The sequence below is a fragment of the Monodon monoceros genome, unplaced genomic scaffold (assembly GCF_005190385.1).
Source record: "Monodon monoceros isolate NGI ecotype Baffin Bay Population unplaced genomic scaffold, NGI_Narwhal_1 Super_Scaffold_2, whole genome shotgun sequence".
NCBI lineage: Eukaryota > Metazoa > Chordata > Mammalia > Artiodactyla > Monodontidae > Monodon > Monodon monoceros.
In genome coordinates this window covers 34986015-35274372 of record NW_021703776.1, presented here as the reverse complement: position 1 = coordinate 35274372, position 288358 = coordinate 34986015, and the positions used below count along the sequence as shown (strand labels likewise).

Sequence of the window (288358 nt, the reverse complement as noted above, 5' to 3'; positions counted from 1 at the left end):
ACAGTAGCTTAAGCAAAAGATAATAAATTATCTCATATAAGCCAAGACTGGAGAGAGGCAATACCTGGCATTCTTTGAACAGCCTTCACTGTGTTAGGACTGGTGCCTAAGATTCTCCTGGCCTCTTCTTTGGGGCCCCCAATATTAAATCTGGCCTTAGATTCTCTTTTGATCACTCAAAAAATATTGGTTGAACACTACTACATTCCAGGATGATGCTAGGCCTTTCTGGGGGAAATACACACAAAGGCCCTGCCAGTAAGGCCTTATAGGACAGCAGAGATGAGCAAACATGCACAACCAGAACTTCAGTGAAAGATTGCATTGAGAACCAGAAAGAAGATATAGATAATATGTTGTGGAAGTATAGGAGCTGAAATAATCACTTTATTCAGGAGGACCAGAAAAAGGTTTCAAGGAAAGAGGTAATAGTTGAGATGAGCCCAGAAGTCTGAGTAGGATTGGGACATGGGTTGAGGGTGAGGATAGGGCACAGGCCACTCCAGAGAGAATAAATGCCATGAGCCAATGAGCATCACGGGAAAAGCATTAGGGACATTGGGAGGAAAAGCTGCTCGGCATTGCGGGTGTGTGAGTTGCCTGAAGACACAGACATCCTCAAGACGGGAAGAAAAGGGTGATAAAATCTCCCGCAAAAGTTTCCATCACCCTCCTACTTGTCTCATAGCCAAACACTGTGTCCCCAGGCCACCCCTGGCCATCAGTGAGGCTGGGAAAGTGACTCTTTAGCATTTCCAGTCTTTACAAAGGAGACAGAGGTGAGAGAAAGAAGTGGGCGAGTGTTGGAGATTAGAAGTCAGCGATGTCGATCACAAGAAGATACCTCATCTTTCCGGACCTCTGCTTCCTTGTCTGAAGCGGGGAATAATGGTGCCTTTGTGGGCCTATTATGAGGATTAAATGAAATGCAAAGCACCTGGGTGTCCCAGCACCTGGCGTATAACAGGGACTCCATGTGTTCCTCTTCTCTCCTAGTTTATGTCCCTCCATCATATATAGTTTCTGCTCCGGGTGAATATGGAGCAATGTGACATTTATGATTATGACAGGTTAACTGACAGGCTAACTTATTTTGTTCTCACTACAGAGTGAGTCTTCTCTTTCTTATTCTAAGAGGGTAGTCAAGGTTTTTCTTTCCTTATCTCAGAGGTTTTGTGTTACATGGATGCATGCAGCATTGTCTGGTATCCCGAAATCCATGTCCCACCACCACACTACCTCACTCCTACTGGCCTTGGATATTTCTTGATGGAAAACTCAACCCACTCAGAAGAATTATACCAGATAGTCTGAGGGGTAGAGGGTATGAAAGAATGGACTTGGACTAGAATACGTGGGCATGTCTGAAGGAGGTGTAAGATTTTGATGGTTTTATCTCAAGGTTGGGAAGGGGGTGAGGGCTTTGCTGGTCTCTACAGTATACCTTAGTAAGGCTCCTTGTCTTAGCTCAGCAAAGCCCATGATAAGGCTTGACCAAAAGGCAGACAAGCTAAGCAACTTAAATGTCCATCAACAGAGGAATAGATAAAGAAAATGTGGTACAAATGCACAATGGAATATTACTCAGCCATCAAGAAGAACAAAAGAATGCCATTTGCAGCAACATGGATGGACTTACAGATTGTCATACTGAGTGAAGTCAGACACAGAAAGACAAATATCATATGATATTGTTTATATGTGGAATCTAAAAAAAAGGTACAACTGAGCTTATTTACAAAACAGAAGTAGAGTCACAGATATAGAAAACAAACTTATGGTTACCAGGGGATAAGTAGGGGAGGGATAAATTGGGAGATTGGGATTGACATATACATATATATTGTACATATCCCATATGTATAATATGTACATATCCCATACATATTGGGATTGACATATACACACTACTGTAATAAAATGGATAACTAATAAGAACCTACTGTATAGCACAGGGAAATCTACTCAATACTATGTAATGGCCTACATGGGAAAAGAATCTAAAAAGAGTGGATATATGTATATGTAGAAGAGTGGATATATGTTAAATTTACTGCACACCTGAAACTAATACAACATTGTAAATCAGCTATACTCTAATATAATTTTTTTTAAAAAAGCTACTTACCTTCATGGAACCAAATAGGTCAAGATAATTTAAATACCAATATTGAATACTATAAACTCAGGAGACCACAGGGCCTTATTTAAATGCTCTGGACAATAAAATGTACCTGGGATCACTCATATGACCCTGGGGTCAAGGTAAAGAAGACTCCAAATGACAGAGAAGTCCCTACCTACCTTGCTGAACAAGAAAATAAGTTAAATTGGATTTAAACAAATAAGAGAAGCATGACTTTTCTTCTACCTTGTGTTATGAGTGACATTAATACCCCCTCCATTTTACGCATAGTCCCACTTTTTTATTTTTGTTTTTGTTGCCTTTGCTTTTGGTGTCAAATCCAAAAAATCATCAACAAGATTGCCTAAGTTTTTTTTCAGGAGTTTTATGGTTTTAGGTCTTACATTCAAGTGTTTAATCCATTTTGAGTTTATTTTTGTGTATGGTATAAGAGAGTGGTCCAGTTTCATTCTTTTGCATATGGCTGTCCAGTTTTTCCAACACCATTTATTGAAGACACTGTATTTCCCCATTGTATATTCTTGGCCCCTTTGTCATAAGTTAATTAATCATACATGCATGGGTTATTTCTGGGCTCTCTGTTCTGTTCTGTTGATCGATGTGTCTGTTTTTCATGCCAATCCCATACTGTTTTGATTACTATAGCTTTATAATATAGTTTGAAATTGGGAACCATGATGCCTCCAACTTTGTTCTTCTTTCTCAAGATTGCTTTGGCTATCCAGGGTCTTTTGTGATTTCATACGAATTTTAGGATTGTTTATTCTATTTCAGAGAAAAATGCCATCAGAGTTTTGATAGGGATTGTATTAAATCTATAGATTGCTTGGGTAATATGAACATTTTAATTGTTTCAGTCTATGAGAATGGTGTTTCTTTCCATTTGTTTGTGTCTCCTTCAGTTTATTTCATCAATGTCGTATAGTTTTCAGTGTACAGGTGTTTCAGTGTACAGGTTAAATTTATTCCTGGTTATTTTTTGATGCAATTATAAATGGAATTTTTTTCATAATTTGTTTCTGGTAGTTTATTATTAGTGTATAGAAGTGCATCAATTTCTGTATATTGATTTTGTATCCTGCAACATTACCAAATTTATTCATTAGTTCTAACAGGTTTTTTATGGACTCTTTAGGGTTTTCTATATATAGAATTATGTCATCTGTAAGTAGTGACAGTTTTACTTCTTCCTTTGTAATTTGAGTGCCTTGTATTTCTTTTTCTTGCCTAATTGCTCTGACTAGAACTTCCAGTACTATGCTGAATAAAAGTGGTGAGAGTGGGCACTCTTTTCTTCTTCCTGATCTTAGAGGAAAAGCATTCAGTTTTTCATCGAGTATAATGTTAGCTGTAGGCTTGTCATATATGGCCTTTATTATGTTGGGGTAGGTTCCCACTTTGTTGAGTTTTTAGCATAAATGGATGTTAAATTGTGTCAAATGCTTTTTCTGCCTCTATTGAGATGATTGTGACTTTTCTCCTTTGTTTTGCTAATGTGGTGTATCACATTGATTGATTGTGGATGTTGAAACATACATCCCTGGAATAAACCCCACTTCATCATGATGTATGATCCTTTTACTATATTGTTGAATCTGGTTTGCTAATATTTTATTGAGGATTTTTGCATCTGTGTTCATCAGGGATATTGGCCTGTAATATTTTTCTTGCAGTGTCCTTGTCTGGTTTTGATGTGAAGGTAATGCTGGGCTTGTAAAATGAGTTTGGAAATGTTCCCTCCTCTGCCATTTTTTGAAAGAGCTTGTGAAGGATTGGTATTATTTCTCCTTTGAATGTTTGGTAGAATATACCACTAAAGCAGTCTGGTCCTAAACTTTTGTTTGTTGGGAGGTTTTTGATTACTGATTCAATCTCTTTAATAGCAATATTTTTACTACTCAGATTTTCTATTTCTATATTATTCAGTCTTGGAAAGTTGTATGTTTCTAGGAATCTATCCATTATAGGTTGTCCAATTTGTTGGCATAAAATTGTTCATAGTTGTCTCTTATGATCCTTTGCATTTTTGTGGTATGAGTTGTAATGCCTCCTCTTTCATTTCTGATTTTATTTATTTGAGTTCTCTCTTTTTTTCTTGGTGAGTCTAGTTAAAGGATTGTCAGTTTTATTTATCTTTTCAAAAAGCTGTCTCTTGATTTTATTAATCTTTTCTATTGTCTTTTTAGTAAATATTTCATTTATTTCTGCTCTGATCTTCATTGTTTCATTCATTCTGATAACTTTGGGCTTCATTTATTCTTCTTTTCCTACTTCCTTGAGGTGTTAAATTAGGTTGTTTATTTGAGATTTTTCTTATTTCTTGAGGTTACCATTTATTGCTGTGAACTTCTCTCTTAGAACTGTTTTTGCTGCATCCCATATGTTTTGGTATGTTATATTTCCATTTTTATGTGTCTTAAGGTATTTTTATTTCTCTTCTGATTTCTTCATTGATTCATTAGTTGTTCAGGAGTCTGTTGGTTAATCTCTGCGTATTTTCCAATAAATTTTCCTGTTTTCTTCTTGTAATTGATTTCCAGTTTCATACCATTGTGGTTGGAAAAGATGTTTGATATGATTTCAATCTTCAAGAAGGTAAGTCTTTATTCAGTTGCTAGGATTATCATTGTCAGTTTTATCTTTATGAAATAATGATTACAGATTTATCTCCTGGCTAATTTGGAACAGTAGCCACACATAAAAAGAATTCTCTCCTTTGAAGAATGTGTAAGTTAGAATAAATCCTTTATGCAATAAGATGTATTGGTGTGTTTTAAGGTGATGTCTGTCAGTATATGATTCCAAGACTTTCACCTGGAATACTTCCTTTTGGAAAACTTTCATCTGGCTTCTCTGAAACTCATTTTCCCCAGCTCCCAACCCCATCTGTCCTGAGACTACTCTAAGTTTCTATAGTTGATGAAAGCACAGTGGGCTAGAAAGAATAGCATAGGGAATGTGGTTTAGAAAGTCATTTCTAGAATTATTCTTGGCATGAAGCACCACTGGTATGGTAGGTATTCAGGACTGAATCTACCGGGTTTTCCTCATGCTGTGCACTCAGACAAGTCTGAGATGGGTGATCTAAAGCCACTGACGCTGCACTGTGATAACATTACTTCTCATTAAAGCTGCCATCCTGCTCAAGTAGTCCTCAAAAAACAGAACCATTTTTAGGTAGAAAAACATGTTCCTTGTTGTGGTCTAAAACCACCTCTCTCCTCTGGGTTCAGTTACAATGCACAGGGGGAAGTGCATGTCTCTCCCATGCCCCACCCCCTACTCTGGCCCATCCCCCTTTATTACCTGACCTCTAGTCACACCCCCAGGTATTTTTATCCCAGACCAATTTAATGTCTTAAGGGAAGAAGAAATATTTTGGCAGTCACCTTCTGTCCAAAACAACAATGATAAAGCATACATACACAGGGCGTACAAAGTACTCCCACACATACAATTACATTTGATCCTCACAATAACCCTATAACTTTCTTACCTGTAAGATTGTCTGTCATAAAATTCTTATATGTATATGTCCTTGCAGGCATATATCTGCCATGTGACAATCCTCCCCCTTGAGAGGGAAAACGATGCACTTGACATCACCAGAATGCATAATACTCCAAGGCTTGGGCCATTCCGTTTACAAGAGATAATTTATATATATAAAAAAAAAGGGAGGAGTGGAAGGTACACAATTACTGCAGTCTTTGCTTTGCTTTGTGTCATAAAAGTTTTTCCAGGCTCATGTCTCAGAGACCCACATGAGAAAGGAAAGCATTTCTAAGAAGATACCATCATGGTACATCAACTTAAGCACAAAGGAAGGAGGCAGTCACCTTACCCTGGGAAGAAGAAGTGAACAGGCCACATACCTGGAGCTGCACCGTGGATGACACTCTCCATGTCTGTCTCCCAAGACTGGTGGGTGGAGGGAAGATATTCGTTATTCCAACATGTGAACCAAAGTGGAGAAAACTTCACCAACAGAAGGCTGAGGAAACAGTATGGGCAATGTCTGATGTTAACTAATGTTTTTGAGTATTAAAGACTTTGTTTAAAATAAAAACCCTTCTACCTGATGTCTATCTTTTAGAATTCTGAACCTTTTATTCATGTCTTATATAAAGAACTTGCTAGTTAATTTAAGGCTTGACAAGAAGAGAGTCATGCTTGAGCTTTAGCCTAAACTAGTTACGAGCTATTACATTTATTTTGCAAATGAGAAAACTGAGGCTTAGAAAGTCTAGAACTTCCTCTTTCCTCACATCCTTCTCCACATCAGGGGACACACAGAAATTGATCACTTTGGTACAGTTCTTCCTTTCTCTCATTGACACAGCAATATCAAATTCTCCAAAATAATGCAAGTTGACTTTCAAGACAAAACAAGTTTTTTACATCAAGTATTTCCCGATAAAGATAAAGCTCTAATCTGCAGAGGTGCAGGCATTGTTAGAAGAGTCAGTGAGCATGAATCCTATTAAAATGACCCATCAGCCAAAATGGGACAGAAGTATCATAGATATGGAGAGAGTAATTAGAAACAGGCAGGTGGACCACTGCCCTCAGAACGCCCGTTCTAGCCCCACATCCTCCTGACCACCCACACCTTGGGCTGAGCTCTGTACATATTTGGGCATCTGGAACATGAACCACCCCTCTGCCACAGACCATGGGCCACTTGTCCATGATGGGCGTGGTCCTGCCTGTCCCCGGCTGCTGAAGAAGTCCTATTGGCGGTACACAGAGTGTGACAAAGGAGCCATGAATGATGACATAGCTGACAATGCTCACCTCCTGAGATACCGTGCACCTGGAACACTGTAGACTCTGTTAGGTCTGCCCTCGAGGTGGCAGCAGGTGACAGTCAAAGCTGCCCTCGAGGTGTCAGCCTGCTGACAGTCAAAGCTGCTCTTCCTCGGGGCTTCAACCACCAGGGCCCTGAGTGACCCCAAGGGTGGGAGAGATCATTAATTTGAAAAACTACTTGTAACTCATTCAACACTGTGGTTGGGAGGCTCCAAGCTCTGTCTCACAGATAATAAGGGGTCGCTTTACGATCAATGTTTCTGATTTCTGATCGCATCTCTTTCCACTGCACCATTATGCTACAAAGGTACTGAGAGTGAAGGCCAAGGTCAAAGGAGTGATGGTCTTGGAAGAACTACAACAGTTGGCAAGAAGAAGAAAAGCCGAGTCTCCTTAGCAGACAGTGTGGCTCATAGCACCCAGTACATTGACTTCAGAAGCAACCCTGCATCAAGAGATGCAGTCAATCAGCAAATGTCAACTAGACAGTCACAACCGAGGGAGAGGTGTCATCCCTCTAAAGCCTCGGGGTAGGAGAGGCTATCAAGCAGGTTATATTAAGTCCCTCTCACAGCCGACACTTTCCTTTCCACACTACTTCTATCTTCTCTGGGGGTCTACAGTCCCACGCATTTCATTTAGTTCATCTCGTTTGTTTGTAGTTCAGAGGTGGTCACTTTCAAGTGTCCTGATCTTTCAAAGGAGGTAAATGGTTGTTGGACGAACTGAGCAAAGTCTTGAAGAATAAATAGGGATGGTCCCTTTCGGAAGAGACAGGTGAGATTTGCAGGCAGGTGTTGCTGAGCAGCCCCAGGTGCTCTCTCATAAGAACAAACCCTCCGCTGTAGTCCACTTGGATTCTACAACGCTCCCTCATGCAGAGCTGAGCTGTCACTCAAAGCAGATCCCCTTCTCCACAGATTGGGCAAGGGTCCCCCCCAGCACAGGAGGCCATCGAGCCCCCTCACCTAACCTCTCATCTTTCTATTTTCATGCTTGTTGTTTTTGCTGTTTGGTTTTGCTCTTTTTATTATTGCTGCTATTATTATTATTATTATTGAAATATAATTCATATGCCATAAAAGTCTACCCTTTTAAAGTGTACAATTCAGTGACTTTTGCAGTATACGCACAAGGTTGTACAACCATCTCCACTGTCTAATTCTTGAATCTTTTCACCACCCCAAAAGAAATCCCTTACCCATTAGCAGTCACTTCTGCCATTCCCTGTCAACCAAGAATTTACTTTCTGTCTCTATTGATTTACCTGTTCTGGACATTTCATATAAGTAAAATCATACAATATGTGGTCTTTTAGGTCTGCCTTCTTTCACTCAGCATAATATTTTCAAGGTTCACCCATGCTGTAACATGTATAAGTACTTCATTTTCTTTTATGGCTAAATAACATTCCACTGTATGGATATACCACATTTGTTTATCCATTCATCCATTACTATACATGTAGGTTGTTTCTACCTTTTCCCTAGGAAAAATAATGCTGCTATGAATGTTTGCATACAAGTTTTTGTGTAAATACTAAAAAACTTTCTGATTTGCTTTTTATTTGTTTGCAAAATCTTTTTAAAATACACTCAAATAGAAAGCTTTAGCTTTTACATTATATTGTCTCTTAAGTTTCTTTTGGTCCTATTATCATGTCACAGCTGAGCAATCTTCCTTTCTTATTCTTAAGCATCTCTAGAAACGTTGTTTTCCCAAGGCAAGTGATTGAATTGAGGAAGATTTCCTATGGAGGCATTCACAAGAGAAAGGATATTAATATACTTCAAAATAGCATTAGACAATACATCAATGATGTTCTTTCAAAATGACACTTGTGTCTATTAAGCTAACCAGCAATTCTTAAATTGCAGAAAACTAACTAACTAGACACCAACTCCCATTCCTTAAATGCGCTTTTTAAGAAAAACCAAAGCAAGGTGTATTTTTGATCTGCTCTACAACATTCATTATAAAGCCCAGCAGTGTGCCAAAATAAGTTTGGAATAAATAATTGTCAAATAAAAACATTAAAAATGAGTAAATGAATGTACATTTGATAGGTAGGAGACTCGTCATGGGGGAAATTAAGAACGATTTAGGCACAATTTCTTTAGAAAAATGCCAATCAAACACTAGAGATTTTTAAAATGTAAAATTTTATACGTTAAGGTAGTATTTCTAGAAATACAAAGTATTAAGGATTAGAGAATGTTGTTGTCTTTCAGATCAGTTTTGCTGATACTATTTTATTGTTCATAAGAATAACGATGAGCTGTACAAGCTTGTTAATACAAGCGGTAGGTCCTTCACCTCCTGGACCAACAGAGGCTTCCTGATGGAAGAGCCATCACTCTGGCTGGGCCCAGCTCATTGGCAAGAGTTAAGAATCAATGAAACATAACATGGAAGACAAGAGGGAAGGGAACAGAAGAAGATACTGAGAGAAATAGAAGGCAGCTCGTCGTGATGTCATGAGATGTTCATGTGTCACAGATACATTGTCTCTGCTCATTCTATTCGTTTTTAATTAACTTTTATTGGAGTATAGTTGATTTACAGTGTTGTGTTAGTTTCAGGTGTACAGCAAAGTGACTCAGTTATACATATACATATATCCACTCTTTTTTAGTTTCTTTTCCCATATAGGTCATTACAGAGTATTGAGTAGAGTTCCCTGTGCTACACAGCAGGTCCTCATTAGTTATCTGTTTTATATAGAGTCGTGTGTATGTGTCAATGCTCATTCTATTCTTGACATGACCTGCAAGCTACTTGGTGGCACTGAACACATCACTTCAAGTTCTGTTGCCTCAGTTTCTTGGTGTATAAATTCAGGCTAACATCACTCCCACTTAACAAGTTCCAATAGCATGCGAGGAAGAAAGCTGGAAAGGCTCAACCTGTCCCTGTAAAGATTTACAGCTCCCTGGAGCAAGGCAGTTTGGAGCTAAAAGTATCATTATTTTTGTAGTTAGAAAGTCAGAATCCACCCTCCATCATGCTTTAAGCCTTTGAAAGAGCTCTTTGTTTTTCTGCCTAAGCTTTGGCCCACCGGGAAAAATATGCTGTCTTTCAAAAGGTTTCTTTCATAAACAGGTCATTCTTTTTAAGTGGATTTCACTGACTGTGTTTATTAACATGTAGTAACACTTAAGGAAGGTTTCATTTGGTCCTGGGAATAAAGCGATGTGGGCAGCCTGCCACCCCTTAGCCTAAAAAGAAATATTGTCTAGAACAAGGCCTGAAGCGTTTGGGGAGGCCAGCACTGTTGCAGGTTGCCGCCTGGGTCTTGCATCACTCAAAGCAAAGCAGTGCAAACAATGATGCGTGTCCCGGGGGGGCCCTCATCCTGGATAAGGCCAGTGGAGGAAGGCTTTCTTAGTCACTGAAATGATCTCACCAGAGAGAAATCTCTATCAGTTAAAGGGAAGATGAAGATATTCGAGTTCACAAACAGCAGAAAATTTAGCTTAACAAGCTGTCGGTCCACGTTTTCTTTCTGTCCGCATTGTTAAATTCTTCCTCTGTTCTCTAAGTTAAACATTCCCATCTTCGATTTATGTCATGATTGAGTCTGTTAACTCTCCCTGTTATTTTTTTCTGATCTCACCTCTCACTACTTGTCTTAATTCAGGCCTTTTTTTCCCCCAACATACAGAAATCTTTTTGATGAAGGCCATCCTTAGAGATTCCTGGGACTTAATAAATCTTACCGTAGGGTTACCCATTAAATTCTTTACAAAGGTAAAGTCAGGTTAGAATGTGTCTCTAGAGCTCTCTGGAATGAAGACTGTAAGTGAGGAAGGGCAGCCTGTTGCCCAAGGGGTGTGTGGGAAGAGTGTGGGTGCAGCAGAGGAGCTGAAAAGAGATGACCAGCTGGGAAGGCCCTTTGCTTCCTTTCCACTGGGTCTTTGTCTCCAAACCTAGTGTTTGAAGCAAATGTTCTGCATCAATATAAGGATATGCACTGCCTGTCCTTTCAAGCTCCCACCCCTTCCAGTTTCATTCCAGAATCATGAAATTCTGCCCTGCCATATGAGCTCAGAAACTGACAGAGGATTTACTGGAAGCCAGAAAGTTAAACTCTGACCAAGATTTTTATCCAACACCCTCCCAGGGCTGGATGAAGATCTTCAGAAGTCCTGAGCCTGAGACCTGATGCTCACCACCACCTACCATATGTAACAGCATATTTTTTTAAAGATCTAAACCCCGAAGTAAGTAAAAGGAGTTTCAACAAAGTTCAGAATGTTAACAAGATAATGCAATCCCTTCTCTAAAACATCCATTTCCCCCCAGTTTTTGTCTCTTTGTTTGTATGTCCCTACCTACTGGCGATCTAAGCCTAAGCTTGGCCTTTCTACCGGGGATTCTCCATCCGCCAACACATACCCACCAAGTGTCTTTCGTTTGACTGGTTATTTGTACCACAAGATTTTCCACTGGAACGACCATCCTTGGCATGACCATCTCTTTCTAGAAGGAACTCCAAAGAAGTAGGAGGAGATTTTTTTCTGACATTTTAAACATAGATTCAGTGTATTTATTTAATACATATTTCTTGAGCTCCCATGATGTTCCAAGGAGGACCCAGAAAGTCAGCTACATTACAAGGATCACGAATGCTAGGCACAATGTCACATGTGGACAAGATCTTGAAAGATGAGAAGTGAGTTAAGTGAAAAAGGCGTATGACTCTCCCCAGTGCAGGGAAAAGCATCTGAAAGGAACTGTTTTAGTCTGCTTGAGCTGCTATAACAAATATATCACCCACAGTCCGGGTAACTTAAACAATAAACATTTTTTTCTCACAGTTCTGGAGGATAGTAAGTCCAAGATGAAGGTACAGGTCCATCATATGGGTTCAACCCTCATGACCTTACCTAAATCTAATTACCTCCCAAAGGTCCCACCTCCTAATACCATCACATTGAGGGTGGATAGGGCTTCAAAATATGAATTTGGGGCAGGGGGGAAACAAACATCAGTCTATAACAGAGGCAAAGATAACATGGAGCATTGAGGGACTGAGAAGAGATCCATAGAACTCAACAGCAGGGTATAAAAATGGAGCTCTGAAGACAATGGAGATGGCACCATATTAGGAATTATCTTACAGGCTTTCAAAGAAATTTTTTCTGAAAACAATGGGATGCAAAAGGATTTTAGGCAGGGCACACCATAGCAAGTTTTGAGTTTTATAAGAATCATCCTGACCAGCTGCGTGTGAAGATGGATTGGTAGGATGTAATTGAACTAACCTAGTGGAAAGTTGGCCACGACTCTCCAAGAAACTTTTGTACCAATCAGAAAAAGTCACCAAGGCACCCTCTGTGGGCAGAGGAATTAGAGGAAAAGATCTTCTTTGAGCAACACAACACTGAAAAAGAGCCCCTTTGTGAAAAGAAAGATTGCCCTTCCTCCCACCCGAGACGGACTTGTGCCAGGTGCAGGGCTGGGTCGTGGCTTTCAGACATATTCACCCCGTCGCCCAGGTGACCTTGCACAGTACACACACTGTACACGTCTATGCACAGTGGTGAGGCTCACAGACAGAGGCAACAGGATGGAGTAGCTGAAGGATGGGGGGAGAACAGAGATGCCTGGGATGACTCACAAGTCCACAGCTTGGATTTCTGGGTGAGCCTGATGAGTCTAGACTTGTGTCACACTGCAGGTGACTGAGACATCCAAATGGGCCATCAGATATGATCTGCTCCCACTAGACTGTAAGCTCTGTGAGAGCAACGATAGTGTTTTATACGGGGTTGCTGAGTAAGGCTGTACAGTGGGCAACCCACATGACCCTGAGAAGCAGCCCTAGAAATGATTCTTAATACACGGCACTGAGTGAATAAATAAGTAAAAGGAAGCTCAGGAGAGAACTGGGCATTAACACCTTAACTCCTCATAGTACATCATTGAACCAACCTCCAGTTTCCGATTCGGCCATACACACTTTTCAACCAGGGCTTGTGAAGTCTGGCCTTTTGACCAGACCTAAGCATTGGGAGATAGAGTGGGGAAATGGGGTAAAACAAACAAATATGGTCAATCTGGGGGAAAGATGATATAATTAGGTCAATTGGTAATTTTTAAAGCACACTTCAGTCAGCAACTTAAAAACAGACAGGGGAGGGCCTCCCCTGGTGGTCTAGTGGTTAAAACTTCATCTTCCAATGCAGGGGGTACGGAGTCAACCCCTGGTCGGGAGCTAAGATCCCACATGTCCCGGGGCTACAAAAACAAAACATAAAACAGAAGCAATAGTGTCACAAATTCAGTAAAGATTTTTAAAATTGTCCACATCAAAAAACAATCTTAAAAAAAAAAAAACCCAAAACAGACAGGGTAGGGTGTAGGGGATGGCAAGAGACAGAACAGGAAAGCAAGAGGGAGAAGCACTCCTCTCCATTCCATAGTTTCAATACCCCCTTTCCTCTTGAGTAAGGCTCAAACCACTGCAGAATACCCTCTCACTATTTCCTTGCTTAACTTTCTTGCCTTCTTACATCTTCATTCTTTTAAAAATCAACGTTTTCAGGGGGAAGAAGGATAAGGCTCAGGGAATAGAGATTAAAAATGAGAGTCGGGCTTCCCTGGTGTTGCAGTGGTTGAGAGTCCGCCTGCCGATGCAGGGGACACGGGTTCGTGCCCAGGTCCGGGAAGATCCCACATGACGCAGAGCGGCTGGGCCCGTGAGCCATGGCCGCTGAGCCTGCGCGTCCGGAGCCTGTGCTCCGCAACGGGAGAGGCCACAACAGTGAGAGGCCCGCGTACCGCAAATAAATAAATAAAAATGAGAGTCAACTTTGATGGTTGAGAAACTCTCCATGTTCAAATGTTCATCACAATCCCAGTCTATCAGTTTGATGGAAATGCTACATAAGTGGCTGCTGCCTTTAAGGAGTTACATCCTGTCTTGTCCTATAGCAATAACAGGGCTGAACCAAGACACAGAGAAAAGGACTCCAAATCGTGTGCGTTAATAATTCCCGAGTTTCTCTGGTCCTCTGGTTTCTCGCCCACAGAAAGGAGTGGGAGCGACTCTGACAATAAACTGAAATCTACATCGATTTTCCTGCTTTCATGCATCTAGTCCATTTCCTGCTGTCATGAAGCATTCCTTACTGAGTAACACCACACCTGGTATTGTTTAACTACACTCAATTGGCGAAACACCTTGAGGTTTTAGAAATCTAAGAAACATTAAATTACTGGGGGGATGGGGAGGCAGGTCGTGATTATGAGAACACCGAAAATGTTCTTGTTCTTTTAAGATAAAAACTTAATATCGGGGGCTTTGTGAACCTGTGACGGCAATCTGTGGTAAAAACAGGTGGGTCACAAAATTTAGGTACCTGTTAGACTATACAGTTTTGTTATAAACAGACAGCAGCAGTGGCCCAGAGGGTACTTTTTCAAGCCGGTCATTTTTTGAGTTTGCCCACAAGAGGGCAGTGCTGCGTAACAGTTGTAGCCTTTGTGTGGGACGTTGAGGGCAGGCTGGGCAACTGTGCCCACCTAGGTAAAACTGAAGACTTTGGTTTTGTCCGTGGCCATGTCTTAGGGAAAAATCTTAGCAAAAGTTACCTTTTGTCGTCTCAGAAATTGACAGAGTGATCCTGGCTTAATAAATAGCTACACATTCTCTTGCTTCAACGCTGGAAATGAAGAGAATTGAAAGAGTATCATTTGGTTAATGACAGGATAAGTTGCGTTACTGAAACCCTTTTTGGTGATCTAATGCACTTTATGGGCACTTTTGGAGACTGTAAAAATTCATGAGATACACATAAGTATCCCTGAGACATGAACCTATCCTCAGAGGAGAGGTAAAAAACATTTTACACAAGTACATTTTACAGGACAATTTAAACCTTATAACATTCTGACTATGTGAACAAAAGGAAAGTTACTAATCAAACTTCTGAGTTACAGTGACTGAAGTCTAAAGAATAAGACAGTTTCCAAATGCTTTTAGAAATGAAAGCTTTTGTGTGTCTCTCTTAATGTGCACTAGCCACGATTATGTCACTGACAACTTACTACAAGGATGAATACATATGCTAGACCTCCTCTAAAAAGAGTAAATTCAATTTCAGAAGTATGAGTTCAAATTTTGAACAGTTACCAAAAATTACCTACGTGGCTTTAAGGTTCCCTCTAAATTCTTCATGTCACAACAATCACGTTTTCTGTTAAGCCACATTTGAGAGTGAATTTCTGAGGGCTATTTCTATCATATGTAAAGGTCATATCTGGTCAAAATAGAATGTGTTCTCCAGCAATGAACAATCCAAACCTTAAATTAAGGAAACTACTCCATTTATAATAGAATCAAAAACAATAAAATTTAACAATTTAGGAATAAATTCAACAAAAGAATTGCTAGGCTTGTTCACTGAAAACTAGAAAATATTACTGGAAATTGAAGACCTTACTAAATAGAAAATTATCCCAAGTTCATGGACTGGAAGACATTGTTAAGATCTTCCAAACTTCTTAAGATGGTAACACTTCACAAATTGGTCTACAAATTCAACACAATTCCTATAAAAATTTTAGCTGCATTTTTTGCAGGAATTGACAAGCTATTCCTAAAATCCATAGAGACATGCAAGGGATCGAGAAGAGCCAAAGCAATCTTGAAAAAGAAGAACAAAGTTGGAGGTCTCACTTCTTGATTTTAAAATGTACTACAGAACTACAGGAATCAAAACTGTTATTGACATAAGGATAAACATCGAGTAATGGAAGAGAATTGAGAATTTGAAAATAAACTTATACACTTACGGTCAACTGATTTTGACAAGGGTGCCAAGATAATTCAATGAGGGAAGACAAGTGTTTTCAACAAATGGTGCTGAGACAACTGTTATCCACATACAAAACAATTAATTTGGGGACTTCCCTGGTGGCGCAGTGGTTAAGAACCCACCGGCCAATGCAGGGAACACAGGTTTGATCCCTGGTCCAGGAAGATCCCACATGCTGCGGAGCAACTAAGCCCATGCACCACAACTACTGAGCCTGTGCTCTAGAGTCCGCGAGCCTCAACTACTGAGCCCACATACCACAACTGCTGAAGCCTGCACACCCTAGAGCCCGTGTGCTTCAACTACTGAACCCACATGCCACAACTACTGAAGCCCACGCACCTAGAGCCCATGCTCCACAACAAGAGAAGCCACCACAATGAGAAGCCCGTGCACCACAATGAAGAGTAGCCCCCGCTCACCTCAACTGGAGAAAGCCCGTGCACAGCAACGAAGACCCAAACACAACCAAAAATAAATTTTTTTTAAAAAAAGAATGAAATTGGACCCTATTTCATACCATGTACAAAAATTAACTTAAAATGGATCAAAATGTAAGACCTAAATGTAAGAGCTAGAACTATAAAATTCTTAGAAGAAAACATAGGTACAAATCTTTGTGACCTTGAATTAGGCAATGATTTCAAGGATATGATATCAAAGCACAAAATGCATAAAGAAAAAAATACATACATTGACTTCATCAAAATTAAAAAGATTAGTGCTTCAAAAGGACACTATCAAGAAAGTGAGAAGACAACCCAGAGAATGTGAGAAAATAATCACAAATCATATATCTGATAAGGATCTAATGTCTGGCATAATTAAAGCACCCCTAGAACTCAACAATTAAAAGACAAACAGCCCAATTTTAAAATGGGCAAAGGTTTTGAACAGAGATACATCCAAGAAGATATACAAATGACCAATAAATACACAATAAGATACCCAACATCATTACTTGTCATGAGGGAAATTAAAAACAAAACCACAATGAAATACTACTTCACACCCACTAGAATGGCTATAATAATAGTTTTTAAGAAGACAGTAACAAGTGTTGACAAAGATGTGGAGAACTGGAAACCTTATGTTGCTGATGAGAATGTAAAATGGTACAAACACTTTAGAAAAAAGTTTGGCAGTTCCTCAAAATTTGAGCCCAGAAATTCCATTCCCTAGGTGTATACCCAAGATAGTTGAAAACATGCGTTCACACAAACACTTGTACACAAGTGTTCATAGCAGCATTATTTATAGTAGCCAAAAGGTGAAAACAACCCAAAAGTCCATCAACTGATGAATAGCTAACTATCGTATGATATATCCATACAATGGAATAGTACTCATCCATTAAAAAGTAATGAAGTGTTTCTATATGCTACGACATAGATGAAGAATTGAGCTAAATGAAAGAAAGAATTTATTTTAAAAGGCCATATATTGCACTCCATTTAAATGAAATTTCCAGATTAGCCAAATCTGTAGAAACAGAAAGTAAACAAGGGCTGGGGGTAGGGTGGAATAGAAGTGACTACCGATGGATGTGGGATTTCCTTCTGGGGTGATGAAATGTTACAGAATTAAATAGTGGTGATGGTTGTATAATTTTGTAAATATACTAAAAACCATTGAATTTTATGCTCTAAAGAGTGACTTTTATGGTTTGAGAATTGTATTTCAATTAAGAGAGAGACAGAGAGAGAGAATGAACTTTGGCATAATATTGCCAACCATGAAGGAGATGCAAGTGAAAATGAGGTCATTAAAATTTTTTAAATATGGCGCAGTGGATGAGAGTCCACCTGCCGATGCAGGGGACACGGGTTCGTGCCCAGGTCTGGGAAGATCCCACATGCCACAGAGTGGCTGGTCCCGTGAGCCATGGCCGCTGAGCCTGCACGTCCGGAGCCTGTGCTCCACAACGGGAGAGGCCACAACAGTGAGAGGCCCACACACCATAAAAAAAAAAAAAAAATTTAAATAAGGAACAGCACTGGAAATTTACTCTCAATCCAGGTCCCAAGAACATTGTTTGCTGAAGAAAAAAGCTTGACGTTTTTCAATGTATACTGATTAGAAAATGACAGCTATTGACCTAAACAAAAAGAAACCCAAAAATTGTATTATGGTTTCTCTTTTTTTCAGCAAATATTTCTCTTACTAGTTAATATAAACAAATACTCCTGAACAGGAAAATTGATTAATATAATGTATTAATGTAATGGAGTATTATACAGCAGTGAAAATGAATAAATCTGTATTTCATCAACATAAACATGACCAAAAGCAAATAACAGAAGAATATATATATACAGTATGAGATCATTTATATAAAAATTTTAAAATGAAAATCAATACTCTACACACAACACATATCACTTACAGAGTTATACATATATTATACAGTATTCACATATTTATATGCATACACTAACACATATATAGTATATATATTTACACTATATAACATATATAGTATTAAAGAATTAAGTAGTAAGGGTTATACATAGTAGATGGTATAATGTATATATACTGAAAGATTAAGTTTTAGATATATATGTAAAGTATTAAGAAGTTCATGCAGTGATAAGCATCTGATTGAAGAAATGGATACTCTTGGAGGATAGAGGAGGGTTATGAGAAAAAGGAGTAGCACCCACAGGACTATTTCAAGAACATTAATAATATTGTTTTCCTTAATCTGGGTCATAGGCACATGAGTTTATATTACTTTATTCTTTATGGTTTTGGTCTGTCAGAAACTTTCTAAAATAAACTCAAAAAAATTTTTTTAATTTAAATAATTATCATGACAGCTTTACTGTCCACCTTAAAATCACAGCCATCACACTACAGATGAAGCACTAAGAGCTTCTCCAAAATACTTGGCAATTGTCCAGGGGCAAGTATCAAAGCTTTAGAACATTTTAAAAAACGAAAGCAAGAAACCATGAGGTGGCCTGTCTAGGGTTCTCTTTCCATTGTCATCTGCTGAAAATATTTCTTAGTGCTTGAAAACCAATAAAGAGCTGGTACCCCAGAGCATCAAGTCAGTAGTCAGATCTCCTGGCCTGTGACTGGATTCGCTCCAGCCCTCTGGTGCTGTGTCCATCTCCTGCAACCCAATTCTCAATCCCACACCCATTTGCAGCATTTTAGAGGACTGAGCCAGAATGTATCCAAACTTTCGATCAAGTGATGAAAAGACTGTTGTTAATCTAAGTGTTTGCAAATATATGAAAGACATGTGTGTACAAACTGTCTACATGAAACCAGTTCACAAAATTAAAACTTTTTTTAAAAATTCAGTGATCTACCATTTTAGCTTCTATGACAAATTATCTAACTGCTTGCATGATGTTTTTCTCCAAACTGACCAAATTTAATAATACTGGGGGATGTTTTAAAAAGTATTAATGTGTGTCTCTGTGTGTCTCTTATGAATGTTAATGGGTTTTTTTTTTTATATTTTTATATGACTACTCTGTAACGTATACTTTTTAAATCAATTCATTCAAGCTATTACTATGTAAGTAACCCCTAGAAGTAGCCATGAAAAAGTTAAACAGCAAAAATCCCAGGGCAGCAGCAAGTAGATAGCCTTGGCTGTCAGGGCTCTTGTCAGGGGCATATTTGTTAGCAATAGACTAGAAAACAACCGCAGCTGAAAGGACTTCTGGGTGATGCCCAGCCCAGAGGTATCTTTTTTCTTGTCGAAAGCTAGAGAGATTTATAAAATTTCCATCTTCCCAGCATTCTGAACCAGCAATTTTTCCCAAGACCTCAGTTGAGCGCAGTGGCACTGGGAAAGAGCCCCTCTTCCTGTAGGGATCTTGTTGACAGCTTTGCAAAGTAACAGTGATCAATGCAAACAGCCAGTACAGATGAAATCCAGCTGTTGATGTCTTCCTAATAAAACCCAAAAGGTATTTCTGTATTTCAACATCTCCAGCAATTACAGACCAGACCTCAAGTCCTTCCTGATTGAAGAGGTTGCCGACCTGATTGAGAGGGAAGGATGGAAGCAAATTAGAAGACAACACAGGGTCAAGTAAGAGTGGAAGAGAAATGAGACTAAAGCAAGATATTGATAGAATCCCTCCCTCAGTCTCTGTCCCAACTGAATTTTTCAACTATAGTTTTCATTAAAGTCTAACATGCATATAGAAAAGTACATAAATGATACAAATAGCGCTTGATGAATTTTCTCAAATCAAACATACCCCATGACCACACGTAATCTAGCTGCCCGGAAGCCTCTTTCGTGCCTCATTCCAGTCACTTGTTCTTCTCCAAAGGCAACCACAATTCTGGTTTCCACCATCATCAGTCAGTTTCACCTTCCTTTGAAATTTAGTGCACTCTTTTGTATTGGGCTTCTTTGCTTGACATTATGTGAGTGAGATTCATCCATGACCTTCTGTGTGGCAAGTTTGGTCATTGTATGAACAAACCGCAGTGAATATCTTCATAGTCCTGTGGATGAGCATTTGCTCATCTCCGAAGAACCAAAGGTGCTGACGCCCTAGATTTTCTAAGATCGGAGGATTTCTTCTGCAGTGCCAGAGCAGCCTTGATTTAGCAGGTTTGGGCCTCCAGGGTTGGAACAACAAAGAAGCATTTCCTTTCGTTTTTTAGTTTCAAAGGATTTCAAATGCATTGAGTCAAGTTGTTCTTAATATCCTCTCTCTCTTTAATGTCTGTGTAGTAATATCCTCTCTTCAGCCAATAGGTTGGTGAATTTTGCCTTCTCTAATTTATTCACGATCAATCTTACTAAGAGTTTGTCAATTTTGCTAGTTTTTTTTAAAAACAACTTTTGGCTTTATTGATTTTCTCTCTGATACATTGATTTTCATTGTCATTAATTAGTGCTCTTGTCTTTAAAATTGTTTTCTTCTCCTTTCTTTAATTTGGTGATTTTCCTAACGTTTGAGATGGAAACTCAAAAGTTAGGAATGATGGAGATCACTGATTTTTCAGCCTTTCTGGTTTCTAATATTAAGTTTTCTAAATTAAGGTGTTTTTTTTTTCCATCTTCAAACTGTACTCTATGACGCTGGAACTTTTACTATGCAAATGACATTTCCCCTCCCCCAACAGGTTACACTCTGCAAATAGGGGGAGTTGGAGGAAGACAGCAAGGCTGGAGAAGGAAGAAGGGCATCACTCCTTCCTGTCCCCTTGCTCTCCTGTCAGCATCTCCCCAGCAACAATGGCCTCTCATCCCAGCAGCACCCAAAAGCACCTGATTCTTTTCAGTTCTCCTGGTCCAGCCTCATGATCATTTCTCAGCCATCTATCTCGACTACATATAGCATCTCTTCCTTGGTCTAAAGTCTCCAATGTCTTCCCTTTGTTCCCTCAACCCTAGGATGGAAGCTGTTCCCTGCCATTGCTAGCCCTGTGTCACCTAAGTGTCCCTTATTAGCTTTTTCTTAAGTAATCCCTTTATTAATTTCTTTCCACTAAGATAAATTGGTTTGGTTTCTGTTTTCTAACTGGACCCTCACTGCACTTGCCCCAAATCCACATGAAGCAAAGTGAAGCATATTCAAAAGTGGACTCACAATCTCATTTTCCTCTCCCCCAAAATTGCTTTTCCTCCTCTGTTATGTATCTTTGTTGGGAAGCAGCCAACCAGAAATCTGGGAGTTTTTTCTCATGTTTTTCTTCTCCCTTCGTCTGTATACCCAATGTCATCAAATTCCATTGACGTTGCCTCTTGTATATTTCCCTGGAATCTCTTCCCTCTTTTTATTTCCATTGCTACCACTTTAATTCAGGCTCAGGTCATTTCTCACCAGGCCCAGTTAATTAGTCTCTTGGCCTTAGGACTCACTATATACCAATCCCTATTTTGATACCAAAATCATGTCCTATAAAGGCAAAGCTGTTCTCTTTAAAACACTCCAGAGGCTCCCCATGGCTACAGGGCAAAACTCAAATGCCACAGTAACACATTCATCTTCCAGCCTCTCGTGGGCTGATCTTCACCCACTCCCTCAGCTTCATCTGTCACTAATCCCCACCTCCCACCAGCGCAGCCTGCCCATCCCACCACACACACCCAGGACTCCTGTCTCACCGGGCTGTGGCTTTCTTGAGATAAGGAGCATCACACACACACAGCTTGGCAGTCACGGCATCAAGAAGCTTCCATGATGAGAAAATGATATTTTCCCTGTTTCTATATCGTCTTCATATTCATAATTTTGAATAACTATGATAGTTCACTAAACTGATGCCCACAAATTGATAAAACATTTCTCAGTTTTTAGGTATGTAACTATACTAGTTGTGATGATTAATGTTAAGTATCAACTTGTAGCCACAGTACCCAGATATTTGGTCAAGTATTAGTCTAGGTGTTTCTGTGAAGATATTTTTTATTTTATTTTATTTTTTTGAATTTTATTCTATTTATTTTTTATACAGCAGGTTCTTATTAGTCATCAATTTTATACACATCAGTGTATACATGTCAATCCCAATCGCCCAATTCATCAGGTATTTTTTAGATAAGATTAACATTTAAATCAGTAGACTTTGAGCAAAGCAAATTACTTTCCATATGTGGGTGGGCCTCGTCTAATCAGTTGAAGGTCTTAATAGAAAAAAACCTAACTTCCCCACAAAAGGAGGGCATTCTGCCAGCAGACTATCTTTGGACTCAAATTGTGAGTCTTCCCTCGGTCTCTTGACTGATGGACTACCCTGCAGATTTTGTCCTTGCCAAGCTTCCAAAGTCACAAGAGCCAATTTCCTAAAATCAATCAATATCTCTCCCCCATATATATGTATATGTACATGTATATGTACACACACACACACACTCACATACACGCAACTTGATTCTGTTTCTCTGCAGAACCCTGATTAATACACTGGTCTTTATATTTTAGGTTGTTTAGTGTGTTTGCTATCATAAACACAGTTTTATACTGGTGACGTTTATCTCAAATAATCATTTAGGATTACTATCTAGTACTAGGTTTCAATTTTAAAAGGATGAATGTTACAATGATTTTAAATAAATATTCCTTGATTTCCCTCCAAAAATGATTGCACCAACATATGATGCCTCAGTGTTGTGTGATGTATGTTGGTCCCCACAGTCTTGTCAGCACATTTCACATTTTAATTTATAATTCTTTAACTATTCTCTAGGTAGAATATGGCTCTGTGCATTTACTTATCGGGTATGTTTCCTATTATATAAACTACTTTTTTACATATCATTTGGTCATTCGTCCCTGGAGTTTTAGAGGCGTTATATGATTTCTTCACGGGAACATTTGTTATGAGAGAATAATCCTTATAAGCAATAGGTCTACATGTGTCATGGTTCAAGTACATGAGGAATCTGTTCTCTGCTTATGCAGGACACCTTCTATACAATGCCTGGGACCCCAGGCCATAGAGGCTATGCCATCTTCAGCTCTAGGCTCCCAAGTTGCTTTGCAGTATATCTCCATTCCAGTCAGCCAGAAAAGGGAAAAGAAAAAGATGAGTATTCATAGGATAATTTTTTTTAGGTCAGGCCTGCATATGGAACACTTCTTTCCACCATCAATCCATTCAATACACTCAGTCATACGGCCGACTCGGCACAGAGGTTCTGGGAAATGCAGTCCAGCTGTGTTCTTAGGAAAGAGAAGATAACATGGATCAAGTGAGCAGCTGATGGTCTGTACATGGTGTGGAACCTCTGTGCTTGGTGGTAAGAACGTAGACTCTACAGTCAGACACACCCATCTGACTATCATATCAAGCAAGCAAGGTACTTCAACTTTCTGGTCCTGAAGTTTTAATTTTTCCAATCTGGCCATAAAAATAGGGGCCTTGTGGGGCTTCCCTGGTGGCGCAGTGGTTGAGAGGCCGCCTGCCGCTGCAGGGGACACAGGTTCGTGCCCCTGTCCGGGAAGATCCCACATGCCGTGGAGCGGCTGGGCCCATGAGCCATAGCCACTGAGCCTGCGCGTCCGGAGCCTGTGCTCCACAACGGGAGAAGCCACGACAGTGAGAGGCCCGCGTAACACACACACACACACACACACACACACACACACACACACACACAAAATAGGGGCCTTGTAGGGCAATTGTAAGGACTCAGATAAATATGTGCAAATTCCTGGCCTATAATATATATACATATATACTTATGTATGTCATATATATATACATATATGCATATATAATACATAAAATACGTATTAGACTCCTTTCATAATTTTTCAGTTATATTTTTGGTAAATGTGTGTTTATATTTTGAACTTTTTGTCATTTGCATTCATGTTCTTCTGTTTGGGGATGTTAAATTGTCATGTTTCTATGAAGTTTTTAGTCATCTTTCACTTCGTGATTTCTTATGTTATTTCTAAGAGTTCCAAGCTATCATTCCTCCACTGTGGAGTAGGATGTCTGCTCCATTCCTTCCAGTTTTTCTATGGTTTGAATTTTTATTTTCTTCTTTGATTCCCATGAACTGCATGTTCTGAAACACCATCAGGATCCTTCCAAATGTCAAATTCCAAGGGTCAACTATGAAATAAGTTGAGTATCTCTCCTACCAGACTATACCAGGTAAGTTTTTCCCTCCCTTGAGTGTTGTCCCATCTTCCCCCCGCCCCCTCCTGAGCGCCCTCTAGATCTCTTCCCCACCGAACATTTGCCCAGTTACAGCAGCCCAGTTATGACAAAATGACTACTAATGGATTGAAGTAGTAACAGTGACCTTGTTGGGAAAAAAAATCACCTGGGAGCTTGTTAAAACGTAGAATCCCAAACTTCTGATTCAGAGGGTTTTGGTACCAAATCTTTATTTTAACAAGTATCCTAGGTAACTTTAAAACAGCTAGTCCCACACTTAGAAAAAGTAGCTTACCTCCTTCCAGAGACATGTGTACATAAGATCTTAAACTATATAAAAGAAAAAGTAATACCATTATTTCAGGCACTTGACAATGAATAAGAACTCTTTTCTGAGGAGAGTGTAAGTCTCCTTTATGCCTCCAAAACTGCAGATTCTCTTCTTTATGCTTACCCCACCTCTTTTTCTTATAGCTAAGAATAAACACTCACTGTCTGTGGCCTTATCCAAGATCAAACCACGTGTTTTCCAGTCAACCTCTTCATGGGCTATGATTTACTGTCTAAGAAAACTAAAACCACTAGACCTCTCAGTTGCTTTGTGATGTGCTATTCTTATAGCCAGGAGGGAAATCAAGCAGGAATAGCAAGTTACATGTCCAAATGTGTATTTCTCTGAATGCTCCAGCCACTTCAATCTTATTATTGAGTCCTCTAGCAATTTTTCTCATTCTAAAGAAAAGATGTTCCTCTCATTTTCTTTTTTCTAAAAGAAAATACAGGTTTTAAAATAACACATGCTTGTTTTCTTTCTCACCACATGAGACTTACATTTCCCAACCCCCCTTACGGGGTTGAGTAGATAAAACAAAGCCTTTCTTAATATAGCACAGTGAGTGTGACCATAGAAGAATCGCAGGGCTTGACAGAGTCAAGTTACATGAGTGGCTTCGTATAGTACCAGAGGCGTTTCACCCCAAGTGACTGCCATTTCAAGCATCACCCAACAGAGGCCTGATCTTAAAAGCACTAAAGGAAAAGAACAATAATTTAAATAGTACCCCGATGTGGAAGAAAGTGCATACACGGTGCGCTAAGACCTGTGCTGCTGACAGAGTGAAAGAGGACTGAAGGCCGAGAGCCTGCGGGATATAAATATTCTTCTAAGGACCGTCTAAGACATCTCTAACAGAATTATTAGTGGCTCCGTTTGATCATCAAATGAAAGGCTGTCATAAATCAAGAAGATAAAGGACAGTTTTTATCCAGAGGACTGAGAAGTCTTCAAACATCTGGTCTGGAAAAGTTCAGTGCAGTGAGTGTAATTCGGATATCCTATTGGAAAGTAGATTGAAGGATTGCAGTTGGCACTTGTCTTTATTCAAGGTACAGGGATTAATGACCAGATAGGAGAGCTAATGACCCAGCCGGAGTGGATTATTATTCAGCCTGGCTGGCAGAAGTCCCTTTGAGGCTATCCTTTGTCCCACATTGTTCCATTTATTAAATTATCTCTTTTTTTCCTTAAAAGGAAAATTCACCTGTATCCCCCGCCCCAATTATTTTTAATTTTATTGTGGTAAAATACACATAACATAAAATTTACCATCTTAACCGTTGTTAAGTGTGCAACTCACAGGCATTGAGTACAGTCACATTACTGTACCTCACCCTCCCCAATTTATTTTTAAATTATTAAGCAAACTACTGCACTGGTCAAGGACAAAAGAGAGGGTCCCAATAACAGTGGAAAATGGTGTCCCTGTCTCTCTCTCCACCTGTGATCCTAGGACAAATAGACAATTTTAAGTGCTTCCTCCCATATACCCTCCCCCCCCACACACACAGACACACACACATACACCCCACTACATAATGATGGAGTCCCAGGGGAGTCTCAGGTGACACGGATGCCACTTGTTCTGTGCTCTGTCACTGCCAGAACTGCTGGCACCAGAGTTGCCAATCCACCAAAGCAAGGCTACAAGATTTCTTCTTCTATTTACACAGTTCCCAAAACATAGGCATCTCAAGTCCCTAATGGCTTGGTGAGACTTTCTGTGAACCCCTCTCTTTCTGCTCTGCTCAAAGCCTCTTCCCGTGAAATCGATTTTGTGGGCTGGGCTGGAAGAGACCCCAAATGACAGTTGCCATGTTATTGTCAGTTCTACCCTCCACTCCCAAACCAGAACCTTCTTATTAGAACAAACCTGTGTCTTCTGAATCTCTTACTACTCAGGATGAATACCTTTCTTCTCCTGCAACCACTCACTTCAGGATCCCCTGCCATAACCTTGGGTATTGCTAGGCATTCCAGAGCAAGGGGAGCCCGCCTAGGCACAAGGCTGATCTCCAGTCTGCTCACCTACCATGGGCTAGTGGTTGTGGATCTGAAGATGTGTGCTTCTAGCAGTCTTTTTACCCAGAATTGAAAGTAATTGTCAACATGAATTGATATTAATAATGACTTATTTGCTACCGGAAAAATAAAACTGAATCCTTGGACACTTTCCGGTTTTTAAATAAACAATGACTTGAAACAGTCACCATATACCATCATCTCAAAGGTCAAATCTCACATTCGCTCCGCAAGTGCTACTCCCCCGGCCACCAAAGTAAAAACTGTACGATGGAGTAGATACAGAAAACATACAATAACATCGTACTGCTCTGTAGCTACAGCAGTGACAGAGTGCCTTACATTTATTTCTTTAGGTCTTTGGAGTATCCCTGTTGCTTGTCTATAGATAGGCACAGTATAATTTAGCACCTTCATCAAGGTGAGAGGGGAAATATGAGTACCTCCATTTTACAGATGTTGTTGTGGAACAGAATCTGAGATAAAATAGCTGATAAGCAACCAAGCTAGGAGAATGGCAATCTCTTCAATCTCTGTAAAAATACGGTAATGCCTTAATGTGAAACTTGAAGACAGGAAAATTGACCCCCAGATTATTCCACTCGTCTCTCCATCCCATTTCCCACGCATCCTCACCAGTTCACTCCCAACATTTTCAGTTTGGACCAACTGTTATTTATAGAGGTGAGACCTAAGGTAAGTGTATGAGTGTCGCAGAAAAAGATTTGCAACAAAGGTTTGACTTTGGGTTTTCCTCAAGAAACCACTGGGATCTGACCAGAAGTCCTCATTGCCTAAGAACAGCATTGTTTACACTTAAACCAACTGCAGTAGGTAAAAGGCCACTTGTAGCTGGCATATACACAAGAAAACAACATAGTCAATGGGATTTGGTTTTGACATATTTAGGCTTGAGCAACAGAGCTACCACGTCATAAAATTCTTCTGACAGTTTTCTCTTTCTGATAATTTACTGGAAAACACCATAAACCTTGTAAACTTTCCACAGATGAGAACTGATCCTGTAAAATAATTCAATAAAAACAGAGTAAGAAAAATCGAAAAGGGTTTTAAGCGTGCTATATAAAAATTTTGACCAAGTAATTACATTGAATTAAAGAAATTTGTGAAAAGTCTTCAATGTCGGTACAATTCCATTAAAATGTAATCATTGATCATTTCTTAAAACATTTTCATTGTGAAACTGGGGGTGTTCCAAACATGAATGTGTGAGCTTGATTACAATGGCTGGTGGGAAAAAATATTATAAATTTGCCCTGGGGAGGTGGCAAATGATATCTTTTAAAAACCGGTGCCTCAAGAACTGGAATTGCTAGGTGAGGTAGGTAGGGCTCGTTAAGTAAGAAGTCAACCTGAGAGAAGGCAGAGGGGACCTGGAGGATGTGTCGCACCAGAAGGAACTGGAGAAAAGACCTGAGTCATAGACTCTCACTCAATTCCCCAGGAAGAGGAAGTCGGCACGGTCAGCACCCTCCATTCTCCCACACACACAGTTTCAGGGGTCCTGCCTTTGAAGCAGGTGCCAGTACTTTTACAGCACTATTGTCATCAAATCCTGTGAGGGAGTAATTATTACCCTCACTTTATAGATGAGGAACTTGAGGCTCCTAAAGCTTAAGAAACCTGTCCCAGGCTAACAAAACAAAGCAAGACTCCATCCCATTAATCCCCTGGATTGCAACATCCTTTAAAATGTAGTGTTGAGAGAGCACCAAATCCTAACCACTGGACCACCAGGGACTTAGAAATTGTCATACTGAGTGAAGTCAGACACAAAAAGAAAAATATGATATGATATCGCTTATATGTGGAATCTAAAAAAAAAAAGGGGTACAAATGAACTTATTTACAAAACAGAAGTAGAGTCATGGATGTGGAAAACAAACTTATGGTTACCAGGAGATACAGGGGATTGAGGGATAAATTGGGAGATTGGGATTGACATATACACATTACTGTATATAAAATATATAACTAATAAGAACCTGCTGTATAGCACAGGGAACTCTACTCAATACTCTGTAACGGCCTATATAGGAAAAGAATCTAAAAAAAAAAAAAGAGTGGCTATATGTATATGTATAACTGATTCACTTTCCTGTACACCTGAAACTAACACAACATTGTAAATCAACTATACTCCAATAAAAATTTTTAAATATATATAGTGTTGAAAACTCCAAGATAAAAAGATCTTTAGCATTATTCTAGGCTCTGGATTCTGTAATGATATTGATTAAATTAAGGAGATGCATCTTTTTTAAGAAGTTGATCTTACTTTCCAGTTGTCACCAAGAAGCGGAGAAATCAAGATTTTGTTTGTTTTGCTTTTAAATAATTGCTAATGAATAATACATAGATCAAATAATTGTTGTTGACCATTGTGTTAAAGAGATACACTCAGAATAATAGGTACACTGCTGGCCATTTGATAAATGATCAAAATAACTTGAAAATTATGGGTGAGTCCACATGAACTTTACAACTGTGTTCTTATAACATAAAACTTAAAGGAAAAGTGCCAAGATACATCTGTGCTGGATTATAATGTGGCAGTTGTTTGTTACATGCAGAAAGAGGCCCAATTTAATAATGGCACTGAATAATGTTTGCTTAATGGTGTCGTTCTTATTGGTTATAAAATCATTAAAGACCATGGGAAGTCAAGATGTAAAGAGATCACATCAGCGCCTCTGGTTTGAACTAGGAGCCCAGTCTGGTGTGTGTGTGTGTGTGTGTGTGTGTGTGTGTGTGTGTGTATTTAAGGGGACAAGCAGGGGTTGGGGGAGGGTCTGGAGGGGGGATGGGGGCGCCCTGTGAAATGAAGCTCATCACTTCAAAGGGGTGGCTCTCAGAGAGCAGGTGGGCAGCTCTCTAGGGAATGTGCAGGGACAGTTGCTGTGCAGCAGTGCACATGTGGCCGGGCAGCAAATGAGGGGGGCTGGAAGATCAAAAGGAAACCTGAAAATCACAGGTCACCCCCAATCTGTACCTCTCAACTAGGATTACAATGTCAGACATTTGAAAGGGAGTGCCCGATCTTTACAAGGTCAAGAGCCACAGACTCCGGTGGGTCTGTAATGGATCTGATTCAGCAAGTTTCATTACTGCCGAGTGCAGAATACATCCTGGCCTGAGAAATCAGGTAGTTCCCAAAGCCCTTTAAAGTTTGTGGAGGAAACCTGCATTCCACAGGCTTCCTCAGGCTCTTTTGAAGTATCTCCAGGAGCTAAACAGCCTTTCCAGAAGGCTAAGCTCACAAAGAGTGATGAAAGCTCTCTCACGTGGCCCCATTTTGTTCCTCCAGTGCTGCCGTCCAGGTAGAAAGAGGACAATCTCCTGCCAGTTTGCCCTAAAACAAGGTCACCAGTCATGCTGTGATACCATTTCCAAATATTTCCTGTATAAGTGACATCCGATGTCAATATACTACTCTTTGAGCCCTGGTCTTTTTCGTTGGTTAGGGAAAAAAAAGACTATGTTTCTAGGTTTATGTAGATAGAATTTCTTATATGCAATTTTAGCAGAATCAAATCCATGAACAGCCCATCTTATGCCACTCTGTGGTTACAGCAAAGGGTCTGATGGGGATTGTTTCCTTATACATTATGAAAAACAAAATAGTCTAGTCATTGATTCTGTTAATTAACTTTATGAATACAAGCAATTCTCTATGGCCCTCTGTGTTCTGGTTTCTTCCTTTTGAAAGCCCCTTACCCAGTCTCAATGGAGGTATTTATGAAACATTTTGCCTAGTTCAACATAACATCTTAAATGCTGTGTTAAGGATTAAAAAGTCAGTTCAACGTTTTGTTCATGTAAGTCTTATAGATTCCATTTCCAAAATTACATTTTTTGATTGACTTCTACTGTTTTTCTTTAACTAAATACATTGAAAACATCTGCAAAATGTAGTCACAGTTTTGAGGTTCCTTGGAGAAAAACCCCTCTGGCTGAAAAGAATCCATTTTTTTCTAGCTGTAATCACACTTGTACGGGTAATATAAGCCAGCATTACTCAGGCCTTTTCCTCCTCAGGTGGTGCTAAAAAGTCTGGAAAGCTTAGATAAAAGTATATTTTGCTCTGTGGCTAATACGTGAGGTTTATTACATTTCATATCTCATCTTGCATGGTTCAGTGTGTCCACCAGCACAATTTCACAAAATAACAAATCCAGTCTAATAAATATTTAAGTCATGTTCTCTCTGCTTGGGTACCTAGAAATGTTAGCTTATTTGATTTAATTACAAAAGAGCAAATCAATAAACACTATCACCAGAAAATTTTAAGCTATGCACACTCAATAAATGTATTCATTTAGTTGCCAACAAACATGCCAAATACTCTGGCAGAAAATTCAAATTATCTGATTATATTTGATTAAAACTGAAGTAAAACCAATGGGGAAAAAACATCAGTCGTTTGTAGTGAAACCCCAACAGGGAAACAGCTTACATAATAATTAAGTTTCCTATTGGATAATGTTTAAGATTCATTGTTTGAAAAACCAGGTCTTTATAAACAACAGGGACTGAAAAAAATCAATTCAATTAAAAAGGTCTCTACTTCTGAAATGCAAGTATTATTGACTTTTTATGATTTTCAGCAAAGAGTAATGACCAGACATCATTACCCAATGGATGCGTGAGGCGGTTCGACATGGGGAGGGACGTGGCAGGAACAGTGGGGTCAGTTGTCTGGGGACAGGTACAAGGTGGCAAAGTTACTAGCAGTGATATCCTAGGTAGACCATCCTGTGTCAGAATTCTGGCTGTGATTTACCTGTCATGGTTTTTGCCAAAGTTGTTTTTCCAGCTTCCCCATAGACTCTGTCAGCCTAGATAGAGTTTTAATAAATTCAAGTTTTACTTAAGTTAGCCACAATTTTACCATTGTTTGCAACAAAGCATCTTTTTTTTCTTAACATTTTTATTGGAGTATAATTGCTTTACAATGGGATGTTAGTTTCTGCTTTATAACAAAGTGAATCAGTTATACATATACATATGTTCCCATATCTCTTCTCTCTTGCGTCTCCCTCCCTACCACCCTCCCTATCCCACCCTTCTAGCTAGTCACAAAACACCAAGCTGATATCTCTGTGCTATGCAACAGCTTCCCACTAGCTATCTATTTTACATTTGGTAGTGTATATATGTCCATATATACACTACCACTCTCTCACTTCGTCCCAGCTTACCCTTCCCCCTCCCCATGTCCTCAAGTCCGTTTTCTAGTAGGTCTGCATCTTTATTATTCCCATCTTGCCCCTAGGTTCTTCATGATCTTTTTTTTTAGATTCCATATATATGCATTAGCATATGGTATTTGTTTTTCTTTCTGACTTACTTCACTCTGTATGACAGACTCTAAGTCCATCCACCTCACTACAAATAACTCAATTTTGTTTCTTTTTATGGCTGAGTAATATTCCATTCTATATATGTGCCACATCTTCTTTATCCATTCATCTGTTAATGGACACTTAGGTTGCTTCCATGTCCTGGCTATTGTAAATAGAGCTGCAATGAACATTGTGGTACATGACTCTTTTTGAATTATGGTTTTCTCAGGGTATATGACCAGTAGTGGGATTACTGGGTCGTATGGTAGCTCTGTTTTTAGTTTTTCAAGGAACCTCCATACTGTTCTCCATAGTGGCTGTATCAATTTACATTCCCACCAACAGTGTTTGAGGGTTCCCTTTTCTCCACACCCTCTCCAGCATTTATTGTTTGTAGATTTTTTGATGAAGGCCATTCTGACCAGTGTGAGATGATATCGCATTGTAGTTTTGATTTGCATTTCTCTAATGATTAATGATGTTGAGCACTCTTTCATGTGTTTGTTGGCAATCTGTATATCTTCTTTGGAGAAATGTCTATTTAGGTCTTCTGCCCATTTTTGGATTGGGTTGTTTGTTTTTTTTAATATTGAGCTGCATGAGCTGGTTGTAAATTTTGGAGATTAATCCTTTGTCAGTTGCTTCATCTGCAAATATTTTCTCCCATTCTGAGGGTTGTCTTTTGGTCTTGTTTATGGTTTCCTTTGTTGTGCAAAAGCTTTTAAGTTTCATTAGGTCCCATTTGTTCATTTTTGTTTTTATTTCCATTTCTCTAGGAGGTGGGTCAAAAAGGATCTTGCTGTGATTTATGTCATGGGGTGTTCTGCCTATGTTTTCCTCTAAGAGTTTGATAGTGTCTGGCCTTACATTTAGGTGTTTAATCCATTTTGAGTTTATTTTTGTGTATGGTGTTAAGGAGTGTTCTAATTTCATTCTTTTACATGTAGCTGTCCAGTTTTCCCAGCACCACTTATTGATGAGGTTGTCTTTTCTCCATTGTATATTCTTGCCTCTGTTATCAAAGATAAGGTGACCATATGTGCGTGGGTTTATCTCTGGGCTTTCTGTTCTGTCCTATTGATCTATATTTCTGTTTTTGTGCCAGTACCATACTGTCTTGATTACTGTAGCTTTGTAGTATAGTCTGAAATCAGGGAGCCTGATTCCTCCAGCTCCGTTTTTCTTTCCCATGATTGCTTTGGCTATTTGGGGTCTTTTGTGTTTCCATACAAATTGTGAAATTTTTGTTCTAGTTCTGTGAAAAATGCCAGTGGTAGTTTGATAGAGATTGCATTAAGTCTGTAGATTGCTTTGGATAGTATAGTCATTTTCACAATGTGCAACAAAGCATCTTAAATGTGCAAAATATGATACAGGAAGAGGAGGTAAGGCAAATAAAGGAAGGTAAAATGTGAATTTATTTGAGCGGAAAATGTAAGGAAGAAATAAATGAGAACCCAACTAATTTTTTAATCTGAGAAATTGGCAACTTATGAAATTGTGAAACAGCTGACAAAACAGTTGATTTTTTAATCTTAGGGTGACAAGGCTGATGTATAAAGAGAAATAGGAAAATTTTAGCATGTTGGAATATATGACATATGACTATTTCTCAAAAAAAAAAAAAGAGGAAGGAAGGAAGGAAGAAATCTGGGCAGATGGTAGCCTATTTGGAAGCAGAACGCTTAAACATGTTTCAACTGCTGAATCCACCAACTTCTGGACTTTCTCTTACCTGAGTTAATACACTTCTGTAATGTTACACCAAATTGTTTTCAGTTACTTTTCATTATCTATCTGAAGTGCCTCAGGCCCATAGCCCATGCCTCTTCCCTCCTCCCCCAACTTCGCCATTGCTGCTAAAGCAGGAGAAGCCAAGGACCTTCTTAAAGATCAAGCAAGTACACCCTGGAAATATGGAGTTAATATCCTGTGAAGAGTTAATATCCTGTGAGGTAAATCTTTGACCAATGGGAAATGGGGCTTATCAGATAAATTCTTTCCTAAAATGAAATGTGGCCAGCTCTGCAATGCACTTCCTGGCACTCCCTCCCCTCTCTTCCTCTGCCTCATTTTCTATTTTCCTCTCTCCTTCTTCTCTGGGATTGCACTCCCAAATAAAGTACAGTCTTCTCACATTGCTGGGGATGCGGGACCCGGGGAGGGGGCGTTGGTGGGGAGGATGCGCCAGGCCAAGTGCGCTATGCTATTTTATAGAAGGGACTTGAGCATCTGCAGAGTCGGGTATCTACTGGGGTCCTAGAACCAGTCCCCCCACGAATACCGACGGACAACTTGTATTCAAAGATGAAAGCTTCTGCTGCCTCTGTTTTCTACCAAGTTTGGGCTAAAATACCCCCAGATATTTAAAAATAGATCACATACTTCCAATCATCTTATAAAATTTCAACCTTGGCATCTAATTTGCCCCCTAAATTAAAAAATGTACAAGCAAGTTGGATCTGTCAGCTTTATATTGAAGGTTTACGTATATCTAATAATTTAGGGGACAGTCTGGGAACCAAAGCAGTATTTGTTTGGGACCAGATCCCAGAAGAGGCCACAGGAAGGTGCCAACACTACCCATTTACAGCCTTGGGTTGCTTGTCCCTGTGGTCAGGCTGTGCCACACACTCCACACAAAGCTTTTGTATATGTGTTCCCAATTCTTGGAATGCTCTTTAACTACTCAAGACACTTCTTCTCCAGTCTTGCACACACATGTATTTCAACTAATTATTCCCAGGGTTCCTGACGGCTCACCACCCTACCCACCCCAGAGATAGGCTCTGACCTTTGAAATTATATTAGCCTTTGGAACCCACACCCTGACCATCTTGTCTTTATTCATTAAATATTAGTCTGAACTGGGCTGATAGTGAGAGATTTCATCACCAGAAGACACTATGGTGTCAGAGCTTCTTAATCTTTTCCAATAGTTCAGAAGACAAATTTGTGAGTACGTGTATCAACTGCACTTTCTCTCCTCATTAACTTCTATTTTCCTGAGAACATTGATAAGAAGTAATAAAGTGACTAACGTTTGTTGTTTGTTTGTTTGTTTTTAATATAAACACCTCTTGTCATAGGAGAGGTAAGGTTAGAGATAAGTTAAAAACAGCTTAAGATTTCTATACTTGAAACATCTCATTTAATACGGGCCTGGTTATCCTTACCAAAACTTCTTTTACTGAGGCACTAACAGTACTTCTTTAGTTATTAAAGCCATTACACAATTAGAATACATTTGCCTGAAGTCTAAATAACATGCTCTTTTTGCCACATATTACATATTTTTGAGTCTAAATATCACCATCAATAACATATCAACAGATCTGAATCTCGGGGAAGAATCAACATTTCATTTCCAAGTGATAGAGATTAACAAAGACATTGTTTTCACCAACAAATATTTGGACTAAATGGCTTCTTTCTCTCCAACATGTTGATGCTCCAAGTTTCTGCTAGAAACCATTTATCTCCAGATAGCAATTTCTATTTTCAGAAATAATCAGATACTGAAAGAGCTAATTACTCCTACATAAAAACAAAACTCTGGTAATCAGTCCAAGAATTCAAGGAGTGGCATGACAAACTGCTAAAAAATAATACATGGTTGGCTCAATTTCGGAAATTGAGAGGAAGAGACTTATATAAAGTAGAAACTGCGCATAAAATCTTTGAAAAATCAAGGTCCTAAGTTATAGTGGGGCAGAAAATCACCATAGATGATGGCTGTTCTCTCAGCCATTCACACTGTATACACCCTGGGAAGAATCAACCAGCCCCAAACTCCCATCCTCAGAGAGCCTCCCTGCTTGGAAGCCAGCCATCAGGCTGAGAGCACACAGCAGGCCGATTTCCTGAGAAAATACCTTTCCTCTAAAGTGGACAGCAATACCTACTCTTGATTAGGCTGTCGTTAGGATCAAATAAAATTCAAAAATGTAAAATAATAATCACAGAGCCTGGCACAAAGTAATTCTTCAATAAATTATACCTCTTTTATTATTGTTATGATTATGGAAAAATCACATATGCTCACAAAGTTTCTTATTTCAAATAATGTCCTTATTGCTAAGTCCTCTTGCCTGTCCCCTACCCTGCAGTTATGGTCTCATTTGGCTCACATTCTCTGTTTATATGGAAATAAAACAGATTATTCTTTTCTGGCTTTTCAAAGGGAACAACTAAAGCTACATGTTTTGACTCAAGTCTTCTTGATGGGCCAAAGCAGGGGATATACTAGTATTTATAATATAAATTAATCCAATATTTCTCAACAGGGACAGTGCCCTTCATGGAAAACTTTGGAAACTTGTAGACACGTTTTTTGTTTGTTTGTTTGTTTTGTTTTTTTGCGGTACGCGGGCCTCTCACTGTTGTGGCCTCTCCCGTTGCGGAGCACAGGTTCTGGATGCGCAGGCTCAGCGGCCATGGCTCACGGGCCCAGCCACTCTGCGGCATGTGGGATCTTCCCGGACCAGGGCATGAACCCATGTCCTCTGCATCGGCAGGCAGACTCTCAACCACTGTGACACGTTTTTTGATTGTCCCAATGTCTGAGAAAGACTGTTGCTATTTAGTGTGGGACCAGGGATGCTAGACAGTCCAGCACTACAAAAAAGTTGTCCCACATTCCTCCAAATATTCAAATATTTCTCCAGACAGTCATGTGGATAAGAAAAAAATACATTATACCTGCTCACAAACATCTGAGCCCAGATTCTATTTCTGTTCCATATGTAAACACAAAGTATATCTGAACACACTGCTTTAAAAACTCTGAGACTCGGAACAGAGGTTATTTACCAACTGGAATGGGGATATTTCATTATTTAACAACTGCTATGTCCATATTGGAATAAACCAGCTCTCAGCTCTGCAAAAATAGCTGTGCTTTTTTCTGTATTTTTTGTTTAATCTGAAGAAATGAACCTGACAAGATGAACTGAACATTTTATAAGAAACACATTAATAAAGTTGGCAAAAAAGTTATCAATCTTTGTAAGAATATAAAGAGAAGTTTGAAAACTGTAAATATTGCCACTGAAAGTTTTAAAAAATCTTCTAATCAGAAGGATCATCAAATAGCACAAATGATCACGGATGGAATAAGGCACCCAATGTTGCAGAAAAGGTGATCCTACTGGGTGTATGATAGCCTTCTTAATGTGAAGGAGGAAAACAAATCTAAGTGAAATAATGTATTGTCTTCCATTAATGAATAGTACTGTTTTAAGAATAACCAATAACATGGTGAAAAATGGCAAAAGTCAGCTGTGCAATTAATAGCAGTCAAATGAGCAAGACTTCTGTGTAATAATGAGGACTTATACAACAGTTTTAAGGAGAAAAAGTAATATAAGAAATGACTTTTTGATTACTAATAATATAGAAAAGCTGTCAATGTACAAAACCTTTACAATTAATTAACAGGGAAAGTATTACCTTCCCCAATGTTACTTATACAAAAAGTAAAGTTGCACCTCATTGTTTAGCCACATAGGTTTACAGCAGCTTTTAAAAAGTAGAACCAAGTGTTTTACCAACTCTTAATATTATGCCTTGACCATTAATTGCTAAGAATTGTAGTGAGAAACTCAACAAATCAGTAGATGATATTAGTTTTATTCATAAAATTAAGAGTAACCCCTTAAATGATAGAGTATTTTGTAAAATACTCAAAGATATGAAGAAGAGTTTGTATATCTTATCCTACCAAAGGAAATAAGTTGATCCTCCAAAGAAAATTATTTGAGCTTGTTGGTTTCATGTTTGATACTACTGTTGAATACTATTGTTGATTTTTTATTCTATCAAATGAAAAATTAAGGAAAAGAATGAAAATGTTGTGAAATTACATGAATTCCTCTAAAATATATTTTAAAACTTAAATGAAATCTTTCTTAAGCTGGAAGGAAGTGAGATTATTAAAGTAAAAGAAAGTTTAATGGGAGTTAATAGAGAGTTTTACACAATTTTAAAGTTAGCTTGGCCACAGAATTCCCGGATCTTCTGTTTTTGCAATTAGAAAATGATTAGTTTAAACTATTGATTTGAAAATGCACTCCCAATTAAAAGCTCTTTAAAACATTTGATGATGACATTTAAACATCTATATGTCCTTTATAATACCATTTTCTGTGATTTATCCATTTTTTTTAAAAAATGGAACATATTAGCTAATATTTTCAAGAAGAATTAATTAAGTGAAAAATTGACTTTAGGAGTAAAGCATAATTTTACTAGGGTAACTGAAAAAGAATTGGATCCATTAAGACTTTTATACTTATTTCTTTAGAAAGAATCTAAACTATTTATTTGTAGCATTTTCCATTTACATATGTGGTTGAAAAAAAGTTTCACTGAAAAAGTGAAATTATTGCAAAATGCCAAAGCAATAGTGCATTGTAACAGAAGAGATAGGAGACTCCTTCTTTTACAGATTTACAACAAAATATTATTAAATTAGCAGATACACACAAAATGCTGGGATATCATTGAGTTTTACTGCTAAGATTGCTTTTTAAATATTTCACATCATTGTCATACTTTAAAAATTTTTTGAAACATATAGAGAGGGTGTGGAGAAAAGGGAACCCTCCTGCACTGTTGGTAGAAATGTAAATTGGTACAGCCATTATGGAAAACAGTATGGAGGCTCCTTAAAAAACTAAAAATAGAGTTGCCAGATGATCCAGCAATCCCACTCCTGGGCAGGCATCTGGACAAAACTATAATTTAAAAAGATACAGGCACCCTATGTTCATAGCAGCACTATTTACAATAGCCAAGACATGGAAACAGCCTCAATGTCCATCAACAGATGAATGGATAAAGAAGATGCAGTACATGTATATAATGGAATATTATTCAGCCATAAAAAAGAATGACATAATGCCATTTGCAGCAACATGGATGGACCTAGAGATGATCATCCTAAGCGAAGTAAATCAGAAAGAGAAAGACAAATACCACAGGATACCATACATGTGGAATCTAAAATATGACACAAATGAACTTATCTATGAAACAGAAACAGACTTGTGGTTGCCAGGGGGAAGGGGATGTGGGGAGGGATGGGTTGGGAGTTTGGGACTAGCAGATGCAAACTTGTACATATAGGATGGATAAACCAACCAGGTCCTACTGTATAGCACAGGGAACTATATTCAATAGCCTGTGATCAACCATAACAGAAAAGAATATGAAAAAGAATGTATATACATATGTATAACTGAGTCACTTTGCTGTACAGCAGTAATTAACACAACACTGTAAATCAACAATGCTTCAATTTTAAAAAGTTAAAAACATTTTTTTGAAACATAATAAGCAACCTAAGTTGTGAAAATTCTATTTTGAGATTATTTCTTTGTATTACCCATTGTTTTTCAGTGTTGCTCCACTAACACTGGCGGGGACAGACATTCAGACCAGACAACTTTTCTATTTGAGCTTCCATTTCCTTCTCCAATCCACACTCTGTTCCCCATTACTTTTCAAAGGTTATGGTCCTCAAGGCCTTTTTCTTTTTTCATTTTTAAATACTTCTCTAACTGATAAATACATTTTAGAAATACAATCAATGCTCCATTACCACATCTAAAACTATGACCATAAGTTGTTTGGTCAAATTTGATCATTTTGTTTTTCAAATATCCTGCGACATTATGGGTTTATTTTGTACACTTGTTCTGTTAGTTACTGAGCGAGATGTATTACAGTCCCCTACGATATCTGTGGATTTGTCTACTTTTGTCATTTGTCCTGTCAAGTTGGTTATATATACTTTTAAGCTGAGGCTATATTATTAGATGCATACAAATAAAAAGTATACAACTTCCTGGTGTATTGATCCTTTTATCATTAGGAGGTGTCCCTCTCTATCTCAAGAAACACCTTTACTAAAAGAAAAGTAAAAGAAGCTTCAGGAGATAAGCTTATCTGATATAAGTATAGCTACAACAGCTTTTTTTTTCTTGGTTACGATTTGCATGCACATCCTTTCATCCATTTATTTTCATTCTTTCTTTTTCTCCATACATAAGGTGTATTTCTTGAATGTAGTGTTTTATTTTGAAATCTAGCCTGATAATCCTTGACTTTTTATTGAATTGCATTTATATTTAATACAATATGTGTATTCAGGTTTGAGTCTAACATCTCACCTTTTTTATTCTATTTGGTCCATTTGTTTTATGTTACTTTTTCCTTCCCTTGTTTGCCTTCTTTCGTATTAGTCAACTATTTTTATCCGTTCATTTTCCCCCTCTGTTAGCTTGTTAGTTATATATTATTTTAATCTGCCCTTATTTGTTATTAGAGACTATAGCATGCATCACTGACTTATTACCTTTATCAGTTCCCAGACATTTCAGGAATCTTACAACACCGCGACTCCATTATTCACTTTCCTGTCTTCTGTGCTGTAATTATCAGATATTTGCATTCTTCCAGTTTTAAGCCCCTAAAACATTATTCCTAAATGCTGTAAATAGTTATTTAAATTTACCCATCTATTTACCCTTTCCGTTATTCTACAATCCTTTTTGCACTTCCATCTTTTCACCTAGGATCATTTTCCCTCTTTCTGAAAACTCACTTTAAATTTTTCTTTTAGTGTAAGTCTAGTGGTACTGGCAAATCCTCTTTATTTGTGAATACATCCACTTTGCCTTCATTTTTGAAAGATCTATTCATTGAATATATTAGTCTAGGTGGGCATCTACTTCTTTTAGGACTTTAAAGGTGTTACTACCTTGTCTTCTGTTTTTTACCATTTCTGTGGAGAAGCCAGCTTATCATTTCTTCTGTGAAGGTAATATATTTTTTCTTTTGGCTTCTCTTAATATTTTCTCTTATTCTTTGGTATTTAACAGTTTTACTAGGATGTGCTGAGGTGTGATGTCTTTATATTTATCCTACTTGAGGTTAATAGAGCTTTTTTAATGTGTAGCTTGATATCTTTTATCTGTTTCACAGAATTCTCAGTCAGTGTCTTTCCAAATATTGCTTTTGTCCCATTTTGTTCTCTATTTTGGAGACTACTATTAAGTGTACGTATCTTAGACTTTTTCAGTGTGTCATGTACCTTCTATCTTTGTCCTCTTCATCTGTATGTTTTCTCCTACTTTATGTTTCTGTTCATTAATCCTGAGATGCCTTGTTAAACTCAGCTATAAAATTATTTTTCAATACTTGAATTTCCATTTTATTTTGTATAAACCTTTTATAAAAATAAAAGTTTTTGATGAAATACCCTCTCTTCTCTATTTTAGTGAAATAATACTTACAGTTATTTTAAAATCTGTGTTGGAAACCTCCAATTGAATCACCTATTGATTTCTAATATATTTTTCCTTTCTGTTTTTAGTCATTTATACTTTCTTGCACAATAAAATGAATGAATGGAATGATAAATTCTAGAGATAATTTGAGCCTCTGGTTGACGTTTTATTCCTCCAGAGAGGATTTATTTTATTTTTTGGAAGGGAGGACATGGAGATAGACATAGTATTGGTAGATCATCTTGGTCCAATCTGGGCTTTAACTGTTTCAAAGCTGGGTTTCACTCTTTATAAAGGCTGGTATTTTTCTAAATACCCTTACTCCTGGGTATAGTTCCTTTTGATATCCTTACTGGAAGTGTGGGTGTTTCCAGTGTTCCTACTTTTTGGTGGATGCTGAAATCTTCATTTTCATCTCTGCACCCTTGTGGGATAGCTCAAAGCTCTACTCCGTTTTCTAGCCTCTTAGCAGCAGCTGTCTGACTTCTAAGCTTCTTGGTTTAGTGTCACAAATGCACTATGTTTTGAGGGGCAAGGTACACACCTCAGGGAGCTTCTCTTCTCCCTGGGCTCTTGATGCCTCAATTTCTGATTGCCTCTGTAGTGATCTAATGTCTTAAAACCAACGTTTGTTTCTTTTGTCCAGCATTCCTAGATGTGCTCAGTGAGAGAGTTTGTCTTCAATTAACTACTCTGTTATTGCCAGGAGCCAAAGATCAGTCCTGCTGTTTTAGTCCCTACTGTTTTCACTTAGAAAGCTTCAGGATGGAGTCATGCTTTGTCTTAACCATATCCAACAATAATGTGCACCAGGATCCTACAGACAGGCTTTATCACAAAGCAGTTCCTCAGCTCTGCCCGTTTATATCAGTTTATAAAGCATCTTTTTGACTCTCATCCTTCGGAATGGGGTTCAGTAAATCAAGTTTTAATGCTCGTGGTTTAAAGGTTCTTCCATTCAGGGTCCAATTCAAGATCCCATCTTGCCATTTCATATGAAGATTTAATAATAAATTATACTGTGGAATAACACTGAAGGCTATCAAAGATTCTACTCTCTCAGGTTCACAGAGCAGTCACAGCTTTAACGATAATAATGTATTTGTAGTTTGAAATTGCATTCTCATCTATTTTTATATTAATTTCTTATAGGGGAAATGAGACACAAAGAGCTTAAATTTTCTGATCACAAGGCTAGCCAGTGAGAGCTAAGACTGCAGTCTATTTAATAGATAGGCTATGTTTTCCATATTCAGCTACACTCTATTTTTTGAACGGACAGTGTAGTTTGTTAGGTGGCCTCTGCTTCCATTTCAATAAATCTGCATAAGAGGGCTGTGACGTCTGTTATCTAATGGTAGGCACTGCAGGAGGTATCATGTGCACAGAGGCCTAGTACTTCTCAGACTCCAGCATCTCTTCCCTTTGTAATTCCTACCAGGGCTCCCAGTTAGGCTTCTGCAGCTCCGATGTTCTTGCCATTGCGGCACATACCAGTGCAAAGTGGGGAATCCCACGCACACAGCTTCAGTCTCCCATGCTGTCGCCAAACATTTTCTGGTTCTCTCAGTAGTGTCCCACACTTCCTTAAGTGATTTCACTGCCTTTGGCCATGATCTAAAAATGGAAGTGAAATCCCAGTGGGGCAATATGAACCAGGATTTGTGCTCCCTACTCCTTTTGAATGCAACTCAGTGGCCCATGCAGAAGCCTTTGCCTTGCTTCCAGTACCATATAAACCTAGCCTGGCATTTTCTTGAAAGATAAGAATCTCTCTCTAAGCAAGTGGCATTCATAAACTACCCCTATTTGGGCTTCCAGTTCAGTTGTGCCAACATTCACATCTGTACGAACAGCAACCAAGCTGCGAGTTCTCAGCCCAAGGTTTGGTGTTGGGCGGCACAGAGGTGCGACATTCAAAGGAAAACCTCAAGAATCTTTTCTGTGTAGGCAGGACTTTCTGCCCAATTGGGGTGTCCACATGTGTGTGCCATTATGAAAAGGGCCTCAAGTTCGTTCGATTTTTTTTTAAGGATTTAAAAATAATTTTTATTTTATATTGGAGTATAGTTGATTAACAATGTTAATTTCAGGTGCACAGCAGAGTGATTCAGTTATACATTTACATGTATCTATTCTTTTTCAAATTCTTTGCCCATTTGGGTTATTACTGAATATTAAGCAGAGTTCCCTGTGCCATACAGTAGGTGCTTATTGGTTATCAGTTTTAAATATAGCAGTGTATACATGTTAAGTTCATTCAAACACTGTTTTTTGGAAGGAAAGTAGAACATGCCCAGTACTGTTAATGCCAATGGATACTTTTCTTTTTAATAGTTTCTCTTTGGTTTCGTGGCTCTGTCACTACCACCATGTGATAACTGGTTAGTCAGTAACTAAAATTGCTAAAAGCAAATGATCAAACACAGAGTCAAACTCTAACATTAACCTGTCAAAAACCAGGAACTGTTTTTATTTCTCCCCAGGCATTGCCATCAGGTTCAGACAGAAAAAAAAAGTGGATCCTGTATGCTCTGGGTTAGCAGACTCTGTGAGACCACATGGTCCCTTGGGACACATAAAAAGGAAAAGGTTTAATAAGTGATTGGTATTTTTATGCTTTATTGAGAAAGTTTAATTTTCACTTTTGTCAAGCTGTCCAGTTATAAGGATGGAGGTGGTAACAAGCAGAAAAGTTATATGTGTGCAAAAATCCCTTGAAATTAAAAAAATTAATTTTCTTTTGCTTATTTATGGATATCCCAAGAGAATTTTAATACTTTCTAGAAGGAGGAATATACCTCTAAAAAAAGATAATGGATTCATACCAACAGTGGGAAAAGGCAGTCATGTGTGGAGAAAAAAGTGTCAAATACATATTTTTATATTTAAATTTGCTATGGTTTACCATAAGAGATTTCAGTCAGTTTGTTCCAGAGGTTTCCTTAAACCTTACTAATAGTTCATTTATCTGTGAATAAAAAGGATTTGCTCTTTCTCATTATTTCTGCAGATCAAGTTGAGCATTTCTCTTGAGAAACAACTCATGTTTTTAGGACCAGCTCTCATGTCATGGGAAATAAAAAACACCATGTTGCAAAACAAAATTCCTTCCACCAAATTTCTTTTCTAGATTAATTTACCCCTTGTTCTTGATTAGAGTCAAGAATTCCAGTCTCATGTGCATCCCCCAGTGTAAAAGCAGAAAGTATTCTGTTGAATTCCCTGAAGATAAGGAAAATGATTATTGGGACATAAAGTTTGGCTTCAAAAAATTCTAGAATTTCTGTCAGTGAACGTTTATGGGGACATTTTTAGTGTGTGTTTATTACAAAGTACGAGGTTTATAGGATAGCTTGTAAGTTAATTCTTGCACCAGTAGAAATTTAGAATTGCAGGGTAACTCAGAATGACAAAAAAACCCCCTGATATTCTGTCCTATGTATAAAAAATTAACTTAAAATTTATACTCTCAAATACCATGATCTTCATTTCTAAGGACTTTTACACATTCATGCATCTAGAAAGCACTCGTAAAATTTTTGACAACCATGCTATTCTCTGCACTGCTAAAAAATTATGGTAAATATTAACTGTTTATCTTTTTTTTTTTTCCCGACCGGGGCACGAACCCGTGTCCCCTGCATCGGCAGGCAGACTCTCAACCACTGCACCACCAGGGAAGCCCTTAACTGTTTATCTTAATCTATTTTTTATTAGCTTTGCAACAAAGAAGGGAAGAAAGGGTAGTGACATAAATATCAATGAAAATTTGGGGATCTGTTTATTTGGGATATGTACTTTAAGATTCGAATTGCTTTTATGCTTCCTATATAGTGATGACTGTTATGAAACTGTGGAAAATCAAACCTTCGTTGTTGGTTTTTTTCATTAAAAATGATGTATTTTCTCCCTAAAACATGGGGATCTTGAAGATATTGATATCAAGTTTACACGGTATCCTGTATGGATTGCATTACCAATTTATGTAAACTTGTATAGGAATCTCTCCACATGTACATAGGCTCAGAGTCATATCATATCTGGGATTGTGTTCATCAAAGTATGAAATAATGTTTTCCTCTGGTGGAAAGACTTGAGATGAATTCTAATTAAAATTTCATATTTCTCTTGATTATTTGACTAGCTTTCAAAGGAAGACACATTATTTTTGTCAGTATAGTCAAACCATGTATTGGATGCCCCCAAATGAAAGTTTCGTTCCTTGGGCCACTGCTGTGGTTTCCAACTTGAGGCAAGGCCTCCTGGTCTCCTCCTGAGACAACAGGTAGGGGTCAGCTTCTTGAACACAGTAGCTCTCTGAGCACCTCCGGGGCCAGAAATGTAATAATTTCCCGGGAGCTTCTTAGTTAGCAACGCCTATTTGCAGGAACCTGTCAATTATCATCGGATTCTCTGCCCTTATCCCACCCAGCTGACAGCACCAGGCAACGATGTTCAGTTTTTGACTCTGTGTCTGGGGTGAGGTCTGGATATCTGTATTTTCAACAAGATTATCAGATGATACTGAAACACATGAAAATTCCAGAGCATTTGGACTCAGCTTTTCCCAGTGAATGTTCTCTGCCATGGAACAGAACTTTATATGTCCCACACATCAGTCCATCTCGCCAAAGTCTTAGCAACCAATGAATAACTCCAGCATCCTGAGATGACTCCTCAATGAAGTGGTGAACCAGAGTCATGTCAGAATAATCTTAGAAGCCAGGCCTGACCATTGAGAAATAGCTCCCTCCCTAGCAGGTCTAAGACCACAAGTGCCTTGTAAAAGCTACCTCAGGTTCTCTCTCTAGCTCAGGAAAGCCTTATAGCATTAGAACATTCTGGTCAAGAATCCAGGCTTTGGATTTGACAGACTGCTTTTGAATTCTGGCTCCATCACTAGTTCATTTGGCCTTTGGGAAGGAGCAGTTACTTTATCTATTCAATAGAAATAATACCTAGAGCATAAGATTTTTTGAATTTTCATTTATTATCAGCTTTACTAATATATAATTTGCACATATAATCACACGTTTAAAGTGTACAATTCAGTGATTTTAGTATATTCACAGAGTTGTGCAACCATCACCACTAATTCCAGAACATTTTCATCACCCTGAAAAGGAACTCCATACCCATTAGCAGTCATCCTACAACTCCCTTTCTTCCCCCAGTCCCTGGTCATCACTCGTCTACTTTCTGTCTCTATAGATTTCCCTATTTGGGGCATTTCATAACAATGGAATCATGCATTATGTGGCCTTCTGTGACTACTTTCTTTCATTTTGTATGTTTTCAAGGTTTATCCATGTTGTAGCACATACTAATATTTATTCCTTGTTATTGCTGGATAATATTCCATTGTACGAATATGCCACATTTTGTTTATCTGTTCGTCAGCTGATGGACATTTACGTTGCTTCCTACTTTGGGCTATTACGAATAATGCTGCTATGAACATTCATGTACAAGATTTTGTGTGGACATTCATTTTCATTTCTCTTGAGACTATACCTAGGAGTGGAATTACTGGGTCGTATGGTAACTCTATGTTTAACATTTTGAGCAACTGCCAAACTGTCTTCCAAAGTGGCTGCATATTTTACATTCTCACGAGCACTGTATGAGAGTTCTAGTGTCTCCATATTTTGTTGTCTGTATTTTTGATTAAAGCTATTTTACAACTGAATATGAAGTGGTATCACCTTGTGGGTTTTTGTGTGTGTGTGTGTGTGTGTGTGTGTGTGTGTGTGTGTGTGGTACGCGGGCCTCTCACTGTTGTGGCCTCTCCCGCTGCGGAGCACAGGCTCTGGATGTGCAGGCTCAGCGGCCATGGCTCACGGGCCCAGCCGCTCCGCAGCATGTGGGATCCTCCTGGACCGGGGCACGAACCCGTGTCCCCTGCATCGGCAGGTGGACTCTCAACCGCTGCGCCACCAGGGAAGCCCCTCTCCTTGTGGTTTTGATTTGCATTTCCCTAACGACTAATGATGTTGAGCATCTTTTCACATGCTATTGGCTATTTGTGTACCTTCTTCAGAACGATGTCTATTCAGATCCTCTGCCCATTTTTTATTTGGGTAATTGTCTTTTTTTCAGTGAGTTGTAACAGTTCTTTACATTCTGTATACAACTCTCTTATCAGATATATGATTTGCAAATATTTTCTCCTCGTGGGTTGTCTTTTCACTTTCTTGACAGTGCAAAACACTTAATTTGGATGAAGCTCAATTTATCTATTTTTGCCTTTGGTTTCTTATGTTTTTGGTACTGTTGCCTAATCCAAAGTCCTGAAGATTTAGTTGTCCCTCTGTCCTATAGAATTTTGGTGAAGATTAACTGAGATTATGTATGTAAATTCTAGACATGTAAATATGTGCAGAAAGTAGTTATCATATTTAATATTACTATTCAGAAAACTCTGGGCTCTGCCTTCCACCCTTATCTGGTTTCTCTTGTTCCCACCCCAGTGCCTTTCTCCTGCATGGTCTTCTTAGTTGGACTGGCTATCTGGCTTTGATTTCAGACTCTTTCTGAAACACTGCCTCTTGGAAACCACATGACTTTTAACTTGAAGCAAGTGAGCTGACCCTTGCTTAATCTAAGTTCTGGACTGTCCAGGAGGGGGCATCAGACAACCAGAATAGAATCACCTGGAAAAATCAGCTTTAATCAAATAATACCTACTATTCACTGAGCACCTGCTGTGTGGCATACTCTTTACAAATATTATCTCATTGGAATAACTGTAGGCATTAAGTATTATCATCCCGATGTTATAAATGAGCCAACTGATTTTCAGGAAGGTTTAGTAACTTTCCCAACATTTCTCACCTTAGTAATTGATGAGCTGAGATTTGACTGAATATGAAGCCTGTGGTCTTTCTTGCATGCCACCAAGTCTTGCTCTTACAGGGTGGCAAGAAATCTTGAAGCAGCATTAGAACTTCCTTCTTTCTTTAGCAGCTCTAAACAGTATGAAAATATTAATAAGAATGACCGAAGAGAATATGTCCTGGACTTGGAGGACATTGAAGAAACTGGAAATCAAATTCATGGACCTCAAGGACTTGCAATATAAATTAGAATACAAAACACTAACAAGCAGCCTATCTGAAGGCAGTTACAAAAGGATACTGCCTCAATGAACTCAGCATTTTCTCTTCTGGACTGGTTTAGTATGTTTTATAGTTAAACACTGGCTTAACTTTTAAGAAACTTGAACCTGACCAATTTCTCTAAGTCACTATGCTTACAATTCAAATACACAGCCAGGGGACGGTTAGCAGTACTTTCTCAAATTCTTGTCTGACGCTTATTCAAGTGCAGATTCCAGAGCTGCTCTCCACATTTACTGACATCCAGGCCTCCTGCCTGTCATGCTGCCTTTCTAAGCAGCTCTTCACTAAAAAGCAAGAAGCAGCAAGTAAGAGAGTTATTTCCTCATCGCTGGATCCCACTTTTTGCCCTTAGAAAACAGCATCTCCCCGTTAAGTTCTCTTTTACTGAGAGTCTTAAACATTATGAAATCAGACGTTGATTATTTAAAGCCAGTAAAATGTATATTGTTTGGCACATAGTGACAATAACTAAGACTCCCATAGCAATTGTCATGGGCCAGGTACAATTCTAAGTCCTTTACCTAGATATTATCACATTGAATCCTCACAAAAGTCTCATCTTGTTGATACTATTATCATCAAACCCATTACATAGATGAGGAAACAGAGAGGTCCAAGGTCAAGGTCAAGCAGCTTGAAATTGATAATAGCCAAAATCGGAACCCACAGGCAATCTGGCTTCCCAGTCTAAGCTCTTGAACATTACAATTCTTTTTCTTAAAAAATGATTTAAAGCAAAAGAGTAGAAAACAAACCCATATGTCCATTAATAGGGGACTGGGTAAAGAATTACATATTCCCCAAACAATGAAATACAGACGGGAAAAGTACGAAGCAGCTACCACTTAAGTAAAAGTCAGATGCAGAACGTGTATAGTGTGCTGCCTTTATGCGTAGAATAAATCTTTTTCAAATTCATTTTTGAAAGATCTTATGTACTGGGAATTTAGCCTTTGGTTGTTACAATTTTCTTTCCAGTTTATCATTTGATTTTTGATATGGTTATAGCATAATTTGCCATGAAAAGTTATTTTTACTTTATGTACTTGAGTTAATCTTTCCTTTTACAGCTTTTGGATTTTGAGTCATCACAAGAAAGACCTTCCTCACTTCAAGGATACAAAGAAATTCTCCCAATATTTTCTTGGTGCTTTTAAGGTTTGCTTTTTGGTTTTTTTTTTTTTTGCAGTACGAGGGCCTCTCACTGTCGTGGCCTCTCCCGTTGCGGAGCACAGGCTCCGGACGCCCAGGCCCAGCGGCCATGGCTCACGGGCCCAGCCGCTCCGCGGCATGTGGGATCTTCCCCGACCGGGGCACGAACCCGTGTCCCCTGCATCGGCAGGCGGACTCTCAACCACTGCGCCACCAGGGAAGCCCTAAGCTTTCTTTTTAAATATGGGACTTTTAATGTATTTTAAGTTTATCATGATACACAGGTGAGCTATGAACAAGCTATTTTCACAACACCCATTTTTTTTTTAATTAATTTATTTATTTATTTGTGGCTGCGTAGGATCTTCACTGCTGCAAGCGGGCTTTCTCTAGTTCTGGCGAACAGGGGCTACTCTTCGTTGTGGTGTGCGGGCTTCACATTGCGGTGGCTTCTCTTGTTGCGGAGCACGGGCTCCAGGCACGTGGGCTTCAGTAGTTGTGGCTCGTGGGCTCTAGAGCGCAGGCTCAGTAGTTGTGGCGCACGGGCTTAATTGCTCCTCGGCATGTGGGATCTTCCCGGACCAGGGCTCGAACCCATGTCCCCTGCATTGGCAGGCAGATTCTTAACCACTGCACCACCAGGGAAATCCCACAACACCCATTATTAAATTGCCTTCTTTGCCCCACTGGTGTGAGATGCCCTGTTTATCATAAGTTGAATTCTCTTATGTATTTTGTATTATTTGTGGATTTATTCTGTTCTTTTGGGGACAATGTTTTTGATTTACAGGGCAGCCAGAAGCCATTGCCTTTGTACTCAAAAATTATTATTTCAGTCCTGGAGATAAATTTATGGCCTATTTAATGTACCATGTTACTGCCAGCATCCCTCATGGTCCTGGGGAAGTTACAGAACTAACAAACAGTGGGTTTATAGTGATGGCTTCAGAAGCAAACAGATCTAGGGAAACACTGGCCCTGTTGATAAAGATATTGTGCCATTCCCCCGATGAGATTTTCTAATTCATATCATTCTGTCCACTCAACTCTACAGGTACCTTTGGACAATAGCAGCCACGAGGATTGGGATTAGATTCACATTGTCTGTGGCCCAGAAGAAAAAGAACCACCTCCATCCATTCGCATGTCCTTGGCATTGTGTGAAAGTGCAGGATCAAACTCAAACATTTCAAATTTCCAGACTCTTAATTTGGTGTGTGTGTCTGCTGTTGGCTTCCAGGATCTGCCCATATTCCCCCAAAACCACAACAAAATGGCAGCTTGACTCAAGAATATGGTGAGAATGCCACAGGGCCTACTTTACCTAAAATCACTTTTCATATCACAAAGCTCCTGCATGGGCCACTCTGTGACCCAAAGTCCCTTTAATCCCCTAGAAAGCCTGTTTGAATGGCATAGACTTTCTGACAGTTTTTGAACTTTACAGACTCCATATCATACCCCAAGTCTAAAGTTACCCACGAATAGTGGGACAAGGCAGTGGGAGAGCTGGGTCACAAGACCTGCATGTGATGGAGCCAATGTTCTTGGTTCAACCCCTGCCCTGTGTTAAGCTCCAATAACCCTGAATGAATGTGTGTGCCCTCTTTAGGCCTGAACAGCTGGGAGGAAGGGGGTCAGTCACAAATTTAGGAGGTGTAAAATGCTGTGGGAAGAAAAACAAACCAAGATGGCAAAAACAGGTGCCAAAGGGCATTTGTTCACAATTCCATCACAATTTCATTTCTTTGTATATGATAAGCAGCTAAGCTGCATTAAGGAAAATTTCATGCTTCTTTGACCCTTTGATGTCCTGAAGAGAGAAAGAAATAACACCTGTTGCTGAAAGATTTTACAAGAGAGTAGTAGGCTTTGTTCACCAGCAATCTCAAGTGCTTGACTATTCAGCACTGTGTATGAATTTAAAGATGTGTCTTTTTTTTTTATTATTTTTTTTAACATCTTTATTGGGGTATAATTGCTTTACAATGGTGTGTTAGTTTCTGCTTTATAACAAAGTGAATCAGCTATACATATACATGTTCCCATATCTCTTCCCTCTTGTGTCTCCCTCCCTCCCACCCTCCCTATCCCACCCCTCCAGGCGGTCACAAAGCACCGAGCTGATATCCCTGTGCTATGCGGCTGCTTCCCACTCGCTATCTACCTTACGTTTGTTAGTGTGTATATGTCCATGACTCTCTCTCGCCCTCTCACAGCTCACCCTTCCCCCTCCCCATATCCTCAAGTCCGTTCTCCAGTAGGTCTGCATCTTTATTCCTGTCTTACCCCTAGGTTCTTCATGATATATTTTTTTTCTTAGATTCCATATATATGTGTTAGCATACGGTATTTGTCTTTCTCTTTCTGACTTACTTCACTCTGTATGACAGACTCTAGGTCCATCCACCTCATTACAAATAGCTCAATTTCGTTTCTTTTTATGGCTGAGTAATATTCCATTGTATATATGTGCCACTAAAGATGTGTCTTTTAGATGTGTCTCTTGAAGCACTAGCTGAACAGTATAACTGTCCCTTTGTTATAATATTCCAATAGTCTGAGGATTATTTATTCTTAAGCCTGAACTTTTTATTAGAGAGACTTTAGAAAGTTTCAAGCTTACATCACAAGAGCACTGATTGGTCTGTCGTGGTCCAAAGCATCTCTCACAGGCCCCTGATGATTCATGAATTGTAAGTAGGAGACCCAAAGCGCAACACTTCTAGAGAACAGCCACACAGCTCTATTCCCAAAGAGCTTTGCCAGCACAGCCTGCAAGTAAACACTGCGTTGCAATATAGCCACTAGTGATTGGCTCTCTGGCTCCACTCACCCTTGCTGGGGGAGCTGCACATGCTTCAATTTTTCCTCAAATTGTTCTAGGAGGCATCTCATGTGTCCCTTGGCCTGGTCTTCCTGGCTACCCTCCAGCACTCAGCCTTTTCTTCCTTGCCCACTCAGCTGCTAATTAATGTCTGTAGAAGGTACCACCATGGCTGCAGAGGCCCTCATGGTCACATCTGTGTCCAGATTGCAAACCAATGAGCTCCACACTGAGAGGTTGCCTCTTGGTGCTGACACCCAAGTTCCTGACATTTCATGCCCTCAGGATCATGGGTTGATTAATTTTTGACCTGGTCTTTCATTATAGCCTTTACGTTCAGACTCAAAGTGGAAATAGGACTTGAGGGCCATCTAAATGAGTGATAGACATCCTACTTTTCCCTTGAACCCTTTACCCTTAGAAGAGGTTCTAAGAACTTTCTTCCGTCTCAGAAGGCTTCTCAGTCCTTCATGCCAAGGGAGCCCTGGCCAGCCTGTTCCCAGTCCTTTACGTAAGTCTGAGTCCCAGGACAAACTTATGTAGGCCTTCTGCTTTGAGATTAAAAGCAACACCGACATGAAACAACTTTGGAAATGTTATTTCTTCTTGAAACTGGCATTCTGAATATATAATCCTATGGGTGTAGAACAACAGTTTTATTTCCTTTCAAATCATTGGAGGGGAGCAAGAATCGGTAATTCAAAGGAAATGGTCTGCAACCATGACTGTCACTTCACAGAAATAGGCCCACTAATTGATATGCAGCATTAATGATGTGTTACATTTCCCATGCGCAGCCCAGGTTTCTAGAATATATTCTCTTTAAATATCAGACATTCACTTGGCCTCCCAGATCCATGAACCAGTCAACCTCATAGGCTCAGACCTCATGGGCCATGGGTTTTCTTGTCCTGGCCATTTGTCCCCACTGTGATTCATGATCCAGTCCTGTTTTCAAGCTTAACTTTCCACCCAGTGGCTTTCACCTCACTACTCAGAAGCAAGATGGAATAGTGATTAAGAGCAACTTGGAATTCTTGGCTTAACCAAGTCTTAAATATATGACCTTGCACAGAGTACATGCCTTGTCCCTGTAACTGAGTCTCTGCAGCTATACAGAATGGGGATAATAATAATAACAATAATAATACTTACCTCATGGAGATTTTTCAAGGATTACACAAGGCAAAATATGTAAAGCACTTCAAATGTCAAGCACTCACTAAATGTTAGTTAGGATTATTCTTCAGGAAAACGTAAGCCATAGCTATCGATAAAGAGCAGTCTTGTGAAACAACTCTGAAGGGCCACTCTGAAGTACACAGTAAGAGGATGTAATGTAAAAATAGCCAGTTATTTTTTTAATAGTTTGTGAACTGCTTCATGGTAAACTTATTTCCATGACAACTCAACAGAAATAAATGACTCCATAAGTTAAAGGATGTATCATTGTACCCTTCACGCACCAGCATGACAGGGTGGCTCTAAGTACCAGCTGCAGATGAAATGGAGAACAGAATCACTCATTTCTTTACTATTTATTATTTGATGCTGTTCTATCCACATAAGAAATCCCCCCCAAGTAATCTGTAAGCTCAGCAATAATTCAAGAAATAGAAATGGCTCTGCAAAAGAATGTGTGGACATCATCTAGAAAACCTAGTTCCTAACAGGTGAAAAGTCTCGAAAGGAAAACAAATGATTTAGGCTAATAGGAAAATAACTCCTAAAGGAATGCACACAGGAAGAGCCAGGGCCCAGAGCTCTGCTGGGCCTTGCGTCCATCAGGGCTGTGCTTGCCAGTGGTTCACAGGTGCCCGAGAAGTGCTCTGATCTTTAGAGCCCCCAGCGCAACAAAGTGGTCCTGCTGAAGTTAGGGGAATTCATCTCAGCGCCATTTCTGAGCTATGCTCTCAGTTACATGAGTCCCAGATAATTGTCTGTGACTCCAAGGTTTTGCAGAGATTTGGAAAGTTCCGTCTTTGAGATGCCCTTTCTGATCAATGGGTAATGGGCAATGTTATTTGACCATGCTTCTAATCCAGCCTCCCTCTTCACTTGGGACACATTCTCTTCCAGTAGGTTCTTAAGGACTGTCCTTAAGTCAATTACACATGCCTGAAAGCATCTGATTCGAGAATGAGCACAGCTGGGGCTCAAGCTGGCCCCAGCCCCAGAACGATTTTGTCAGTGACCAGGGTTACAGAGTCAGTGGGTTATAGAACTATTACTGAGAATCTTATCCCAACGTCCTTTCTCTCTGTTTTCCCTCACTGCATACTGCCTCACTCTGTGAAATATCACAAGGCAAGTACAAGTAGGAACAGTAGGCAGGAAGGAACAAGGTCTCACTACAGCTAATAAAGGAGTATCTTTCCCCTCAATTACCCTTCAGCAGAGGGGATTAATTAGTGAATTCCTTAAAAGCTGTTTTCTATGTACTGACTTCAGACAAGCGTAGCTTTGGTGGGATGTATGATGCTATTGTAATAGGAACCCAGACCTGGTGTCTAGTCTTCTACTAACTACATGATTGTATGTATCACTTAAACCATCCTCTGGCTCCTCAGAGGTAACTCTATCCTAATTCTACCTCATATAAATTCTAGGTAAAATGTAAGTAACTGTCTCCTATGAAGATATGGACACCCAGAGGATGGATGAGCTTCTCTACAATATTTCTGGGATTTAGGACAGGAGTACGAAAATTATCTTATTTCCCTCTCCCAAAAAATGATTTTGCTTTTCCTACTTTGCCCTCCCTGGTAACCTGTATTGGACAGGAGTTTGCCATGCTTGGGATGCTGGCTGGCCATGCCTATGACATCTATCAGAAATCTCCTTGCCTCTGATGCCTGCTGAGACAATCAGCTATAGGCATTCATGCTCTATACTACAAAGCCCTGCCATAGATGACTGGACAAAGAATGGCTCCTGACCCAAGGCTAACTTCTGAGGTGGGCTGTCCTGAAATCTCCACCCAATAGGAATGCCCTAAACTGGATGCTGATTGGATGAATCAATCAAATCCTCTCTCCTGGACTGAACACAAAGAGACCAAGGAATGGAAACAAATCCCAGAAATGTGTTATGCACATAGACACATGCATGTCCACATACAAATCTAGACACATCATAGTCAAACTGCTGTAAAGCAAAGATAAAGAAAATAATCCTGAAGACAGCATTTTTTTAAAAGGATGCAATTGTATATAAAGAAACAACAAAAATAGAATGACATCAGACTTCTCATCCCAAAACATGCAAGACTGACAACAGTGACATTTTAAAAAATTATTAATAGACTTTATTTTTGTTAGTAGTTTTAGATTTACAGAAGTGAGAGACAGTACGTAGAGTTCCATATACCCAGCCCCTCCTCAGCCTTACCCTCCAACTCTGCACACAGTTTTCCCTATTATTAACATCTTACACTAGTGTTGTACATTTGTTACAATTGCTTATTGTAATATAATAATTAATGTAGTTAAATGTTATGTAATGTACATTATTAATGTACAATCATAACAATGTAAACGATGGACTACATTAACTATAGTTCATGGTTTATACTAAGGTTTACTCTTAATTGTTGTTCTGTGGGTTCTGACACATGCCTAATGACATGTATCACCATTTGATTTATAAAAAATAATTTCCCTACCCTAAAATCCCCTCTACTTCACCTATTTATCTCTCCTTTCCCTCCTCCCAAACTCCTGGCAACCACTGATCTTTCAACAGTCACATAGTAGCATATTTAAAATTCTGGGTGAAAAAAAGCATAGTCAACCCAGAATTCTATGCACAGTGAAAATATTGTTCAAAAATTAAGGTGAAATAAAGACTTTTGTAGACAACTCAATGGCAGTAGATGTGTACCACAGCAATGTTAATTAAAAATTTTCAGGCAGGAGTATTATGACCAAATGGAAACTTGGATTTGCACAAAGAAATGAAAAGTACCGTAAATGGTAAAAATGAACATAAATATACTTTTTCTTTTTAATTACTTTAAGAGATATTTGACTAACATAAAATAATTAACAGTTTACTGTAGGGCTTATAATATAGCTAAAAACAAAATGTACAACAACAGTGAAGGCAGGAGGAATTCAAAATATACTGTTGTATAATTTTTACACCACACATAAAGCAGTTTAATATTATTTTAAGGCAGCTACAGCTATGATAAGTTACAGTTATCCATTTTAAACCTTAGAGAAACCATTAATATTTTTAAGAGATAAAGCTAAAAGCCACAATAGAATATAAAATGGATTCATAAAAAAGAATGCAAAAGAAGAGGAAAGAGGGAATAAAGAACAAACGTGAAAAAATAAAAACCAGCAAGATGATAAATTCAACCATTTAATAATTAAAGCAAATAAAAATGGTTTAAATACTCAAATTAAAAGGCAAAGATAAAAATACATAAAAAACCAACAATAACAACAAAAACAGTCAACTATGTCTTATCAACAAGAAACTTTCTAACACAGGGGTCAACAAGGATTAAGGATTTAGCTCATAGGCTAAATCTAGCCTGAAGTATTTTTTAAAGGCCTTTATTAATATTAGACAAAGTAGACATCAGAATAAAAGATATGAGCAGGGATAAAGAGGAACATTAAGCAATGATAAATGGGTCAATTCATTATATAGACATAAAAATCTTACATATGTATGAACAAAGCCTCAAAAACATGAAGCAAAACCTGAGAGAACCAAAAGGAAACATAGAATCACAACTGCAATTGGAGACTTCAATACCAACACTCCTCTTTCAGTAACTGAAAGATAAAGCAGGAAAAAAAAGGTAAAGATATAGGCCTGAACACTACAACCAAACAACTTGACCTAACCAACAATCACTGAACACTCCACCCAATTACAACAGAATATACATTCTTTTCAAGTGCACACGAAAGATTCACCAAGATAGATCATATTCTGGGCCACAAAACAAACCTCAACAAAGTTAAAAGAATGGCAAGTATATAAAGTATGTTCTCTAACCAAAACACAAATAAACTAGAAATCAATAGCAGACATATGGAAAAATCCCAAAATGTTTACAAATTAAACACACTTCTAAATAACCCATGGGTCAAAGAAGGAGTCAAATAGAAATGAAATATCTTTTTAATTGCATGAAAAAGAATAAAAAACAAACCCAAATTTATGGGATGCAACTAAATCATACTTAGAGGGAAATTTATAGTATTAAATGAACATATTATGAAACGAAGTTTTCAAATTAATAATCTAAGCTTCCACCTTAAAGAACTAGAAAAAGAACAGCAAATTCAACCTAAATCAAGCAGAAGAACAGAAATAGTAAAGGGCAGAAATAAAACTAAAAGCAGAAAGTCAATGAAACCAAAAGTAGTTCTTTGCAAAGATTAATAAAATTAATTAAACTCTCTAGCCAATCTGATGAAAGAAAGAGAGAGGAGGTAGAGCAGAAAGAGGATGGAGAGAAGGAAAAGATACAAATTACCAATGTTATAAATAAAAAAGAGATCCCACAGATCTTACAATACATTAAAAGATCAGAGGGGAATACTATGAGAAACTTTATGCCAATGAACTTGTTATCATAAGTCTGTGGTTCCCAACCAAGAGCAGACACTTGGCAAAAATATGTGAAGACACAAGTGGGGGACTTGCTCCTGGCATCTAGTGAGTAGAGGCCTGGGATGCTGCTAAACATCCCATCATGCACAGGACACCCTCCCACAACAAAGAATCATCCTGCCCAAACATCACTTTGAGAAACCCTGACTTAAATGAAATGGACAAATTCCTTGAAAGACATCAACCACCAAAGTTTTCTCTAAAGGAAACAAATAACCTGAATAATTCTTCTATGAAAGACACTGAATTCTTAGTTTAATATTTTCCACCAAAAAAAAAAAAAAATTCCCACAAAACTCTAGGCCCTTCTGGCCTCACAGGTGAACTCTAACAATTAGGAAGAAATAATACCAATTTTATATACATTCTTTCAGAATATAGAAAAAGAGAGAATACCTCCCAACTCATTTTATGAAACAATTACCCAGTTACCAAAACCAGACATTACAAGAAAACTAATGACTAATACGCTTCATGATCACAGGCATAAAAACAAATGTAATAATAGTGGTTCAAATCCAACAATTTATAAAAAGGAGAATAAATTATGAGCAATTGGGATTAATCTCAGGAAGACAAGGAGTATTCAACATTGGAAAATCATCAATGCAATTCGCCATGTCAACAGACTAAAAAAGAATAACCATGTGATCACTGAAAATGAGGCAGACCAAGCATTTGAAACCCTTCAACATCCATTTGTGATCAAAACTGTTAGCAAATAGGAATAAAAGGAATCTCCTGAGTCTGGTTAAGGGTATTTACAAAAAGCCTACAGCTCACCACCAAACTTAATGGTGAGAGAACAAGGAAGGGATATCCACTCTCATCATTCCTATTCAGTGTTATACTGGAATTCTTAGTCAGTGAAGTAAAGCAGAAGTGAGGGGGTGAGGGAGGGAGACGGGGAAAGGGGGCATACACATTGGAAATGAAGATTTAAAATGGCCTTTATTTTCTCCCTTTCCCCAAAATCTCAAAGAATCTTTAAGCAAGTTTAGCAAGGTCACAGAATATAAGGTCGATATAAAACACTGTATTTCTCTATACTAGTAATGAACAATGGGAAGTTAAATTATAGTACCATTTTCAATAACATAAAAAATGAAACACTGTTAAATCTAAAAAATGTAAAAAACTTGTTCAATGAAACTAGAAAACACTTATAAGTCATACCAATTCATGGACTGAAAGATTCAATATTAAGATGTCAATTCCTACCAAATTGAGCTAGTGATTAAATACAATCCCTATCAAAACCCTAAGAGGGTTTTTTGGTTTTGTTCGTTTTGTTTTACAGACAAGCTGATTCTAAAATTTGTACAGAGAAGCAAAGCAGTCCAAACAACTAAAACTATTTTGAAAACTAAAACCAAGTTTAAGGACTCATACAACTTAATTTCAAGACTTACTATAAAGCTATTCAGTATTGACATAAAACAGATATATATAGCTCCTTGGAACAGAAATCTAGAAATAGAACCACACATGTATGGTCAATTTATATTCAACAAAGGTGCCAAGGTAATTCAATGAGGGACAGGATGTTCTCTGCAACAATGATGAAGGAATAATTGGTCACTGATATGCTAAAAAACTTCAATTCATACCTCACACCATATATAAAACTTAATTTGAGATGTACCAAGGACCTAAATGTAAAACCTAAAACTATAAAACTTCTGAAAGAAAACACAAGAGAACATCTTTGTGGTATTGAATTAAGTAAGGAAAGCTTTCTTAGACAAGACAGAAGAAACAAAAAGGAAAATTTGATAAACTGCACTGCATCAAAATTTTAAAATCATGTTAGCTGAAAGACACTGTTAAGGAAATTAAAAGATAAGGCACAGACTGGGAGAAAACCTTTGCAAAACACACATCTGTTAAAGAACACGTTTCCAGAATATAAAAGAATTCTTAGGACTTATTAATAAGAAACCAAACAACCCTATTAAAAAGAAATGAGCAGAAGATTTGAACACACAATTCACCAAAGAGACAGGATGGCAAATAAGCATATGAAAAGATGCACCAAATATTAGTCATCGGGAAAATACATATTTAAATCACAAAAAGAGACAACCATACACATATTAAAATGACCACACTTAAAAAATAAAAGCCTTATAATACCAAATGCTGACAAAAATACAGAGAAACTGAAACTCTTATAAATTGCTAATGGAAGCGCAAAATGCTACAACTACTTTAGAAAATAGTTTGGCAGTTTCTAATAAAATTAAATATATACTTATCATATAGCCTAGCAATCCCTCTCCTGGGAATGTACCCAAGAGAACGAAAGCATATGTCTACACGTAGACTTGTACTGCGTGCTTATTCTGACACCAGCTGGTGTACTGCAGTACAATTTTGGTGCTAGCCACTAACAGTTAACATCACATTCCACAGGTTTAAAGGCACAGTCTCCAACCCGACTGCCCTTACTCCTGATGCCAGCCACACTTGGGGGTGCCCAGGCCACTGGTACTTTTGATTAATTGGCTACAAATCCAGGGGTTACCACAATTTCCTCAGGTTTGATAATTCACTAGAACAGATCACAGAGTTCAGAAAAGCAACAAATTATGATTACGGCTTTACTATAAAGGATAAAAATTAGGACCAGTCAAGTGAGAAGACACAAAGAGTGAGGTCTGGGAGGTCCCACATTATGGAGCTTCCATGCTCTCTTCCCTTCCCATGGAATCAGGGTGGGTGGTCACACTTACTGGCACAGCAATGTGCTCTCCAACCAGGATGCTCTACTGAACTTTGATGTCCAGAGTTCTTATTGAGGTCATCACAGACAGATATGATTGAAATCACTGGCCATTGACTGAATTCAATCTCCAGTCCTCCTCCTCTCCCCAGAGGTCAGCTGGCTCAAAGCCCCAAACCTCTAATCACATGGTTGATCTTTCTGGTGACAAACCCCATCCTAAGTCAACTCATCTCCTTAGCATAAACTCAAATGATTGAAGGAGCTCATGAATAGCAAAGACAATCCTAATGCTCACAAAATTCCATGGATTTAGAGTATACCTCCCAGGAACCAAATTCTTTATTATACAACAATATTTATAGCAGCTTTATTCATAATTACCAAAAATCTTAAAATAACCAAATGTCCTTTAACTGGTGAGTGGATAAAATAATTGTAGTATGTCCATATTATGGAATAGTATTAACAAGAAAAAGGATGAATTATGGATACATGTTAACAACATACGTGAATTTCAAAAGCAATATGACAGTTTTTTTTTACATAGGCATTGTAAATGCAATAACTATCTACATAGCATTGTCTTATGATCTGTAGCATCAGAGGAACATATCCTTTTTCTATAATAATTACATTTAGTTCAGGGTTTTGCAACTTCAGTGCTATTGACAATTTGGACCAGATAATTCTTTGTTGTGGGGTGCCATATATAGGATATTTAGCAGCATCCCTAGCCCTACTCATTAAGATGCTAACAGTAATTTCTCCAGCCCTGACAGTCAAAAATGTCCAGATATTCCCAAATGGTCCATGAGGGGTAACTCACCCCCAGTTTAAAACTGCTAATTCAGTCAAACACAGTTTTCATAATCTTAAATATTTTGTGGAGACAAACATAACTTACATCAATGTAGGAAGTTGATAGCATTCAAATTATGCTTTCCATTGGAAAACTCATCCAAATTTTGTATAAGTTAGAAACTTTAGAATAATGTTACTTTTCACACCAGAGCAAAAACAGTCATTTTAAACCAAAATTACTAAAACTGTCTAATTTGTCCAAGTATTCCCTTTGTTTAGTAATATTATCTCATATTTTTCTACATTTACATACCTAATTATTAAAACAAGGACTAGCACTTTTCTTATTTCTTCTTGTTATACACATACAACATATGTATACTTTTGTTTCTTATGTTGTATCCTAGGCAATCAAGGCCATTAATTTAAAGAATGGCTAACTTTTTTCACTCACCTCCTTCAACAAGTATTTGAGTTTCATTAAAGTGCTAGCAAACTTGCCCATTGGACTTCTTTGCTTTCTCTCTGAAAATTATTTTGTTCTTTCATTTTCAATTTATTTAAGTCTGGATTAGTTTATTTACGCAATCAAAGCAAGAGCTCCATTAACTTTAAGAGACTTTATAATTAACTTATTATCTATGGAGATAGGCAAAGGCATGTAAGTCTATCAACAAATACATTTAGAAAATACTTCATACTCATGTGATAAAAGAATTTCATCCAACTTTGAGCAAGCTGAGGGGGCTCTAGAGAAGGTGACTGATGGATTTCTTGTTACTTCAGTATATATGCGTGTGTATTTTGTTTTGTTTGTTTTTAACACAAAGCTCTTTTTCATATTTTTACCTGGCTCATCATGGAGTTTTGTTTTTAAAGAAATGAGAAAGAAAAATCAGGCTACTCAGCACTCTTCAGGTTGCAGAGAGTCATGAAGCTCGTAACAAACCAGAAGTAATCTTTTCCATTCAACCTGCAGTCCCATTCCACCATACATACAGACCCATTTATAAAACTGTTATAAAAACCAAGAAAAATGCTTAATTTCAACCACTCTTACTCTAAAACCACATAAAACTAATTTCAATTTTCCTTAAATTTTTGTATGAACTCTCTATTTGATGGTTAATCTGTATATCTGAATTAGATATCCTCAGTAGTGCATATAAATGATCAATTGTTGTGCTCACTCAATTCCCAGAACTTGAGACAATTAAGTGGATGAATGCCACCGGCGTATATAGTATTACAATTATATAGAGACCATCTGTAAAAGGCTAATTACTTCTCTTCTACAAAGACAGAAAAGGTTCCCCCCCACTTACACACACACACACACACACACACACACACACACGTAGCAGGCTTACTTTTACAACTTTATCCCTGAATCAAAAATAAAGAAAAAAACTCACCGATTTGTTGTAGCAGCTTTGGAAGGAGGGAGGTCAGAAACACAAAGGATTGCAAGGAGCCACCATCTTTCAAGCAGGCACAAAAACTTTTTTCTTTAATGTCTTTTTTAGCTTTTTGTGCTGTGCAAATAAGACAAACAACATGGAGGATTCTACCTGTGGCAGAAGAAACACCATTACTGGTGTAGCCTGCAACGTGAACTTCTTAATCCCAAGGCGAGACCTGCTATTGGCCAGACTAAACCTATGTCTGAAATGCCAGTACGTTTTCTTAAGAATCCTCAAGATGTGCAAACAAAAAAAGCAAATGGCTGCTTGAGAGAGAATCAGAAGGTCAGACCACAAAAAAATCAGCCTCCCAACATTGCTTCCACCAATAGAGAAATAAAAAGTCTGTGCACTAATCAAAATCAGAACCAGATTGACCTAGACTCAGAAAAAGAACCAGAGGGAAGAAAAGTAGGAAACAGTCAGCAAGGGTGAAAGCTCTAATTGTTGAATGAGGTTCACCCCTGGAGGCAAACTCAGTTCACCTGGGCATCCCAGGGGAACTTTCATTTGTCAAAGGAAAACATAGATACAAGAGCACTTTAGGAAAGGCTTTTACTTATAAAGAAGACTGCAAAAGAATTTTCAGGCTCTAGAAAGACTGACTCACAAAATAAAAAGGACAAGAGTTGAAAGTAAAATATCCCACAAGTATCAACGTTACTGAGTTAATAGCCTGGTCATGGGAGTAAAACAGCAATTTTCTCATGTAATCATCTCACATCTTTAAACATCAAGAAAAACCCTGCTTTTCTTGTTTATCTCAGTTGCAAAGTCCCTCTCTTCCCTTCCCCTTCTTCCCAACTATGGGATGCCTACTTAAATCAAGACAAGTTAAAATATTTGGTTTTGCTGCCTCTAGCTCTAGCCTTCTCCTCTTAAAGCAGGGCTAGGCATCCCATTTACATTCTCCCTGTGACCACCTAGAGGGCTGGGATAGGGAGGGTGGGAGGGAGGGAGATGCAAGAGGGAAGAGATATGGGAACATATGTATAACTGATTCACTTTGTTATAAAGCAGAAACTAACACACCATCGTAAAGAATTATACTTCAATAAAGATGTTAAAAAAAAACCACAAAGAATTCTGTAACAGAAAAAAAAAAAAAACTAGCCGCAGATTCGTCAGGTGTTAGCTTGTAGAGAAAAAACAATACCCAGAACTTAAGTCTTCAGTTCCTACTTTATTTTGTAAGTGAAAGCACAGATCAGTGGTTCTCAGTTGGTGGCAACTTTGCCCCCAGACATAATTTGGCAACGTCTGGAGACATTTCTGGTTGTCATAGCTGGGGGTGGGGGAAGTGCTACTGGCATTATGTAGTAGGTAGAGCCCAAGAATGCTACTGAACATCTTTAATGCACAGTACAGCTCCCACAACGAAGAATTATATGCAGCCCCAAATATCAATAACGCCAGTTGAGAAACCGTGGCACAGACTCGAGTAAGATCACCTGTGTTGACATTTCAGCCTAATCACTTACCAGCTCTAAAACTTTGGTATGCTTGAGTTTTCCCATCTATAAACTGAAGAAGGTAATAGTATCTACACCTCAAAAAGTTGATTAGTAAGTGCTGTATAACTGTTGCTACGGGAATCTTTATTGGAAATACACAAATATGTTCCTCCAGCTTCTTGGATTGCAACATACTTTCATAACATTATCACTATCTTTTCCCCTTTCATCTGCATCTGAATTGTCATGTTTCCACTTCCAGGTGTGGAGGCTTCTACACAAGGATAAATCTTAAAGATCTTCAGTGCAACTCATTGCTTTCTGTTAGCCATTTCTCTGAATCAAGGGGTTTAGTTGTGTAGAAAAGAGTGAACATAGCAGGTATGACTGCTGTCCTTTGAAAGGCCTGCTTATAAGGTTGGCCTTTGTTCTTAGCTATCTGAGAACTTAGATTTTGGGAGTACTCCTACCATTCCCAAAACTGACAGAAGTGGCTCAGTATGCATAAACCGTTTGTACACAATATATGGTTTATGTGGAACACACGCTTTCCTTCCAGGAGTCCAGAATTTTGGTGTCAAGCAGGGGGTGCCTACATGACCTGCCCCCAATAAAAACTGTAGGCAGGGCTTCCCTGGTGGTGCAGTGGTTGAGAGTCTGCCTGCCGATGCAGGGGACACGGGTTCATGCCCCGGTCCGGGAAGATCCCACATGACGCGGAGCGGCTGGGCCCGTGAGCCATGGCCGCTGAGCCTGCGTGTCCGGAGCCTGTGCTCCGCAATGGGAGTGGCCGCCAACAGTGAGAGGCCCGCGTACAGCAAAAAAAACCCAAAAAAACAAAAACTGTAGGCAGTCTTGAATTAGCTTCCTTGATTGGCCATGTTTCACACGTGCTGTCACAACTCATTGCTGGGGGGAATTAAGTGTATCCTGCAAGACTGCATTGGGAGAGGAACTTTGGAATCTCGTGCCTGGTTTCCCTCAAACTTCACCCCATACACCCTTTCCCTTTCATCTTGTTCTATATCCTTTTGCTGTAAGAAATCTTTGCTGTATGACTAAAGGCCGAATCCTGAGAGGCCTCCTGGTGAATCACCAGGGGGGTGGTCTTGCAGTTTTCCAACAATTAGACCTATTGTTTTATTCCACTCAATTATATGTAAAAGTTCATGTTTGCCAACTTAAAATGTCACATTTCATACAATTCTCATATACTGTGCATTGGGAAACAGACATTAAGTATAATTTCCATTCTATTAATTGTTTTTCTTGTGAAGTACTAGGTTCTTAGCTGCTGCCATTGTTCCTAGATCAAACATAGCATCTCCCTATTATATATGGATCAATGTCTGGCACATACTTTAAAATCTGACCTATATTACATTTCTCTCTCCTCTTTGCATTTCCTAGTTACTACTATTTTGATCACATCAGCAAGATAAGGATCTTTAAGAAGTAGCAAGTATTTTTCCTGCTTCTCAGGAGACATAACTCTATTATCCCTCACTGAGTTCATTATTCTGGTATCCAGGGCCAAATTCAACTCCAATATCTCCTGTTAATTTTTCTAACTGTCCTTTTTCTTTCAAACACTGAACTTCGTATATGAATGACAAGCTAAAAAAACAGGAAAAAAAAAAAAACCCAAAACACCATCTCCCAAATTCATGGGTTTTTCTATATAGAGTTTAACTAAAGATGCCTCACCTTTTTTTCTCCCCTACTAAGATTTTTATTTTTTTTTTAACCACGTTCCTTGGGAACACTATCCTCAAGCTATTAATAGGTATTTATGACAAAAGATTCTGTAGTTAACTAAGTTTGGGAAGTCAGGAAAACAAAGTTAAACAGAGTTATTCATTATAGAACTTTTCAGAACCTTTGATACAATCATTTGAATTGTGAAGGAACATTTTAGGGTTTTGAATAGCATGTAGATTTACATAAGTTACATAAAAGTATAAAATTATTCCTTCAGGAACATCTTAAAGGGACCACTATTTTACAGTATGCATTTTGAGAAACACTATGCCTGCCCCTGGTAGGGGAGGAGTAATCACACTGATGTCTGAGAAGTCTTTGGATATAGATCCAAGAAGCCTGCAAAGACTATCGCCAACTAGGCAGAGCTACATTTCTGAGTATTGAGTCTATTGCCTTTAGAAACGAAACCTCTAAAATAGCAGGCAGGCTATGAATTTAAAATGAGATCAAACAAAAATTGTTAATGGATTACTTATAGATCTTCCTCTCTATGAGAAAATTATAATTTTGCATGTAGGGAAGTATGAAGTTTCTTTAACAAGTGGTAGTAAATTAGCTGCCCCATAAAAGGAAAAATTAAATTCAGTTAGCTGTTAGTCAGTAATCATTCAATAGTTCATCTATCAACCTGGAACTTGAATTGCTTGATTTCTAAAATGAAAGGAAAATACACACAGATAATAAAGATAAGACAAGTGAGCAAGCATTTCTTCAAGTAATAAAAATACATCACTACTAAATAAAATTCAACAAAAAGGTTTGTTAATACTTTATTAGTATTTTCTAATGGACAAAACATAACGCAAACCAAATAAAATTTTTAATCTTCTTTTTAGTTCAATAAAAATAACTGACATTCTGATTGTTGTTCCTTCTTTGTTAAAGAAGTATTGATAGAATAGTTAGGCACACAGTTGACACTTACTGTACAATGAATGATATGCACAAGTTATTTTTTAACACTTATGATCCTAAAATGTGCTCTTTATATTTTTCCCTTGTAATACAGGAGCCATGCTCCTATAAGCAAAATTTACTAATAACAAAAGAATTTTACAAGGAGTGACAAAAAGACTTTTAAAACAAGTCCTTAAATAAAAGGATGCAGCAACAACGGAATGTAAGTTGCTGGGTTAAGAAGACAGCTTAAACTAGATCTCAAAACATTAAAAATTCATTTATTTTACAATTACTCAAATACACATGCATTAAATGAAAATATTGCACAAATTAAAATTTTAGATTGTGAAATTTTATATTGTTCTTAATTTTTTTAAAAATTGGTACACTTTCCTGGTAGCACTTAACTGTTTTTTTCCAAACACCAAAGCACAAACTTAAAATGAAGGAAGTGAAATATTCAAGGTTTTAAATTTAAAAAGAAAAATAATTAAGGCTAACCAAGTGCATCCATTAGTCAATGGCACAATTGTTTTCAGCAACTATCAGAAAACCCTAATCATAGGAAATGCCCATCTAACCCTTATATATAAATCATACAATCAATTTTTTAGGTGAATTAACTATAAGTTAGTAGTGATGGTTTCTAAAGTCTGTTACCTGAAAAGTCAGAAAACCCAAACAAAGAATGATTAATTTAGAAGGTTCTTGCCTAAAGGCACCACTGACTTAAAAACACATTCAAAAATCAAATATCAGAAGACATAAAGCCTCTTCATGTATATATTCATATATGCAGTAAATGCATTAAATGTAATGACTTTATTAAACATAGTACACTGTACTTGACTTATGGGTTAAATATTTTACACACAGCTCGACCAAGTCATTCAAAAAGTATCTCTAATTTTAGCATGACCACGGCTCTCTCTGATGTAAAACATAGATGTGCAAGGAGAAGATGCATAACCATTTACACAGACTACCATTTGACATTTCTGCTTTTGAAATATAAACTCTTTTAAACAAAAATTATTTTAAAAACCCATTTACTCAAATAGTTTTTGGTATGATTGCAGTTCTCTTGCAGGGCTCCATGAAAATTCACAATCCTGCATGACCTTTCTTTCCCTGGTTGATGGCCAGCGTTCCTCACATTATCTAGAAATGCTTTTTCACATGTACACACTAGGCTCTTACTCTTAGATTTATTTATGGCAAAAATATACTTGAAATGGGCAGGGGTATATCTGAAAATCATTGCACTTACGGCCATGCTGATGCTTCCTACAGACATGTTTCACATATCTTTTCTTCCAAAGCCTGGGGCATGAGGAGAGACCAGGGCAGGAAGACACATTGAGAAGAAATATTATATCTTCCACCAGAGTCAATAAGGATCTTTTCTCATTTGGAAGTTTAAATGAAAGGGATTTCATTTACGTAATTCTGAAGACATGCAACACAGGCTGAAAATATGCATACTCTAAGTATGCACAACAGCATTATTAATAAATATGATTATTATTATAAAGCTTTAAAGGAAGGCTTTATTCTATTCGGCTTCACTTTGTAAGTAGGATCTCAGTGACAAGACAATAACATCTTGTTCCAATCTTAAAGCTCCCAAACAACTGGGATACCAATACTCTGTCACTTTATCTTAAGCACCCGGACGTTCTTTTAATACCAGCATCTTGGCTCAGTGGTCTGATAAATAGCTTCACTATTTTAAGGTTTTAGTGTTAAATATTTTTAAAACAAAAAACGCTGAGACACCCAAACCCTTAGTCAGTGGAAGTATTTAAAACTATGCAGAAATCCTGCATACAAAACATATGAAGACTTCCAAGATTGACAAATGGAGAATGAGAAAACTATAGGAAATGCAGAGGCTCCAAAACTGGAAAAGGTATTTCGTTGTTGTTGGTATAAAATTATTTTAGGGACTTAAATGTATACACCGAGGGGTTTTGCCAACTTGCTTTATTTAGCAGAATTTTACATTATGCAAAATATAAATAAAGCCTATTTTTAAAAATATTATAGTTCTGTTTATTTTCATATATGTACACTATAATAGAGTTAAGAATTTGTATGTTTACATACGACTAATAAACTCATTTAATCCTTTGATTTGCTATTTTTGCAATCACCTAACGTATGTCTAGATCACACAGTTTAAAATCATCATATAGTAACTTTCAATAGAGTACTGTTTTTTAAATTTCCACATTTTTAGAAGTATTTGGCAGTTCTTTCAACAAATTATAGCCCCTATTATATAATCAGTAATCTCTTAAAGATAAAGAAAACTGTAATAATTTTGTAACTTAGCTAAGAGCCATCATATGCTTCTTTTTACACACAGAATGCCAAAATAAAGCTTATGACTGAGTACCGTTAAGAGCAAAATAGAGCCCTTAAGACACATAAGAATCAATTAAAATCTGTTTTCTACCAATGAATAATAAATCCAATGAAATTTTTGTTTTGACTGGTTTTATTTTATACTAGGTTTTTACTTTATGTCACAAAACTGTAATTTGGATATAATGTTACTTCATACTTTAAGGGCATTCTGTCACTTTCCCTAGACCTGAAACAGATGTTCCAAAGATCACTCACCTGGCTATCTACACAATATCAAAATTCTGAAAAAGACCTATAAAATCATTATGCAAAACAAATCCCTCCAAACAGTACATTGCACAGTTTCCCACTGTTAAACAAATCAGCCAATTTATCTGTGAACTCTTGTTCTGTGCTTTCCTTAGCTCTCATATCTACACTCTGGCATTTTGTCATTGCTGGAGAATGCTGATTAGTTTGAAACAGAAGAGACCAACGTCATTCTTGCTTGAGATGGGGGCAGTATCCTCTCAGTGTTGCAAAAATATGCACCAAATCATTTAAGACACAGAAATCTCTCTTGGTAGTGGCTGGATTATAGACAAGGATGAGAAGAACCACAGTCTTATGGATGTATTAATAATCTATTTTGAGACACTAAAAGACTGGTGCAGACACAACAGTATATGAGTTAAGCCCCAGAAGATCCGTCCATACCATCAGTCCTGGCCAAAACGAACACCAGCTTCATAGATTGGAGTGTCACCTTTTCTGTAAAGAAGGCGCTTGAGTAGTATGAAGTTTCTGTTTATATTTCTGCATCTGCTTTGACCGTGAATGCAGTCTGTTGAAAAGTTCACGGAATTTATACTGTGGAAATAAGCTTTCCAAAAAGCCTTCCAAAAAGACATAAACCATCCTCCTATTTAACTGGTTGTGCTGAAACATTTCAAATACACGAAGAATACCTTTCCGTGTTGTCTCAGCCCCAATAATGTGCTTCAGTTCATCTAAATGAAGCGGGGGAGAGGGGAAATAAACACAATTCATTATTCAAAGGAAATCCAAGGCCTAAACTATGCTAAGTATGTAAAGTACAAAGCAAAGTAACTGATAAGTAGCAAGTATTCAGTTAATGACCTTAATATAAGTTTAATAACTGACTTAAAACTTATATACGTTTGCAAGCATGCATGCACTTACACAATAGATACTGTGAGACAAATATAGCACAGGAGAAAGCAGGAAACCCCAAATTAGAGTTGTAATCTTGTCCCTTAATACCTATATGATAACTTACCCACCCTGAGTTTGCATCCTCATCTGTAAAATGGGAATTTATAATAACCAATATTATTATAACTGTAAGAATTTATAAAGCCTTGATGAGATAATGTGAAAAGTGATCTGTAAACTCTAAAACACTATACACATACTTTTACTACATTTAATGCAGTCAGAAATACTATAAGAAAATGTGTGAAAGTTGATCTATGATTTCAAAAAACTTGCAACACAGGAACAGTGCCATTAAAATACTAAAAGCATAAAGACGCTTACAAGGAGGGAATGCAACATGAGATAATAAGGAAAGGTTCCCTTCAAGGAAGTAACAACTGAAGTAGATTTTGCTACCTGGGCAGCATTTTCATAGGTGCAAACAGATGAAGGATTTAAGAACAGGAATGAGCAAATGAGCACTAAGTGGAAACAAAAACAAGACAGGCTCAAGAAATGGGGTAGTAAAGTTTGGTTGAATTTTAGGATTCCTGTAAGAGAAAGTGGTGGAAAAAATGGAAAACTGACAGTGCTGTGACTGTCAGGGTAAGCAAGTTTGGAGTTTACTCATAGGCAACATGAAGTTACTAGAGACACGTAAATATGGAAGCACCAAGTATTATTCTTTTTTTTTTTCTCTTTTATTCTTGAATTTTATTTTATTTTTCTATACAGCAGGTTCTTATTAGTTATACATTTTATACACATCAGTGTGTACATGTCAATCCCAATAGCCCAATTCATCACGCCACCACCACCACCCCCCGCTCCTTTCCCCCCTTGGTGTCCATACATTTGTTCTCTGCATCTGTGTCTCTATTTCTGCCCTGCAAACCAGTTCACCTGTACCATTTTTCTAGGTTCCACACGTATGCGTTAATATACGATATTTGCTTTTCTCTTTCTGACTTACTTCACTCTGTATGAGAGTCTCTAGATCCATCCATGTCTCTACAAATGACCCAATTTCGTTTCTTTTTATGGCTGAGTAATATTCCATTGTATATATGTACCACCTCTTCTTTACCCATTCGTTTGTCGCTGGGCATTTAGGTTGCTTCCATAACCTGGATATTGTAAAATAGTGCTGCAATGAACATTGGGGTGCATGTGTCTTTTTGAATTGTTTTTCTCAGGGTATATGCCCAGTAGTGGGATTGCTGGGTCATATGGTAATTCTATTTTTAGTTTTTTAAGGAACCTCCATACTGTTCTCCATAGTGACTGTATCAATTTACGTTCCTACCAAGAGTGCAAGAGCGTTCCCTTTTCTCCACACCCTCTCCAGCATTTGTTTCTTGTAGATTTTCTGATGATGCCCATTCTGATTGGTGTGAGGTGATACCTCATTGTACTTTTGATTTGCATTTCTCTAATAATTAGTGATGCTGAGCAGCTTTGCATGTGCTTCTTGGCCATCTGTATGTCTTCTTTGGAGAAATGTCTATTTAGGTCTTCTGCCCATTTTTGGATTGTGTGGTTTGTTATTTTAATATTGAGCTGCATGAGCTGTTCATATATTTTGGAGATTAATCCTTTGTCCATTGATTTCTTTGCAAATATTTTCTCCCATTCTGAGGGTTGCCTTTTTGTCTTGTTTATGTTTCCCTTTGCTGTGCAAAAGCTTTGAAGTTTCATTAGGTCCCATTTGTTTATTTTTGTTTTTATTTCCATTACTCTAGGAGGTGGATCAAAAAAGATCCTGCTGTGATTTATGTCAAAGAGTGTTCTTCCTATGTTTTCCTCTAAGAGTTTTATAGTGCATTTTATAGTGCATACAGTGGTCTTGCATTTAGGTCTCTAATCCATTTTGAGTTTATTTTTGTGTATGGTGTTAGGGAGTGTTCTAATTTCATTTTTTATGTGCAGCTGTCCAGTTCTCTCAGCACCACTTATGGAAGAGACTGTCGTTTCTCCATTGCATATCCTTGCCTCCTTTGTCATAGATTAGTTGACCATTGGTGAATGGGTTTATCTCTGGGATTTCTATCCTGTTCCATTGATCTATATTTCTGTCTTTGTGCCAGTACCATATTTCCTTGATTACTGTAGCTTTGTAGTATAGATTGAAGTCCAGGAGCCTGATTCCTCCAGCTCCGTTTTTTTCCCTCAAGACCGCTTTGGCTATTCGGGGTCTTTTGTGTCCCCATACAAATTTTAAGATTTTTTGTTCTAGTTCTGTAAAAACTGCCATTGGTAATTTGATAGGGATTGCACTGAATCTGTACATTGCTTTGGGTAGTATAGCCATTTTCACAGTATTGATTCTTCCAATCCAATGACATGGTATATCTCTCCATTTGTTTGTATCGTCTTTAATTTCTTTCATCAGTGTCTTATAGTTTTCTGCATACAGGTCTTTTGTCTCCTTAGCTAGGTTTATTCTGAGGTATTTTATTCTTTTTGCTGCAATGGTAAATGGGAGTGTTTCCTTAATTTCTCTTTCAGGTTCTTCATCATCAGTGTATAGGAATGCAAGAGATTTCTGTGCATTAATTTTGTATCCTGCAACTTTACCAAATTCATTGGTTAGTTCTAGTAGTTTTCTGGTAGCATCTTTAGGATTCTCTATGTGTAGTATCATGTCAACTGCAAACAGTGACAGCTTTACTTCTTCTTTTCTGATTTGGATTCCTTTTATTTCTTTTTCTTCTCTGATTGCCGTGGCTAGGACTTCCAAAACTATGTTGAATAATAGTGGTGAACAGTGCACATCCTTGTCTTGTTCCAATCTTAGAGGAAATGCTTTCAGTTTTTCACGATTGAGAATGATGTCTGCTGTGGGTTTGTTGTATATGGCCTTTATTATGTTGAGGTAGGTTCCCTCTGTGCCTACTTTCTGGGGAGTTTTTATCATAAATGGGTGTTGAATTTTGTCAAAAGTTTTTTCTGCATCTAGAGATGATCATATGGTTTTTCTTCTTCAATTTGTTAATATGGTGTATCATATTGATTGATTTGTGTATACTGAAGAATCCTTGCATCCCTGGGATAAATCCCACTTCATCATGGTGTATGATCCTTTTAATGTGTTGTTGGATTCTGCTTGCTAGTATTTTGTTGAGGATTTCTGCATCTCTACTCATCAGTGATATTGGTCTGTAATTTTCTTTTTTTGTATTATTTTTGTCTGGTTTTGGTATCAGGGTGATGGTGGCCTTGTAGAATGAGTTTGGGAGTGTTCCTTCCTCTGCAATTTTTTGGAAGAGTTTGAGAAGGATGGGTGTTAACTCCTCTAAATGTCTGATAGAATTCAACTGTGAAGCCATCTGGTCCTGGACTTTTGTTAGTTGGAAGATTTTTAATCACAGTTTAAATTTCATTACTTTGTGATTGGTCTGTTCATGTTTTCTATTTCTTCCTGGTTCAGTCTTGGAAGGTTATACCTTTCTAAGAATTTGTCCATTTCTTGCAGGTTGTCCATTTTATTGGCATAGAGTTGCTTGTAGTAGTCTCTTAAGATGCTTTGTATTTCTGTGGTGTCTGTGGTAACTTCTCCTTTTTCATTTCTAATTTTAATGATATGAGTCTTCTCCATCTTTTTCTTGATGAGTCTGGCTAATGGTTTATCAATTTTATCTTCTCAAAGAACCAGCTTTTAGTTTTACTGATCTTTGCTATTGTTTCCTTTGTTTCTATTTATTTCTGCTCTGATCTTTATGATTTCTTTCCTTCTACTAACTTTGTGTTTTGTTTGTTCTTCTTTCTCTAGTTCTTTTAGGTGTGAGGTTAGATTGTTTATTTGAGATGGTTGCTGTTTCTTGAGGTAGGATTATACTGCTATAGACTTCCCTCTTAGAACTGCTTTTGCTGCATCCCACAGGTTTTGGATCGTAATGTTTTCACTGTCATTTGTTTCTAGGTATTTTTTTATTTCCTCTGTGACCTCTTGCTTATTTAGTAACGTATTGTTTAGCCTCCATGTTTGTGTTTTTTATGTTTTTTTCCCCTTAATTGATATCTAATCTCATAGCGTTGTGATCAGAAAAGATGCTTGATATGATTTCAATTTCCTTAAATTTACTGAGGCTTGATTTGTGACCCAAGATGTGATCCTGGAGAATGTTCCGTGCACACTTGAGAAGAAAGTGTAATCTGCTGTTTTTGGATGAAATGTCCTATAAATATCAATTAAATCTATCTGGTCTATTGTGTAGTTTAAAGCTTGTGCTTCCTTATTAATTTTCTGTTTGGATGATCTTTCCAATGGTGTAAGTGAGGTGTTAAACTCCTGCACTATTATTGTGTTACTGTCAATTTCCTCTTTTATAGCTGTTAGCAGTTGCCTTATGTATTGAGGTCCTCTTATGTTGGGTACATATATATTTATAATTGTTATATCCTCTTCTTGGATTGATCCCCTGATCCTTATGTAGTGTCCTTCCTTGTCTCTTGTAACATTCTTTATTTTAAAGTCTATTTTATCTGATATGAGTATTGCTATGCCAACTTTCTTTTGATTTCCATTTGCATGAAAGACCTTTTCCTATCCCCTCACTTTCAGTCTAGATGTGTCCCTAGGTCTGAAGTGGGTCTCCTGTAGACAGCACATATATGGGTCTTATTTTTGTATCCATTCAGTGAGCCTGTGTCTTTTGGTTGGAGCATTTAATCCATTCACATTTAAGGTAGTTATCAATATGTATGTTCCTATTACCATTTTCTTAATTGTTTTGGGTCTGTTTTTATAGGTTCTTTTCTTCACTTGTGTTTCCCATTTAGAGAAGTTCCTTTAGCATTTGTCGTAGAGCTGGTTTGCTGGTGCTAAATTCTCTTAGCTTTTGCTTGTCTGTAAAGATTTTGATTTCTCCATCGAATCTGAATGAGTTCTTTGCCGGGTAGAGTAATGTTGGTTGTGTGTTCTTCCGTTTCATCACTTTAAATATGTCATGCCACTCCCTTCTGGCTTGTAGAGTTTCTGCTGAGAAATCAGCTGTTAACCTTATGGGAGTTCCCTTGTATGTCATTTGTCGTTTTTCCCTTGCTGCTTTCAGTAATTTTTCTTTGTCTTTAATTTTTGCTCTCTGAGCTTCCTGGACTTCGGTGGCTATTTCCTTTCCCATGTTAGGGAAGTTTTCGACTATAATCTCTTCAAATATTTTCTCGGGTCCTTTCTCTCTCTCTTCTCTTTCTGGGACCCCTGTAATGTGAATGTTGTTGCGTTTAATGTTGTCCCAGAGGTCTCTTAAGCTGTCTTCATTTCTTTTCATTCTTTTTTCTTTACTCTGTTCTGCAGCAGCAAATTCCACCATTCTGTCTTCCAGGTCACCTATCCGTTCTTCTGCCTCAGTTATTCTGCTATTAATTCCTTCCAGTGTATTTTTCATTTCAGTTATTGTATTGTTCATCCCTGTATGTTTGTTCTTTAATTCTTCTAGGTCTTTGTTAAACATTTCTTGCATCTTCTCGATCTTGGCCTCCATTCTTTTTCTGAGGTCCTGGATCATCTTCACTACCATTATTGTGAATTCTTGTTTAGGAAGGTTGCCTATCTCCACTTCATTTAATTATTTTTCTGGGGTTTTATCTTTTTCCTTCATCTGGTACACAGTCCTCTGCCTTTTCATCTTGTCTGTCTTTCTGTGAATGTGGTTTTTGTTCCACAGGCTGCAGGATTGTAGTTCTTCTTGCTTCTACTGTCTGCCCTCTGGTGGATGAGGCTATATAAGAGGCTTGTACAAGTTCCTGTTGGGAGGGACTTGCCCACCAGAGCAAAAGAGCTGGCTTTTCCTCTGGTGCGAAGAGCTCAGTAAAACTTTAATCTGCTTGTCTGCTGATGGGTGGGGCTGCGTTCCCTCCCTGTTGATTGTTTGGCCTAAGGCGACCCTACACTGGAGCCTACCTGGGCTCTTTGGTGGGGCTAATGGCGGACTCTGGAAGGGCTCACGCCAAGGAGTACTTCCCAAAACTTCTGCTTCCAGTGTCCTTGTCCTCACGGTGAGCCACAGCCACCCCCCACCTCTGCAGGAGACCCTCCAACACTAGCAGGTAGGTCTGGTTCAGTCTTCTACGGGGTCACTGCTCCTTCCCCTGGGTCCCAATGCGCACACTACTTTGTGTGTGGAGTCTCTGTTTCCCCCAGTCCTGTCGAGGTCCTGTAATCAAATCCCGTCAGTCTTCGAAGTCTGATTCTCTAGGAATTCCTCCTCCTGTCGCCAGACCCCCAGGTTGGGAAGCCTGACGCGGGGCTCAGAACCTTCACTCCAATGCGTGGACTTCTGTGGTATAAGTGTCCTCCAGTATGTGAGTCACCCACCCAGCAGTTATGGGATTTGATCTTATTGTGATTGCGCCCCTCCTACCATCCCATTATGGCTTCTCCTTTGTCTGTGGATGTGGGGTATCTTTTTTGGTGAGTTCCAGTGTCTTCCTGTTGATGACTGTTCAGCAGTTAGTTGGGACTCTGATGCTCTCACAAGAGGGAGTGAGAGCATGTCCTTCTACTCCGCCATCTTGAACCAATCTCCTATTCTTAATTATTCATAGTCAGGACCCTATAGCAGGGGCCTCAAAAGCAATACTTTATTGCTCTCGAAAGAAACATGCAACTTCCAAAATGTATATTTCTAACCAGGGTACAATATAATTTAAAGCAAATAGTTTTTAAATTTACTAAAAAACAGGTGAGGGATTATGTATATATAAAAATATATACTTTTACATCTATCCTCACTTCCTTTAAGTCTTCACATAAGTGTCATCATCTCAGGGAGGCCCCCTAATGGCTACCCTATCTGCAACTGCAATTCAACTGACACCTCCCTTTTCCTGCACTATCTGTCTCCTCAGCACTTACCACTATCCAACATACTGTGCTTTATCTATTTCTTTCATCTGTTTTCTGTGTCTCCCTAGTAGAATGTAAACTCCAAGAAGGCAACGATAAGTGTAAAGAATAGTGTCTGGCTCATGAAAGGCTCTCAATAAATATTTACTGTATAAATGCATTAAGATTTCTTCCAGCCACATAACTGAGTCAGTCTATAGCACCATCTGGTTTATTCTAACAGTATATTAATATCCTACATTATTGTTTCTTTTTATTTTTCTAAAATGTTATTTCTGTCACTTGCTTTTTATCTCCAAATGCAACAGTATAGTCTATAGGGCAGAATAAATAGCTATGTGGCAAATTTCCAACTTGTTAGAAGACAAAGTTGATTAAAATCTATGATGAAAATATAGTTTAAATTAAAAGTAAAATTATATGAAAAGAAATAGATATTGAGAACTTAAATATTTTTCTATTCTCTACATCCACAACTAAAATGTGGAGAAGGGATATCTAGGTATTTTCAAAGATATTTATAACCAAAGAAGAGATCAAACAACCACCCAACTACACAAAACTGCTCTTATTGAGAGAAGACAAAACGGACAAAGTGAATCTAAATTAGTGAGACAGCAGTGTTCTAAAGTAACTCAAATTAGACCAACAGAATGCCACTATGTACACTTTCTTTAGGATCACGTTTTAGTAAAGATTAAGAATGGGCCAATCAGCTGTTTCAAAGGGATTCTTTGAAAAAATGTGTTTGTTCTCTTAAGTAGAACAAATATTCTTCCTGAAAACCTCATACTTCATATACTTTTATCAGCCCTTTCATCTGTCACAGAATTTATCATCAACTTCATTCTCAAAATGTTTCAAGGCAGCAAAGTGAAGTGGTTAAAAGCAACACTTTTTCTTCAAGTGGTTGAAAGCAGTGGCTTTCGGGGAACTCAGAGCTGAGTCAGAGTCCCAACACTCACTTACTAGCTATAAACCTTGGGTAACTCACTTAACCCCTTTGAGCTTCTGTTTCCTCACATATAAAGCTGTGATGTTAACAATACCTAGGCTTCATAATGTTATGAGGGTTAGTTAAAGATATATGAGAAATGCCTAGCACAGTGCCTAGTATATGATAAGCCATCAAATGATAGTTATTATAGTCAAAAGGCAGCTATACTTAGCATGCTCAATGCCTTAAATTCAGAAGAAGTACAAATTAATAAGATTTATACTAAAAATGTTCACTTACCTGGCATAATTGAAAGTAATTTAGTTTTTCCTGCAACTCTTGTTCTCATTCGAATAGCTTTATCTCTGCATGGAACAGTCTCTGCTAAAATGCCATTTGGCCAAAAGGCATCTCTATTTAAGAAGATTAAATAAATTTTGTAAACATTTTCATTTTCTAATGATACAAGTTGGTAAAATTATTCCAATTTTCTAGGGAAAACACAAATGTAAACAGAAAAAGGAAACACTTCTGCAATTTTATATAGGTGTGATATTCAACAAACAGTAACTACATACAGGGTTCAATTTTAGGTGTAAAAGGATATATACAAGACAAAATAACAGAAGTATGCCCTGGAACAACTTAAAACTAAGCCAATATAAAACAAATTCTGCACCCACACCTTAGAGCTGTATTGATTACAATGTTTCTTTCACATATTTAATCCATTCTCCTTTACTTTCACAGTGTGCTTGATTCCTGTTCCCTAGTTCTCAGGCCAAAGGTAGGAATTGAGCACGGTAACTAAGCTTCCATCTGGGAATTTGGTCTGAGAGAAAGAGACTGCCCAGAGTAGTCCTTCTTAACTCTGACTGCATATTAGAAAACACCTGGGAGCTTTAAAAGAGCTTAAGGACCAGGGCCTCCACCAAATTAATTAAATCAGACTGTTTGCAGATGGGACCTAAGCATTAGTACTTTTTAAAGCTCTCCAAGTGACTCCAGTGTGCAGGCGAGGTTGAGAATCAGTGCTCCAGAAGAACAATATTTACCCACCCTGAAACAGAATGAAGGTGCCAGGGCAGGTGGTACAGCTTTTAGAAACAGTATGGTATTGTGAGGAGAAATTTAGCTTCAGATTAGAGAGTCCTGTTTCCCCACTGTCCAGCACATGAGGCTTTGGGCAAGCTGCTTAACTTCTCAAACCCTCAATTTCCTTGTAACAAAACGGAGACAAAAATCCCTATCTCATAAAATAGGATAAAATCAGAAAGTGTACATAAAGTAGTTAGACAGTGCCAAGTAACCAGTGTTCGTAGTTCCCTTCTTTCTGTTACTTCAAAGTACGTGATGCCATGAATGTTTATGCCTTGCTTATCTCTCGCTTTTAGAAAAGTTGTTTATTTGTCTGCCATGGCATGCTTTACTTGAAGGGACTGAACCTTACCTCTCAGTTCCTGGTAAGAGGGCTAGACACAGAGAAGGGGTTCAGAATATTTTCGTAGAATGAACATATGAATTGGAGTATCACTACTATTAATCTGAACCTTTTCAGAGGTTCAAATAGTTAATAAAAATTTAGACCATGGACATACATATTTCTAAAATTCTTCATTTAAAATCAAGGTTAGCAGGGACTTCCCTGGTGGTGCAGTGGTTAAGAATCCACCTGCCAATGCAGGGGATATGGGTTCGGTCCCTGGTCTGGGAAGATCCCACATGCCATGGAGCAACTAAGCCCATGTGCTGCAACTACTGAGCCCACGTGCCGCAACTACTGAAGCCTGCCCACCTAGAGCCCATGCTCCGTAACAAGAGAAGCCACTGCAATGAGAAGCCTACGCACCACAATGAAGAGTAGTCCCCGCTCGCGGCAACTAGAGAAAGCCAGCATGCAGCAATGAAGACCCCATGCAGCCAGCCAGCCAGCCAATCAATCAATCAATCAATCAATCAATCAATCAATCAATCAAATCAAGGTTAGCAAATACAACTGAGAAAAATTAATCCTGGAAACTAGGTAACCTGATTATATGACCATGCCATGTCTACATTAATATTTCAATTATTTTAAAGCCACATTACTATGATAAAATATAGCCTAACATCTTAAAGATTTTTCATTTACACTTTTTTCTATTCTGGTTTTAAAAAAACAAAGATGAATAGGTCCATGGGACAAATGTTTATAATTCTTGCAAGTCTTTTTGCTCATCAGTGATGACTAAAACCAACTTTAAGGCCAGGAAGAGAAGGAATGCAATGAAAGTTAGTGATAACAATGCTCAACTCTGTACTATCTAAAAGAAGTGACTGTGTCTTAAGACATACCTGAAACGTTTCACTAAGTCGGCTACTTGCTCAGGTGAGGTCATCCAGTCAACATGGTCAACTATTTTTCTGAAAGTAAAGAAATTCAAATGAGTACGGTCAAGATTTTAGAAGGTGAATAAAATAAAGAAACATTACTTTCATGAAGTAAGCAACTTAATTTGTATGAAGATTATCTCTGAGAGCAATAGTCTGCTTTAATGATCTTCAAAGACCCAGAGAAGGAAATTCACCTACAAAAGGTTGAGCAATCTACTTCCAGAAGTAAAACTTCAAAAGCTAAGTAAGATCAGCTCTAAGTAGTTTAAGAAAAAAAAGTGGTACCTATTAATAGTATCACCATATGTGGCTCTAATAAGCTGTTGAAGTAGGTTTTTGATATTCCTTCGCAACCACTGATTTCTCTCTTTTAAGTCGAATACTTCATCCATGAGAAGCAGCATTACCCTAAGTGGAATATTGTCATCCACCTGACAAAATATGGGAAGAAATAAGGATACGTTTATTTGAGTTACCTATCTACTATGAATGGCTAATTTTGCTGCTTTTACCAAATGACTGTTACTATTTACAGGTTGGAGAACAAGTTCTACTATAGTCTTTGTAACCAACATTTCATTCTAATTTAGAAAAAATATTTTTAACAGCCATTTTGACAGAATACAGAATTTTACAACTCTACAATGATGAGTAAATTCCAAGGCTGTAGTGAAAAAAACTTCTCAAACTGGATTCATGATGGTCTTAGGAAAATATGATTTGGGATCTTGCAGTAGAGTCTGTATTAGTTTATAAGGCAAAGGCTAGCCCCTTTGCCTATTCTCTGGGGCATCTTTTTCAAATGAACAAAATATTCTCAACATTTCTCTTTATTTAATAGAACAAAATACAATCTACACAGAGCAATCTGTTTTGCTCGGTTACTGCGTTGTATGTATATAGGTATTTTCATGAAAAAGAAGCTGAAATAAAATCCAGCTAACATTACAAAAGGCAACTAGATTAGTAGAATTTTCTTTTTATTTTTAAGAAGTAAAAATTTGTACACTTTCATCATGGGAATATTCAATTAATGATATAAAAAGTAAAGAAAGACAACTAGAATGCTTTGATGTCGAAATATATCAATATATAATAGGGTGCAGGTTTAGATATGCAACAAAACTGCCATAATTGCCAGTAATTTTGTAATTCTTTCATCACTAAGCTACTCCTTCCAATTATTTCCTCATCAATGTTGTAATTTAAATACTTAAATTTTTTCATGAGAAAACAGCATGAGTCATACATTTTTCACTGTGTTGTAAACATTTTCTTAGCATACCTTCTCTTTCACATATTTTTCAATAGCTTAACCACTCTGGAGGCAAAAATTACTACTGCTCTATTCTCTGATCAAGTATAGTCATGAGTCTGATGCCACATGACAATTCTAATAAACAGTTAAATTGTAAAAACCCTTAACAAAAAGTATAATGTTATGGATATTACAACAGTACAATGCATAATAAACATTCTAAAATATTCTTGAAAAAAGAAAAATATTATCTTTAAGACAGTTTATTATAAAGAAATTCAATGAGAAACTGAAGAGAGATAATTATAACTTTAAAATAACTCTGCCTAATAGAATAGAATATAAAGCCCAGACCCAAATATATAAAATAAAAAGATTTGTGACAAGGAAAAAACATACACTGGGAAAAGAGGGTCTTCTCAGTAAATGGTGCTTAGGTCAACTGGACCCCTACCTCATTCCATACACAACAATTGATCCTAGATGAATGGCAAATCTAAGTTTTGGCACGGTAAACAAAAACAACTTTTTTTTTTTGCGGTACACGGGCCTCTCACTGTTGTGGCCTCTCCCGTTGCGGAGGACAGGCTCCGGACGTGCAGGCTCAGCAGCCATGGCTCGTGGGCCTAGCCGCTCCGGGGCACGAACCCGTGTCCCCTGCACCGGCAGGCAGACTCTCAACCACTGTGCCACCAGGGAAGCCCAACAAAAACAATTTTTAAAGAAAATCATAGGAGAACATCTTTGTGACCTTGCAGTAGGCACAGATTGTACACAGAGCATAAAAGCACACAAAGTAGAAGATATTCACAATACACAAATACTTATATCTGACAAAGAAACAATATTCAGATTATACAACGCACTCTTACTAATCAAAGACAACCAAGCCAACAGAAAAAAAATGGGGGAAAGAGACAGACATGTAAGACAGGACACCCAAATGGCCAATAAACTTATGAAAAGAGGTTCAACATTTTAACAGTCATCAGAGAAATGGAAATCCGCATAAGATACAACAAAGAGAATGGCTAAAATTAAAAAGGCATAACATATTGAGTTTTGGCAGGCTGTGAGCCACTGATTCTCATGCATTGCTGATGGCAGCGGAAGCGGTACACACACTTCGGCAAATTATTTGACAGTATCTATTAAAATTGAATTTTTGCATAACCTCTGACCAAGCAATTCCATTCCTGGGTATAGAAAGAAATATGTACTTATTTATTTAATCAAAAGACAAGTACCAGAATGTTCAGAGGAGTACAGTTCGTAATATAGCAAACATATTGTACTATATTTACAAAATGTAATTGTACTATAATTACAAAATTGGACTGTAAGGCCACAAAAAAGAAGAAACCACAATCACACGAAACAAACATGGAAGATTATCACAATGTTGAGCAAAAAATGCCAGACTTAAAGGAGTACATACCTCACAGTTTCATTTATATAAAGTATAAATGCAGGGTAGAAGTCAGGATAATGTTTATCCTTGGCAGGGGAGAGGATAGTGACAGGAAGAGAGCATTAGGGGCTTTCTGGGGTACTGGTAATGTTCTGTTTCTTGTTTATAGTGCTGATTACATGGATATGTTCAGTTTGTAAGAATTCATCAAACAATGTTTACAATATATGTACATTAATGACAGATATACATATTATACTATATTAAAAAGTTAAAAAGATCTGCCAAGTATGATGTGAATTTCAACTGAATGCTACCAAAATAAAATTAACTCACAGTATCATCAAGTTGAGCTGAAACTCGACAATGTTCAGGATCTGAATCAGTCTTTGGAATTAAAGGAGGAACCTAATATTTAAAAAAACAAAAAACAAAGTAAACACACTAAAGCAGAAAATGAAAGAATACAATAAACCAAAATTAGTAGTATCAAATATAATGAACAGCATTTGATTTGATTTTGGGGACAATATATAAACAAAATCTATATAGCATTAACAAAGTATTGACAATCTACAGTTAGAAACCCAATATAAAAGGGTAATTATTTCATTACCAACAGATTTTCTTTCCTTTAAAAAAGGATTCATTTTGAGGTGGATGGAGATATTACTCAAACTCCCATACTTTTTAGAATTTAAAGCTAAGTAAGATTAAATGATTTAAAGACCAAAAGTTAGTAGCACAGTAGGGGAACAGAACTCCAATCTTTTTTCTTTACCATAAAGAGCCTGACAGTATGCTAAGAGGCTTAAAGGAACTAATTAACTGACTGTTATATAATGTAAGTTATGGGGGAAAAGGACAGAAAGACCAGTGCTAGTTGATAACCATTTCTCAGCACAGGAAGGACCATCAAGATCACCTGTTATAACCCCTTCACATTACTGGTGAGGAAAAAGAAGCCTGGAAAAGTTCAGTGACTCTTGCAGGAAGTCATATGGGTAGCTATCAGCAGAAGCAGCACAAGACAACCCTCACTTCAGTGTTAGTGTACTTCCCCATGATTAGAAATTAGGATGAAACATCAGAAAAGGTATGAGAATCAATAGAAAGTATGATTTACACACACTATATTTCAGGAGTTGCCTCTTACAATAAAGAAATTCTATCAGTGTTTATATATATTTCCTCTTCATTGAAACATTCTAATAGTTACATGATTTCTTTTATAGTCTTGATCATAACCTTAGACAACTAGGTCAAAATTATTTTTAAAATGTAAATTAGGAAGCAAAAAACTACTTGGTCAACCACCTACTCTGCTAGCGAAATGAATAAGCTTCCCAGGAAACTCTTCTATGCCTCTCACAGGTATATACACAGTAAGATAGGGCTGCAGAGAATGATGGTGTTGAAAGACTTTTCCTCTCTTTGATCTCGTGAATCTTGATCGTGTGACTCAGGAGAAATTAGACTTTATGTTTGCTGATGAATACTAGTAAAACTAATTCACACAACAGCACATACCTGTTTTGTTATAAATTTTAATGACACTATAGAATAAACATGGCTAAATGGAATAAAAGAGTACAAAGAATGTTAACTTTACTAATTTTAAATATGTGCTTTAAATGGATTTTAAAATTCTACTGTAGTAGAAACTGAGGAGTGACTGGATTTTACAGTATCCATTTTCGATAAGAATTAATTCTCTTTAGTTTTTTAATTCTTTATGAGACTATGTGTCTATAGGGCTTTGGACTTATAAAGTAAAATAAGGTAAATCTAAGCAAGAGCTCAGTAAATCTTAGTTGACCTAAAAATAGTTTCCTTTAGGCATTACTGAAAACATCTTACCTTGAAAAATGATTGCCTTATGTCTTGACCTAATCTCTCTGACATTTTGCCCATGTTGTCTGACATTTTAGTCATTCCCTCTGCGAAGCTATCAGGAAGGGATTTAACTGCATTTGAAACATTCCTCATAGAATTTCGAAGCGGATTTACAAAAGTGTCCATCTAAAGGGGAAAAGATATATCATGACTTCACTGTAAAAGATTTTTTATTCAACTGAGAAGCATGGGAAAATACAGAATGCAACACATGAAAGATGTAATAATTTTCCAGTCTATATTATCTCATTGCATTTTAAAAGGATAAAACTGTTGTCTTCAGTGTGTCTTTAAAATCTATTTTCAGACATAAATATATGAATAAAATTTTTGAGTGATATGGTTATTGGTAGAAATGAATATAAACCTTGGGTTGCCTTCTTATTAAGAAAAACTCTGAAAAAATGAAAATGTTTCCAAACTGGAAATTGATGCAAGTATAAACAGCTACAACATACTTCTGGCACAAATTCAAGGCAACAATGACATAGATATTTTGAGGTGATATTAAAAAGCAAACAAGCAGATAAACAGCTCAAATAACTAACAAGATTTATTTTTTAAAAAAATAATTTTTAGGATATGTTACATGCTCAATTACAATATATGGAAGGAATCTGGAATCCATTAGGAAGAAAAGAAGCTGCAAATCAGACACGTAAGCCATACTTTATTAAGGGAGAATAGAAAAACCATAAAGAAAATATGACAAGAGATATAAAAAGAAATGATCTCAGAGGGACAGGAAGCTTTAAAATTGACATTCTGAGAGGAACTTCAAGATGGCGGGAGAGTAAGACGTGGAGATCACCTTCCTCCCCACAAATACATCAGAAATACAACGAACTACATGTGGAACAACTCCTACAGAACACCTACTGAACACTGGCAGAAGACCTCAGACCTCCCAAAAGGCAAGAAACTCCCCACGTACCTGGGTAGGGCAACAGAAAAAACAAAAAAAGAATAGGGACTGGACCCGCACCAGCGGGAGGGAGCTGTGAAGGAGGAAAGGTTTCCACACACTAGGAAGCCCCTCCACGGGCAGAGACTGCGGGTGGCGGGTGACGGGGGAAGCTTCGGAGCCACGAAGGAGAGCGCAGCAACAGGGGTGTGGACGGCAAAGCGGAGAGATTCCCGCACAGAGAATCGGTGCTGACCAGCACTCACCAGCCCAAGAGACTTTTCTGCTCACCCGCCAGGACGGGCGGAGGCTGGGAGCTGAGGCTCGGGATTCGGAGGTCAGATCCCAGGGAGAGGACTGGGGTTGCTGCGTGAACACAGCCTAAAGGGGCTAGTGTGCCACAGCTAGCCGGGAGGGAGCCTGAGAAAAGGTCTGGAGCTGCCGAAGAGGCAAGAGACTTTTTCTTGCCTCTTTGTTTCCTGGTGAACGAGGAAAGGGGATTCAGAACACCGCTTAACAGAGCTCCAGAGACGGGCGCGAGCCGTGGCTATCAGCGCGGACCCCAGAGACAGGCATGAGATGCTAAAGCTGCTGCTACAGCCACCAAAAAGCCTGTGTGCAAGCACAGGTCACTATCCACACCTCCCTTCCCAGGAGCCTGTAGAGCCCGCCACTGCCAGGGTCCCAGGATCCAGGGACAACTTCCCCAGGAGAACACACGGCGCGCCACAGGCTGGTGCAACGTCATGATGGCCTCGCTGCCGCAGGCTTGCCCCGCACTAGGTACCCCCCCTCCCCCCAGCCTGAGTGAGCCAGAGCCCCCGAATCAGCTGCTCCTTTAACCCTGTCCTGTCTGAGCGAAGAAGAGACGCCCTCAGGCGACCTACATGCAGAGGTGGGTCCAAATCCAAAGATGAACCCCGGAAGCTAGGTGAACAAAGAAGAGAAAGGGAAATCTCTCCCAGCAGCCTGAGGAGCAGCGGATTAAATCTCCACAATCAACTTGATGTACCCTGCATCTGTGGAATACCTGAATAGACAACGAATCATCCCAAATTGAGGAGGTGGACTTTGGGAGCAAAGATATATATATATATATATATATTTTTTCCCTTTTTCTCTTTTTGTGAGTGTGTATGTGTATGCTTCTGAGTGTGATTTTGTCTGTATAGCTTCGCTTTTACCATCTGTCCTAGGGTTCTGTCTGACTGTTTTTGGTTTTTTTTTTTTCTTTTAAAAATTGCTTTCTTAATAATTATCTTTTCCTTTTTATTTTAATAAATTTATTTTATCTTTCTTTCTATTTTTTTCTCCCTTTTATTCTCAGCTGTGTGAATGAAAGGCTCTTGGTGCTCCAGCCAGGCATCAGGGCTGTGCCTCTGAGGTGGGAGAGCCAACTTCAGGACACTAATTCACAAGAGACCTCCCAGCTCCACGTAATAAGAAATGGCAAAAATCTCCCAGAGATCTCCATCTTAACGCCAAGACCCAGCTTCACTCAACGACCAGCAATCTACAGTGCTGGACACCCTATGCCAAACAACTAGCAAGACAGGAAAACAACCCCATCCATTAGCAGAGAGGCTGCCTAAAATCAGAATAAGGCCACAAACACCCCGAACACACCACCAGACGTGGACCTGCCCACCAGAAAAACAAGATCCAGCCTCATCCACCAGAACACAGGCACTAGTCCCCTCCACCAGGAAGCTTACAAAGCCCACTGAACCAACTTTAGCCACTAGGGACAGACACCAAAAACAACGGGAACTACGAACCTGCAGCCTGCGAAAAGGAGACCCCAAACACAGTAAGATAAGCAAAATGAGAAGACAGAGAAACACACAGCAGAAGAAGGAGCAAGGCAAAAACCCACCAGACTTAACAAATGAAGAGGAAATAGGCGGTCTACCTGAAAAAAAAATCAGAATAATGATAGTAAAGATGATACAAAATCTTGGAAAGAGAAGAGACGAAATAGAAGAAACGCTTTACAAGGACCTAGAAGAACTAAAGAGCAAACAAACAATGACAAACAACACAACAAATGAAATTTAAAATTCCCTAGAAGGGATCAATAGCAGAATAACTGAGGCAGAAGAATGGATAAGTGACCTGAAAGATAAAATAGTGGAAATAACTAGTGCAGAGCAGAATAAAGAAAAAAGAATGAAAAGAACTGAGGACAGTCTCAGAGACCTCTGGGACAATATTAAATGCACCAACATTCTAATTATAGGGGTCCCAGAAGAAGAAGAGAAAAAGAAAGGGACTGAGAAAATATTTGAAGAGATTATAGTTGAAAACTTCCCTAATATGGGAAAGGAAATAGTTAATCAAGTCCAGGAAGCACAGAGAGTCCCATACAGGATAAATCCAAGGAGAAACACACAAAGACACATATTAATCAAACTATCAAAAATTAAATACAAAGAAAAAATATTAAAAGTAGCAAGAGAAAAACAACAAATAACACACAAGGGAATCCCCGTAAGGTTAACAGCTGATCTTTCAGCAGAAACTCTGCAAGCCAGAAGGGACTGGCAGGACATATTTAAAGTGATGAAGGAGAAAAACCTACAACCAAGATTACTCTACCCAGCAAGGATCTCATTCAGATTTCATGGAGAAATTAAAAGCTTTATAGACAAGCAAAAGCTAAGAAAATTCAGCACCACCAAACCAGTTTTACAACAAATGCTAAAGGAACTTCTCTAGGCAGGAAACACAAGAGAAGGAAAAGACCTACAATAACAAACCCAAAACAATTAAGATAATGGTAATAGGAACATACATATCGAAAATTACCTTAAATGTAAATGGATTAAATGCTCCCACCAAAAAACATAGACTGGCTGAATGGATAAAAAAACAAGACCCATATATGTGCTGTCTACAAGAGCCCCACTTCAGACCTAGGGACACATACAGACTGAAAGTGAGGGGATGGAAAAAGATATTTCATGCAAATGGAAATCAAAAGAAAGCTGTAGGAGCAATTCTCATATCAGATAAAATAGACTTTAAAATAAAGACTATTATAAGAGACAAAGAAGGACACTACATAAAGCTCAAGGGATCAAATCAAGAAGAAGATATAACAACTGTAAATATTTATGCACCCAACATAGGAGCACCTCAATACATAAGGCAAATACTAACAGTCATAAAATGGGAAATCAACAGTAACACAATCATAGTAGGGGACTTTAACACCCCACTTTCACCAATGGACAGATCATCCAAAATAAAAATAAATAAGGAAACACAAGCTTTAAATGATACATTAAACAAGATGTACTTAATTGATATTTATAGGACATTCCATCCAAAAGCAACAGAATACACATTCTTCTCAAGTGCTCATGGAACATTCTCCAGGATAGATCATATCTTGGGTCACAAATCAAGCCTTGGTAAATGTAAGACAATTGAAATCATATCAAGCATCTTTTCCGACCACAATGCTATGAGACTAGATATCAATTACAGGAAAAAATCTGAAAAAAAAAATACAAACACATGGAGGCTAAACAATACCCTACTAAATAACCAAGAGATCACTGAAGAAATCAAAGAGGAAATCAAAAAATACCTAGAAACAAATGACAATGAAAACACGATGACCCAAAACCTTTGGGATGCAGCAAAAGCAGTTCTAAGAGAGAAGTTTATAGCAATACAATCCTACCTTAAGAAACAAGAAACATCTCTAATAAGCAACCTAACCTTACACCTAAAGCAATTAGAGAAAGAAGAACAAAATAACCCTAAAGTTAGCAGAAGGAAAGAAATCATAAAGATCAGATCAGAAATAAATGAAGAAGAAATGAAGGAAACAATAGCAAAGATCAATAAAACTAAAACCTGGTTCTTTGAGAAGGTAAAGAAAATTGATAAACCATTAGCCAGACTCATCATTAAGAAAAGGGAGAAGACTCAAATCAATAGAATTAGAAATGAAAAAAGGAGAAGTAACAACTGACACAGCAGAAATACAAAGGATCATGAGAGATTACTACAAGCAACTCTATGTCAATAAAATGGACAAACGGGAAGAAATGGACAAATTCTTAGAAATACGCAACACTCCGAGACTGAACCAGGAAGAAGTATAAAATATGAACAGATCAATCACAAGCACTGAAATTGAAACTGTGATTATAAATCTTCCAACAAACAAAACCCCATTACCAGATGGGTTCACAGGCGAATTCCATCAAACATTTAGAGAAGAGCTAACACCTATCCTTCTCAAACTCTTCCAAAATATAGCAGAGGGAGGAACACTCCCAAACTCATTCTACGAGGCCACCATGAGCCTGATACCAAAACATGACAAGGATGTCAGAAAGAAAGAAAACTACAGACCAATATCACTGGTGAACATAGATGCAAAACTCCTCAACAAAATACTAGCAAACAGAATCCAACAGTACATTAAAAGGATCATACACCATGATCAAGTGGGGTTTATCCCAGGAATACAAGGATTCTTCAGTATACGCAAATCTATCAATGTGATACACCATAACAACAAATTGAAGGAGAAAAACCATATGATCATCTCAATAGATGCAGAGAAAGCTTTCGAGAAAATTCAACACCCATTTATGATAAAAACCCTGCAGAAAGTAGGCACAGAGGGAATTTTTCTCAACATAATAAAGGCTATATATGACAAACGCACAGCCAACACCATCCTCAATCGTGAAAAATTGAAACCATTTCCACTAAGATCAGGAAAAATACAAGGTTGCCCACTCTCACCACTATTATTCAACATAGTTTTGGAAGTTTTAGCCACAGCAATCAGAGAAGAAAAAGAAATAAAAGGAATCCAAATCAGAAAAGAAGTAAAGCTGTCACTGTTTGCAGATGACATGATACCATACATAGAGAATCCTGAAGATGCTAACAGAAAACTACTCGAGCTAATCAATGAATCTGGTGAAGTAGCAGGACACAAAACTAATGCACAGAAATCTCTTGTATTCCTATACAATAATGATGAAAGATCTGAAAGTGAAATTAAGAAAACACTCCCATTTACCATTGCAACAAACAGAATAAAATACCTAGAGGTAAACTACCTAAGGAGAAAAAAGACTTGTATGCACAAAATTATACGACACTGATGAAAGTAATTAAAGATGACATAAATAGATGGAGAGATACACCATGTTCTTGGATTACAAGAATCAACACTGTGAATATGACTCTACTGCCCAAAGCAATCTACAGATTCAACACAATCCCTATCAAACTACCATTGGCATTTTCCTCAGAACTAGAACAAAAAATTTCACAATTTGTATGGAAACACAAAAGACCCCGAATAGCCAAAGCAATCTTGAGAACAAAAAATGGAGCTGGAGGAATCAGGCTCCCAGACTTGAGACAATACTACAAAGCTACAGTAATCAAGACAGTATGGTACTGGCACAAAAAAACCAGAAATATAGATCAATGGAATAGGATAGAAAGCCCAGAGATAAACCCACGCACATATGGTCACTTTATGTTTGATAAAGCAGGCAAGAATATACAGTGGAGAAAGGACAGCCTCTTCAATAAGTGGTGCTGGGAAAACTGAACAGGTACATGTAAAAGTATGAAATTAGAACACTCCCTAACACCATACACAAAAATAAGCTCAAAATGGATTAAAGACCTAAATGTAAGGCCAGAAACCATCAAACTCTTAGAGGAAAACACAGGCAGAACACTCTATGACATAAATCACAGCAAGATCCTTTCTGACCCACCTCTTAGAGAAATGGAAATAAAAACAAAAATAAACAAATGGGACCTCATGAAATTTAAAAGCTTTTGCACAGCAAAGGAAACCATAAACAAGACGAAAAGACAACCCACAGAATGGGAGAAAATATTTGCAAATGAAGCAACTGACAAAGGATTAATCTCCAAAATTTACAACCAGCTCATGCAGCTCAATATCAAAAAAACAAATAACCCAATCCAAAAATGGGCAGAGGACCTAAATAGACATTTCCCCAAAGAAGATATACAGATTGCCAACAAACACATGAAAGAATGCTCAACATCATTAATGATTAGAGAAATGCAAATCAAAACTACAATGAGATATCAACTCACACTGGTCAGAATGGCCATCATCAAAAAATCTAGAAACAATAAATGCTGGAGAGGGTGTGGAGAAAAGGGAACCCTCTTGCACTATTGGTGGGAATGTAAATTGATACAGCCACTATGGAGAACAGTATGGGGGTTCCTTCAAAGACTAACAATAGAACTACCGTACAACCCAGCAATTCCACTACTGGGCATATACCCTGAGAAAACCATAATTCAAAAAGAGTCATGTACCACAATGTTCATTGCAGCTCTATTTACAACAGCCAGGACATGGAGGCAACCTAATTGTCCATCGACAGATGAATGGATAAAGAAGATATGGCACATATATAGAATGGAATATTACTCAGCCATAAAAAGAAATGAAATTGAGTTATTTGTAGTGAGGTGGATAAACCTAGAGTCTGTCATACAGAGTGAAGTAAGTCAGAAAGAGAAAAACAAATACCGTATGCTAACACATATATATAGAATCTAAGAAAGAAAGAAAAAAATAGGTCATGAAGAACCTAGGGGCAAGACAGGAATAAAGACACAGACCTACTAGAGAATGGACTTGAGGATACGGGGAGGGGGAAGGGTAAGCTGTGACAAAGTGAGATCATGGCATGGACATATATACACTACCAAACGTAAAATAGATAGTTAGTGGGAAGCAGCCGCATAGCACAGGGAGATCAGCTTGGTGCTTTGTGACCACCTAGAGGGGTGGGATAGGGAGGGTGGGAGGGAGGGAGACGCAAGAGGGAAGAGATATTGGACAATATGTATATGTATAGCTGATTCACTTTGTTATAAAGCAGAAACTAACACACCATTGTAAAGCAGGTATACTCCAATAAAGATGCTAAAAAATAAATAAAATAAAATTGACCTTCTGACTATACAAGTGTCAGATAATTTCAATTAAGAGAGCCATCTAAAGAAACCAAAGTAGATGCATATGGATCTCTCTGAGATTTTTAACAGACTAAAACAAACAAAACAAATGAAAGAAAGAGAGAAAAAGGAAGGGAGGGAGGGAGGGGAGAAAAGAAAAAGGGGACACAATAACCAAAGTCAAACAAAACTGTAAGACTATTTTCCAGAAAGTACTGAATCTCATAAAAACTACCACAGAAATGAGTTATGTTGTATGCAAAAAGAAAAAAAATAAAATCAGTAAGAGCAAAAAAATGGAACCCCACTGCTTAAGGAACACAATGTTAACAGATGATATCAAGAAGATAAAATTCTTTAATATGCTTTCATGGTTTCCAACAAGAAAAATTAGAAAAGGTGAAATAGGTACTGTAATAAACAATAACAACAAAGAGTTTACTTCAAGATAACTGTAAAAGTTTTATTAATTCCTTGGGTTAAGGAGAGCCAACAGTCTTATAGATATGCTTGCTGGAATATACAACCTTTAGGAGGGACGCTATCACAGTACAACAAATTTAAAGAAGAACCAAAGGACAGAAAGGAAGAAGAAGGGCTTGAAAACCACTACCACTGGTGAAGAGAGATAGAGATTACAAAGGGTAAAAAAGATGAAGTTAACTCTCTTGTGTGTGCACACACTTATGTGTACAATTATATATATATATTTGGGTGTAAAATTATATATATGTGTGTGTGTAATTCTAATTCTATATACAGTAGTTCTGAGTTAACCAGAACAGTGTGTTCAAATCAATCAGGACATTATTTCCAACACTGACATTACTGCCAAGTGTTTTTTTTAACTGTAATAACTCTAAGTCATAAGAACACAAGTAGAATTTTTAAGAGAGGTAAACATGAGAATACCACACTTAAAATATACATTTTGTATGAGGTAGAATTTCAGAAGCATAAATGGCAAGAATTTCACTTTAATCTTAACCTACATTAAAAACTGAACATCGTCAAAAATATTTTAGAATTTTATGTATCTTACACTTCGCAGTAGAAACATGGGTTCAACTAACATAACCTTAAGTTGGTTAAATGAATACAACCTCAAATCCTATCTAGGCACAGGGCTAACTACCACTGACACTCTTTCAAAATAAGAGAACTTAAATCTATATCATGAATTAGATAACTGAAAAGAGTTGCCTGTGCACCAGTCCCAGACCTACAGAATCCATTTCTTTTTCTTTCCTTTTCTTTCTTCCATGTTTTTTTCCCTCCAATTCCTGAGGGCAAAGCTTAATCATCTGTGTTGGGGGTGGGGAGTGGGGGAACCAAGGAGCATGGAAAAACCTCCATACGTGATTATGACGCTCAACCCTGAAAGCAGCAGAATTTAGACGCATAAAAGCAGCCCATCACAATATGATAATGTTTCCAGAATCAGGATTCGTCTTAGATGTTTAAAGCAAAAAAAAAAAAAAGAAAATTGCAAAATTACCAGGCAGAAGAGTAAATTATGGATTGCCAGCAAAAGTGTACACTTAGCCTGACATACATAGATGTTGTCTATTCATTCAATTATCACCTCAGTTGAGTTATTTGTATTGGTAAAAACACGAACAAAGGAATTTTAACTTAAATTTAGGTCCCTATCTACAGCTTAAAACTGCCATCACACCATGATACAAAACTGGATAGAAAGATACTGTGTACATGGAGGAAGACTGCTTGTCAATTACTTCTTCTAGGAATTGGCCCATAAATTTTGCAAAGCTAGACAAATTGTGTGGCCAAGTTAATGTGTTATAAAGTATTATTTCTCAACCTGAGTAGCTACTAATAAAATGTTTACAGGTGATTTTCTCTAATAGCTATTTCATTTCCAATGAAATATAATTAAGGAAAATATTAAACTACAATTTAGCCAAAAAGGAAATGTAGCTGAAAACTCCTAATTCTTGATATGCATGAAAATTATTCTGACAATCTAAGAGGTCAAGATGAACTTGGTAATTACCAATATGATTTATGAAAAATGTATGTTACTGTGGATTTCCAGAAATGATTGAGAAGGATTTTTAGACTCTAATTTTTAGACTCTAATGTGTATATGTGTGTGTGTGTATGTATATATTGGGTTGGCCAAAAAGTTCCTTCAGTTTCTAAGTAAAAATAAAAGCCGTATTTTTCATTTTCACCAAGAACTTTATTGAACGTACTTATTACCCTTTTGTTCCACTACCTTTTGCCATTTTTCAGGCAACTTCATAATTCCATCCTCCCAAAACTTTTTATCTTTTTGAGCAAAGAACTGTTCCAGGTGACCTTTACAGTCTTCCAAGGAATTGAAATTTTTTCCATTAAGAGAATTTTGTAATGATCTAAATAAATGGAAAGCTGAAGGGGCAGATGAATCAGAATTTCCCAGCCAAACCGTAACAGTTTTTGCCTGGTCATCAAAGAAACATGCGGTCTTGCGTTATCCTCATGGAAGATTATGCATTTCCTGTTGACTAATTCTGGATGCTTTTTGCCAAATGTTGCTTTCAGGTGGTCTAACTGGGAGCAGTACTTGTTGGAATTAATCGTTTGGTTTTCTGGAAGGAGCTCCTAATAGAGGACTCCCTTCCAATCCCTCCATATACACAACATCACCTTCTTTGGATGAAAATCGGCCTTTAGTTGATTGGTGGTGGTTCATTTCGCTTGCCCCACGATCTGTTCTGTTCCACATTATTGTACAGTATCCACTTTTCATTGCCCATCACAATTTGTTTTAAAAACGGAACATTTTCGTTGCGTTCAAGCAGAGAATCACACATGGAAATATGGTCAAGAGGGTTTCTTTCTCTTAACTTATGTGGAACCCAAACATCAAAGCAGTTAACGTAACCAAGCTGGTGCAAATGATTTTCAGTGCTTGATTTAGATACTCTGAGTGTGTCAGCTATCTCCCACATGGTACAACGTCGAATGCTCTCAATTAATGTCTCAGTTTGATAGCTATCAACTTCAATTGCTCTAACCGACCCGACTGTGGAGCATCATCCAGCGACAAATCTCCAGAACGAAACTTTGCAAACCACTTTTGACCCATTTAGTCACAGCACTTTCTCCATACACTGCACAAATCTTTATTTGCGTTTCAGTTGTGTTTTTACCTTTCTTGAAATAATAAAGCATAATATGCAAAAAGTGCTGCTATTTTTCTTCCATATTTAATATTAAAATGGCTACACAAAAATTTACCAATTTTGACGTTTTTTTTTTTAATGCACGCTGATATGACAGTCGTCACAATACAATCTAACAAAGTTGTTTTGAATGAAGTTAAAGACAACTAAGCACTACTAGAGCCATCTTACGGAAAAAACAAATGAACTTTTTGGCCTACCCATTACATATATACATGCACAACTGCTGGTTGGTAAAAAAGACATTGTCTACATTTAATATAATGCTTCTTTTATCTCAAAAAGCTCTTATCAATTTATTAGTTTATCTTAAAATTGATACAACCTTGAGAGAAGATAAGGTAAACATAAAAAAGATGGAATGCTGAAATGCATCTCTATTGACAATAAAGCCATTTAGAGCTGGAATTTAAACTCAATCACTTCAATCACGAAACACAAAGATAATGCCACCATATTTTTGTCCTACCATTATAAGGTACATAACCTGGAATTTCTTATTAAAATAAAACATTCCACTTAGAAATGTTAACATTCACTTGGATGTTAAACCGTAGTTTCCTTGAGAAATCACATGAAGTTCTTATGCTTACAGTTAATCTTATTTTGTACCAATTCCTTAATCTTTTTTAAGCAAGTTAGCCTTTTTAGAAGAACGAGTGGTGGGGAAGTCTTTTACTTTTAATTTTCATTTTGAAATAATTTCAGACTTTTAAGAAGTTGCAAAAATAATCCACAGAATTCCCACTTCCAGCTTTCCCAACTGCTGCTACAGCTCCTGCTACTACTGTTACTACTTCTAAGAGCCAACAATTATTCAGACAGGCACTGTAATACATAGATTATCTCATTTGATCCATACATGCTCTACACTGAGGATTAACACCTTCAATCTTTAGAAAATTAGAAGCCCAGAAGGTTAAGTAACACTTTGCAGGACACAGCTAATAAGTGGCAGAACAGAAATTTGAACCAAAGGTTGCCTGATTCCAATGTTTGTGTTCTCACCCAGTGAGCTATCTTGCCCAATTTGAGCAGTAAATCATTTATTGCCTTAAGCTAGCATCTTAATAGGTCTTGTGTCCCCAGAATTTTAAACAATACATATTTCACTCAAAAGGCACAAATACTTTCAGGAACATATCCTATTTAACATTTTTCTTATCCTTACTCCAAATAAAAGACATTTCCTCCCAATAAGAAGTAGCTCCTACTCAAGCTAACGAAAGCTTGTGACCTGTCTTAGGCCAACTCTCCTTACTGTATCATTTCAAAAGCTTTTTTTTCTTGCAAGCTTTTGCTACATTTTAATCAATATGTAAAGACAGGAGTTTATATTTATTAGATACACTTCAATAGTAGGCTTAATAAAGCATAGAAGATAAACATGCCAAGCAGCATTTAATAAAGTTTTCTAGTTTTAAAACATACACACAAATACAAATTTATCTTCTTTTATTAAAAACAAAGTATGAAAACAGACCTATAAAGAAAACCAATGCAATGGTCTGCTTACCTTACGAGCAAAATCCCCTTTCCCTTTACTGTAGGCTTTGTTCTCAAGGAAATCATACACATAGTGAGCCAAAGCTGGGGATGCTTTCATCATTTCAGGAGTTAACAGTAACTAACAGGAAAAGAAAACAGGTATCTTATATTGATAGGGTACTGAAAATTAACTATTATTTATAATTTCATCTGCTAGAAAGTTAAGAATGTATAGTAAAAATGTTATTTTTTTTAAAAAGTTTTAACACATTTTTCTATCTACCTATCTACCTGCCTATCTATCTATCTATTTTGGCTGTGCCACGCGGCACGTGGGATCTTAGTTCCCTAACTAGGAATCGAACCCACACCCCCTGCAGTGGAATCACGGAGTCGTAACCACTAGACGGCCAGGGAATTCCCTCAAATGTTATTTACTATTCCATTTTCAGGTTTTATAGCTTATACTAAGAAGACCCACATCAGTAAACTGTTATGTTTTTCACATTCTAATTTTAAAGTTAACATTAATAGAAAGTACATAAAATAATTCAAACAAATTTTTTTAAGTATTAGAAGGCCCAAAACAAAGTATTGCTTTTACACTGTTAATGATACAGTCTAACATTCTACCTTAATCTCTTCAATTAAAGATGTTTTGACATATTGAGATCATTACCTAAGAAGTAGACAGTATAGCCACAATTAAAATACATATTTATGGCCCCAGATTTGGAAGAAACGTGCTTATGTTCTAAATTTTATAAATAACTGATACAGATTTTAATGCAACTCAAGTTAATACATTTAAAAAAATCAAAATGTTTGACAAGAGTCATATAAATGATTTCAGATATTTAGCCTTAAGCCAGAAGACAAAGGTGGATAATAGCAGATGTATATGTTTTTCCTACCCTTTCAGTAAATTATAATGCCATGGAATTACAATTATGGTTATAAACAAACCCAATTAAACCTATAAATGTTTAAGAGAGAGAAACCTTCCAAACAAAATATCAAGTACAGTACTAGCTAAGTTTCACTAAATATAATACTAAGACATGGTCGGCAAATTTTTCCTGTAAAGGTTCATATAATAATTATTTTAGGTTTTGTGATGCATGGAGTCTGCTGCAACTACTCAACTCTGCTGTAGTAGTGTAAAAGCAGTCATAGACAGCAGTAAACTAAATGGGTGGCTGTGTTCTAATAATAAAATAAACTCTTAATAAAACAGGTGGCAGGCTGGATATGGTCTGCTGGCTGGAATTTGCTGACCCCTGTTCTAAAGAAAGAAGTGGGGAGCTAACAGATGAAAAAAGTTTATAAATCATTCATTACTATAAAAAACCATAAAGTGATACTATTAAAATCTGGCATTTGGGTACCCAGGTCTAAAACAAAGTTATTTCTGATAGTCCCAACGGCTTATGCAGTACATAACCTATGAGACACATTTTATTATCCCATTATTCCAGAAGAGAAATCTACATGCTTAGCATGCTACACTTCTGAAAAGTCCCTTGGACCTATTCCTCTCTTGAATTATCCTGTAATTTTAGAAGCTTTAGAATCATTCCAGACCATGGCAGGCAGCTATTCACTTTATCTGAGAATAAAAATCTATACAGGGGACTATATTTAATACCATGTAATAAGCCATATGGAAAAGAAAAAAAAATCTACTAGCTTTGGATACATCATGAAGAGCAACTATTTACTGAACTGGGAACATTTAACTGTCTGCTGTAAAATACCTAGACTTCCTAGACTTTACAGTAGTGTAGAATGGATGTGTGCCTGCTGGTGTGTGTGTATATTCATCCAAACCTGAAGAAGCAAAATTCCTAGCACTGAGTGTCCAGAAAACTTCTAAGTTAATAAACAAACAGAGAAATAATATTTATAAATTACTGAGCAGATTGCATGTCACATCTCAGCACCTCAAAAGTGGCTGCTATCCCACTATTATAGTACAAACATTCTCTAATAAAGAAATCAGCTATATTTCTATGCTACAATGAAATGAAAATCTATGGGTAATAATAATGAACTTACCTGTAAATATGCATTTAGATCCTTTTTTCTCTTTTCTAAAAAATCTCTATCCATATTATTAAAAGTCTTTTTACCAGGAAGCTTTAATATGCTTGACAGATTTTCAAACTAGAAAACAAAATACATTCAGTAATCTTAATTTTTTTTTTTCAAAAACAGAAAAGTATTTTCCAACTGACAATTTCTCTACATATCAAAAGCATCTAGAACATATTCTGCAATATATTAAGCCAAAACCAGAAAATATAAAATACTGTCCAAATATGTCCAAACCACAGTTCGAATGTTATTTATTATAAAGAAGTTATTTTCTAAGAATGACAAACATGGACTGCTGATGAAGATGGGTGATATCCACATGGAGTTTCATTTTATACTCTCTCTGATTTTAAGATTGTTCAAAATTTTCATAACAAAAGGTTTTAAAAAATATTTTGCTATTCAATTGGCTAAAAAGAACTTATGATACAGTACTGAATACTCTATTATTATTTGTAAATTATGTGTCTTTAATATTATTAAAATTAATAATAAACATACAAAAATATCTTGTTTAACAACGCTTTAACTTGTAAATAAGGTATTAGCCAGTAAATTTTTAATAATCAAAGATATGAGTTCCTGGTTTGGTAAAAAAAACTCAAAGAAATATTTTATATAGATGACTTCAAATCAGTTAATCACTGTAATAGCTAATTATTAAAGGAAGAAAAAGCAAATTTCAAAATATAGATTACAGCTATATCATAACTCTCTATACACAAACAGTACAACACATACTTCTCCTACATGAAACTGCATGAAAAATAAACTCATAGATAACTAAGAAAAAAACAAATTAAAAGCTATCAAGTATGTATCTTATCTTTGTAAAGCCACAAACAAAAAAAACTAAGTGTACATACTTGAAATCTAGCATTTACAGACTCCACCTTCAAAAGTCCAGATATGTAGGAATCTACTGTGCCTTGATGAAGCACAGATTTTAACCATACTAGCTGCTAACAAAGTGGAAGAGCAAAGTCACTGAGCGAAGAATTGTGCTTGGCCAGCAATACCTAGTATCTAAAACTTGAATGAGCAGCCTCATTGCTTTTCCTTTGTGATACACATTCAGAAGTGCAACAAACTTTCTAAAACCATTCTTTGTTTAAAAACAACAACGCTTCTGTAAAGAAAACTCATTCCTGGTGCAGAGATTAAAGAAAAGAGGAAATGAAAAGGTATAGGATAATTTTCATCCCTAAACTGGAAGATTCTGATAAATTATTAAATGGAATGGCAATCAGATGGTCGCTTGGAGCTATAATGAGAACAAGTTCATTACATGTTAATGCATGAAACTTAAAAGCAGTTCTTTCGTCCTAGCCAAGGCAAAAAAAAAAGGGGGGCGAGTGGGAGGTCATTTACAGCAGCGGTCCCCAACCTTTTTGGCAGCAGGGACCAGTTTCACAGAAGACAACTTTTCCACAGACCAGGGCGGGGTGGATGGGGGTATAGTTCAGGCGGTAATGCAAGCGATGGGGAGTGGCAGATGAAACTTCACTCCCTTGCCCTCTGCTCACCTCCTGCTGTGCAGCCCGGTCGCAGACCGATAGTGATCTGCGGCCTGGGGGATGGGGACACCTGATTTACAGGGCAAATGTTATGCTGTAGTAATAGTCACAAGTTTGGTGGTTCACAAAATATTACAATGGGTCAACAATGAATGAATGTACAATATAGAGTACCTGGTTTTATGAATTAATTTTTTTTAAAATGACACCTTATAGAAGTACATTTACAGTTTTCAAGGTGTCCTAAAAGATATTTAGTTTCCTAGAATAGGACTTATCCATGGTATATTAAACTACTGACTCAATTTTATAGAATGCATAGTTTATTCAGGCATTACCAGTATGTTTTATTCCCTCAAAAATCGTATGTTGAAACCTCAACCCCCAATACTCCAGAATGTGGCTGTATTTGGAGACAGGACCTTTAGAGAGGTAGTTAAATCAAATCAAAGCCCTTATAAGAGGGAATTTGGACATACAAAGAGACACAAAGGATGCGAGCACACAAAGAAAAAGTCATGTGAGGCCACATCAAGAAGGGGGCCATCTGAAAGACAAGGAGACATGCCTCAAGAGAAACCAAACTTGCTAACACCTTGATCTTGGACTTCTAGCTCCCGGAACTACGGAAAAATTAATTTCTGCTTTTTAAGCTACTCAGTCTATGTTATTTTGTTATGGCAGCCCTAGCAAACTAATACACCAAGGCAATATAACAGTACTCAGCAAAACGACAATTTATTTCCAAAACTTTAAAACATTAAAACTTATTAATAAAAAATTAAATGTAACAGTTATTTTGTTAGAGTCTAAATTAATCAAATTCCTCTTAAAATTATCTGTCTGGAACAGAAAAAAATTACAAGTATTCACAGAAAGAAAATTTCGTATTATACCAAATTCCCACAAATTTGCAAGTAAATAAAAAAAGAGATATATGAGGTACGTGATGTTTTTTACACTGTATATCTTAATTTAATTTTACTTTTTTAACATCTTTATTGGACTATAATTGCTTTACAATGGTGTGTTAGTTTCTGCTTTATAACAAAGTGAATCAGCTATACATATACATATATCCCCATATCTCTTCCCTTTTGCATCTCCCTCCCATCCTCCCTATCCCACCCCTCTAGATGGTCACAAAGCACCAAGCTGACCGCCTTGTGCTATGCGGCTTCTTCCCACTAGCTATCAGTTTTACATTTGGTAGTGTATATATGTACATGCCACTCTCTCATTTTGCCCCAGCTTTCCCTTCCCCCTCCCCGTGTCCTTAAGTACATTCTCTAGTAGGTCTGTGTCTTTATTCCCGACCGGCCCCTAGGTTCTTCATGACCAATTTTTTTTTTTTTTTTAGATTCCATATGTATGTGTAAGCATATAGTATTTGCTTTTCTCTTTCTGAATTACTTGACTCTGTAAGACAGACTCTAGGTCTATCCACCTCACTACAAATAATTCAATTTCGTTTCTTTTTATGGCTGAGTAATATTCCATTGTATATATGTGTCACATCTTCTTTATCCATTCATCTGTTGATGGACACTGAGGTTGCTTCCATGTCCTGGCTATTGTAAATAATGCTGCAATGAACATTGTGGTACATGATTATTTTTGAATTACGGTTTTCTCAGGGGATATGCCCAGTAGTGGGATTGCTGGGTCATATGGTAGTTCTATTTGTAGTTTGTAAAGGAACCGCCATACTGTTCTCCATAGTGGCTGTACCAATTCACATTCCCACCAGCAGTGCAAGAGTGTTCCCTTTTCTCCACACCCTCTCCAGCATTTATTGTTTCTAGATTTTTTGATGATGGCCATTCTGACTGGTGTGAGATGATATCTCATTGTAGTTTTGATTTGCATTTCTCTAATCATTAATGATGTTGAGCATTCTTTCATGTGTTTGCTGGCAGTCTGTATATCTTCTTTGGAGAAATGTCTGTTTAGGTCTTCTCCCCATTTTTGGATTGGGTTATTTGTTTTCTTGATATTGAGCTGCATGAGCTGGTTGTAAATTTTGGAGATTAATCCTTTGTCAGTTGCTTCATTTGCAAATATTTTCTCCCATTCTGAGGGTTGTCTTTTGGTCTTGTTTATGGTTTCCTTTGCTGTGCAAAAGCTTTGAAGTTTCATTAGGTCCCACTTTTTTACTTTTGTTTTTATTTCCATTTCTCTAGGAGGTGGGTCAAAAAGGATCTTGCTGTGATTTATGTCATACAGTGTTCTGCCTATGTTTTCCTCTAAGTGTTTGATGGTTTCTGGCCTTACATTTAGGTCTTTAATCCATTTTGAGCTTATTTTTGTGTATGGTGTTAGGGAGTGTTCTAATCTCATACTTTTACATATACCTGTTCAGTTTTCCCAGCACCACTTATTGAAGAGGCTGTCCTTTCTCCACTGTACATTCCTGCCTCCTTTATCAAAGATAAGGTGACCATATGTGTGTGGGTTTATCTCTGGGCTTTCTAACCTGTTCCATTGATCTATCTTTCTGTTTATGTGCCAGTACCATACTGTCTTGATTACTGTAGCTTTGTAGTATAGTCTGAAGTCCAGGAGCCTGATTCCTCCAGCTCCGTTTTTCGTTCTCAAGATTGTTTTGGCTATTCGGGGTCTTTTGTGTTTCCATACAAATTGTGAAAGTTTTTGTTCTAGTTCTGTAAAAAATGCCAGTGGTAGTTTGATAGGGATTGCATTGAATTTGTAGATTGCTTTGGGTAGTAGAGTCATTTTCACAATGCTGATTCTTCCAATCCAAGAACATGGTATATCTCTCCATCTATCTGTATCATCTTTAATTTCTTTCATCAGTGTCTTATAATTTTCTGCATACAGGTCTTTTGTCTCCTTAGGTAGGTTTATTCCTACATATTTTATTCTTTTTGTTGCAATGGTAAACGGGAGTGTTTTCTTGATTTTACTTTCAGATTTTTCATCATTAGTGTATAGGAATGCCAGAGATTCCTGTGCATTAGTTTTGTATCCTGCAACTTTACAAAATTCATTGATTAGCTCTAGTAGTTTTCTGGTAGCATCTTTAGCATTCTCTATGTACAGTATCATGTCATCTGCAAACAGTGACAGCTTTACTTCTTCTTTTCCGATTTGGATTCCTTTTATTTCCTTTTCTTCTCTGACTGCTGTGGCTAAAACTTCCCAAACTATGGTGAATTAACAGTGGTGAGAATGGCCAACCTTGCCTTCTTCCTGATCTTAGTGTAAATGCTTTCAGTTTTTCACCATTGAGGATGATGAGGGCTATGGGTTTGTCATATATGGCCTTTATTATGTTGAGGAAAGTTCCCTCTATGCCTACTTTCTGCAGGGTTTTTATCATAAATGGGTGTTGAATTTTGTCAAAAGCTTTCTCTGCATCTACTGAGATGATCATATGGTTTTTCTCCTTCAATTTGTTAATATGGTTTATCACATTAATTGATTTGCATATATTGAAGAATCCTTGCATTCCTGGATAAACCCCACTTGGTCATGTTGTATGGTCCTTTTAATGTGCTGTTGGATTCTGTTTCCTAGTATTTTGTTGAGGATTTTTGCATCTATGTTCCCCAGTGATATTGGCCTGTAGTTTTCTTTCTTTGTGACATCCTTCCCTGGTTTTGGTATCAAGGTGATGGTGGCCTCGTAGAATGAATTTGGGAGTGTTCATCCCTCTGCTGTATTTTGGAAGAGTTTGAGAAGGATAGGTGTTAGCTCATCTCTAAATGTTTGATAGAATTCGCCTGTGAAGCCATCTGGTCCTGGGCTTTTGTTTGTGGAAAGATTTTTAATCACAGTTTCAATTTCAGGGCTTGTGATTGGTCTGTTCATGTTTTCTATTTCTTTCTGATTCAGTCTTGGCAGGTTGTGCATTTCTAAGAATTTGTCCGTTTCTTCCAGGTTGTCCATTTTATTGGCATAGAGTTGCTTGTAGTAATCTCTCATGATCTTTTGTATTTCTGCAGTGTCAGTTGTTACTTCTCCTTTTTCATTTCTAATTCTACTGATTTGAGTCTTCTTGCTTTTTTCTTGATGACTCTGGCTAACGGTTTATCAATTTTGTTTCTCTTCTCAAAGAACCAGCTTTTAGTTTTATTGATCTTTCCTACTGTTTCCTTCATTTCTTTCTCATTTATTTCTGATCTGAAGTTTATGATTTCTTTCTTGTCGGTCTCCCGTAGACAGCATATATACCAGGTCTTGTTTTGGTACCCATTCAGCCAGTCTATGTCTTTTGGTTGGAGCATTTAATCCATTTACATTTAAGGTAGTTATCAACATATATGTTCCTATTACCATTTTCTTAATTGCTTTGGGTTAGTTATTGTAGGTCTTTTCCTTGTCTGTGTTTTCTGCCTAGAGAAGTTCCTTTAGCATTTGTTGTAAAGCTGATTTGGTGGTGCTGAATTCTCTTAGCTTTTGCCTTTCTGTAAAGGTTTTAATTTCTCCATCAAATCTGAATGAATCCTTGCTGGGTAGAGTAAACGTTGTAGGTTTTTTCCTTTCATCACTTTAAATATGTCCTGCCTCTCCCTTCTGGCTTGCAGACTTTCTGCTGGAAGGTCAGCTGTTAACCTCATGGGGATTTCCTTGTATGTTATTTTTCCCCTGTTGCTCTTTTTTCTTTTGTGGTACACAGGCCTCTCACTGCTGCGGCCCCTCCCGCTGTGGAGCACAGGCTCTGGACGCGCAGGCCCAGCAGCCACGGCTCACGGGCCCAGCCGCTCTGCGGCATGTGGGATCCTCCCGGACTGGGGCACAAACCCATGTCCCCTGCACCGGCAGGCGGACTCCCAACAACTGCACCACCAGGGAAGCCCCCTTGCTGCTTTTAATATTTTTTCTTTGTATTTAATTTTTGATAGTTTGATTAATATGTGTCTTGGCGTGTTTCTCCTTGGGTTTATCCTGTATAGGCCTCTGCGCTTCCTGGACTTGATTGACTATTTCCTTTCCCATATTAGGGAAGTTTTCAACTATAATGTATTCAAATATTTTCTCAGTCCCTTTCATTTCTCTTCTTCTTCTGGGATCCCTATAATTCGAATGTTGGTGCCTTTAATGTTGTCCCAGAGGTCTCTGAGACTGTCCTCAGTTCTTTTCATTCTTTGTTCTGTATTCTGCTCTGTGGTAGTTTTTTCCACTATTTTATCTTCCAGGTCACTTATCCGTTCTTCTCCCTCAGTTATTCTCCTATTGATTCCTTCTAGAGAATTTTTAATTTCTTTTATTGTGTTGTTCGTCATTGTTTGTTTGACCTTTAGTTCTTCTAGGTCCTTGTTAAACGTTTCTTGTATTTTCTCCATTCTATTTCCAAGTTTTTGGATCATCTTTACTATCATTACTCTGAATTTTTTTTCAGGTAGACTGCCTATTTCCTCTTCATTTGTTTGGTGTGGTGGGTTTTTATTTGCTCCTTCATCTGCTGTGTGTTTCTCTGTCTGCTCATTTTGCTTAACTTACTGTGTTTGGGGTCTCCTTTTCGCACAATGCAGGTTCATAGTTCTCGTTGTTTTTGGTTTCTGCCCCCAGTGGGTAAGGCTGGTTTGGTGGGTTGTGTAGGCTTCCTGGTGAGGGTACTGGTGACTCTGTTCTGGTGCATGAGGCTGGATCTTGTCTTTCTGGTGGGCAGGACCGTGTCTGGTGGTGTGTTTTGGGGTCTCTGTGACCTTATTATGATTTTAGGCAGCCTCTCTACTAATGGGAGGGGTTGTGCTCCTGTCTTGTTAGTTGTTTGGCATAGGGTGTCCAGCACTGTAGCTTGCTGGTCGTTGAGTGGAGCAGGGTCTTAGCGTTGAGATGGAGATCTCTGGGAGAGCTTTCACCATTTGGTATTACATGGAGCCAGGAGTTCTTGGTGGACCAATGTCCTGAACTCGTCTCTCCCACCTCATAGGCACAGGCCTGACACCCAGCCAGAGAACGAAGACCTGTCAGCCACACGGTCTGTTCCAGGCTGTTTTTGGTGCAGGTGACAGAATGGAGTACAAGAGAGATGAGATCCTTGCCTCAGGGAGCTCATGGTTTCATGGGCAAGATGGGTAGGAAAATCTGGAATACAAGACAGTGGAGCAAGGGAAGTTCTCAGACTCAGGAGATGAGCCTCTTGGTTACTTAAATCGAGCTCTGAGAAGCAGTGGCAGGCTGGCATGTGATCTGGGAGGAATGTAGGACATCAGTAGCACTGGTGATGTTCTAAGCCAGGCCAGGGGTCAGAAGACGTTTTTAGATTGCTGGTTTGTCGTAAAAGGATATAACTCAAAAACAGCCAGATGGACAAGATGAATAAGGCAAGATATGGAAAAGGGCATGGAGCATCGATGCCCTGTCTGAGCATACCCCGTGTTTGCCAACCCAGAAGCTCCGAGCTATGTGATTTTAAAACAATATGAAACAGGTAATAATATAAAAAGTAAATAAAGCAATTATTTCTTCAACGTGGGGCAGAAAAATTCTTTCACCTCTACAAACAAATCAAGCTAAACATGAAGAAAAGATCTATTCAACAAGAACAATAGAACAGTTATGTCCAAAGTTATTAATTTCCTTATGAATATATAAAAACAGTCCTGTTAATATGGGCTCAAAAGTGTTTAGAGACCAGGCTTAACCTGGTCTCTAAACACTTTTGAACTATTAATGGTTTATCTCCCTCTATTCACAAAGTACTTTAATGAGATTATCATGGTGGCAACCATATATTTTCCACTACCCTAATTGAAAAATATACTTCCTGGGGCTTCCCTGGTGGCGCAGTGGTTGAGAGTTCGCCTGCCGATGCAGGGGACATGGGTTCGTGCCCCAGTCTGGGAAGATCCCACATGCCGCGGAGCGGCTGGGCCCATGAGCCATGGCCACTGAGCCTGCACATCCGGAGCCTGTGCTCTGCAACAGCAGAGGTCACAACAGTGAGAGGCCCACGTATAAAAACAACAACAACAACAACAAAATATACATATATATATATATATATATATATATATATACTTTCTGATTACTTAAGTAGTAAACTGTCATTTCAAAGCTTTAGTCCACCCAATCAAATGTCACCATTAATTATTATTATTTTATTGGCTTAATAATAATTGTTTATTTTAAAACCCTGAAAGAAAGATTCTCATGACTTAAAATAAATGTCACAGAACACCTATTCCAATTTATCCTGTGATAAGTTATTTTGTTCTAAGTTAAAAAGAAAAGAATATTTAATAAAAAATAAAACAGAGAGGGCTTCCCTGGTGGCGCAGTGGTTGAGAGTCCGCCTGCCAATGCAGGGGACACGGGTTCGTGCCCCGGTCCAGGAAGTTCCCACATGCCGCGGAGCGGCTAGGCCCGTGAGCCATGGCCGCTGAGCCTGCGCATCCAGAGCCTGTGCTCCGCAACGGGAGAGGCCACAACAGTGAGAGGCCCACGTACCGCAAAAAATAAAATAAAAATAAAATAAAACAGAGAAATAGTTTGTTTACATTCATTATGTTTAAGAGTCCTCATACTTCTATGAAACAAGAGGGTTATACTTGGTAAGAATTAAAAACATTATTTGGTTAATGTTAAACTTAATTTAGATTTTGGTTCTTCATAACTTAATGGATCAAGGATTTAACTGTTAACACTTGGAAAAGGACGCCATTTTAAATAACCATAGCTTTAAATTATACTGCCAAAAATAAAACCACCAAATGTCCAGTGATCCCCATCCCTACTTTAAACCAAACCCAAATACCTCTGCAAAGCACAGCACATACACACACTCTTAATATCAGAAATATACACTTACTCTAATTTTCCAAGGTATACCACTGATACTTCGTCACTAGTCCACAATGGTTAAGACTGGTTAAAATTTGATTTATTGGTTAAATGTGCAAAATCATTATAACATTCATGTTGCTTATAAAAAAATTCTTACCTTATTTACTTAGCTTTGGTCAATACCTTAGCATCCCTCAGAGCTATTTAGAATCAAACATGGAATCAAGAAACAATGTAAAGTACACAAACTTTAAAAACCTCATTACCTGTTCGGTGATCCTCATGTGGAAGTCGTGGAAGTCACTATAACGACGGTAGGTTTTCCACATCTCCTCACTGTTTAGACTGCGCCGGTGTACAGTGATGGCATATAATGCATATGTCTTGCCATGATCATTACAAACGCCTGCCACAGCATATGGGTCATAGTCAGCATATACTAGTCATTTAAAACAAAATGAAAAGGAACAAAAGACACAGAAAGGAGGAAGATGAAGAACAAAAACAAACAAAAAGGACAACATGAAATGAAGAAGAATTTGAAATGACAGACTGAGACAAAAGGATGTCACCAAAGGATAAAATAGATTCCCATCCTCTGTACTCACATCCATAATGCGTTATATATGATGGCTACATTACAAAATGACCTACAAGTTTATGATGATACTGCCAACCACACAGTGATGTCTACTTTGGACTCTCTTCCCAATGAGCTTTTATTTATTATCAGTTATGATAACACAGTACCACCTCATACTATAGTATTAGAGTCTCTTAAATTTAATAGAAGAAAAACAACAGAAACAAAATAATAACCTCTGTACTAGCCTTCACTATTCAGCTCTAACTCGATAGCTTTTTAACTGAACAGCAAGCAAAGGCTATAGGATAAGACCTATCTTCTCTTTTGGCAAATCTCTTTCTTGTTTAAAATATTCAACAATTTACAAGTGTAATTTATTCTGAAGACTGTTCTAAATAGTTATTTTCCTACTTAATTGACACAAACCATCCAAGTCAGGTAGTCTCAAAGATCAAAACCTATTCCTATTCTGTACTAATCTTAAGTAAAAAGACATATTTTGAATCATTTTGTCTTTCTCATGTTCCATTTTTTCCCTCTGTGTTGTATTCTATTCTAGATCATCTCTTCAGGTCTCTAAAAGTTTATCAGTCTCCACTCATTTGTACCTGTTCTATTTCTTAATTCAGCCACTCACCTTAATTTCAATAAGTAATTTTTTTTACTTCTATAATTTCATATGGTTCTTTTTTTATAGTGTGGTATTCTTGCCTCGTTTTATCTCTACAAATATTTTTAACATACTCTTGGGCTAGGAAACCCTGTGGTACACAACCACTTCAGGATGGCTGAATCTAGACACACCAATATCGCGATACAAGACAGGCTTTCAATTTCATATGGGTGATAGATACCATTCCCAACCACAAGCTTGACATTCTTTGTTCTTTCCTTTGACAGTAGGCTAAGTTCTGGTTCCTCTTTCACATCAAGCCACCTCTGTGACTCTGGGCTTTATGCAAATGACTGTGTTCCAGCTTCTCCTTGCCTTAGCCCATCCTGCCTCTTCTAAACTTGAGGGCATGAAAATGCTGTCAAAATCAAGACAGCAGTCTTCACGCTCCTATAAGCTCCTTGGCTTCAACTCCTCTTCATTTCCCTAAATTTGCTTTTCCTCATGGTCTATTACACCTGTAGATTTCCCCTTTTAGCTATTTTTATTCTGTTGTTTTCAGCCCTTAGATGTGTGGGAAGCAAGATTTCCCACAGCAGTTTAGACTACCATGTTGACCAGAAGTATAAACTGCTCTTCTAATAATAGATTATACTGATCCATAATTACAAAAAAAAAAAGTGGCCAAGCTTTGGAGCTGACTAAATATTTGTATTTTGTATATAATTAGGCAAAGAAGGGTCTGTGCAGCTTCTTAGTAAATTATTTTAATAATATAATAGCTACAAATCTATACTGGCAAACGTAGTTGGACAGGAACCTCTCCCAGCCTTTCATTAAAATTTTTCTAAGATTTGCACTTTCTATTCAAACTTGTCCTTCATTCCCTTACCATCTAATATCAGTGTTCCTGACTTGACAAAATAGAAGACTAGGGATAGACCTGGGTCATCTTGCTGTCAAAGGCTTTAACTCTAATATTCACTGTTCACCTCTTTCAAATATCCTTCATTCGGAGACCTATGTGGAACAAAGTGTACAGCAATTTTTCATCACCCAAGAGAACCACCATCACTCAACAGAGTTAGCAAGGCAACAAGGGAATGGATTCACCTGTTGTGTTCAAGATACGTTTGGGAAAGGATAATAGGAAGCAGGGGCCAATTAGGCAGCAAACCATAACCAATTAGGAGTTAATAAGAACAAGGAGAATATAGCAAGAAATAGAAAAGGAAAGAAGGAAGGAATGTAAGAAAGCATTCTAAAAAAGAATGATCAGATTTGTCACAAATTGATAGGCAAGGGAGATCATAACTAGGATGCATGCACAATAGGAAGAACAATGGGGCTATTATAAAAGAAGCACTAAGACAGAAAGGTAATTTGATTTTAAAAGATAATGAGGTTACATATATTTTGAGATGATGGTGAGATATTACAGTGGAAATAACAGGTTTTGTTTGCATTAGGACAATGTTACTACTCATAACAGGTGATGTGCAACCTCTTTGTTCCTAATCCATAACCAGACAAGGAACTAGGATCAGAATATAAATAAATCTCATCACTAAACACATTGCCTAACGTAGCCAATATTTTTTAAAACAAGATTTCTCAGTGAAGAAGCCAGTACACTGTAGTTTATGGATCACTCCTTAAATAGCACTGCATTGGACTCTTAAGTTCTACTTCCCGTCATACAGATGTTATGGACATGGGATCCAGACTCAAAGAGACTCTGAAGCCCAACTCATAAAAGAAATCTTTATTGAACAAACACTAATATATAATGCCCACCATGTAATTATGAATACAGTTAATTAGTCCCATAACAATCCTATGAGGCAAGTATTATTATTATCATTAATATCCCATTTTACAGATGGGGAAATTGAGATACAGAGATGTTAAGGAACTCATCCAAGTTCACCCAACTATTAGGTGGAAGAGCTGGAGTTTGAACCCAAGCAATTTGGACAAAAAGCTGTGCTCTTAACCACTATACTATGCTGCCCCTTTAGTGTTTATACATAAATTTGTCTGACAGAAATTACAATTTATTAAAAATGCTTAGCATTATGCTTCCGTATCTTTTAAGAAGCTAATAAATACTTGTTGAATGAATGGACAAAGCAGCTAGAAAACTAGAACCCTCAGAGAAGAGAAAGATCCACATAAGAAATATGGACATTAGTATCTTCTTCTACACACAAAAGTTTAAGGACTTGAAGAAAGAAAGAAAAGGACAAATTCTAAATGTTGCACTTTAACAAAGGCTTTCTTTCATATTTTGAAGACAACTCAACAAAGAAGATAGTTTTTTAAAAGAATTTTAAAATTTTAAGGAAGGAAAAAGTGAGACAAATGTATCAAAAGCTAGAAAGAAACGCAACTAGACCCTCTGGTTTTATTGACAACAACGTATGCACCAACTATTTGTAAAAGATAAAGGAAAAACTGAAAGAGCAATTATAGATAACTTATTACAGAAATCTGGCAGAAAACACAATGGAAAATTAGACTCCAGCTCCAGTGAAAAGAAAACAAGATCTTAAAAAAATAGACGCAAATGATCTTTTTAAAACTACACTTGTACTATTAAATCTCTTTCCAAATTATCTAAATTATAAGTACGAAATTGAACTCAGGTATTTATCTGTACGTTTATACTTCAGTATGTAATCTGACAAACACACTCCTATATTGTAGGAATACTGAGAAGCCAAATAAGAAAATCGGCATTGGCATTATCTAATAACCCAATAACAATGATGGAAATTGATTTTTTTCCTCAGTTCACTAGCCACTTTGCACATATGCTGATTCAGTCATGAATCTCACCTCATCTAAGCATTTGTTGAACTTCTATAAACTCCTATACCAAAAAGCTTCATTTATCCAGATATCTAATCTGACTTTGCATGTATGAAAACAAATATTAAACTAAAATCTGCCCCAAGACAATTTAATAAGAATTATGCAGACAATTATCAGCTAGACTCAAAGAAAAAGAAGATTGGTTTCAAAGTTTATTAGCCATGACAAAATGCTTAAAATTTAACCTTTTTCAAATGATAACAGTGACAACCTTAAAGAAAGGAAACACCCATGTAATAAACATCACAGAATTTAATGAAGAACATGTTACAGAAAAAAAGTAATTTGAAAACATGGCTACAGAACAGAAAAATGATTTATAAAAATAAATGTGGAAAATAATGTAGGAGTAATAATAGTCGATAGTTTTTAAGTAATAATTAAACCACGAAGTCTCTTACCAGTGTCTGAAATATAAGCATGAAGTTGTACTGAGTCATCAGAAGATACATTTGAAAGGTCATCTAAAGACTGGGTGATGGAGGAGGGGAATCAGAACACAAAATTGTTAAATTTTACAGGAAAAAAAAATGTTAAAGAATTCTGCATCATATACAACATTACTCATCTTTGCCCTACGTAAGCTTTACATTATTTGTATCTTTCCCCCCAAACAATAATCCTCTTTATTTATACTAATAGGAGAGAGAGAACCTAAGATTAAGAAACTATAAAACAAAGTAATTTAGTAATCAACTTAATACATGAGATTATTTCTTCCTTCATTACCTGTCCACATACTATAATTTGCTTCTTCTCAATTATATATATTCAATACATGGCAAAAAAAAATGTGGATAAAAATAAGCAGATATATTCTTAAATCAACGTTTCAATTTTAATGCTGAAATATACTAGAGCCAACTTTGTATTCTTTAACTTAACACTTTTGTTAACTTAGAAATAGTTTTAGTTAATTTAGATTCCTTATCTATAAAATGAGAACCATCGTACCTACATCAAAGAGTTATGTGAGGACTAAAGGAAAAGACATGTAAAACATTTAGAAAACTGCCTAACATAAAAAATGTTAGCCATTATTATGATTACTTACCAAATGAAGTGAATCCACAGTTTAAGATATTTTAAATAATTTTCAAAAATTATTCCATAAACAAAAAGTATTACTGATCGATTCAGAATAAATCTTTTGTAACTATGGACTTTAGCTCTAAACTTAAAACTTTTTTGCTACATATCCATACACCCACACATACAAAGAAGGGAACACAACGCATATAATGAAGGCAGACTGTATGGAAAAGAATTAACACAACAGACTTGAAGTTGCTCTCGTTAGAAAGGACTGCTTTCAAGGTTGGCCCTTGGACAATATCTGGGAAGTCAGATTTAGAAAAGGTTCCCTCCATTCCCTAACTGCTAAGAGTGGCTCACTCTACGTAACTATCTGCACAAACAATGTGGTTTATGCTGAATACCTGCTTTCCTTCTGGGAGTCATTTTAGTATATGCTAGGCAGAGGGTGTCTGTGTGATCCACCTCCAATAAAAACCCTGGGCACTTAGTATCAGATGAGCCTTCCTGGTGGCAACATTTCACACATGTTGTCATATTCACTGCTGGTGAAATTAAGTCTGTCCTATGTGACTTCCATGGAAGAGGATTCTTGGAAACTTGTGCCTGGTTTTCTCTGCACTTTGCCCCATGCACCTTTTCCCTTTCTTGATTTTGCTTTATATCCCTTTGCTGTAATAAATTCTAGCCATGAGTATGACTATGCCGGGACCTGTGAGTCCTCTTAGTAAATCAATAAACATAGGAGTGGTCTTGGGGACCTATAACACACAGACATTATATGATTCAGACATATTTTACACTTAGAAAACCATAGGATTGAATGAACTTTGGAGTATTAATGTGATATTACCAGTTATTACTAAGAGTCATCTAAATGACTTAAATGAAGCCATGCATATGACATAAAGCCATTCAAATTAAGCAATTACAGTCTAAGAAGAAAGCCAAAATTCTATCTACTAAAGACTGATCATCAGGAGAAGCAAAATTTGATAATTCCATACAGATTAACCACAAATCAAGTGGGAGAACCATTCAATTAAATTAGGTCTAGTCCAGGCTTCACCACTGATACCTTAAGAGACTTTAGCCATATCAACTAGTCTTTCCTGTTTCTCAGTTTTCCCAATGTTATAATGGTGTAATACCTGTTCTACAATTCTATCAGGATAAAAAGTGAATGAAAATACTTTGAAAAGAAATAGAATGCACTTATTTTTTTAAGTGCTCACCTGACCTACAATAAAACATTTTGACAGAAACAGCACAACTTTTGTTTTAGTATTATTTTTACATGAAAGATAGAAGCCCCAGAGGAAATGGAATATTCTACAAAATTTAAGATTGTTATCTACTGTAATCTTCTAATTACAAGCTAGCACCGAGAATATAAAACAATCACCTTTTTCAAAAAAAACCATCATTATTATTGGTAACCTTCCCTTGCGGGTAACATTTAAAAAGCTAAATGCCGCTTACTTATTACTTTAAACATGTTAGCATCTTATATACTATGCAACCCAGAAGTTGTTGAAAAACTCTGTATAATATATAAATGTCTTTTTAGCACATTTAAAATATGCAAGTAATATTATTTTCATTAAATATGATTAAAAAAATCCAATGAGATATCTCTTAACCATTAGTCACAGTTACAATGCATATGTAACTATCAACAAGACTACATAAAGTTACAACTGGTGAAATAATAACTACAGAACTACATTGTGATTTAGAACTATAAGTATTGATTAGTCATAGAAAACTGTGATTTCAAAACAAGTGCATTAATGCTGTCCTGAAATAAAATCAGTTTGTAAAGTAATTCTTGGGTTAAGATTCTTGAATTCCTTGCAAAAAAAAAAAAAAAAAAAAGTGGTGTTTTTTTTTAACACTATGCTAAGATAAAAACCAAAAATTCTAATTTACTATGATAATCAATTGAGCAAACACAACTACAATGGCACTTCTAAAAATGTTTATAATTTATGTGTCAGCTTCAATCACAAAATGAGTAACCACCACATTAAATATTTTCTTTGCTTAGTATACTGGAATAAACTATTATGATCTAGTTTATAATTTTAATACAATTAATAAATGTTATCTTCATCAAACATGAAAAATATCTGATGGTTTTTAAAACAATTCTTTATAATCTTAAACTATTTTTTAAAATGCAGCTGTTCATTAAAATCTATGTATTAAAAAAAAGAATTGAAAACAGTCTAGCTACTTAAAAGCTTAGATTTAACAGATGTGAAAACCAAAAAACTGTAAGTCACTGACCTCAAGTGTGACCTCTTTCAATCCACACTGTTCCGGTTTATATCACTATGTGATCAAAGGGATCTCTTTTACTTGAAAAAGCATTTATTCCCAATAGGGAATGAAGAAAAAAAATACTTTTTACTGGTGTTCAAACACTTGTACAAGCACTTCAAATGTGAATATTAAAAAATTTCAAACCAAGGAAAAGTTTCATCACATTTGGAAACTTTCTATATAATGGGCATTATATTGCTAACACTCTTCATTCTCTAGGACCTATTCCTTTTCATTATAACTCTGTGGAATATGAGAAGTAAATGGTAATGATACCAAATAATTTAGGAAAACATTTAAAATGTTACTAAATATATGATGTAACGCTATGGCTGATTTGCTTTAGTGTTTTGTTAAAGGTTATACTTTGCACAATAATAGAACATTTATACAATAAAGTAGTTTTAGAAATAAATGTAGTAGTGAGGAACATAAGACAATGGACCTCTAAACTTTTTAGCTATCCCAAAAAGTTTGAAAGAAAATGTGTTGTAGGTAGAAGGAAAAACAAAGCAAACAATCTCCGCCCATCCCCCACAAATTCTGGACTGAAACTTTCATAGAACACTAATATTTCTTTCCAGCAGCATTTTATGAAATAAGGTATTCAATGGCAAGGATGGATATATAAAAGAACTGAAATGTTCATTGTTTCACACTTCACCTTGAATATATGAAATGTCAATGACAGTTTATATGCTAAAAACATGTCATTCTTAAACCTGTAATCATAGAATACAGTTGCTTAATTCTTGTAAAACCCTCTAAGCTTAAAAAAAGGGTTTTTTTACAATAACTTGAATCTTTTATAGTGTAGACTTTAAAGAAATATCTTTTAAGTTTTCAGATATCCCAACTAATTTTATATTTCTTTTCTAAATACAAGAAGAAAAAACTAATTCCAGTGTAAACATTTATATGCCACAAATTTACTGCCCATCATAGCACTGATCAGAGTCATTTTCAAATATTAAATACTGGGGTTGAAAATAATAAAATCATTTTTTATCACCTGCAACTAAATCATTCAGGTGTGGCTTAAGCACATTTTTTAAAATGAAAAAAAATTTCATGTCATTTTTAAGTTCTAATTAACAGATCCCTTATTTGTGAATTTAATATTTCTTTAAAAGCATAACAACTTCTTGCAAAGGATGACTTGGGGACTTCTAATACATCACTTATTTACATATGTTAAGGCTCAGTCTTTCATACTGTTTTCAGGCCAACTTATTAATTAAAGTACTCATAACAGTACTTACCAAATTTATGCTTCCTGTAGGAGACCCATTAAAAGATTCTGTGAGAAGGGAAATTCAACTTAGTATACAGTAAAAAACTTTTGAAACAGTGCTGTATCTATCTAAGGTTCAAACACCAAGAACAAAAGTCACACAAGCCAAGATATAACAGAACAGTAAATTGTGGTACACTATTCCCAAACACCTATTCCCATTGTTTTCCAAGCCAGATATTTCAGTGAAAATAGTTATGTACCTAAGTTGCTCCCCCCCGCAAAAAAAAGGTATTTATGTACAGGAAAGCAATTATTATATATTTTATTCTCACAGTATCATATTAAGTTGTCTAATACAATGTAGATATGAGGTAAACACTGCAGAGTGAAGTCCACTAGGAAATGTCAGAGGTATTTTGCTATTTCTGTCCCACTGGATTAATATTACAAATAAAATTATTCTTTAATATGAAGGATAAATAGATTGACTTTTAATATATCTATAAAGTCTACTTATTCTTGGTTCATCTGGATCAAAAATATTCAAAATCTAGATTCTTAAATGAATATACAATTAATAGAACAAAAGATACATAAAATCCCATGTGTAATGTCATTTAATTAAAAAGCAACTAAAATTATTTTTAAAAATTAACGTTAGAGAGTAAGTGAATTATTAAAATTAACATCTTTCCCTCAGAATTTTAGTCTATATCTGAGCAAATTAGGTTACCAATTAAGATATCCCTCTGTTAAAAACACAAATGAACATATGGTAAAGCAATATTCATAAACAGTTTAAAGTTAATGTATGGCTTGTAGCCCTTAAGAGATTATTTATAATTTGGATCTCTAGATGGGTCTTCAAAGGAAATTTCTATTACTCTTGAAATAGGCAGTTGGTGTTGCTTTCCAACTTCAACAACTCTAAATGCCCAAGAACATTTCTCGGTTCCTCAAGACATTGGTCACAAAAATAGGAAATCCCACCTAGGATTACCCCTTGGTTAACAGCAAGGTGAAAATTAAAATGAGTAAACAAACAGTTCTCTAACCTCCTTATTCAATTATATGCCTCCTACCTCCTTCTGTGGTCTGCCCACCTCTTAAGTCTTCCCACCAAAGACATGTCAAATTAAAAGAGAAACTAGGAGCAAAACAAGGCATAGTTTACTTTCTTGATCAATAATAAGATCCAGAAATAGAGTCTAAAGCCAATCTAGGTCCACATTTAATCAAAACTTTAATAACTGGTTATTAATATTAGAAAACAAAAGAAACTATTGTTTGACATGATGAGAAAAACGTGACTGAAATTAAAATTTAAAACAGCACAATTTAAATATTTTTAAAAGGCTGTGAAAGTATGTAGGAAAAAATATCTACTCTTAAAATAATTTAAAGCTGAACTAACTAAAGAAGGCAATTACGAACAAAGAAAAAGAAAAGGAAGAAAGGGGAGGAGAGGAGGACAGAGAGCATGGGTTAGCACGCCATCCAGCAACCCACCTACCTACCTACAGAAGTCTAGTTAAATAGGAATGAAATTTCTTCCACAGCAAAGAAAAACCACCAGCAAATACTATTACACATGGTAAGATTTGGCCCACTAATTCTGTGCTCAGTTTAGGCTGCATTTTCTTAAAATCAGCTACACATTAAACACTAGATTAGGTAATTATTTCAAAATGTCTAAAAAGTAGCCAAAACTTCAGGACTTTAAAAAATACACAAAGTGCCAGGAAGCTTAACTTGAAAACTCAGACAATGAATTTATAACCAGAAGATTTAAGAAAGGCCTATTTTTAATTAAACAATCTTATAAAGACAAGAAAATTATAAGCATCACTATTTGAAAAAGTTGTCACAAGTGCCTAAAACCTAAACACTGACAAAGATAATATACCTAACTGCCATTTTTAATAATAATGTTTCATATTATACCCATCATTCCACGTACTTTTTTCAAATCATTTCAAAAAAGGGTTAGGCAATTTCTCAGTTATAAAATATATAAAAGCTCATCAATTAGGACACAGAATGTTAAAAAGCAATGTCCTAGAAAGACGAAAGAGATATATATATACACTAATTCCAAACTACAATCAATGATTCCGATGTGAGGGACTACTCAATGACTGATATATAATAGAAGTACATTTACTTCAGATCAAAACTAGTTGCAGAAAAAAAACTTTTAAGCTACTCTGTATTTTAAATAAGTATGAGGTTTTGAGAAGTTTGAGACAACATAAATAATTTGCTTCCATTAGTTGCATACAAGACAAATATAAATGGAAGCTAAAAGTCAATTTAGAAGATTTTGAAGTTCTTACACTATAGGATCAAAACTTACTCCCAGAGAATATATTGTTACTGTCATCATTATATAATATTTAGACACTCATATATTAGCTGATTATGATTCAATTTATCCTCTTTCATTCTGGGTCAGAAAGCAAATCTGCTTCACAATACTAAGGAAAGTTCTAAAGTAGACAAAATCAAAATAAACAATAAAAACATTTTAAATAGTCCTTTCTGGAAGTAGAGTTCCTACTGCAAATTTCATAGCAGCTATGCAAAAGATTTTTCAAGAGACAGTAAATAGATATACTATATAACATACTTGAGGTACACTGAATTTTACTATTCATCTCCCACAGAAGTGCTCTTAAAAAAAAAAAACACTTCCTCAATTATGCAATCAAATCCAGTTAATAAAATATTATCCCAATTTTACAAATAACCAAGATATTAGATCAACAATCAATATAAAAGTTATTACAACATGGAAACTTCTGTAACTAGATTTCTTAGATTATTTAAAAAGTAAAATCTTGCTGGAGAGGGTGTGGAGAAATGGGAACCCTCTTGCACTGTTCGTGGGAATGTAAATTGATACAGCCACTATGGAGAACAGTATGGAGGTTCCTTAAAAAACTAAAAATAGAACTACCATACGACCCAGTAATCCCAGTACTGGGCATATACCCTGAGAAAACCATAATTCAAAAAGAGTCATGTACCAAAATATTCACTGCAGCTCTATTTACAATAGCCAGGACATGGAGGCAACCTAATTGTCCATTGACAGATGAATGGATAAAGAAGATATGGCACATATATACAATGGAATATTACTCAGCCATAAAAAGAAACGAAATTGAGCTATTTGTAGTGAGGTGGATGGACTAGAGTCTGTCATACAGAGTGAAGTAAGTCAGAAAGAAAAAAACAAATACCGTATGCTAACACATATATATAGAATCTAAAAAAAAAAAAATTGTTCTGAAGAACCTAGGAGCAGGACAGGAATAAAGACGCAGACGTAGAGAATGGACTTGAGGACACAGGGTAGGGGAAAGGGAAGCTGGGACGAAGTGAGAGAGTGGCATGGACATATATACACTACCAAATGTAAAACAGATAGCCAGTGGGAAGCAGCCACATAGCGCAGGAAAATCAGCTCGGTGCTTTGTGTCCACCTAGAGGGGTGGGATAGGGAGGGTGGGAGGGAGATGCAAGAGGGAGGGCATACGGGGATATATGTATATGTATAGCTGATTCACTTTGTTATAAAGCAGAAATTAACACACCATTGTAAAGCAATTATACTCTAACAAAGATGTTAAAAATATATATAGAAAAAAAATTTTTAAATAAACAGTAAAATCTCACTAATATAGACTAGGGAGTGGGGAGGATAGGTAGAGAAGAGGGGAGGCTGGAAAGCTTCCATAATAGAGGTATTTTTCAAAGCAGTGCTCACTATCTAATACATCTATTATATCTCCAACTTCAAGTGGTCCTGTCCATAAAATCTATTCATAAGTAAATAAGCATAATTAAAGCACTCTCTTAAAATAATTCCTTAGTCCAATCTTTCCCATTTACTTTGTATTTACATTGCTTATTTGCTGGAAAGTTTATCAAATACTAGATATTTAATTAGAGTTTAATAAGTACTTCTGAATTGAATCACAAGTAAAATGGTCATCAGGTCTAAAATCTGCAAACTGTACTCTAAGTGCTGCCTCTCCCACTATTCTTAAATAACAAATTATTTACTACTAATAAAAACTGATATTTGCATTTTAGTTTATATTTCATTTTTATATACAGAATTCCATTAAAATATGACAACTCTGAGGTAAGATATTATTATGAGAAGAATATTATTCCAGATTTACAGCTGAGAAAGAGGCTTAAAGAAATTGTTTGGCCAACATCACACAGGCAATAAGAAAAGGATTAAAATCTAAGTATTATGACAAAGTCTGCTTTCTTTACTGTAACATGTAGATAGACAAAAACTGAACGATTGGAATAAATGACTCTTATAGCTTCTCCCAGCTTATACTGGGCAGGATTTGGAAAAGGGTACAATTAAAGAGGGAAAAAACTGTATTTTTATGTTTTATAGTTTATGGTACATTCTCAGATTCATCACTTGTTATTTCATTTAATCTTCTCAATAATCCTATTGCTAGTCATGACTATTATTACTTATAAAAAAAGGGAAACTACCATAAAAACACTGGGGTGACACAACTCAATAAAACATGCTTCTTTAAGAATTCTATTTTCAACAGTTACATTCAAATTTGTTATTAAATTTTAACATTTTAATTTAGTATAGTAAGTAAACTTTGCCATTTAATTACAGATTTTTAAATATACTACAATTTATATTTGGGTTTCAAGAACATTTTTTATCTTATTTGAAAGGACTTTTTTTTGGTAAGCAGAATATATACAGGAATATACATATACACATAAATGTACAATGTGTGCCACCTTACCTCCATCACCATCATCTGATCCTCTGAAACTAGGATCTTTTAACATATCCAGCTCAGCTAACATGCGCACATAAAGTGCATTCTGCCTGAAGGAAGGATAAAATCTTTCATCTCGTAGCATCAATTCATATACCTTATTGAAAAATCAAGATATTCAATCATTAATGCAGATAATGCAGTGATTTCCACTAATAAGATTTCAACAAAAGCTAGATAGAGGTCTTACTGTAATAAATTACAGGTTCCATATTAACAAGATGTCAGTAATAAGACTATGTCACAAGCAATAATTTTTTTCTGGTCCTTCCAGCACCCAAATTGTACTGAAACAGGTCCTACTGCAACACAAGTCACACGACAGCAGGTTACATAAAATGTTCCAGAAAGTAGTACTCTCTAAGAAACAAGTACACATAAAGGCTCAAAACACATATTCAAATAAATGAATCATGTTATTTATACATCATCAATTCATAAAATTTTAGAATCTGTATCTGGCCCTTCAGTCAGATTCAAATTAAACAACCCAGCTAAGGATTTTCCTCATTTGTCAATTAAATAAACAAAGAAAAACTGGCCTACCTTTTTTGTAATTGTGAAGTACTGATATTATTACCATAACTCATCTTTTTAGTTACCACTGTACTTTCTTAATGCTTCAATAACCTTTTATAAACAAATTACATGCATATAGAAATATACATTGTTTTCGAGAAAGATATAATGATAAATGTTGTACATAATACCTTCCTTTGAATGTCATCAAAGATTTCAGGTGTTGGATCTTCATGATTCAAAGTATCTGCTAATTTTGCTACCAAATAATCATCAACAGTAACTCTTGGAGATGCCTGACAAACAGAGAAAAATAACAGTAGTATTGATCTTTGGAATTTCTAAATACAAGTTAAGCCTTAATAGTAGGAGAATAATGGAATCATATTATTGAAAGTAAATGCCAGAAAATCCTTGGTTTGTAAATGACACCCTGATGATTAAAGGCTGAAATAAGAGCTAGAACCTTCTTGTCATCAGGTACTACACAGTCGACCGTTCGACAAACATGGATTTAAATCTTGACTTTTGCCGAGCAACTTACCTCTCACTAGGCTTCACTTAATCTGCAAAATGGTGGTAAATACCACATATGGTTATGAGAATGAAAAGAGATTTACGTAAGGCATATGTGTCTAGCACATAGGAAACTCTGTCATTAGGAGTTAGTGTTGAGCACTCAGTAGTCCTAGATGTGTATTTAATAGAATACCAAAAGAATAATCCATTTGTTATTTATCATTTAACGTTAGAAACAATCCTTTTGAATGGCATTTAAAAGAGGCTATGCTTATCTTAATTTGGTTTTATAATACTGCAGCAAAGTTCCCACATGATACAGGATGGAAAAAATCTGAAGTTAATTTGTTCCAACAATTTCCATCTCAAGGTGCATAATGTGACAGATACTACACAGAAATATAAAATATCATGTTCAATGTGAAAAATTACTGAAAGAAAATAACGCTGAGAAGCTAGAAATACGGTCATCTTTGGCATGTCAACTTTTGTATTTTTAGTTCTGAAGGCTCTAGAGAATAAATGAGCAACAAGGTTGGTAACTTTTAGAGAAAGTACCAAAAGAATGCATTGTTCAAGTGATTTCTCTATGCTAATAGACTATCTAAGGAACAGAAAAGAAGATATATCAAGAAAAGAAGAAAAAGTAAAAGTAAGTAAGTAACCTGGGTATATATACAGACAAAACTATAATTTTAAAAGATACATGCACCCCATGTTCAAAGCAGCACTATTCACAATAGCTAAGACATGGAAACAACCTCAATGTCCAACGACAGATGAATTGACAAAGATGTGATAAATATATACAATGGAATACAACTTGGCCACAAAAAAGAATGAAATATGCCATTTGCAGCAATGTGGATAAATCTAGAGACTATCGTACTAAGTGAAGTTAAGTCAGAAAGAGAAAGACAAACACCATATGATATCACTTATATGCAGAAGCTAAAATATGACACAAATGAACTTATCAACAAAACAGAAACAGACTCACAGACATAGTGAACAGACTTGTTATTGCCAAAGGGGAGGGGGGGTGGGGGAGGGATAGATTGGAAGTTTGGCATTAGCAGATGCAAGCTATTATATATAGAATGATAAACAACAAAGTCCTACTGTATACCACAGGGAACCATATTCAATATCCTGTGCTAAACCATAATGGAAAAGAATATGAAAAAGAACGTGTATATGTATAACTGAATCACTTTGCTGTATAGCAGAAATTAACACAACACTGTATATCAACTACACTCGAACAAAATTTTTTTTTTTAGTTTTCTTTCAAGTAAGTAAACAGGAGGCAAACGGCTACACAACTTCTAATGCTCCCTTGTTAATTCAACACTCCTGGTAGTAAACCCAAGTAGGTTTGTGTGGTGGTTGTTTTTTGGTTTGTGTGGGGTTTTTTTGGAGAAGGAAGAGAAGGATACTTACCTACTATTTGTTTGTGTACGAGTGTGGTGTTTTGTTTTTCTGTGTGTGTGGTACGCGGGCCCCTCACTGCTGTGGCCTCTCCCGTCGCGGAGCACAGGCTCCGGACGCGCAGGCTCAGCGGCCATGGCTCACGGGCCCAGCCGCTCCGCGGCATGTGGGATCTTCCCAGACCGGGGCACGAACCCGTGTCCGCTGCATCAGCAGGCGGACTCTCAACCACTGCGCCACCAGGGAAGCCCATGAGTGTGGTGTTTTTTTGTTTCCCCCGAACTAAGAACAGGAGAACTAAACAACTTCAACTATGTGACAAAGATCAGAGAGGAACAAGATTTAAGTTAGTTTTGTCCTTTCATTTGCCCTCTAAGCTCAGTAAAACTCAGTTTCTAGGAAATAAGAGAAAAATTTGAAAATAATAACATTATCTATTTATCTAGTTTAATTTTTTCTATAATCTCTGGAATACAGAATTGGATTAAGCCTCATCCTTGGAAGAGGGTGACCAAAACTTTCAGAGAGCCCACCTTTCAAAAAAAGTAATATGGAAGAAATACTTATACATATGTTACTTCTTTAACATAAAAATACAAAAATGGGTGTTTTTCCAAAATTATCTATTAATCTGTATTCTTTACTTTTCTGTTACACAAATGTAGTTATTTAAAGAAAACAAAAGGACTAGTTAACAGTGGCAATTAGTAATTAATTGGACTAATCAAAAAAATGTCTGAGAATATTAAACAATATACTTAATGTTTCTGTACTCTGATACAGCAACTTATTTTAACATATTTTAAACTTTTTACTTTTAAATTTAAATATTGTAGGCGCTATATTGTATCTTCTTAAAATATAAAAATGTAAGACTTTTTAAAAGATTATACCTATAATAGGACTAATTAAATAGATATATCTATATTTAATAAAAAGTAAACAATTACTTTTCTTTTTATTCCATGATCTTGTAGGGTATTTTTGTGTTGCCCTTTTAAACGATATTTCTCTGATCTGCCTGCAGCCTTCAGGATATTATTTTACGCAGTGGTATAACTAAGTACAATCAACTATAAAATAAAATTCACTATGACTTTCAGCTCTGCTCTTAAGGCTATATATCACACTTATTTCTCTAACCAGTGCAATGTCATGACATCAAGTTAAATATCCCTTCAATAAAACCATTTAGGCAAAGAATAATGGGATTTTACTCACTAAAAACAGCAGGTTTTTAGACATGTAGGGATTTGTATCTCCAGATTTGTTTCATAGACCAGCTGTTTGTCTATCAGGTCCTTTGCATCTATGAATTCATCATACAGGCTACCCATGTCTAAAATGCCCATTTTTAAGTACTTCGAAGCATAATGAATGTCATAAGTTAAACCTCTCCTTTTCAAGGAAAATGGTTTTAAAACACACATCATTTAAATGTGGTAAAGGTGCATTCCAAATAAATTATAGTTTTAGTAAAGAAAGTAAGAAAATCCTCTTTAAACTAGCTGTTCCCTTTTGGTGATATTTGAGTTCTCAATAGCCTTAGTTCCAAAAAGTGAGTCATTTTTTTCATTATATGAGTTTTTGTTACAGCCTACACATAAAAAACTCAGTTCAGTCCATCCATTTCAAGGTTTATTTTAGTCCCTCCAAAAATCATTCAATAGTTTTAGAGAAAGCATATAAATTTCTGTTTATGTTCATTTATTTACCATACTCATTCTTGATACGTTTTCAAATGAGAGGACATTATTCTTGTCCCATTCTTTGAAAATATGATTTACCACAGGCCATTGTTGGCATCTTTACTGTGACTGGCAACAATGATAGCCATCTGGAAGGCAAATGTCTAAAGTTTTCTCCTGACATTTTGGTAATGTCAAAATCTCAGAAAGCTGAAGCAATAATATTGTTCAGAACATACAGGTATAATAAAACTGTATGGGAAAGCAAGTGAATAATTACAGAAAATGGGCTTCATCAGGAAGCAAGGACAAGTAAAGAATATATAGAGATCTTTAAAACTATAATGAATGTTCTATTTCTAAAGCTGGATGGGGTATAAAGGTGTTTGCTCTACTATTATTCTTAAAACTGTGTACTCTTTTAAGTAGGGTATATTTCATAAGGCAAAAATGTAAGCAAATGCACAAATAAGCAGTTTCCAAGTAACATTCATACTTAAAATCCAAATACAATTTTTGTGTTAAGTATAAATTAAAAGGTTATTATAGCATAGCCATTAAAAGTACTGGAGTGTGAGTAACCTTGAATCTTGAGGATTTTTGTGTCTATATTCATGAGGGATATTAGTCTGTAGTTTTCTAAATGATGTCTTTGTCTGACTTTGATATGAGAATGACACAACTCATAAAATGAGTTGGGAAATGTTTATTTTTTCTCTATTTTCTGGAAGAGTTTGTGAAGTACTAATATTATTTCTTCTTGAAATGTATGACAGAATTCATACCTAGTGAAACCAGCTAGGCCTGGGCTTTTCTTTGAAAGATGATTTTTAATTATTAATTAAATTTATTTACGATATTTTCTGTTTCTTCTTAAGTCAGTTTGGCAATTAGTGTCTCCCCAGGAATTTGTCCATTTCATCTAAGTTGTCAAATTTGTTGTCATAAAGTTGTTTGTAATATTTCCTTATAGGCCCTTTAATTTCTATAGAGTTGGCAGTGATGCCTCCTCTTTCATTCATGATTTTGGTGATCTGTATCTTTTTTCTGGGCCAATCTAGCTAAAGGTCTGTCAATTTTGTTGCTCTTTTCCCAACTTTTGGTCGTACTGATTTTTCACTACTGTTTTTTCTGTTTTCTATTTCACTGATTTCCATTTTGATCTTTACTATTTTATTTCCTTCCTTCTGTTTGCTTGGGTTTGTCTTGCTTTTCTTTTTCTAGATTTTTAAGATGAAAACGTACATTGTTGATTTGAGATCTTTCTTCTTTCTAATTAGGCACTTAAGGCTACACATTTCCCTGTAAGCACTTCTTTAATTGCATCCCATAAATTTTGATGTACCGTGTTTTCTTTTTTTTCTCTTTTTGGCTGCATTGGGTCTTCGTTGCTGCATGCGGGCTTTCTCTAGTTGTGGCGAGTGGGGGCTACTCTTCTTTGTGGTACGCGGGCTTTTCATTGCGGTGGCTTCTGTTGTCGCGGAGCAGGGGCTCTAGGCGCGTGGGCTTCAGTAGTTGTGGCTCGCGGGCTCTAGAGCTCAGGCTCAGTAGTTGTTGCGCATGGGCTTAGTTGCTTTGAGGCGTGTGGGGTCGTCCTGGACCAGGGCTCGAACCCGTGTCCCCTGCATTGGCAGGAGGATTCTTAACCACTGCGCCACCAGGGAAGCCCCGGAAGTCACTTTAAAGTAAATGTACTTTAAGAATAAAGGAGTCTGGAGGCCTGGGTCACCCTATTATTCACTGCTTCTCGCTCTCCACTCCTCACCCTGCCTCACTGACTTTCGTTGGACTGTGGCATGAGAGAGAAATAAACCTTTGTTGAGTTAAGCCACTGAGAATGTGGAGAGTTCTAATGGGTTTATAGGGCTATTCAATTCTTGTATATCCTTGGTCATCTTCTGTATAATTGTTTTATCAGTTTTTGAGAGTGAGTATTGAAGTCTCCAACTATTATTGCTGAATTGTCTACTTCTCCCTCAATTCTGTCAGTTTGTGCTTCATTTATGTGGGGGCTTTGTTGTTTTATCATCCTCATCAACTGACCCTTTTAGAATTATAAAATGTTCCTCGTTTCTCTAGTAACAATTTTTTGTCTTAAAATCTATTACTAATATTGGTGTAGCCACTCCAGCTCTATTTTAGTTACTGTTTGCATGGTTTACCTTTTTCCATCCTTTTACTTTCTACCTATTATCTACAGTGTGTGTGACCTTGAATTTTAACTGTCACTTTGTATCTGCATGACCCTGGACAAGTTAATTCAATTTTCTAACTGAATCAGTTTCTTCACCTATAAAATGAGAATAATACACAATAATATATTACCAGGATTAAATAAGGCAATGTAAGGCAGTTGTGCATAGCAGCATGAATAATGGATATTTACAAGTACTACAAAAATCATTATCAATGATACTGACAGAGAAGATAAGAAAAAAGTAATCAAAATATATTCTCACCTTTTCTGATAAATACTGTTCATAAATTCCAACAGCAGCTGCTCTTAAAAGACCTTTGGTTTGGTTGGTTTGATGTCTTCCATCTTTCTGACGACTTGATAAAACTTCTAGCTGTTGTTGGGCTGTAACCCGGTATCCTTCCACTGTCATCCAAAAGAAGAGATGTGCCTGACCTCCAGTTTGCTGCATGTAATCTACCAAAATCCGTAACAACATAGATATTAAAGTCACACATTTTGGGGTGCATACAGCTGTATGACAAGTTAAGAAGGATTAAAGTTTCAAATACTTAAAACTCCACATTTTGAACATGTTTAGAAAATGCTTGAGGTTAAAAAAAAAATAGTTATATCATAAACTGGTTAGGCTGAGAAGACCAGTTATGCAGAAAAAACAAATGGAAGCACATATTTTTTTTTTTAAATGTGATTTTTCACTAAAATATCTCTAGGGGATAAAACTGCCAGAGAAGCCTTCATCAGAAATAAACTACTTCACCAACATTCAGCTTCCATTCTCAACAAAGATTATTAAACACAATATTACTATTATCATAAATATTAAAAATAACGTTTGGGCTCTTCAATAAGCCATGCATTTGTTTTTGATCGTGAAATGAAGAATCAGGGAGTTTTGCTGGAAATGTCCCCCAGATAAAAGCAATTTTGATGTAATATTAATAAAATAAATATTTATATATTAAAATGGCATAAAAACAAAGCCCTCTCCCATTCATGCACCAAAATGATATACACAGGTTATACACACCAAGTATTCCTGATAAAGTATTCTTTCTCAAATAACTTAAATTTAAATTCATAGTAGAATCTCCTGGGGTTTATTTAAAAGCAGATTAGCAAATGCACATTGGAGTTAAAATAAGCATTTATTTCCTCGACAACAAAATAAATCTCTGGTTTCCAAAGAAAAGGAAGTATTTCAGAGAATGAGGGGTGGAAGAGAGATATATATGCCACACCTAATACCAGGTATTTAAAATTTAACAATATTTACAATTATTAAAAATTTCAAGGGTTATATTATTTTTATAAAATGGATTTACCTACCCATAAAAAATTGTAGTGCAACATTGTCTACAAGAATGCTGTCCAGGGGGACTGTGCAAAGTTTCCCAAAGTTTGCTGCCAGTTTCACAGTATTTATTTCCTACAAATAAAAGTTAATGTAAATTAATACTTCATCTATTCACTCACTAGGTTAAAGATCTTTACACAGATGTAAAAATTTCAGTTAAAATGGAATAAAAATAAAGGTTTCTCTTCTTGTACATGTGGGTGCCCAATAAAAAGTATCAGCTCACTGAATTTCCTAGAGTTATTTTAAGAGCTGCTTAGTAAATATACATTAAAAGTATGATAAGCACTCATTTCTTCTAATAAAAAAATAAATCTAAATGTATTTTCATGGATTCTCTATCTCTATATATTCCAAACAAAAATGAACATTTTAGGAGCTAAAGGGGATATTTGGATCACCTTAATATGTTCAAGAATAAACAAATCCCAATATTTTCAAGTACAGATTGAAGTCTATCTACTGGGAAAACAGAAAATATTCCCGAGTTAATCTGCTCCTAACGGAGTAAAAATTCTATAATCTTTATAGAAAGTGTATTTCTTTTCAGTCTACCTAAACAGTAAATTACATATACTTCAAAGCAAGAGAGCAGGTAACTACCTACATAGGGTGAAAAAAAAATTTGTTAACAGGTTCAAATTTAGAGAATCTACATGTCCAGCATTGTGCTAGGTGCATTATACACATTAATTCATTAATCTCCACAGCAATCCTATTGGATAAATATTACCAATCCCACTCAACAGATAAGAAAGTTGAGGATCGGAAACGTTGCCTGGGGTGACAAAGCTGGTTAGAATGAGTCAGTGTCCTCAAAACCTGCTGCCCCTTCCACAAAGAGCCATAGTGTTTCGAGGAATGATTTTCACCAGCTTCTCTGCGTTCCCAAATCCATATCTCACAATCCTCTATTTTTAAAAAAAGATAGACAGGTTTTCTGAAAGTTAGATAGGCTGCCTTATTCAGGAGCAGATACTAAATTAGGCATAGGAAAAGGAAGATGTTTTGAAAAAAGGAGAAAAAAGCTTTCTCTGTAATTAGTATCTCTCCTTCATATAAGTACTTAATAATAACAGATTACCAACTTAAAATGTCTGGGGTAAAGCAATCTAGTCCCAGCGCATGATTTCTCCTAAGTCTTCCTTCCTCAGATTTTATCACCTCTTTTTCCTGTCCAGCAGCACCTCTATAGATAGGGAATGGAAAAGAGTATTCACTATCACTTTATTTCTGATAAAAAGAATAAAGCACCTCCTAAGACTTTAAGATAAGTAGCATGGTTAAAAAACTACATCTCTGCGAAGAGTGTGAGTTTTCTTCCAAAGGAAAACACTATGACTTGAGCTATTAAAAAAGGTAAAGCTTGATATTCAAAATAGAATTGACAAGCTTCCAAACAAGGTTTCAAAATTTCAAAAGGATTCAATATCGGAAAGTGTTTAGACAAACAGACTTTAAATAATGATGCGTATGGATCATTAACTCTTAAGATCTAGGTAAGGTAACTAGATAAAGAAACAGTAAGAACAAGTGAAACCATATTATTCTTCTATTCTGAATTTACATGCATGTATAAACTCACTTTAAAATATAGTTAACTGAAACAAAGACAGACAGACATACACCCGCACACACATATAAATAACAAATGTGGGCCTCAAGTAATGTAAGTTATAATTAAACTAGCAAACTAAACTCAAGATTTTTAAAAATAAGTCTTCCATTTCTCAAGGAATTTAAGTACACTGCAAAATTACAAGACCAGAGAGTCACAAATAAATTTCCAATAGAAAACCAGCGTGAAAAAGGTGACTACACTAAAAACTAAAGGTAGTAAAAAATGTTTTTGTTACGTTTTAAAGCCCCAAATCTCTGCTTCTCCCTTACAATGAAACTCTTCCAATAATCACAGTTTCTAATTCACCTCTTCCCATTTTCTCCTGGACTGACTCCAGTCAGGGTTTCTCTCCACTATTCCACCAAAATGCTATCATCAGATCACCAATAATCCCCCAGCTGGCAAACCCAATAGTCAATTCTAAATCTTCATCTTACTCAACTTATTAGTCGCCTTTGATATACCTGATCTCTCACTTCTTTAAACATTTTCTACACTTGGCTTCTAGGATATCACACTCCCAGGTTTTCCTTCAATCTCACCAGTCACTCTGTTTCTTTGGCTAGATGTTTCACTTTGTCTTAAACACTAAGTAACTGCAGGGCCTCAGGACTAAGTCCTTGATATCTTCTTACTTAAACTCATTCTTTTAGGTAACCTCATCCAGTCTCTTAACTTTAAATAAACATCTGATAATCCTGAGGATTCTCAAAGTTTGTTCCATCACTAAACATTCCCTTGAACTCGAGTTTACGAATTAGCATGTGTACTTGAATGTCAAACTGGGATCTCAAACTAAAACATTCAAAACTTGATTCTCTCTTCCAGACTGCCTCCTCCCTCAGCTGTATCCATTTTAGTAAACAACAACACTACTCATACAGTTGCTCAAGCCAAAATACTCTGGAATCATCCTTGAGTCCTTTTTTCCTCTCTCACCCTGTATTTAAACCATTAGCAAATCCTGTTAGCACTATATCTAGTCTCTAATTACTTCGCACATGAACCTCCACAGACATCTCTTATTGAACTAATGTAACAGTCTTGTAAGTGATCTGTTTCCATTCTTGTCCCCACCACTCCACCACAATCTATTCATCACAGAGTCCAAGTAATCATTTTAACTCATAAGTTACATCATGTCACTTGCCAGGGCAAATCTCCAATGGATTCCTATCACAATTAGAATTTTTTAAAATCTTACTATGGCAGTAAACCCCAAGGTTCCTCTCTAATTTCATTCCTCCTACTACAATCCTTCTCATGCATTCCATACCAGACACAATGACTTCCTCTAACTCACCAGGCACTTTCCTATTCCAGGGCCTTTGCATGCTCTCACCTTTGCCTGCAAGACTCCTTTAAAAAAAAAAAAAAAATTCACAGGACCCTCTCCTTATTCACATCTCTCTCTGCTCAAATGTCACCAAATCTCTCAGCATATATCTAAAACACTCCCAGACATTCTCTATCACCCTATTTTGCTTTACTGGTTTTTTTCACATTTACTTATTTTTTACATTTTTTACATAATACATCAATTTATATATTGGTTAATTTTCTGAGTCTACAACTACTGGGTTGGCCAAAAACTTCGTCCGGGTTTTTCTGTAAGATGTTATGGAAATGTAAGCTCCATGAGAGAGATTTCTGTTAGGTCCATCTAAAAAAAGGTGCCCAGTGTACAAAATATAATAAATGTTGAATTTTGAATAAGTAATACATGAGTAGATAAATATATAAATCAAGAAATAAAATCTTTAATTACTTCAGTATTTTTCATGCAGCATTTTAATCTCTTTAGTTTGTTTTAACAAATACTTACACTACATTGTGTAAGATAAACTTTTTTCTAAATTCTTAGTTCTTTTGTAGAGTGCTACACTGGTTAATATTCTACCTTTTGTCATTTGCTAGACGTTTTAATGAATATAAAGTATTTATAACTAAATATTAATTCAAAAGTACTTTACTTACCTTGCCTGACTGCAACCGTTGTATTCTTGAGTCACATACTTTCTTTACAAATAATAAGCTATTTATTTGATTTTTGATGGTGTTGATATCTAAAAACAAACAAATTGATTATGAGGTAGAAAGTGGCAGTGTTACTTGTGAAATACTTTAAACATACATTTACTATAATTTAACGTAATAACCAATGAATAGAGCAATTATTTTATTTAATAAAAGAAATAACTGGAAATTTTACAGTGAAATTAAAATTAAACCATGCCAATTATCTTTACTTCAGAGATAACTGCAATAATAAGAGTCTCATATTCAGAAAATTATCGTGCTTTAGTCTCAGCACATATTAGCATAATAAAAGTCAGATTTACTTAAGGTGAAAACAACTAATAGCATCAAATGACATTTAGGTAAATTAAAGTTTTGTTTGAAGACACAGTAATCATTAAAGAAGTAAAACATTCTTATGCTTAAATAAATTATCAATACTTACCATCACCAGCTGTATCTAGAGATCGAAGATATTGTAATTCTTCTGCTGCTTTATCTCGGACTGCTTCTAGCTCTCCAATATTGTCACTCAATTTAATAATGTTCATAAAGGCCTCATAGTTGCAGTTAGAATCACGGATCTGAAAATAAAGTTTAAAATACAGATGGGAGGGAGACTCGCTTAGGTGAAAACAGAATCTTGAGTGCCTACCATGGGCCAGGCACAACTTTCCTCTATATCCCCACTGTTTATAACAAAACAAAATGAAAATCTCTGTACTCTTGGTACTTAAATTCCTGTGCGTCACAGACTATTAAGAAAGTAAGTAAGATATATAGCACACTACAAAGTAAAGAGCATGCTCAGAATGTCTGATAATAGCAAGGAAGCCATGATGGCTAGAGCTAAACTGAAGAAGTGTAGAAGAGTAATGGAGATCAGTGGTAATGGAGGGCAAATATGGTAGGGTTTAGTAAATATTTTGGCTTTCACTCTGAATGGAATAGTTACTGGAGAGTTTTAAACAGAAGAGTGGCATTCTCTGACATAAATTTAACAGAATCACATAAATAACATCACATAAATAACTGTTACTTCATCTTTTTTCTCCAGCCACTTGCTATTTAAGAATAGGAATGGAGTAGAAGGTTAAGTTGGATTTAACCAGTGTGGTTTCACCAAGCAAATAATAAAGTGAGAGAGACAGGAAGGTAGTTGAGGATGTTGTGAAGGAATGTATGACTGCCAACAAAATTTAAGCTAAGTGAAACAGTAAGGGGAGCTATGAAAAGGTAGTCAACTTGGGATACTGTCCATTCTAAACAGGAGTCAAAGCACTGGGGATTTGTGTAAGTCCGGAGCTATGGAAAAAAAAAAAGGCCAATAAAAACATGAAAAAATGCTCAAAATCATTAGTCATCAAGGATGTGCAAGTTAACCATAACAAAATGACAATGCCAAATGTCTATCAGAATGTGGAGAGACCAAACTCTCAAACAGTGCGAGTGGAAGTACGAAATTATAACACAACTTTGTAGGACTACTTGGCAGTTTCTCTCACTTGGTATAAATTTTACTTCAATAATACAACAAGAAGTAGGTTTTTAAAGACCTGATTTTTCTAAGAATACATTAAGAAACAAGTTAAGTAGCTGTTCACTTATCTGCTCTGTGGGGGGGTGGTAACAATATGAACCAATTAGGTACTCTATTCCACAGTCAGAGATAGGACTTAACATTAACTAGTTTGTCTTAAAAAGAAATAAAATATATATTTCGAGATGAATAATGCAAATCCGTCCACACTGTTTTTAGAAATGACTTAAAAATTTTAAACTATTGTTGGGTAACACGAACATTTTATATAGAGAAGATGTATGTTACTACTACACTGCTCTAAACTTTTCCTTTCAAATAGAAATAAACTATACAATTAGATATCATTAATATGAAATTTAACTGGGTGAAAGAGTAAGAACTGAGCCAATTTTAATCTTTATAATACCTACACATGTAAAGGGTTTTCCACACAAATAATGCCAAAAGTGTGCAAACCAGACAACAAAGTAGGCTAAAGATCCTTTATTGATATATTCTTCTCTTTTAAATATATTTTCTGATATTTTATAGCTAAGTACAATAGTGATCAATTCCTGTTCATTAAATAAAAAAAGACCCACCCATCATACACAATAATAGTACCAGCCCAACTGTGGGGAGAACAAGTAAAAATTTGATGGTCTGAATTCTTTTTTGAGTATGTGTTAAATCCCCCCAAAACATTTTTCCCATATAACTAATTATATACTTAATATAAGCTTAGCAAAAGAAAAATTGAAAACTGAAGAAAAATATAAATAGGAATAAAAATAATTCCTAACCTCATGAGTGAGAGATAACTAAAACATTCTGGTAAGCATGCATCCTTTTCTGTACTATAGGTAAGATTATACAGTACTGTACCCTGATGATTTAAGGTAAGTATACAATACCCATTTTTGTGTTACAAAAAAAATTTTTTTAATGTCATTTACTCTTGCTTTATTACTTAAATGTTTTTAAATTTGACCTGTGTTTCCTACTTCTTAAAAAATCATTTTGTTGCATAACCAATACTCCTTGTGAGTAAAGTGAAAAATATAAACAAAAGAGAAAAATTAAAACTTTCAGGATCCTACCTCTCTATTAACATTTCAGTCAGTATACATCTCATCAGAATCACAGTCATTCATAAATATATTACTTATATTTTTTTTAAAAGATTAGATATCTATACATACATCATTTTTAATTATGCTTTTCACATAAAAATATGCATATCTTTTCATATTCATAAAGATACACTACCATAATAATGGCGGCAAAGTATTTTATTCTATCAATATGCCTAAATTATCCCTCTATGTGGGACAATTAAATTGCTTTCAATTTTTTAGTATTACTAGCAACACTGTCATTAATGACCTTAAATCGGATTGTTGCAAACTTGCTTATTAGCACTTTAGAATAAATTTCAGGAGGAGAATTCCTAAGCAAAGGACATGTATTGTTTAAAATTTTAATTAAGCGGATATGCATAGTTTTAAAGCTCTTAGTAGAGCCTAGCAGGACTCTGAAGAAGCTGACAAAGGAAAGGAAAAATCAAGTTCTGTGACCTCCATGAAAGGCTCTAGGAACACAAAGATAGTAAGATAATTTCTGCCTGCAGGTAACCCACCATCTGATGGGAGAGAGAAATACTGCAACAGGAACAACAATAAAAAATGGCAAGTCTGATAATGGATATGGTTAAACAAAGAACAATCAAGTAGTTCCTTCCTAGGAAAGCTAGACTGAGTTAACAGAAGACACTGTGGGGAAGAAATTTCAGATTCAAAAAAAATGAATCAAAGACCTAGAAGTACCTATCAAAGTATTCCCAGTAATAGCCCATTTACACTCTTCCTCAGCCATGAATTTATTGAAAGCATATATAACCAGAAAAAAAAAAAATCAGAGCTAGTAAACTTAATAACCACTAACCCTTTGCTATATCTGACGAATAAGAAAACTGAGTTATCTTATAGACATACTAAGCAACTTACAGAAACAAATTTAGAATAAAATGTAAAGTACATACTATTTAAGTAGTTCAGAACACAGCTGTATTTAAAATCAAATAGTTTTTAAAAATACTCATCATCTATATACACACAGACAATAAAATATCCTTTTTTAAATTTAAATAAGTAGAAACAGCACCAAAATTGTAAGGAAGATTACCTTATCAACAAACTTTCTTACAGAGAATTTGGCTGGTACATTCAACACATAAGCAAATAGAAATACTGAAAACATAAAGATTATCTTTAGATGTATTTTTACTTAATTTCTTGAATAAATTATTGCTTAATCATCCTGACCTCCAAATCATATTTGTACATTTTAAAAAACTGTTTTAAAAACAAGAGTTGTAATTTTACAAAGTACATACCATCCATATGATATATTGATTAATATAATCAGGATCACTGAGTTGATTTATTAATGGAAGAAGAATTCCTCGTGCAAGGATTTCCTGGACAAAAATTTTAAAACACAAAAACCAACTTAATCTAATATACTTCTCAAATCAATAGCACAAAGTAAATTTCCTAACACAATGCTGTTACTTAAGAAAGGTAAGGCACATGTAAAAGTAAAACTTGATAAATGACATGATTTTACAAAAAGGTGAGCTAGTACACCTCATTTAAATGAGATGAAGCCACCTATATCAACTTGGATACATGGCCACAATGATAAGTAGAGTTGAGTGAAAAAAAGCAAAAGGATACTTCTAATATGTTAGCATTTATACTCATTTTTAAAAGGCAAAACATGGCACTAAAAGTGTTTATGGATTCCTACATCTACATTAAAAGTATAAAAACAAAAAAGAAAAGGAAAAGATACCAATCTTAGAATAGTGATTGCCTTCAAGGGAGGGACAGAGCAACTACAGCAAAATATTAACAGTGGTTAAATCTGGGTTGTTGGTACATAAATGTCTATTGTATTATTCTCTATACCTGTCTGAGTTTGAAATTTACCTAATAGAAGATAATAAAAATAAAATAACATATGTTAAAACAATTACTCAACATTCTTTAGAATATACCTTCCCATTCTTTGCAGCTGTTTATGCTCCTACCTATTAAGGTTCTGCCTCTCCTTCAAGGACTGAATACAGAATTAATTTTCCAATTAAATAAACCCTGATCATGCCAGCTGAACACTTTTTCACTTATATGTTTAAAATACACTAATGCCCTGTATTTAAGCCATTTATCACATACCATTCTCTATGTAATTTTGTGTCTTCTACTTCTCTCATACACTACAGCTCTTCAGGAACTTTTTGTATATGAGTGAGATTAGTTAATCTACTGATTTATCTATCTTCAAAAATATTTAGCCTCTTCTTCTCAAGGTCATTGTCTTAAACATGGCTGGAATTTTATAAATATTAAATGATGGAAATGAAGAAACTAAGAATGTAATGCTGATTCTACTAAGACAATATTTTTACCTGTTATTACTCTTCAGTCCTTTATGCCTGTGAAATCTAAATTTATGAAATATCATTTCTTAGGAATACTGGAGAGGCTAAATAGCTACAAGTTTAACAGGATGTTTCACTTTTCTAAGTAAAGGACCAATTTATTTACTTATTCCTTTCCAGATCTCTAATTTATCTGTGCCATTTTCTGGTGTAAGTTCATAGAAGGTAGCCTTCACTTTATTTTCCTTTAAAGAAATACGTTATTTAAATTCTACTTTTGTAAGTTGTACAAGTCTTTTGACAACGTTTCCCCCACGATGAATTCGTATTTCCAAAAGGCACTAATGGAGGCTCCAGTAACTTTCTGAAATCTCTTTTGAGACACCGTACAGTCTCAAAGTAGAAGAAATTGCTTATTCTTTCAAGGTTAGCTTTAACTCTAACTTCTTAAAAATTATATTTATTTATAGAATCCCTTCCTTCAAATTATGTCTCTGACCACAGAAGCTCACATTTTAAAATGTACTTTGTAAGGAGAAAATTCACAAACAAGTATTTTTTGAAAGTTTCTTTTCAAAGTGAGAGAAAAAAACATGTGGACAAAATTTTTGAATAAATCTAGTGCTTCTTATTAGTTAATGCAAACAGTCAATATAGCTCAGAAAACTACACTGATCTCCTAATCTGCCTCATGAAAGGGTTTGGTTAGTCAAGATGTAATCATATGACTCAACAATTCCTCTACAGGTTCTAGTGAGAGCTCTAAATATTCTAAAATATGTAGCAATTTCCAGATAATTTTCATATACTTTAAGACAAGCACCAGCTGCCAAATATGAAGGCTCAAAAGATAGAGTCATTGAGGCCATGAATCTCTAAGTCAATAAAACATGGTAATGGAAGAAAGGAGTAGCAATTAAACAGCAATTATCTCAGTCAAATACTGTGATCTGTACAATCCATACAAAGGATCCATCATATAAAGGAAAGAACTAAGAACTCTCTAAACTGTTATTTAATCTGAACAAAATGTCTTTTGGGAAAACCTAGATTTAATTATCAACAAAAGAAAACTGATAAAGAACTATCAAAAGAAAAACAAACTGATTGCAGTGCTCTAACAATTATACTCAACTCAATTAGACTCAAGCAAAAATAAATAAAATATTGGTCTAAAAGAACAATCTATGGCAAAACATATTTGCTCTTTAAACAGTCCTACTTATTTTAAACTATAACCCCATGTAACAAGACTCATCTTCATTCCTGTCTCCTAAAAGTCAATTTAATCTTTAAGGAGCAGCAACAGCATGTCCACCACAGCCAGCAAGAAGGACAAATAGGTTTCCTTTGGCATTAAACCCAATTCTCTGATTGGGTATGTGCTATGTGGCAGGTACTGTGATAACCACTAAGTACATAATCATGACAAATACAAAATATGGTCCCTGTCTTTATAGGACTTAGGATTCTACTGGGGGAAAGAGGCATCAAGCAAGTAAAAGCAACAACCAAATTGTCATTTTAAAATATGGTAAATGTTATGAAGGAAAACAGTACTTACCTACACTAATAGGGAATTATGAGGGGGCTTTTAGATTGGAGGCCTTTCTGAGGAAGTGAGATATGTGGGACAAATACAACTTAGCCAAGAGAAGAAGGAGAATCATTCTAAGCAGATGAAAAAGAGTACGAGACAGTCCTATGCTGGGGAGAAATGGCACTTCTGGAGAAGCCAATGTAGCTGGAACATAGTGACGGCATGGCATGAAGGCCAGAGAGGTAAACAAAGCCACATCATGCACAGTCTTATTGTAAGCCTTTTAAAAGGACTTGAGATTTAAAACATTTCCTGGATAGTTATTACTGGGATGAAGAAAAGACTTATAAAAGGTAGACAGGATTTGGAGGCAAGAAAAAGATTTCCATCTTGGGCATTTAAAGTTTAAAAGGGCTGTGAATCTATCAAATAGTGATTTTAGTGGGCAGCTGTCAGAGGGGCCTAGAGCTCAGAAGGGAATCTGGCCTATAGACATAAATTTTTATTAGCATTTGGCTGTTGTTTAAAGCCATAGGAATGGATGAGCAAGAAGAGGGCTAAGAACTGAACAACTTGGATATTTAAAAGTTAAGAAGAGGAATTAAAGCATATAGAGGTGACTAAAAAAGAGACCGAAGGAGGAGAAAAAGAGAAGACAGTAATGACGTGGAACCCAAGAAAAGACAGAGTTTCAAGAAGGAAGACATGGCCAGCCATGTGAAATGCTGCTGAGATACTGCCTAGCAGTGGCTATCTGGAGTACCAGGCAAAGACTCTGCTGCCAAATAATCAGCATGAATGAGTATGATGACTGATTAGCAGTATCTTCCTTCAGTGGTAGGTGTGAATCTAGTGATAGGCATGCCAGATATTTACTTCCCTTGATAATGACTAGCCCAAATGATTGGTCTTCACCATATATAATCTATCAGACTCTTCCCATCAAAATCAAGCATTTTCTTCTCACTTCACAGTACCATTACCCTACCTGAGAAGTACACTGAACTCAAGTTAGAGAGCTATTAGGAAATTGATACTGCTTAAATAATAACAAACAAGCATTAAATAACAACAGACACCTTAGGAATCGGTGTATCTGTTCTGCAGAATGGTAGACTAAAGAGATCATAAGCTTTCATTTTTAGAAAAATTAGAAATTTCAATTTTACCCATTCAGCCAGGGTAAGGGCTAATGTTAGCATTAGCTAGCATTTCTCAATCACAACCAGTAGCCAAAGCCAAAATGTTATTCCTTTACATGTGTACAAAGAATTTTACTCCAAAGGTTTATACCCAGGGAATAAACGAGTCCAAGACTACTGTTCTCATCTGACTTAACTTATTTTCCAATGACAAGAAGTAGAATCTTAGCTACCCAGGTTTTTTTGAAAGTTTCTATCCAGAAGTGTTACTTTAGTCAGTCTAATTTAAGTAAATTTATAGGTGAAGCTATATTAAAGAAAATTTAAAACATATCTTTGTTATAACCCAAAATCCAAGTATCTAACTCTAACTCAGGCAGTTTTCAAGGTGTTGTCCAGGAACCTCTGGGGTGTAGGGGGAGACAAGCATACAGTGATATTTTCAAAAAGGAACATGATGGTGTGATGATACCATTAATGGAATGTGGGCTTGTGTATTTGTGTTGCAAAATTTCTTAGTTTTAATTTACAATACAGTAAATATTGATAGATAAAGCCCACATAAACAGAAGCTCTTTGGGGTCCTTGATAATTTTTAAGAGTGTAACAGGGTCCTGGGACAAAAATTTTAATAATTACTACTCTAAGTTTCTTTACAGCCATGTATTTTGTATGAGCTTAGGCTTACCCTGACAAAGTATCGCATGATCTTGTTCTGGAAATCTCCAGGAGGTAGCAATAAATATAATAAGACCTCACACAAATCCCTTAGGAATCCTAGAAATAAAAGAAGTAGCTATAACAACATTAGAAAATATGAAGTCTCCACCTACTCTTGATATAAAACACAAATAAAGGTAGAAATAAGCAGTTGCCTGATTATACCAGCTTATTACCTTAGTAATCAGTATTCACTAAAAATTCCTTTATTGTTCTCCAAACAGCAACTATTCATTAATCAAACGAATACATATTTTTTATTCTGCCCAATTCTAACCCACATTTTGAATTGTTGAGAAACTTCAATTACAAAAGTGTTTTCCCCAAAAAGTTTTAGTTGTACCATGTATTCTACACTTCTACCACACATCTTTGCATACTTAAAAGTTATTTGCACATTTAAAAATACACTTGTAACTATTTTTTCAGGAAAGAACTTCCACTGTCTTGGCAGGTAATAACAAGAAGAGTATGCGCTTCTATTGGGTTGGCCAAAATGTTCGTTTGGGTTTTTCTGTAACATTATGGAAAAACCCGAGCGAACATTTTGGCCAACCCAATATTTTACTGATTGAGGAGGGCTTGATTTACATAAAAGGACTGTACATTATTATATCTATTTCTTACATTTAGTTCTTTCATATTAGTGCTAATGAAGTAGCAGTTAAGAACTGAATTGCACAATAAATATAAAAAGGAAAGAAGGAAAAAGGGAAAAAGTGGAAAGGAAGGCAAAGAAATAAAAAAGCTGAGCACATTTTTAAAAATCTAAGAAAACAATTTCCACAACTAGAAATGCGTTTCTGAATTGTTCATATGCTGACACTTCCCGGGAATATAATTATTGGGTCAGAACGAACTTTTTGGCCAATGCAATAAACAGCTAATCAGAAAAATGTGCCAAGTAGCACAGACTCCTAGTCGTTGTAAAACTAGGAAAAGACAACATCCTCAGCTAAAGCTTATCGGGTCTAACCTCTCAAAAAGAAAAGTACATCCAACCCTATAAATTTCATTTGAAATATTATAATCATTCCCTTAGGAAATATTCAGGGTAACAGGTGTACTCTTGAAATAGAAATAATAAATTCAAGGGGAAGATAAATTACTATAGATCAAAAAAAGTAAATTTATAATTATATAATGTTTCAGTTTGCTGTATTTTAAAAGATGACGAAAGAGGTACTCTTTAATTGCCATCTTTAAATTTTAAAGATGACCCTTAAAAAAGAAAAAAGAATCTGGAAACTATTTTTAAGAGTTAAAAAATACAATAAAGTGAATAGTAGCAGTGTCTTTACTATGCTGCCTGTCCTGTAAGAATAATTTCACTCTTAGATTTTACACTTATATTTGTTCACTGATTCTGCTAACTTGTCTCCAACCAATGTGACTCTTAGATTTTACACTTATATTTGTTCACTGATTCTGCTAACTTGTCTCCAATCAATGTGAACAGTTACTGTTCTCAAAAAAGTTAAACTGAAAAGAAAACCTTCTTCATCTTTGGGAGATGTGCACACTAGGTCACGGCAAACGTCCTTCTCCATTTCAACTTCAACTTCAAAGAAGGTATCTACAAGATCTTCTGCTGTACCTGGACAAAGAAGGAACAATTCAAGACATACAGAATAATAAAGAAAAACATTTAAAAATCCGAATTTTCAAAGGGGATAAAGATATTACCTTTTACTTGATCATCTTTCTCTGTTATCTTCTGTTGAGCCTTTCTGAATACTCGTAGGTGTGTGCCAAAATCATCTACAATGCGTGTAGTAAAATAAGGTTGCCAGTCTATTTCTTTTGACCTTACAAAAAACACATGACATAAAAGCATTATATAAATGCTTTTTTTAATCAAAAAATAAGTTTATTTAATGACTACTGAAAGACATGATTATCAAAAGAGACTGAATTTATTTATACTGAGATTTTACTCATTTAACCATTATTACACCTTAGCATTCCCTTTCAAGAGACCCAGTTTATCAAATCTACTTAAACCCTCGAACAATATTCTTTGAAGTATTTTATGTGCCAAAGCTTAAAAGTACTATCTAAATGCTTAAAATAAATAAGAGAAAAAACAACAGGTATATTATGCAATTTCTCATCCCAGACATAACAATATATTAGGAATCCAGAATGTTTTTGCTTGCTTTTAAAAGAGCAGTTGAGATATTTCTTGGTTCCTTCTGAACCCTTTCTGAATTCTCCACATTCTTTCTTTTAGTTATACGGTCCAAGTTTTGAACCAAATATCTTTGGTATGAGCCTGACTGGTTTCTGTTTGCATATGCAAACACTTAAAAACTTAACTATTTGAAATAACTATAGTCACATGGAAATGGTTTAAAGAGTAATGTAAAATACCACACTTACCCATGAAAAAGGTGATTACTGAGTTTATTAAGTTACCTAGTACTCTTATCTCTAAAGCAACAGACCTCAACAAACATCACTAATTTAGTAAACCAGTGAAACAGATAACAAATATAACAGATAAACCCAGATTATACATCTCCTTGGATTAAGTGATATTTTTAAACAAACATGTTATTCAATGCTATTTTCCTTAAGTTAGCACTAAAATTAATTCACCCCTTTAGGAACATACCAAATGAACAGAAGATAAAGAGGCTACTCATGAAGATGCTAGACAATGGGGGAGCAAAAAAAAGTTACCATAATTCATTATGCTAATTCACCATACCTGTATAATAAAGAAGCTAGTGAATAAGTTGACTTGATTACTGTCTTTTGAGAAAAAACTTTTAAATGTGGTAATGGCATTGAGGAATATAACAGATGGCTATTTTCAAACAAAAACATAAATTATTATTATTTTTTTTTAAACATCTTTATTGGGGTATAATTGCTTTACAATGGTGTGTTAGTTTCTGCTTTATAACAAAGTGAATCATTTATACATATACATATGAAAAACATAAATTATTAACACTCATAATTTCTAATGCACAATTATGATTTTGTTATATACATGGAAAGAAAGAGTAAATTATAAGTACATGAATACAAACAATTTAACAAAAATAAATGTAACCTGAGCTCTGGGATCTGAGGAGTTACCATTACTCAGAATGTAAAAGCCATGTATATAAGCATACACTAAACTTGGTAACAATATTCAGTCTCAACATAAAACCTAAGATAAAAACTTAAACCTAGAGGTCTCTAGAGTCTCTTTTTGCCCTTATTTTAAAAAGAAAAGCACAATCTGTGTAAGCATCTTTCAAAACTCTTTACATGACTATTTGTACAAAATCATCCAAACCTGAAAATTTTATAAGAACAAAATTTACCAAATTTAGAAGAAAGCAGAATACATAATCTTTCAAATTACATATGTTCTGTTTCATGGTACAGTGCTATTTATAGAATTTACTGAAATTTTCAAACAAAACAAAATTTATTAATTTTAGAAGGCATTTTAAAACCTATCTCAATTCATTATGGAGGATGTAATGACATTTAAAATGACTGAAAGTTAACAAGTAATGCAAATACATGAAAATTATTTTAAGTATTAAATACAGATTTCTACTTTCAATATGCAAATATATTGAGGGTGGGGAAAACAGGGAACACAGTATTTCATATTCTCTATCCAAGGTCATCATTTTCCCTCTGCTTGACTCATTTACCCTGAATACATGCAAATCTATTATAAATCTCAACTCAAAGGAACTGTTCTAGGTTAGGAAGATAAGAACAACAGTAGTACATGACTTCTCATTTACATAATTAGGAAAATATCTACTAACAATTTCTAGTAGTATTTGTCTTAAAATTTGAAAGCCACACTTCCTTCTATTGATCCACAGGTAGTTTTCTATTAGAGCTCTTAATATTATTTATTCTTAAGTCATGCCTACAGTTAAGGCTCTTTTTCACTTTGTTTAAAATATTCCCCCACATGACTCCTAGTAAAAACACCTGGATTATTACACAATGAATCCTATTATCTACACTTTCATTTTATTATTACTTAGAGGCTTTCACTTCCTGAATTTAAAAATGAGAGCATACTTCCTATATGACCAAGAGAGTAAGGGATATATTCAACCCTACCCTGAGAATATACAATTTATATTAGGCCCCTGAAGCTTATATATCTTGACAGAATGCTTGTAAGAATTACGATGGTTAATTAGGAATGCAAATAAGCAATGAAGTCTTAATTAAAGAACAAAAGGAAAAGTCAAACTACCGAGTGTAGCTCTCTGATACATTTGGCATGCCTTATCTTCATCTCTAACACCATCATCTTATTCCTGGCCTTTTAATTGATCTCCCACGTCCACTCTAGTCTACCCTCCATTCTATTTTCCATACAGCAGCCAGACTGATCTTTTTAAAAATACAAATATGATAATACAAAACAAGAGCCGTAAAAACCCTTTAGTGACTCTCCGATCATACATAGCTGGGACCCTGCTTACTTCCTCATCATTTGTTCCACTGTCCTTCCTTTTCTGTTCTGTGTTTACCTCAATGCCTCTGGACAGACTATTCCCTCTGCCAAGTTTGCTCACCCTGTCCACTCTCCATAAATTTACCTTCGCTCCCCCACATTCCTTTGACAATTCTCACTTATACTTTAGAGTTCACCTAAAATGTCAATTCCACACGGCACTCTTCGTTGACCCTCACCCTTTGCTTTATTCCTTCAGACTAGGTCTGGATCTCTGGTTACATATTCTCATAGCAGCACATTTTTCACTTTTTATAGCACTTACAACCTGCAGTTAAATAATTCAACTGCTGAGAGAAAAATCTCAGGAAGTCAGGGATTTTGTCTGTTTTATTCCACTATGTTTTATTCACTACTGGTGTTCCCCAATGGCTAAATAATGTTAAACACTGGAGGCACTTGATACATACTGATTTATTGATTTCTCTTTCAGGGTCAGAGCACTGTTAATAGGTGCTTGGAGAATGGCCACATGAACCACATACAGCAACTGCTTCTTTACTCCTTAAAGTTCTGAAATAGGACATATATTGAGAAGCTCTTTTTGCGTCTCTAAACCCCAAAGCTACTTAATGCTAACGCCAAAAAAAGGCAATGAATGTCCCAAATATGTGGGCTGAGACTGAGATTACATAAATTGCTTCACTGGGGCCATCTATTCTAAGCAGTATACAGCTCATCATCAGTAACACAAAAAACACATCAAAATCAACTAAGACTGAACTGGACTGAATACATGTCCTTGATTCAAGTAAAAGATACACCATTTCATTAGCTGTGAAATTCAGCAAGTCACGTCACCGCCCATGGTTTTTCTCTAGGGACACTTACAGCTTTAAGAACCTATGATTAACTACATACCCATCCCAACACACACACACACACACACGCGCGTGCGCGTGCAGGAACACAACATAGAAAAGTGGTAACTGGTAAGTAAATCGAAATATTTGATCAAAAGAAGGAATCATGAATGTATTTCATTTTAACTTAAATCATATAAATCTTTCAGTGTAAGACTAAGATAAGACCTTTTGATTAATGTTTTGCTAAGTGTTATTAATGTGGCCTTTGTCTTGAATAAACCATTCTCACATTGAGGAAGTTATGGTTTCCAGTTTCTTTTAAATGGCATTAACAACTAACGACATCTGTGAACAAATCCAAATGCAGAATAAGTGTCTTTCAAGGCTTTTCACCAACATTTTATAGTTGTCTTTTACACACCTAATCCTACTGTGATCTATTTAGCAACTAGCTGAGTAAATTCCAAAGCAAGTGACCTCTTTTTCATAGGAACTACCCTGTCATACTCATATTCTTTAATCTATGTAGAAGTAAATTAAATTATATGCTTATAATAAAAAGTATAAGCAGGGTACACAGGTTCAGAAACAAATACAACTTCCTTTTTTAACACACTCGATTGTCTTCCTCCTCTAAAGCATCCATGCTCAGCTCATACCACAAAACAATTATATCAGATTTCCTGTGCCCAGGAATCGACAACTAACTTCTGATAAGTTTAAAAGTCAAAAGGTAGGGACAGAAGTGGACAGAAGTACTAGAATGTAGCCTATTAGCCTAGCTTTAATGCTAAGGGCATGAGTCAGTATGTCTTACAAAGGGAATGGAGAATAACTGGTTAACTAAAGAGAATTTCTATTACAGTAGTACAGAATTGGTACCATTCCAAAAATAGCTTACAATTTTTTTTGATGATACCCACACACAGAAATAAGTAGAAGTTAGTTAAGTGCTATGTCATAAGTCAAAAAGGATTAATTAAAGAGGCCACACTACAAACATATTTTGATGAATGACTAGTATTTAAATGGGGTAAAGAAGGATATAGGAACAGACAAAAGAGGGATATGAGCATGGCCTATGCAAGAGTCATCATGTAGACCTGCCGAACTAAAGAAGTGGGTGACCATTTGGCAATAGAGGCAATCTTCACACACTGGGCAGAATACTGCCCTGGAAAAGGTCCTTTATGTCAAAACGATAAAAATAAAAACTGATTTTCCCACAGAAACAATCCTATAACAAATGTTACATTCCTGATGCTGTATTATTTTTCACAGAAATGACTACTAAGACCTTATTTTAAAACAGTGAGAATGACACAGTAGGGACCTCCCTGGCGGTCCCAGTGGTTAAGACTCTGCACTTCCAATGCAGGGGGCATGGGTTCGATCCCTGGTTGGGGAGCTAAAGATCCCACGTGCCGTGTGGTGCGGCCAATAAATAAATTAATTAACTAATTAAATAAAAAAAGAATGACACTGTATCTGCATAGTATGTATGTACGTATATGTATGTGTGTGTATATATATACACACACACACATGCATATATAAAGACTTTTTAAATGTGTATTAATCAATAAAGGTGATATAATAACCAACTGCATAAAATTACAATAATATGTATTAATCTCCTATATGAGGTCTTTTACCTTCTAATTACAAAATTCAGACATTTAAAAAAAATCATCAGTATAGTAAAATTCCTATACTAATGATTCCTAGTTTTTCTGGGTAGATTTTGACAAGCATCTTTGAAGACATTTTGAGAAGTTTTATTCCACTAGAGGATTTTTAGATCACTGACTCAGACGTCTTTTGCTGAAAGTGGGTGTCCTATCTGTGAAAGAAAAAATTCCTTCCTTGAGTCACGGAATCAGACAGTAACTTCCCCCTCAGACTTCACTATTATAAAGGATATACTCTTTAAAATACATAAACCTTTACATGTTTCCATCCTTCAAGAGTCCTTGAGGGAGTACGTTGTTAGCGTCAAAAGCTTCAGCCTAAAATTGAATTTGAGCAATATTTTAAAAGCAGAGAATTGTAAACTTGCTCCTAAATCCATTAAAAGATTTCCCCTTCTTCCAGTCTCAATTTGCTCATATTATAAATACTTCACGTTACCGTAACCACCTCCCTAGAGCACCTTTGTTTCCCTTTTAAAATCTACTTTAAGGAGGTAGTTATAAGGACTGAGTATAAAATAATGAAACTGAACTTACATTAAATTTACTATTACTCTATACCATAATTCTTAAAAATATATGGAGAATTACTCTTTCATGGGAGCTAAATTAGCAACCACACGAGGTAACAACTTTCATTACTTCATGGCTGCTAACCTGTCTGCTCCCTTCCCTTGGCTGCACTGTTGTATGCTGAGTGGGAGAGCCAAATGTGCACATCTCTCTCCTAACTCCACATTCAGTGACTTCATACTGACAGCTTGAAATCAACCATGGTGGGAGTATTTACACTTCACAAAACTTAAAGTAGTCGACTTATAAAACTACAAATTTATTCTTTTCAGTATTCAGTACAGAATAGTACTAGTTTGGATAATCAAATAAAAATTTTTAAAGTTTCACTGATACAAGACTTTTAACTACAGAGAAAAGACTGGTCCAGTAAATATCTTTCACGTTTAAGTCTTGTATCCTTTCTGACCATGCAGAAATACAATAAAAGGTTTAAATAAAGTTTATCATCACCCCACTCTAAGATCTCCTATCAGTAAAACAACAGACTAGAGGAGTACTTTAATCCCAAAGTAAATTAAATCTAATTAGCCACACACTATAAAAAATAACTCCCCAAATGGTATTCAAAATGTGGGGTATGATAGAGAATGTGAGTGAGTGTTTTGAAGAGGAAGTATGAGTGAAAACAAACAAATCAAGATTAGTACCAACCATACCAGGGAATCTCAGTCTTTTAGAACTGAAAGAGATCTGAAATAATTACCACAAACCCCTATAATTACAGAGCCAAAACTTAAATTACTTATTCTAGATTATATAGTTATTGAGATCAAGGCTTTGTTTAAAAAAAGAAAAACAAAAACAGGGTTCCTAACTTTCAATTTGGTGTTTTCTCTGCTATACCTTAACAACACAAAACCTTCTGACTCATAAATGTTATAAACAAATTGGTAGAAATGGAGAAAAATTTAGGCATGCAGTTTTATATAACCATAGTAAAGGAAATGGTATTTAGTGAACTATAACTCCACCTAAGAAATCCATCCAGTTCTACATCCTGTGCCTCAATGCTTCAAAGAGGTCAAGGATGCATAACTTTTAAAGAACTTGGATCTTCAAATATAAAGAAAAACTTAGATAGAGGAACACACATGAAGCACACTCTATTTTAGGGTTGAGTATAAAGAACACAGAGCTGGAAGCCTTAATCAAGCTACAGGAAAAGAAAAAAAATAACCTGGGGCTAAGTGTGAATCTTCTTAAGTATAATGTTAAGTATTAAATATTAAATTCATGCTATTAAGTATTTTAATAAATAAGGTTTTCAGTAAAATTTACCTGATAAATGAAAAATCCCTAGACCCAACAGTAAAATATATATTAAATTTTGTAGAGAAAAATTACCAAGGAAGTCATAAATGGAAACTCGATTAACAATAATTTATTGAGTATTCACTACCTTATCATGTACAAAACACTATATTTAAGCATTAGTTTCAAGATAACTTCCCAAGGAAATAAAGATTCAGTGGCTACCTATACAAAACATGTCATCTACAGCTGAAAAAGTTTCTTTTATTTATGTGTTCGCAAGAATATAAAAAACAGAGAAACAGGAAAAGGAATTTAGTTGCAAAGTCATCCTAGATATTTTTATTGCTGAGCAACAAATGTTTCTGTCTTGGGCTATAAGAATAATACATGCCCGTTTTGTAAAATGTAATTTCCTTCTTTAGATTTTCTGTATCAGCTATAAATTAGCCTTAAATCCACAATCCAGAGATCACTGTTAATATTTTAGTGTTTTTCTTTTAGTCTCTTTGCTATGCTCACATACTTACAATTTTTTACACAGCTAAAATCATATAGTGTACACTACTTTGTGTGCTTTTTATTCTAATGTATTTCCTACTTCGTTAATACTACATAATATTTTAATGTATGCAAATCTATGTATTCCAGGGGTCAGCAAACTCTTTCTCTAAAACAGCCAATTAGCAACTGTTTTAGGTTTTGCAGGCCACATCATCTCAGTCAACTCTGTCACTGTAGCGCAAAAGCAGCCATCGACAAAATGCAAACAAATGAGTACAACTGTCCAATAAAACTGTACTTACAAAACCAGGCAGCAGTACAGTACACTCAATAATAAAATGACAAATAGCCTAATTTTAAAATAGGGAAAAGATCTGACAGACATTCTCTATATACAAATGACTAATTTGCACATGAAAAGATGTTCGACATCGTTAGCTATCAAGGAAATGCAAATCAACACCATCATGAAATACCGCTTCACACCCACTAGGATGGATATAATCAAAAAGACAGACAATAACAAGTACAGGAAAGGATGTGGAGAAACTGGAACCCTCATACATTGTTGGTGGTAATGTGTAGCCACTTTTTAAAAGTTTGCAGTTCCTCTAAAGGTTAAACTAAGTTACCATATGACCAGAAACTCTACTCCTAGGTGCACATCTAAAAGAAATGAGAACATTAAGTCCACACAAAAACATGTACATGAGTGCTCATAGTAGCATTCTTTATAAAATCCAAAAGATAGAAGCAACCCTACTGTCTGCCAACTGATGAATGGATAAACAAACTGTGGTGTATCCATACAATGGAAAATTATTCAGCAATAAGAAGCAATAAGTAATAATATATGCTACAACAAGGATGAACCTTGAAAACATTACGCTAAGTGAAAGAAGCCAGTCACTAAAGACCACATATTGTATTATTTCATTCATGTAAAATGTCCAAATGCATAGAGAGAAAAAGTATATAATTGACTGCCCAGAGCTAGAAGCTTTGTGGGGGATATGGGGAGAGACTGATAGCGGATATCAGGTCCCCTTGTGGGGTCATTAAAATGTTCTTAGGGCTTCCTTGGTGGTGCAGTGGTTGAGGATCCACCTGCCAATGCAGGGGACACGGGCTCGATCCCTGGTCCAGGAAGATCCCACATGGCACGGAGCAACTAAGTCCATGAGCCGCAACTACTGAGCCTGTGCTCTAGAGCCCACAAGCCACAACTACTGAGCCCACGTGCTGCAACTACTGAAGCCCGCCACGCCTAGAGCCCATGCTCTGCAGCAAGAGAAGCCACTGCTATGAGAAGCCTGCACACTGCAAGGAAGAGTAGCCCCGGCTCACCGCAACTAGATAAAGCCTGTGCGCAGCAACGAAGACCCAACACAGTCAAAAATAAATTAATTAATTAAATAAATTTATTTTTTTTAAAAGTTCTTAAATTGACTGTGATGAAGGCTGCACAACTCTGTGAATATACTGAAAGCCAATGACTTTAAGTAGGTGAACTGTACAATATATGAATTATAAAAATATACAGTTAACCACCCCTGGTCTATTCTATAGATATAAAAGCTTTAACTTTTTCTCCCCTTTTAAATATTTAGATGGTTCCTAATTCTTTCTGCATCTTTCTGATTAACATCTCTTTTGAGCTAAGTTTTCAAATGGCAAAGAATATAAAATGACAATAGTATAAAACTTCACTGTTGCAAATGTCCATTACTGCCCATTATTGTACTTGCCTTTTGGACAAGTCTAGGAACATACGATTTACATTTCTATGGCAAAAGGGAGTGAGAAAAATGGAAAACAAACTAAAATCAAGCAGGACCCTTGGGACCTTCCCTAGACAGATCCCACCACCACCACCATGTCTTCCACCTGCCTCTTGTCTGTAGAAAAACTTCAGGCAAAGAATAAATTTAATCAAAGAAATGAGAAAATACAGAAACAAAGGAAAATAGTCAAACAGGACAAAATAATAATAGTTCAGTCCTTAAAGTCAAGGACCTTTAGTTCCTCCTCAAGGGCTACAGATAATATTGAGCCATATCCTCTGAGCTGTTTTACAGATATTAAAACCCCCACCAGGTGGAAAAAGTTAACTACTTGATGACCAGACTGTAGCCCTGACATAAGCTGCTCCATCTTACACAATTCTAAGAACTGACCTCAAGGAAATGGGAACAAACTGACCCTGGAACTGAAGATTCACTGTACTTAAAGCAATCATGATGATGCTAATCAGACCACCTCATGACCAATTTCAAGATGACTATCAGAGCTTACTAAGCTGCTCTGCACAAAGCCCCCTCCCTCTGCCTATACACCCCTGAAACTCCCTTTTAAAAGCTCTTGCCCCCTGATCAGCAATGGGGAGTTGACTTCTGGACATGAGTCCACCTTCTCCCCGGGTTACCAGCTTCCTGAATAAAACAACCTTTCCTTTCCAACCAAAATTTGTCTCTCAAGCAGCGAGCAGTGGGACCTGAGTTCAGTAGCAAAACCCCCTGTCATTCCAGGAACAGTGATACCATCAGCATCAGAACCACTGAATCTCAGAACCTACATTTCCTATGTCCTTACACCATGGGAAAACCCTTCAGGAAGGAACACAGTAGCATTAGAATATATCTCCTTTCCACTAACCCTAGGGTTCAGGGAAACATGTGTAGAGTTAGTAACCACATTTCACTTTTGAGAACAACAAGGTTCCTTGTTCACTTGTACCTCCTCATATACTAACCTTATCCCCCTTCTGAGAACTGTGCTCAGATTATTCCTTTTGCCTAACATGTCCTTTATCCCTCCCTCTCCATCTCAATACACCCATTCTTGAAGTCCAGTTTTGGCCTCAATCCACATGAGGTCTTCATCAGTGACTCTGGTCCATTCTATCTCTAGATGAAATCCTCTAAATGCCACACAAATCACCACTTTATTTCTCTCCATTTCATGTGCTTTAATTTTGTCTCCCTTTCCCTTCCCCCTCAAAAAAAAAAAATAGAGCTAAGAAGACAAGGTCAAAGAATCTGTGTATATATCCTAGGAATGTAACAAATAACAAAAACAACAATAATAACAAAGAAGTTAACATTCACTGAACACATACTATGTGCCAGATCCTATGATGTTTTACATGCATTTTTCCCCCATATAATCATTACAACAATCCTATGAGAAAATTACCCCATTTTACTGATGCAGAGATTTAGGCACAGAAAGTCAAATAACTGGCTCAAAAAGTCATTTATTGGTTGACAAATACTTTATGAAATATTTCACGCACATCATCTCCTTTGCCCCTCACAACTCAGAGTGTGCTACAAGTTCAGCATCACTGCTGTACAGAGTTGTTAAGAAATGTTATTTTCAGTACATTGTAACTTAATGGTACAGGTAGAATTATAATACAAATCTCCCAGGGCTTTCTATCCTATATCATACTATCTTATTTGAAGAGAGAATAAAAATACATGGGTTATCACAGATTCATCTGCTAAAGCTCCAGCCTAATTTATGCCCAGGCTCCACAGAGAACTCAAGTGCTATGGGAAGGTTTCCTTCCCTAAACTGTTACTAGAATAACAGGTACTAATGTTAGTATGAGGTGTTATCATTACAAAGTACTCTCTCACATTCGATGTCATTTAACCCTAACAACAACCTGATAAGCAGACATAGGTTATCACTAGACTCAAAGAATTTATGGTTTTTACCCATTCAAGGCCATAGAGCTTAATAAATAATAGAGCTAAAGCTCAAAACCAGAACTTCACACTCTAAGTATATCCTTTTCTTCCTGTTATATCTCAAAATGAGTATTTTGTTTTATGTTGATGTTCTGTAATTGTTTCCCCAAGCTGATGAATAAATATGAACACTAGAATTTGGTGGTTCTAAATCTCTTCTGGGTTCATAGGCCCTTTTTGAAAATAAAATCTATGGAATCACTCAATAGGAAAAATAACAGACAATTTTGCATACATCTTCAGGGCTTCATGGGCTGTTGGTTAAGAGCCCTATGCAAGATTGTAATTTGAAGGAGAGAAGTGATAACTTATGCTTCACAGTGCACAGCAGACAAGAATAAGAATTTTTAAAGTATTTGAGAGATTATAACCAGGCTTAATTTTCTTGATATTCACATTGGAAATAGTCAAGGAGCCTCTGTGAAGACATACATTTTAGTAGTAACAGAAAAAGCCAATGAAGGACAAAAATAAAGTCATTCACAGAAAAGGCACAAACAATAACTGAGCTTTACTGTATGCTACAGGTTTTACATCATACTGTTTTTTAACCTGAAAGCAGCCTCAAAAGTAGCTTATTATCAGCTCTTTACAAATAAGGAAACTAAAGCTCAAGAGAGGCTGATTAATTTGCCCAAAAACTTAAGACCAATGAACAAGCAAAGATATAAATTCATATCAGTCTAGTATGGAAGAAACCTGGCTCTTCCTGTAATCACCCAAATACTTAGCTTGAAAGCACAGAATATTAGAGAAGGGGGAAAAAAAAACTTACGACAGGAAGTTTAAAGAAGAGGTGGTTATAAGATCAAAAACAGGGAAAGCATTGCAATGATACGAAAGAAAGGTGGGAGAAACTAAGATGAATAATCTAGATCATAATATATCTGGTAGCAAGTGGAGGAAAGAATACTATTAAGAACAATCTGATTCTAATTCTCGCTCTGCCCCCAACTCAACAGATAATCCTACACTAATCGCTTAATCTTTCTGGAATTTAGCTTCCTTGTCTGTGAAATTATGGATGTTGGACGGCATAAAAACTTAAAACTTCTAAATTCCTTCACAACTTTGGAAATATTTTCACAAGGACTATTTTCATTACGTTCCACTGAGCAGGGATTTTGCTTTATTCATTGCTGTATCCGCAGCACCTGGCTGGTACAAAGTAGACACAAAATATTAGTTGAATGAATTTGATCGTGACAATAACCCTGTGAGGAATGCAGTACTGGGCAGGTATTTATTATTAGGCTTATTTCACATGTGAGAAAAACCAAGATCCAAAAAATTTTTTAATACTTGCTCACAGTACTGCGGCTAAATGGTAGAGCAGGATACAAACTCAAGTCTTCCAATTACTAGTTCAAAGTTCTTTCTAGGTCTAAAATTTTTTATATTTTCATATACTCTTAAGCAGACACAAGAATAATGAACTCTTCTTATTCCCACTCTTCCAAAGGGAGAAAAACATCATTAGGATGGTGTTACCATAAAAAGCAGTGAATGACCGATTCAAAAGAATGATCTTAAAAAATACCTAACACAATAATGTTACATATATGAAATAAGGAGATAAAATCCAATTTCTGACTTCTTTGATTATACTTTATTATATTTTCTGTGTTCCACAGTTAAGTCTACACTCCTAATTATGGCTGGCTACTTTACAATGTCTGCTGTTAATCATAAGGGAGAAGGAGCTCAAATCTACCTAAGTAAGGTTAAAATTCAAACCATGAAACTTACTGTAGGCCTCCTCAGTGATCTCAGGCTGAGGAACTCACCTCACACTCTAAAGCTTAAGATCAACTGAATTATAGAAGAAAAAGTCTTGACAGGGCAGCATGAGCTAGAAATATCTATGTGAACAGAGATGGAAACAAAGTAACAGCCCTAGGGCAAAGCTCTATTCTCCAAGACTCTCAGAAGTACAAAAGTATATTTCAAGAACCTAATTAGGGAAGAAGAGGGGTTGGTTGGAGAATAATACCTTCAGATTAGACAGTGTGCTCCTGGCATAGCAATGCAGCCTCCCGCCTTGAGGCCACAGGCTCATAGGAAAATCACTCTGTGTACTGGGTAGCAAACTTTTATTTAAGAAAAAAAAAAGATTGCAAATTCGCCCAAAGATAGAATCCTTTCTTTCAAAAATAAATAATTTCTGCATATGAAATGCCCTCCCCAAAAATCAAGCAGTTTAAATACAAGGATATAGACCAAAATATTTTGTCATATGGGAGGCAGTATGTAAGGGGTGTTTGTAAAGTGAGAATTTTTGTATACCTCAGAAAAGTTTCTTAAAGGAAACTCATTAAAATACACTTCTCTTCTGAAAGTAAACAAATAAACTGAATACGTATTCTCCACTGACTTATGCTCCTTTGGTTTCTTCTTCCTCTAAGATGACCCCGCTAGGTATGTGCCAAAAGTGAGCAGTTATGCTGAACTATTTTCAGAGCGTTTGAATAAAACAGAATATCTGGGGTCATGACCTTGGCATCTCAGTGAGCCCCAGTCTACGCTGCACCGGGAACCACCGCCATGGCCACCTACAAGGTGGTGCTGATCCCACACAGGAAAAGCTGTAGAACAGCTTCAGTGGCTGGAGCAAAGCCAACATGAGCCCAGGAGGTGTGAGGAGGTGAAGCACCACATGCAGGTGCTACAAGATGCTGGCTAGGAGTTTGACATCTGCTTCACCACGGTGCAGAAGAAAGCCATTTGGATCTTCTGGACAGCACTGGATGCCAATGACCAAGTGTGGCCGCCAGTAGTGAGGACCTGACTTCAATAAAGCAGAAACTGCTGCCAAGCATGATGAAACCCAAGTAAAGATCTGGACATGCTATTATGTCCTACCACCTCTTATGAAGCTCAACCATCCTTCTACAGCAACATCAATAAAGACTGAGGTATGCAGACCTCACTGAAGATCAGCTACCCTCCTGTGAGAGTCTGAAGGACACTATTGCCAGAGCTCTGCCCTTTTGGAATGAAAAAATAGTTCCCCAGATGGAGGAGGGGATGGGGGTACTGAATACAGCCCACGGCAATAGCCTTCAGGGCACTGTCAACCCTCTGGAAGGTCTCTCTGAAGAGGCTACTGTGGAGCTGCACCTGCCCACTGGTAGTCCCACTGTCTATGAACTGGACAAGAAGCCCATGGAGTTCCTGGGAAATGAAGAGCCCATGTGTGAAGTCATGGAGGCTATGGCTGCCCAGGGCAAGGCCAAGAAGTGAAGGCAAGCAAGCAGCCTACTTTCCCAAGGACACCCCCCTCCCACCCCATTCCTCTGCACCTCTTCCCTGCACATGTCTGTGGGCATCTTAAGTTGTAGCTCCAGATGGGGATCAGTGGCTCCCAATTTTCTTTTAGCCATTTTGTCTCCTGCTCCCATTTCCTTCATACAATCTAGTCAGAACAGCACCTATGGGGCAAAGGGTCCTCAGTCCAAACCAAGGGAAGACTTATTCAAGAGGATGGACAGGAAGTAACTCTGGGACTTTTTGCTAGTGCTTTGTTTATTACTAAGGCCCTGCTTGAGTAGAAGATAGGCAAGAACCATGCTAAGATGTGACCAATGAGGAGGAACAAAAGAGCTTATTTGTGTTCCCAAAAGCTAATCTTGTACTATTTTATAGTCATGTGACTGTCTGGGAGGCTCTAGCTATTCCAGTAGAAGATGAATGTAACCTGCATGGTGATTCAAACAAACATTTCCTCCATTACACCAGAGGAACTTGCTCCAGAAGATTAGGATCAATCCTGAATGTTTAAGTGTTGCATTTACTTTTACAAAATATATATATATAATACATATATGTTGTGTCTATATTTGTACATATTATATATATTTCATATATTATTTATATATTAATATTAAAAATACCAACAACAACAAAAACCTTCCGGGGATTTTAGTGGTGGTTAACAGAAAACAAACTATTCCTTACACCAATATGAGATAAGCTCCCTGACTCCTAAGGTATAGGACTTCACCCTGTTGTATGTTTCAGAACCCCTCCCCTGCCTTATTGTTTTATGGCCATAAAATGCCTCTTGATCATGTCCAAGCATGTCTTTCACTGTGTCAGATTTCCGAATCATGTTCCAGTTGTTTGGCACTGCCACTTGGCCCAGTGCTCATTTTGAGCATAACTGTACTAAATCCTATTTCCAGAACAGTATAATAAGGGAGTGATGCAACTAAAAACAAAATAAAACAGAACAAGAGTATCTGGGTAAGAGGGGAAAAAAGTATTATCGGTAAGTGGGATGAAAGACTTTGAACAGTCACATGATTGGACAACTGGACCCTGAGGAAGAAACGGACGTACAGACTAAGAGAACAGGGATTAGTCAAGATAAACATTCGGTAAATGTAAAGGAACAAAGGTTTTTATGACTCTAGTTCTATAATCTAAGAGTTATCCCACAATAATAATCTACTGTTCTACTTACCATGTAATAAATCAATTTTCTCCTTCCATTTGAAAGTTATTTTCCCTATTGATACAAACAATATTTAAATTTTTCTGCATAAATACAATGCAGTGACCTTACCTAGTAGCAAACTGAATGAGTGCATTCTGAAGAGTCTGCCTAATTTCAAGAAGAAAAGATTCATCATCACTTAGTGTATAATACCAATACTGGACATAATCCCTCAAGGAAAATTGGATAACCTAAAACAAAAATATGGAAAAAAATACAATTTTTTAGGATTTAAAAAGTAACAGTGGCAAAGTAAAACCTGAAAGGATTATTTGCGATTTATATTTACTTGCTACATACTAAATTGTAGCGGTAAATAACTGCCTTCATTAAAAAAGCATCAATATACTAAAACACATTTCAAAAATTTTTCAATTATTTTGGTAGCTCAATTCATCCACTGCCCAAATTTTTTAAAAAATTAAAGAATTATCTATGGCAAAGCCCCACCCAATTTCAGGTAAAGATGAAGCCTGCAGAAAAAATAAATTTCCAATGCTATAACATAATGAAGTTTTAATCAGTTTGATGGAATGAGATGCAAAATAATGTCAAGAGACGCTAATAATCTTGGAAATATGTTTTCTTTTGAGAATATCATCAGATTCATTGCATCAAATATAAAAATGACAATTCACTTAATTCTAATACCGGTGATGCTGCCAACAGCACTGTTAGCCAATAAATAGCAAATAATACAGTTTAATGTATTATGTTTTTGCAAATCGGACAAAGTAAATATGGGTTCATCTAAAAAATAGTATTACATTTTAAAGTATACATTATTTGTAATAATCACAAAATCAAGAATCGATGAAAAATATTTTGGAGGAGAATAATTTTAATTCTAATTTTTAAAATATTTTTGAATGAAACCATACATATCCATTTAAAAAAGTAATTAAACTAGTAGGAAAAACATCTGATTTATCAAACCACTAAGCTTGTTCATTAGCTGAAGAGTAACATTTTAACTATAAAATAATTACAAACATTATCAGATGTCAGTAAAACCTTTTTTTTCCTAAATGTAAATTCAACCAAAAGGCTTTAATATCGTATTAAGCAAACACCTTATTATAAATAAGTTCATAAGTAAGGCAGCATCTTTATGTACAGACTCCAAGGACAGCATTATAATGAATTTCCAGCATATTACACAAATAGCAAAAATTCTTCTTTAGTATTTTCAAAAGAAATGCACCTAGCACACAACATATGGAATTCAAATACCACATACTGAAACTCACTTGCTGGAGAGGTTCATCAATTATATTGGCACCTGTCAATCTTCTATCGATCTTTATAGTCCTGGCTTCCCGTTTCATTTCTTCTAAGCACTGAAAGGAAACCATAATATTCTATTACATAGTTTCTTGATTTAAAGTCTCTGTAGTTTACTTCTAAATAAATATTCATTGTAACTTCCCTGTCATTATCTTCAATTTAATAAATAACCTTATTTCTTGAGACTCAGGTATAAAGCAAACACTATTTCTCAAATTAACAAAACTAGACATCTAGAAAAAAAATCTTGTGTCATCACCAAAAACAATTATCAGCAAACATTATTTAGAATGTGAGAAATTGAAAATATCAGATATAATATTGCCATATTTCAATGAAACTTTAAAATCATAAGTTAGTGTTTCAGGTGAGTCAAATAATTGTCTTTATTAAACACACCCCTATTTCCTCCTTCTCCCTCCCAGCCCAAAACAGTATACCAGCTGCCAAATGAATATATTTTAAATTAATTTTACTTAGGGATGGTTTTTAGCAACTAAAGAAAATGAATATTTCTCTGTAGTCTTCAGAAAGACCAGTGACCTGGAAATCGGGTGAAAAGTAGTAAGACACTCTTCAATTAAAAATACAAACCAAAGCACACACACATATAAAAAACATATGCCTCGAGTTATCACATGCAACCTCTAAGATTTTTTCATAAAATATACTTAGGAATCATTTTAGAAATAGCAATCAAAATCACCATTTTTATACCATATACTAAAAAACAGATTATAAAGACTTAACCAGTCTTGACTATGATTTATTACTGTTTAGGATCTTAATTCTTAAAATATTTTGCATCCTCTCTATGTACCACTCAAGTGAGTGGAAAATATGGATGGCTAGGAAATGATTCAAAAAGAAAAGGCAAAAAAGCAAACAACCCAATAGAAAAATGGGCAGAAGATCTTAATAGAGATTTCTCCAAAGAAGACACACAGATGGCCAGTAGACACATGAAAAGATGCTCATCACTAATTATTAGAGAAATGCAAATCAAAACTACAATGAGGTACCACCCACCTTACAGCAGTCAGAATGGCCATTATTAAAAAGTCTACAAATAACAAATGCTGGAGAGGGCATGGAGAAAATGGAACCCTCCTACACTGTTGATAGGAATGAAAGTTGGTGTAGCCACTATGGAAAACAGTATGGAGGCTCCTCAGAAAACTAAAAATAGAGTTACCATATGATCCAGCAATCCCAATCGTGGGCATATACCTAGCAAAACTACAATTCAAAAACATACACACACCCCTACGTTCACTGCAGCACTATTCACAATAGCCAAGACATGGAAACAACCTAAATGTCCATCAACAGATGAATGGATAAAGATGTGGTACATATATACAATGGAATACTCCTCAGCCATCAAAAAGAATGAAATTATGCCATTTGCAGCAACATGGATGCAACTAGAGATTTTCTTATTATATAAATGAAGTAAATCAGAAAGAGAAAGACAAATAGTATATGGTATCACTTATATGTGCAATCTAAAATATAGCACAAATGAACCTATCTCTAAAACAGAAACAAAATCACAGACAGAGAGAACAGATTTGTGGTTGCCAAGAGGGAGCGGAGGAGGGAGGTGGGTGGACTGGGAGTTTTGGGTTAGTAGATGCAAACTATTACACTTAGAATGGATAAGCAACAAGGTCCTACTGAAGAGCACAGGGAACTATGTCCAATCTCCTGGGATAAACCATAATGGAAAAGAATATTTAAAAAAAGAATGTACGTATGTGTATAACTGAGTCACTTTGCTGTACAGCAGAAATTAACACAACATTGTAAGTCAACTATACCTCAATTAAAAAAAAAAAAAAAAAGGTTCATTTCCTCAGAAAGATCTGTGAGCAAACTCAAAGAATACACACTAAAGGGAGTTTTAAAGGGAGACAGAAGTAAGTTTCAGAGATTACTTTAAAAGTTACAGTAAGTATTAGAAAAAAATGTATTTATTTATCAATATGAAAGTCTTATTAGCACATAATGGATAAGTTAATAATTGTAAAATTCAGTTACTGGCATCAACTCCAGACCATTTGCCTCTCTTCATACAAGAAAAAACATCCTAATCCCACAGTAATAATTGAAGGCAATGAGAATCTGAAGCCTACTTCTAGTACGCAATTCCAATTTTATTTAGAGTATGATATTGAAAACAAAAGAATATGAAAGATAATATAAAATTGGACTTGAATTATTAAAATTATAGAAACTGCACAGCCTGATCGCAAGCTCTATTTTTCAAGTGAGTTAAAGAGAAAGTGTCCATTTTCTTCCCTCTGGTTCCGATGCATTTATTTCATTCAAAACAGTATATTCATTGACATTTCCACAAGTCATACACATGATGCACTGAAATTCTAAGTTAAGACAGCAGGAAAAGACCCCAAATTTCTATCTTTTCCTCAAATTTGCATTCTCACCTTTAACATCTAACATGCATTTTCTAAGCCTGATCAGATAGACTCTCATAAATTTATAGTGAGCATTAGTGAATTATAGGAAAATCTGCCAAGCCATATAAAGATGATCACATATCATCACTGCATACAGCAGGACTTTAAGGTTTCACATTCCTTTACTCTTCTTACCTTAGGAATCCCAGTTGATGTTGGAGGAAGAAATGAGTGTTCACACTGCTCTAGGTCCTTCTCTGAGTTTGTTTTTCCAAAGAGGAGAGTAACCACAAAACCCCTGAAAGAAATTTAATTATAGATACAAAAACAAAACTTCACTACAATTTAACACATCTATTTATTACCAAATATATTTTTCAGATTTAATTGATGGCTTACCATTCACTAAAAAGTCAGTTTGTGACTTTGACGAGGCACAAGGAATTGACAGATTTTGTTAAGTTCTCAAGTTTAAAACAACTATAAACATTTTGTGAATTTATACAATAATGCCTTTACGACTTTTCATCCAATATATTTCATAAAGAACCTCAGGCAACATTTTCAAACTTTAGAAAAATAAACCTTCGTTAAATAAGTAGGCAAGCTAATAACCAAAGACAAATGAGATGTACATCTATAGCTATATCCACATTTCTATAATTCTGTTAACTAACTAAAGAGAGATATAACTTGCCACTATGAATACAGAATAAACAAAGGCTATACAGGAAAAAAAAAGATCCAATTTACGATTTGTTTAAAATAAGACTGGAATTTAAAAAAAATATAAATATATCCCCAAAAGTTGATTATTTTTAAAACAATTATGGAGTCAAGGTAAGATAAAATACTGGTTTAGAATACTCTGTATTGACTAAATGCTATCAGTATTTCCTACATTTAAAGTTTCCCAAATAAATCTAAGCACTACTAAGTAGATAGGAAATCCATAAAAGAATATTAAATTTTAATTTTATAATGATTTTACACTAATCTTACAATGATTGAAAGAGTGTAGTTGGGGACTTCCCTGGTGGCGCAGTGGTTAAGAATCCGTCTGTCAATGCAGGGGACACAGGTTCGATCCCTGGTCCAGGAAGATCCCACATGCCGCGGAGCAACTAAGCTCGTGTGCCACAACTACTGAGCCCGCGTGACACAGCTACTGAAGCCCGTGTGCCCTAGAGCCCGTGCTCCGCAACAAAAGAAGCTACTGCAATGAGAAGCCCACGCACTGCAACGAAGAGTAGTCCCCGCTCGCCACAACTAGAGAAAGCCCATGTGCAGCAACGAAGACCCAACATGGACGGACGGACAGAAGGAAGGAAGGAAGGGTGCAGTGACAAAAAAGGAACAGTAAAAAATTAAACACAGTCAGCCTTAGCTATTGAAAGGAAGATTCTCAAGGTCCTCTGCTTTTTGTGGCTATCTGCCATTGCACCACTCTTCAGTACAGGCACCACATAAGCAAGGAGGAGGTTGGAGAAACAGATAAAGTCAAATCAACTCATGTCATCAATTCTGTTTCTGTTTCTTTTTTAAAAGGCTGGCCTCAGAATTATCAGTAAATTTCACATATCTGTGTTGTATCTGACATTATTACTAAGAATCAGGTTGGCCTTGTATTTCAGTTTTACCTAGCTGTAAGCATATTTAGACACAATAAAATGCTGATATTAAGTTAACAATGCATTTCTAAAAACATTATCATAAAATAAACTGATAAAACGTTCACCTTTGCCCACAGTGTGACAGTAGGAAGGTAAGCTAAGGAATAGTATGATCTTAGAAAGAACCTAATTAATAGCTTCAGCCTTGAGGTTTAAGTAAAAACAGGTGCTACAAATGATTGCATAACCAAACAAACATAACGGGAATGCCATTAAATATATCAGTACTGAAGGTATCCCAAAATAACCAGAAAAAAAAAACCCACCAAAATTCAAAAACACAAAAACCAAAAACTTCTGAGTGGTTTTCTTTCCAAAGGGTTTCTTTATTTTAGAAAATAAGGGATTACCATTGACTATAAGCAAAACATATACATTATCAACACTGTATACAGGTAAACTGCAGAACTCAAAAACTTAAGTTTTACTAGCCAAAAAAAAAAAAAAGATAGTTTCCATAAGAAAATGTATTAATTCCTCTCTGACTTGCATTTTAACTAGGAAAAAGAACAAAAACAAATCTTTAAAACTTACACAACAAAAACAAAAAAACACTAAAACTAAGAAATGATTTTTAGTTATATGTAATGTAACTACTTTATTTAAGATTGATATATAAAAGCCTATTTTTGCTCTTAAAATTCATAAGGCACTAAACTATATAAATAAAGCTACATTAAAGAAAGGACAATCATTCTTCATAATTAGAGCCAAAATTAGAAAGATTTTTGACTCAGCAATTGTGATACTCACTGACTGTAACTGAGTAACCTGGGAATGCTTAATTAACTAATCCTCTGAGATGATTCTGGATGCTTGTTAGTATATAAATTGAAGTCCCCTTACTGTGGCACTGTATTTCCTGACATCAGTAGTCTGGAACAGAATATCAAATCAATTTATGACATAACATGAACTTGGAATTTCAGATCCTTCCATGTGACTTAATATTATCTAAAGAGTTTATAGTGGCCCTCCCACACCTACCAATATCCCAACTTATCTAAAAAAATTCACAGAACTTTACAAATATCCAAACACTTTCTTGAAATTATTCCTTAATAAATTAGCAGACTCAAAAAGGGAACAACAAAGGTTCCTGGGACTTCGAAATGAATGGACTCGTGACCCTTTTCCCTTTCCCAAATTTTATATGGAGCAGTTGAGTCTAAGAGAAAGGATTCTCACCCCTCTACCTTCATCTATAACGCTGCAATTTCTTCCCTTTCTGAAGTATTGTAAAATATTCTGAAATCCTTCCTCACTTTTGCCAAAGGCTTATTCAATTAGTGAAATAAAAGAAATCTTTCCTTTGTGAGAGAAACATCTCAATTTCCCTTCCAATCAATAAAAGCAGCCATGACCTTGTGGGGGAGTGGTGCAAGCCTGCAGCTCTGGCCTTGATTTGTGACTAAAGAATGTAATTTAGGAAGCCCAAATGGCTGCAGATCTGTAAGTCTTCAATCATCTTTATAATCAATAAAGATATTCAGAACTCCATTTATCTGATTCCTATGGCTTATTTCTTAATTGTCTCAGTATACAATACCATATCCAAGCAATTATAAGGAAAATATTAAATCTAATATAAAATACAGTTTTATGAATAGTCCTCGATGTAGCTTCCCAGTTAAATTAATTCTCACTTGTCCAACAATCAGTGGGTGACCTCCCTATAAAATGGTTACACATGATTTTCAAACTCATAACCTGAAAAATGTGACAGGTGGTATATATATTCAGAAGCCATCCCTTCAGTATCTTATACAGTCTCTCTCAGGCCACAGTTTATATATGCTATTCAATTCAGCTAAGTCCTCTAAACCTATAGGCTCAAACAATTCCTCCAAATATTTGGGGTCTCAGAAGATTTTTCTGAAAGAACTCATAGGTATTCACTGCACAAATAATTACATAAATGTATTATACACATACAAATACACATATATATACATACACACATTAACAACAAAATGCTCATTTCAGCTAAACTACCTTGTTCAGAGTACCTAAGTAGCAAGCATCTCTCTTGTTTATACATTTTCTTACATATAATTCATATCTGATACCAAACATTCTACATAGGAAGCTATACTAAATCATGACTGAAACCTCTCCTGTAAAGTTTTATCAACTCAAGGTAAAGCATAAACACTGTAAACCAAATAACCATGAAGAGAAAAATGGCAAAATCAGGTGTTTGTTGGAATTTTCTAGAACAAAATGACAGCATTCACTAAGGGAAATAATTAACACAATAATTAACATTAACATAATAATTAACATTAGTGTCTGAAGTCTAATCAATGAAACAGTCAGTATCTTCTAGTCTGTAAAACTTGATGTGTCATCTCAATTTAACTTATTTATCTTATTATTATAATAGATAAGGAAATTTCAACCTTAAAGGGGAAATAACACCAAAAGGAATAAAAAAATCTTAAAAAACTTTTCAAGTTACACAAAAAAGTTTGTATCATCAGAAATTGATATTTATTTTTGAAGATGATGACCCATATTGCTGGTACAAATCATAACCATCATCGTTTTTATTTCTATAGTTATCTTAATTTTACTATTTTTAACTCTGGTAAAAACAATTTGCAAAAATAGCATTCACAAATAAATCATACTGCCATTTCTCATGATCATTTTTTTTTCTTATTGAGGTCTCATAGTCATTTGTTTCCATTTTGAACAACTGAACATGACATGAATTATAAAATTATCATTGAGAATACTTACCCACCCACAAAGCAGAGGATATAAAATGCCAAATAAAATATTACAAAGGGTCCAAACGTTATTAGAGAAAGGACAATGCCAAGGCTTCCCCATCCCCATATGGACAGACTGGTCTGAAATAAAGCAGGAAAAAAATCTTTTTAATTAATAAATAATTTTCCATAGGAACTAGAAAAGAACCAACAAAACTTTTACATAGTTTATGTTTCTCCTTTTAAGCATTCATGGTATTGTTTCAGTAATTTTAAAAATATTTACTTTTGAAAGTGTTAAGTACATTCTTGGAAATTTATCTCCCAGAAACAATATACAAAATCTATATGTAGAAACAAATTTATAGCATATCAGCAACGATTTTAAAAAACAATCTATTGGCAATATAAATGAACAAATTACATAAATTGTTGAATGACATGAAAAGTATTTATAATAAAAACATTTATACATTTATATATGCAAAAGCATGTATGAAAGCTTAAGTAGACAACAGATTGTACTTGTTTATATTTCATCTTAAAACTACAGCATGAGACTTTCTAAAAATTAAAATTTCAAGGTAAAAAATCCATGTCTCACTAAAAATTATATTTTTATTTACTCAAATTATTTGCAGAAATTTGTAAAATTATAACTGCACAACTTCCAACTTCCCATTACCAAAATTTACCACGAGTTCAACAAAACATCTCTAAAAATTCTCCATCCTGTTTCCCTATTTCGCTTAGAATTATACTGTATTATCTATTAAAAATACTCCTTTTGTTGAAGGCAAACTGGATTTTAGCAATTTAAGTCATTATGAAATAAATAAATGTATTCAGTTCAACAAGTTCCTATATCCATTTGCCTTGTACTGTGAGGTATACAAAGGATGCATTTGTCCCACTCCTGCCATCAAGAAGCCCAGAGAAGAATGTCTTACAGGAATGAAACAATTAGACACTGAACCAAAAGAAAATAATAGAAAGCATTATAAGATGCTAAACTGAACGAAATTAATGACAAAAAAACTATGGAATAGACAATAAGTGCTAAGGACTATGAGAGAAAGCACAGTTTTACTTATTTATTCATTCATTCATTCATTCACCAGTCATTGACTGCTTCCTATGTGCTGTAAGTTCAAAGTGCTGGGGATATCACAAGGAATAAAGTATACCCTCATAAATCTACGTTTTAGTAAGGGAAGAACAACAAGCACACCCTCATGAATTTACATACCTTCGTAAGTTTACATTCCAGAAGAGGAAAAAAGACATATAATTAAGTAAATATATATCAGATGGGGATAAATGCTATAGAGAAAAATAAAACAATTGCATGTGGTTGATCTAAGAAGCTTTCAATGATTAAGTGACACATGAACAGCAATCTTAGATAAGATATATGGAAAATTTATAATAGTCTTCCTACCCCCAAATAATATTTTTCCATTTATTCATATCTTCTATGTCCCTCAGTGAAGGGTTTTTTTAAATTTCTTCTATATAAGGCCTTCACAACTCTTGTTCATTTGTATTTTTATTACCTTTTTTCCTCATCCTGGCCACATCTTTTTAACCAGAGGACAGAATGCCTACTGATGTTTCTACCCTGCCTTCATGATCTCCTCCTTGAATCAGCTGGGGATACTATTGCACCTATGAAGTGGTCTCCCCTGACTTCTTTCCAAGAGCTGAAAGTAGACCATGGCGGTTTAGAATAAAGTACAGAACATTTCAGTCCCTCTGACAATAGTTCTGCTGAACATCCGGGACCTGATCCACACTATAGTACCGCCAGATGGCCAAATATAAAAAACAGATGTGATTTCCCAAGATTCATTCAAAACCTTTTCCACTGACTTTCCTGAAAAGAGTTCTTACAAACTCTCAGGAAAGCTCAGACCAGACTATGACCCAGATACTTTATCCAGCCTACCTTCTTCAATGATACTTGACCTAATATTAGCAATATTACTCTTTCTTTACAAAGTTATATTTATGCTTGCTCACCATTTTTCATAGCTAAACAACTTACTGTTTAAGGATCTATTCAGAGGTTTGAACAATGAAACCAAGCAAAATGGCTATCTCTGGAGATAAAGGAAAGAAGGGAGCATGCAAATGGAGGACAATACACAGGGGGCTTCTCAAATACTCAATACTCAAATGTTCTATATTTTTTAACCAGGTGTTTGCTCTAAACTGTATAAATGTGTTATGGCTCCAACTGTATGACTATATCAATTAAAGAAATTTAAAAATTAAATTTTCAGGGCTTCCCTGGTGGTGCAGTGGTTGAGAGTCCGCCTGCCGATGCAGGAGACACGGGTTCGTGCCCCAGTGCGGGAAGATCTCACATGCTGCGGAGCGGCTGGGCCCGTGAGCCATGGTCGCTGAGCCTGCGCATCTGGAGCCTGTGCTCCGCAACAGGAGAGGCCACAACAGTGAGAGGCCCGCGTACCGCAAAAAAAAATAATAATAAACTTTCAAAAAAGAATCACAATTATATAATGTGGGAAAGATTATTAACTCAATTATTTAACACGGGGAGATGCTCAATTGTCTAAAAGCTCAAATTTTCAGAATCTTACAAGTCTCTTCTTACTCATTTGAAAATGGCAGCAAAAATCATCAAAAAACAAACTCTTATTCATTCAACAAATATTTGGGAATAGCTACGTGCCAGATGCTAGTGATTTAGCAGTGAACAAAACAGACACTACCGTCACATGAAAAAACAAAAAAATTATGGAGAAGAACCTTTCCTTAATTAAGTTTGAGAGGAATTTCTATATTCCAGGGACTAATAAAATTAAACATTTCTAATCAAGCAAGTCAGGTGCTCATTTGTTTTGTGGTTAATCTCATAATATTTAACTTCAAATGTTAAACTATTCAATGAAATATCAGAATAGAGAATTGTGCAAAATTGAGAAAGTTTCATGTTATATTTAGTGTTCCCATTTACATATTTGGCTAATATTATAATCTTAACTGGTGAGATTAAGAAGAACATTTGATCTAAAACCATTTAAAATTTTTGAGTTCTAATTATTTCCTAAGATGATACAGGATGATAAAATTTACAAAAATTTTGCACTACATCAGAAACTTTTTACAAATTCAGAACGGAAGCCAAAAAATATAAATAAATCCACTTCACAGTGATTTACATTAAAATAATACTTGATATGTTACTATTTTCTTCTCCAAACACAACAATCAACACTGAAATATTCATGTGTCTGGTTCCCTAAAATCACCGACACACCAACTGTGAGATGGAAGAAACCTTCGTGATCATCTACTGCAGTACTTCTCAGACTTTAAGAATCTTAAATGCAGGTTCTTAAAATGCAGATTCTGATCCATTATATCTGGGGTGGGGTCTGTGATACTTTTATTTCTAATAAGCTACCAAAACTGTTCAGAACTAACGACAATTATATATTTATAATTCTCCTAAATTAGCCTCTAGGTCCACAAAACCTTACAATTCCAGAACCCAAAACCTCTGAAAATCAATATTGTACCAAGTATTCTACATACCTATCTCATTTACTCCTCAGAACAACTTATGAAGTAATCAAGAAGGTAATACAGCATAGTGCTCAAAAAATATGAACCCTGGAGTTTAACTATCTGAGTGCAAATCTCACATTTACTATTTATTAGCTGTGTAACCACTCCACGCCTTCATTTCCTCACCTACATTACGTGGTTTTTTGGGGAGTAAATAAGCCCATGGTCTAGTGGTCGATTTTAGCTTAATCGTTATTATTATCCCTAGTTTAACAACATAGAAACTAAAATACAGAGAAGTTTTTTAAAAAATGGCCCAAGGTCACACAGTATGAGAGTGGGATTTGATCCTATTCAAATCCTGACTCCTTAATGAACCTTAAAACTTGTCAGCTGACAACTGCCTGAAATTAAAACTCACAATAAGAAAAAAATGTTAAAATCATAAATGAGTGCTTTCTTTTATTTAAATATTCATCAGCTTAATATGCCTCCCAAGAAATTAGTCAGAACACTACTTGTAATGAATGTTATAAATTCCTGGTTTGAGTATCAAGTACATAAAGTATAATTTTTATTAGACAATCAGTTTATCTATAAATAATGAAAATAATTTCAGTTTCAAAGGGTATCAATTTTATTAGCATGCCCTGGTTCTTATATGTATCAGTTTGGCCTTGAGCAGAGGGACACACAGACATAAAAAATGACTCCTGCTGCCAAGATGCTTAAAATCGAGAAGTGACAATGTAAAAAATCTTAAATGCCTCCTGATAGTAGAAAGCAAATGGAAATAATTTACATTGTGGTATTTTATGCCTATCAATTCATACTACCATTTATCTTATTTCATCCTCATCACAGACTTTTATTGGGCTGGCCAAAAGGTTTGTTCAGTTTTTTCCGTAAGATGGCTCCAGTAGCACTTAGCTGTCTTTAACTTCATTTGAAACAATTTTGTTAGATTGTATGTGACAGCTGTCCTATCAGCATGCATTTTAAAAAAATACTTACAAAAATTGGTGAATTTTTGTGTAGCCATTTTAATACTGAAGATGGAAGAAAAAAAGCAACATTTCCGGCATATTATGTTTTATTATTTCAAGAAAGGTAAAAACACAACTGAAACGCAAATAAAGATTTGTGCAGTGTATGGAGAAAGTGCTGTGACTGACTGACTGGGTCAAAAGTGGTTTGCACAGTTTCGTGCTGGAGATTTCTCGCTGGACAAGGCTCCATGGTTGGGTAGACTAGTTGAAGTGGACAGTGATCAAGACATTAATTGAGAACAATCAACATTATACCATGTGGGAGATAGCCGGCACACTCAACATACCCAAATCAAGCGCTGAAAATCATTTGCACCAGCTTGGTTACGTTAATTGCTTTGATGTTTGGGTGCCACATAAGTTAAGTGAAAGAAAACTTCTAACCGTATTTCTGTATGTATGTGATTCTCTACTTGAACGTAATGAAAACGTTCCGTTTTTAAAACAACTTGTGACGGGCGATGAAAAGTGGATACTGTACAATAATGTGGAACAGAACAGATCGTGGGGCAAGCGAAATGAACCACCAACAACCACACTAAAGGCCGGATCTTCATCCAAAGAAGACGATGTTGTGTATATGGAGGGAGTAGAAGGGAGTCCTCTATTATGAGCTCCTTCCAGAAAACCAAATGATTAATTCCAACAACTACTGCTCCCAGTTAGACCACCTGAAAGCACCATTTGACGAAAAGCATCCAGAATTAGTCAACAGAAAACGCATAAACTTCCATGAGGATAAACGCAAGACTGCATGTTTCTCTGATGACCAGGCAAAAACTGTTAGGGCTTGGCTGGGAAGTTCTGATTCATCTGCCCCTTCAGATTTCCATTTATTTAGATCTTTACAAAATTCTCTTAATGGAAAAAATTTCAATTCTCTGGAAGACTGTAAAAGGCACCTGGAACAGTTCTTTGCTCAAAAAGATAAAAAGTTTTGGGAAGATGGAATTATGAAGTTGCCTGGAAAATGGCAGAACATAGTGGAACAAAAGGGTGAATATGCTGTTCAATAAAGTTCTTGGTGAAAATGAAAAATGTGTCTTTTTACTTAAAAACCGAAGGCACTTTTTGGACACCCCAATATGATAGGAAAGGTAGCAGAATACAGTACTAAAAACACAGAATCAGAAATTACAGGTTCCAGTTTGCCACTAATGTTCTATGTAACCACTGCAAGATCACTAACCACTCTTTGATCCAGAACTCACACTAGCGCAATGAAGAAGCTGAGCTGTGAGACCATCCCTCAAGTCAAGTCTATCTAAAGCAGACTTGATTAAGTAACTTGGATGCAGAGCTAGGCATAGACTCTCCCGGCTACGTGTGGAGAGTGGGGCTAAGTGCAAACAGCTATTTTATATATTAATAGATCACATGAAGAACAGACTGTCAGAGCTCCCAGAGAACGGACCTTGGACTCTCATAAGAGTCTTACTAGAGTGAGTCAGCCACTCTCAGTTATATTCACCTGATATGTCTCAACACATTACATGGCATAGGGCAGCCAGATAGGGCTGAGAATCTTAAAGCTGATATTACTTCAGTGCCAACCTGGATCACAGAAATTATATAAAAGAATTCAACAACAAAAACAAGTACCCATAAGAAGAGTCGCTTTATTGAAACTATAGATTGTTTTCCTTCCACCTTATTCCACCTATAATAAATTGGAAGTTCTTTTCCAAATAATTTCAGTAGAATGTGCTCCTGACACAGAACTTTGGCTCATTCAACATTACATAATAATTTAACCAAGGCCTGCTACAAAGAAGCTGCTCACTAAATACAGAACTAATTAATTAATTTACTAACTAGAGAAATTAAATAAGGGAGGGAATGGAAAGAGAAGGTAGGGGAGAAAAGAGAGAAAAGGGGAAAGGGCAAGAAAAGGAAAAGGGGAAGGGAAAGTGAAAAAGAAAAGAACGCTAAATTGAAGTCCTGCCCCTCACTCCCACCTTAGGACTTTAGGCAGAGTTATACATTCCTACCAGCACAACCCTCACCAAGCCCCCAACCTCCAAAAAAAAAAAAAATCTCCCAAGAGCTTGGTCCTTTTTCTCCCATAGGACTGATGTACAGAAATAACATACTTTTGACTGTCTCAACATAACCTACATCAGCCTACATCACAACTTCCCTTTCAGGGAGGCAGCCACGAAGAGGCAGCCACACAGGGATCATCAGTACATTTAGCTAAGTTGGTCCCAAAACCCCTCTTTTCATACTCCTGGGACACGGAAGTAAAGATCCTCTTCCACTCACGTGTATTTAAGATACCTAGTATATCCTTGTGAGGATGATTAAAGACTAGCATGATATGGTGCACATTTTCAATCCAGCTGTTGAGCCAGGAGGGATAGAGGGTCTTGTCTCCAAGATGGCTAACTGCCCAGCTGGCAAAGATAATGGCCACTGGCTACCTGTGGAGATTATCCTCTCTCTCCCAACTAGGGGTGCCCAGAATAATTAGGTTATATACACACATATACACCAGCCCCATGTATTTTTAGTTCTTTGGTAACAGAACCCTCTCCCTTAAAACAGAAATCTATTGTTCAACTTTTATATTTTTTCAAGAATTAATTACGTACACATATGTAGGTAACTACTTTAACAAACCCTTCAATGTTATATTAGAGCAGTAGTTATAAAAGATCATACACTACTACATAATTAGGACCCCTAGCATCCAATGATGAAGAAAATACAAGAAAACAAAAAAAGCTACAATTATTTCAGTGTTTTTTAAACTAGATACCATCAATTACAAAATAACTATACAGTCTGAAACAACAGCAGGTACATTCATATGCACTTGTTTTTTCAGGATACAAACTAAGTTAGGCTGCACAACCCCTCCCCAGCCCACAGCCCATACATTGGGGATCACTGGAATTAGAGTCTAAAAGAAATTACAGTACTGAAAAAACAAAGGACTGTATTTACTGAGTGCTTTCCCTTATAAAGAATAATACAAGTATTTAAAATGTGGATGGAGCAGTATAGCAAAGAACAGTCCTGACAGGCTTCTAGTAGACTCAACGCCTCCAACTTCAAAACCATGTTAACAAGGTTTCCTGAATTTCCAATTAAAGGTCCAGTAGATACACAAAGCTGAAATAAATTAATCAAAGGTGCTTTTTAGAAGCTGTATTTTTATAGTTATACATAATGTTTTTGTGCCTTAATAATAAATAACTGCAGGACTTCCCTGGTGACACAGTGGATAAGAATCTGCCTGCCAATGCAGGGGACACAGGTTCGATCCCTGGTCTCGGAAGATCCCACGTGCCGCAGAGCAACTAAGCCCAACTGCCACAACTACTGAGCCTGCGCTCTAGAGCCCATGAGCCACAACTACCAAGCCCGTATGATGCAACTACTGAAGCCCGCACACCTAGAGCCAGTGCTCCGCAGCAAGAGAAGCCACCGCAATGAGAAGCCCGCGCACCGCAACAGAGTAGCCCCTGCTCTCCACAACTAAAAGCCCGCGCACAGCAACGAAGACCCAGCCCAGCCAAAAATAAATAAAAAATAAACTAAAATTAAAATAATAATAATGAAAAAAACTGCAAAAAATCATAGTAAAGACTTTTTAAAACAAACGTTTAACCTAGAGGGAGGGGATAGGGAGGATGGGAGGGAGACGCAAGAGGGAGGGGATATGGGGATATATGTATATGTATAGCTGATTGTTATACATATGTTATAACAGAAACTATAAAGCAGAAACTAACACACCATTGTAAAGCAATTATACTCCAATAAAGATGTTTAAAAAAAAAGAAATAAAATAGATTATTTTCATTATGTTTCCATTTGACATATGTCTATTTTTAATTTACCTATACATCAGTCTCATTCCTAAACAAATTGTTTAGGAATTTGTATGTATACATGTATGTATACATGTATATATAGATAACATACAAAAAGGAAAAGTATTCCCTTAAAAATAACTGATTAAAGCAAAATTTTTAAAGCTACTAAAGAATAAGACAGCTAAATTTCTAATTATGTGAACTAAAAGAATCCATCAAGATATCAGAAAAAAAATACCAATCCTGGGCATTCTGAACAAATTTTTTTGTATCAGCATACTTACCCTGATTATTTTTTTAATTCAATTACATACCAGTAGAGGAAAGCATGTATAGCTATCATTCATCTAAGAAAGGGAGGGTGAGAGTTATAAATTTATAAACATTTGCTTATTTTTTTTAAATATAAGAATATACAGAAATTTTTTTAAATGACGATCTTTAAGGAATGGAGAAAATGGGGTAGAGGGGACAGGGATAAGAATTGGACACTGAAAATACCTTGCTCTGTAAATCTGACTTTGTATCAGTATAAATATTTTACATATAAAAAGAATTTCAAAAGCAATCTCTAAATTTCAAAAGCAAAGTGAAATTTAAAAATCTAACTCAATATACTAACAATGTTGGAATAACCACACAGAGAAAGCAATATAGTAATTTTACTATGAATCATTGCTTCGGTAAAAAATAGTGTTGATAGTTCCAGTAAAACGAACTAGGGCTATTGGAGGAATGGCTGATTCCAAGTCTGGAGCAGGAACTGAGTTTAAGATGGGCCTGGAACACTTTGCCATACCAAAAAGCTACCAAAGATTACTAAGAATATGTCAAAACTCAGCAGACAACCTGAAGAGGCTTCACCTGGCTAAAGATGGAATCAGTAACACTAACAACTGCAATGTATTGGAGCATTTCAAATATTTGAGTTCATGAAATCATAGAAAGATTTTTAAATTTCATTGATCACCTTTGAAGGGTTCTAAAGAACCAGCTCTTTTTGAAAAGTGGTAGAGAATTAGGCATTTATCAGTTATACAAAGATGAATCAGGCAGAGAGTTGATGAAAAATCAGTTTCTCTTTAAGGAAAAAATCCATATAAGAAGAAGAAATGACAGAATATTGCCATATTGCAATCCCTAACATAGTTAGGGATCTACCAGTCTAACACGTGCGAGGAAGGGATGGAGAGAGGAGCGGAGAGAGAGAGAGGATGAAAGAGAGAATATGAACCAGTCATTACATGCCTCTTGAAATAAAAATACACATCGCCATCTATCAAAAAGTTTTGTGGAGGTGGGGTTGGGGGACTCGAACCTGAATCTGACTGAGGAAAAGCAGAAGACTGAGAAAATGTTACAATACATCAGGGAGATGAACTTAGCAAAATTCAGACTGTGAGAAACACTAAAGGGCAAAAGACCCAATTCCTTCAACAAATAAAGGGCAAAGGGAAAAAAAAAAGAGAAAGAGGGAAGAGGAAGGTTGAGGACAACCTGTGGGTTAAAACTGCAATATGTAGAACTTATTCAACTTGATTTTAACAAAAATACAGTGGAAAAAGAAGAAGAATGAGGAGAGAAAGAAGGAAGAGAAACTGGGTAATTCTAAATATCTTCTGAATATTTAATGACATTAACAAGTTACTGCTTAACTTTTAGCTTAAATAATGAATGGTGCCAGCTATTATGTTATAGCAAAAAGAACCCTTATGTTTTAGAGATGCATGATGAAATATTTAAAGATGAAATCATGTATCTCAAATATGCTTCAAAATAATTCTGCAAGTGGACAGTAGAGGAAAAGTGAAAAAGGATATAGACAAAATATAATTAGCCGTGAGCTGGTAAATGTCTAAGCTGGGCGTGACAGAGGAAGTTCATTATACTAATCCTTCTACTTGTAATGTTCAAAATTTTTCACTAAAAACATTTTTTAAAACACACACAATAATCACAAAATTCACTTACATAGTAAATGTACTTGCATTTCTTAAGGAACCAATGCAGGAAATAAACAGTGCACAAACATGCTACATGTTCACAGCCCAGAGATTAAACTGGGATTAAAAATTTCCTGTGATTAGTTGATAGTAGAGCAATATACACTTGGCTATTCAATTAAGAAAAAGATTCTTTTAAATATGGAACTACTGTGAGTAATGACTTTTAATATCCTATTTTATGTGTGGGTTATGTATTTATTTTATATAAGAATTACTGCCTTTCAAAATAATTATTTGGAGGGGTTACGCTGATCCTATAATAATTAGATAACCATGTATTGGACTTTAGTTATACAAAGATGAATCAGGCAGTTTCTGCCCTCAAAACGTTCATAAACTAAAAAGGTAAAATACACATGTAATGATAACACAAATGTGGTAAGTGCCATAATAAAAAGTTACAAAGTGTTTGGGAATACAAAAAAGATAAATCCTCCAGAGCTTAAACAGTATTGACATTCCTTTAAAATTGGTTTCCAAAGGCAGTTTTGCAGCTGAACAAGAAAAATCAATCTCTTTTCTTTTCAGTTACCCACTTCTTTCCATCAAAATGGTATTACCCGAAATTAATTACTCACTTGATTTACTAAAGTTTTGGTAATTTCCAAAAATAAAAATTCCAAGTGAACAAAGATTCACAACTGCTAACGCTACATAAGAGTGTGCCACAGGGGAAGTAATCTTTCATGCAAAAGTAGGACAGAGAATATCATTTGTTTACTAAACGTCTAAGCCCAATGCTCAAGGCTATTTATACTTTTATGTGTAAATATATTTAAAGATTCCATTTATAAATGGCAACAAAGTAAGTTGTGAGAGACAAATGCACTATTGAAGAGTTTCCAAAAACTACACATAACCAAATACAATCTTTTCAACAAATGGTGCTGTCACAGACATCCACAAAGAAAAAAATTAATCTAAGACACAGATCTTATACCTTTCACAAAAATTAACTCAAAATGGACACAGACCTAAATGTAAAACATAAAACTTCCAGAAGAAAACTTAGGAGAAAACCTAGACAACTTTGGGTATGGTGATGCATTTTTAGATATAACACCAGACATAATCCATGAAAAAAATAATTGATAAGCTGGACTTCATTAAAATTAGAACCTTCTCTGTACTTTGTACTTTCCTTTTAACTTTGTTATAAATCTAAAACTGCTCTTTTAAAAAAGTCTTTAAAAAAACTACATATAATCACAAATACAAGATGATTTTACAACAGGAGAGAATGGTAACAAGACAGCACCAGTCATGAATTATAATAAACTGATACATAGTCATTATCAATGCACAAAAGTATGAAACTCAATCGTCAAACTGCTCAAAATTCATTCAACTTTATAAAAATGTAAAGAAACCTATTTTTACATAATGTTAAAATTAACTATTTAGGGGCTTCCCTGGTGGCACAGTGGTTAAGAATCCACCTGCCAATGCAGGGGACACGGGTTCGAGCCCTGGTCCAGGAAGATCCCACATGCCATGGCGCAACTAAGCCGGTGCACCACAACTACTGAGCCTATGCTCTAGAGCCCACGAGCCACAACTACGGAGTCCGTGTGCCACAACTACTGAAGCCCACAAACCTAGAGCCCCTGCTCCGCAACAAGAGAAGCCACCGCAATGAGAAGCCCACACACCGCAACAAAGAGTAGCCCCCGCTCTCTGCAACTAGAGAAAGCCCGCGTGCAGCAACGAAGACCCAATGCAGGCAAAAATTTTTTTAAATAAAATAAATTTTTTAAAAAAATGTGTCCTTTAAAAAATAAATTAACTAGATTCATTTCATAGATTTCATAATCTCTTATCTTAGGACAGGAAACAAGAGGTCAACATCTCTGATACAGAAAACCTTAAGAGAAACAATAAACATACACAAAATATGTATAATGTAATTAAGGAAAATTGAGGATCAGAATTTTAGTTGACATAATACATTAGCACATACTTCAACTACCTCCACCTAGACTCCCCTCCTCCCAAAGAAAATCACACTGTCTTTATTCAGGATACCTAGTGTATGAATTCCTCTCATAATCTACTCTAGTGTGGTCTAACATTCTAACATTTTGTGGCACAGTTTTTTAAATATAATTTTTACTTGTGAGATCTAATTTTTAAACAAATGGAATTTAATTACAAGGGAAAGCTGTTGCTAAAAGGGAACATGTGCACTCAAAACTATGTAAGTTCCACTTGCAGGAATCATTACTTTTCCCTCCCATGAAGAACAAATAGAAAATCCAAAGGTCAGTTCCAACATATCTCCCTGATTTTCCTATGGAATGAGGATATTTTCTATAAAAATTCTTTGACTCAACAAAAATAAATAAATACAGTAAGCCCTAACAAATTATACTTTGAGTACAGTGAGTAAATCAGGTGTTCAGAACTTGAAACCCACCAAGTGACAGAAACATTATTATTCACGTGGGTTACATTCTGGTGGCAAAACACCAAAGCTGGGTGTGGGGATGGGGGTGGGTGTGTGTGTTTAATTTTGTACTTAAATATGCATGATAAAATAATAGAAAAATATCCTCCCTAACTAAACACTCCAGTTTCAAGTCACTGATCATGGTGCCCAGGATCAAAACGTCAGCAAATAAGGAACTGAAGATAGGGAGGATTCATTACCAGAATACTTACTGCAGATGGGATGGGAGTCAGCCCATCTGATTTCATGACCCTTTATTACTCAATCGTCCAAATCAAGAGATTGAGCCTGTCTCCTTTTCCACTACAGTCTTCTGAGGCTTCCAAGTCAAGTTTCCTCTCTTACCCTAGTATGCAATAGAACCAAACACACCTCAAACATCTCAGTAGGTGATGATGGTTGGTCTTTGTTACAAAGAATTTAAGGTTTGAGAAAGGGATCAAAAACTGCCAGCATAGTATTTTTTTAATTCAATAAACATTTTTTAAAAATCACATAAAAATCAGGATTTCTGACTTTTCTTGAAAAACAGAAAAATCTGGCATCAGTGGAATCACCTCCCTGCAAGGCAATAATGGAATGAAGCTGAGTGGCAACAATCCCCATGAAAATGAGCCACAAACTCCTCGGTAGTGCCACAGTCCCAAAATTTGCTATAAGGTGTACCAGATGTGAGTCCAAGATGTGATTTATCACCGTAACTTTACAGTTGTTTTAATGAAAGAAGCAAAATATTTATCTGTATCTATGTTACTATCAGAAGAGAAAAAACAAAAGATAAACCAAGAAAGTAACATGTTTAAAAAATGGCAGACAACCTATTTCTTAGTGGAAGTAAAGTTAGAAATACATATCCCCATTTCATGAAGGGATGTGAATTCACATTAAGCGTTTCCTTTTCCCTAGTTTAGTCTGACAACAGACACTTCAAAGAGGAATAAACTAATAGCCTCAAGAAGAATCCAGTGGAGTAAAGAATGGAAGGAACAAATAGGGGCTGCAAAGGGGAAATTTCTGAAATCTGTTAAAGTGGGAAAGAATAAAAGGAAATTAAAGAGATCAAAAAATTTTCTACTGCTTTGCAAGTATACCAGATTATCTTTAAGCAGAAGAAAGCCTGCAACGCCCAGGATTCTGTTTTCACTCTCCTACAGTCTTACTATATATGCAATCCCTGAGTAATTTTGTTTTCTAATCTACCACTTTTAACTACCTCATACGTACCATGACTTCCAAAACTGTGCCTCCAGCCCAGATATACCTCCTGAATTTCTAACACTTATATTCAACAGCATACTGAACGCTTCTGCCTGAATTTCTCATGGGTACCTCAAACTCATCATGTCTAAAATTAAATTCATTCCATACCCCAATTTCCTATATTCCCTCATTTAAATTAAAAGGAGGAGACGTCGACATAGAGAATGGACTTGAGGACACAGGATGGGCAGGGGGAAGCTGCTAAGAGTAGCATCGACATATATACACTACCAAATGTAAGATAGATAGCTAATGGGAAGCAGCCACATAGCACAGGGAGATCAGCTTGGTGCTTTGTGACCACCTAGAGGGCTGGGATATGGAGGGTGGGAGGGAGGCTCAAGAGGGAGGGGATATGGGGATATATGTATGCAGATGGCTGATGCACTTTGTTGTACAACAGAAGCTAATACAGTATTGTGAAGCAAGTATACTACAATAGAGATGTATTCAAAAATTAATTAATTAAAAGGAGGCATCACTGCCTATCCAATCACTGAAAAGAGAAGTCGTAAGAGTTACCTTGAACTGTCTGTCCTCTTAGAACTCCCACATCCAACTAGTTAGTTATATTTTACATCTTAAATATCTTTTGGGGCCCCCCTCACCACCAAAGCCTTATACAAGACCTTCATTACAGCCTGCAAGACTACAATTCCTGCCTCTCCTCTGTTACATCCTCCTCAGTGCCAAAATGACTTTTGAAAAAAAGAGTCTGAAATACCTGGCTTTTTCTTGAGTAGGACCTGTTCTCTTGCTTTTGTTCTCTAGGATGGATCACCTTTCCTCTCTAGCAAAATCTCTATCAAGTTCCCTTCAAGAACCAGATCAAATTTATACCCTCCATAAAGCGAGTCTTCCCTCATAGGCACCTCTCCCTCTTCCCAGATAGAATGTTCAGTCCTTGCATTCTCTGCCTCCACTGCACTATTTAAAGTTCTATAGTAATTATTTATGAATATCTGCTTTTTCTAAACTAGAAACTTCTTTCATTCATTGGTCAAACATTTATTAAAGTCTAGCTTGTGCCCCCTATAGCCAGGCTCTGCAATAAAGGATTGTTCTGGGCCTCAAGAAGCTCACAATCTTGTGGAAGAACAGAATTACATATAAAATTATACAACAATACAGTAAGAAAAATGATAGACATGCATCAGCTATTACAAGGCTCTAAAAAGAAGGAGCAGGTAATCTGACCCAGCCCGAAGGGGAGGAGGGGCGGCAAATCAGAGGAAGCATCCTGAAAAAGGTAACACCTAAGATTAATTTCAGAGGATAACAGGACTCAGCCAGGTGAAGAAGAGGGCAACTGATAAAGAGAAGACAACAGGAGTGGGCATTGAAGCAAGAAAGAGGGTCCCATGGGGAAGGCACTGAAGGTTGTTTTTAAAAGGTAGATTGTGAGAAGCATATGGAATGTTCAAGTTAAACCATTCTATCAATTATGTGCAAGATTTGAAATAGGCAGGAAAACCTATGAAAAGCAATTACAGTCATACTATCTAAAAGCCAGAAACAGGTCAGAAGTAGTAGGGATGAACACATGTCTGCATAGTGGAGAGATATCGAGATGACCGACCAATAGATCAATAAATTGCATGGGGCATGACAAAGAGCCATCATCACAGCTCTTTAAGCTTGAGTAGTATCTGGCTGAACAACTAGTCACTCCAAACAAGATACAAGAAAGAAGGCTGGGGGATGGTAAGTTTGTTGTTTTGCTTGGTGGATGAAGAAGTGAAGTTCAGTATGGGACATGTTCCGAGCAAAGATACATACAGATCTCAAGTGAAGACAGACAGCAAGCAAATGGATATAGTGATACAAGTTATTTTCAAGGGAATCCTCAGGACTACTAATACATAGAATCAGAATTGATTACTACACAGTCATCTAAAAAAAATGACACGGGCTTCCCTGGTGGCGCAGTGGTTGAGAGTCCGCCTGCCGATGCAAGGGACACAGGTTCGTGCCCCGGTCCGGGAAGATCCCACATGCCACGGAGCGGCTGGGCCCGTGAGCCATGGCCGCTGAGCCTGCGCGTCCAGAGCCTGTGCTCCGCAACGGTAGAGGCCACAACAGTGAGAGGACCGCGTACCGCAAAAAAAAAAAGTAGTTAAGAATTCTAATCCTAGCTGGTTTCTACTCCTAGCTCTGCTCAAAGATCATGTGAACCTGAGCAATCAAAATGTCTCTCAACCTTTGTTTACTCACTTCTAAAAGGAAGTGGATTATAGACTTCTTATATATACTTAAATGGCTTAAAAATTAACTTGAGATGATAGTATGAGGGGTGTGTGTATGTGTATATACAACAAATTCAAAGATATACTCAGAGCAACTCTGGAAGTCTTTTGTAAATTTCTGTAACTGCAAGAAGAATGTAAACTTGGAGTATAAAAGGGCTCTTTCCTAAAACGCTTAACTGGATTATATGTAATAAATTATTTTTCTATTGAGATCATCACTAAGGCTACCAGAAATCCAAAAAGCAGTACCCGAAGAAAAATGTAGTATCTATGTGAAAATACGAAACTGCCGTTCAGGACAAAGTATTCATCTACTACACTGCCTCCCTTCTTGGACTTCTTAAAAATGCCTACCTACTATGGTTTAAACCATCTTCTGAGGGACTCCTTAAGTACAGATCACCATGCTCTGAATTATAAGAATGACTCCCACCACACTGGGCCACAGTTACAAGGGTGGATTTCTAAGGCTGGTTTACTGGTCTGTTAGCCTGACAAAATAGCTCTATCAAATAATATAGGTAACCCAGAGTAAATGGTGACTCTGATCTGGCCAATAAAGTCTTCTCTTGGGGCTGTCAGTTGATGGTGATGGGAATAAAAGCAGCAGTGAGGCAGTAACAGAGTCAGTCAGGATGGCACAGCACCAGCACAGGCACTTACAAAAGCCTAATGCTAGGAGTGTCACAGGTTACCCACGTAGCTAGATCTGTATTATATATATTGTACATGACCTTATGGTGGCCAGATATGTGTTGTATCCGTAACTCCAGTCTACATCTCAATCTATCTGAAACCATGCAAGGCAGCCGTTTCTGTTGTATTGTGAAGTCTGGCTATCTAATAAGGCTCTTCTTTCACTGATTTCACCACTACCTTATAATAAAATTCTTGTCGACTAAGGGATTATTCCAGAATTCCTCTGTGCCTTACATCCTTAAAAAAAAAAAAAAGTCTACCATACCTAACACTTTTCAAAAAGCTAAATGCATTCTATGTACCTTTTAGTAGGTCTCTATCTTCTAAAACTAAAGAAATAAAAATAATGACCTTCAGATTCTTTCCTCAGTACTAAAGATGTAAGTTTATACTCTGTTTTCTCTGTTAACAGAAAAACTCAATTAGATCTTCCAGAGCTGACATTAGCTTCTTAACATTTTTTTCTTTCTTGGCAAACATAATTTAGTGAGGGTCATTTTATGATAAAAAACAAATTAAAAAATGAAATATTGAAAGAAATAGGCAGACTTCAATAATGTCAGAAGGTCATTATTTAGTCCAAACTAAATCAAAATTAGCCTTATCTAAAAAACCTCAGATATCTGATGACTATTTAACCTATCTTAAACCATTTACTTTAAATTTTCTACAGTATCCATTTATCAAGTATAACACAAGGCACTATTTTCATAAAGATGTTACAGTGATAGGATGGCCCCCAAATGTAAAGAGACTCAAAAAACAATTCCCAAACCCTTGGCAAAAGTAGAAGACAAAGAAATGTGACCTGCACTAAAGTCAGTTAAAACCTATAAATAACTTCTTGAAGGTTCCCAAGACTATTTGTGTTACTGTTTTCCCCTATTTTTTCTTTTTCATTATTTTCATTTTATCTTGCACAGTAGGGAGATTTACATTTACTTAGACCTCTAAAACCGTTCTCTGGGTTCTATGAACATAAATATAGTGAGAGAAAAGAAATGAAGGAGCACAACTTCACTTCAGTTTGAATGACATGAACAAAGCAAAATCATATTCAATAAACAAATAAACCACTGGAACAAAGATAAACAAACCCGTTTGAAAAATCTACTGTATAAAATGTACTAAATAAGAGTTGATATCCTAAAACAACAACAACAACAAAAAACTGATCTTTGGCTCATTTTCTTTTTCAAGTCACCATGATCTTACACAGGAGAGTAGAAGGGAAACAAATAAACAAACAAAACTGGGGTTATGTAAAATGGTACAGCCACTGTGTAAAATGGTTTGACAGTTAATCAAAAATTGAAACATACAATTACCATATGACCAAGAAATTTCACTCCTAGGTATATATCCAAAAAGCCTAAAAACTCAAATACATATACATACATGTTCACAGCAGCACTATTCACAATAGCCAAAAGATAAAAATAGCCCAAATGTCCACTAATGAATGAATGGATAAACAAATTGTGGTCTCTACTTACAATAGAGTATTTATTATACAATCATAAAAAGGAATGAGGCAGTACTGATATATGCTACAACACGGATAGCACATTATGCTAAGTGAAAGAAGCTAGGCACAAATGGTCAAATACTGTATGATTCCATTTATATGAAATACCCAGAAAAGATAAATTCATACAGACAGAATGCAGAAAGGTGGCTGTCAACGGCTGGGACGAGAATAAAATGGGGAGCAAGTGTAATTCGGGGTGATTAAAATGTTCTGAAACTATATAGAGGTGGTGGCTACACAACTTTGTGATTGTACTAAATGCCAATTAATTGTTCACTTATAAAACGGTAACTTTATGTTATGTTAATTTCAATTTCACCTCAATGTTTTGAAAACTTAAAAAAAAAACTGGGTCAGTTGTTAGAAGACACAATTTCTACACCCAGGTTGTAGGCCAGCCACTTATAGCTGACCTCTCTGAGCCTCAATTTCTTCATCTGTAAACGCGTTGGGAACAGATGATATCCAAGCTTCCTCTCATTAACTGATGCTCTATATCTGCAGCTCTGAATTTTTAAAGAATTGTATCATATAGGAATATATCTGAAAAACAAAGCATGAAGTACTAGTTAATGTTCTCAGCAAGTTTTACACGAAAGTCATTAGAAAGTTTAACAAAATTGCTTCTCCTAATGACTTTAAAGAAAGTGGACATAAACATTAAAAGGCACGTCAATGAAGGCAACTCTGCAAGAAGTAAAACTAATGTGTTCTAAGATTGTAATTTTCTAGTAGTCAAGCTATATCCAAGGATACAAATTAGAGAATCTAACCACAATTATAAATAAACAAATAAATAGATGAAATTTGAGAATCTAAAAGAAAGACTGGATTAAATAACTCTCAGGCATTTTCCCCTAATATCAATTCTTTCAGGCTTTGAGAGGTGCTGAGAATCATATAATCTGCAGTCACTGAATGTGGGTAGTCTATATTCCGATTCAGAGTTAATCTATATACACCTAAAAATAAGGTAAACCATAAAAATTAAAGAGCCTAACTAGTGTTCTCACGACGCTACTTCTACAAGTTAGCAGACTAAAGCCACATAAGCAAGCCAAAATTTTCCTCAGGAAGCAGCTTTGGATATATACTCTAACATAATAAATGTTAAGCTGAGTTATCAGAATTTACCACCATACAGTATAGCAGAAACAATTTTGGCCTAGAAAATTTAAGCCAAATGATGTCAGCTGCCACAGCCAAAGAAAAATCTTATTAACATTCCTATGAATAGTCTAAATCTGTATTGGCAAAACTAAACTATGAAATGTCCCCACAAATGACTGAGACAACTGACTAGCTGTGCAGAGTTTTTTAATAAATATCAACTGACTTCTAGAAAAATGAGAGCCATTCATACCCACCTAAACATAGGTAAATCAATTAATGCAATCCAAAAAGAGAAAAGGAAATCAAGCACCATTTAGCATAATTGCTCCTCAGTTTTCATCTTGCTAATAAGCACATCTGAAAACTATGAATACAAAAGATACATATAAAAAAATACATGTCACAACCCAGCGTTAAGAGCATCCTTTTGATGTAACCTAAATCCCTATGACCCATCATAGGTATCATATGCTTGGTGTCACAACCTCAAAAAGTTACTTTTACTTTCATAATTCAAACACATGTGAAATAAAGTCACTGTATACAAAATCATCTAATTTTAAAAAGTACAAAAGCTTTGGGCTTCCCTGGTGGCACAGTGGTTGAGAGTCCGCCTTCCGATGCAGGGGACACGGGTTCGTGCCCCGGTCCGGGAAGATCCCACATGCCGCGGAGCAGCTGGCCCGTGAGCCATGGCCACTGAGCCTGCGCGTCCAGAGCCTGTGCTCCACAGCGGGAGAGGCCACAACAGTGAGAGGCCCGTGTACCACCAAAAAAAAAAAAAGTACAAAAGCTTTAATCATGGACATATATTTTGCTCAGTAAGGGCATATGGGTTTAAATTACTTGTTGACATGATATACTGTAATTATGCTAAAGTATATTTTCCACTAAGCATACAATTTTCTTATTTCTACATCAGGCTATTACCAAATTTACTACTTACCCTATTCTGACCAAAAATCTATTAAAAATTTTTGATAATGTTTTTGAATGAACTCATCATTCAAAAGTAATTCCACAGTTCATTTGCATAACTAGGGTAGCTCTTGAACTCTGCAAGTATTATACTTTAAAACGCTTTCTTTAATTTAAAAGAAATATAAATTTTCTGCACTCCACTGACAGTGATATCTGATGTTCTCATCTTCCAAGTTTAACAATGCAAAAAAATCAAGTTACATGTCAAATTAATCAAATGAGTTGCAGTAAACCAATTTATTCTGACAACAAATCTGAATCAGTGTAACAATTATAAATTTCTAGTCTCATATATAGTTTATACTTTAATCTAGGGTGAACGGTTTCTTTGTGAAACTGACTTCAATTCTCTATGCATAAAATTCTAACGTATAAATAAGGGAAGTTTGCGTAAATAATATACAAGGTCCCTTTTCACTGTTTCTAAGTCTATACCATTTCTTCAATGTTGAAAAAAATCTGGAATTGGGCAATTAAAATTGTTCCTGAAAAGCATCAAGTGCAAAAGTAAAGAAATAGCAAAGGCTTTGCCATTGTTAGGTACAGCAAAGTGTCAAACTCACACAAGCAAGCACGCTGGAGTGAGAAGAGCTATGCTCTGCAGACCTAACCAAGCCTTGACACTCCAGAGCCTCCTCCTGCCAGTGTCAGGACAAAAGAGACCAGGCCCGTAACCACTCACCTAGGAGCCTGTGGAACAGCAGCATGAAACTCTGGGCCTCTCCATGGATCTTAGGCAACCAATCCAAACCCCTTAACAAAGAGAAGAATACAAAGCTAGGACTTCCTATTAAGTTCAACCCCAGGTCTTAAACTGACTCCTGAGAGCCACTCACCCAATTCCCAACTTTCATCCACCATGGGACTGTGGAATGTATTTTCCAGATTCATTATGAACCCACTATGCCCTGTTATCTTTGGTCACTACCAAAAGATAAATTTATTACAGTTATCAGTCCTCTCCTGGACTCTAACCACTGTACTGTTCTTGTTTTTTCCCCCTTTATCCAACCTCCCACTGCTTACCTTCCTCCCAAAACCTCCCTCTAGGTTTACTCTGCTCCAGGGTAAAAATAAACGGATCTATATCACCAACAATTTCACTGTTTGCTTTAAGTAAAAGCTGCTTCTCCTGCCTCACTCTCAAAGGTTGCTTATTCTTTCATTTATCATGTACTCCAACTTCATGATGCAGGGCCATGTTCCTAACCGTAACTCCCAGCCAGTTTCCCGTAAAAAAACAAAAAACAAAAAAACAAAAACCCTGCCACTGTGCAATTGCTGCACATTAGAATTCCCAGGGGCATTTTAAAGCCCCACTGCCCAGGTTACACCCCATACAAATTAAATCTGAATAGCTGAGGATGGGAGCTAGCCATTAGAATTTCCAATGTGCAGCAAAGTTAGGGTAAGAGCATTAGTAGTTTATAAAGTTCCCCAGGTGATTCCAAAATGCAGTCACAGGTGCAAACCACTGCTCCCCAAGGCACTCCTAATCATCCACTCAAAACTCTTGACATGCTTCTGTCCTAAGTACTACATAACCTTGAATTATTTCAACATGCATCCACCCAACATTCTTTTTCTTTCTTTTTTTTGGCCACACCGTGCAGCTTGTGGGATCTCAGTTCCCCAACAAGGAATTGAACCCGGGCCACAGCAGTGAAAGCGCCCAATCCTAACCACGAGAACAACAGGGAACTCCCAACACTCTACTTTTAATATCATAAGCATTTCACCTCCACCGACATTCACTGCAAGTCCATTTTAGCCACTTTAAGACCACACTCCAGACTTCATCACCCTGTCTTCTCTGAATGGGAAATGTGAAAATTAACTATCTTACTCTCTGATCACAATCTTCCACTTCTAAATTAGTTAAACCTACTGCATCTATTTTTCGTTATCATTCAGAATTGCAGACACTTAATTCTACTTTCTCCTTACTTAGCCCACTTCTGCATTCACTTCCCTATCTAGACTGGACTCCACAGTTCACCATTTCAACCACTCCCTTGCCAATACCTTCATTTATCACATTACGTTGGCACTGTCTATTTATTTTCCTGTATATACCATATACCTAAGTCTCATGAGATCATAAAATGTATATGCTTTATTCATTGATGTTGACAATTCCTGTTGACAAGTATAACATCTGGCACATCCAGTATACTCTGAATAAGTATATATCGAATCCACAGATCTTCTCAGTAATCATCTAAATCAATGTGATATACACATCAATATTTTTTCCTAGTGATAATCTTCACCAGATTACCTTCCTTTCTTATCATTAATTGGCATCTTAATACTTCAATTTCACTTGCCCTTTGTTTCTGTGTCAAATCAATTCAGTGAGCACCTATCTATATGGCAGAGGGAAGGGGAGAAGACAGGAGTATAAAGTGTAACAATAAACACTACTGGAAAAATTAGATAAACACTTGAGAAACTTATAAAAGTGGGAAAAGATAATTTACAGCACCACTTTTAAGAGTAATTTTTTTAACTTAATGAAAATTTTCTCTCATGTGTATTAAATATAAAGAAAGGTATAGAAGTATGTACCCAGACTGCTTTTAAAACAGAAAAAGCAAATACTTTCACTTCTTACTAAATATACTTCTGCACTGGTTTACTCTTCAAGCAGCATGAACTTTTTAAAAAATATATATTGCAAATAATACTTTATTCTTTTTAGATTACACATACCACTTTTCCTACAAAACACACAGCATATCCTTAACTCATTTTATTTACATTCAATTAACAGTCATTTAAAATGTTTAAGTGAATACACTATTATGGATGTTTATTTCTATCAAGCAATGATCATAAAGGCTGTCATAAAATCTGTACTCCAGCAAGTGAAAAACATGAAACATCTTGTTTGAGAAAGTGAGACAAAACAATTGGTCAAATTATGGTAATAACGAGGGAATAGCTTAACACACATAACCTTTAAAATGAACTGGAAAATCTTAAAAAACAGATATGTATTTGTATATTGTCAAAGTTTAATTAAGTAGTAAATAAAATTTTTAAAACGTTAATAAGTATAAAAGAAGGTGGAGATGATGAGAGCAGACACATTGCTGCAAGTGACTATGAAGAGGCAGCGGGACCATAATCAGAGATGATCCTCAAGAATATCATGACTGAGCTGTGATTCCTGGACATGTAGTGTTGCTGAAAGAATAAGCCGGCCTAGTTAGGGATCTGCAAAGTCAAGACCCAGAGACTCAGAATGTGCCGGGAGAAAAAATAATGGATAAGCACACCAATAATCATGAAATAATAGAGCCAGGAATTCAGGAGAAGGTAAACAGATTATTACAGACAGAGAGAGAGGGCAGGACTAGAAATAAATAGTCTCTGCTTTTGGAGGATTCCTCCTCCTCTAGGGGGTGCGGTTAACCATGAAAACACTCAAAGCATGGCAACTGAGGATTGGAACACTGCAGAATTTTACGTTACTGTAGCTAGCTACTCCACTACAGAGCAGAGTGGTTTTTAATTACCTAGCACTGCTACAATGTAAACCAAATGCCTCATCACCCTCAAATTCTCAGTAAAGTCTTCTATCAACACACACACACATATCTAAATATGATAATAAAATTTAAGAAAAAAATTATTTTTTCAAAATTCAAGTTGGGGAAAACTATAATGGCTTAATTTCAGCTCTATTTTTATGTATTTAGTTTGTCTTGTTTATGTGATCCTTGATACCATTTCCTGAAGCTAATTACAGAAAATATATTACGAAATTTAAATATTTTTGACACAAAAAGCACAGTCAACAAAAGAAAAATAAATTGGACTATGTCAAAATTTTTAAATGCTGTGCTGCAAATGATACCCTCAAGAAAATGAAAAGCCAACCCACAGAATGAGAAAAAATATTTGTAAATCATATACCTAATAATGAACTTCTACCTGGAATATACAAAGAACTGTTAAAACTAAGAAGGACTTCCCTGGTGGCGCAGTAGCTGGGAGTCCGCCTGCCAACGCAGGGAACACAGGTTCGATCCCTGGTATGGGAGGATCCCACATGCTGCAGAGCAGCTAAGCCTGTGCGTCACAACTACTGAGCCCGCGCACCACAACTACTGAGCCCGTGTGCTGCAATTACAGAAGCCCACGCGCCTAGAGCCCATGCTCCGCAACAAAAGAAGCCACCACGATGAGAAACCCGCGAACCACAATGAAGAGTAGCCCCCGCTCACTGTAAAGAGAGAAAGCCTGCGTGCAGCAACAAAGACCCAACACAGCCAAAAGTATATAAAAACAAATTAAATAAATAAATAAAAACTGACTAAGAAATAAATAATCTAATTTTAAAATGAGCACAAGATTTGAGTACACATTTCTCCAAAGAAGATAATATAAGTGGTCATAAAAAGCATATGAAAAAATGTTCAACATTATTAGACATTAGGGAAATGCAAATCAAATACACTACAAGATATCACTTCTCACCCACCAGATGGCTATAATCAAAAAGACAGATTATAACAAATATTCTTGAGGATGCAGAGAAATTAGAAGCCTCCTATATTGCTGGTGGGAATAAAAATAGTGCAGTACTTCTGAAAACAATTTACAGTTCCTCAAAAGGTTAAACATAGAGTTACCATATGATTCAGCAGTTCCATTCTTAGTATATACCCTAGAGAAATGAAAACATGTCCATACAAAAACGTGTACACAAGTGTTCATAGCAGCATTATTGATAATAGCCCAAAAGTGAAAATAACCCGATATCCATAGATAAATGAAAGAATACACAAAATGTGGTGTTTCTATACAATGGATTACTAGGCAATAAAAAGAAATTTGAAATACTGATGATGCATGTTACAATATATATGAAACTTGAAAACATGTTAAGTGCAAGAAGCCAGTCACAAAGACCACACACTGTATGATTCCATTTATGTAAAGTGTCTGTAACAGGCAAATCCATAGAGACAGACTAGTGATGATAGCCTGGGGTTCAAAGCAGGGAAGATTTGGGAGTGACAGCTAAAGGGTAAAGGGTTTTTCTGTTTGAGGGTAATGAGTTCTACAACTTACTGTGGCAACAGATGCACAACTCTGTGAACATACTAAGAGCCACTGAACTGTATTCATGAATGGTATATAAATTACATGTCAATAAAGCTGTTTTTTAAATTACTACTTACTAAACAGCAAAGAGAAGTAAAATAAATAAGCAAAAGAGGCTAAAGTCCAGACACACAGATCAATGGAACAAAACAGATTCGAGATAAAAACAATTCTAGAAATAAGTATCTAAAAAGATAAAGTGCAGAAAAGGCACTATCTTTACTGCAGTGGTTCTCAGCCAAGGGCAATTATTTCCCCAGGAAACATTTAGCAATGTATGGAGCAGGTTATCAAAATGGGGGGTGGGTATCACAGAGGCTAAGGATTTTGCTGTGTGCATCCTACACACAGCATCCTAATGCACAAGATAATCATCCACAACAGTGAAGAGGAGAAAGAGGACGAGAAAGAGGAGGAGGGACTTCCTTGGTGGTGCAGTGGTTAAGAGTCCGCCTGCCAATGCAGGGGACACGGGTTCGAGCCCTGGTCCAGGAAGATCCCACATGCCTGTGAGGGATAATACAGGTTATGCTATTCCTGTACCTAGGTCAATGTATATGGATAAAGAAAAGAAAAACTAGATTTCCACCAACAGTTTGTGAGAATTTTGAAACGGATGAAAATTATGTTGCTAGTAATTTTAATCATATTCTTAGAAATAATTAAACACACTAAAACTTGTATTTCTTCTAAGACATTTAACAACAAAAAATGATTTTTTAAATTACACTTAAATCATTCCTTTAAAAAGCTCTCTTTCTGAATAACAGAGTTCTAATTCATTACATTTCTTGAAACTACTACGGGAATATTTTAGTGAGGAAGGGAGCTTTATTCCACTATATTTTTCAAGGCCAGAAAGAAAACATCAAAAGGAAATTAAAATGTTGAATGCCCAGGTTTCTCAATAATTCTCCTCCTGTTCCATAAATATCTTGTTCTCTTTAGATTCTGTCACTTTAACACTACTAAAATAAAATGTATTATTTTGAAATAATACAGTATTGCACTTGGCATTTCTAACCCAATAATTTGTCTACAGCCTACCCACTCTATTTGAGCCACATTACAGTAAGTACATAAAGATCTTCAGGGGCTTCCCTGGTGGCGCAGTGGTTAAGAATCTGCCTGCCAATGCAGGGGACACGGGTTCGAGCCCTGGTCCAGGAAGAACTCACATGCCACGGAGCAACTAAGCCTGTGCGCCACAACTACTGAACCTGCGCTCAGCCCACGAGCCACAACTACTGAGCCCACGTGCCACAGCTACTGAAGCCCGTGCGCCTAGAGCCCGCGCTCTGCAACAAGAGAAGCCACCGTAATGAGAAGCCCACGCACCACAGCTAAGAGTAGTCCCCAATCTATGCAACTACAGAAAGCCCACGTGCAACAAGGAAGACCTAATGCAGCCAAAAATAATTTAAAAAAAAAAACTTCAAACACCAAGGTCATTCTCTATCATTGCCTCATACTGAAAAATAAACTCAGTCACACAGCAATTCACCTTAAGCTCCTTTTACAAAAGTGAATCAGAAAGAATGAATTTAGTTGATACATTAGAAGACTGTAATTTACCAAAGTGTTCTCTACTACAGTACACAAAACTTTTACTACGGCAGTTAAATAGTGCAATGCAAGATAAAACAGGCCATATTCATAAGTGGCCCCCCTTCGCCTCATTCATATAAGACTGTAACAATACAAGAATAATAGTCCCAATATTGACAATTCAACTTCTGCTTTTCCCCATAATATATAATACAAGGGGAAACTACAGTAAACAGAGTTAAATGTTCAAAGCACAGCCTAGCACTGAACTGTCACCAATCTCCTACCTCTCCCTTTCTTCTTATGAAAAGGAGCATCCTCTGAAACAGTAGGAGCCATGATGTATTTTAACTGTTTAGTGCTTTGCTAACCAGTTTATATAGATTTCTAATTCTCACAACCCTATGACATAAGTTATATTACTAACTCTATTATATAGATGAGGAAACAGTGAAGTCACAGAAGTGGACCATAAACTGAACTTGGTTTAAAATTTAAGCACAGGGCTTCCCGGGTGGCACAGTGATTAAGAGTCCACCTGCCAGTGCAGGGGACATGGATTCAAGCCCTGATCCGGGAAGATCCCACATGCCATGGAGCAACTAAGCCCATGCGCCACAACTACTGAGCCTGAGCTCTAGAGTCTGCGAGCCACAACTACTGAGCCCAAGTGCCACAGCTACTGAAGCCCACGCGCCTAGAGCCCGTACTCTGCAACAAGAGAAGCCACCACAATGAGAAACCCGCGCACCGCAACGAAGAGCAGCCCCCACTTGCCACAACTAGAGAAAGCCCATGCACAGCAACAAAGACCCAACGCAGACAAAAATAAATAAATAAATTTTAAAAATAAAAAAAAATAGGGCTTCCCTGGTGGCGCAGTGGTTGAGAGTCCGCCTGTCAATGCAGGGGATGCGGGTTTGTGCCCCGGTCTGGGAAGATCCCACATGCCGCGGAGCGGCTGGGCCCGTGAGCCACGGCTGCTGAGCCTGCGCGTCCAGAGCCTGTGCTCCGCAACGGGAGAGGCCGCAACAGTGAGAGGCCCGCATACCGAAAAATAAAAAAATAAATAAAATAAAATTCAAGCATGTCCTGAACCATTATTTTACACCGACTCTCAAGTAGACTTTTTTAAAAAAAGGATATGGAGGGGATGGGCAAAATTCTGCACATATATCTAAGGAATCAAATAAAAGTGATTTATTAAGATTTAAAAATTCAATTTATTGGGCTTCCCTGGTGGTGCAGTGGTTGAGAGTCCACATGCCAATGCAGGGGACGTGGGTTCGTGCCCCGGTCCGGGAAGATCCCATATGCCACGGAGCGGCTGGGCCCATGAGCCATGGCCGCTGAGCCTGCGCGTGCTCCGCAACGGGAGAGGCCACAACAGTGAGAGGCCCGCGTACCACAAAAAAAAAAAAAAAAAAAAAAAAAATTCAATTTATCAGAAAAACCTGAAGTAACTAAACTGACACTAATATCTTAGTCCTTGGTACCCCTTAAGAATCTGGTATATTCTAGGCTTGGTACAGGTTCAAACAAATTTCCTTCATGTTCCTGAAGGCTGTACACATCAAAACAATGACCCTGAAAGTACTATAAGATGCTCTTAATTCACAATAAAAAATAAAGTTCAACATTGTTCTCTGTTAACTCAGAGATTATGAGGCTTTTTAATCAAGATAAATTCAGACAAGAGGTATACAATCACAAAACGAAATTATACTGAACTGTATTATTTAAAAATATACATAAATTGTTGTATACATTCGCCTTTTAAATTTTTAAGCAATGGAAAGTATTTTTAAACCCATTAAGTGCAGTATAACTTAAAAAATAAAAGTTAAATTATTGTGGCCTCTTTAATTTGCTGGAAGTGGGGGAAGGAAAGGGTGAAGGTTAGGGGAAAAAACTGAGAAAGCAAGCACGCCTACAAACATAGAGGAGAATAATAAAAGAGGTGAGGGAAAAAATCAACACATCCACAAAGCAACAGCAACAAGGGGGAAAAAATAAGTATAGTAAGGAAAATAGAGACAGACACAGATTCACCCACAAAGGACCTTGATGGTATAATCTTCAGCTAACTAAAATGTTATTATCACATGAACACTCCACTCTTTTTTTTTTTTTTTTTTTTTTGCGGTACGCGGGCCTCTCACTCTTGCGGCCTATCCCGTCGCGGAGCACAGGCTCCGGACGCGCAGGCTCAGCGGCCATGGCTCATAGGCCCAGCCGCTCCGCAGCATGTGGGATCTTCCCGGACCGGGTCACGAACCCGCGTCCCCTGCATCAGCAGGCGGACTCTCAACCACTGCGCCACCAGGGAAGCCCAACACTCCACTCTTTGAATATAACAATGTATTGTACTATTACATGAATGCAGATAAGCAGCTCCTGAATAAAGGAACTGAATTTACATTCTTAATACCCATATTTAGATGTATAAGTACAAATCTTATTTGTAATAACTTAGCCCTAAGTCTTTTTCTTAACCTACTACACAGTATACTAATACCAATCAAGCTAACTACATAATTTTTTTAAACAAAGGATTTTAACATTCCTCATCTTTCTATTCCCAAAGAAAGGAACAATTCAAGAGAAAAGCTTAAATAAATTCCGAGCTACTTTACATAAAACTTTATCAAATTGACAAGAACCTTAGTACTTCCCGTAGCAGAAAACTACACAACACTGGCATCTTTTTAAAGCATAATGTGAGATTACACTACAACTTTTCCCTTTCACTTCATCTACTGTAAAAGCTTTAGTGGGCAGAAGAAATTATTGTTCAGTCAAAAGTTCTAGTTATGACCACAGTATACAAGTGTCACCTCTCTTGATTTCCTCCTGATATTTAGTCTAAATCTAGCTCTTAGTGCAATACATAATTTAGAAAGTTAATAAAAACTGAGAAAGGGAAGAATTAGATCATCTGCGTCAAAGGGGATTATTTTGTTTAATTTTACATTTTAAAACTTCCTCAATAAAACAAAGACAAAATACAAAAAACAACTTCAAACACATTCTAAGTTATAAAAAATAAACCACTTGTTATTTACTTCTGAGGAAACAATAATTAAAATCTAGTTATTTCTTGAGTTTTATTGTGGGAAATACTGTGTGCAGTACTTAACATGTTATTTCACTTAATACTTAGAACAACCCTATAGGGTATCATTAATTTAAAAGTTACACAGATGAAAAAACTGAGGCTCAAAAAGGTTAATAACTTTCTAAGGTCAAAATACTCTGAAGTGACAAAACAGATTCAAATCCAAATAATCTGACACCAACGGCCAGTCTTAACCAAAAGCATACACTCTTCTTCAGAAACTAAGAATGTCCAATTTGTGATTAGAAGACATATATGTGGCAGGGTTGGGGGGAGAGAGAGAGAAGAGAGAGATAGAGATGATTAACACTCTGAGTCCCAGTACAAAGGCAATCTCACTAACTTCTGGAGTTCTATAAATTTTGCATTAGTGCCCATTATTTGATTGAATATTCTGAGCTATCAGACATTAACTGGTAGAGCTTTTATAAATTATAAAATATTCTTAAGTCTAATTGATTTTTCTAAAATTTTTATATAATCAACACACCCACTATTTGTAAAGTCCATTATTTCAGTTTCTTTTTCTGTACCTTTGTTGTGTTCCACCTTTCAAGTTGTCGCCAACCTCCCTCTAGACCACTTCCTCTTATTCTGCTAACTCTTACCAGGATTAGACTATTGCAACGGTTTGAGTGTTGAGCACTTAGGTAGTACTCAAGAAAAAGCATATGACGTTAGTAATTAACACTGGACATTAAAGTAGCTAGTTATACTAACAGTTGTGATCTGATTAAACACCCTGAGGAAAGTTCTAAGGAAGAAAAAATGCCACCTCAAATAATCTCAGGAAGAGAAATCAAGAACAAATTCTAAAGTACATTATTACGACTTGGAGAAACATTAGATAATACATAATATCATAGTATCTTAAAATCAGACCATTATTTCCCAAAATCTATGTAATAACTAAACTGAGGTGAAATTTTATTTCAGACTTAACTCTTCCATTAAAACTGTACAACTTCAGTTTTATAACTTCCAAGCCTCAAATGATCGTGAATCCAAGAGCCATTCTCCATACATATCCTGTTGTCACACAACTCTGGCCTGAAAATAAAAGATGTCACAATACAAAGAATCACAGACTCGCTCACCTGCCAAACCACAGCCAGGCTAAAGATAGCTCCAGGGTTCCAAGAGCAAAACCAATTCAGGTTTAAATAGAGTAACATTCAAGGACTCTCCAATAATGCAGGGCTAAGGTCAAAAGCAAAACGGGATTCACCATAGGAATTTCACAGCTGCATCAGAATTAAAAGGTCCCTCAGGAAATTGGAGAAAACAGTGCAGTAATCTAACAATGGTGAATTATTCCAGTTGATTGTATATGAGCCTCTGGCACTAACTGAAAGATCATTAAACCAGCTGCAGAATTATTTTATTGAACTTTTCTGGTACATATTATTTCTGAATATACAGTGGAATTATAGATGGGTGAAATGATCTAACAATGCTCTAAGAGTGACATTGAGAGGTATTTTAGGTAAGAGATCGTGGTAGCAGCTGCCCTCCTAGAAAAGGTACCCCCCAAATTTCCAACTTTTTGAAATTCACGACTAAATTTTTACTCTTACTTGCAACTTCGAGACAACATTAAAGGTCATACAAACACGAAACACTCAACAAAGCACCACAAAAATCTGCATTACTGTACTATTATAAACAAAGCTTTAGGTTTATCTAGTTCAGGAATACAAATGAAATCATAAAAAGTAAGTAGTAAGAAACACAAAATAAAATCCAAGTTGTTCTTGCATTTATGATTTGTTACATGAAAATAACATCAATCTAATCAGATTCTTCTCTGTAGGAAAAATTAAAACAGAATTACATTCTAACTAAATGCTTAATGTTCACCTTTTTTTTTTTTTTTGGTCTAACTTTTGTGTGCGTGTTTTGTGATCCCAAACAGTATTCAACCACAGTGTACTATTTTAAAAAGCCTAATGGACAGACATAATAACCAATCCTTGAAGGGTAATTAATGTGATAGTTTAAGTTTATCAAAGACGATTTTTGTCTTAGTGATTTTTCAATTTTACTTTCATTTTGCTGGAGGGAATATTCAACATTCTTTTATTGACAGATATTTAGTGAGGACTAAGCGTGAGTCTCTCTTCCAGGCACTGGGAATACAATGGTAAGCCGCACATTCAGGAGTTTACAGGAATATGTCACATACGGGGTAGGGACCAAGTACTACTTTTACCAAGGTAATGGAATTCAGCTACGTCTTTCAGTAAAATCTGGTAGACCTCTTAAGGAGATATAAAGAGTCTTTTCATAAAAACAAAACAAAAGACAAATTCACTTTTTTTTTTTTTTTTTTTGCTCCTCTGTTCTCTTGTGGGTTTTTTTCCACTTCTCACTGTGAATTAGCTTGGAGCGAACAGAGACAGTAGAAATGGGCTGACTCTTCAGTTGTAAGAAGCAGCTCATTTTAGAGCAGCCATGTCATCCAAACTGGTAGTTTTACCTGGAGTTAACTAAAGCAAATGCAAGTAATTACCTTTTAATTACATTCTCCAACCTTTTATTCCTCTTAATTTTTCACCTTTTAATTACGTAATTTGTTTTATTCTGACAAAAGACCTCAAAGCTTCAGCTGAATGATGGCCAAAGTGGCACCAGTTAGCTCTGATAGTGAATTTTCTGAGGGCAGGTTTCAGGTCAGACACAACTGCAGCACCAGAACTTAGCATGTGCCTACCACAGAGTAGGGGTATTTATGTTTGGTGAACAAAGTGATCCACAAAAATTAATCTCCATTAGTACAAGTTACAACCAAAGCCTTATAAAAATTGTATTAAACAATTAAGAATTAAGAACTTATTAATTTATTTCTTAAGAATCTACCAGGATTTTAATAATTTACCAGGGTTGATTAAAAATAAAGGATTTCTTTTCCCACGAATATTTCACACTGTGTATACACAAATGACTACTAACCCTCAAATAAGTAACCTTTTGCAAAATATTTTTTGAAACTGCCCTTTCAGAAATTCTCTGGAATCAATTTACCAACCACACAAGAAGCTATCCTTATTATTACTCGGCAAGACATGCTCTCAGTCTATTTTTTTTCCTTTCCCTTCTTTTAATCTAGTCCCTGCCTCTCTGTAACTGCACCAATGGCCAGGGGACACCCTCTTTCTCCTGGGATCCACTGAGAAGCTAGTGAGCCATAAAGCTATGGAGCCTAGAACCTGAATTCATATTAGTGCAAGACATATAGAGAACAAAACTGATGTATTAACCACTAATATTTGTATAATGATTGACAGTTTACAAAGAATTTTACTCTCTATCATTTTATTTGATCTTCATAACAATGTGAGAGTAGCTAGGAAGGTGCTATTATTATGCCAATTTCACAAAGAAGGAAACTAGGGGTCAGAAAGTTCAAACAACTTCCCCAATGTCACATCATAAATAAGTGGTGAAGTTAAGACTCATCCTTAGAAATGCCTAACATATAGGTCATATTCGTGTAACCTCACTATTGTGGTAGCTGACAGACAAAGTATGCATCACCATGACTTCAACCTATTACTCAAGTTTCAACCATTTTTTAACATGATAAAACAGAGCTGTCCACTTGCTTTAATTCAAAGTTCCCTCTCCTCACAAATATATAAGGCATTGTAATATGAAAATTAAACTCGACTCAGAAAGTCAGTGTTAGAGTTCCATCAACTGAGGGAGCACTTGATGGTCTGTGAAACCGCAGAATTTCAAAACACAATTTAAAAAACCATACCCTGAGAACCTCACTCAGGAATGCCATAAAGTCACTTAGTTTTGCCACCAAATGGCTAATTAGTGAGTAGCCAGCATTGGAAACTCTTAACGATGATAGAACCTGTTTTCTTCCTCTTCCAGAAGCTCATGCTCCCTCCTTTTCCATTATTACTCAGCTAACAGAGCTTACCTGATCCACCTAAAACGATCTACTTCAAACATCCTCGCATACCCCTTTTTTTCTCTCTTTACTCTAGACAATACTCTTTATTCCACAGTTAAACTAGAAATGACACTAAACATAAGCATGAGCACATCTAACAACGTGATTAAATTAAGAGATAAAGCACCCTTTATAATCTGTAAAAGTGTATACATGTGCTGGTAGTTACTACACACAGAAATGTAAACCCATACACTTTGCAGTGGCCTTATGATTCACAAACCAATGCCTTGTACCTTTAAAACTACAAACATCTGTACTTTAATTCCGTATTTCCTCAAACAAATAAAAGTAATTTTAAAAACTTGTAGCAATTAAGGCAAAACTTTTAAACACAGTGGACTAGTTAAGAAACTTTTATCAATTTCTATGAAACACTGGTCAACAAACTTTGGAACAATCCATCTGAACACTAGTATCTCCCTACCTAGGACTCCCAAGGATGGTTATGGAAATCTAAAACCTCTATTTTAATATTCTGAAATGCCAAATGGAAGACCTACATTTATCTAATATAAAGTTGTAGAGTTTAACTAAAAAATCACACATTTGCTTTTGTTTGCAATTCTGTCAACCAGCTAGCTAGTTGATAATCAGAAGTGATGAAAAAACGGTATATGCGTGCTAGAATAAGGAAATATAATGAAAATAAATACTAAACAAATATAGTTTATTTATAAGCTCTCTGAAAGTCTGGAATCAGTGGGGGGAAAATAAAACAAAGGCCCTTTAGAATTCTTGAGAAATGGTTGGCAATACTCAACTTGGCTTGTCAAAAGATGTAGACTGGCAAGCCAGCCTCATTCTAGACAGTAATGTCCTTCTACTTCCCTTATAAAATCTCTTTCCCACCTCTTAACATCCTTTGAATAGCAATGGGCCTATGCTTCTTGTTCTGGTTAGTAGCCTTTATAATGTCATTAACTAATAATTAAAGAAATAGCTCATGTCATTTAAGGAGTAACCCACCCCAAGAGTATTTCTCTTAACTAATGTATTAACCAACAAAATCAAGTCATAATTTTTTCTTAAGCACTTACTATGGGCAAGAGTGTGTGTGTGTGTCTTTAAAAAGAGCTCTGAAAGTCCAAAGACTCTCCCTTAATGCACAACTCATCACATCTCAGGATTTCCCAAAGTGAAATACAAGAAACTCTGTAAGTATCTGTATTCGTCAGGGTTATCCAGAGAAACAGAACCAATAGGAAATTTTTTTAAGGAGATTTATTATGAGGGACTGGCTCACAAGATTATGGAAGCTGAGAAGTCCCACCATCTGCTGTCTGCAAGCTGGAGAGCCAGGAAAGCCAGTGGTGTAATTCAATCCAAAGGCCTGAGAATCTGGGGATCTGATGGTATAAATCCCAGTCCAAGGGCAGGAGAAGATGAAATGAAATGTCCCAGCTCAAACAGTGATGCAGAAAAAAGGGAAAATTCTTTCTTCCTATTGTTCTACTCAGGCCCTCAAGAGATTGGATGGTGCCCACCCACACTGGGGAGAGCAATCTACTTTAACAAGTCCACCAATTCAAATCCTAATCTCATCCTCATCCAGCTGCACCATCACGGTGGTACCCAGAAATAATGTTTAATGTGGCACCCCAAGGCCAATCAAGTTGACACATAAAATTAACCATCACAGTCTCTAAGCAATCTGACACAAGTTCTAACACATTCTTTGACAGCAAATCACCTATCAAAAGCTATAAGAAGTCCTTTTTAAGTTCCGTTAGGCAAATCTTCCAAACTTATTTGAACTACAAAATTGTACTCCCTTAATTATTATCCTGGGACCTCTAAAAGTGCAGCAGTTTATGCCTTACCCATCTGTACCATATTTGTTAACCACAAAATCAAGAATGAGTGTTAATATATTAAAAAATCAATAAATCTAGATGGAAATAACTTAGCACAACTACAATTTTTATGTAACATTTACTAATGCTCCACATTTACACACAACCCAAACAACTACTAAGTTTAAATAAGTACGATTTTTATTCACTATTTTTAAAAGCACAAGTGTCAACAGGCTGGTAACTGGTTTTTATGCACAATCTCTAGAGTATGCCACAGTAGTGGTGCAAATTCAGCATATTTTCCTACATCTTCTATTAACTTTAGTTCTCTGTAATAATACATGCTCAGAAATAATAACCCCAGTAGCTTTTTAAAGTGTGTGTAATGAAAATTCACTAATAAATATTTCATTATATTTGAATGTTGTGAAAATTCAGATTAATTGAAACAAGTTCTGAGGTAAGCATCCTATACCCTAAGTCTGATATGTGGAAGTTCACTCCTATTTAAAAAAAAGAGTGGGTGGGGCTTCCCTGGTGGCGCAGTGGTTAAGAATCGCCTGCCAAAGCAAGGGGCCACGGGTTCAAGCCCTGGTCCAGGAAGATCCCACATGCCACAGAGCAACTAAGCCCGTGCGCCGCAACTACTGAGCCTGCGCTCTAGAGCTCGCAAACCACAACTACTGAGCCCATGTGCCACAACTACTGAGCCTGCACTCTAGAGCCCGTGCTCCGCAACAGAAGCCACAATGAGAAGCCTGCGCACCGCAACAAAGAGTAGCCCCCACTCTCCGCAACTAGAGAAAGCCTGCGCGCAGCAACGAAGACCCAATGCAGCCAAAAATAAATAAATAAAATATAAATTAAAATAAATAAATAAAATAAAATCTCTCAAGAGAGCCGAAAACTATTCATAGAGAGGAAAATGGTCAGAGTTCTATACTGAGAGTCAGGAGATGGGATTCTAGTTTTACCTTTGCTTCTAATAATTGTTTGGCCTTGGATAAGTCTCTGGGCTTCAGTTTTCTCATCTATAAAATGACTACTCACAACCACAGATGAGGTCCAAGTACCACTTAATGTGGGCCTTACTTTGGAGAGGTAATCCAGTGTAGTGGTTAACGATAAACTCAGCAGAGACTGCCCAGGTTGGAATCCCGGCTCTTCCACTTAAAAGCTGCGCACACGTGCACACACGCGCGCACACACACACAGAGCAATAAAGCACATCTAACTACTATCACTGACTTACTGTTTAAAATATTTCACTGAAAGATAAAATTATTTTAAAATACAGAAGCTTCAGGGAGTTCCCTGGTGGCCTAGCGGTTAGGATTCCACGGCTTTCACTGCCGTGGCCCGGGTTCAATCCCTGGTCAGGGAATTGACATCCCGCAAGCCACGTGGCACAGCCAAAAAATAAAATAAAATAAAATACAGAAGCTTAGAAAGTTCAGCCTTTCCAAATCAAGACTCTCATTTTACTAGCAAGCACTGAGTTCATGTGAAAGCAGTACAACTCTTCAAAGGCTGCTAACCTAAGCCAAATTTAACCAAAAGATTATCTCATAAAATACTGTACATTAGCAACATCACTGAAAATTTATTATAAGGCTAATTATTCCCAACAAAATATCACACTAAAGGTAAAAATAGAACTTCTGCTACTTGCCTTTTTTTTTAACCTAATACTGCTAATGACAACAGAGCTTATGATATACCATAATCTCTGTGAATAAAATTAACCATGGGAATAAAATTAACTACGGGAATGAAAAAAATAATCTGTAGAATTCAGAAATATAAAGTGAACTACAAACTACTAGAAATAAGTAGTTCATGAGTTAAAAATCAACCAATAAGTATTTACCAGGCCCTCCTACACCAGGCTGTGTGCAGATTATTAAGTACAAATACCAAAGTATGAAGTTCCTCAGAGTTAATAAGGCTGGAAAGGCAAGTCCTTTATTATCACATTTTCACACGACAAAAGCCACTCATCTACAAACATTTTTATGTCTCGTTAGCCCAAGTAAGAATACTTCTCATTGCCCATTAAAATTGTTTGCTATCCTTAGTTCAGCCCACAAAGATGCCCAAACTAGTCCGTGACAGCTGACATTGGAAGCTTCACAGGCCTTAAAGTGAGTATAGCTTCTAAGATATTTCCTCAAATCCACAAGCTTCAGGATTTATCTTCAATGACACCCACACTAACATATACCACAGTACATAACTGTTAACTTAGGTCAAGTACCTACTTACAACAATTTCGTTCTTCCCCTTAAAGTACTGCTAGTAAAGGCAAACTCTACTTCTTCAAAACGTCTGCTTTTTGCAATGGTCATCAAGCACTAGAAAAGGGAAATTGATTGGCTAGTCATAGTTGCCCTACTTCCATTTCAGAATCAAGGGAAAAAACTGTTCCACTGAGAGTACCAAGGAAGTCTTAAGCAAATCAAGAGGATAGATGCTAAACTCAACTTTCAGATTCCTACGATTTAAGCTAAAGGTGACGGTGTGGGAGAGGGAGGTGATGTAACTGGGCTATCTAAGTATCCCCCTGAGAAAAAGAGGTCCTCTTCACGAAGCAGTCAAGGTAGGGGGTGGGAAACAAACCGGTTTGGCCGAGTGACAAACCCAGGATGCTGACCGAGCTTGGAGGTGGAGGGCCCTGGAGGCCAGGGACCCGCGGAGAGACCTCGGGAAAAGCGTAGGGGAACAGGAACCAGCAGCAACGCGGAGAGACCGACACTGCCACAGACCAGCGTGTAAGGGGACGCCACGAAGGGAGCGGCGAGTTAGGAGGCAGCGACAGCAGGAGGGAGACCAGTGCCAGGGGCGACGAGCAAGTGGCAACTGCGAAAGAAGAGGCACAGGCAGCCGGAGGTGGCGGGACTGTTGAGTCAGCACAGCTCCTCTTCAGGGGGCACTTGTAGGATCCCCGCTCTGCTCGGGCCCCGGGGCCCGCTACCAAGGGTCGAGCCCGCAGGCGGCGGAAATAATGTTATCCGACCGGCAGGCGCCGGCCCCTTCCCCATTTCACAGGTAAACACTGGCCGCCGTCGCCGCTTACCTCTGTTAACATTATTACACCCCGGGGAAGGGAGCTCCTCCCTAGCCTCGCCGCATGGCAACAGCCGTAACAGCAGCGAAAACTGCCTGAGCCGCCGCCAACGGCGGCAACAGCTCCTTCAGTCCTCTCCCGGGCGGTGGCTTTACTCGGCTTCGCTGGCTTCCCCCCGGCCCGGCAGCTCTCGACGGACGCGCCGCCATCTTGGAAGAGCGACGTTCGCGTCTCCCCGCGACGTGCGCTCCCATTGGCGGGCGCAGGGGCAGCCGGCGTCTCGTGACCGTCGCCATAGCGCCGGCGCGAGGGGAAGTGGAGGCGGGTGGCCGGAGACCCAATCGGCGCCAGCTGAAAGGGCCCTGGGGCAGGGCTCAGAGGCCGACTTGGGACCGCTGGGAGGGCAAAGAGGCCCCAGCGCGATGCCGGCCCGGGAGTCCGCGCGCGCGTCCGCGGCGGCCGCTGATCCTCCGCCGCACGCCGGGGTCGGTCGGCCCTGGGGTACAGCGAGACGGGCAGAGGCCGAGGCTTCCATAGATGGCGCTGCGGACCTCGCGCGTCTCGGGGACAAGGCGGCAGATGTCCACTAGAAAAACTTCCCTCTAGCATATCTCCGGCCCCGCGGCGACCCAAGGGCAGGAGGGGGATGTTCGGCTTTCTCCACTGTCTGGCGCTTAAATATGAGCTGAAAGTGCTCCCTCCTCAGCCCCTCTTTCCTTCTGAACTTTGACAGAAACTTTCCTTTGTCCTTACCAGTCCTCAGCGAGTTCTCTTCTGGGGTGCGCGACAGGTAGTAGAAGTGATACAGGCATATCAGCTTTACCCCGGTCGTAGCAGAGTGTCGCTGATTCGGTGTTTGGCCAGCACCTGTATAACAATGAGGGCTTGGTTTTGCTCTTCCTAAGAGACCTCTAAAAAATGTAAAGCCAATTTTACTCTTTAACTGCGGTCTGTACAACTTCACTGGCTTCTTGATACAGTGTGTGCGTCTGTGTTTGTGTGTGTGTGTGTGTATCATGGTGAACAAATTTCAGCACGTGTCATTGTCAATAGTCCTAACTTAAATGGGACAGAACTCTGGAACGCAGGGTGCATAGAAGCCCGTTACTGACACCGTTCTGAACCTGCCACTAGGCGAGTTACAGTGTGTGAAACTGAAGGCAGTCACTTCTACCTGAATTGTAATGAAAGTAATTTACCTGAACCTGCTGTCAAAGTGAGTTACCCTGTTGTATGTTAGAAACCAGTTTCCAAGGAAATTGACAAGTAAATTTTCAAATTTGACACGCAGAATCCATACACCTCTTTTAAGGGGTTACAGAGGCATTTGGGAAAGAAGTTCCTTCCCCTTAACCTGAGTCCCCCCTTCCCTTAACAATAGTACTGTTGTGTAAAATGAAATTTACCTAATACATTACTCTTATATTCTCAAAACATTAAGGCATTAGAAACTTTGTGTTACCTCTGTTGTGTCCTTATCAAGGAAAGAGAATGATTCATTTAGGTAGCCAGGTAGAAATTCAAGATAAATCCTGATTTTACTCAATTCAACTAAGTGAGGCAAAGTAATTTTGCTGTTGTTTTAATCTACATCTAATACATAATTTTCATATTACTGGGCCAGCAAAATTCTGACCTCTGTAACAGAATAAAATGTGTTACAGGGATTGACAGAATAGCCATGAATAGAAAATAAGATTGGAAAATACTCTCTGGCCTAAGATATTAAGGAAACAAAGAGATACTAGAGACAACAAGGAACCTGGAAAAAGATAACTGTTCCAACCTATAAATAAGAAAACAGAGGAGGCTCATTAATATTTAAGATACCAACTAGTAAATTAAAACTGTAATTTAGGTGTCTGGCCTGAGTATTTAATTTTCTTTTCACATGTTTTTCCCATTCCAGAAGGAAGGCATTTTCACTTATTTTAAAGGTGATAAATTAAGTGTAGGCACAACTTGAGGTTTGTACCAACCTGTAATATGACATGGCTATGCTTTTAACATTTAGAAGTTTGTCCGTAGACCTAGGAGCAAGCCAAAATCATTAGCTCCAAGTTTTCTCAGCCAGAGTTCTTTCTGTGACCTAAAAAACCTTATGTTATCTAGCCTCCCCAGTCCCACCCCACATCCACCTCTCTGACCTCATTTCTGCTAAGCACTGCTCCTATAACAGCAAGGCATCCTCTAGCACTGGGGCCTTTGCGCTGAATATTTATCTGGAAGGATCTTTCCACCAGGTACCTGCATGGCTAGATCTCTCACTTCTGTTCCATCTTTGCTCAAATACCACCTTTTTCAAGGAAGCCTATTCTGACCATCCTTTTAAAATGTTGCCCCTCCCCCAGTGTCCTCCTAAAAGACTCCCAAGGAAAAGGCCTAATTAAAAATGAAAACAAAATCCTTTGTGTTGAAAGAATTTTTTTTTTCAATTGACCATTGTGTGTTCTTATCTTGCAATTAATGGGGGAATTACTTTTACTGTCACTAGAATGCCAGAGAGAAGTTTATGACAGAATAGTAAGCTGAGCCTTTCCCTTAAGCTTATATTACTGCTGATATTTTCAATGGTGATAATGGGATGGGGGGATAATAAAGATAAAATATGTTTAGAAGAAAAGCTTTCTTGGGCTTCCGTGGTGGCGCAGTGGTTGAGAGTCCCCCTGCCGATGCAGGGGACACGGTGCCCCGGTCCGGGAAGATCCCACATGCCGCGGAGCGGCTGGGCCCGTGAGCCATGGCCGCTGAGCCTGCGCGTCCGGAGCCTGTGCTCCGCAACGGGAGAGGCCACAACAGTGAGAGACCCACGTACCCCAAAAAAAAAAAAAAAAAAGAAAAGCTTTCTTATGTATATATACATTGGCATGAGTCAAAGTTAATTTGCTAGCAAGGGAAGCAACAAAGTAAATAAGGTATGTCATTTCAGAGATTTATGGAAGTTGGGAAAGAGAATGCTTATAGAAGCAGCTAGCTTCAAAAAAAAAGAGTAAGCATCTAATTTGGCACAGATTACAGTTTCATACCACGTGGTCTTAAAAACATCCTATCAGTTGTTACAGAGGAAACCTGGGACAGGCTGACCTGAGATGCCACCTTCTTTGGCTATTAATCAGAAATTTGAAACAAAACAAAACCATCCATCTTAAGAAACACATGATAAGGATACATCTGTGGTTGTTATTGCAAAAGGTTTGATTCCTCAACAAGCAGTGTCCAGTCTAACACAGGAAAGGATGACAAAAAGAGGTCAGAGGCAAAAATCAAGTGTGTGATGCTTTTAAACAGGCCACTGCCAGTGATTTCCAAACCTCCGAGCAACAATTCCGAATATCCAATTTGCCTAATTTTTTAATTTTAAAGCAAAGAAAAAAAATTCATCTACATATTCAGGTTGTCACATGTTGACTATAATCCTTTTTGAGAAACTGTAAAAGTATAGCATCAATCTCCCAAGCAAATTGCATCTATCAAACAGTTGTCACATTTAATCTTTTGGTTTCTTAAACCATATTATTAACTCCAGTTTCTTCATAATGCAATGTCATCAGTGTCACCTACCACCCATACTGAGCATTAAATAGTACCATACATTCATTAACAAGGTCCAATATCACAGCCAGTGAATCAGTATTAAAATAATGCATTGGCAACAGAGAAGACACATTCTAAGAACAGACAGCAGCAGGATATCCTGATTCTTACAGCTTTAGTATGACAACAGTAAAGCAGAAATTTCAAGGCATTTAAGAGTGTTCTGGGGCTTCCCTGGTGGTGCGGTGGTTGAGAATCTGCCTGCCAATGCAGGGGACACAGGTTCGAGCCCTGGTCTGGGAAGATCCCACATGCTGTGGAGCAACTGGGCCCGTGAGCCACAATTGCTGAGCCTGCGCGTCTGGAGCCTGTGCTCCGCAACAAGAGAGGCCGCGATAGTGAGAGGCCCGCGCACCACGATGAAGAGTGGCCTCCGCTTGCCACAACTAGAGAAAGCCCTTGCACAGAAACGAAGACCCAACACAGCCATAAATAAATAAATTTAAAAATATCTCCAACTCACGGTGACCTGTGAAAACCCGATGCTAAGTAAAGGAAGCCAGACATAGAAGTTCACATGTGATGCATGATTCCATTTATAAAAAAAAAAGAGTGTTCTGAAGTCTAGCTTCAAATAGCTCCACAGGTGCTTTTTTCTTACACAGTATTTTTTGAGGAAATACTGAGGCAACTCAAGACTAAGAGAGAAGCAGTAATAAGGTGAAGTTTTGCTAACAGCAGATGCAGCCATAAAATAATAATATTCACAAGTCCACAATGGTACCAAGATCTCAATAGAAAGGACCATATTACAAATATGTAGAGTCTGTAGTGTATTTCAGAGATTTTACTAGATCACTGACAGCCCCAGTCAATAGTTTTTAAAACAAGTATTTATACACCATAAAAATCAGCACTTTTCAAACAGTTAATTCTCAATTTTGAATACTATTTTTCAATATATGGGCCAGGTGCTGTGGGAAGCATTTCGCATATATTGAACAATTGAAAAAGACCATCACAGTAGATCTTATTACCCTCCAGGACGTGAGTTTAGTAACATTCCCAGGATCACCTATCAAGGATACATGCTATCAACAAGATCTTGAAGCTGACCTCAGTCACCTCCTCCTCTTTGAGTATAGATCTACATAAATTATTTCAAATTATTTTGCATAGGTGACTTGTCTCTTCTCCATTTTTTATTGATTCAATCATTTCTTTATATGCGTATGTACTCGTAGATATTTATTTTATACTTTGAGTTAAACCCAATACTATTTTATTTGGTTGTTCAAATTGCCTCAGCTTTGGCCACTGGGAGGTCTTTCAGTTGTCCTATGTCCTTTTAATATAATCCCATCAATGTGGGATGGTTTTTTGTTTTTGTTTTTGAGTACTTCCTTAATTTCTCATACTACAAGATACTTCAGGCTTGTCATACCTCTGTCCTAGAATCAGCCGTTTCTCTAAGGAACTTTGGTTCCTTTACTGGAGAATGATATTAGAAATCAAGATCTGTTCTTGGTTTCTAGAAACTAGGAACACATCTAAAAGCTAGATGTGTTCTTTGCTACTGGTGGTGCCCTTTCTTTTCAGCCCTTGCAGTTAAGAAAACAAGGAAATATATGCATGTACACTAACCTATATATATACACCTATCTATATATATTTCTGTATGGAACCATCTGTACCTATATTAAACTAAACACAAATTCATAGTGATGTCTACAACTCTAACGCATTACCAGAAGGATCATTCTAGCCTCCTTCCTTGACTTATCTGTAAATTTTCACTCCAGCAGTGAGAAACCTGATTCCTACTATCAGCCATCCATTTATTTACTTGTTCAATTCCAGTATGCATGTATAGCTGTATCAGAATTGTTAGCCCATAACCCCTTGTGAAATCAATTAGAGTACAGTCTCTAGGTGCAGTTTCTTTTATCTTTAGTCTTACAAACTTCAGTCATTTCCAAAGTTGCTTAGTTCAGTACCTTTCCTCCCACCCTCTTCAGTGAGGTCATTTCTTATATTGGTGATATAGTTAGATTCTCTTGTTGCAGTCTACTTTCTTTCTTGAGATTCCCCCAACCTCCTAAATAATTTGAATTTTTAAATTCGCATACCTTAAGTTTCACTCTTTGTGCTGATTTCTGACAAACGCATAATGTCACATCATACAGAATAGTTTCACAGCCCTAAAACATAAAGAAAAACGCATAGTGAGATTACTTTTACATTTTTATGCACAGACCCAAACAACTAATGATTTTATAGAAGAAACCACACTTGGATATAGAGATATCATAAATATATATACATCTATATTATATACATATATAATATTAGATATATTAGACATATAATCCTCTATAATACCTGATATTAAATTCTTACCATGTGCCAGGCTCTGTTCTAAGTGCTTCACAACAACCCGAGAATATAGGAACTGTTATTATTCCCATTTTACAAATGAAGAAATTGGGCCTCAGAGAGTTAAATTTTTTTTTTTTTTTGCGGTACGCGGTCCTCTCACTGTTGTGGCCTCTCCCATTGCGGAGCACAGGCTCTGGACGTGCAGGCTCAGCGGCCATGGCTCACGGACCCAGCCACTCCGCGGCACGTGGGATCTTCCCGGACCGGGGCATGAACCCGTGTCCCCTGCCTCAGCAGGTGGACTCTCAACCACTGTGCCACCAGGGAAGCCGGAGAGTTACATTTTTTGTCCTAGTTGCACAACTAGTAGTAGAGAAAATATTTAATGAAAAAATTAATATATACATACATGTATGTATATATATACACTGTATAGTTATATATTTCAGAATTATATGTGTGTATATATTGTGTTTTCAAGTATATTAAATCAGTTAACTTTAAAAACTAAAATTTTTCAGTGATCCTGTCCCCAGTTTCTTCTGTGAATCATAAGAATAGTGACTGGCCTTTGACCTTCTGTTTCTGCCTTCAGCCAAAGGAGGAAATGAGAAGAGGAATCAGTACTCACAGACAGAACCTAGTATATCCACTTATTTAAGGCTTACCTCAGCTAGTTCCATTTTTACAGAGTAAGGGTGAAATCAAAGACTGCTATTATATTGCTTCCTACTTTACTAGCTTAATAACTAAGGTAAAAAAAAAAAAGATTGTTCTGAGTTACCAGTGTTTTTAAATGGTTACATATTACATTAATTGGCATAAAGTTAATGAGACCTGCCTTCACCCTTGCATATATGGTAATCTTTCTGTTTTCAATAAAATTTTTAAATTTAAAAATAACCGTAATAGGCACTTCCCTGGAGGTCCTGTGGTTAAGACTTCGACTTCCAATGCAGGGGGTGCGAGTTCGATCCCTGGTTGGGGAGCTAAGATCCCACATGCCTCGCGGACAAAAAAACAAAACATAAAACAGAAGCAATATTGTAACAAATTCAATAAGGACTTTAAAAATGGTCTACATAAAAAAAAAACCTTTAAAAAATTAAAACAAATTAAGAAAACCAAAAATAACTGTAATAGATGTACATACAATTGAATGGAAGAGGTATTAGACACATGCCCCATAATATTGGCCATGGAATGAGAAGAGTAGAAGCCTGAGAAGATTTGCATTGTGGTCCTGTCTTTGCTATTAAATAGGATTAAACCTTGAAAGTGGAAATTCATCATTTTTTGAGCTTCACTGTCTTTTTCTGTAAAGTTAAGAGCTTGAAACATATAATTAGATTAACATGAATATACTGTGTACATGAATACAGTCAGTTGTTGCTTGAAGCATTGGGCAATGCACTGCGGCTCAAGATCAAATGCTCTCTAAGGTTTCTTTCAATTTTAAAACTGTGGTACTTATGATAGCAAGTTTTCCTATCACTTTCCTTCAACAAGCATATTCATCATCACCTTTTTCATAAACCTTGCTACCAAGCAGAGGCTGCTGTGAACTGTTTGTAGTAATGAACTCCTTGAATTACCACCTTTCCACTTAAAATGAGACACCTCCTACCTTGGAACAGCCATGTCTGCAAATATCCATGAACAGAGAAATCAGCAGAAATGTCAGGAAGAGTTCTGGTGTATAAAAAACAAAGCAAATAATCAAATAAAAAGCACCTAAAATCACACTATTCTTGAAATCTATAGGACATTCACCTATTTTGGATAGATAAGATTTATCATGTTCACTTAATCAGCAAAATGCTGAGGGTTTCACATTTTATCTTTAAAAATAGATGTCCTTTTTGGGTTTTCCTGTTGCTGGGGAAGTGTACTTTCTGTTGCTAACTGAGAGCTAAATGTTCTGCTTTGAATGGAAGATGTTTGTTTTTATCAGTAGGAGTGGCAGAAGGATGAATGAAGGAATCCCCCCTTTTTTTAACTTGTTTCTGTAAGTGAAATGTCTGCCTTCTGGGTAGAAGCATATGATTGGCTATTTACCAGAGTATCCTTTAATAGAATCATGGAATTTGCTCATTTGTTTACACATTACTTTATTCACTAAACCTTAAATGAGCTAACTATTCAATTTTTAAAGATCACAGGGTTATGGAATTCTTATTGAAACACCTGTTATCACTCAATCTCTAATGGTTAAAAGGTACAAAGAGATTATCATCTTCGCATTTTTGTCTGATATAATTTAGTCTCAAAGGGGGAGGAGAATAAGAAATAGATGAGATCTGACTTTCCTTTCAAATCTTATGATCATATAATTAAAATACAAGGCATCTTCCTCTTCATCTTTATGTATTACTGTTTGCACTATTTAGGGCAGGAAACTGAAAGGGGAAATATCACAGGCAAGCAAATTTGAACAAAATATTACTTTGGTATATTTACTTTCATGCTTAAAACTGCATTAAAAAATATACACCCATTCTGGCTATCCTCAGCTTAAGGTAAGAATTACAGAATTATTTTTTAAATGTAATTGTCTTAACTTGAAATTAAATTCTATATTATCACCATCTTAATTGTATTGTAGTACTCTGTGAAAAACTGATTTCTTAAACAAGGACTTTTGTTTTGTTTGAAGCTGTATCTCTCGGTAATTCATCAAGTTTATACTTTATGGTTATGCCAGAAATTTTGGTTACACTGAAACTCTATGCTGTGAAAAATGTAATTGAGTTTCCATCTTCCAAATTTCATTTTTTGTCTTTAGAAGTAAATTGTTAATCTATGAGCCACTGGCTTTTGGGAAAGAGGGAATATTTCACTATACCTCTCTAAATCATTCTGTGGCATGATGATGTTGCCTTGGCCTAGTCACTTCATTTTCCTCCTGGGCATTGAGGGAGATTACAAATCCTGCCTGTCTAGGTGGGGTCCAGTAACTAGCTCAATGGAATGTAGCAATCTTCCTCTCTTTCCACCTTCCAAGGTGACCTTGGATGCTACGCTAGATAATAGAGACTTGAGTTGGAAGGAACCACACAGGAGAATCTGCCCACCAGATCCAAAAAGAAAATCTTCGGACTTTGCACAAGTGACAAATTCTTTTATTATCTTGGGTTGTTGTTACGGTGTTAAAACCCTCTCTCACTCTACTTACTGACAGTAGGAAGTGTCTAACCTGAGAAATGCCCCCCTCCTCGCACCCTTCCCACCCCCTGCAAATGAGGGGACTGTTTTAAGTGATATTACTTAAGTAGATCCTCAACAGTTCCACTTTTTTTTTTTTTTTTTTGCGGTACGCGGGCCTCTCACTGCCGTGGCCTCTCCCGTTGCGGACCACAGGCTCCGGACGCACAGGCTCAGCGGCCATGGCTCACGGGCCCAGCTGCTCCGCGGCACGCGGGATCTTCCCGGACCGGGGCACGAACCTGTGTCCCCTGCATCGGCAGGCGGACTCTCAACCACTGCGCCACCAGGAAGCCCAGTTCCACATTTTTTTTTAAGGAGAACCATTTTAAAAGTTACGGCCTGGGTGTTACATATTAGACAGACAAACACACACACAGGCGTGCGTGCACACGCACATACACCAACACACACACATAGGCACACAGAGACGGCTCCCAGAGATTTCTGGGAGAGGCGGATGAACTGAAGACCCTGTTCCATCCAGTCTTCTTAGAAAAGAAAACCAGGGAAGTTAATGGAATAGAAAAAAGAGTGAGTAATAGACAGGCATGAACCAGAATCAAGGACCAGTTGCTCTGAAAATCCTGAGAGCCTTCCCCGAGAGTTCTAATAGCCACTGCCCAAGTATGCAGCCAAAGTCTCCCACACTGAACAGTTCACCTGGGAACAAGGGAACTAATGTTTTTAAACACCTCCTCTGTGCCAGGTGCATTCCGTACCTTATCTTTAAACCTCATGGTAAGCAGTGTTAGCCCCATTTCTAAAATGAGGAAATTATGGCTCAGAAGTTTATTTAATTTGCCTGAGTCTTCTGCTAATAAACAGCAAATCTATTTCAACTTTCTGACTTGAAACTTATCTCGTTTTTTCCCACGATACCTCCCCCAAGCTCAGCCTCAGATCTAGGATACCCTTCGAATGGCCAATAAAAACCTGTCTCTTTTCCCAAGCATTTCCTGCTTTTTACAGTCCAGGTCTCTTGAGGATCTCTTGGAATAAACTATCATTTATCTAACGATGACTTGTTTTTCCAGTTTACTCACTTTTTCCTCCCTCTCATATAAGAAGAGACAAGGGTATGAGCCCAATAGCATTTTACCTGATTTCTTCTGTTAATTTGTCAAATCTAACCATAGTTCTTCTCTAATGTAAACACGCTTTACCTCTCCTGGTTGTAAAATGCTAATCTCACATATTTATTGAATTTTTCTTATTGATTACCATGCATTCCACGTTCATTATTATCTTACAGAGCGCGCTCGAGGCCTCTTTATCATTAACAGCAATATGATTTTCATATGTCTGCCTCAGGCCTATTGACCTCTGCCTATGCCATACCTGTACTATAAGCCAAGGGTATATGGTCTGTTTCTTTCATTCTGCCTTCCTTTCCAAGTGAGGTGCCAGACTTTAGCTGTGTCGGGTCTGTTCTCCTTCACTTTTCTCCCTCAGAGGCTTATGGTTTTGTGTTTTTCCAGACGAATTACATCTCCCTCTCCTCACCTGCTTCTGACATTGACGACTCCATCATTAATCAACTCTTCCTCTTTCTCCTTAGGCCAGTCCCTAGTCCCTAAAGTATCCTTCATGACCATGGTCATAAGCTGCCTCTGAGCCCCATTAGAGCAGAGAGGGATGACCCTGTGATTTGTAAACACCAGAAAGAGCAACCACAAAGTAGAGGTTGTAACTTCATCAGCAGGCCTATTTTGCTGAAGCACATCGACATTTATGAGAAGTTAAGTCCAGGTGGTTTGCAAAGCCTCCCATTTTTGACATCACAGACTACTAATGTAAATTTATTTTCAGTCATTTCTGGTGATTTTTCTCCTAAGCTCCAGATAATCTTTCCCTATGTATTAGTCTCATTCATTATCCCTTTTCTTTTTAACCAATTCCTCAGAAACACGTTTGGTATATTTCACATAATTGTATGGGGTTTTTTCGCTTTGCTTATCTTTAGAAATAAAGACACTAAAATGTTAAATGTACACTGAGGAAACCAATAAGGTTTTACAACTGTGCAACATTTAAAAGCAACAAGTCTATATACAACATCAAGGACAAAATAATTACTAAATGACACAATTACTATCCAGTTTCAAACTTAATTTATTTAGTAATTATTCTCATTTATCCACTTCTTTTACTGATTAAAGCACATGAGGGTTTGAGTCACCAGAAAGCCAACAAGTAGACACCTCTATAGTCAATGCTAAATACATAAAAGTAAAGTAAAATATCGAAAGTGTTTCTCACTGTTATTTTCCTTTATTCCTATTTCTTGGCCAAAGCATACTCACTAAAAGACAGCATTATATCTGAGATAAACAGCATTTTCCTAGCGTTCATTGTCCCACTTTGTCTAGTATTTTAGAAAATTATTAAGAGTGTGAGATTCTGATAAGAGTTTATAATGTGAAGAAATAGAAGTCAGATTTTAATCACACACATCAGTGAAGGAGCAGAAAAGGCTTTCAGAGATTCTGCTTTTGCTTCCTTTTTTAAGTAAGATATAAAGCTTATGGAATTTACACTTTTTGCAAATGTGATAAAATAACCTGTCAATCACTTGCACTAATAAAAAGAGAAAATGGATTTGAAAAATCCCAAATAGTGAATAATCTAAAACTTGTCAAACTATAAAGTAAAGCCATTGAAATTTGAATGTATCTAATGCTGGATACCCACCTAGCTATATTTACTTAGTATACTGTTTTAGATAAATCTAGAGATTTAGAGATGCCATGGCAGAATCTTGATGTTACATGTCGGCTCTCTATTTTACGATAACTTCAAGTTATTATTTCTTTCTTTTTTTTTTTTTTTTGTGCTATGCGGGCCTCCCACTGCTGTGGCCTCTCCCGTTGTGGAGCACAGGCTCCGGACGCCCAGGCTCAGTGGCCATGGCTCACGGGCCCAGCCACTCTGCGGCATGTGGGATCTTCCCAGAGCGGGGCACGAACCCGTGTCCCCTGCATCGGCAGGCGGACTCTCAACCACTGCACCACCAGGGAAGCCCAAGTTATTATTTCTTAACTGCCATTTCTTCATAGTAATCATGCAAACCATCACTAGTGGTGTTCTGGAGCTGGTTCAGACTGACTCATGAACTCGGGGAATTGTTAAAATTCTTAGAATTTTACTAGTTAATTTTTAGATACAGTAATTATTAAAAATTAAAGTATATAAACTTATAATTAAATACATTATCTATAAAACAAACATAATGAGTACTCAAAAATCTTCACTTCCTAATTATTTTACTACTTTTTATTATTATCTGTGTTTTGAGGTTATTTATGCTTAGAGTATGATGAAAATACTACAGAATAGTGTGCTAGTTCTCATTTCTTCCCAACTCTTTGTTTACTGATGTCCTATTAGTAGCTTAAAATAGGCTGTGGTGGGAGTATTTACACCATGGAAATTGGCAATTGTTACAAGTCAAGACGAATTATTGTTTTGCTGATTTTCTAGAGTTAAGGAAGTGCTTGAGAACATGTTAATAATGCATATTAAACTTTAAAAGTGTCGTGACTAGCTATTACATTGTGAATAACACACAAAAAAATTGAGGAACTATCCTTCCACTATTCAAAAATTATTATCCAATTCAGCAAAGAAATCGTTCACACAACTGACAAATGAGTGAAGTTCTGGCATTTTACTAGTTAATGAAAAAGAAAATCAGCCAATATTCTTGTTCGTCAAACACTTGTCAATTGCCACCACAGTTTAGCCAGGATACAAGAACAGCAAAAATCAGCAGAAGCATCAAACGAGAATCAACTGGCTATATTCAAATAATAAAAGTCTTGAACACTGTATCATTTTTAATAAGTTGTGTGCTGCTCATTCTTTATATCAATAAAACGTGTAATAAGTTTATATGCATCTTTTAATATATGCATGCATGTTTTCCAGAGAGCCAGTGTACAAGCTCACTACTGTCTAGCACTTACACTCTGACCCCCTTCACACAGCCTCAGTTTATTAATCAGTTGCCAGCTTACTCCCCTCTCCTCCAGTCTCACATTTGATTGGTTATGACTTGAATGATAAAGTCCTTCTCTGGTTTTGATACCTGGCTGCTCAGGAGCGCTGTTCTTCCTGGGGTTGCCAAGCTGGATCTGCTGGCAGGTATGTTCTCAGCCACATGAAGAAGGCATTCCTGCAACAGGAGAAAATGAGATTAACATGCCAAGAGAAGTAGAGACAAGCAGAAATATCTGCACTTCAAGGAGTGCAGATAGAGTATGTCCTGGTGATCCTGAGTTCCCAGATCCAGTTCGTCCTATAGGCATTGCTTCCTATAGCCATTTCTTTGAGTTATTTCAATATCTTCCCAGCTACATGGCCCAATACCTTTATCTTTGCCTTAAGATAATATGAGCTGGTTTTCTATCACTTGCAATTATAGAGCCCTGACTAATACAAATCCCTATGCAGTTAATGGACAGACTTCAGCAAGTCTGTAAACTGCCTGAAATTGTATGCAAGATTTTGTGTGTTTGTGTGTAAGTGCATTTTCCCCCCTGAGAATAGGGTTCATAGATAGAATACAATCCTCAGATTCACAAAAAGATCTATAAACCCACAAAAGCTTACTTAAGTTAATGTGAATTGAAATAAACTAAGCCTATATCTTTCTGTGTCAAAACTTGCTCAGCATATATACTACACCAACCTAGAGGTGATTACATTCACCTGAGTATGAATTTGAGTTTGTCTTTGATGTTTTTAACCTAGATTTTAAGGCCTCCTAAGAGTCTTAAATCCCAAAGGCACTTAATTTTCACTTAATTCCTTCCTTGTTGTTACATTCTTCACATACTAGCCTATTTGTATATGTGTGATATTGTGAGCATAGTGCTCAAGAGAGACTAAAGTGGGAGACACTTGTTATTCATTTGACTTTAACGAAACTTCAAGGAAGATGAACATCTGATAAGAAGCCAGTATCTATATTCTATCAAAGCTTTAAAAATGACATTTATCCACCTTTAGAAATAACTTTCAAGGAAGTAATATCAGGCATTAAATCCAAATTGGATAAATACATATCAGTTGTTTTAAGATTATTTTCTAGGTTAAGAGGTTAAGGAGATTAAGTTATAGGGCAGGAAATATCTTTATTGGGGCAAATTAAAACTGGGTTCAATATGAATAAGAAAACAGTAAAAGGTAAGAAACCCATCTTGTTGTCTTGTGATGTTAGTTCTCAAGTGGAAAATAACTGTATTCGATAAAAAGCAAAATAAAATGTTCCCAGTACTAGGCATTCAATCCCTTCACTTCAGCAAAAGCTAAAGCAATTTCCGAGGATGATTTTTGTCTAAGAAAAGTAATTTATTGCTTGGATAAGCATGACATAGAAGGCTGTGCAGGTACCGCTCACCTAACTGAAGCAGTATTTTGTTAGCCTCTGTATTGGTTGATTGTACCTATTGCACTAAAAAGAAATTATTTAAATCGTATTTAAAATATAACAGACACAATAAAGTAATATAGTCAAAATGTCTTTGAAAATAAATTTGGTTTGAAAATTAAAATGTGATACATTTAAATTTCTAAAAAATAAAAACACTTTGTCATCAAAGCCAATAGACAGCATTATAAATATCCCGTCAAGACAGAAGTGAATAAACAATGTTTAAGGCTTATACGAATACAACTAGACTAAGATATCTAGTCTAGTAATGAGAGCTTAAGAGCTAAAGCTATCAAGTTAAATGCACCATTTTAAGAAAAAAATGACTACATTTAAACTTTACTCTTAGTTGAAATTTAGTGTTGCTTCTTTAAATCACATAAACTATTAAGTTGAGAATGATTAATCAATGCACAGAAAAAGAATTCTAAACTTAGTTCTAAGGTTACAGTAGGTTATACCTATTTAATGGGTAGTTGGGTTAGTCCAACCTTTAAGGCTAGAGTTTATAACTGCCTTGGAGTCTATAATTGTCTTCATAAGTACTTCTCATGCTATTGGCTATAATGTTAATCCAAACATGTACAAATAGATTGATAGATAAGCATGACACAGAATACTATGAAGGCCTTGATCACCAAACAGAAACAATATTTTACCATCCTTTAATAAGGCTTGGTACAATAAGAGTAAGAAATTGACCCCTGGATGTTTCTGACTACAGAACTCAGATTTTCATGATAGTTCATCATAATAGAAGTGCAAGTTAACATGGCTCTAGGTGTTCAACTCTAAGAAGAAAAAGTTATATGCAAAAAATTGATTTGGGAGAAGAAATATGTAGTTCCTTATTCTTCATTCTCTACTTATCGATATTATTCATTTCTTCCATAAGATGCCTTACACTGACATCAAAAGTGGTAACTTGCCCCAAACTAAAAATATCCTGTAAACTGAGCTTGACACCTATTTAAGTCATTATTCTATGTAACCTGCAAATAGAGTCTAAAGAGGCAAAATAAATAATCAACAGAACCATGTGGCAATTCCTCACAATAAAGACTTTATAGATATTGAGGAGTATAAAAAACAATACACAGGGCTTCCCTGGTGGCACAGTGGTTGAGAGTCCGCCTGCCGATGCAGGGTTCGTGCCCCGGTCCGGGAAGATCCCACATGCCGCGGAGCGGTTGGGCCCGTGAGCCATGGCCACTGAACCTGCGCGTGCAGAGCCTGTGCTCCGCAACGGGAGAGGCCACAGCAGTGGGAGGCCCGCGTACTGCAAAAAAACCCCAGAAAAACAAAAAAACAATACACACTGGCCTACACACAGCACTGACTACGAGTTAGGATATTTTCATACTATCTGGGTGAAAACTACAAGCAGGTGATATGCACAGTTTATCGATATGCTTAATACACTTACCCCGTGAAGTGTACAGAAACTATCAAAAAAGAAATTATGAACAGTGTTTCAAACATTTAAGAAGTTAATGTTATATTTCAGAAGAGTAATGATTAAGCACCATTTTCTACTTCCTACAAGTTACTTAGATATCTGCATAAGTTTTCCTCCTACATATAAAAAGCTGATAATACTAAATAGCAAAAACCAATCGCTGATGCCACTAATATTGACATTTCTAGAAGAAGGACAAGTAATGAAGCACCTTTCATAGCAGACGGGATTCCTACTAGAGGCCTGGGGGATTGTTCTCTACTGGGTTTCTTCTTTTTCCTATTTCTCATTTGCAAGCTTGTTCCCGTAAGATAACAGCCTAGCCAAATGAATAACCTTTGTTTCTGAAAAGAGCCTCTGCCCTAGGTCCCTCACTTTAATAAACAGGGATCAGGAAGCTAGAAAAAAAATCATTAAGCATCTCCTGAAATACAGCATCTAGAATTAGTCCTAAGTAGCCATCCTGGTGCCTTCTCTTTTATACCATACCCTGACTTCTTTACCTTTTCTAATTCATGAGTAACTCTCAAACTGAAAGCACCTCTGACCCAAGAGATAGAGAGAGAACCTGCAAGGGAGGAGAAAGACATACAAATGTTGCAACAATTCAAGCCAAAGTACATAGGAGGCCCAAAGTTTACTTCACCATGTCTAATTTTAAGTTTAAAATTTTGTTTAAAATTTTAAGTTTAAAATTTCATCTCCTTTTTCCAAAAGTTCCACTTCTATCCCCCACCCCAAGCATTAGGACCATCTTTTCTACTCTCCCCAAATTTGAAAGTGGTTGAGAAATTTTAAAAGAATGAAGTCAAAAGGCACTGAGAGGGAAAATATGGGTCTCAGAGTTGATTTGGGATCAGTACACAATATTTAACATGTTAGTATAAATCTATTAACAAAAATAAGAGAATTCCTTTGCTTTCAAAAACAATTATTTACATAATTTTGTTTAATAGACAACTGAGTGGTCTTTGATGATAAAATAATTATGAAAACACCAGGAACTGACAAATGAGGTAGACTGTTTGTCATAATCAATTCATCTACAATTTGAAAATAACACGAGGGGGGAGGGGGAAATAAGATAGGAAATTTAGAATTTCTGTAGGACACCATCATAACATTTTCAGTTAGTGACTACTGATGAAGGCCAATTTTGAATAATTTTTAAAAGCAGAGATTAACAGATAGTATTATAGGACACAATTTTGTAAAATTTAAGAGTAAGTATTTCGGTAAAGCCAACTTTCTGCAAAGATACAAGTAACGAAACACTTTCTACAATGTAATAATTATATTATATGCAATCATTAGTTTGTAGGTCTTTCTCTTCTGCTAAATTGAGCTCCTGGAAGGAAAGACAGGCTTAGTCTTTGTTCTCACGGGTTCTACACAAAGAGTGATTCAAATGTTTGATTAATTTACTTAACTGATATCATATATCCTTAGGGAACATATACTCAAGGTACTCAAGTTAGAGTTCGTACTATATTAAAATCACTTTCAAAGCTTTTTATAAAACAGATGCTTAGGCCCCAATCCATACACAGTCCTAGATATGTTTATTTTTAAACATCAATATGTATGAAGTTTATTTTTTATTTTTATTTTTGACCGTGCAGCACTGCTTGCGGGATCTTAGTTCCCCAACTCATGCCCTCGGGCAGTGAGAGAGGGGAGTTCTCACCACTGGACCTCCGTGGAATTTCCCCTAGATATGTTTAAAAAGCTCTAATTGGTACACCTTTCCATAACATGCTGAATATACAGAAAACCACTAGAAGCATTACCACCAAAGTCAGAAACAAAGCAAGGATGCCTATTAGCTCCACTACCGTTAAACTTGGATCACAGGTGCCAGTTTCAATCATACAAGAGAGAATAAGCAGAAGCTTAAGAATCAAGAAAGAAAGAGCAAAACTATATCTAATGACATATAACGTATTTGTACACCTAGAACACAGAAGAGAATCAATGCTAAGAGTAACACAAATAAGAAAAAAAAAACTTTTAATAAGGGAGCAGATGTTAAATTAACATATAAAATCAATAGCTTTCACAGAGAGAAAAGTAACCACTTAAAATATATAACTAAAGAAAAAATATTTATAATAACATCCAAAATATAAATAATTAGATATAATCTTAACAAAAAGTGTGTTTAACTTCAGGAAAAGTTTAAAATACTCTTCGGCTCAGAAAGTAGACCTAGAGAGATGGAAAGACATCCCTTGTTTTTCAACAGGAAAACTCAGCATTATAAAGATATAAATTCTCTCCACGTTAATATGTGAATTTAATGTTGTCCCAGTAAAAATTCCCTGAAGTTTGTTTGATGAAAATGGGTGGTTCTAAAGTTCATATGGAAAAATAAACACGCAAGAATAGCTAGGGAAACTCTAAATATAGACAATCTGAGGGAGGACTAGCCCTATGTGATACAAAACATACTATAAAGCCTCTATAGTTGAAAATGTGGGGAGTAGATGCATGAATAGAGAGACCAATGGAACAACGGAATACCGTGTCCAGAAATAGCTCCAACTACATATGGAATTTAGTAAATGACAAAGGTGGCAGTTTAAATCTCTAGGAGAAATGATGGACTTTAAAAAGCTGTATGAGAATATTAGATAGAATTTTAGAAAGATAAATTTATATGCATACCTCACCCATACAAAAAGGAAAACTCACCAGATAGCTAAATGTAAAATATTAAATCATATACATACTAGAGAAAAACAAGGGAAATTTATTTAAAACTCTGTTATATGGAAAACTTTTCTAACTATGACTCATAATCCAGATGCATTAAGAGAAAATATTTGACCTCATAGCCTTTATTTCTGATGGAATCTCTAGTCAACGGGAGGGTGAGCCTATCCTCACAAGAACAGGGAAAATCAGGCAGAGGGGTCAATGGTGAATCCTGCAACTGCAGGACCACTATCTTAGAGTGTCCATGCACTGGGGCAGATGTGTCTCCAAGTGCAGGCTGCTTCTACCGCTCACAGTGCTGCTCACTTCAAATACCTGGGGTTCTGCCTTTGCTTTCCAACCTGGCATTCCACTAAGACTGGAGCCTCTAGCCTGCTTCTCTAATAGCCAGAGACCCTGCATAGAATTTACCACCATCTTCCTACAAAAAATGTCACATCCTGTTCCCCAAATTCCCATACTATAAGTCACTGACTGAGGACCAGCTATGAAATAATAACCCAGAACCATCAAACTGACTTCTTCCAGTATTTACATTTCCCTGTAAGTACTGCTTATTACCTTGATGTGTCATGGACTCCTTGTATTGCCGATGATTCCTATTATTACTGCACAATTTGCTCACCTCAAATAATGGCTCCTGTTAGAACCAAGCCCAGGGGTTCTTTCAACTTTGCAATTTGAACTACTGGCCTGGCTTCCTCAGCATCTTACCCAATGGAGAAGTCACTTTTCTCAGTGACCCTTCCTCCATGAAATCCTGTCTTCCTTCTCCATGTCCAGTCCTTGTTGATAGAGTTGGTTGGCTAAACCCAGGTCATTTGACCCCTAGTTTAATCACCAAATTGCTTTTCATTATGCTATGGTAGACATTACAATGCTCACCTATATCAGTTCTTTCTGGAAACATCATGCATTACACTTCTCTGCCCACCTTTTTGTTAGGTGGCATTCTCATATCTTGAGCTCCCTAGATGCAGCCTCTAAGACAAGAATGTGTGAGCCCGTGCGCCACAACTACTGAGCCTGCTCTCTAGAGCCTGCGAGCCACAACTACTGAGCCCACATGCTGCAACTACTGAAGCCTGTGTGCCTAGAGCCTGTGCTCTGCAACAGGAGAAGCCACCGCAATGAGAAGCCCACACACCGCAACGAAGAATAGCCCCCGCTCGCTGCATCTAGAGAAAGCCCGCACGCAGCAACGAAGACCTGATTCAGCCAATAAATAAATAAATAAATAAATAGATTTTTTTTAAAAGATGGATTAAGAAAATATCCTCCAGAGAGACTGATAAGGAAGTGAGGGAAGCAAAACAAGGAATGAAATAAAGTCAAGCAATAGTATAAGCTAAGGCAAAAGTCCCATAGAGGGCAGAATTCTCCCACAGGAGAATTCTAGAGGGTAAGTGATACCTCTGAGTTGTCCTAAGCTGAGGAAAGAGAGTTGAGCTTGTATTCCTGCACAAGACAGTCATTCATAAACAGCCACTGGGGGTGTATGTCCTTGTGAAAGCCAAGCACTTCTGGCTCTCTGTGCAAAGGAGTTCCAGTAGCTCAGAGGCAGGCCGCTGAAGAAGAACCCATGGGTGCTGGTCATTGAATGCACACAGACTAGGGATTTAAGGGGACACGCCAAGGAAAGAAAGACACTGTCTGTGTACCTTAGGTACTATGTGAGTACTTCTGGCCAATAGTGTTACAGTGGAAATTACTATCACAGGTGAGTTTAATTTCCAGGGTGTAATCTTCCAGCATTTTATTCTCTTGTCTTGGCAACCTAGAAGTCTACCTGCTTCAGACAATGCAGCACCACAAGGTGGTGGAGTTTTGTAAGTCTGTATCCCTGAGTCATTGGGGCAGATCCTCCTTCTGATCTGCACTGGACATTTCTACTAAGTGAGAAATAAACTTAGGCTGAGTTTGTTATTATGGCATATCCTCTCCTATCCTGACTAATACACATATCATTTATACATTCTTCATTCAAAAATATTTGTTGAGCAAATACCATCTGCTAGGTATTGTGCTTGAGAATATAAAGACAGAATAATTATTTTTCCCCTCAGAAAGCCCATTGTTACAGTAGAGTATAGTTAGTACCATAATAGAGATACAGTGTGGGATCCAGAGTGCTATATGAACAACGAATAGGAGACTCTAAATCAGACAGTAAGTTAGGGAAGCCTTCTTAGAGGAGGTTATATACAAGTTAAGTTACAAAACATGAGTAGAAATTAGCTAGAAAAATAAGGAGACTAGGGAAAGAAGGTCACCTCAGGTAATGAGAATAAGAGATGCAATGCTCAGATTCATGAGGGACGGGGCAGGATACACCGATGACTCACAAAGTATAACAATATGCAAATTAGCATTTTGATATTTTGTTTCTTGTAGCTTGGCCTATCAGGTTGAATCACAGACCAGTTAACTGACACAGGAAGTCAATTCAAATGATGAGCTAGTTCATGACCTAAGGCAAATCACTACTTTACCTCACTATATCCTGTTTACCTACTCTGAAAGATAAAGGTACTTACTGACCTGCTTCATAAGGATGTTGTTTAATTAATATTGGAAGTTGCTTTGAAAATACCAAGCACTTCTCACACATGAAGAACTAGTACAATTTCCTTGGGAGATGTCTTGATAAAAGGCAGCATGATTTTTAAATCTTTAGACTGGAATAAATGTAAAGAAGAAAATAATTGTTGCTTCCCTTCCACTGACACTAAAGGACTTTCTACTGCCATGCCTTTCTACTTCCATGACCTCAGGCTAAAGAAAATAGAAAAGGTATGATGATTCCATGACAAAGTTGAAACGCGTTACAGCAGATGTGAAAAATTTTAAGATGGGAACATTTACAAAGTGACCATCATTGGTAGGGGCTTCCAGGGAATATGTACACAGATGGTCCGTTTTTAAATTTAAGTACAAATGATGGTGATGTTTATGAGAATGAGAATGAGGATGAGGATAACTAATATCTAATAAGCAAATTCTGTGTTCTGGAACTGTTCAAAGTGCTTTTCCATGTATTATCTTTTAAAATTCTCTAGACAACCTTATGCCATAGGTTTATTACTATCTCTGTCTTACAGATGAGGAAATGCAGGCCCGGAGAGTTTACTAATGTGGCCAGGGCCACTCAGTAACCTTGATAGCTCATGGCTTCAGCATTATTCCTGAGTACTCATGTGGCTCTGAAGTCTGTTTCTTCATATCTTTTCATGCTACCCACAGTTTCACTATTGATCTCATGGGCAGAACAATACCTTTAAGGTATTACCATACTTGGGGCAAAACTTTTGTATTTGTGACCTGGATTAATAAAAATAGTTATTTTAGAAGGCAACCTATATGGAAAAGTTAATTTGAATTCATCTTTTCACTGATCACTTTCGTTGATCATACTTAGTTGCTCCATCTATTTTCCAATTCAAGAGCTCTCAAGATCATAAGAGATTTCTGATTCTTTTCCTCAGGAACAATTGTGAGTATGCACTTTTTTGTGCATAACTGCTCCTGAATTTTCTGCCCATATTTGATGCCACTTCCTAGAATTCAGAGAGAACCAGAAACTTTGCCATAGGTCCATTTTACTGACCTGACAAACCCCCAGGTTTCTTCTTTGCCCGGACTAGGATATGATGTTAGGCAATAATGCACACGAAAATAATCCCCTAGAAAAATATTTTTGGTTCTAAGCACCTAGAACATGCACTTTTCTTCTTTGGCTGCACCACGTGGCATGTGGGATCTTAGTTTCCCGACCAGGGATTGAACCTGCACCCCCTACATTGGAAGCGCAGAGTTTTAACCACTGGACAGCCAGGGAAGTCCCCATGCACACTTCTATAGTGTATTTTCATTGTTCTCAAATATATTAATGTACACAAACAATCTGAGATACATATTTATTAAGCAATATTGATATTGGGTAAAGTTCCCCATTACAGGATATACTCTGAGAGCCCTATTCATTCTATAGCATTTTTAAAAAACCTAATATAGATCAAAACACAAATAAATTACAACTGGTGGTGTGTGAGTTGTATAGTCTATTACACCAATCTGAAAAGATACAGCTATGAGAGCAGAGTTGTGTCTGCTTCTCAAGTGGGCATGTCCTATTGTTTTTACTTGCATAGAACATTAGTCAGGTTTTGAAGAGTCAAATGATAGATTCATAGGACGGTAATGAAAACAATAGCTCATATTTACTGAGCACTTGCTCTGCGCCTCGCATTTTGTTACCAGCGAAGCCCACTGGGGTCCTGGAAAAATAAGATGGAATCTAGGTGATAAGGTCTATCCTCTTCTTTTGTGCAAAGTCTGGTTTCACTTACCAATAGGGGGCCGTGTGCAGAGACCTTGCACCTACCGCAAAGTATTAGAGGTCCTGGCGCAGAACCGCTGCACCTGACACCTCAGCTCTGCAGGCCACCTGCAGAAGAGCTGCCCACGACACCTCGATTGAAGATGCAGGCGGCGGGCCGTGCACAGTGACACTGCACCCGGCATTGCAATCTGGAGGGATTAGCACAGTGCCGGGGACCCAGGAGAACCCTTCTCCCTCTCCTCCCTCGCTGTGAGACCCTATAAAGTAGCTCCGCCCATGGCCTGTTGGGAGAGCGTGTGCTCTAGGGCTGGAGCTCACACATCTCCATTCTCTGATCAAAGAATAATTTCCCTTTGCTTCTGAACTGAGCTCGGTCTCATTCTATTGGCTCCAGCGACATCGGGCAGGCGGACCCTTGTTAGGCCCCGACTTGAAAGAGTCAGTAACAATTTGATTTGAATTATCTCATCTAATATCTCCTTAAAAATATGACTCATATCATATATTTATATACCGTGTATACTAATTGATACATGTTAAAATACATGTGTAGATTTGCCTAACTTTCCCATTATGTAGACTGAATAGGTGTCTCGATGATATGATTTTATGAGAACTATGGAAATTCTTCCAATCACTCTGCATTGACATGCAGTTTTCCCATTTATCACTTATTTCCTATAGAAAATATCCTTTGCTTTCTAGGGGTTTACTTATTACTTCTAGCAAGTTTTTTTGTTTTCGTTCTTGTTTTTGTTTTTGCAGTATGCGGGCCTCTCACCGCTGCGGCCTCTCCCGTCGCGGAGCACAGGCTCCGGACGCGCAGGTCCAGCGGCCATGGCCCACGGGCCCAGCCGCTCCGCGGCATGTGGGATCCTCCCGGCCGGGGCACGAACCCGTGTCCCCTGCATCGGCAGGTGGACTCCCAACCACTGCGCCACCAGGGAAGCCCTAGCAAGTTTTATTTAAAAAGTAGCCTTTCATTTAGCAGATGTTGACAAGAGTCAAAAATTACAAGAGTGAACAATTAGGGAAGGTTAGAGAGGGAAAAGACAGGGTCTGGGCCTCCAGCCGTTTATCAGTTCAGATAGCAGCCAGCAAAAGCACAGTATTGGATTGGAAGAGACACGATTGGGAGTAGAAAGGGGAAGGAAAAAGATAGAGCGTTAACTTTGTATTCAAACCATAACAGGCTAGAGACAGATACCTATTTCCATTCCACAGAAGAGGAACTAGAAAGGTCAAACAACCACGCGAAGTCACACTGGTGGTAGATCCTAGAATCAAATCCCTGTCTGTCTGATTCTAAATCCTTCCTACCATTTCTCTATTTACAGTAGTGCTGCCTGAACCCTTGGTGCATTTTTATTGCAATAGTCTGAGGTGAGCTGAGTTTCCCAGCCTCTTCTCAAAGCAACCTAAATCTAGGTTATCTGACATCTTTTGAGATTCAACACTAGTGCGCAGTAGAACTAATTAGGAAGAAAAGTTAAGAGAAGTGCTGAGGCATGGAAGCAGTGGAGCCTAGTGACTAGTCTATGGACTCTGGAGCCTAACCTTGCGATGTTCAAATTCCAGCTTTACTACTTACTACCTGTGTTCCTTTGGGCCAATTACTTAAATTTTTCATGCATAAGTTTCCTTATCTGCTAATTGGGGACAGTAATAAAACCTAGTTCATGGAGGCTTTTTAAAACAAGAAGTAATAAATATTGCAAAGCACAGAGAATAATGCCTTTCACACAGGGAGCGTTCAATTCATGTTGTAAGATATTTCAACATAAATAGCCAGACACTAATGTTATGGTTGGACACAGGGCTAGAAACCTAGAGGGCAGTGAAGATTGAGGATTGATATCCTCTACAACAGACAGAAAAGGCTTAGTGGAAGGGGGAGAAGAAAGAAAAGAGAAAGTGCGGAGAGACTTCTAGGCAAGTTGAACCAAAAGAATAAAGTGGAAATATCAAATACTGAGAAATAAAATAAAATTTAACAATACAGAAATTGCTAGGGAGTGAGGAGGAAACCTCCTTTCTGGCTGATTGTAGAAGCAGCAAAGGCAAGAACTTCCTAGGGGAAGATGTAAGAGATGCAAGGACACCTACGGAGAACTCAGAGGAGATGGAAGAAAGTTATGAAAAATAGACAGGATCAAGCACAAATACACCCTCAGGGGATTGGGCCACGGAGGTCACAAAGAGAATAATGGAAATGAGGGGGAAAGGACTGTTGAAAGAGAGCTTTATGGAAAAGAATGAGGATAATATATCTGGGCTGGGAAAGTGGGTGGGGAAAATAAAATAAAAATTTATCTTTAAGAGACTTAAAGATAAATCAGGTACGTGGCCAGGTTTGAAAAGTAAAGGTAGTTTGGTGATAAACATACAGTCATAGAATTGTGCAGGCGCACAGTTACACGCCTTACTTCTAAACCCTCATGTCATAGACATTCTCTGCCTGCCCCAGAAAATCCATACTCACAGTATGACACACACACAGAATTACAGCTTGATCCATGCTGCATATGAGTGGTTAAGACCTAGGAATCCTTTTCACACTTGTGGGTAGGTGCAAATTTAGAATGAGAATGAGCTGTTCACCATTTATTAAGCTGGCTGGGTTGTATTATAGCTACTGTATTAATTTCAGGGTTTCTGAGAAGGGTATGATTTTAGAACAACCTAGTTAAGGAGGTGAAAATTCAGCTTTTCAGACCTTAGAACAGATAACTGTCATATATAAATCTGAATAGTTCACTCAGATTTTGACAGGGATCCTGATGTACAGTAGAAGCCTTTGACCGCCCCATTGTGGCTGTAAGTGAAGCAAAGACATCAAATACGTTTTGAATGAAAGAGTTGGGCTGAATATATTTTTGTTCTAGGAATTTATGACATAAGGCATCCTAAATAATTTGACTTTTTTGGAGCACATACATATGTTAATACATTAAGTATATTTTCCCAAAGACTCATTTTTTATAACTATAGCCAATAAAAATCAACATGTTTTACTTCTAGTAGACTTATATTTTCCTCATAAAAATACTACATTTTTCGGAATAGCTTCCAAATATATAGAGACATTAAGTTTTGGAAGTAAAGGACTGCTGTGTACGCGTAAATATTAAGGCATTATACAATCTCAGATTGTTAGAATCATTTTTATATTGTATTTTGAACTGAATTAAAATTTCAACTCTAGGTGGCAGTTTACTCCATCACTTACTTATGTTCTTTAACAAGCAGTAGATTCATTCACAGTTTTTCATGTATGCATAATTTTGTGTAAAAATTAGTCCCTGGCTCTCAGTAGCTGTTAAAAATAGATTTGATTTTAGGAATAAAATCATGGCTTGAGATGCAGGCTTTGCGTGTATCTTGCCATTCTTGGTTTCATTAAGTTGATGCGATGAAACAAAAAAGAATAAAGATGAACGTTTTCACTAATTTTTTTTGAGGAATATTATCCTCAAATCATGGCAATCATTCTGTGTCAACGTTGTGTTTGTATCACGCAGAAGAGAATTTAGGATGAATAATTTTTTCATGGATACACTAATTTTCAGAAATATAAAGGATGTCCGAGACACTGAATTTTCTGAGATTTTTTAAATGATATTAATTTAGGTGAAGGAAAAATACACCATAAAAAGGAAGATGACTCATATCTGTGTTTCTGTTTGCATCTCATTGATGGAAATAGCTAAAGCTAGAGTTTATTTGGGTCATCAAAGACCAAAATACTCAGACTGCCCGATTAAAAACTGTTTTCCCTAAGCCACTGCATGTGAGGTGTTTTGTTTTGTTTTATACATTCATAAGGACCCTAACAATGGGTTATGCAGAATACCTCCAGGCATTTGCCACCCAAATAACTTGCTACAGTTCGTAGTCCTTTCATTTTTTAGTCCCAGCAAGAGAAGAACGGATAAGGATTTAAATAGTCCTAAAATTAGATTTCCTTTAAAGTGGGGATAGTAACAGTACCTACTTGACAGCATTGTCTCGAGCATAAAGTAAGATTATGTTTGTACACAGTAACTGGCACCAGACATTCCGTGCATATTAGTTATTCTTATTTTTACTAATCCTTTTTTAAATTAATAAAGTGTATCAACTAGAATCTCAAAGAGACTGGTCAATGTGACAACCTCACAAAGAGTTCTTATTTATGAAGTTGCATGCCTTTAGCTCCCCTGGGCCAAGTGCTGTCTCCACACTCTCCCACAAGTAAAAGGAACATAGGAAAAAGCCATATGGCATGGGCGTAGGGGGTGAGAATATTAGTCACTGAAGTGAGAAAATGAACAATTTCCAAAATGTGTCTAATTGTTTATAAAAATGAATATAAAATTATATTTGGTAAAATTGGGTTTCTGCATTTCTCCTTTATATATGTATATGTCTCTATGTATGTGCGTATATAGATATATATATATATATGCACATATAGTTATAATCTCTGTGGATGGAGAGATATACATGCATTGAAATATCATCATCATTTGCACTCCCATCTTATTGAATGACACTCTTCAGGGTTTATATAGAAATCAAAGACACTGACCCTAATAATAGAATGTAATCTTTTATGTCACTCAAGTTCCATTTCTAAATCATTCACATAAATATGTCTAAATAAAACATCCCTGTGGCAGAGCTTCCTAACTGCAATAGCACAAAGGGAATAGATAATAAGTATGCTGTCATATTGCTCCTTGAAGGTGTCAGGGCTCCCAGGTGGGGCCTGAAGCAGCTCTGTATGGAGGCAGCTGCCCTCAGCGTATGCAGCCTCATCCATTTAACCCAGGGTGCTCTACAGATATTACTTCTATGTATACCCTTATGTGAAAAAGTTTGGAAAGGACTATCCTAGCATCACCAGGTATTCTCGCTATCAAGGGCTGAATATGGTCCGTAATTATATGACCTGTCAATAATATTTCCAAAGAAGAGTACTGATCATATACAAAAGCTTTTGATGACTCCCCATTGCCTGTTGAGCAAAGCCTAAACTTTTTAGGGTGGTATTCAAGCCCATACACTGTCTGGCTCCCAGCTACCCTTCCAGGTCTATTTCCCACCAATACCCTTCCATACCTGAAACTGGAATGTCAGTCTCATTTCCACATACCCATACCAGGATTGAATCACATGTCCACATCTAGCAACCAGGTCAGCTGAAAAGGCAGCCTTTATTCCACATGGCCACATGCCTAATTAAAAAAAAAAATAGAGGTTATATTACTAGAAGAGAAAGAGAGGATGAAGTAGGGGACAACTATTAATCTCCACTTCATTCATCCATGAGAAGTATAAACTTTTTGAAAGACAAATTCGTATTTGTTTTAACCTTGTAATCCTGGAATCAGGAAGAGTACCTTATATATATAAATATTGAATGAATGCATGCATACATAAGAGTAAGACATAGGGATACTAGTCATCAATTCTTTTATTGAATCCATTACTACAAGTGACATTGAATACTGAGTTTAAATATATGGAGTCAATTTTATTTTAATATGCACACCTGACTATGGCACATTGAGAACCAAAGTGATATTTAAATGCAGGGAAGTGAAATGAAAAGCGATCACTCTGAACATTTGGACAATAGGAATCTGAAAATCACATGCATTAGACTTGTGTTAACACCAAATTTGAATGTCATTATTGGCAAGCTTATTGTCGTTGCTCTACTCCAACTACCTGTATAGACACAAGTAAATTTACAAATCAGGACTATTTCCTGATTATTGGAAACATTGGGATTGTCAATTATAACTTAAAAGAAGAAGAAATGTGAATCACTCTCCTTGTTCTTTCGCTCTGAGGCCAGTGACAAGTTGTGTCACTGTCACTAACAGCTAGTCAGATATGAAGTTTTCTTAAATTTACCCCTCCCACTTCCCACCCTCATCAATGGAAGATGTTGGCTTTGGAGAAGTGAAGATATATCCCTATAAAAGTTCTCCCCACATACTTTATAATTTATAATTTGATGTCCCTAGCTTCATTCTTAGATTGTGATTTTGGTAGAAGACTGTTGGATTTCACTTTCTAGTTCTTTTTCTATGGGTCATTATTTAGGCCTCTAGAAATTTCTATTGTGTTTTACATGAAGGTTTAAAACATTTTCTTAACAACACACAGACACATTATTGTGAGAAAAGGACCTTTCATTTGGGCAAGAACAGGAAGAAGAGGGGAGTAGAAACTAAAAAACTACGGGAACTTAAAAATAAGTTGTACCTCTCTCTCTTACATTCCCTTATAAATGGCTACAATCTCCTAATTTCCCTTGACTTCCTTTTAATTTCCCTTGACTTCCTTTTAGAGTAGACTTTATTGTTAAAATTTGGGATTTATTGCATTTTGATTAAGTTCAGAAACTTAACCTTCTGTAAACTGACAGGAAGATTTAAAATCAAATCCATCCATCCATTCAACAAATACTTGAGTGGCCATACTATGTAAGGTGCAAATATCAACATCTAAAATGAATATAGAGATGAATCCCATATCAGGTTGGCTCTCAGGAAGATGACCACACAAAATAAGCATCATATAAGAGGTTGTGGTCAGCATTAGGTTTAAATGTGAGTAACAGGAAAACTCAAAGCAGCAGTGCTTTAAGGAAGATATTTCTTATCCATTTTAAGAATTCGAGACTTGGTCAGTTGCAACAATGAACCATGGCTGCAAGTTTACTCTGCTGTGCTCTCCTTCCATTTCCAAGGCTCCTTCATGGTGCCATGTTGCTTTGGGGGTTGCAGCTTTTATTACCAGTCAGCAGGAAAGGGGAAGGAAAAGAAGAATGCATACCATTTGTATTAGTTTCCTAAGGCTGGTGAAATAAATTGCTAGAAAAGTGGTGATTTAAAACAAAAGACATATTCTCTTACAGTTTTGGAGGCCAGAAATTTGAAATCAAGGTGTGAACAGGGCTGTTCTCCCTCCAAAGTTCCTACTGGGGAATCCTTCCTTGCCTTTTCAAGCTTCTGATGGTTCCAGGTGTTCCTTGGCTTGGGGCCGCATAGCTCCAAGCTCTGCTCTCTCTTCACATTGCCATCTCCCCTGTGTGTCTCTGGGTCTCAAATGTCCCTCTGCCTTTCTCTTATAAGGACACTGTCATTGGACTCAGGGCCCACCCTAAATCCGGGATGATCTTGTCGCAGAATCCTTCACTTAATTACATCTACAAAGTTGCGCTCATCACTTCCACTTCTATCCCATTTAATAGAACATATTTAGTACCCATACCTAGCTACCTGGGCAGCTAAGAAATGTAGTCTTTGTTCTGGGTGACCATGTACTCAGTTAAAAACCAGGATTCCCATTAATAATCACAAGGAAAAGTGATATTGTTTTGATAAAAATTATTTAGAAATGTTATGGTTTAATATAACATACTTGTCCATTTGGGCCAATGTTATACTACGAAGTTAGACTTGTAAGTATTATAAAAAGTTTAAATAGTATTTACTTCTTATAAAGAAGGAACTGTAAAAACCCTGCTAGGAATTTGGTACGCAACCAATTCCATAATGGCCACATTTTCCTAGGGAGTTTGGGAGGTTTAGTGAAGCTACTTTATAACAGCCTCTTCAGCTACTCTTGCAGTTGCTTCCTGTGCCTTAACTCTAGTTCCTAGTAAAGTCTGAGAACCACAGACTTGTTTTTTAATCAAGAAAGAAATCAGTTCATGGTTGAGGAGAAAAATCTGTTAAACTCACAGACCTATAATTTGGGGGCAATACAGTGTTTCTTTTCGTAAAGAGGTAATCATGTATATACTGAGTTGAATCAGAATCGTTTGCTATCGAGTTGAGAAAGATAGATAAATAAAGCCTTAGAATTTAAAATGAATTGCACTAGATGAAGAAACATGTGTGGCACTCAGTCAGCAAACAGCCTGATATTCAAGGTTCTGAGCGGTGGATCTTGGTTTATAAACTGGGAAAAATAAAGCCGCCAAGATACAAGGATCTAAGCGTTCATAAACCTATTGACTAACTACATTGCTCTTGTAATCTTAGACTTTTCTCTTATTGTTGAAGTTTTCAGTCAAATTTGGGTCTTCTCACAAAGATCATATGAGGGCTTTTTCTCCAGGAGGGAGAAATCCTGTTGCAGAGGGTAGCTGTTTTCATCTAACACAAAGAGGCTCTGCACCTTCGGGACACAAGGTGCCCTGCTGCCCAACAGAAAGGCATGGAGTAGGTCCACGGCGATTAGGCAGTAGGTGACGTCTGAGGGAAGGACCATAACTCTATTGAGCCAGTCAGCAGAAATGTTGAGAAGAATCTTCTCTGTCAGCTTTACATGGATGCAAACCTTATATATTCCATCTACTGTGGTCATTAAAGCTGGCGATTTTGGATGCTATCCCTTCCAAGGTAGTTGCCCGACCAGGTGTTAGTGCCAGAAAAGTTGTCGCAAAGGAATGGTATAGGAGGTGTCCACACAGTGTTGATGCTGAGCGGGAATTGGTCTAACTAGTCTCAGGACTTAATGAAGCTCAGGTTCTTTAAGTCTCATTGCAGAAAGAATTCAGTGAGAGACAAAATGATACTTAGGAAGTGGATAAGGAGGGATACACATTCCATAGACAGAATGAGGTCCATCTCAAAAGGCAAGAACGGCCTTGGGAGAAACACACTCCACAGACAGTATGGGCCACCGCAGAAGGTGAGAGGTGCACTCTGCCTCATTCTGATACAGCCAAAATATCTCATCAAACACATGAGAAGGAATGTCTTTATGATTGACACACATTTTCTTGTCAGTCCTCCCTACCTGGAAGCTCACTAAATTCCCTTATACTGTTGATTATAGTTTCCTCCCCTAGTTCTATTTTTATGCCCAACTGCACTTATGATCCCGTGTTTCTCAAGTTAGCTCCTTCTCTTATTGGCTGCATCTCAGGTACCGCTATCACCATCTACACATTTACCTAAGCTGGGAGAATTGGGAATGCTCTTGGCTCCCTTAATCCCTACCTGCAGTTTGGTCACCTTGTTCTTTTATTTATTTATTTATTTATTTATGGCTGTGTTGGGTCTTCGTTGCTGTGCACGGGCTTCTCATTGCAGTGGCTTCTGTTGTTGCGGAGCACGGGCTCTAGGCTCGCGGGCTTCAGTAGCTGTGGCTCGAAGGCTCTAGGGCACAGGCTCAGTAGTTGTGGCGCACGGGCTTAGTTGCTCTGTGGCATGTGGGATCTTCCCGGACCAGGGCTTGAACCCATGTCTCCCGCATTGGCAGGCGGATTCTTAACAACTGCACCACCAGGGGAGCCCCACCTTGTTCTTTTTGATTCTACCAATTTTCTTTTTCACATTGCAGTATTTCTCCACAGAACTTATCTTTATAAAATACATTGAAGCATCACACATTTGTTTAAAACTTCCTGGCTTCCATCTGCCTACAAAAGTACAAATTTCTAAGCATGGTGCATAACAGTAAAATTAATCATGCATACAATTGCCAGGACTGGGTGATGAACCTCCCATTTTTCAGTCTTTCCTCAAGCTATGTGTTCAGCCTCATCTCATTACATTCGTGCCTTGTACCTTCTGTCCAGTCACTCTGAACATGCACTGTGCATTCGGGACTTTTCCCATGTTTGCTATTCCTCCTGCCTGGAGTACCCTTCCTTCCATTCTTTGCCTGGGAAACATTTATTTATCTTCAGAGTTTAAATGGAGTAGCCATTCTGAAATTTGACATTCTTTCTCTATGGACCTTTAGCTCTTTGCACTGAATTACATTACTAGCATTTACTGAATTATTAATTATTTATGTCTGTCTACCCAGGTAGGATGTGAGCAGAAATTTCTCATCTATCTCTGTGTTCCCATCTCTGGCACATGTTAGATGTTCAGCAAATGTTAGATATAGTTATTGCATAAAAGGATCATGGTCTCTTTTATACAGAACTGTGTAAATCCTTCTATTTTCACCTATTTGGGGAGTTCATTGTTGGTACGTATTCTGAGACCATTTCATAGGAAAATACATGAAGATTTTAGTCCCAGGTTTCTTACTTTTCTTCTTGTCAAAAGCATCTTACCCAATCACCCAGTGCTATTCATTGTCTCAGAGGAAGATGTGATCGAATCTGGAATAAAGCACTAATACTTATTTCTGAAAATTTATAGCAAAGACAAATAGTAGAGTAAAGCAATTTGATTTGCTAGAGCCAAACAATTAGAAGGAGACAAATATTTTAGGTTCCCAAAAGTCAGAGTTTGGAGAACTGAAACTAGTTTATACCAGAGTGTGTCAATTTTTTTTTTGATAGTAACTCACAGAGAAATAAATATGTATCCAATATACAACACACACAAACACACACAGAAGTAAACCAGGAGTTTTACAAAACAATAGTTACTCTTATTATGTGATAGAGTAGTATTTTCTATTCAGTTTGATTCTATTTAATTTTTAAGAAAAAATACATTTATTTTATAGCCTATTTATGAGTGACAATTTATGGTTTGAAAATCTGATTTATACTGCAAATCCTAAAATGGAAGGAATTTACTATTTAATGTTAGGTCATTTTTCTCACCACTATGAAAAATGATAAAATTTCAGCTAGCTGTCCAGAAGAAGATGAGAGGCGCATGACAAAAATTTAGATCCTACCTTACCTAGAAAACCCAAATAGGTTTAGAAGGAATTCAAGGAAAGGAGTGAAGAAGAATGCAGGCCCTTTCGAGAAGCTCTGCAGGAACCTCAGTGCTCTAGGACTTTGATGTCCGTCTGTGGCTGGAGGAGGGGTCTGGGCAGCAGAGACTGGAGGTCTCTGAGGGGAACACACATTCCAGCGTGGGAGAGGAAAACAGAAGAGCTATAGAACAGAGGTATATAGTAGAGCTGAGAAACCTGGAGGACCGGAAAAGGCCTGAAATTAGGATGAGAAAAATTCCAAATGCATGAGATCTTGTGACCAGGCACCATATCAGCACCATATCTCAGATATCAGCCGCAAACACCAGCTCGCAATACCCAAAGGCCCAGTAAGGGCAGCCAGACCACAGCACATGTCAGGTCATGATGCCTGAAGGCCAGGTGGGACAAGGGACAGCTAACCAGCCCACAGCTTTGGACCAGCAATTCCCTCTCCTCACCCTCAACACATAGATACACAAGGCTGATACGTAAGTCCCCAGCGAACTTAGTTCACTTAGGGGAGAGAAGGGGAGACTGAATAGGAGGAGGAAGAGAAGGGAAACTTTTTTTTTTTTTTTTTACTACCTGCCTCAAGGACATTGAATTTTAAAGACATTGAAATGGCAAAAATAAGAGATGCTCCCCATCATTTCTGTACATGTGAGTAATGACTGCACATTTTAAATCTACTAAATACAGCTAACTACCAAAGTGATACGTTATCTAATGGTGAGTGTCTCTCATCGTCCATCTGTCACCAGCAGAGTTTTTCTGATTGATGTAGGTAAGGGTGAAAGCTTTAGCATTCTTTCTTCTACCTCAACCAAGGCCAGGCAGAGGGAGGAGACATTACACCAGCCACTGACGGTGATCTCTTGAGGCAGCTAGGAGCACTTCAGCAGCCAGGCTGAGGCAGGGGAAAGCAGAAAGGCTCATGGGTGGAAATGCTATTAATCAAGAACAATCCCAGGCTACACGGGGATCTGAAAGGAAGGGTTTGACCAGCACCTGGAGGCAGAGCAATGGCTTGGGCAGGATCCCAAGAGAGGACACCCCTTACTCATGGGGACCCAATAATGGGAGAGAGAATAGAGTTCGATACTGGGTGGTCAAGAAGTACCCTGAACCATCTGAGAAAGGCAGTCAAATTCCAGCGGAGTAGGAGACAGGCAGTACACATAAGCTGGGCTGGTCAGGTGCAGCTGGAATGTTGACCTTGTGATGTGGGTTTTGCTGACTGTATTTTGGACTCTCAACCAGCCCTACCTGCCTTCAAAGGCACACTCCCCATGGACAGGGAACTCTCATGAGTCACTGCTCTCCATGCTCACCAACCACTTTGTTTCCTCACTATTTAGACGGCTCATTCTCGCTTCCTCTGTACCTGCCTTCAACTTCAAGGACATCTGCATTCTCTTAACGTCTTCACCTTTATCTGACCATGACTCTTGCTTCTCTTTAGACAATGTACCTCACAGTGCATGCAGATCTCTCACCAGCACCTTTAAAGCTTCTTTGGCCAACCCTTCCTGCAAATTTTCAACTCTGTATCAATTGTATGATTTCTCTCTTTTTTTTTTCTTTCCTGTTATATCCACCCTGCAAAGCATGGTTACAAAATATTGCCTAAGTGTATAGAATGGGGCCATTCCAAATGTAGGCCACCCAATCTCAGTTGGTCTTTTAATACTGTATGAAAATCCTTTTAAAAATGTAATGCGTTGATACACATTCTCCCCAAAGCGCTGATAATCTGTCAGGCCATTTACTTGTAATAAAACAAATAATAGCTAATATTTATTGAACATTCATTGTGATTGGTGTTCTACAAGCATTACCTCATTTAATTTTCACAACCACATAGTGACAGGTACTATTATTGACCTCATCTTACAGGTGAAGAAATCTAGAATTAGAGACATTTGCTCCTGGTCACAGTTAGTATATGAAAGAGCCAGAGTTCAAATCATTTCCTTTCTGATTCCAGAACAGTGCATTTTAACCACTAGGCGGCTCTGCGTACTTCTCAACAGGATATTCTTTAAAAAAAAATTTTTTTTTAATTATTTTTAATTTTTTATTGAAGTATAATTGATTTACAATGCTGTGTTAGTTTCAGGTGTACAGAAAGTGATTCATATACATATGTATATAATTAGTTCCAACCTATTTCTGTTCATAATCTTGATATCGGTGGGCCCAGATTACCTCAGAGGAGGCAAGTGTAATTTCTATTCACTTGGGAGTGCTCTAAGTGATGACATCATATCCTTTCATGCCCCCAAAATGCAACTGTCTTCCTGGTATCCTGATGTTGTTCCCATTTTACACATGTTCCTTAGGACCCAGTAAAATATAGAACCCTGAACGGTCAAGCTACATATTTGAGTTTGAAGTGTTAAATGTGTAAAACGTTAGGTTGAACTCAGATAATCAAAACTCAAGTTGTATGCCCCATTGTCTCTGCAATGGGAATGCAACAAACTCGGTACCAAAATTTGCAAAACTCAAAATCTGAGAGCTTCAATATTAGAATTTTATGCAGTTATTCCTGCCCTTTCCCACAATACCCACTGATGGCTTTCTTCTTACTCCTTGCTCATCCCACCCCCATCTAGTCGACCCTCCTGTCACTCACTTTTTGGCATGAGGAACTCGGCCTCTGCTTGTGCCTAGGTTCGTTATGTGGCAGCTGTTTTCATTACCATCTCATTATTTCACTGAGGGGGAGATGTTTCCATGGTGATGCTGAATTGCATAAGTAGAGATTTTACTACACTGAGCTTTTGTCTACTCAGTGTTCCAGTTACAGGGGAATTGAGCTAGAACCTTTCCAGTAGGAAAATAGATTGTAAATCTCCCTTTTGTTTACTGTTATGTCTGTGCTTTTTATCAGTGAATGTATGTTGTAATTATGATTTCTAAACAACAGATAGAAGTTGATGAAGAAAACAAGTAGTTGTTTCTTTTTATTCTAATTAACTTGACCTTTTAACATATCCATGGAAGTTTCCAGAGTAGCATTTCATGGGATAACTGACTAGTACTTTTAATATGTTTTTAATAGCCCCACAAGGAAGAGAGAATTTGGAATCCCAGGAAAAATTCTATACGGCAACTAGACCCAAGTACTAATGTGATTATTGACTAAGCTTTGATTGCTTCCAAAGTTGTCATTGCCCAGGGAAACAAAGGTCACAACAGCATTGAAATGACTATTTAATACTTTCTTCACATGTGAATGAGTGACACAGCTTTTCATTAATTGCTTTGTGGCTAATCCTACATTTGCAGGAAGATTTTTATTAATACATTTTCCCTTGCAGTAAACCTTCAATAATTCGATCTTACTAGAAGTAAATCTATCCATAGCTGCAGATTCCTTTTTCACCATTTGCTTTTGGACTTTTAGCCAAATCAAACCACATTTGTTTAACTCTTAAGTTCTTAAGCTTTATATTCTAATTTTTAATGTAACAACTCTGTGCTAACTGAAGTCCAAAGGCAATTAAAAAGTTTAGAATAAATAGCATTGACATTGACAGAATTATTAAGGACATCCATTAAACAAATGCACCAATAAGGTAAGTACATTGGAGCATGTTAAGGTTAATACAGAGCATGATCAAACCAATTGCGGCCTGGAATTCAGTTTAATATAGATATATTTCTCTTTTTTTTTAAACATTAACTCACACTATTTTTAAAAATTAATTTATTTTTGACTGTGTTTGTCTTCGTTGCTGCACGTGGGCTTTCTCTAGTTGCGGCAAGCAGGGGCTACTCTTCGTTGCGGTGCACGGGCTTCTCATTGCAGTGGCTTCTCTTGTTATGGAGCACAGGCTCTAGGCATGTGGGCTTCAGTAGTTGTGGCATGCGGGCTCAGTAGTTGTGGCTCATAGGCTCTAGAGCGCAGGCTCAGTAGTTGTGGTGCACGGGCTTAGTTGCTCCGTGGCATGCGGTATATTCCCGGACCAGGACTCAAACCCATGTCCTCTGAATTGGCAGACAGATTCTTAACCACTGCACCACCAGGAAAGTCCTAGACATATTTCTGACCGAATCCAATGGACTTTTGATGAGAATATTCTTTTCATATAGTTATTGGTATTTTAGCATTAGTGCTGCAGAAATTCTCCCGTGGCTAATTTTGAATAAATGTAACCTAATAGGTGGTACAGTAGGATACAGTGCAACAGAACACTTCTTGAGGAAATATTATGTATTAGAAACAATGGTAGATCTTTTCCTACATTACCTCATTTACTCCTTGCACCAACGTGAGGTGGATATTACCATTTCCTCTTAAATGATGATGAAACAAATGTTTGGATGTTTACGTAACTTGCCGAATGTCAAGCATCCAGTCAGTATTAGCATTGGGGTTCAAATTCTGGTGTTCAAGTCTATTGTTCCTAACACCTCATCAGAAGTAACTGTGGAATTATAGTAGTCACTGTCGATCCCTAAATAAACTAAGAAAGCTTTGGGGGGTACTGTGTGAATAATTTTAGGGTGAGAGCATGATGGAGAACCATAGAAGAGACAGCAAAATCTAGCACAAAAATCTGCTTTTATGAAGAATTTTGTGTATGAATAAGTAATAGCAATACTTTAGGCAAATAAATCACATATTAAAATGAAAAATAGATTTTTTTGCGGGTGAGAATTTGTTTGGTGGGCAGTTCAAACTTAGTACAGTTTCTCCTCTCTATGAGGCCTCATTTCAAATCAAAGGGCATTAGAATTGTTCATCACTGTTTATTTTAAGCTGCTTCTATTTCAATCAAAGTCCCACTTCTAGGGGAGTAATATCTCCTACCTGTACATGAAATTCAAGTGCTCTCTTCCTTAAGTGCTTAGATATAACCCACAGAATGTCATAACCTGTACATTTGAAATACATGTAGGTTCAAGACATGATGGTCTTGCCTTAATACCCCATTTGGTATTCAAAGTTCTATTTCATTAACCCACTGAGCTAGATTAAGTAAAATTCCATCTTTCCTTATTAGAATATTTTATTTTATTAGAACATTGCTTATTATAATTATTTACTTTCCCTGTAAAACTTTGTTTTCTACATTTTAGGTTAAGGAGAAATTGTGGAGTTGAGGAAAGAGATGTGTATTGACATAGGCTTATCAGGATAGCCTCTAGTCAGGGTATTTCCAAAATATGCAAGATGAAACTAACAAAACCAAAGTGTTCAGTCAAGTATTTGTAGAACTGAGTCCTTTGAAAATTGTAGTTGTAGACAAAGCAGAGCTCCATCTGACTGGGAGCCAAGTATCACCTGGTACTATTTTTGTACAGTCTATTATTATCAAGAAATATCTTTACAGAGAGTGAAAGGATAATGACCTTTCAGTCCTCTAAATGTGGATAAGAGCTCAATGTCAAAATACATTGCTATGCCTCACCACATAACTAGAAAGAAAATTAATCAAAATTATATGTGTGCAGATGGAAATGCTTAAGCCAGTTTTACAAACTAATTACTTTTCAGTTCCAAAATCCTGTAACTTGTTCAAGGTTTAATACACGCTGAACAGCCTCAGAACTCCTTGAAGAATAATAATTCACACTTAATGTAGAATATAAGTTGACTACTATTTCTGGGTTCTTTAGTTTCTATATTTTTCAGTTAAGTTATAATTCAGGACTATGCAGGAGGTGCCTTTATAGAATATGTTTTCTGCTGATTGGCCTTTTTACAAAGACTTATGCAGCATATTTTTTGTGATGTAGTACCGTTGCTATTAGGGGGTCTGATTCTGCACTCCTTGCTCAGAATAAATATCCTGAGAATCCTGGATAAAGACAGCTGAATTTAGGGTTAAGAAGCAAGGTTTTATTTTAGCATTTGTCAGAGCTAAACCTTCAGAATTACTATTAAAAGGTTTAATTCTGCAGGGATTTTTGTTTTTGTTGTTATTGTTTTTGCTTAGAAAAGCTGTTGATGTCCAGATCAAAGAATACACATTACTGTTTTATTTTAAATAAATTTTTGTTACAATGTAAATAATATGTGCTCATGTATAAACTAGAAAAAGAGATAAACAAAATGAAAATAAAAATCACTCATAATTCCACCACTCAGATATACCATTGTTAATATTTTAGTATTTAATATTAGTATATAATCAGATGAACATTTTTAAATAATAGTCATAATTTGCTAATATTGACAATAGTGTTAAATTTTTAACATTTTCTAGATTTTAAAAAGTGCAGTGTATCACATTATGACTGTCACTTAGTAAGCAATATATTTTGAATGTTTTCCCATGTCTTCAATAAGCCCATTTACAATGGTATGAAAATATTAAAGACTAAATATAGTGTCCCATAAATGAATCTTTAATTGTTTTTGTTTTATTATTTCCTAAAACTATTTTGAAAAATTTAGATGCCCAATTGTTCATTCTAAGTCAATATTTACATTTTAAATCATGGGTTTAATAGTTACCAAATGTGCCATGTCCATAATATTAAAAATTAACATTTTAAATTAAAACTGTTAGGAGCTCTTTAGTATAGCTAATGGAATATAATATCATAGTGATTTGGTGCCACAACTGTACATTTGAAAAATACATCAACAAGATGATTTTGTCAGAAAGTATACATTGTTCCTTTTCCTTCTTATATTCCCATTACATTTACCTCACTGATTTATCCTAATATAAAATCTATTTTTATTTTTGAAGTATTTATGTTTTGAAAAGATTTATTGATTACATTTTTATACCTCTCTGAAGCAAAATATACATATAAAATGACATTTGAAAATTTACTTATTGTCTATTACCATCTGTTAGAAGTTCTTTTGGATTGAGTTATATTTATATTTAGTATTAAATGATTGATCAAAGATAGCTAAATGCATTGCACTTTTCATAATTTACTATTAAACATTAAAGTAAGATTTTATCAGAAATACATTTCTTTTTAAAATATTTATTTATTTATTTATTTTTGATTGCGTTGGGACTTCGTTGCGGTGCGCTGACTTCTCACTGCGGTGGCTTCTCTTGTTACAGAGCACGGGCTCTAGGCATGTGGGCTTCAGTAGTTGTGGCACGCAAGCTCAGTAGTTGTGGCTCACAGGCTGTACAGCACAGGCTCAGTAGTTGTGGCGCACGGCCTTAGTTGCTCTGCAGCATGTGGGATCTTCTCGGACCAGGGCTCGAACCTGTGTCCCCTGCATTGGCAGGCAGATTCTTAACCACTGTGCCACCAGGGAAATCCCAGAAATACATTTCTAATTAAATTGATGCAGTTTTTTTTCTGCAATAAAGGTCATATCCATAGGTAAGGATGCCCTATTTCTAAAATGAGAGAAGTTCTAGTGGAAATTAACTAAATGTTCAGTTATAAGTGTACGGCTTACATAAAGTTTTTTCATTATTGTTTCTAAGTGCATTATTTATGATAGAATCCACAGCATATCTCCTCTAAGTTAGTCTAAATTGAGTAAGTATGTGGCAGGAATGAAAAAATAAATAGAGAAGTGGTTGAAATGTGATGGTGAACAGGAGACCCACCCAAAGAAAAGACAAATATAAATTTACAATAGCAATAATATTTTAAGAAATGTTAATGAAAATATATATCCTATGAGTCTGAGTATATGCTAAAAAACTCTGAAACCCATTAACTTACCTCCACCATTGTTTTATCACCCAAGCTTGAGATAATCATAGGAAGTAAAAAAAAAATATATATATATATATATATATATATATATATATATATATATTTCACTACCTCCTTCTTGTAATCATTTTTTTAAAAATGTCACAGAGGCCCAAACAGTGTCTTGATTAAAGGAGGCTTCACAGACACCAAAATTTTGAACTGTCCTTTGTTTGGCACCCCATAATCTTTATACGATCTGGGGAAATGCAACCTTCATAAATTCAGAATGGGCAAGAGGTATGCTTTTTTTTTTTTGTAAAGTGGAAAAAGGCATTAGGGAAAGTGAAGCTAGAGAAGGAAAGTAGACATGATATTTTGACCATAGCCACATTCTCACTTTTAAGAAAAAATTTATTTTAAAAAACGATCTGGAAATTGATTTTCTTAACACTTACTGTCAACACTTGTGTTCCATACAGAGCGCCTTCAAATATCCCCAAAGATACTGAACCTTGGGCTGAACATCATTGGTGTACTAGGTCTCTAACACTAAAACATTTGCCTAAATGTACTGACAAGTGATTAATATTAAAACAGTTGTTTTTAAGATGGTTACTCAGAAAGAGGAAATTCCAACAATCCAAGCAAGGGTTTGTGGACCTGCACTAATGCCACATTTCAGATACTGTGTTGGTCTTTCCTTATTTTGCACATCTTTTCAAACTTGTCTCTCCCACCAGTCTCTTGCTCACCCATCAGTCTCTCTTTGACTTCTTCACAGCTTTTGCCAACTAATGCTGTCTGCTTCTTTATTACTTTAGTTTTCTCTTGGTCCCTTCTCTGCCTCAAGACCTTTCTTTGTACATCCTTTCAGCTTCAATCTCACTGCCTGATTCCTTCAAAATTCACAACTGCAATTTCCTCAGAGCAGGATTCTGATCGACCCATCTTATTTCTGCTTGGTCAGAGATTTTGATGCCAAGCCACCCTGAGCTTCTGGCCAGCTCGCAGACTGGCTGCCTAGTCAGATTTGGTAAAAGTGGAGTATGTCATCAAAGGCTTGAAACTGTCCCTTCAGTAAGATGATCCACCTTGCACATAGAACACCAGTTTAAGAATACCGCTATACCCTCAATAACACTATTTTGCATGTTGATTTTTTTTGACAAAGCAATATATTATAAACATTCTTCATGGCAATAATTTTTTTTGATATCACCTTAATGCAATAGTTTCCAAACAACATTGCACATTGCAATTTGGGAGCTTAAAAAAATAATGATGCCTGTGTCTCATTCCCAGAAATTATGACTTTTAAAAAGTGACCCAGGCTTTGGAATTTTTAAAATATCTTCGGATAGTTCTGAATTGCAGACAAGTTTGGGAACCATGGCTGTAATTGTTGCAGAGAGTCCTTGAATGGAGGCACTATAACTTATTTAATAAATATTTTCTCAATAGATATATTTTAAGATTGTTGTTAAGTTTTCACTACTTTAAGCAACACTAACAAGACCGTCCTCTTAGCAAAATTTTTTAGTGCAGCTGTGGTTACTTTCTTAGGATAAATTCCTACTACTGGAATTATTGAATCAAAAAGCATAAACATTCCCAAACTGCCCTCAAAAAAATTTACAAACTTATACTTTTGCCAACAATGTAAGTATTAATACCTTTGCCTATTCCAGCTAATACTGAGTATTTAATTATTAGTTTTTTCTATTTGGAAGTAAAAAAAACTGTTTTATTTTAATTTTATTTCTTGCATTACTAGGAAGCTTGAATTCCACCCCATTCTCAGTTTATTTTGCCCTTTTTTTCCTTCTGTGAATTATTCATTCCTGTTTTTGTTCATTTTTCTCTGAGGTGATCATCTTTTCTCTGATTTTTTATTTCTCTTTGCATACTAAAGCTGTAGATCCTTTCTCATATATGTTGTGCATATATTCAAGACTGTTTGCTTTTCATTGTTGTTTAGCCATACAGATTCTTTATAAAGTTAAATAATTCGATCATTTAAAACTTTTTTAGTGCCAGTTTATTTTTAATGTATTATTAAATCAAGATATAATTGACATATTAGATTAGTTTCAGGAGCACAACACAATGATTCGATATTTGTATATTTTGTGAGATGATCACAATAAGTCTAGTTACCATTCACCACCATACATAGTTGCAATTTTTTTTCTTTTTTTTGTAATGAGGGTTTTTTAGATTCACTCAATTTTCAAATATGTGATACAATATTATTAAGTATAGTCACCATGCTGTACATTAATCTTCATGACATTTATTTTATAACTTGAAGTTTGTACCTTTGATTCCCTTCACCCATTTTGCCCACCTCTGGTACCCACCAATCTGTTCTCTGTATCTATCAGCTTGGGGTTTTTGTTTTATTTGTTTGTTTGTTTGTTTTGTTTTATAGATTCCACATATAAGTGATATCATACAGTATTTGTCTTTCTGTCTGATTTATTTCACTTAGCATAATGTCCTCAAGGTCTATTCATGTTTTCGGAAGTGGTAAAATTTCATTCTTTTTTAAGGCTGAATAGTATTCCAGTGTGTGTGTGTACCATTTTCTTTATCCACTGATGGACACTTAGGTTGTTTCCATAGCTTGGCTTTTGTAAATAATGCTGCAATGAACATGGAGTACATATATATTTTTGAATTTATGTTTTCATTTTCTTCAGATAAATACCCAGAGTGGAACTGCTGGATCATACGGTAGTTCCATTTCTAATTTTTTGAATGACTTTCATACTGTTTTCCTTAGTGGATGCACCAATTTACATTCCCACCAACAGTGCACAAGGGTTCTCTTTTTTCCACATCCTTGCCAACACTTCTTAGTTCTTGTCTTTTTGCTAATAGTCACTCTAACAGGTGTGAGGTGACATCTCAATGTGGTTTCGATTTGCATTTCCCTGATGATTAGCAATATTGAGCATTTTTTCATGCACCTATTGGATATCTGTATGTCCTCTCTGGAAAAATGTGCGTTCAGATCCTCTGCCTTTTTTTTATTATTATTTTTTGCGATATGTGGGCCTCTCGCTGTTGTGGCCTCTCCCGTTGCGGAGCACAGGCTCTGGACGTGCAGGTTCAGTGGCATTGGCCCACGGGCCCAGCCGCTCCACGGCATGTGGGATATTCCCGACCGGGGTACGAACCCGTGTCCCCTGCATCGGCAGGAGGACTCTCAACCACTGTGCCACCAGGGAAGCCCCTGCCAACTTTTTAATAAAAAAATTTTTTATATTGAGGTGTATGAGTTCTTTATATATTTTGAATATTAACCCCTTATCAGATATACAATTTGCGAATGTTTTCTTCCATTCCGTAGGTTGCCTTTTCATTTCATTGATGATTTCCTTTGCTGTGCAGAAGCTTTTTAGTTTGATGTAGTCCCACTTGTTTATTTTTGCTTTTGTTCCCTTTGCTTTAGGAGTCAGATTCAAAAAAATCATTGCCAAGACTGATGTAAAGGAGCTTACCACCTACATTTTCTTCTAAGAGTTTTATGGGTTCAGGTCTTACTTCTGTCCTTAACCAATTTTGGGTTAATTTGTGTGTGTGATGAAAGAAGTAGTCTAGTTTAATTCTTTTGCGTGTGGCTGTCCAGTTTTCCCAACACTGTTTATTGAAGAGACTGTCCTTTCTCCATTGTATATTCTTGCCTCCTTCATTGTAGATTAATTGACCATAAAAGTGTGGGTTTATTTCTGGGCTCTCTGGTCTGTTCCATTGATCTATGTGTGCCAGTTTCTTGGCTTAAGAAATGCACTTTTTCATTAACAATTTTTCTAACCCTCAAAAATACAACCTTTATCAAGACTGAAATTTATTTTTATGATAAATAAATGAGATCTGAAGAATACAACAGGTTTGTATTACTCAGCCATTATTTGTTTTGCATCTATTTCTTACCAGAATCATAAGTGAATAAACACAAAAGACATGCAAAAGTTTAACTCCAAAAGTTTTTCCTTTTAGCAACATTTCTGCAATAGACACACTGAAAATTTCCCGGATATACTGAAGCAACAAGGAAACAATGGTGATGGTATAATCAAGCCAGATGATATTTAACTGAAGACTCTCTTGCCCATTTTATTTCATAACCAAAATCCCAAAAAGAGTTTAAAAGGGATTTGGTTCCCCATAGTGCTACCCTGACGTTTGTGTTTGTCGGTAATGCAATCCGTAGATATAGATCTCAAGTCCTGTGGAAAGTTAGCATTAAATTACTGGTTAATGTAACTCTGGAAGAATCGTGTTCAGTACAGCATGTCTTTGAACCAACTCAAGTATCCTTACAGTTGTCCTCCAGTTTATGATGCTGAACATATGGCGCTCTAACCCTATAAGAAAATAGTAAAGATGAGATTGCCTTGTAGTCTCATTTAGACAGTTAATTTTATCTTTGTTTTCTTAAGTCACATTTCGTTGTTCTTCTCAATGGTGCAAAACTAACTGGCTCTTATCACAGTTACATTACCATTACACAGGCAGATAAAATGAATGCAAAGTAAAAGATCACTACAATCAGAGATATCTGGTTAAAAGGGAGACAGGCTTGCATAAAGTGGTTACACAATCCACAGAAGGCTCTGGCAGAATAATAAATCACTACTTTCTCCAGGTTATCATCTTGTACTCTAGTTCATTATTTTGTATCATTTGTTTTAACCTTGGACTGTCCCCACTACATCTGCTCTGCTGTGATTAATTCTGCTGATGGGAATAAACTGTCAAAGGGCAATGCTGTGCTGCGTGACTAATTAGCCTACCGAATTATGTCCATAAATTAACATTTTGTTTTTATTCATTTAAATAAATCAAAGTTGCCCAAACTTATTTTGTACAGATCGCTCTAATACCAATTTATTTTTGTCACTTTTTAGCTAGATCAGATTACTTACGTTTTGGTCAACTAATTCGTAAACGGTTTCTTACCTTTACATTTCTACAGCTACTATAGCTAGGTTATTGCCCCCATTGGCCCAAGTGGAAGAAAATATTTTTTTTTCAGTTAAGCTGACCTCTCCATCAGGCTTTCTGCTCTAGTTTACCCTTCCTCCTACCCTCAGTCCTGGCCACAGCCCTTCATCCTCTGTTTTTACTGATTATATGAAAATGACTGTGCTATGGATTGAATGTCTGTCCCTCCCAGACTAATATGTTGAAGTCCTAATCCCCAGTGTGATGGGCCTTTGGGAGGCAATTAGGCTTAGATTAGGACATGAGGGTGGGACCCTCATGATGGGATCAATGTCCTTATAAAAAGAAGAGGAGACACAAAATCTCTCTCCATGTCATGAGGATGCAGCAAGAAGGCTGCAAAGCAGAAAGCATGCTCTCATCAGACATCAAATAGGCCAGCTCCTTGATCTTGGACTTTCCAGCCTCCAGAACTGTGAAAAATAAATGTTTGCTGTTTAAGCCACCCAGTCTATAGTATGTTGTTATAACAGTCCGAACTAAGACAGGTTACTACTGAGAAAAAAAAACCACAACAAATTCTTCTCATAAGAATCTGCTAGAGCCTCTATCAAAAGAAAAGATTTTTTATGATACTGAGGTAGGGACCAAGACCTTGGTCCTTTTAGGCCTTCCCTGAAAACAATGGTTAGGGCCAACGAGGCTCACAGTAAACTTTAAAGGTCTGCTCAAGATTGCTATATGAAAGAATATTATCAGTTATGAAACAGGTTATTTTAAGAACAGAAAAATTGATGGGAAGTGTTTCTATATATTCTGCAGCATTGGGTTGCTTGCCTCCAAAGATTATTTGAACATTAGAACTTAGTCTTTTCAGAATACTATTTCACTGGTCTTATTTTAATAAAAGCATTTAGGCCCTTTTCAATAAGGGGTTCACTCCCTGCCACCTCAGGAGACTGAATAATACGAGAGAACTTACAAGCCCTCAAGTTAATTTCAGAAAGTTCTCATAGTGACTGTCCTAAACTTATATGCAAGGGTGTGCTGGAGCCAGCTCCTTCCTGCCCACTGGACCTGATTACGCACATTCTTCCCAATTTTGTGTTCAGTGCGGGCAGATTGGTAGCTTGAATTTGGCAGTAGGAGTATTTATTCCATGAAAACATGCAATCAGTACCAGTCAGGACTTTCGTTTTCCAGAGAGCTGGTTGTTAAACCTTTACCAGCACCCCACTGTTTATAAGCCAGGTCAGTGTCACTAGGCGTGGGTCTCTTACCGTGTCTTTTCTGGTTAAACTGTTAACTGGTTCATAGAAGAGGAATCTTTATATTTATAATCATTCTTCTCCACCCCTTCTCCTCTCTTTTTCTTTCTCTCTCTTTCTTCCTGGGAGCATAGTTCACCTCCTCCACCTTTCCTCAGTCCTTTGCCCTGTTTCAAATAAATATCCTAGGAGTTCTCTCCGAGTGAGACAATTAGGGAACAGTTATTCCCACGCCTTTCAACTCAGCTGAGTCAGATACCATCCCAGTTACCTTTCCAGACAGGTTTCCACAATTATAACACCTGTTTCTTCTTTACACAGGCAGAGTCACCTTATGTTTTCTCTGATACTTAGATGGCTTAGACAGAGGAAAGCATCACATAATTGAATCACTATATCAGAGATAACCAAATCAATACTCAGCTTAGCGACCAGTGTGTTTTCAATGGAAATGAAAGATTTGCATAAGGGTACTTTTTAAACCAAATGAACTTGTTTTATCAGTCTATTTCATGCCTCCTATTACTGTCCTAAACACTGTAGGGGATACAATTGTCATTTCTTACAGAATCCTTCCAAACTTCTTAGGAAAATCAGGACTAATGAAATATATGAAGCAAACAGGAAAGAATTAAGTACTAAATTGTTGAAAACTGGGTTAATGTAAAAAGCTGGAGGGATCAGGAAAGACTTTGTGTTGGGATTTCTTCTTGAGCTTGTCTTTGAGCAATGACTAGGACCGAGGCATGCAGAAAGAAAAAAAGGAGGGCAGTCTATGTGGGACCAACAGCATAAGCAAAGGACTTGGCCAGTGAGCAGGTCATAGCTGACTCTCGGGAATTACCGAGAAATTTGGAGGGATCCTGGGAGGTTCCTAAAAGCCAAAAGAAGAATTTGTTAAATGCGACAGGCAATAGAGCTTCTGAACATCAGAATGATGACATTAGAAAGATGTCTTTGAAGACTAATATGTCAGCATTATGAAGGTAAAGATATAGGTAAAGATTAGTGGCAGGGGGACCAGTAGATGCAACTTAGGTGGGCCTTGTTAAAAAGCACATGGGGAGGGCTTCCTTGGTGGTGCAGTGGTTGAGAGTCCGCCTGCCGATGCAGGGGATGTGGGTTCGTGCCCCGGTCCGGGAAGATCCCACATGCCGCGGAGCGGCTGGGCCCGTGAGCCTGCGCGTCCGGAGCCTGTGCTCCGCAACGGGAGAGGCCACAACTGTGAGAGGTCCGCGTACCGCAAAAAAAAAAAAAGCACATGGGGACATCATCAAGGAGCAGTTCAAGGCCACGACTAGGTGGCAAGCTGCTTATTCACTGGGGCAGAGGTAAGGGTATGGAAAGTGGGAGAGTAACCTCAGTGGGGTTAGGAGGGGGCTTCAAAAGCATGGAATCCAAGAGACATGCTTAGGCATGATACTGGCAACTGCCAGAATCATAAGAGTTGATGTGATAGGCAGAGCACAGTGATGGGAAATCTAGGTGATGGTGCAAGAGAGTTGACCAGATGTGATAATGCAGCAGGTGTGGGAAAAATCATTCCAGCCTTCTCCTCAGGAAAGGATGCAGACACTAGAGCCAGCACACTTCTAGGGCCTTGACATCACCTGGGGTGCAGTATAGGGCCCTAGTCCAAATAAGAACCAGGGCACAGAGCTGATAGAATATGGAGAGGAGAGATAATGAAAGGAAAATCCTGATCTAATGGCTAACACAGGAAGAATGTCAGAGTTTGCCAACCCAAGGAATGCCAAGGCCTGAGGGTTGGTCCTCATATAGCAGACCTTGGGCTGAGCTATGTTGATGGTAAAAGGAAAACAGAGGACATGTGGAAGGCCAACAACTGTGGGTGCCTGTTGCATCACTGTGATCAATTCTAGGCCTACACCAGGTTACAGATTCAAAGCTGTTGATCCTGAGTTTTTAGGATTAGTTCAGAAACTAGCAAATCCCTGTGAGAGTAGCTGAGGAAGGAGAGGTGGGAGACAAAATAAGGGTTGACCCTAGGAACTGACGCAATAATACAGGTAGTAAGAGTCAATAATTTAACTTTTTAATATTTTAACCTAGTGATCTATGTTTTGAAGAAGTATACATGCTTGAGGGGCAAAGGAAGCAGAGAAGTTGGAAAAACTTAAAAGGTATTTACATTCAACTTCAGTAAAATTTTGAATAACATGTTCAGAGATTGTATTCTGATTCATTTAGATTTCTGATTACTTAAGCTATGTAGAAATTTTTCGGAACATAAACTCTTCTATTTATTTTTCTTAGGTTAGCTTAACTTTCCTGACTTATGGTAGTATAATGAACACAATTTAATATTACTTCAATAATTGGAGATTGCATAGACCTCACAGTCATTACTCTTTCCTGAAAAAACTGAAAGTATTTCTAGACAATTCTTTATTAGCTCCAGGGCTACATTTTTGTAAATGAGGCACCAATTTGAGCTTATTTTTTCATCATTTGCCTGTAGGAATTCAGTATGTTTTACTAAATATGTTGAGGGTCCCATTTAATTCTGAGGGACTGTTATTCCATGGTTTCCTTACAAGTCTAGGGTATACACCTAAACACAAAAAAGGGTTAATTGAGGATTTTGCTTGTTTGAATACATGTGAGCTATCAAACTTTGAATAAATAACATTTTAGAGTATTTCTTAAAATTTCCACATTATACTATCCAAATTCTGTTACCAAATAGAGGAACACAGGAAACAGTCTCCTAAGCGAGTCTATTAATAGAGGGAGATTTCTGTTTCAAGCGAAGGAAAGGAGGAAATCTAGGCTTTATTTCATGTACACACCATGTGACCAAAACTGTTCTAGCTGTTTCACACATGTTCATCTTGAATCACAACAATTGTGTGAGATATTTTGTCTCCATTATGGAGATGAGGAATCAGAGATTCAAAGACATATACTAACTGGGTGGTAACATAGCTGGTAAGCAGTACACCCAGGAATGGAAATTCAGGTCTATCTAATTCTAAAGCTAATTTTTATTTTCACTGCCCCGTGCTCCAGAAATATGTCTGTATACATAAACTGTTATGAAAGAAATGTCAAAATCCATTTTTTTTCAGATACTGAAGCTATGAAGTCTATATCAATATATATTTCTGAGCCAATAAAACAAAATTATCCCTACAGATCACTCCCCCCAAAAAATACCTTTTTCTATGTAATAATTCAATATTGCTCAAAGTAAAAATCACCTGAGAAGTCTCCCTGGTCTAGAAATAACCCTACAAAAGGGATGTCATGTAAGTTTCATCTTCTATGTCAGTTCTTATCAATTGGTAGGGCTGCCTGGATCCCTGCATGGAGAAGAAATCTGAAGTTATGTCTCGAGTCAGCAGGAAGGAGCCTTGGGATCCATTAGAGATGAAGGCCATGGTCATGGGAGAGGAAAATGGCAACTCATGTACCATGTATTGCCTAGAACTGCCACAAGTATTAATAAAGTAGTATGTAATTTGGGAGGCTACTGCTCAAAATTGCCTTCCACACTCAAAATTCTCTCTATTAATTTCACTTTGAGGACTTAGTATTTCCTAAGCTTGCATCATCATAAGAATCATCTAGATTGTTTGAAAATATTGTTTTCCAGGCCTCCCTGGAGATTCAGGAGGTTAAAAGTGGGAAGTCAGGAATTTTATCATCTGGCAAGTTTAGGAATACTTGAGTTGCTTTTGCATTCAGAAAGCCCCTGTGAAAGACAAACATTGCATTATTAAGCAGTAATAATTTAAGACATAATCTTCCCAGTAAAGATTTGAGTACTTACAGGCCAGGGGCAAACAATAGATCAATTTGATGGTGACTGGTGATCAGAGAAATTCAGAGCAGGTGATAACTTACCTACTTTATCTGGCTCTGCCCAACTTACTGACTTAATCTCATTCTGCTTTCCCTCTTGCCCGTGCTACTCCAGCCAGACTGGTCTTCTTTCTGTTGCTCTAATACGTGCAGGCTCCCACCTCAAAGTCTTTGCCCTTGCTGGTCCCCTGCATGGTATGTCATTCCTGGAGACCTTCCCAGGGCCGGTGTCCTTTTAATCCTCTCTTAAGTGGTAGAGCTGTTAAGTGAACAAGCCAAATGGCAAGCAAAGAGAAGGAAGAAAAGCAGAGTTTTTGTTTGTTTTGCGGTACGCGGGCCTCTCACCGTTGTGGCCTCTCCCGCCGCGGAGCACAGGCTCCGGACGCGCAGGCCCAGTGGCCATGGCTCACGGGCCCAGCCGCTCCGCGGCATGTGGGATTTTCCTGGACCGGGGCACAAACCCGTGTCCTCCGCATCGGCAGGCGGACCCCCAACCACTGCGCCACCAGGGAAGCCCCAAAAGCACAGTTTTAAATCTGTGAAGCAGATTCATTGCCTAGCTGATAACCAAACTCTTTAATTTTGTAAAACAGAGGATCCTAGCTCTTTCTTTGCTCTCAGCAATGAGTTATGCCAGTCATTGCATAGCATCTGCAGTGAAATCAGGGTAAAGAAAGTAATGGTTTTCCTAGAAAAGAAGGAAACAATGACAAGTATAAAAACAGAGAATAGAGTCACTGGTTGCAAAATAATTAAATTTGGGTAAAATGTATTATTTAAAACCGATCACTGCCTTATCTTTTCTGATTCTTGCAGGGTGCTCATAAGTCTAATCATTTGACTGTATCTTTGAAATAGAATTAGGATTTGGGAAGCATCTTACTAAACACTAACTGAAGCCACTCTGAAGAAAACATCATTAATCATGTCATCTGATAAGAGATACTGTCAGTGTTACGTTTAGAAATTATACTCAGAATGAATTCCAGTAAACAACCCACGTGTGCATTAGGGATTAGGAAAATGAGGGCTTCTTTGTTTACTATAAATCTAAAAAAATATTACGTTGGCCTAATTTCTCAAAATGGAACCCACCTGGACTCATTTGGTCTCCCAGTTGCATAGGCGTTCTAGTCCAGTTCAGTTTGCACAATGCTGAGACATTCTTTTCAGAAAGTACTATTTTCACTGCAACAGTCATCTACAGAAAACATATCGAAAAAGCTACAATAGTTCCCTATTGCTTTTTAAATAAATAAAAATCTTTAGGTTGGTATTTAAGACACTTACTTAGACATTTTTAGGCTTACCCACCATTAGGTAAGATTTATATCAATTTTGAAAAATCAACTGAAGCATAATATCTGACTGCTTAGTATTAAACATTATAGGAAGCATCATAAAGGTACAAAGAATATATGAAATATTCCCAGTCCTTAATGATGACCTAAATTAATCTCACAAGAGAAGGCAACATTGTAGAGAATGCCGCACACAATAGGAATTTACGGGAGAGAGAAAGAGATCAGATATTGAGATGTTTGTAAAAGAAATAGGCCTTGAAGAAAGGTAAGATTTAGTCACGTGGAGGATAATAGCGAGGCTACTGGAGGTGAGTTGAATTGTATAGAGGAATTACGGCAGAGATTTGCAGGTATTTTCTGGGGCAATGAATAGATCAATACGAATGAAGTGGAAAGTTTATATTGGGAGTAGTGGACCAGATTTTGATGGCTATACATGAAAACGAAGGGTGGATTTTTCTGTATATAATGAAAAAAAATAGAAACTTGATTATGGGATTAAAGTTATGAAAGTAATATTTTAGGAATAAGTCTGGCAGAAGTACAGAGGGAATCTGAAGGATGATATTAGGGTAAGCAAGTGCTTACCTTAGACATTAGTGTATGAAGAGGCCTCAACCCTTCTGATTTGCCCACAGCGGCTGAAACGAGCTGTATCAGCGGGATGGAGGGGAAGAAGTCTGACAAGAGCCAAGAGTTGGGAGGAAAGTCCCTGTACTATAGTGTTATAAAAAGTCAAGTGAAGGGGCTTCCCTGGTGGCACAGTGGTTGAGAGTCCGCCTGCTGATGCAGGGGACACGGGTTCCTGCCCCGGTCCAGGAGGGTCCCACATGCCACGGGGCGGCTGGGCCTGTGGGCCACGGCCGCTGAGCCTGCGCGTCCAGAGCCTGTGCTCCACAGCGGGAGAGGCCACAACAGTGAGAGGCCCGCGTACCGCAAAAAACAAAAAAAAACAAAAAAAAGTCAAGTGAAGAAGGCACCTTGATAAGAAAATAGTTATAAATTTTGTAATGGTTTTTAGAAAGATCAAGGAGAATGAGGGAGGTCAATAAAAACAAATAAATATTTACTTAGTCTGAAGGAAAACCCAGTTAATATAAAGTATATGGAAACCAATTGCCAACAAACCAATTGCCGGCTCTTTCCCAATAGAACTGAAGAGCTGGACGTTCATAGAGATAAAATAATCCCCCAAAAGGAAGTTGTGTAGCAAATTTCTAGAAAAACTCTCAAAGGGTTATTGGGTATTGAGAAAGGGAAGGGTCTATGAGCAATTTATTGAATTAAATTAAAACATTAAAGAGCAGTGGAATGGTTGTGACTGTCTCCAACTTTTAGACCAGTAGACTTCAGAATTTTGCCTCAAGAGACAATTTGTGAGTTCGGTTCTTAAAAGCGAGAGGGGATAACTTCATGTGGGCTTTTAGGCTTGAAAAGTGCAGTATCCAAAGTAAGTTATGGTCACCCCAATAGCTAGGAAATCTTTGCAGCCAGAAGTCAAAATATCCATCACAAAGGAAAGGCCCCCTGCTATACTTCTTTCTCTCCACTACTGTATGTCCTCAATAAAACAGCTAATACTGGGAAGTAGAATTAAAAGTTAAATATAATTAAAATCTACAGAGAGAATCGAGATATTGTATTCCATAAAATGAAAAATAATGTCAATGATATCAACCATAAAAAAAGAGAGGAAGCTGTCAAAAGCAAAAGGAGTATGTGAAAATTAAAAGTAGGGTTGCTTGATATTGAAAGGAAATTCAATAGATGGGATGAATAATAAAATTAATTACTAATAGAATTAACTGAAGACTGAATTAACTGGAGGATCAAATTAAAGAATTAACCACCAACCCAGTGACAAAGAATAAAATGATGAAAAATATGAGGAAGTTATAAGATAGGGAAGATACATCCAGAAAATAAAATACCCATCTAATAGGGGATCCAAAAAAAGATAAACAGAGAAGGGAAAAGATGCAGTGTAGTATGTTGAATAATAGCTCCCAATGACAGCACTCATTTATTTTCTCCTGTCTCTGTACCCTTTGATTTTGTGCCGTCATGGGGTCCCCACAATGAGATAAGAGGGTACCTCACCAATCCTTCCTGGATAACTATTTCCATTCCTGCCTTCTGCTGAGCTGGTAGATTGGATCTGTGAGTTACATCATCCTCTTCACATCCTTCTGAGCTTTGCCTAGAATCTCCTTTCATGTCTCTATTTCTACCAACAGTCTCTTCAAAGTCATCTAGGCTTTTATTATCATGCACCTCAAAATTCTTCCAAGCCTTTCAGGAACCTAGCCAAAAATCATAGGCAGTGCTAAGTCCAAAGACAGTCCCGTTCTAGCATAAAATGATGACTTAACATCATAATTTAAATGTATTTTATAGTGTAGGAGACATACCACCTCATAAATTTGAAGAATGTTATTTTGAAAGTCATTTTATCATGTTTAAAGGGAAAGGCCATAGATCCAGTGGCTTACCAAGATTAGAATTTTCTGCCTCGCTCAATAAGCATTCCATAGATTACCACGTTATATTCTCTAAATTCATGGATGCTGAGCTGCACCGTGTTACTATGTTACCCACAAAAATCAATTTTCTCATAAAGTAACTAATGATTGCACCCCAAGCTGCACTGCAAAATGCTCCATTTAGATAGAAGAACACCTGCAGCAAATCCAGAATGTCATAGAGAATGATGCCATCTTCACCTTGAAGTTTGTATAGACCATCCAAACACAACATAAGTTTGAAATCTATCTTCTGTTTAACTTTCTAAAAATAAAAAGTACATTAAAATAAACGTCTTCCAAGCCTATTCCCAATACTTAATTCCAAAGCCACTTCCACATTTTTAGGTACTTGTTACAGCAGCACTCCATTTCCTGGTATAAACACTGTATTAGTTTCCTACAGCTCCAGTAACAAATTTTCACAAACTGGGTGGCTTAAAATGACAGAAATTTATTCTGTCGTAGTTCTGTAGGACAAAAGCCTGAAATCAAGGAAGGTGTCAGTAGACCTGGCCCTTTCTGGAGGTTCTGAGGGAGAATTTGTTCCATGCCTCTCCCTTAGCCCCTGGTGGCTGCTGTAATCCTTGACAATCCTTGACTTGTAGATGCATCACTCCAATATCTGCCTCCATCTTCATGCCACTTTCTCCTCTGTGTCTCTCTCTCAAATCTCCCTCTGCTTTTCACTTATAGGGACACCTGTCATTGTTTTTAAGGCCCACCCTAAATCCAGGATGATCTCATCTGGAAAACCTAAACCTAATTACACCTACAAAGACCCTTTATCTCAATAAGGACACCTTATCCAAATAAGGATCAGGTGGCTATGACATGGATATGTCTTTCGTGAGGCGGGCCTCTATTCAACTCACTACAGTCTGCTCTCTAGCCCCTGCCAAGTTCACATCTGTCCCACATCCATACAAAACACATTTACCTCATCCCAACATTCCACCAAAGTCTCAACCCTAAGTTCAAAATCTCATCAAAATATCATCAACTCAAAAGTCATAAATCTCATTATTAAATTATCTGAATCAGAGACGAGTGAAACTCTGAGTATAAACCATCCTGGAGCAAAACTTTTCTCCATATGGGGACTGGTGAAGCAGTTATCTGCTTCTAAAATACAATGGTGGGACAGGCATGGGATATACACTCTCATTCCCAAATAGAGAAATTTAAAGGAACAAAGGGGTTGCACATCCCAAGAAAGTATGAAATCCAGCAGGGCAAATTTCTTTAGGTTTTAAGGACTGGGAGTAATTCTCTGTGGCTTGATGCTCCACTTGCTGTGTCCACAGCTCCAGCCTCTGGGCCTGCGACAGTGGCTCCATCAGCCTCTCTGGGTTCACAGCAGAGGCTCAGTCAGCCTCTAGCCCTCGCTCAATGAACCTTCTGACTTCTGTACTACTCTTGTCATCTCTGCCCTTAGAGTCATTCTTTATTTTTCACAAAGAGTAGCACAAGTCTGCAGCTGAGTAGCTCTATCAGCCTATTTCCTGCCTGTAGAATCCTAGAAGTCATGCCTCAATCTCCTCTTATATAAATTTTTTAAAATTCTCTATTACAAGAGTACAAAAGTTATTCCACATTTTCTTCCAGTGTTTTACAGTTTTGTTCCTTATAACCATTCCTTCTGGAATTTATTTTTGTGCATCATTTAAAGACAAAAACAAAAAACAAAAAAAAAATGCTGCCCCAATTAGTAGTCAGTTATCCAGCATCATTGACTGATCAGTGCATTATTTATCCAATGACATGATATGCCAGTTTTATCATATATATGAGCTGGTATGGAATACTATTCAGTGTTTAAAACAGTTTTTGGTCAATAAGCATAAGCACACTATCGCTTTCAGCTATGGAAACTGCTACTTTGCTAACCATGGGGTGAATATATTCTGCAGTATGTGGTATTTACTATGGTATGGCCTCTTTCATCTATTTTGTATTCTGAGAACAGTTTGTCCAAAATGACTGCTTGTATGTGTAAAAGTAACATTGGATATGCTTCATATAAACAAGGTTATAATGTTATAATGGTGCTTAAAGTGGAAGTTTTAAGGAGGCTGGAAGTGCTTTCCAGGATATAGTCAAGAAAGCAGAAAGTTAAGATCATCAAGGAGCTAGATATTGATAAATGACAACTGACATTAAGAAGCCCATTATAAGCATCACTGTTATCTGATTGATGAACATGTATATGAAGATACTTAGGAAAAAAAACTATTTTAAATTAAAAATATTTTAAACTATTTCATTACAGATTTTAAAATAATTTGCTTTACATTGTGGCTCAATTTTTATGTGAATTTTATCTTAATAATTGTGATAATATTCATAATAATTTCACAAAAAATTTTATCAGTTTCACTTCTTTCTTTGCTCACCATTATCTCTTTCATTCCATGTGTTCCTCCTAGTTGTACATACTTGTTGTTTTCAGTATCCTCAAGTGATACTTTCAGGAAGCATTCATGGTGGTAAAATTTCTGAGTCTTTTAGTATATAAAAATGCCTTAATTTTGTCCTCAAACTTAAATAATAGTTTGGCTAAGCACACAAATTTAAGTTAAAAGGAATATTCCTTTAGAACTGCAAAAATATTGTTCCATTTTGCTTATTACCTGAGAGATCAAATGAGAATTCTGACAGCAACTGAATATTATTTCTTTAGAACTATCTTACACTTTACCTTTCAGAAACTTTTAGGGCCTGTCTGAATTTTCCTGGAAATCAGAAATTTCAGGATATATCTTAATGTGGACTTCTTCTCACATACATGCAGACTTTTTATTGGTTTTCCCTATAAGAGACAATAACGTAAGTTTTAAAATATAAATCTGAAGTCATCTGAGAGGCAAGGAAGAAAGATTAAAATGAAATGCTTAATCAAAAGGTACTACAACACCACCTAAAATCTACTACCATGGCGGTAGCAGGCTAAGATTAAGCTACAGCAAAAACATCTGATGAAAATTTTAGAGACTATATAGCAGGAAGTGGATTTGCTTTCCAGAAGACTGGTACGCTGATAATTTGGATCCAACAGGATGTTTGACCAGGAAAATGTCAAGATGGTTAGAAGTAAAACTAAATTAAAAAGAACAGGTACACTGGAGAATCCAAAACATGTAATCTCCAAACAGATGGTGACAGATTTATCTTCTTCCTCTCGTGAAGCATTTGCTACACTTTGCAGCCTTTTCTCATAATCCTACCCAATGGCTGTTCAAGCTGAAAGCTGCTGCTCTTGCCTTGCAGATGGCTCAGCAACCACGTGAACTAGGTTTGGGTTGCACAGGACTCTTGATTAATTTAGCACGGATCTTGGAGAACTTGTGAGAAATGGGGAAGAGGGGAGGGGAATACAGGGAATAAGAGGGGGTTGGTGGGATTGACATGTGGTGGTGGTGGATTGGGTTGGTTGCATTTTTAGTTGTTCTGAACAAAGTGAACCCTGAAGCATTCACATATAAAGTAGTCTAAGTTTCCCCAATTAATTTCATACAACTCCACACAACACCTTCAAAGTCTGAAGTCAGCAGCTGAACTGTAGTTACAGCTGCAAGGCTCACAAAATCATCAAAGAAACCAGGATGAGACAACCCAGATAGGATATTCCAGCAATTATTCTTAATCTGTCTTTCTCCAATCTAAAATGAGCATCTAATATACATGATGTGGGATGTAGAAAGCCACGCTGGAACAAACAGGGTCTTCTGCCGAACTTTTCATCAAACACCAAGGGAAACCAACGGTCAGGGTATATTTTTATTTTATCTTATTTTATTTAAAATACAACAACCCCAACGTTATGCTATCACAATGGGACATGGCTGAACAGGTAGGAGACAGATTCCCCATTGTGAGTTCTTCTGATGGCTTCGGCAAGGATCATGGAGATGTTGATCACCTGTATTTTGGAGCAATGCTTCACCTTATCCTCCTAAGGTATGGTATTGGTGACTACTACTGCTTCAAAGCCTGCACTGTTGATGTGAGTAATGGCCGGGCCAGAAAAGATTCCGTGAGTCAAGATCACATAAACTCTGGTGGCTCCAGCTGAGAAAAGTTTGTGAGCTGCATGGCAGATTGTATCACAAGGGTCAGCCATGTCATCCACAGGATAGCCACACAATCCTTCACATATCCCACTAGTACCATTCGGTCCACTTCATTGGCCTTCTTCGGTTCTTTGTGAATCAAGGCAAAGTCCACATTCAGTCTTTCTGCAACGGAGGTCACTCTCTTAGCTCCACCAGCATCTGGAGAGACAATCGTGCCGTTCCTCCACTCAGAGATATTCTCCTTTATCCACTTCAGGACAGCTGGATCTGCATACAAATTGTCTACTGGGATATCAAAAAAGCCCTGAATTTGAGAAGCGTTTGTCCATCGTGATGATATGATCTGCACCTGCTATAGACAGCGTATTTACAACAAGTTTGGCGGAGATTGCGGCTCGGCTCTTATCCTCCTTATCCTGCGGGCACAGGGGAAGCACGGGATGACTGCAGTAACTCGGCTGGTTGGAGCAATCTTGCAGGCATTAATCATGATCAAAAGCTCCATTCGATTGTCGTTGATTTCGCCACAAGCACTCTGCAATATGTGGACATCCCCTCACACTCTCGCCTATTTCCACGCAGTTCTCCTGGTTGCTGAATTTCTTAGTCACCACCTTGCCCAGCTCCTGGCCCAATCGGTCGGCAGTTTTCTGGGATAAGTCCTGGCGGGAGCTGCCGCTGAAGATTTTGATATTTGGCATTTCGGTCAACTGCCCTAGGCTCTCTACGCCCGGTGATCACCCCGGCAGTTGAGAAAGGAACAGAGGTCAGACCACAGACTACTCCAGCTCCTAGACAGGTGCGAGAGCTCCGGTTGTTACTCAGCTGTTCCGGTCTCTTCCGGATGTGCGCCGGTCTAAACTGCCTTCTGGGTCTTCAAAAAAAAAAAGTTCCTTCTTGGCACCCAGTTCACGCTTCTAAACTAAAGAGTCAAATCTTGGGCTTCCCTAGTAGTGCAGTGGTTGAGAGTCCGCCTGCCGATGTAGGGGTCACGGGTTCGTGCCTCGGTCCGGGAAGATCCCACATGCCGCGGAGCGGCTGGGCCCGTGAGCCATGGCCGCTGAGCCTGCGCGTCCGCAACCTGTGCTCCGCGGCGGAAGAGGCCACAACAGTGAGAGGCACGCGTACCGCAAAAAAAAAAAAAAAAAAAAAACCAAATCTTTTTTCAGTTCATGGATTTTTTTTTCCTCCTCTGTTAGTGCTTATATTAGTTTCCAAGGGCAGCTTAAATCTGAATACGTAAAAATGTAAAATTTCTACAAGGGAAAACACGTAGCTTTGAAAGGAAAGTTCTGGACTGGAGGAAATGTGGAAAACGTGCCCAGAGTTCTTCCAACTGGGTGAGAAAAAGATAAGTAGGAGCAAACGTATGAAAAAATGCTACAAATCAAGAAATTGACATTCATTTTCACATACCAGGTAAGCCAAAATTATAAAATAGATAACTCCTTCTAGTCTAATGGAAAGTGTAAGTGTGTAGATTTTGCAAGGGAAATTGAGTACATAACATACGGCTCAATGTGTCTTCTAGGAATCTACTCAATAGAAAGATTCACAAAGTATATTGATAACAGTATTTTTTGCTGTATTAATCCATTTAGTCAATATTTCCCGAGGTGTTCTGTGTCAGGTGTTGCCCCATTTACAGGGTATAAGATGATGAATGACAAGTAGTAACCTCTCTAGAATTGCTTATAAAAGCAAAATATGGAAACCAAAAATGTCTGTCAATAGCTAAATTATCAGATAATGTATTGTACATACACAGGCAGCCATTAAAGAGACCACAGTAGTCATATGGAAGAAGTCATATGGAAGTGTCTCCAAAATATTTTATTTACTTTTTTTCATTTAAAAATTTTATTTATTTTTTTATTGGAGTATAGTTGCTTTACACTGCTGTGTCAATTTCTGCTGTACAGCAAAGTGAATCATATACATATATCCCCTCTTTTTTGGATTTCTTTACCATTTAGGTCACCAGAGAGTACTGGGTAGACCTCCCTTTGCTGTACAGTAGGTTCTCATTAGTTACCTATTTTATACATAGTAGTGTATATATGTCAATCTCAATCTCCCAATTCATTCCACCTCCTCCCCCTTCCCCCTTGGCGTCCATAGGTTTGTTCTCTACATCTGTGTCTCTATTTCTGCTTTGCAAATAAGATCATCTATACCATTTTTCTAGATTCCACATATATGCGTTAATATACGATATTTGTTTTTCTCTTTCTGACTTACTTCACTCTGTATGACAGTCTCTAGGTCCATCCACGTCTCTGCAAATGACACAATTTCATTCCTTTTTATGACTGAGTAATATTCCATTGTATATATGTACCACATCTTCTTTATCCATTCCTCTGTTGATGGACACTTAGGTTGCTTCCATGACCTGGCTACTGTAAATAGTGCTGCAGTGGACATTGGGGTGCATGTTTCTTTTTGAATTATGGTTCTTGGGTATATGCCCAGTAGTGGGATTGCTGGGTCATATGGTAGTTCTATTTTTAGTTTTCTAAGGAACCTCCATACTGTTCTCCATAGTGGCTGTATCAAGCTATATTCCCACCAACAGTGTAAGAGGGTTCCCTTTTCTCCACACCCTCTCCAGCATTTATTGTTTGTAGATTTTTTGATGATGGCCATTCTGACAAGTGTGAGGTGATCCAAGATATTTTTAAATGTAAAAAAATCATTCACAAAAATATGCATAGTATGATATTTATGTGTTTAAAATTAAGTAATAGTCAAAGCATCAAATCATTAAGGAAGTCCTTTTTATTATGATTACCTTTGCAGAGGGGAGTAGGTTGGTTGTACTTGGGGATGAATATGTCACAATTTATTGACATCTATTAATGTAGTATTGAACTTTCATTACTTTTATAATTTAAAAAAGACTAACAAAATATATATGTCTTTTTTAGGAAATTTTAAGTACACAGTTTCCAAATGCATTGGGGGTTGGAATAAGGGCTAAGAAGTGGAAGAGCTCATAGATACCAGGAATTTCAACAATAAACTGTGTCATAAAAGTAGTGGAAACATCAGATAGAGATCATAAAGTTTTATCCTACTAATTGTGTGTTTAACATTTGGTTCTGGGATATTTTTATTTAGCCTAAAACCAAATCATCATTTTATAATATTTTGAAATTACTAAATAATTTGTTGAATGTATCTTCACACCCCACTTTTGAGCTTCCCTGCTGGGTTTGGTTCATGGATAGGATAAGATCAGGAATGAGGTAAGGAATGGGGGGAGGCAACAGAAATGGATAAGATTTGGCAATTTCTGTGAAACACATTGCTAGAAAACAGTGTTTTTATATATGAAATGTGCTTATTATAAAACATAAAAACAGCTATGTCAAAAAGGCTAAATCAAAATGTCCTGCTGCTGATCCAACCACATCTCTGGAGACATCAACATGCTTTTCTCTTCAGTTCAAACTCTTCATGGTTGACCATATATGCAGGCTCATTTCAGTCCACAACTCTTCATTCATGTTCTTTCCTATTATAAAATCAACAGACCCACCTATACTATATAATTCTCATCTTCAGCCAAGACTACATACAGTGATTTCTAAAGAAAATTCTGTCTTAATTTAGCAACACTAAAAAGTACTTGCAGCTTCAATTAAAATGATTCTTAGTGTTCTAAATGTGTCACACATTTTTCAGTTTTTAAAGAAAAACAAAACAGGTTTTTAAATCGACTTATTATTACTAAATTGGAGTGAACGCTAATGTAAACTTTAAAAACCGATAGTTGCTTGCGTTTTCCTTGAGGTGTTAAGCAGGAGAAATTTTTGTGTTGCTGCCATTTTTGATCCATGCTCTGGCTGTTGCAACACCTCACAGTTTCAGGGATTTGTCTAGAATCATAAAATGTTAAAGATGGAAATGACCTTAGAAACCACCCGGTCTAGCATCCTAATTCACAGACAGGGAACCGAGGCCCAGAGAAACGAAGCTGGGATCTAACAGCTAATTAGAGGTAGAATATGGATTAGAACGCAGAATCCCTGAATTTCCAAATAGGGCTTTTCTCACTGTACCATGTCTAGGCCTTTTCTTTGAGGTTTATCAGAATGAAGGAAAAAATCAAAAGGTTATGTAGAAATTGTTGCACAAAATTTTACTCTTTTGTCGAACAACTACAACAAGGAACAAAACTCCAAAGCTGAGACTGGAAAATTCTTTTGCTTTTAAGAATTATTTCCAGAAAGAAATGAATGATTAGCAGTGTCATGGAAATATCTTTATTACTCTGATATTTCTGTTACATGGGTCTATTGTAAGGGGATTTAGCTCCTGTTTGTTTTAGCCTCTGTAGGTTGAGAAAGACATCTATCTTATCATTGACTGTTTCTGACAAAGGTTATAGGTAGGAATGATGCCCATTGAACAACACATTCTCTCTATTTAAGATGTTGTTAATAAATTACTCTGGAAACAAAAATTGTGGTACAGAGAAAATGCCTTATCTTTCTCCTTCCCAAGGCAAGCATATTTAAATGTCATCTCTACAGATCTGTGAGAATGGTTGTATTTTGAAGGTCTTTTGAGTCAATACCCAGAATATATCTATTACCTTGGGAATAGTTTCTTGCTTTACCGATTATTCTTTTACCCTTCACGATTCCAACATAAATAATTCAAAGAGAGCCCTGATGTAGCTTGATCAACTAAGGAGAAAAGAAAGTCAGTCGGTTCTTTCAGAAAGTGGAGAAAAATAGTTGTTGTATTATAAGTAAAATAAATGCTTTCACTAAACACGCTTGCAGTTGACAAAATGCCAGATGTTTAGGTGACAATTACAGGTCTTTGATAAACTGTCAAATCTTGTCACAACACATGTTACAAACAAGGACAGATTTAGATGTCCTTTATGGCAGCTTTGTGTAGTTTGAGAATGTATGGCAGTTAATTTCCAAAAGGAACATGTTTTTCTTTCCAGCTGTTATCTGCTTGTTTATTAGGAAGGATTTCTTTGTGCCTTTAATCCTCCTCATTTGACTCAGAGTTCCAGATCATTATTGTAACATTACCTTACCTCATTTATTTTGTTCATAATAATCATCTATAATACTTTGAGAAGACAGTTTCCCACAGAGCTTTACATTGGTAGAAATGCTTTAAAGTTTGTTTTGTGATTGTTTACAATTTAAGTTGACTACCGTGTTTATTTACTGAGTTTTTAGTTGGAAATCTGTCATTTTATACAATAGATGTGAAGATGGTGATTAGGTAAATAAATATGAGTGAAACAAATAGGAGAAAAAGACAAAATTTTGTTACTCAGAAATGCGACTTTAATTTTGAGTATTATGTTAGACTCATGACGGTATTTTTGAAACACACTTTGGAATTAAAAAAAAAATTCTAATGAACTTAAAAATCTTAGTATGAAATAATAGTCTTGGAATAATAATGAGGTTAGGTGTGCTGAATAATACATAATTGTAATGACAGATAAGGCAATGTATGGAGAGGTTCCATAACTAGTAAATTGCAAATAAGAAAATATCTCCCTAATATTTATGTGAAATATTTTTAAGTATTTTAAAGCAGGTATGGATCTTTCCCTTCTCATGTAGAATATTAGTTTCATGAAATTAGTAAAAAGATACTCATGTTAATTACATTTTGACAAAATGCAAGCTCCATTTATGCTATTTAAACCTATTTTAAGTACTTTTTATTTTTTCTCTTCCATTATGATAATTTATTTAATCTTCATAATAAACATTAAACCCAGTTGTCCATTCACATAAGAAAAAAAGAGTGCAGCGTGGTTTGAAATGGTTCAGTGATTCTCCAACTTCAAGGGCAGCAGGGGACTTCCCTGGTGGTCCAGTGGTTAAGACTCTGCACCTCCACTACAGGGGGCGTAGATTCAATCCCTGCACGCCAAAAAAAAAAAAAAAAAAATTATAGTAAGATTCAAGGGCAGCAGGATCACCAGTAGGGAGTGTGAGATATAGATTCCTGAGCCTCATCCCCAGAGTTACTGATCAGTAGGTCCAGGGCGGAAACTCAGACTTCATGTTTCTTACAAGACACCAGGTAATGCTGATGCTGCCATTCTGGTGTCCACACTTCTGAGAACCACTGGTATGCATCATTAACATTTATTTATTTTGGGAAAATAAAAGGTAATAGTTGATTTATTTTGCTTCTACTCATTTCACTAGCCCTTGTAATTTTGCATATTTTATTTGGCTTCTCGATCCTTTCATGTTCTTTTCTACATATGAATAGTGCTTTCGAATATCACATAATTCTTTATGAACAGTACACATATATCCTTCAACTTAAAATACCTGTATTATGTTACAGAAATACTTTGACAAATATGTGTAAGATGTGAATTCTTGTTATTTGGGGAGTTTTAAAAATCCATTAGATATGTGAACATCTAAAAATTAATTTCTACCTCTTAGCACACTAAGAATTGATTGAAACTAAGAGGCTCTCCCATTTATTATCCCATTTCTCCTCCCTCCTTGAGTCTCTTACAGTGTTCATCACTGAGAAGGATCTTTTTGTCAAACTCTGAAAACCACTTGTCTGTCCATGATGATACCAAGTATTGTACAGGTTGAATACTTGCTGATTTGATTTGATGTTGCCTTTTGGGAGGAAACCATTGTACAGACTCTCCAACTTACGCTGGTTCAACTAACAATTTTTCAACTTTACCATGGTGCAAAAGCAATATGCATTAATTAGAAACTGAACTTCAAATTTTTATCTTTTCCTGGGCTAACAATATGTGGTACAGTACTCTCTTGTGATGCTGGGCAGGGGCAGCAGCTGCAGCTCCCTGTCAGCCATGAGATATGCACTTACAACAAATTTCTACCGATACAGCTGTTCAATTTTTCACTTTCAGTACAATATTCAGTAAATTACATGAGAGGCTTTGTGTTAAATAATTTTGCCCATAGACTAATGTAAGTGTTCTGAGCACATTTAAAGTAGGCTAGGCTAAGCTGTGATGCTTGGTAGGTTAGGTCATTAAATGCATCTTTGACTTAATGATATTTTCAACTTACAGTGGGTTTATAGGGATGTAACCACATCGTAAGTTGAGGAAGGTCTGTATATCAGTTTATAAACAAAACGAAACAAAACAAAATAAGTAAAAACAAAAGAATTTCTCTATTTAAATATATGATAGAATGAGTAGACCCCTATGGACTACATATTATTCTTCCTCAAGGGTATTTTGGCTATTTTTGTTCCCATGTACTCCCACATACATTTTAGAATTTTGTTGGGATTTTGATTGGAATTACATTAAATCTGTAAATCAATTAGGGAAAATTGACATTATAATATTAAGTTTGCAAATCCATGGACATGCTATTTCTCTTTTAAATTACTCTTTAAAATGACAATAAGTTCCTGTAATTTTTCCATAGAAATCTTTTCTCAGGTCTACATTTTTACATTTTTCCAGGCACTTCATTTTTATATGATTTAAATGATATCTACTGGAAATTGTATTTTCTGTTACACAGTAATATAGTTCATAGTTTAAATTTTGTGTCCATTCTTAAAAGTCATTTGTGGATTTTAAAAGTTTCTATATAAGCCATATATCATCTGGAAATAAATGACAATATGGCTCTTTGATCTATTTCTTATACTTTTCCCCCTTCTTGCCTTGTGATGCTGGTTAGGACCTCTAATGTCAGGTTGACTAGAAATGGTGACAGTGGCCATTCTTGACTTATTTCTAATCTGAAAAGGGAAAACTTTTAATATTTTACCATTATGTATGATGTTTGTGTGTTGTATTTTATCAGGATATACTCTATAAGGCTGTTTCCTATTATTAGTTTGTTGAAAGTTTCTTCCTCTTTTTTTTTTTTTTGATCAAGAAAGGGACTTGGATTATGTCAAGTGCTTTTTTTCTGCATCTTTCATGATTATAATATGATTTTTCTTGGTTATCCTCTTAATATGGTAAATTACAATGATTTCTTTTCTAATGCTAAACAGACCTCATTCATGGGATCAACCCAATTTAATCATGATATATTGTCCTTTTTATGTATTACTTGATTCAGTTGGGTAATATTTTATTTAGAATGTTTTCATGTATCTTTATGAGAGAATTTGGCCCATAATCCTTTGTCTGTACTTATTAGGTTAAGAAAACAAGATTATACTAGCTATGTATGAGTTGGAGAGCATTTCATCTTTTTCTATCCTATGGAAAAGTTGTAGAAATTATGACATTAAGTGGAACTGGACCAGAAGATATTTGACTACTTATTCGATTTTGCTAATGGTTATCAGTTACATTTAGGTTATAGATTATTGGTTATATTCAGATTTCCATTTTTTTGTCAGTTTTGTTGTTTTATTTTTCTACAAAATTTCCTACTTTATCTAAATTTTCAAATTTTACTGACAGTGCTTCCCACAGTATCCTTTTATTATGTTTTTTGTATCTGTAGCATCTTTAATATGATTCCCTTCATCATTTCTGGGTTAGATTTTTGGAACTATTTTTTTCTTTTGATCAGTTTCACCAGAAGCCTATTCATTTTATCAGTCTTTTCCAAAATAACTAATGGTTGAAATTGTTGATGCACCCTCACTGGCTGCTTATTTCAAACTTTGTTGACTTTAAGATTATCTTTAATTATGTCCTTTCATCCTTTCTTTGTGTTTATTTTGCTGTTCTTTTTTAAAATTCTTGAGATATATGCTTAGCTTATTATTTATTAATATTCAAAGGTATACATTTTTCTTCTAAGTACTGTTTTAACTTAAGATTTATATGTAATATTTTTATGGTATTTCGGTTGGTATTCAGGTAAAACTATTTTCCAGTTTTGATGATGATTTCTTTGTTTCAGGGACCATTTAGTTTATTTCTTAAATAACAGATGTATAGGGAACATCTAGATATCTTGTTGGTGTTGCTTTTAGTTTCTAGTTTAATTGTACTGAAGACAGAAAACATACTTTGTGTGATTTAAGCCCTTTGAAATTTGCTGAAACTTTTTTTATGGTCACTTTTCATAAGTAGTCCATGTGTGCTGGGAAGAATATGTACTCTTGAGTGGTTAAGTGCTGTATACATACACACACTTTCAGTTTCCTTTAAAAAATTTGTGTGTGTGTGTTGTATTCTGCCTCTCTTCTTCGCACCTATCTTCTAGCTTACTCGTTCTCTTTTCAAATGTGTCTATTATGCTATAAGACCAGTTTATTGAGGGTTATTTATTTATTTATTTATTTAAAGACTAATGGAGACAACTCCCCACTGCCTTTTTGGTTTTTTTGTTTTTTGGCTGCATTGGGTCTTCGTTTCTGCACGCGAGCATTCTCTAGTTATAGTGAGCAGGGGCTACCCTTCATTGCAGTGTGCAGGCTTCTCATTGTGGTGGCTTCTCTTTGTTGTGGAGCACAGGCTCTAGGCACACAGGCTTCAGTAGTTGTGGCACGTGGGCTCAGTAGATGTGGCTCGCGGGCTCTAGAGCACAAGCTCAGTAGTTGTGGCACACAGGCTTAGATGCTCCACAGCACGTGGGATCTTCCCGGACCAGGGATCAAACCCGTGTCCCCTGCATTGGCAGACAGATTCTTAACCACTGCGCCATCAGGGAAGTCCCTATTGAGGGTTTTTTAAACAACTTTATTTTTTTTTAGAGCAGTTCAACTTTACAACAAATTGAGAGGAAGGTACAGAGATTTCCCATGTACCCCCCTGCCCCACACAGGTATAGCCTCCCTTATTATCCACATCGCTCACCAGAATGGTACATTTTTCTTTTTACCAAGGATGAGCCTACCTTGACACATCATAATTACCCAAAGTTCATGGCTTACCTTAGGGTTCATTCATACTGTTCTACATTCCATAGGTTTGGACAAATGTATAATGATATACATCCATCATTATAGTATCATAGAGAATATTTTCACTACCATAAAAGTCTTCTGTGCTCTGCCTACTCATCTCTCCTCCCCTCCCTCACCTCTGGCAACCACTGATTTTTTATTGGCTCCATAGTTTGCCTTTTCCAGAATGTCATATTTTTGGAATCATACAATATGTAGCCTTTTCAGATTGACTTCTTTCACTTAGTAATATGCATTTAAGTTTCCTTCATGTCTTTTCATGGCTTGATAGCTCACTTATTTTTAGCACTGAATAGTATTCCATTGTCTGGATGTACTACAGTTTATGTATCTATTCACCTACTGAAGGATATCTTGGTTGCTTCTAAGTTTTGGCAATTATGAATAAGACTGCTATAAACATCCGTGTGGAGGTTTTTGTGTGGGCATAAATTTTCAGCTCCTTTGGGTAAATATCAAGGAGTGTGATTTCTGGATCGTATAGTAAGAGTATATTTAGCTTTGTAAGAAAATCGCCAAACTGTTTTCCAGAGTGGCTGTACCATTTTGTATTCCCATCAGCAATGTATGAAAGTTCCTGTTGCTCCACATTCTCACCAGCATTTGGTGTTGTCAGTGTTCTGGATTTTGGCCATTCTAATAGGTGTGTGTAACTACAGTTTTTAATTTTCATTATTGCATTTTTCATTTGAAGACATTTTGTTTAGTCCTTTTAAAGTTCTACTGGGGCAGTTTTTAGAGTTCATTGCTCTCTGAACGCATCTTCAAACTTGTTCTTATTTCAGACTATTTTTAAAAACGTAGTATAATGGCTGTTTTATAAGATGCATTTGGTAATTTCAATGTCTGAAGTTTTTGGAATCTGTATCTGCTGTCTATTTCTCTTGCTCATGCTGGCTTTTTTCTTTTGTGCTTGTTTATGCTTAGCTATGTACCATTATGGCATATGTACCATTATAGCATATGAAATCTTATTTGAGGAAATTCTTTGAAGTCTAGAATGAAAGTTTTTCTTCCAGAGAGAATTTGCTTCTGACTCCTATATGGAGTTGCTATTAGTCTGCGACTACGTTAAGTTTCCCTGGACTGTCAACGTGATATAACCTCAGGCTGCAGAACTATGTAAGGGTAGCCTAAGGTCACAACTTCTCAGGAGTCCACACCTTCCAACCCTTTTACCCGTTTCTTACACTGTTTTTCTCTGCTGTCTGCTGTGCTCACCAACAAACCATCCCACCCTCCTATAGACCATGGAGGCAGGTTTACTTCTGATTCACCATTATTCTGAAGATAGAGAGCTTTGGGGTCCCAATTTAATGAGTAGAAAGTCTCCTATGAGACTCCTCACCTTGGGCAGGCCCTGGGCCTTAACTTGCATTACCCTTGACCCATGAAGTCTATAAAACTGAAACCTAAGATAATTAGAGCTAGTCTTAGCTCTTGTATCCAGAATATAGGATGAGCCTTTGCTCGTATTCCCTCCCTGAGGGCAGAATGGTGCAGGCAGCGAGCAGCAGTTGGAACAGGCAGAGCACACTTGTCCCTGTGGAGAAGCCATGTTAGGAAGGCTAGTGGTAGCAGAGATTGTGCCATGGTGGCTGATAAAGAGACTGGACTGGACAAGTCTGCAGGCTATTTAGCAGAAGTAGAAACTGGAAATCTGAGAAATTGTCAGAAATAGCTCACTGTGGGACATTCAGAGACGGGGCTCATTTTTTGAATTAGCTAGAGTGTGCTTGCACCATGGTATTTACAGTTCCAACCTGGTTTTCCCATGTCTGCTAGGACCTTTGAAATCAAGGTTATTCTTATATTTATGATAAACTTAAGGTCAATGATAAGAGAGACTAAATATATATAATGAATGCATATTCTGTGTACTACCTTCTAGTAATTTGTCTTTAAAAATATTACTTGTGATTGTTGTTGACTTTAGCAGTTTACTTCACCAACAGTTACTTTTTGTGTAAATACATTCTGCTTCATATCCTTATATGTTAATTTACTTCTTATCAATTCAATTCATGAGCTCTCTTTTCAAATACACTACAGTGAAAAACAAGAAACAGCTTATTAGTGTCAATCTGTTTCCTTCCTTTTGTAGACATAAGAAAAGAGGTTTTGCCAGTGGATAAATGAATTTATGACAATGAGATATTATTTTATTTTTTGAAAATTATGTATAAATAATTTAAAGCAATATTTTATTTTCACTAACTTTGGAGAGTTCTGTGCTGTGTTTGGTGCCTAGAAAATTAGTGACTAATGATGTTTCCAAGTATAAGGAGTAGAATAGAAATAGCTGATTTCTTATTTTCTGTATGTTTAATCCAGCAGCAGAGGGGATGGATGTTTGATGTTATGGATTTGCACACAGACTCTGGTGCCAAACTGTTTGCATTTGAATCCTGGCTCAATAGCTTAATATCTCAGTGGCTTTGGACAAATTACTTAACTTGTCTTTGCCAAGGTTTCCTCATCTGTTAAAAGGATGACAATAATAGTACCAACCTTTCAGGATTGTGAGGATTAAATAAGTAGAACAAATATGAACCATCAGTGACAGTACTTTATATGTTATATGTATGTCACATGTAAATATACACTTTATAAATGTTAGCTATTTATGTGTACAGAATACAGACAAGCAGTGAAAATTTTGAAAAGTGATAGCAGGATTGGTCTACTGGAGACCTGCTCCAGGTTCTTCTTTCACTTGCCATATATCTTCCTCCTGGAGGGGTGATAACAGTGTAGTAGAGCCAGCAAATTATTATCTCTCCCATGGGATTAGAGAGAGCTGTAATGAGAGGGTCACATGCTGAAGGTATGCCTGTTCGTTACATAGAGAGCTTGGTTCCATCTGACTTCTTGAACTAGAGTGAGCCTTTACCCAAGTACTCCTCTGTCAGGTGAGAGTTGGGAAGACACTGACAGCTTAATGCATCCTGATGATAGCAAGTTTTCTCCAGATATAAGGATAGAGTAAGGTCTCTTTAAAAAAAGTTTAGTCATAAGGCCATGTAGAAAATTATTGGTTAACTAAAAGAGGATGGTTTCTCATTTTCCGTAGTTTATCTAACAGGGATTAAGCATATTTTAACTATAGATCATAAAATCTTTTAAATATTTCAATGTGTAATTCTTATAACTATATAGTAAGTCTCCATTTTTAGAATATTTGAAAGCAATAAATGGTGATTGGGAAACATGATCTTCCTATCCTGAGTTTCAGTGATAGTAGACTATTCCTCCCAGCAAGACATCACTGAAACATTTTGAACAAGAATATATACCTTACTTATACATATCTCCAGGGAAGGAAATCCCACAGATCCTTTGAATGATTTGCTCTTTTTAAAACATAACTGATTTGAGATATTCTCTTATATCTCACTTAAGTCTGCTCTCCTGAGAATTAATCTTATTCTTACTTATTCATTCCTCAGTAAAGATGGAGAGCAGCTGATACCATCCTCTTCACATACTTGAGAACCATTATTAAAGAATTCCTTTGCTGAATAATCTCATTTTGTCAAGACTTTTATTATAGGTTTTGTTTTTAAATCCTTTGATCCTTTTTACTGCTCTGTACATTCAAGATTTCTTGAATCTCTGAATCTAAACAATTTGTGCTCACGTGGGTCTGACCCATGTTTTATTTATTTATAGTTTTATTCTGGATGTGTCACCTCACATTCCTAATGCTTAACTACTATTTATGCATCGCAGTATCCCACTTGCTTTTTTAAGAACAAAAGCATTTCAGTGGAGGTGGTACATTATCTCTGAGCATTTATTTGTATCACAGGTAAACTAAGCCCATTTGAAAACAAACAGCCTCCCTTCACACGCACACACAGAAGTGTATATCTTGATTGTAAATTTTTTCTAATTAAAGAAGTTTTTGTTTGTTTGTTTGTTTGTTTGTTAACAGTTGTTAAAGAACAGCACTATGTTCCAGAGCTACTTGGGGTTAATTATGGTTTATCACACACTGAAGAAGAAAAACACAGGGTGCAAAGTGGATAAAAAGAATGAATTTTTAGCAATTAATTAAATTATATTTCTTTAAAAAAGATAATATATCTGAAATAAATAAACAAACAGATTTTGGGTTGAATTGTTAAATTTTACCAGTGGTATGCTTTTGATTTTTCCACTTTAAACATGGAATATAGGCATACTGTTTGTATTTGAAGTTTGCATCTGTCATTGGTATAGTTAAATAAAATTGGGATAATTACATTATGAAACTGGAACCAAAATTGGCAAGGTAACTCATTGAAATTTAAGATTTCCTTGATTATTGTATTAACTATCAGATTATATCTTGAATTTATGATTAATTCAAAGAGTACATGACACAGATTGTTTTCTTACTTTAATTATGTTTGCATGATAGGTTTATGATGTTGCCTTGTTGAATGACAGAATTTTACTTGCTTCTTTCAGTTGTGTCTTTGTGTCTTTAAAGAGCTTCTACCACTTTCTAAAAACACTGCAATCAGAGAAGATTTTCATTAAATCCTTCTTTCCATAGTTGCTCTCTTGTTTTTCTGATGAAATCTTTGTTTACTTTTCTTTGGGAGGTTTAGATTATGGCCAACCATTTACAGCATGTTCATAGTTTATTTATGACTCACAATAAAATAAGACCAAAATTTAGTGAAACTTAACACTTGAAAGGTTCCATATGTTTGAATGTGCTCAGATTATTATTTTTTGCCTATAACTAAGTTACAGATCACTGAGATGTAACTTATGTGCAGGCACTGTATGGGATTTCATGAATATTTAGTGCTTTGTTTCTATTTCTGAGTCTGTGAAGTTTCATAAATCAGCACTGTTTTTGCTTGGTTGCTACATAGCAGTGATTTTTGTGCTGTCTCTTCTGTATTAAAACGGCTGAGTTTCATACAGTTTGCCTATGGAAATAATTCCTGGTAGGAAAAGACAAATTATGTTGGCTCAGTGTTAAAGGTTATGGTTTAACTATAATGGAAGCAGGAAATAGACATTTAAATTTCACCTTAAACCTCCAACTTTAAATATTATTTACTAACCTATGTTGTCTATTGGTTAGTAAATAATGAGATCTTAAGAATCTGTTTCCAATTTTGTGATCTGGAATCCAAACTATTACCAACTATTTTTTGTCTGAAAGCTCCACTGGCAATGTTTCTTTAGACTTTGTAACTATAAATAAAGGCTCTCAGCTATTTTATTGGGACATTAACGTGTCCTAAGCCAGTGATTCCCAATATGGTCAATCATCAGCATTATCTGGGTTGTTTTCTGAAAATACAGATTTCCAGACTCAACCTTAGGAAATTTTTTTTACTTGGTAGCATTAAATCAGAGATTCTCAACCTTGGTTGCACATTAGAATCCTCTGGGGAGATTACCCCCCCCCCCCAAAAACCTGATAACTCAGTTCCATCCCCAGAGATCCTGATGTAATTCTGTGTCACCTTAACTTTAACCCAAACTCTGAGATCTTTTCAGACTAATGTCCAGCTACTTTTGAGAACCACTGCTTTAAACAATACATTTCTTTTTTAGAAGTATGATATTCAGAGTTTCTTATAGTGACTATTGATTTGGTTTACAATTTTACAATTTCATTACCATCTTCAAATATTTCCCTTTTTCTGTTTAAAAAGTTATACTAATAACCCCTGGAAGGCTGATAGCTCCAAGCAAGTTCTGGCATGGGAAGATGTCTGAGCCTGTTTACCTCAGCAGGAGAAATACACGACTTCTTTGAGAAATACTACAGAAGCTGGATTGCCTTCCTCCCACCAGATAGAGGGCTTACAGACAGGGAGATTAGGGATAGTAGAGTTAGTAAGTTGATTTTGCTGTGCCCAGGATAACCAAGAGGCCTACTTTAGCTTGAGTTGACTCCTTGGCCCTTGGTAATAGTAGTTAGCATTTATTGAGTACTTACTATAAGCTGAATACTTAGAATTCTTCACCATAGCCCCACTTCCATTTTATAGGAAAGAAATGGCAAGCACGGGGAGGTTAAGTAACTTTCCCAAAGTCACACAGTTAGTATGCAGTAAAGGCTGGATTCGAACCCAGGCTTGTCTGACTCCAGGGCCCTTATGGCTGCCTATGATGTCACCTTGACGACTTACTAGACCACAATATGGTATAATAGATATGAATGAGGGGTATATAAGCATATCGAAGTCTGATCTCATATGAGCAATGTTTACATGTACAACTTACTTGACTTCTCTTCAATTATGCCATCTCTAAAATGAGATTAATAATAATACCTTCTTCACAGTGTTTATTATGAGGCATTTAAATAAAGCGGTAGCTTGGTACCTGGATTATAGAAGTACTAAGGAAGTAATATGTTTTTATAAGTCAGCACAGTATACAAGTCGTAAGACATAGAAATTTTGGGTTTGGATTGATTGCCATTCTTCCTGTGGGTAGGCTAGGTTGTTCCAGTCAGTGTATAGAGATTAGTTAAGGTTTATTCTAACCCTGAATTTCTCTAATTTTTATAAATTGTATCATTCACCCAGATACATTGTCTCTACTTGGCAAAATTCCTCTGGTCCTACCATTATGGTTAATCATTTAGTTTGTTAAATAAATCTTATATTTTCATTGATTTACATAAGAAAAACAAAGCTTCATTCTTGTGAAATATACTACTTTAGGTTCCAAGTAGAAGACTTTTCCTAAGGAATTAATATGGTAGCTTACTTAAAAGTCTCTCCCAACATGGTACCACATGAAATTACTGAAATGGGAGGCAGAATACTTGAATTCTATTCTTCCTGATCTTCCTTCTTTAAGTACTGGGCAATTTCAGGCATGTTCACTTAACCTCTTAAGTCTTTGGTTGTCTTAGATGTAAATTCGAAGCTGTATTATATGATAGTGGTAGCTTCTTTTTGCTCTAATATTATGTGATTCTGGATATTATAAAATAGCAACAAGGATATATTTATACATGTAAACTGTGTATATAATGGGAACTGCAGTTCTCACCCACCAGTTCATCTTTTTAGTTCCAACAATCTCTTCCTTATTCTGAGCTCATTTATCGACAAGAAATAGGATTCTATGATTTCTAACTTTTTTATGATTCTATTAATCTTTCCTCCATTATCAGCCATTTGCCAAAAATGTAACAGCCCCTGTACCTAGAGATCTCTTCCTTGGTTACTCTCTAATAACTTCTGGAAAATTGCTTTATCTTCTATCTAGTATTTTATTACCTAATTAGAGTGTTTCTCAGATATTGATTCCTGGATATACATTTGGTTATACAAATAGTGGAAATCTTTTCCTAATTCACACATACAAGAGTTAAATCAATGGATAAAAGACTTCTTCCATAAAATATTTTAAAACCTCTGTCACCTGGTACCATTTGTTTGTGTTAGAACAAAATATGACAGAATATACCATTAATACAAAATTATTTATATTATAGTATAGTGATTCTTAAACTAATATCCAATCCACTGCAGACCAATTCTTTTGTAAAATACAATGAAAATGAATTACTAGAAAAACAATATGTTAAAAAGACAAAAAGTACAAATCCAATTTTTAAAACTATGTTGCAATAGACATAAAATAATTCTGTCAAACTGCTCTAAAATTAGTTCTCTCAAATTTTCATTCTCAGAGTCTATACTTGTCATAAACTGAAAGCAAACAGTTCATAGAACTGTACTGATCTGTGGATAAGACATTGAATTGCACTGGTCTTGAAAAGCAAGTTTGACTTTCTCTTTTTTGTAACTTTGAAATTCTTTCGCAAAAATAAGAGAGCTTCCTTATTCCCCTCTCTCAGCTTGTAGTATTCTTTAAGAGGCTGGATCTCCCTAGCTTCAGATAATTCCTACATTCAGTGACTGGATCCTTCAGGTTCTTTGCTGGATTAAAATGTAAGTAAAGTAGATGTGTATTAAGCCTTACCTGTATTTAGCCTCAGTGGAAGCGGGTTTCTCAGATCCTTTCTCGATAATGGCTTTTAATGAAAAGGAGAAGAGGACAGCCTGGGGGGAACCAAGTGACTCAGGTGTAGAGAGGGGTTACTACCAAAAGGCCATGTCTGTCTGGGCCACATGCCTGCTAATAAATCACTGGAGATTTATCCATGATTTTAATATCAGAATCATTGTCCAGGTGGAAAACAATCCAAAAAGTTGATGATAAGGGAAATACATGTAAGATGATTGTGTTGTGAAAATATCTGAGGCTTTAAAGGTGTTTTTTCCTTTTGATTTATTATAAGAAAGAATACAGAAATTACTATTGCTCAAAACAGTCATTCTACTGGAAACCTCAAATAGCAAATTAGAATTACATTTTTTTTGAAAGATAGTTGCTAGGAGAGTAGGTTTTCCAGACCCCAATTAAAGATTCATTTTGCAATCAGCTTAAGCCTATATTTTTGAAACTTGAAACCTTACTCATCTGGCAGAGAAAAGGATCATAACCACTGAGAGGGAATACAAAGATCTTTCCGAGTATCCATATTTTACTTCTAAATCTTAATCTTCAAGGACTTTTCCCTATACTTTTAAAAACCTTATTTGTCTGCTAAGGAATTTTCTGCATTATTTCACCACCAAAATAATTGTTATTATATTAACTATTATAATTCAAAAATCTACCTTTATAAGGACCCATGAGACAGATTTCTCTCTGACAATGCATTAAAAATACAGTGCTTGGGCTTCCCTGGTGGCGCAGTGGTTGAGAGTCCGCCTGCTGATGCAGGGGACACGGGTTCGTGTCCCGGTCCGGGAAGATCCCACATGCCGCCATGGCCGCTGAGCCTGCGCATCCGGAGCCTGTGCTCTGCAACGGGAGAGGCCACAACAGTGAGAGGCCCGTGTACCGCAAAAAAAATAAAATAAAATAAAATAAAATAAAATACAGTGCTTCCTCTGAGCCCTCCATTTGTTTTTGACTTTTTCTTACCTCTGTCACTTATTAGAGTTAAGCCTTTGATAATGTATTTAACTGCTTTGGTCCTCACTTTCTCTCATTTCAAAGGTGGGGATAAAAATTTTACCCACTTTATAGAGTTGTTCTATAGATTAAATGAATTAATATATTGTAAGTGCTTAGAGCAGTGCCTGGAACGTAAGTACTTAAAAAGTGTAAGCTGTTATTATTATTGTTGTTACTGTTTTCTTTCATGGAACTGGCAATTCTTATAACTATTCATGTTTTCTTCTTTGCTTTTTCTCCCAGGAACGTTAAGGATCAAATCTGTTTCTTTTAGTAGCTGTCCATTATTCTTTTATTCCCCTTATTCTCAATTCTTCATCTGTTTAATCTTTATTCTGCTATTTTGTGTGCATATTCGCAGGCTGCCTCAAATTCTTTCTGGAATAAAGTGGAATATTAATCAATGCATCTATCAGTCTCTTTTTAAGAGACTGGATTGGATTATGAGTCCACCTATGGACAAGAGTAATCTGAAGGACATTTTAAAATCCTGATCGGCTTAAATCTGGTTTCCTGAACCTATCAGTTGAGAGGGAGATAGAATTATTATATTTGACTTGAAAAATCTTTACAGCCTAGTTACTGGGGCCAGTCCTTAAAGTTACATCGCTATTACACCAAGCGGGAGTGCTGGGATGGATGATGGAGAGTCCACCTCAATATCAATTACAGTAGAGAATCCCAAATAGGAGAGTATCTTACCCACTTTTGTATCCCCAGTGCCAAGCACAGTTTCTGGTGGATTACAATACTCAATAAATGGTTGATGAATGAACATACCATTTTTGCCTGGGTGCCACATTTTTCATTTGGCATCTTCAGCTTAGGACCTCAGTTATAACCATAGAATTCCCTTAAATGAAACTTTTATTTTCTGGAAACAAGACCTTCATATCAAGCAAAACTAGGAAGCTTTTTGTGTTTTTTTCCCTGCCTAATCCACCTTCTGTCATTCCTCCGTGCTCACTGTGTATTCTAACATTATTAACTCACTTATCAGAGGAAGGTCTCTGAAACCAACATGCTTTTTCCTCTCATATTTGCCTTTGAACCTGCTGACCCCTCTGTCTAAAGTACTTACCCTTTAAATCTGGACCAGGTCTCTGCCTCTCCTGGGAAGATTTCTTTGCTAATTGGCTCCGTTAGGCAGAACTAGACGTGCCACATTTATGACCCCCCCATGCCTCGTATATATCTTCACTGTAGTCCTCTATACTTTGTATTTTCTTAGTTTGATGCTCAGGTAACATGTAATGGAGAGAAAGCACAGGTTTGGCAATTGGGCAAAACTGTGTTGGGTCCTTTTTAGCTTTGTAACTAAGCCCTGTTACTTATCCTTGCTGAGGGTCAGGTTACTTGTTTTGAAATGAGGATAGTAAAGTCTATCACATAAGGTGTTGTAAAGATTAAATTAGGTAATATATGTAAAGGCCAAGCACATAGTTGGTGCTCAGTAAATAATAGAGTAGGCGCTCAATGAAGATCATGTACCAGATTTATGATGATAGGTGAAAAATCAATTTGAATTTTGATTTAAGGCATTAGATTTTTTAGAATTAAATTTATTTTAGGGCTATAAGTATGAAAAAGGGGAGAATCATGTTTCTAACTGCCTCCGAAAAAGCACTTAGTATAGCGCCATGTGTTAATAGACAGTCATTAATGATTTTGATGACTGACCAGCAAGCGAATTTGCTTCCTTTCTTTACATGTCTTTAAGGCTCTATCCAGAGTCAAAGTTAAGAATGATTAGCATGGTATTAGAGCAGAAGTGCTCCAGAACCTCACCATAAGCACTGGTTTCCAGATGAGGCTATTCTTGAAAGACTTAATTTAAGCTTTTCCACTTAGCGTTTAATGTGACTTATTTTGTACAATGACAAAGCTGCAGGTGTTAACAAAATCTAAGAGTTTAAAAATGTGCTTGTGGTATATTTAAAGTGACCAAAATAACTTTTTTTAAGATTCAAAAATAAACTGTTGACATAAATCACAGAAGTACCACTGCTTAAGAAATAAGATTTGTTGCATTTCATCATTTTCACTCGGAATTAAAGATCCTCTGTAATCTAGCCCCAGTTTATCTTCCAGACACCTCCGGCACCCACCCTCTTCCCAGACCCTCTAGACAGTCCAGTCTCAAGATGGATTTTTTTCCACCTCTGCCTTTAATTCCTCCTTAGCCTCCGATGTGTTTTTGTGTAGAGACATGCCTTTTCCATCTTTTTATTCCAACTTGAGCTGAAGCTCAGGGCCTGGCAGGTGGTGAGGGCTCAAGACATATTTTATTAGTGGCAGGTGACTCAGAGAGGCCTAAGCTAGGCTATGGAGAAATCAAACACATCCTGTCCTTCATGGGAAAGTCAATGACTAGAATTGTT

General features: G+C 36.8%; 2 protein-coding genes and 1 pseudogene across 4 annotated transcripts; 1 reads left to right on the top strand and 2 right to left on the bottom strand.

Annotated features, from left to right (window-relative positions):
• Positions 1-69306: 69306 nt before the first annotated feature.
• Positions 69307-207955, bottom strand: SNX13 (sorting nexin 13). Of its 3 annotated transcripts, none has more exons than XM_029233260.1 (26): positions 207736-207955; positions 168443-168555; positions 164220-164322; positions 161565-161654; positions 160384-160505; positions 144422-144543; positions 144231-144332; positions 142704-142792; positions 138284-138367; positions 134812-134950; positions 134325-134413; positions 130699-130798; positions 129632-129825; positions 123726-123830; positions 122980-123112; positions 118200-118237; positions 113976-114045; positions 109765-109904; positions 100188-100295; positions 98158-98268; positions 85509-85670; positions 83985-84056; positions 81265-81410; positions 80941-81009; positions 78907-79019; positions 69307-70614 (listed from the first exon to the last, which is right to left on the bottom strand). In XM_029233260.1, the coding sequence occupies exons 1-26, from the start codon at positions 207745-207747 to the stop codon at positions 70367-70369; spliced, it is 2874 nt and encodes a 957-aa protein (XP_029089093.1). In that variant the 5' UTR covers positions 207748-207955; the 3' UTR covers positions 69307-70366. The 3 variants fall into 3 exon arrangements, with proteins under 3 accessions (XP_029089093.1, XP_029089094.1, XP_029089095.1); XM_029233261.1 differs by lacking the exon at positions 207736-207955 and adding an exon at positions 187429-187532 and having other exon boundaries at positions 69745-70614; XM_029233262.1 differs by lacking the exons at positions 161565-161654; positions 164220-164322; positions 168443-168555; positions 207736-207955 and adding an exon at positions 149144-149205 and having other exon boundaries at positions 69745-70614; positions 160379-160450.
• Positions 158361-159112, top strand: LOC114901495 (annotated as a pseudogene).
• Positions 207956-266830: 58875 nt separating the features above from the next.
• PRPS1L1 (phosphoribosyl pyrophosphate synthetase 1 like 1) lies at positions 266831-267796 on the bottom strand. Its single transcript, XM_029234147.1, is given in 5 exon segments — positions 266831-267135; positions 267138-267400; positions 267402-267498; positions 267501-267631; positions 267633-267796. Coding segments are annotated over 5 exon segments (942 nt in total). The 5' UTR covers positions 267779-267796.
• Positions 267797-288358: the final 20562 nt, after the last annotated feature.

Coding starts and splice junctions, on each gene's coding strand:
- SNX13 (XM_029233261.1), bottom strand. CDS start 187,452: ATGAAGAAATTGAGGCTCAGAGAG. Junction 144,544..160,383: donor CTCATTCAGTTTGCTACTAG/GTAAGGTCACTG, acceptor GTTTTTTGTAAG/GTCAAAAGAAATAGACTGGC. Junction 138,368..142,703: donor TCATGCGATACTTTGTCAGG/GTAAGCCTAAGC, acceptor ATTTTTGTCCAG/GAAATCCTTGCACGAGGAAT.